The sequence below is a fragment of the Miniopterus natalensis genome, chromosome 7 (assembly GCF_054644295.1).
Source record: "Miniopterus natalensis isolate mMinNat1 chromosome 7, mMinNat1.hap1, whole genome shotgun sequence".
Classification (NCBI taxonomy): Eukaryota; Metazoa; Chordata; class Mammalia; order Chiroptera; family Miniopteridae; genus Miniopterus; species Miniopterus natalensis.
The window spans coordinates 50,351,998-50,640,355 of NC_142087.1; the positions used below are offsets into that span (position 1 = coordinate 50,351,998).

The 288,358-nt window shown below is 40.4% G+C and overlaps 1 protein-coding gene across 2 annotated transcripts; it reads right to left on the reverse strand.

Annotated features, from left to right (window-relative positions):
- Positions 1-431: 431 nt before the first annotated feature.
- GAREM1 (GRB2 associated regulator of MAPK1 subtype 1) lies at positions 432-171,830 on the reverse strand. Of its 2 annotated transcripts, none has more exons than XM_087819035.1 (6): positions 171,691-171,830; positions 110,869-111,009; positions 37,833-37,963; positions 20,897-22,069; positions 7,205-7,371; positions 432-5,761 (listed from the first exon to the last, which is right to left on the reverse strand). In XM_087819035.1, the coding sequence occupies exons 1-6, from the start codon at positions 171,809-171,811 to the stop codon at positions 4,867-4,869; spliced, it is 2,628 nt and encodes an 875-aa protein (XP_087675161.1). In that variant the 5' UTR covers positions 171,812-171,830; the 3' UTR covers positions 432-4,866. The 2 variants fall into 2 exon arrangements, with proteins under 2 accessions (XP_087675161.1, XP_087675160.1); XM_087819034.1 differs by having other exon boundaries at positions 432-5,764.
- Between the last annotated feature and the right edge of the window lie 116,528 nt (positions 171,831-288,358).

A 288,358-nucleotide genomic window follows, 5' to 3' on the forward strand; every position in this document is an offset into this window, starting at 1 on the left:
ATCAGGACTGTGATGGCCTTCGTGCTGACGTTTGGTAGGACCTCACGTCACATCTAGTTCTGAAGGTAAAGACATAAGCCCTGGTACCTCCCGCACCCACCCCGACCGGGGCCAGGGATCCACCTGCAACACAGTTACGTGCCCTGGACCGGGAATGGAACCTGCGACCCTTCCGTGCATGGGGTGGCGCTCTAACCGCTGATCCACACTGGCCAGGGCCTGGATTCTGCTTGAATGCCATCAGGCTACCTGGGTCCCAGCTTCTACTACAAACAACAGCCATAGTTTCCAATCTCCGGCTCATACCGAATGGGCCTGCAGCATTAAGAATCCCTTTAGACAAGTTCACTTCTCTAATGAGGGCGGGGAAGAGAGGTTCTAGAAAACGACACACTAGGTATGACTCACTGAGGAACAATTGCAAGAAGAGCAACTTTTAAAATTTCTTTATTTATAGACATTTCAGAACCCTTTAAATCGACAATGAATTTTTTAGGCATAACATACCATGTTTCTCTTGAGGTACACACTGGGCCCATTGGATAATGCTCTGGAAAGTAATGCAGCTGTTAACTGAGTCAACATCCCCGGTTCTCCAAGCAAACAGTACATGATTACAAAATTCTTTGAAAAGAACATACCATTTCCATTTAAGTTAAGTTAAATTCCCCAATGTTTAATTAATTAAGTTCAATTTTTAGGCTTAGCTTAGACAATATTTTAAGTGGGACTTAACATGAAAATGGGAGAAGAGGTTTATAGCTGAGAAATTATCTGAGCCCTACTACATAAGATTGTAAACAAAGGAAATCTGTAATCTGATAAGCTCATTACAAAAATCATAGCCTAAACATTAGACAGAGCAGCAAAATTACAGGAGAGACTTCTACATAGTTTTAACCGAAATCGCATTTACCTCTTGTTTCTGGCTTTCACAATTAGACAAATTTTAAAACACCAAGTTGTAAAGACTAATCGATGTGATTTGACAAGAAGTGGCCGTGAGAATTCCACAATATGACAGCCCCACACTATAAAAGTCCTGCTTTCCATTGTGTGAACTCTGGGCATTTTATTCTTCTTGCCCTAGCAGCCTGAAGCATTTATATGACTATAGAAAAATAGTGGGAATTGATATAATGAAGAGAGTCTCTGAGAGTCTCATGGGTCCAACATCAGGATGAACTTTTCCGGCGGAGGGAGTTGAAATTTTCTTTGAACAGTTCACGAGGTTCTTTGGAGAACTGTTTTATTTTCGAGTTTGTTACTCAAAATGTTAGTCTTATACTCTTGAGGCATGATGAGCGGTGACTTGTTAAACATAGTGTTTAGAAGATGAAGGGCCCCTTCTACCCCCCCCACCCCCCCCAACTTGAGGATCATTACATGTGATGTGCAGGTGGCCCTGGAATGTGAGCAAAGGGTGTTGACGGATGTGTCTGAAAACAGTTGGAATGGACTGTCACAATGTTGTCCCACACGGTGGTTGTTTTATTTCTACACGATACGAGAATAAACATTGCAGTTTCGTCGAATGGGCAGCTTGCTGCAACTTCATAAACCTAAACAGTATATGTGGGTTGAAAGAGCACAAATGTAAATTTCACAGTTCATAAAGCTGAGCAGCTCAACCTGAAGGGGGCGAGGAGGTGCAGGCATTTGCAGGACTCTGAAAGGGAACTGAGCTGTGTGTGTGTTCTCCACATTTTACACTGGAGCTGCTTGGTTTGGTTTATTGCTGATTTTCTTTCCTGTTGGGGCCATGATGGTGGCAGCCATGAATCTAAGAACCCAAGAAAGGGTCCTGTTTTGAAAGACACTTTTCCCCCAAGCACTGTGGTCCCTGCACTGTTGGCAGGGACTGGGCCGGAAGATACACTCGGTCTTGACCTGTTTGGCTGGAAACGGTTCTGCTTGTGGGGACTGTGTCTATGCATCCCGTTTCACTACAAACCCACAGCTCTCAGAAGGGAAAGGCTGTTCCCTCCCTATGCCTGCTCTGATCTCTCTTCACGATTCTCTCCAGCTAAGGCCTTCTCGAGCCAGGGTGTCAAGGTCCCCTATGGACAAGTGTTTGGCTCCGAAACGGTAATTACATTTACTTGTGGCCTTAGAGATGCCAGAAGATATTTATTACACTTAAAAAATTCCATATCAGTGAAAGAGAACACTAGCCAGTGGGAGGCAGAGTTACTTTCTGCCTCCAACATATTCCAAGCTTTCACTGTCCTGTGGTGTTTGTCTTATATCCTTTCATCAGGGCTGCGTTCCTGAAATCTGTGGGCTCTTTAAAGACAGGACACACTTAACTCTCCATACATCTGACTGCCCAGAGGGTTCATGTCTCTCCCTCACATATACACAGTCTCAGCAACTGTGATTTAGAATACAAATATTATGGATTCCAAGAGGGCAGGAGCCGGGTCCTTTCTGCAGCATTGTGGAGTCACACCAGCCTAGTGCCTGGCTCACGAAAGATGCTCAATGCATTTTGAATACATGAATCAAACGCCATAGTCCCTGCCCTCAAAGAGTCTTGATGTTGCCATCAACACAAACTCAACATAAATATGCCAAGACAAAAACAGAAACTGTTTTGTAAAAAAGTTTTTGCAAAAAAAGATAAAAGGAGTCAGTTGTTTATGTGGGGCAACCTTCATAGTGAATCCAAACCCACCCTTTTCCTCCTGCCTGAACCTGAAAATTGTGTCCAGGGGCTACGTGTTTACAAATGAATTCATCAAGTGCCGAAGAAAACACGCAACCTTTTAATGGCATCCTGTCTGATTTTACTTTAAAGGGAAAATTCTGAGAGGTTAAGGTTACTAAGGAAGCTGCCCCTCAGAGAGAATGATGCTTTCTAAACATGAAAGTAACCAAGGGGCCTCCTGTCCTGAGAGAGATGCACAGGAAACTTCTATATAGATTATTATTTTTAAAGGACATTTAAGATAGAAAGTAAAGACGTATCAGTTCACTTCAATTCTAAACCGAGATAAATTAAAAATATCTTGAATGCCAAGAAATAAAGCCATATTTGCACAGGTCTGCAAAGATAGAGGGGTGGGCCTGGCTGGCGTGGCTCAGCGGCTGAGCATTGACCTAGGATCCAGGAGACTGTGGTTCGATTCCCGGTCAGGGCACATGCCCGGGTTGTGGGCTTGATCCCCAGCGGGGGGCGTGCAGGGGGCAGCCAATCAATGGCCCTCTCCCATCGTTGATGTTTCTGTCTCTCTCTCCCTCTCTCTTCCTCTCTCTAAAAGAAATTAAAAAAAAGAGAAAAAATTAGACGGGTGGGTCTTGTCTTCACCTTTGTTTGTTTGTTTTAGTGAGCAGGAAGAGCGAATCATCAGATAGAAGCCAGGCCTGCAGGTCACGCTGACACCTCAGTCACAGGCGGTCTGTACACCCAGAACCTGGGGACAGATCCAAGGGCTACACGGTGACGCTTGCTTGGGGAACTAAAGCTTCACTGATATATATCCCTGCAAGAAGTCTAAAATGATGGTGAGGCTGTTATATTTTGTAATATTTAATCCCATTTGGCAAAATTTGACAGAATAATGTCCTGAAATTCTTGGAATAAAAGTATAGTAATAATGTATTTTCTTTGGGAGAGAGGAAGGAAAAAGTTTATGAACTAAACAAGTATTCTCATCAATGCTTTTAAAAATTACTCAACAGATGGAGCCCATACAGTAACAGAAGACGGTTCGTCGGATCTCTGAAAACATCTAATACACTCCAAGAATACACTCCTCAGACTTCATTTCCAGACATCGGGAGAATAAGACCCTCGAACCCGAGAAGAATTGTCATTTGACAGAAACTGTCATTTCCCTGCACATCAGCACAGCAGGATTACATGCAAAACCCAGGCCCACAATGGGTTTAAAATAAAATGTAATTCTTCAGTGCAGACTCTCTACTGATTTCCTCTAAGTTTTCAGCGATGAAGCCCTAACAAGCCTGAGCTTCAAGGGGCAGGGTTCTGAGAACCTCTGGGTCACTCTGTCCACTGTTCCTAAGAGAGTCAACTTAGTTAATGGCCCCAAACCTCGGTGGATATTTGGAAGTGAACAGACGTTATTATCTGAATGATCAGACTCAAAATGATGTTTAAAACATATACATTTGTACTGTGTATACATTTATACACATATATGTATTCTGTTTTTGTTTTTTTTTTCCTTCTGCTCAATAAAATTAGCAGCAGTTACAGATGAATTATTGTGGTCATGGTTTGTATTATTTCTAAGGAGGTCACATGCCTTCTATCAACACATGACTTTTGGAAAACGCCTTTTGATGAAAAGATCCCCAACAAGCATGTAACGTTCAAGTGTCATTTCATGTCACTAACATTGTCAGGCACAAGAGTAAATAAATGAGCACTGAGTAACCCAAACAACAGAGCACAGAACAGAGCTAATCGTCTACAGTTGATTTCCCCAAAGGAAGGAATTGTTGTTCAAAAGTGTTTTTTTTTGTTTTTTTGTTTTGTTTTGTTTTTTTTTAAATATTTTTATGTCTTTCAGCTTTGGCTATTTTGTAATAAATATCATACCTTCTCGCATAAACCTACTTGGGTGAGAATGACTTCTCTGAACATGCCTCTTGTCTTTTAGCAGCTGCTGAGTGTTGAGTGACGTACAAGGCACACCTCTGAGTGTCTGTACAGCATTTTATTGATGTACAAAACAGCCTGCTCACCATTCAAAAAAGTGATCTGTATAGTAAGAGTCTCTCTTATCCCCATTTACAGAGAAGGTTTTTAGTGCAAAAAAACATGAAACTGTGTCCCGGCCCACCCCTTCTAGCACACACGCTGATCAGTTTTGTTCAATGCTAGCTGGGGTTATTTGGCTATATTTTGGGCCTCCAGCCATTAATGAATTGCATGATTTTCTTCACCTGCAGTTTGCTTAACTTGAAATCCTCTGAGAGGATTTCTTCTGTTAGTTGAACAAGCAAATTCCCGTCAATCTTTTCGGTCACAAAGAATGATATGACATCTTCAGACAAACCGATAAACCGTAACGACTTGGACACTTCTTCTATCGAGAGTCCCGACAGGTCTGCGGGTGGCTGCCATGGGGAGCCATCGCCGCAGGACCTGGGGGCCAGCTGGAGGTGGAGTGGAGATGAGAAAGGGTAAGAGACCGAGAAGATGTCCTGCATGCCCTTTTTAACAAAATACTGGTCCTCAGAGAGGTCCGGTGACCCCGACTTGGGGTCTTCCTCAGCACCATCGATTTTCAGAGGCAAAGGAGAAGTTCCGGAGGAGGCTTTGTCTTCCACTGGTTTGGGGGCCCTGGGGGGTAAGGCAGGGCACGAAACACTCTGCTTTGTCGAGCTAGCTGCAAGCGTTTTCTCGTCTGTGCTCTCCAGAGAGTAGCTGGCTGACTTGGGACAACCGGAGACGCTGCTACTGAATTCTGCAGGGGCCGAGCTGGTGGGACTGGCCAAGGGTTCACAGCCTTCGAAGTCAAAAGGTGCTGGGCAGTTTCTCTTTGGTGTGCCTGGCGTCTTCTGTCTGGGATAACTGTAACTCCGGCTTGGGTCCAGCAGGAAGTCGCTCCTGGTCTGGCTCTCCGAGGCTCCCGAGTAATGGTTAGGCCACGAGAGCCGGGAGGCGAGCCCTTCAGCGGACAGGCTCCCAGACGGGGACTTCAGGTCCACAGAATCGGTTTTCACGCGGTTGCATGGATAGCAGGAAACAGGAGCACTTTCAGAAGGGCTGGTGTCGCTTTTAGTAACGCTGCTTAAAGGCAAACACAGAAAGGGAGATCAGTTAAAAAAAAAAAGTCAGATACAAGCCTTTCCTTCCCCCATGGATTCTACTTCTGAGTAGAAAAATGCAGTTAGGAAAACATAATTTTTCGTTTCATGAATTCAATAAAATACCTGCTAACCTCATTGAGATTTTTTAACAAAAGAATCTTTAAATTACTAAAATATATTGGTAATTATGGATATGAACATGATGATTTAAAATGCTACAGTGGAGATGGCAAAGACATAATTTATTTGTTAGCTAACAAGAAACTCATTGTTAGTGGGTACCTAGATCTTTATGATGAGAAAAATTCTTAAGCCACGTTTGGGCTCATCATTAACAGGTGCTGGGGCTGATTACTGATGTCTACAGTGCGCAAGGCTGGAGTGAAAGCGGCACATGGGCGCCTCGTGCTGGTCATCCTGTGCTAGTGACACGACTACATCACCGCCACCCATGATTCTATTTCCATCCAAAAGGCTGAGGTAGGAGGAAGTGCTTCAAATAAAATGCATATGCTTGCCTCGGTTTCCATACCATTGAGTCACATTAGCATAAAGATTTAAATGTCTGGAGAACAAAAATACCTGCCAAGGCGAGCTACTTCAAACTGTAAAGATCACAAGGGGAGTCGTGCAAGTGCATTCAGCTCTGGGGCCACAGTTTAAGGGTGACCGAAGCCAGAGCGTGCTCAGAGGTGGGTGACCAGGCGGTGACACCTGGGGACACAGCTGATGGAACCAAGAAGAGAAGACTTACAGCCTAGTGGGCTTCACACTTTCACAGGCTGACAAAGAGAAGCGAGGTGGCCCTATATGTGCTTTTCTAGACATAAGAAGAAATACTTGGAAGTTACATGGAGATAGAGTTCAACTCGACCTGATGAAAGATTTCTTACACACGTGATGGGCATCTGCCCACAATGAAATGAGCTGCATTTCAAAAGAATGAGCTCAGCACCGGGAGGGTCCAGGCAGAAGGGAAGAACTAACTACCTGGCAGCGATGGTCAAGAAGGGCTTCTTGCCCTGGATGACATTTCGAGGAGCACGCGAGCCAGAGGCCCCTTTCACTGCTAAGTCCTGGGGAAGGTGCTGTCTGTCTGCTCACGTGGAACTCAAGGTGGAAGGAACTCGGGCTGGTCTGTGAGAACCGATGGCAGCCCGTGGGCTCCTTCTAAGAGAACCCAGTTGGCCGTGATCACTGATTTCTCAGAGACTCTGGTATCTTTTCTTCCTGGGACACTGGTTCCCTCATCCTAGCTCAAAGCCAACAGGGGCCCCGAAATGCTGTTGCAGGGACACTTTTTGAAACGTGAAGAATGTTTTCTCTCCCACCACCGGCGTAGGCGGTGGTGGCTCTCACGGCCCCGCTTCCTGGCCGACGGCAGAGTGGCACGGAAGGGGGCCCTGGCGTGAAGACTTACATGTCGTGCAGCCCTGAAGAGTAGTAGGACAAGGTGGGGCTGGGAGAGCGGGTCTGCTGCCTCGCCGGCTTGGCTGAGCGAGGAGGGACGGAGGGGCTGGTGGACAAAGGCTTTGCGCTCCGGGGCGGCACGGGCGGGGCGTTCAGGAGCCGGCACTCTTCCCTGACCTGGCGCGGAAAAGAACACTCGGGGTTAGCGACAGACGGACAGAGCCGGGGCAGCTCCACCCCGCAGGGCCAACCGCTCCTCTCACGCGGCGACAGCAGGGGCGTCGGGAGGGGAGAGGGGACCAGCGCGAACGAGGGTGAGGGACACGCAGAGGCCGCCGGAGAGAAAGGCGACGCCTCTCCATCCTCGCCCGGACAGGCGGACTGGAAGGGCCAGCTGCTGCTGAAATACAGCGAGTCACGTGAAATACGGCAAGTCAAAGGGCTGGTGATACGTGAGGACGTATTACACTGGGAGTATTAAGAAAGTAAGGGCATAAGGCAATCGTGCTCTTATGAGGGGATTAAACTCTCCTATTCAGTTGTGTGTATTCACTGTTCAAACTGAATTCAGTTTGATCCAAACCTGAGGGCACAGTGCACCTTCTCCAGGGTCAAAGCTCCTTCTGAAGTTACACTCGGGGCCTCTCACAGGTAAATGTGCACGGGAATCCCCTGGGGATCTTGCTAACATGGAGACTCTGATTCCAGGGACCGCGGCTGGGGCCTGAGATTCTGCATTTCTAATAACCTCTCCAGGGACACTGATGCTGCTGGACCACGGCCCACACGTTGAGAGCAAGGCTATAATTGGAATAATGAAGGCAGCTCTCCAAATCCCCAAAATACTATTTCTATGATGCCTCCAACTCTCTCACCCTCCCCCTGTCTTCACATCAGAGAGGATCCAGGGGACCTGTGATGTCCTGGGCTCTGCAAATCTGCGGCAGTCACCCCAGTTTGTTTTCCACTCGCTCCGGGCCTTCAGAAGGACTTTTTAAAGAAGTGGACACTTTCCTGCACTTCTCTGTGTCAGACAGCAGAGGGCAGTTTATACCTGGCTCTGCCAGTCTACCCTAAACGACACAGGTAAAAACAGAGCCAATTCCGACTTCATCAAAAGCCCTCTTTCCTGCTCTTAGGCCGTGTCCCCACCGATTCCGTCACCTTGCCTTCACTTCCTTTCTGCCTCAGCAGCTCTGGGGTAATAAAGGCAATGAAACAGCCAGCTCCTGTTAGCTTTGGTACTGAGTGTGCCTAAGACCAAATGACACGGGCCCACAGGTTCCACCGCGTCTTCTACCACCTACACCGCACGCCCGGTCTAACTCGGCATCCAGGCCCGATTCCCGTGCCAGAGAGAATCAGATGGGAAGAAAAGTCACCTGTCCATGGCGACCCCAGCAGACCTCAATTCTAAGTGAAATGGAAGCAATTTTAAAAATCTGACCTGCTGGATTTCTTCCCGCGGCGGGGGGTCACTGCTCGCACCTGGAGGGCCCACCACCCCGCTCATGGGGACCCACCGGTTCCAGTTTCTAATCTGAAGCAGCTCTTTAGGCTACAACAAAATACTCAGGGCAGCAGGTTTCTTCTCCAACCGCTGCGGGCTTTCCCCTTTAAAGCTTTTAAAAAGGTGGTAGTGGTGGATGACAGAGGGAAGAAAATCTGGGAGGAAACGAGGTCTAGATAAAGAAGAGAGGATCGTTCGGCTGGCTTGGGGAAACTCTTACACCATTTTAGGGTCTTCTTAAGAAGCTGAGAACCAGCTAGGACATTGGAAAGCTCTGGCTGGATCATTCCTCTGCCTGGCTTGTGGGGGATACACACTGGTTACAAAATAAGTAACCAATATATTGTGTCATCTTGCCTCTTTCTACCTTGTTAGGGAATTGTACAGTACCAACTGTTTCTTTTCTTGCTTAGGGAATGCCTGCAGAATCTAGGGCGGATGGGTTTAACAACTTTATTACAGATGTGCTTGGTTGGGTTTGTGCCTATGGTATTAGTGATCGTGGAAAACGTGAGATGATGAGGAGCCTGTAAGTTAGCTTTTTCACTTTAAAAATAAACACTTAGTCATTCCTCAATATTGCGTTAGAGAGGAACATGAGGAAAAAACGTGGTTAATGCTGGATCTGATTTAGAATTTTCTAAATTTTGGAATTAGTCATTAAGTCTGACATTTCATTAGAGACTGCTTACCTAGATGCCAATTATAATATGCTGAGATGTCAATTACAGTATGCATTTTAATTTAAAGTAGTCAGCTGATGTAGGTCTTAGGACACAGAAAAGCTGCTTTGTAGCTGAATCTGACCTATGGGACGTCCTCTCTTCCTTAAAACCAACCTCAGGCACTCAAGGTCATTTAGAACTGGTTCTGCCACCTCCTTCACAACCGGGCATCCTAAAGAACTTTCCAACAGGTTTCCCACATGAGAGGAGACGGGGTGTGTGTGGGGGGATGACACTGTAGTGAGGAGCATTTGTGGACCACAGGGCCGAGAGGTGAGCTGCGGGGAGCTGGGGGTGTTGACCGCTGAACTCCAAACGGCGTTTGAGATACAGAAAGCTTTTGGGGTGGCCACGCTCCTGAAAGGAGTTAAAGAATGAATGTGAACGTGTGAGAGAGTGTGTGCCTGTGTGTGATTCCCACTCTGGGCAGGTGGGACATGGTCAGCGAGGAGATACTAATACGAAGCCAGAGAAAGGTGATGGATGACAAGGCGGTCTGGGTGTAATCAGGTGAGTTCAAAGGGAAAGAACCAGGCTTATGCGAAACCCATTTTGGAGAAAAGGTAGTTACAAACAACAAAACAAAAAATGGCTCTGAAAGGGTGCCACCCATGACAAGAATTCAGACGTAACCGTGCCGAGGCACAAACGCGCCACAGCGGGCAGGCGCGAGGGCGGCCCGCGCGGAACACGGCTCCGAAGGGCGCCTTCCGCCTGCGGCTGCCGCCTGGTCCCTCGGGCGAAGTCGCACGCCACCGGGAGAACGACATGCTTCGGTGGACCGTACATACTTGGGGTTCAGAAGTTGGGAATCGTGAGGGTTTATCGTACCATCCCACTGTCTCTCACGCCCTGCGGCGGCAAACGTTCTCCTTCCCCTTACTTACGGATCTGACTCAACACGGGGCGTTTGGATGCAAGAGGAATGCGGCTGGGCCTGAAACAAATTTTATCTGACAATAAAAGGCGATTTACGAGCCTGGATGGCCAACCACCCAATTTCCAGTCTCCTCGCATATTCAATTTCACCCTTAAACGCTACATTTTCGGCACAGTCCGAAAAGGCTCGGCGTGTGGCCCCCGTCATGTTACTCCCCATCTCCAGTGGCCCTCTGCTTCCTGGAGAAAGTCCAGTCCCTCCTGCCTTCCACGGGGGCCTCTGCCGTCTTTCTAGCTCTTTCTTCCAGGGAGCAGGAATCACTCCACCTTATCCAGCTTTCTAGTTATTTCTTCCGCTACTCCTCTGTATCAACACACAGGTCCAGGCGCCGTGGTGGATTCAGTGTCACCCGAGCATCTTGTGCTTTCCTGTCCCCGCCCCATTTTAGTTGCCACTGCCCACCCCTACCTAAACGCCAGTTCCTAAGGCCCAGCCCCAAATGTTACATGCTCGGTCTGGACACAAGCACCAGAACTGACCACTGCTTCTGAACTCTGCTAGCACAGTTCACATCAGCTTCCTTTCCACGTATATTCAATTAGCCTGAAGGTGAAAATGGTAGGGACCGTCACCATTGTTATTACTGCTCCGTGGATGGCAGAGTTTGGGGATTTGTCACCTTTGGCACAAATGTGTCGCACAGAATGCCAGGTTAACAGGTGCCACCAAAACAGAAAAAATACAACAAAAAGGCACTTTGATTTTTAAACATATGCCATAAGAATGCCTTTTACATCTTTATGTGGAAATTGTTATTGATACGTCATTTGGGCTAGATATTAATTTTTTGTGTGTCCTCATAGTAGTGTCAATCTGGGGGGGGAAAGGTGCCAGCAGATCTGGCACATAGGACCCCCATCAACTCCACCAGCACCACCACCCCTGACTTAGCATTAGAGTGAAAAGGGCAGTGATGTTATTACTAAACTGGGAAGTGTGGACTCCAGCATCGGCAACCCCAGAGTAACTAATTACTATTTTAAAATGAAGCTGTAATAGAATCCACCATCCTGGTGGACTGGACTCCAACTGGAGCACAGGGAGGGAGAGGAATTTGGATTAGCAGGAATGCTGGTGCTAAGCGAGGGGCAGGCACTCTGTTTTGAGGCAGGTGTGACTATCCATCGCAGATTACGGGCGAGCTTTGCCTACTGGTAGGTAATATCTGGCTATGAGTCACTTGGGTGTTGGCTCCCACTGTTTACGGCAGGGTCAACGAGCACAGCACGGAATCAGGAGGCAGCAGGACAGCTGACTCCCCTCCACACCCAGAGCCTTGCTTCACCAGCAGTTCTCTGGTCTAAAGCTTCTCTTTCCAGCTGCTCACATCCGCCATAATTCTTGCTCCTTTGCAGCAGGTCCTTCCCTTTTCTTATCACCTATCAGATCCCACCATCCGGGATGAAAAGCTGTCCTTGTTACTCAAGCAGGAGATTGCTAACCCAGGGCTAGATATAAAGCTAATTTGTTAAAAAATGATGAGTTCTGCTCTTTCTAGATCTGTCATTTTCTTAAGTCTATGAGGCATACAGGGTGGGGCAAGAGTAGGTTTACAGTTGTTCGTATGGAAAATAGTACAATAACTAATAAATAATAAAACCACAAGAATAAACTCTGTGTCTTACATGCTCACAAGTGTACACCTCCTTCCGCCCCACTCTCTATCCTTACGGAGGCATATTCAGGTGACTGCCTCTAACACACTGACATGATTTAATAGTGGGACTTTGAATTAAGCTATCAGAGGTGTCTATCCTGGGGGCTACCAGCAGGGACTATAGGAGCCATCTACTTCCCAAGAACAAGGCCGTCACTTTCCCTTTCCCTACATACTACATTAATTCCATTTTGTTACTGATTTGTTCAAATACATGTGGTGTGCCTATCATGTGCTCACTGAGCTAGTGTTGAGTGAACAAAAAGAGGTAGCTCATGGCATTAGTTGGGAGGGAGGGAGACAAACACATAATTGGGATACAAATTGGCTGTGGAATAATAGAGGTACGAGCAAGGGTTAGTGGGAGCACCATGGATTTATTCAAGGTGTCCAAAGAAGAACGAATTCCTAGGAAAGTCTTAAGGAAGAAGGAATTACGAGTGTCAAAGGGACAGAGGCTGACAAAACCCCACCAGATGTTCTGGCCTGATGGCTTCGATGACGAGATAAAAGCTGGTGCCATTTATCAGATGGAAACTTAGAAGGAAGAGCAGGGCCTGGGAGAAACCAAGGAGTTCAGTTTTATAGCAAGTTGGAGCTTGATGTTCTACAGATAGCATCTGGAGTCCTGGAGGCGCTGAGATCTCAAGTGAGAAGTGCAGCGGGCCAAAGAGGATGGGCAGATGAGGAGACTAAGAAGATTAAAACAAGTGACCACATCTCACCACTTACAGAGCAGAACCATGGCTGAATGGTGTCCAAGAAGCCAGGCCGGGGTGTGGACAGCAAGAGAAAGACAGAGTAAAGGTGGAAGGATGTCAGGAACTCTGGAAAGGTCTGGAATTCATGTAATAGTTAGCAGGTCGCTGGGGATCCTAGCAAGTGAAGCTTGCGCCAAGTGAGGGGAGCAGAAGCTGGATTCCAGTTGAGTCAAAGCTAGAACAGGAGGTGAAGGCAGAGTTAGTGGGGACGGACCTGCTCTTTTCAGGAATTCTGGCTAGAAAATAAGGGGGAACCAGTTATTAGAAAGGGCTACGTAATTGAAGGAAGCATGTTTGTTGTTGTTTTCTCTTTAACTTGGAATAAACTTGAAAAATGTGCCTGGGTATGTACATGTACACAGGTAACCTGGAGGCTGAGCGCACATGGACTCCTGGTCATCTAGGACAGAAAAGAGAACACACATTTTGCCATTGCACTCTGCCTTCTTCCTGCCATCATTGGCCATACAAAGCGAGAGAAGTCATCAATGGTAGCTTATTACCTAGCAGCTAAAGCAATGACGGAATGAATACACCCAGTAGAATAGATGCCTTTGGAGAGCTTTATATTTTTAAGCGAAGGCAGTCAACAGAGTCAAAACCCAACTCTGATCTGTGGTCAAATCAAACACATCATTGAATGAGGCTATTTTCAGAATACTGTCCAGAAAGCTTACCTTGATTGCCTACCACCTGGAACAGGCATTTAACCTTCCTTTCCCCTCTCCACGTCCTACATCTCTAACTGTTTTTAGCTGGGAGAGACCTGAGCACAGGGTATAGGACCGATAATTTGTGAACCATGGAAAACAAGGTCGTCTCACTAAACAGCCACATGTTAAAAATAATGCATGAGACTCTGTTAATAGTACAAAGCTCATTGTTGTCACATGATTGGAAAACAGGGTTACATGCAGATGTTCAGAGGTCAAAAATGCAAACATTCATACAACTGGAGTGTTTTATACACGTTACCTATGAACTAATTTTCCCCTTGTAATATTAACTTTCTCTGACACTTCCTAGGAATTAAAAGAACATAAGAAACGAAATACACACCCACTGTTTAGGAAGCAGCCTAGTGTGGGAATGGGGGTTTTTGGTATGATCATGTTTCTTGGGAAGTCTTTGTTTGTTTCTTGGAACTCCCTATTTGTCTTCTATGGAAGAAATGGCTCTTTCACCCCCCTTCACAACTGGACCAAGGAGAAAGCTTAAGAAAAGTACATGGTACACTTACTATGACATGTTTTTGCTTAAATGTCTTTTTTTTTTTAAAAAAAAAAAAATCAATTTCACAGCAGTGGTTACTCAACTTTTAAATCAAAGGCAATGGATCTAGAGACACCTGTTGATGAGGCCTATAGTCTAAAATCTAGCTCCACATCCCTGTGGGTGACAATCTCCTTTCTCAAAGGATGGTGGGCAGTCACTACAGAGATTCCGGAACACTTAGGCCGGGCACAGATCATTTCGTCTCTATGTGAAAACCATTCAGGAAATACATATACTACGGAGGAGCTTGATCTAAAATTGGACTCACCTTTCCTATGAGTTTTCTTCTCTAAAAAGCCAACTTCAGGATATTGTCAGCAATCTAAAGAAAGGAGTTTTGTAACCATGCTTCCTTGAACTTTGTAACTTTGCCTTCACTGCCTGCCCTCTGCCCTGTATTTTACATTTCTTCCCACACTCCCTCTCCCAGATAACAAAATCGTTACAGCCGTAAGAAATCTTATTTATAAAGAGGCTTTTATACAGAGAGTTCATAACCCTGTCATGTATCCATCAGGGATATTTTCAGCCAAACAGAAATTAAAGTTTTATAATGACGAAACGGCAATAAACGAGCCTCTATTTGATTAATGGCACAAGGGCAGAAGTGATTTACAGTCAAAATCCTGATTCTCAGATGCGTACGTTTCTTGTTCCAATTTTCTGCACTGATGATAAGGACCTAAGGCAGACCTGTGTCTGAAATAGCTTCTAATTTCCAAGCCTCAGGGGAGGGAGGCAGTGGGGGTGCAGGGGACCACTTACTAGGAGGCAGAAGGGCAACTGGGTCTGAAAAGTATACTTGTTTAAATTCTAGGGTGAGTCCATGGACTCAGAGAAAGAATATGCCATTGAGGCAGAAAATAAAAAGACCTTTTCTGAGCAAGGAGTATAATAATACATTATATATATATTATAAACACACACACACACATTTAAATGGTATATAACCCTCCTATTAATGTGATTTTATGCAAATATTATCTGAGGGTACAGATCTGAAATGAGAGCTATCCCATAGACTATCATAATTACTTTATTAGCATTTTAATCATTGAGACTTTCAATGAACACAGGAGAAAAAAATTCTTGGCCTAGGTTTCACTTAAAAACAAATAACCTACATGAAACTGAAGGCAATTAGTTTCAAAATTACTAAAACACAACAATAATTTAGTCCTAATTTCAATTAACGAGTGGAAATGTAGGTATACGGCTTGCTTACAGAGTACTCCTCAAAAGTTGTAATTAAAATTAATTAAATGTCAAATGCCTTAGGAGACATCATTAATTAGTGAAATCCTGAATGAATCCTTTTGGAGAGCAATTATTTTGAAAAGTAAATAATCTCTTCCAGACTAATATTTTTAGTACCCAAACTTGAATATTAACATGTCAGGTTTATTTAAGAAAAAAAATCTGTCCTTTTGATGCCTTTTCTAATATTAATATTAGACAGATGGAAAAAGTCCAAGGACAAAATAAAATAAAAATTCAAAGTAGAATAAATTCTCACAGCCACTTTCCTCAGCTTATGAAGAAACATTTTTATAGCTTCATTTTTTTTTTTTTTTAAACCTTAGGTGTCACCTAAGGCCCATAATTCTGCAGGGTGGACACTTCCAGGGTTGCGACACCTAGTAGCACTGTGACCTAGCTGGCCATGCTCGAGGAAGAACTTGTCAAGGCAACTTTCAGCCTTAATATTTCTGTACAGGTTTGCCTGGAAATTTTAGTTTTTGACATGTGTTTGCAGCTGTAGAGCCACATGAAGCTTTTCCACAGGCACTCTAGTTCCTCAAAACCCCAATCCCTACTGAAGAATCACACGCTGCTGGGTCCACAGGATACCAAGCATTTCTGTGGCTCCTTTGTCGGTTTATCATGATTCCAAATTTGGCTCCGCAGCTAGGTAACTAACTCCAACACAACACCTAGCTCATCAAGTGCACATTTTTATAGTCAGGTGAAAAGAATGTTTCGTTATTTTTAAACTCATATTAGGTTTTTGCAATATCCTAGAGACCTAATGAAATGAAACCATCACACGTACTTTTGGAATGTGGGGACAACTGGCCCCTGCCTGGGTGCCGGGGCCTCGGATGGTCTGGCAGTGGAGGTAGATGTTCCCGTCCCTGTCCTGGTCCCCGTTAGCCTCCGTGGCTCTCTGGAGAGGCTGTATACCCTAGATAGGAAAGGACAGAGGAAAAAATTCCCCCCAAATCATTCTCTATAGGACCCTAAATCAGAATCCATCCCATATTAAGTTATTGCTACTATTTATTGAATGCCAGGGAAAAGTGCCAAGTACTTTTTACAATACAATAATGCAATGAAGAAATTGTGCCCACAGGAAATGACTCAGGGAGGTTAAATATTTTGCCAAGGTTCGAAGCTACTAAGCGGTAGAGTGAGGATTCAAATCCACGTATGGCTCTTGGACGCCAAGCTACGTGCCTCTGGTTACCTATCCCGTAGGATGACGGATCTCCCTGCTTCCCATTCAGTGCCACTGAGACGACAGGTGAACACTCCCAGGAGGACTGGTATTTCCTTTCATTTTCTCATCAATTGTTCAGCCTGTCTGAGGCACATTCAGACACACCCACTCGCGTCCATAAAGCTCAATCACTCACTTACTGATCTAGGTCCAGTCAATATGGCATGAAATTTACCCTTTAATTCTTATTTTTCTCAAATGCCAACAGCCCAGTATGCTCCGTTACAGGAACTTTATTTACAATGCACTTCCAGCCTTGTAACAATGCACATAAGCTACCAATCCATCTTGTAGCTCATTCCCTGCACCCTGTTTCTCGCAGGCCGTGGGGGCATCTCTAACCACCACAAAGGTTAACAAATTCTTCATCACTATTGCAGTAGAACTTGGTTTAAACCAGTGGTAACGACCCAGAGCTCCTTTTATGATTTTCCTTTCATGAATCTCAGGAATTGCTGTAATGTCAACAACTACCCCAGAGTAAATACACTGCTCTGTTATTGAAGAAGATGAAGGATATTAACCTCTGGGCTCTCAGGTCCCCATGTTGGATACTGCTGCATAAATGGTTTCAGAAGGGTTGTGATCCTGTAGTTTTGACAATTTGTAATTCACTGCACAGACCAGAGCAGTCTGGACGTCAAACATGCTATTTATAGGATTTCATGCAATATAAAGTCTTCCCATCATTGCTCTCCAAAATGGCATTTCTTAAGAGGAAAAGAGAAAGAAAAAATAAAGAACAGCTCTTGTAGATTGTCACTCACAGAGTGTACCTGGATGAATATTTTAGACATATTAGCCAATATTCAGAAAATTGAGATTATGGACAGAGGCCCACAATGTTCTGAAAAGATGTGCTTAGAATAAATGTATGAAACAATAAACTTAAGAGAGACGGTCAAGTCACTCTGATTCGAGGGCACTTTGCACAATTTAAAAAAATTCAAGTGTCACCGTTTAGTGAGCTGGGCATGCCCCCTCAGCCTCGGCTCATCTGCCACAGTTCTGAGGGGTACAGGAGCCGCTTCCCCTCTGTGCCTGGAACCAGGACCTTGGACATTCCTGTTAGGAAGGGAATCGGCTCTCCTATTCTGGAGAGGTAAGTAGCAATTTTGTTGTCTTTACAAAAATACACGAGGACTAGAGGATAATTATAAACAGCCATATCAAGTCCAAGCTGGGTTAAGAAGGCTAAGCCTCTGAGGATCTGCGGGGCCCCACGGGCTAGTGTTCCACCCTCGCGTATGGGCGGAACAGCACCGAGGAGCATAGCCCCGGTGACGCCAGAGCTGCAGCACAGCAAAGGCCCTCAGCACTTGCTGGTCAGAGAGCACAGCTAGTGCTGCAACTCAGGACGCTGAAGCCGGAAGGGAAGAACAGACGCAGAGGGAAATGGACAGACGGACACTCACGGCAAAGAGGCCACTGCACCTCCGATCTTGACTGCGTCACAGGCTGCGGCAAAACAGGGCTCATTCGCCCATTACTAGCTCTGCTTCCCTTTCTGCGCAAGACATGCTTTCTCTGACTCTGTCCCATTGCTCCAGCACCTCCTGTTCCTAAAGACTGGGTCAGAGTTGTCACCGGCCCAGAGACTGTCTCACTTGAAAGCTGATCACCATCTTTAATTATCAGGCGGAAGAGCTGTTAGACACACGGCACATCTCTCCCCCAGGATTTACTCCACTGTCACTATGCAAAGAACGTTTATTTAATTCTGTGGGAGCACTTGAATTTCTGCCCCATTAAAGTTCCCTTCTGAAAATGACAAGCTGAAGCCACATCTGACAATCATGACGTCCTTTGGATCCCACACACATCCTAAAGAGGGAAAGCTCATTTCATGATCACAGAACCCGTAAAAAATAGGACTTCATTTCAAATGTCTAATTTTTTAAAGTAAATGAAATGATTTCAGGTGTGTTTATAAAAAACCTTTATGATTAGAGCATTCTATCAACACTGGACATGCTCTGAAAAGATTCTCTTACATCATAAGAAATTACAGCTTAGACTGGAGGCCAAAATCTTTTCTTTTCCTGTAAGATTTACTTTTAGTGTCACAATTAACATTTCAAGGTCAAGTATCAACGTCAAGATAGAGCGTCAATATTTATGTTCTTACTCATCTTATGTGCCACGGGGAGGGAAAACTACTTTCCTACCTAGACTTGGTTACATAAATGACTCTGGGTGTGACTACCATGTATGAGTCAATCAGTAAACAAACAGGAGTCCCCACTATGCACCAGGTAGGACCAAAGTTCTATAGCTCATTTGGGTCAGGGCTGCAAGCTTCAAGTAACATCAACTATAGAGCTGAGTTGAGACATACATAAAAATCACCTAGAGTACTTGCCAGGAAGAATGTCCTTTTTACTTTTAACCTCTTTTTGGAGAAATATCCTCTGACATGATTTAAAATGATGAAGGACTCTAACCCCACCAAGACTGCCCCCCTCCCAATTCCACGACCCCTGCTAGATATAGGGAATCTCTGAGCTTGTGCCTTAAGGTCTGTGGGAGATCCTTCAAGGAGCAGGAGAAAGTCTAGATCTTCAGTTTCTGGGGAGTTATGTCCTGGAACAAAGAGCCAGAAGTGGGTCCTGGCTCAGGAGACTGCAGCAGTGAGGGCTCTGCATGGATAGCTGAGCATGACACCTGGCCCAAAGTGCTGCCTGATGTCCGGGGCTGTCCATATCTGGCTCCAGCCACTGGGTGACCCCTGCCTCATCACCCTATTTAGACCTATTCCACTGGCCCAACAAAACTTCTATTTATCCTGACCTGTCCCAGTTTCTACACCTTTGCTCATGCTATTCTGGAATGCCCTTCTTTGTCTTCTCTCTGCTTTTCCAGCTCCCATATATTCTTTCAGTTCATTCAAAATGCCATAATCTCTATGAAGGCTTCTCTTATTCATCACCCAATTAGACGTTCCTTTCTCTTCTGAATTCCCACACATATTATTTATGTACAGCTCTCTTCCACTGATTATCACACTTTAACTTGCATGATCGTCATCTCTTTTCACCTGTTATCTTCCCTACAAACTGAAAGGTACTAGAACTCAGAGTCCAGGTCTTACTCATGGTCGTATTTCTAGCATCGCATCCACTAAGTAATTCCATGGTTTTGAAATTGGGTCTGCACAGCACCAAGGTTCCAGAGAGGTGTCCTGAGACCACCTCCTGGTGGGGCAGAGATCACTCAGGGGTATGCGAGACCCTCTCCTCCCAGTCTGTGCTTCAGTCAGATGAATTTTTATTTTGTGTCTTGTATTAATTGTGATTAATACGAGTTCTTTCCTTTAAGAATTCTGCTGCAGATGGGGGGGGGGGAACCCCCCATTGCAATAGGTACTGTCAAAAAAATGAAGAGAATTACACCCAATGCCTCTAGTGCTTTCTCCCTTCGGATATAATGAAATCCAACAATCAAATACGAGAAGCAAAGGTTCAGAGTGCCTGTCAACCAGACCGTGGTCAAAACAGAGGGCCCTTTCTCCTCTCTTACACTGACCTTTTACATTAAAGTTTGACAGAAGCCCCCTCAAGCTCTGACTGAGTTATGTCTAAGGGTTGAATAGAACCACCCTGGCACCTGGTTCTGTTCTGGGGTGTGTGTGTGGGTGTGTGTGCGCGTGTGCATGTGTGTGTACATGAGCACACCCACTACACTTTGATCTCAATATAACTTCAGGGATACAGGAAAGAGATACAAATTATGCTGATGTCTCTTGATGCCCCCCCGCCCCCCAAGGAGAAACCTACTTCTCCTTCAGTCTTCCCTGGCACTGTAGAAGGGCCTCCCACCTCCTCTGCTGCTCAGGCGAAAAAATCTAGGAATTTTCCTTGATTTCTCTGTTTCCTTCACTACCCACACCCAGTTTATCAGTAGATACTGTCTACCTCTGCAACGTGTCCGAAGCAGCTCATTCCTCCCTGCCACCCACTGCTACCAACTGCTGTGCCTCCGGGCACTTACCATGCCAGACCTCTGGTGCTGTGACCGCCTCTCTCTAGTCTCCCGGCTTCTGCTCCCCCCCCCAGGACCTGTTCTCTGGACAGCAGCGGAAATCATGTTTAATCTTCCCCCATTAAACCCTCAAAGGGTCGCTCATCAAGCCCAGAGTAAAACCCTAGCCCCTAAGTGGTAAAATGAATCTAGCAAGCTTTTGGAGCTCACTCCCAACTAGGCAAGCTTGCTCATTCTGATCATCTCCCGTCGGGGGGTTAACCCTTCCTTCAGGCAAGGAAATAAAGGAGTGGGGGGCTGCGCAGAGCGCTCTGGAGGGGCTGGCCCGTCACCCACAAACAGGCATGACTTACGGCTTCAGACTTGGGAGGCACTGGAGGTGGAGGTAGGGCAATCTCTGAGGACTTCATCACTGCTCCCAGGGCCCCAGGAACGGGAAGAGGCGACGGCGCACACTTGGACCGGGCAGAACCTCTGGCCTGGTCGCACCTGCTCCTCTCGCTCAGGGAGCGCGCCAGAGGCCGGTGGCCGGGGCTGCTTCCCTCCAGCCACAGCTCTTCGTAAGGAAGCTCCGACTTTCCTGGGAGCCCCGTCGACTCTTCGCTGGACTCTGGGAAAAGGTAGTCGCTCCCGCTGTCCCCCGAGTCCTGGCAGGGCAGGATGTCGTGAGGAAAGGGGGCCCACTCTCCCCCCAGGTTCCTGCAGCCGTGCAGGTTCACCTCGCTGTTGCCATGGAGGTTGTTGCCATACACGCAGACGGAGAGCCGGTGGAAAGACTGGGTGAGCTCGTCGCGGGCATAGCTGAGGGCACTGGGCACGTGGTTGTGGCCCGAGCACCGGCCCTTCTTGGGGCTCTTGCAGTCCTCACTCCAGTCGGTCTTCACGTCGCGGACGGCCCGCGAATACTCATCGATGTCGAACTGCTCCTGGCAGATACCCAGCCAGTGATGGACCAGGGCCTCCGGCCACATGTCCCCCTTCACCAGGTGCTCCGGGAGGCTAAACTTGGGGACGGTCAAGTGCAAGGGGAAGTGCATGGGGAGGACCTTGTTGCTGCGCAGCACACAGCACACCACCACCGTCTTGGTCTGGATGTTCACGAACTTGTAGCGGTGCCCCTCGCGGATGAAGTGCAGGTCGTAGGGGTTCCTAGGCGGCGGGCTGGGCACCGTCACGTTCACGGGAAGCCTGGTTTTCTCGACAATGTTGCGGATGGTGTGCTCTCCCTCCTGCATCTGCAGCTCCAGGGGGCTCCGGGTGCTGAACCGGCCCTTGCACTGGAAGGGAAGGCTGATGCTCTCGTTGGTGCGGTGATTCATGCAGATGAGGCACGGCATCTTGCCTTTCCCCAGCCTGCTGATGGAATTGAGCTTCCCGATCTTCTTGAAGATCGTGTTGAGCCTCGACTTCTCCTTAAACGTCTTCGCGTAAAGGATCTCGGCCTGCCCCATGAGGGTGAGCTCGTCGCCCGTGCACAGGGTGATGTTGTAAACTTCCGTGTCCTCGTTGCACTCGCCCGAAGCAACCTGCAAAGAGGATCAGTCAGGGTTTAGGCTGGTTTCCCCATGGTCCGCTCACGCGAGAGAGCAGGGAGCTCGCTCGGGGAGACGCGCGCACCACGGGAAACGGGGATCTGCTTAACACCAAGTTTAGCCACTCCATTTTTTATGCATTTATGTAGCTAACAGTATCAATCTACCTCAGAGAAATATAGACACACATACACAATTCGGTTACTGAGTTTCTTCCTATAATTTATTCATTTTTCCATGTACATCATCAATGGTAGTACTGATCTCACATATGCCATTATATATGGATATGCCTTAACTTATATGACCAGTTCCTTACTGTTTGACACATGGGCTTTCCCAATGTTTACCAATTATCAACAGTGTTGCAATGAACATTTTTATAGTTCAATTATTTCCTTGGAATAAAGGCCCAGAAGTAGAATTACACAGACAAAACTATGTATATGTTTGAAAGGTCCAATGTGTATTGCCCACTGTGCTCCAGCAATGGTGTCCTTATTTATACTCCTTCACTTTATGGAATTATCTGTCTTCCATACCCATGCCAAATAAGTTTAATATTTACTAATATTAAAGGTAAAGAATGCATCCTGTATTTTTATACTGAATATCTCTGATTATTAGTATGGTAAATACTTTTGGGTATTTATATATTTGGCTATTCAGATCTCTACCTTTGGGGATTGTCTATTTGTGTCTTTCACTGGCTGTTCTATTGGGATGGTCATCTTATTGATTACTTTTTATGTAATGTGAATACCATTTATGCTACATATTTTTCAATTTGTTGCTTGACTTTCAATTTCATATCTTACAGCTTCTTAAAGTACTAAGGTTTTTTTCTTTTATGTAGCAAATATTTTCCAAATTTTTCTTTGTAATTTCATTCTCGGATATTACGTGTCTATTAGTTATCATAATACAGATCAGTGGTTCTGAACTAGGGGTAATTTTACCACCACCCCGAAATCCTGGGGACATTTGACAATGTCTGGAGACATTTTTGATTGCCATGACTGGGAGGGTGGTACTTATATCTAGTGGGAAGAGACAAGGGGTGTTGCTAAATATGCTATAATGCACAGTAGAATCCCCACAACAAAAAATTATCCAGTCCAAATTTCTATAGTGCTGAGGTTGAGAAATGCTCATATAATTAACCAATATTTTCTTCTAGTATTTTGATGGTTTTGTTTATTAACAATTTAACTTATTGGACCACAATTTCTTTGGTGGATTATTTAAGGTAGGAATCTAACTTTGGTGTTTTAAACAGTTAACTGAGTGTCCGGTAGACTTCCTAAGTAACCATCCCCTTCATCACTGATTGGAAGTGTCCCTTTTATCATATACTAAATTTATAAAACACATACACTCAAATGTATGCATATATTTGCATTTGGGGGGCCACTGTATCCTAATGACCTTTCTGACTATTTTCCCATCAAAATTATACTGTTTTAATTTTATAGCTTTATCTTACGTTTTCAGATCTGACAACAAAAGCCCTCATTTGTGGCTATTTGGACACAAAACATTTTTGCATGGTAAGAAACAAGAGAAGCAAAACCAAATGTCAAGTAACAGATTGAGAGAAAACATTTGCTATATATATTACAGGTAAAGAGCCAATGTCCCTGATATATAAGCAGCTTTTAAAAAAATGACCAAAAATCATCCAGAAAAACAGGCAAAAGTTATGAAAAAACTACTTCACTAAAAGATGCACAATGGACTTCAAATCTATGAAAAGATGTACAACTTTTATAATAAGAGACATTACACTGAGATACCATTTCTCTCTAGGAACACTCATAAATGTTCAAAGCTTGACACTGTCCTCGGCTGGTAAGGCTGTAAGGAAACAGGCCCTCTCGTTCACGGCTGGTGGGAGCGCAAAACATACAAGCCAGGTGGCGGGGACTTTGCCAGTGGCTAATCAAACTAAGCAGGCGTTCATCCCCCCACCCAGGAATCCTACTTTTAGGAATTTACCCTGAAGACATTCCTTCAACGGTGTGAAAATGCACATGGATAAGGTTATTCATTGTAGCATTATTTGCATTTGCAAAATAATCAGAACTGATCTAAACGCCCAAACACAGAAGACCCATTGAACAAAGTACCTGAATCAGTTCTGTGCGAAAAAGCGAGAATGATGAGCTCAACAAATCTAATATGAAACGACTTCCAGGTTATACTGGTAAGTTAAAAAAAAAAAAAAGCAAAGGAACAAAAGAAAATATGCAAGAAAACAGTGAAATTAGTTACCCACAGCAGCTAGGGAGAGGAACCTGGTGCAGGACCATGGAGGAAGGGACACCTCTGTGAGTATACTTTGCCATAGAGTTTCAACTTCAAGGAAGTATGCTAATGTTCTAAATATTCAAAAGTAAAATGAAGTCAACAGAATTAAAACAACCCCTTAGAGCGGAATGCAAATGGAAACGGATGAATCCAACCATATTTCAAATGAATAAACTAAACAGCTGGTGACAGAGACAGAGGAATAACCCCAGCAACTCTGGAGCATTGTCTTTGACACTATGTTACCAGTAGGGAAAAAATCCCCAGCAGACACTGTGTTCTTTTTAGGTCTGCTTTGCACAGGGATATGGGTATAGTGATTCTGAAACAACTTTATATGTACTGTAGGATTGAACAAATAAGTAAATGTTTTGATATTTTGGGAGTCAAGAGTTTTCACTGTGGAAGGGGAAATAGAAATATGGCCTTGGGAAAGGCAAGAAAGAACTCCATGGGGTTGGATTGGAATTAGTTTATCAGCATTAACTCAGAATTTTCACACACACACACACACACACTCTCTCTCTCTCTCTCTCTCTCTCTCTCTCTCTCTCTCTCTCTCTCTCTCTCTCTCTCTCCCCTTAGCTTTGTTCTTTCAAGGGACTAGAAGCAAAGACTCCCATTATCATCAAATATACCTAGTGCCCAAACCATTCCTCACTCAAAGGAACCAGTGCTGTTTGGACAAGGGACTGATTCCAGGGCTAGAGCAATAAAGGTACAAAAGGAGCTTGGAACATTTTGTTATGCCAGAAAGTAAAGAAGGGCTCATAAGATGATGGGAATATGTTCAAAGGACAGAAAACCCAGCCGGAGTCAGCCCACACTGGCCAACTCTTGGACAATTTGAGCATCACAATAAAGACCACAACGAACTATAATCTATTGAGTAAAAGAGGAATGTCTAAGTTTATATTATTAAGAAAATGATGAATGAATAAATTAAAAAATAAAGGAAGGAAAGCTGATAAATGTAGAAAAGTGATGGATCTGGAAAGTCATAATTTTGCAACTATTATAATAAGATTATGTACTAGAATCATTAATGAATTTATAGAAGTTTGATTAAGGAGTAGGTTATGTGCAGGGCCTTAAAAGTGTCTTCTCCCAGACAGCAACTGGAGCAAGTAAAGAAATTTAACATCACAAAGAGAGGCATACCCATATCGTGTGCCCCTGGATGTGATTCCCTGAGAAGTTCAGACCTTCACTTATGTAACATTCCACTTAAAAGTGCATTACTGGAATCTAATGAGAAAATATCAGACAAAGCCAAATTGAGAAATATTCCCGAGGGTATGTTTTTATTGATTTTTAGTGACAGAGGAAGGGAAAGAGAGAGAGAAACACTGACAGGTTGCCCCTGTGTGCACCCCAACTGGGGATCGAACCCACAACCTAGGTAAGTGCCCTGACTGGAGACAGCCCTCAGCCTTTTGGTGGGCAGGGTGATGCTCCAACCAACTGGCCCACCTGGCCAGGTCTGAGATGGTTTTTAAAAAAATCACAGTAATGTGTCTTTTTCAATTCTAGTTTTCTAAGCTTCTACAAAGAAATTAAAAATTTTAAAAATCAAATGCTATTTCTATATTCAGTAAGATGGCTATATGCTTACTTATAATTTTAATGCACTGATTTCCTATTATAATAGATTCCCAAATATTAAAACAACCCTACATGCCTGAAATAATCTCCACATGATCAAGCTGTACTTAAAGCTATATTGCACAATTCTCTGATAATAACTGATCTATGATTTATGTATCTTACAGGTGAGATTAGTCTACAGTCCTGTCACGTTATCTTTATCAGGTTTTAGTATCAGACTTACATCAAGCCTAAGGTTGACTTTTTCTTTTACGTTAATAAAAAACCATCTGGGTAACATGACTGATAATTCGCATATTGCTTACTGAGTAATCATCGGTCCATGCTTAGAAAACTAAGTAGTAACAATCTCTGTAAATGAGATTCCTTCCCACTCTACTGTTGCTCATCTCTATAATTTTAACCTTTGGAACAAGCCAATTGTCAATCAACATTAGTGCTATAAAAACAGCTCTGTTGTCTCCACAGAGAAGTGACTTTCTTTGTAAGAGGCATTATCAGTACAGAAATAGCAGCACAATATTGTTTTAATGGCAGTTGAAGTTCCTAAGGTTTAAAATCCATGTTAGGTGACTAAACAGATTCAAAGTTAAGTATAATTTTTTTAATAAGACCTCAATTTAACTGTGCTTACTTTCAGACTCAGTATTCAACTTGCCCTCACATGGATCCTGGGCTTCTACATCGGAATAAGTTTAGGAATGTAAATAAATATTAACTTTTATTTGAAATAATTGCAGATTTGCAGAAAAGTTGCAGGCAGTACAGAGAGTTGCTGTATACGTCAATACAATATTATTAACTCAGCTACAAGCTTTGTTTGGATTTCACCAATTTTCTTCCTTTCATGTCCTTTTTTCTGACCTAGGATCAAACCAATGAGCACACTGCACCTAGTCCTTTGATCTGTGAGCTTCTTGGTCTTTCCTTGTTTTTTATGACCTCGACGGTTTTGAAGAATACAGTTTTGAAGGTGGTGTTTTGTTTATGAATAGCCCGGCTGGCGTGGCTCAGCGGTTGAGCATTGACTTAGGATCCAGGCGATCGGGGTTCGATTCCCGGTCAGGGCACATGCCCGGGTTGTGCGCTCGATCCCCAGTCGGGGGCGTGCAGGAGGCAGCCGGTCAATGACTCTCTCATCATTGATGTTTCTCTCTCTCTCTCTCTCTCTCTGAAATCAATAAAGATATATTTTTTAAAAAAAAGCTAATGAATAATTTATAAATGATAGTACTGGCACATAGGAGGGCTGACTTTCTTTTCCTGCAGGACCTGCAGCTGAAAGGTTGCAGTTATTTTATTCTCCTGACTTCGGTCACCAAGAATCCTGTTTGCTATTAATTCCAGCTTTCTGTTATCCTGAAGGCTTTTACTTTCAGTTACTATCTATTTAAGCTTACAACAATATAGATCAGAGGTCAGCAAACTACTACCCTGGGTCCAAATCCGGCCCACCTCCTAAATTTGTAAATAAAGTTTTATTAGGACTCAGCTATGCCCATTCATTTATGTAAAGTCTACGGCTGCTTTCACTGTCACACTGTTAGGTAGCTGCAACAGAGACTGTAGAGCCCACAAACTCTAAAATATTTATTCTTTTTCCCTTTACAGAAAAAATTTGCTGGTCCCTGGTACAGATAAATGGAAAGAACTATGGCCTTTGGAAATTAATTGGTACAACATATTAATGGTACAGTACTATTAACTAAACTATGAGATGAGTTTGAATCCTGCCTTTATTGTGAGGTGACCTCACACAAAGTGTTTTACTTTTTTGAATTTCGGTTTCCTCTTCTATAAAAAGGGATTATCACCATCTACTTTGCAGGCTAAATCAATGTATGCAAACAACTTCCCACAGTGTCTGGTGTATGGTAGCCTCTCAATAAATAGTGACCATTATTATTACTTGTATTAATAATAAACCATTTTAATTCTTACAACTGCTTCACACTGCCTTCCACATCTCTGTATTTTCATGTTGGTTTCTATTCCATCCACTACTGTTTCCAAGCACAAACCACTCCTTCTAAGCATGATCCTTTCTATTATACTGTGAATTGTTCAAAGTTTTATTGAATGTTTTATCCCAGAAGAAAACTTAATGTCAGAATAGGGCTGAAACACCATTACAGTTATATCTCAAAGGAAGTGAATGTACTAGTCTCCAAAATGCTCAGCTGCATTGCTCTACTTCCTTTTCATTGGAACTTTGTAAAAAACTTGGCAGTTTATCCATTTGGATCAGGATGGAGACAGGGATGTTGAGAGACAGGGTTCTCATGAGATTTGAGTAGCACACACACTAACTCTCCAGCAACAAATTATTTCCAGTTTACAGGGAGCCAGCGGCGTTTCTCAAATATGAAGAAATAACAAAGTATATGTTATTTAGCAACTTAAATTGATACTTACTATAATTTTCCTAATTTACCTTTATAAACACACTCCTTCCGGAATGAATAAATTATAGGTCTATTGAGTACCCCACACCAAATGAGCTGAAGGAGAATGTCTACACAGCTTTTGAGATACAAATCAGACAGTCTGTGCACAGATTAAACAGATCAAAATGATCTGTTCTAAATGTTACTCTCTGGGCACATTCAACAGTTTTGTCAACATTTCCATGTATGTGTGTACTTCTAAAGGAAGTTATTTCTACTCCCATACATAAAAATGCATAGCATATGTGAGTGCAATCTGTGATCCCAGGCTCCCAACTCTGATGTCATCATTAATGCTAGCAATTAGCTCTGCATAAATTATGAGACTAATGTACCTACCAATCCTGTGGTCACTGTCAATGACAGATGAAGAATCTCATAAATAAATGTTCTTCCTTTGGCAGTTGAGCCAAATAGTCTCCTCTGGTTTCTACAGATGTGATTTATTTGCATAATTTCTTTCCTTTTTATTATTCTTTTTAATAGCCAAAGAAACAATGTGCTCTGTCTAAGTGCTCTGGTATGCGTGCCTGGTTAACATTTCCAGTTTCAATGTTTCCTGAGAGGAAGTAATTCAAAGTGTGTTATCTAAACAACTCTAATAGGTCTAATCCAGGAAACTATCAGGGTTTTACTATTCATAACACCACTCAGAGGTAATACCCCATGGTGAAGCAACATTTTAAAACACTGATGTAAAGTTTACTCTCTCTCTCTCTGACGGCTCTGGCAATAGGCAATCTGTTCTCTAAGAATAGTTGCTCTAAAGATCAAACATATCACAGAGGTTAAAATTTCAACTCTTGGAAAAAATCAGGATTGATCAGACTGATTTATAAATTAAATAGATAATATTTGATTAATATTAGCACATTTCTCCCCAAACTTCAATTTTTATAATTCTTTCCTTTGGAAAAATGGCAGAAAATGAGAAAGAAAGGGCATGAAGAGTTCAGATAAATGTCAATCCTGAGTGTCTTTTTTATATTTTTTTAAACAGGAAATAGGGCAAAGAGGACAAGTACGATGGCAATGATTTAATTTGTGATGCGCGCCATAGGACTGGTCCACTGGGAGTTTTTCAGAGGAGGTCTTAAAAACCTCAGATGGCATAAAAAGCACTAGTCTGTCTTCAAACACTGAAGTAATTAATCTCACAATTGTATCCAATTTACCATTCTGCAAGAATCTGAAAAATAAATGGCATCTGACTCATTGTAAGAAAGACTGAAAATAAAAATGAGCTACCTCTAAATTCATTCACTTTTAATTTTTAAAATTCATTCTTATACAGAAAAATTCACGTTGCATAGTAACTGATCATTTCGGGTCTCTCTGTACGAATACAGTCACGTCCCACATAATGAAGTTTCAGCCAACAATGGACCGCATATATGCCGGTGGCCCCTAAGACTATAATGGAGCAAAAAAATTACTATTGCCTAGTGACATCATAGCTGTTGTAAGTTCCTAGTGCAGCACATTACTCACGTGTTTTTGGTGATGCTGGTGTGGCCAACCTACCGTGCTGCTAGCTGTGTAACAGTAGAGCACATATAATTATGTATAGTGCATTACGCTTGAAAATGACAATAAATGACTGTGTTACTGGGTTTTACTATAGTTTTTATTTAAAAATATATTTACTATACTATAGTTTTTACTGTTGCTTACTACCTCTCTTGATTGCAGCATTTTTTCTTGTGCTTAATTTAATCTTGTGTTGTTTTGTACAGTAACTTGCTGCATAGGCTTGTAGCCTAGGAGCAAAAGGCTACACCATGTAGCCCAGGTGTGTAGTGGGCTAGACCATTTAGGTTTGTGTAAGTGCACTTTATGATGTTCACACAAGGACAAAATTGCCTAATGATGCATTTCTCAGAATGATACATATCCAAGAACAAGGCAGTGAGCTTAAAGGCCTCTGAGCAGTTGTTGATGTTAGGGCTTATAGTAAAACGTTTAAGGACCTTAACTCAGTGTAGTTACTCCTATCCAATCAAAATTCTATCCAACTTGGTTACTAGTTTCCAGCCCACAGTAGAACAGAAGTAAAAATTAAAACTAGAAATGAAGACTGTTAAGGCAAGCATTCTAACAAACACAAGAGGCAACAAACAAATAATTTAAATGAGACCACAAAACACTACAAAACAGGGTTGCAGGGCCTCTCCCTATAAAGGCGAAAATCTACACATCTCAGGAGATGAGGGTAAGTTTTAAATTTTGTTCAAGAACTTCTCCTTAAGATGGCAAAAACCTGCAATACATTTTAAGAAACTGAACGAAAATGACAGTTATTTTGGACAGGATTTTTGTTAAAATTTAGAGCTACCCCCAAAGCTGGCTATCTAGAATTACTCATGCTCCAAGGCTCCAGAGAGATGGCAGAAACCGCCAGAGCAAATGATCCCAGTCCTTTTGAAAACTTACAGGAAAAACCTGCCTTTCTGACATTATTATAATCTTACACCATGAGGAGATTCCTTTCTTGAATCGTCAGGACAGAAACTAGGAACATATTTTAAACTAGGAATGATGGTTATGATTAAACTATACTCTTAAAACAAAACAACAAAACAAAAAAAACTCCCTAAAGAACCATAAATGTTTCAGCACCATTATTTTATATTACTTTACAGGATGTCCATGGAACGGCCAATGAATGCAGAAAAAAGGGCTACTGGGAAGCTGTTTTTGCCTTTTAGAAAACAAACATGATCAGAAAGAAGGCAGAGAGTAAAAAAATTATGACAAGAGCAGAATCACAAGCAGTGGAATACTGAATACCTCTCTATTAATGTATTTTCAAGGCCTTGTCTGTAGTCTGTTCTCTTAAAATGAGTAAAAAAGTAACATGACATATGTTTAACTTGTTAACTACTCTATGTAGGGAAATAAGATACAGTCTAACTAGTTGGCAGAAGGGATAAGATCTTTATTTCTTCAGCACTAAAGGTAACTAATACATCAAGTTAAAAGGCACACAGATTGCCTCAAATCCAGGAGTCGGGGTGTTAAAAAGGCTGCTTCTTAGTAACCTGAAAGCCTTGGGAAAAAAATCCAAAAATTTAGCATCAAGTTACATGAATTATATTAAACTTTAGAACTTTTGCTTACTTATTCAGTAATGCATTTTAGCCATTTCAGTGTATCTTTAACAATGCAAGAACCCAACTCTGGTCTTGTTTCTCTATCAATACTCATTAATATTCTGGGTTAATATTTTACAGCAGTTTTGAAGGGGTTCCTTTTGACAGGCGCTAATCTAATCAGAAATCTAATGATGCCAACAGAGAAGAAACATCAAGTTAACTTGTAGGATTTTATTTTTAAAATACTGGTATGATACTCTGGTATGAAATAAGATGTAAAAATCTACACATATACCATTCATAAAAGCTGCCCAATCCTGTGTATCAGATCATAAGTGTTTCAGAAATACAAAAACAAAAGGATCTGGTTAGGCAATAATCATTGAACATGTTTATTAATTTTTTACAAAAAGAATATTAAATGTGCAAGCTGTTGTGTCAGTGTGAAAGGGTATTCTGATAACAATCATAAGCCTTATCTCAAATCCACAAACAGAATGTGAGGGAGCAGAAAGGTGACTGGATTGAATTAGGAGACCTGGCTTTGCTGCTAAGTAGTTTTGCGGCTTTTTGTGAATCAATGAAGTGAGCTAACATCTGCTTCTTAGTTTTCATATTTGTTAAAAGGAGTAGGACGAGGCAACGTGTAAGGGCCTTTCCAGATCTAAAATTTAATGATTATAAAAACTCAATGTCTGTAAACGTCCACCCTGCTGGGTTATTTATAATAGTTTATCATTTTACTCTTGATCGTATTTCTCAGTATTGAGAAGCTTAGCTATCAGTTAGGTTGTCTGAATCTTATACGCTTATCCCTATTTAAAAAGACAACCCTGACATCCTTCACCCCACACTGTGGCAGCTCTGCTGCTAGACACTGACATCTCTGCCAAAAACAGGTGCCAAAGCCAGTAATCAGGAGCTGATATGCAGGTGACAGGACTGTCAGCTCAGCTCCCGTCCCAGACCACATGCGAATGGTTCTTAAGAGGTCTGTGCTTGCGGATGTGGTGACTAGTTACACATCTGACTGAAACCTCACAAGTCCTGAGTGGGGCACTTTCCCCAGCTGAGACAATACAAACTTGTTATTTTGCCCCTGGGGAAATTTCTATGCTGGAACAGCTGAAAGCTTGGACCTCATTAGCTGGAACGAAAATAGCAACATTATAGCATCCAGATTAGGGTATTTGGGTTCCCTCTGATTTGAGAGCAGTAATTTTAATGCAGAAAGCTTTTGGGCGTCAGCAGTGAAGTCAAGATGCCTTTTACCCACTTAAAGAGAGTTCCAAGTTTCCCAGCTCCGAATCTGAAGGCTGCCCTTTCTTCCCTCTCTCTCCACAAATGTTACAATAAAGGCGGAACTTAAATTAAGACTTAATTTGTTAGTCATTATTTTGATGGCAGGAAAATATTGTGTGGGAAAATTTCTCATCATTGCTGGGCTGAGTTTGAAAGGCTGGAAGACATTTGAAATAATTCACTTAGTACTGGAATAATAAGTTTCCAAAAAAGTATTTGAGGTGAAGGGTATTTTGAAACAACAATAAAAGTAACGGTTAAGATGTTCTTAATATTAAGACACTGGCTATAGAGTACTAAATAAAGAGTAGGTGGAATAATCTGTGGTGGGAAATTTCTTGAGAATGTGAAACTTATTTTAGTAGGAGTTTATGTTCTAAATCAGGGGTTGGAGAACTTTTTCCTATCGGGCTAGATAGTAGTAATTTTAGGCTTTGTGGGTCATATGGTCTCTGTTGCAACTACTCAACTCTGCTGCTCTACTGTGGCCCTGGGCAAAACGCAGGTGGTGGCTGGCCTTGGCCTGCACCTCCCGGGAAGTCCTAGAGTCAGTGGACAGCTTCAGACCACGTTGAAGCGTCACCACTCAACCACCTCTACAAGTGACATACTCAAGGGGGAAACACTCAGGGGGCAGACTCAGCAGGAACCAGAGCCTGGCTGAGGTAAGTCCTGTGCTGTGGGGCAGGCCTCTGCATAGCTGATCCTCCACCATGGTCGGTTGTCAAAGCCAGTCCTTGAAGTCAACAGGTTTGGGGGTAAATCCCTCCGCGTTGACGTGCCAACAGCACGTCAATTGAGCAATCAAAGCTCAATTACAATAGGAGAGTGTACACAGCTCACACGAAGTGTGCACCTCGAGTGCCCAGCATAACTCTCACATTTATGCAGACCCATCTCTTTTTAAATGTACAACCTCCTTTTAATCATCTAGAGATGCAAATAATGATATATATATGGCAGGAAAAGTTACTAGGAAAATCTCCTATATGTCATTAAATTAAACTCTTGTCCTATCTTTTTTTTTTGGAGAGTAGCAACATAAATATTTTTGAGAGTTTTTGTTCTGTAATCAGTAATTATGAAATAAATAAATGTCTTTGAGGAGAAAAAAAGTGACAGAAAACTTCCCTAACCTGGTGAAGGAAACAGACATACAAGTCCAGGAAGCACAATCCCAAACAAGATGAACCCAAACAGGCCCACACCAAGACACATCATAATTAAAACACCAAAGGTTAAAGACAAAGGAAGAATCTTGAAAGCAGCATGAGAAAAGCAGTTAGTTACCTACAAGTGAGCTCCCATAAGACTATCACCTGATTTCTTAATAGAAACTTTGCAGACCAGAAGGGACTGGCAAGAAATACTCAGTGATGAAATGCAAGGACCTACAACCAAGATTACTCTACCCAGCAAAGCTATCATTTAGAATCGAAGGGCAATAAAGAGCTTCCAGGACAAGAAAAAGCTAAGGGAGTTCATCACCAGCAAACCAGTGTGACATGAAATGTTAAAGGGTCTTCTTTAAGAAGAAGAAGAAAAGGGAAAAAGATAAAAAATAAGAATAAAATCGCAAGAAATACATATCTTTCAACAATTGAATTTAAAAAACAAAATAAATAAGCAGAAAAGAAACAGACTCACAGATAGAGAACAATTTGACAGTTGCCAGATGGGCGGGGTATTGGGGGATGGGTGAAAATGGTGAAGGGATTAAGAAGTACAAATTGGTTGTTACAGAATAGTCATGGGGATGTAAATTACAGCATAGGGAATATAGTAAATAACATTGTAAAAACTATGTATGGTGTCAGGTGGTTGCTAGATTTATTGGGATGATCACTTAGAAAGTTATGTAATGTCTAATCACTGGAGTGTTCACCTGTAACTAATATAATAAGGTATGTCAACTGTAATTGAAAAATAAAAATGATTTAAAAATAAGGGGAAAAAAGAAATAGGATATCTTCTGGCTTTAGAAGTAAACATGAGGATAGAGATGGCTGATGAAAAAGCTAAAAGATAATTAGAAAGAAAATGCCTATTATAGTTAAAAACAAATATGCAGGAAAGCAGATATACAAAATAAAAATCCTCACCATGGAAACCAAAAACTGAATGGATAAAGGAAAACATGTCTAAGAGGCACATTTAGAACTACAGTTCTGAAAATATCAAATGCCATTAGCTTGGAGAAGTTGGAGGATATGTATACACACGATCCGAGAGAGGTGTCCAGCCCATGTATTCTTTCATTTTTTTTAGTTTTTTGTTTTTTTAGCCTTTTTATCTTCCATTTTCTGTTCTTATCTTCTCAGTTGCTCACATAAATTACATCCTTAGATTTGAAAAAAAACATGTACTCCTGTCATTTCCTATATTACTGCCTAAAGTTCAGTTTCAAGCATTTTACATTCTACCAGCACTCCTATTTGGCACCTCGCTTTCTTAAACATATCCATTTCAAAGTTCCTTAATCCCATCAGGATCTCCAATTTTCACTGGGTTCATATTTGTATTCATACTTCCTCACCCAGTGAGGAGTCTACGCTCAATGCTACTTGTCACTCTAGGGCACACTTCACCTGTCCCTTTGCTGATCTCTGTTACGCTCATCTGGTAGAGCCCCAACTGTGTCTATACCTGCATCCACGCAGCTGAAGATGGCTGGAAGAGTAAAAGGTTGGTACTAAGTAATCTCACTTGAAATTTACCTTGACCAAACTCTGGGACCACCCTACTATATACTTCCCTGGTTAACTTACTTTCTGGGTCTCAGAGCTGATTTATTTCCTTCCTGTCAAGACTGTCGAAGGCTTCCAGTTTGCTAAATTTAACTGTTCATTCCCAGTCCTTACCTAATTCAATCACTAAGTAGAATTTGACACAGGTGACCATCCCTATTTGAAACACTTTTGCCATTTGGCTTCTGGGACCTCTACGTGTTTCATCATCTTTAAATCTCTCGGCTACTCATTTCGATCACTCCTCTAGACCCCAGTGGTGGCATGTTCCAGAGCTCAGTCCTCTCTTCTTCATTTAGCCTCTAGGTCAGAGTTTCTCAGCCTCGGCACTACTGGCATTCTGTGCCCGATCATTCTTTGCCATGGGGCTGTCCTGTGCATTGTAGGCTGTTTAGCAGCACCCCTGTCTTTTTCTTGCTAGATGCCAGCAGCCCCTGCACGCCAAACCCCCTAAGCTGTGCCCATCAAAATTGTATCTAGACATTGTGAAATGTCCCCTGGGGGGGCAAAAATCACCTGTGGTTAAGAACCACTTATGTAGGTGAACTCAACCAACCCCATGGTTTCAAATGCCATCTAGGAGCTGATGAGCCACAAATACATACCCCAAGCTCAGACCCTGCCCCAAGCTCAGACTTGTATATACAACTGTCTTCTCAACCTCATTATTTGGAGGCCCTATTTGTACTTGTTTATTTATTGTTTGCCACTCCAGTAGATTATAATCTCCCGGGAGGCAGGGACTTAAATTACTTATCTCCAGAGCCTAGAACAGTGTGGAGCATGCAGTAGGTGCTCAAAATATATTTGCTGGTTAAAGAGTTAAATACTTAACATATATTAATTCATTTCACACAGTTAATCAATGATGGGGCAATCAGGTAGATAATTTTAAACATCAAGGCATCTTTGAAAGACACCCTTATTGAATTTTTTAAAAAAAAGGAATGTCTTTATTTTTAAATAAGTGTGCAAACAAGACTAATTTAAATCCTATCAAGACACTAATGGAATAGGATTTGATTAAACCTCTGGCCAACGACTCTTGGTAAGTTTAAAAATGAATGTGTTCTCACAAATCTTCAATGTAAATGAATACAAATTGTCTTGACTGGGCCACTTATATGGCTGAAAATTATAAATATATTTTAATATAAGCACAATTTGTTTAGTAAAAAGTCTTACAAAGTACAAAAATATCACCCATTTTAATAATAAAATTAAAGAAAGTAGACTATAGCAGCTGTATTTTAGAACTGGAGGAGAGAATGACTTCTTAGCTTAGCCAATTAAATGTTCAGGACCACTTCTCCAATACGGATGCTGTCTTGAGCATTCCCTGCTTTCCTGGGGAGGGTGGGCGGAGAGATTCACCCACAAAGACACTGTTGCACTGTTGGAATATGATACCATGGATGCAGTCTGTTTTTCACATACAGTAAATTTCTAAGGAAAATGATTCTTGCCCTCTGAATCTCGACATGTTCAGGGAATGTGACTCAGTTGGCCTTCTTGCTGAAATGAGGTTAAACAGAAAATCTTTTCAATGTGAACACTTAGTGTAATTGTGGATGTTGTTAAGAAAATACAGCGGACTTGCAGGCAGTAAGGTTGAACCCAGCTGGTGGCATTGCTTCTCTGGCTGGTCCCTTTGCGAAGACAAAACTAACGTAGCACAGGAAACACTATTGAGCTTTTCTCTGATAAACAAGGATCATTTAATACCTATTGGCAACATTCTATACATTGATTTTCCCTATGTATGCTGATACAGAGTCTATAAAAAGTGGAATGAATATATGCTGATCTCAGGCTATGCTCTGGAAGTCTCTCTCTTTCTTTAACTACGAGTCCGGTATTAGATCCTTCATATGCCTTTTGCCTGCTCCTACAAGTGGAGTATCCAGCCTCATAGAAGATCTGGCCAAACAACTGTTCCATATTAGGAAATAAAGTCCAAATTAAAAACACACATGCACACACACACACACACACACAGACAAACTTCTGATCTGCCTTAGCAGTTATCCTAGCAAAAGACAATGCTAATTAAGCACAGTTACCTGTCTGGGCATCAGGTCAGCTACAGCACATGAAACTCTTAAAAGACCAGTTTTGGCCACTGACACCTACACATTAGGTAGATGGATCTTTCCTAGGAGGCCCAGATGGGCACTTTCTGCGTATGTAATGACCTGAAAGTTAAATCATTTTAGTGAGGATAAATATTTGGATCTTCTAGAGCTACCTTCACGTTGAATGTTATTTCCTCCATGACGTACACGCGCTCAGGAAATGCTTTAGCCACTTCCTCCACGCTGTTGAAATACTGCACTGGCTCCTTTATATCTCGGTCTTGTTCCAGCAGCTTGAATTGGCCTAAAATACATGATAAATGGAAGAGATGTGAGGTGTTTACGCCGGACAGCTGTCACCGTGGCGACAGCATCCCCTTTCCTTACTCCCACTCTTCTCGTCCAAGGCTTCTAATCATTACTGTTAAAAAAAAAAAAAAGTTACCATGGCTGAAGGCTTTTTTAAACATCAGCTTAAAAATGAAAACAGGCATGTATTTTTCCCCCTTTTTTCTTTGCTTATATTCAGAGTGTATTACCAGAGGTCCAAAATCAAACTGAATGGATGCTCACTTGTAATTTGACCTCAAAGTAAAAATTTGTTCTGTGTTGCTCATGTTGTTTGTAACAGTAAGTCAGGTTGTCATTTAGTGGCAATAATACCCATACACGTTATAGTCTAAACCCAAGGCCAAGTGGCTCGAGGGACTAATTTTTAAAATTAGTGTTCTAAAAATCTGCAAATAGAATAAAAGAATCTTGAGGACCCTCAGGTTTCACAGATATTCCTGGTTTCAACACTACGTAGGTGATGCTGAAGCCTCCCAAGCTGCTATAATTTGTGACGCAAGCAAGGAGCCTGTGCTCAGAGGAGCCGGATGGGAGGGAAGGGGGTGAGACTCCTTTTAATGAATGAGCCACTTGGCATCTGCAGCAACAAGTGGCTTCCTTCTTTCATTTTCACTGCCATGTGTGAAATTCGTGAGAGTAGACTGCACTATCGTGGTATCCAAAATTTAGGGGATTTTCGAAGAACTTTGAACATATTCCTAAAAATGTCAAGGATCTATTATGCTGTTTATACATTTTCAATATTTATGATACTGCTACATTCTAGGAGTTGTTTTCAGTTTCGAATAAAAGGCCATATACAATTAAGTCAATGACATAGCGATTCTCTGTAGTCTTTTTCTGAATGCTGTTTGCAATATAACACTTGAGAAACCTGAAAAGGAATTAAAAGCTATTCTGAGGCAGATCTCTCAGCATGTGTGTATAAGGCGTCAGGCAGAAACAGGGACACTTTCATTCACAGTCTCAACACATTTATTTTTAGCATTTATTGGGTGGAGGCATTATTTTAAATGCTGGAAATAATAAACAGACCAGGTAAAAATCTCTGTCCTCCTGGAGATTACACTGTAGTGGGAGACAGATGATAAATATAATAAATGAGTAGAGTATATACTATGTTAGAAGTCTAAAAGTGCTGTTAAAAATAGGGCAAAGCGAAGGGGATGGAGAGTAGGTGCAGCTGAGGTGACCTTTGATGTAGCTGGGAGCTGAGTTCTCAGAATTACTGACGCAGGCAATGGCCTCTGCAAAGGCCCTTGGGCGGATGGGTGGGTGCCTGCTTGGCAAGCTGCCTGTGTGGCCGGAGTGGGTGGGAAAAAGTAAGAAAAAAGAAAAAGAAAGTCAGAGAAGTAACAGGTGGTCAGGTTGTGTACACCTTTGAAGAATTGTAGCTCTTCATCTGAGTGGAATGGGGAGGCACGGGGGGAGAGGAGGGAATCTAATCGACCTTACAGGAGGATCGCCCCGGTTGCCATGCTGAAAAGACTATAAAGATGCAAGGCACAGAAGGCGAGTTAGGGGGCTCGGGCAACAATCCAGGCGTAAGATGCAGGGGTTCGGAAGCAGTGGGAAAGTGTGGGGAATCTGAACGGAGCCGCCGCGAGCTTAGGCGGGGGGGTTGGAGGGGTGGGGGCAGGATCAGGCGTCCAGTCCGGATGGGGTAAGTCTGAGATATCTATTAGACATGTAAACGGAGCTATCCCCAAAGGGCTTAGACGGACATGTAAGTGTGGAAGGCAGGAGAAAGGTCTGGCTGGAAACAATAAATCTGGGAGTCATCAGCACGTGGATGATACTGAAAGTCACGGCCCTTTAATGAGGATGACGCCTGGGCTTAGGTACAGGCCGAGGTCTAAGGTTTGAGTCCCGGGAGACCGAAGGACTGGCCAGGGGAGTAAAAGGGAACTCCGCCAGGGGGCATTCTGGGAGCCAGGGGATTACAGCGAGGGCTGAGGGCGATGCCAAATGCTGCCGACAGGACTGTGACACGAGGGCTGAGAACTCTTCCATTTAGCAGCTTGTACTTGACTGAGGACTTGGACACAAGCACTGGAATAGCTGGGCCAAAAGCCTGACTGAACTAGATTTAAGAGAGACTGACAAAGGAGAACTGGGAATAAGAAGACTGGACACCAGATGATGTTTTGGGGAGTTCTGCTGTGGAGGGGAGAGGAGAGATGGAGTGGTCGCTAAAGGGAGGAAGTGGATTGGGATGTAGGGCAGGCGAGCTTTTGTTTTTCCTAATATGATGGATGCTGATGGGAATGACCAACAGATGATGAGAATCACTGGAGCATATCCTTGCGTAGGCGGGGACGGCGGAGGGGAAGGCTGGCCCTCAACAGCAGTTCATCTGTGACAAGTTCAGTGGCAGCTGGCGGAAGCTGTCTTTTTTGCTTCAATATTTCCAGCTAAAGTCAGAACGAAGGCCTCAGTCGAGAATAAGGCTGAGAGAGGAGGTGCTGGAGTATTAAAGCAAGAGCAGAAGGCAGTAAAAAGCCCACTGAGAGTGGGTGCTGTAATACCACCGTCGGGCAGCCGTAAGTTCCCACTCGAGGTTCATGGTCATGAATGAAAAGTGAAATCAAACAGTACCGTTTTGTGTTTTTCTCCAGTTAATGTCGGATCCACAGGGGCTGGCATGGAGCAGGCAGGGATTTGGAATCAGCCAGGATGGTGAAATCGCCAAGTGAGCATGAGAAATGAGAGAGGGCACAGGAGTCGGCACGTAAGCAATGGAGTGGCTATGACGAAGGTCCGTGGAACTTGACCTGGGCCGACATCCTGAGAGGGGCGGAGAGGAGGAAAGGAATAGTGGGATAATGGATGGCGGGTTCCGATGGTGTTGATTTCTGTGCCCGGCAGGGAGTGAGCTCGAGAGCCAGGCAGAGGACAGCGGTCGGAGAGTGGCAGTGTGCGGTGGGGATAAAGGAAGGTGCAGGTTTCGGTGAAGGTGCGATCTAGGGGGCAAGCAAGGGCGGTAAGGCTGAGGTGGTGAGAAGCTACAGGGACTGAGAAGCCAGGCGTGTGACAAGAATCATACACGTAGGCATGAGAAGAGAAGTGCTGCTGCAGAGGACGGTGGTGAGCCAGGAGTGAAAATGATGGAGAAAGGAAGGAGGAACCATAAGCTTGGCAGATGACTACAACGATGGGGTGGTGAGTGATCCAGTCTTGATGACAAGAGACTTAAAGCTGAGCGATTTTTAGGGTGGACTGAAGTGAAACGAATGGTCAAGCATGTAATGAAGAGCACAGAGACCAATTACCCCCCCCCCCCAACTTTGGAGCAAAAAATGAGAGCTGCCCCCTCTCCCCCCGAGGGCTTCAGGAGAGCTAGGCTTTCAGGGGCTCTCCAGGTTTCGATTTAACAAGATGAAAGTAATTTCAGAGAAGAGTTTAAGGATATAGGGACTTTGCTGGTGATGAACCTTGATGGGAGAGTTTTCAGAGGACAGAAGGGAGGGTGCCCCTGGACATGATGCAACAGCTCACATACCTTTTGGACGTATGTAGGTGCATGAATGATACATTTGAAAATACAGTCAAAATATGTTAATTATATTCTTTTCACAAAAAAACAACAATTTTTAAAAACTCAAAAAGATTATGGCAATTTCAATACACTTATTTAAATAAAATCTGCCCCCAATTAAACATTTCATGTCTCTTACTTAGCCCACGTACAAGTTCTTAATAATTATAATGAATCCACAAAGTTTTATACTGTTCCTTCCCATACTTTTATACATTTTAACTATTTTTCTATTCTGGCATAATTAGTCTGAGTTAGGCAGATGCCTAATTTAAGTGCAAACTCTGCCACTTAAAAGTTTTATGAGACTGACAAATTTCTAATCCATCTGAGCCCTGTTTCCTTGCCTATAAAGTGGGGACACTTCAAAGGGCTGCTGTGAGGATTAACCGAGATGATGAGTTTCAAGTATTAGCAAAGAAACCATTTAGCAACTCTCAGCTCCTTTTCTTCTTCTAGAGATGCAGAGATTTTCTTTTCTCCTTTTGGCTCATATTTTTTACATAAATTTTCTAGAGTGGGATTGTTAAATCAAAGGGTATCACACAAGTCCTTGTATTTAATATGTATGGCTATATTGCTTTGCAAAATACTGAAACCAATTTATATCTCTACCAGCGGCCTATGTGAATCCTAGTTGGACCACAATCTGCTAGCTCTGAGTATTTTTTAAATTAGACCATTCAATGGGTATTGAAGAGCATCTCTTCCTGTATTAATCTGCATCTCTTTGAATAGTAATGAAGTTAAATATTTGAATGTTTCTTGTGCAAACAACTGTATTAATATATAATAAACATATCTAGTAGAGTCTAAATTTCTCTTAACATGCATCTAAGAGTCTATTGGATATTATACTTATAAATCCCATTAGCATCAAATTCAACCTGTCTAAACTCAAGGAAGCACAATGTCTCACATGCAATAGGTGATTAATAAATGTTTACTGAACAAAAGACAGAAAGTTACTTTAATCCTGGGATTGGTAAACAATGAAGCACTGCATTAGTAACGGCAGGTTTTCAAAGTTATGAACAACAGATGAAATATGTTACTATACACAAGGTTTGCTTGTTTATAAACATTAGATGAATGTTTCACTCATCAGAATAAGAAAGCAATGGTGTGTTATTGGGCTACTTAAAAATCATTATCTGAATACGTCTCAAGGACCAATCCAATCAAAGAATAAGTTAGATAAGCAGCTGAAAGAGACAGAAGTAGTTATAAAGAGAAATCCAGGCTCTATTATTTGAACCAAAATATCAGCAATCATAGCAAACAGGGTAAGAGAAAGTATGAGTTCTAACGGTCTTATTTCATGAGAAGAAGCATTTTATTTTGCCAGGAGATACATTTTTCCTCCCCTAAGAGGACTCTATCACCTGATCTGTCATCCCTTTAACACCATTTTTCTTCTCTGCCTATTTGGGGGCCTGTTCTTTAAGCATTCTTTATTTTTCTATTGTATTCGTGATCTTATACTATTTAGCAGCCTCAAATATATTTTGGTTTATGGGCAAATATTTGGTGTGGCTGTGGTGTCAATGTTAAGCTGTATAGATTCTAAACTTGTCTCACCTGTTTGTTGTTTGGCCAGGAAGGAAAACTTCATAATCACACACATGGGAGCACTTAAAAGAAACCATTCTGAGAACAATTAACATAAACCAATGAAAGAATAAGAATAAAGTTAATAGCTAAATATGACCAAATGCTACAAGTTTTAGCATTTGAACATATTGTACATTAAAAAATAGGCTCCTTTCATTCACTCTTTTAACTGTTTATTGAATATCTAAGAGTCAGTTAACTTCTCTCTCTCCTTTTCCATACAGTTTCTTCGCACTGTCCGGGAAGATTTCAGTTTATACGTTTCTTTGTGTACATATATTATTATTTTAAACGTTTTCCTGTCATATGTTTATCTAAAACCAAATAATTATTTTACATTTCTTACACCCAACAAATGCCTTTAAAATCTAAATATATCAAATGTCTTAATGTAATGTTTTAAATTCTGGGTCACAGTACACATGTGGCATTTTATTTGCAGCAGTTGGCAAGCTTATTCTGTAAATATTTTAGGTTTCATGGGCTAAATGGTCTCTGTCACAACTATGCAACTCCAGGGACTTCTCGAAAGCTGCCAATGACAATATGTAAACAAATTAGAGCAGCTGTGCTCCAATCAAACTTTACTTATAAGAACAGGCAGCAGGTCAGATTTGGCGATCAGGCCACATTATTTGCTGACCTGTCCTGCGGGAAGGAGTGGAATGTATAGGTCAGGGTAAAAACAGGAAGAGGAGACATTAGAAGTGAAAATGATCAGACCTATATCCCAATACTCCTGAAGAGTTATACCGAGGTCTCTTGTAAGGTTCTTGAAAACACATCCTGAGCTGACACATGTTTATCTTAGAATAGAAGCTTTCCCCTTTCAATAGGAGTCAAAAAAAGTAGTGTAAATGGTAAAAGTGGATTTTACTAGAAGAGTAATGAAAATCGCCAGCAAACATGAATGCTCACATCCTCTCCATATATTTTACAAGACCAAATTTCTATGAACTTGTACTGAGCTTCTCTTCTTTTATAAAAGGCTATGTATGACCCTCTCGGATGAGTCAACCTGAAGTACTTTGGGAAAGATGCTGAGCTACTGTGCTCTCTCCTCTGTGACTGCAGCAGCCTGGGAGTCCAAATGACGCCAGTCAAACTTTGGAGACAATCTAAGAGTTAAGAGCCAGCTCCCTACCAAAATGCGAAATCAATTTACATGACACATTCCCACAACCCCCACACGGAGGAACTAATTTTTTAACAGACCATTTCATGAATAACAGAGTCTTTGTGCCACCAAATAAAAACATTTGGAGATCGTTGAAACATCTGTTCTGAGATGTTACTGTCAAACTCGGTTCTCGGAGAGGGAGGAAACTGCATTGTCTTTCGACAGCTTTGATGATTTCATAAAACGTCTCTGCTGAGAGCTGTTCCATGTGCAGGACCCCGAAACCTCCAGGAATGAATTCAACACCGACAACATGCTCATCTAGTACAGTTTAAATAAATCTAAGATAATATTTAAAAAGCAAAGATTGGCACTCTATTGCACTGCTTTCGTGAAGTGTTTCTAAAACTACATTACATAATTAATATGGAGACAAGAAATAACTGTCATCCAGAAAATATCCATTTTTGTGTGTGTCACTCAAAACAGTCACAGTGATTTACCTCAACACGGATGCGCACTAAGCACAGCTAAGAGGCCCAGGCCCTACCTGAGGCATCTGTTTCGAGCACCTGTCCAAGGCTGCAGGGGCTATCCTACAACATACACTTTTTTGCTTAGACATAAAAGGTTACCTGTCAGAAATGAAAAATGGAAACAAATTTTGCTAATTAAGAAGAGAGCAACAATGCCGAGGCACGTAGAATTAACAGGGAGTTAGCGGTGGTCAAATTCAGGTCCGTCGTGTTCGTTACTGGCTGGGGAGTCAGGGTCAGTGGTCAGCGGGAAGGAAGTTCTATGCTACTGGTGCAGATGGAGCTCCCATGACTTGTGCTTCCCTGGTTCCCATCCTTGCTTGTAATGAGCACAGTCTGTGGTAAATCTTCTTTTACAGCTATGGCTTTACTCTTCACTGTCCCTTCAGCACAGTGGTCGACTTTATGCGCGTAAATAAAAAGAAACAAAATGAGAGCCGAGGCCTTTAGTATCCATCTGTGGGCCCATAACTCAAGTGAACAACAATATTCTATTGGCATTTCCCTCCCTGTAGGGAGCAGGAAAATGCTGCATAGGCCAGCACAAAATGAAGAAATAGAAGAGAAAGTAGCAGCAATAAAAACGGCACCAGAATATCAAAGCAACCTGAGAGTGGCTAAATGGTTACGATAAAGGAGCCCTGGAATGTTGAAGATGCCAGGTCCCTGTCTGTGTCATTTAGTGTGGTACCTCCAGCACCGCCGCACGTGGCATAAAGTAGGTTCTTTATGAATGAATTCATGAATGAATTCTTCCCACTTTCCTTCTCTTAACGTCTTTCAGAGGCAGGCCACCAACATTAAGTTAGACGGTCTCAAGTCCGCTGTGTAAATGAGATGCAATCTGGTTCACGTAATTGAACATTAAGACCATTGGCCCATTTCCAAATGTGAAGACATGAACAATTCTCAAGTCACAGAAAAAACAAAGCCATTGATATTTTTCAGAAAGCAAATAAACTGGGACAGGAACCTGCACTTATCCTGAAGATTTCACTTTACAAATACTCTTGTGCTTTTATCTTTATGTGTGCATGCAGGCTGAAGTTCCTACAGGATTGAAATGTAAGACTGGGATTGCCAGGTAAAAGATAAGCATCTTGTTATTTTAAACTGCACCAACCAATATACAGCCTTTGAAAAAGTTTATGTAAATGTTCACTTCCACCAACAATGTATGAAAACTCATCAGTGTTGGCAAACCACTTAGCTACCCTTTCTTGAGTAATGGGGAGAGTTTTAAAGATTACTTAACATGTGCAGTTGCCAAAAACATCAAGTACCAGAGGGTACAGAGTGAAAAGTCAGTCTCCTTCTCAATCTTATCCCAAGATCTCCTCACAGAGGCAGCAGCTATGAGGCAAATGCTATGTCTGTACATCCATCCAGACATAGCATTTGATATCGTCCATCTGCACACATAATGCTACTCTTTCCAAAACAAACAGTAGCGTTCTGCATACTTCTTTTATCATTCCATAAAAATCAGTTTCATTTTTTAAGAGCTGCACAGTATTCCCCGCTGTACAAATGCCATAACTAATTTAATCAGTCCTCTGTTGACTGGCATTTATTTATAAATTTATTCCAATCTTTTGTAGTCACAGCGACGCTGAAGTTAATATCCTTGTACGGAAGGGTTTGCGTACTTAATGCAAGTACATTGGTGGGAAATGCTTAAGTGTGGGATTGCTGGGCAAAAGGGTAAGTGCATTTTTATTTCTGAGTGATAGTGCCAAACTCATTTTATAGGCTTTCTGCCCACTTGTATTCCCACTACCAATGTGTTTCCTCATACCTTTCCTAACACTCTATTGACAAACTTTAAAAACAATTATCATTGCCAATCTGACAGGTGAAAATAGTTATCTCATTGCGGTTTTAACTGCATTTTTATTTTAAAGGTAGATCTGATTTTTTTAATTAAGCAACTTATATTTTATATTCTGTGAATTTTCTGTTCATTTTCTTCTTCTTATTTTTGTTAATCCTCACATGAGGATGTTTTTTCCATGGCTTTTCAGAGAGTGGAAAGGAGGTAGAAAGGGGTGGGAGACAGAGAGACATCAATGTGAGAGAGACACATCGACTGGTTGCCTCCCACACGAGCGCCCCAACTGGGGGGGCTATGGGACAAACCAAAGCCCAGGTACATGCTCTTGAACTGACCGGGAATCCAACCCCTGACACTTCTGTGTGTGGGCCGACGCTCTAACCACTGAGCCACCCCGGCCAGGGCTGTTCAGTTTTTTCTCCCGACTGCCAATTTAAAAAATTTCCACTAATCTTAAGTATATTTAAAAATTAAAAACACAAACTTAAAATACTACAACAGAGCATTTCCTATTCTAAAAACTGACTCCCTACATCACTTATAGTTAGTTCCTAAAATTACCATTTGGTGGGGAGGGGGCAGAGTGCAAGAAGAACTGGGAGAAAAGAAAGATAAAGAACAAATCTCAGTACAGAGGCTCAAAGCATATAACTGCAGAGAAGCAGGACTAAAGCCAAAGAACAGAAAGAAATCATCAACCAAAACATAAAGAATTTCATAATAATCATGTGGGTATTTCTATTTATTTCTTTATCTGAGATTATATAGAACAAGCGGTCACAATTTCAATTCTGAAATTCTATCCTTGAACTTAACCAGACCTAGCTGGATTCAAGATTAAATCATTCTGGGACACATATTCAAACCAGCCAAACTACTTCACACCATGCGAATGGTTTCCTTATTTTTTGAAAATGGGAAAACTGAATTTTTCATCACTTCGAATTGGTTAGTGGCTTCTTCAGAATTACCAGAAATCTTCTGAGGCACAGTGATCATAAATGTGATGGAACCTAAAAAAGGCTGTAGATGTGAACATGGTCACTAACATGTTATGGTGGAAACCTTGTGTCTTCACCTTTTTTCTCCTAGACTCGTTTTTTTCGTAAATCTTGCCCTTTGCTTGAAATCTCTTTGCCCTCAGCACTCACTGCTACTATTCTGGCTTCAAGACTCATCACTTCCTAACTGAATTACTGCCTCAGATTTTTAAGCCCATCTCCATCTCTGCGCTTCCATCATAACTGTACTTATCCTAAAACACAACCCGAATGGACTGCATGTCACTCAAGAACCTAAGTGTTCAATAAACACTGGTAGACTAAACGAACAAAGTATAATAGCTCTTCAGTTTCTAACCAAGCCCAGGCTCTTCTGCCTTAGCTTTCAAGAGCCCCCATGGTCTGGTTTCACTCATCTTCTGCACACATTTCCCCCACCATCTGTGTGCAGTCAATACTCATTCTCTCCCCTTCGTCTTTGCTCATGTTCTTTATTCAGTTTGTGCAAAACTATGGATCCTCCTGTGACATCCTAAGCTCTGTGCACGACCGTCTTCCCCTCTTATTCTTTCGTCTCCCACTTTCTCAGTTCTCCTGGGGGACCTCCTCTATCATCTTGGCTTCAAGGACGACCTAATAAGGTGACAATATACCAACCTTCTCGCCAGTCAGATCGCTCCTGAATTTCACATTGGTCTAACCAATACGTGATGTGTATCTCCAACAGCTCTCCCACAAAGATGACGCATGCAAAACTAAATTTATCTTTATCCTTCTTGAACCAAGCAGCCACCCAAGTCAGAAACATGGGTGGTCATCCCTGACTTCTGCCTTTCCCTAATCTCTCACATCCAACTGGTATCAATTCAATTTCATTCCTTCTCCTGTATCAATCAATTCCTTCCTATCTCCACAACTACTGCAGATTCCCAACTGCATCATCTCTCACTGTAGCCAGTTTTCCTAGTTGATTGCTTTGCCCCTTGACTTCCAGGAAACCATCCTTTTACACTATTGCATAACATTAAAATCAAGTCATATTTTAAATGAGGATAATTTGCAGAGGATTTATTTACAACAGGACTATTGATAATGGTATGGGTGGGCTGTAGTGGAAACAGTGATAACCTGGGGATAGTACAGAGATGAAGATGTCACCACCAAAGGCCTGAAGGGACAAAGGAAAGGACTAGTTACTGGAAGGAGTAAATTATATAAATAAGGTCCCCTTCAGAAGGGGAGATGAAGCTGTTCCCTGGTGATTCATCAGGGAGGAAGCCAGGAGAATAAAGACCTTGACATGACTCTCTCTTGCCACCCATCTACTGCTGGGAGTATTTACCCATTGGCTGAACTCAATTGGAAATCAAAGGGCATGAAAGTCTGCTAAGTTAGTCCTATCCTATGTCAGCCTCTGAGGTGCAGCAGGGTGGAGGCAGTAGAGAATGGATTGGGGATGTGTGCCCTTGCAGCCTCTGTTTAAAAGACTTGGGTGGCTCTCTAACTCCTATAAAGTTTAACTTCTTAATGAATACACATCCCTCCAAGATCTGGCCCTCACTCTACTCTCATGATGCTAAAACGCATCTAGATCCACCCACGGTGAACTATGTCTTCTCATGCTGAACTCACTATCTGGAATGCCTCTCCTCTATTCCCAGGTTGGGTCAATCTATTCATCCCAAATCAATTTACTCACCACCTACTCTATAAAAAAACTTCCTATCTCAGGTATATAATTGGCCACATTCTTTTGTGATTTCATTATCTAGCTATGGATTTTTATCAAAGCATGTATAATGTTTTATTGTTCTTATTTGTTTACATGTTTATCTTTGTACACCAAATAGTACAAACTCTCTAAAGAAAGCAGGGGATGTGTCAATCACCTTTTTATTCCTAGTGCTCAATACTGTGCAAGACACACAGTAGGAAAATCAATGACAGCTGAATGAAGGAATGAACTTCAGCATCAGCTCAAGTCCAATGCCATCGATGAGGTTTCCCTGACCACCTCACTCCATGCTAATCTTCACCGATATTCATTACCAGGGTTTAATGCTTAATTACTCCCTACTTATTTTACTCAGTTTTGTATTGTTTTCTTAGTTAGACCACAAGTGCCTTGACAAGAGAAATCATGTCTTCTGTTTCTCTGACAACACAGTTTGAGTCCACAGCAGAAATTCAATAAATGCTTGCTCTGAGGAGTGAGCATTTAGATCAGGAGAAATATATATTTTTTGGAGTCTCAAAACCAAATACTTACGTGACCAGAAAAGTTATATAAATTGGTAAAATTTATTAAAAAAAGAAAAAAAAAGAAAAAAGGTAGAGACGATGGCCTCATAGCTCTAACACCTACTTATTTCCAGAGGCAAGAAACCTAGCTTTTATGTAAACATGTCCAATTTGTAATGGTTGGCTGAAATAAAAAAATCTCATCTAACTCAGGGACCACTCTACATTTCTCAAAGAGGAAGACATAGCTGTGGTTTGACCAAGGGCTTATAACATCACTGATCTAGGTGACACTATATGTGAGTGGGTGATTATTGGTCAGGGAATGTTCAAAAAATTTAGCTGGGAAGTCTAGGTTCTTGGAGCACTTCATTTGCCCTTCAATAGAAACCTGAAGTGGGAGGCCTCTGTTTATAGCTTTTAGCATAAACATTACGATCAAGTTCATTTAAGATTTACCCTGCTGACAGCTTTCTGCCTGGATGTACCCTGAGCTCCTTTTACTTCTGGCCTACTAAATATATTCAATTAAAAAAATGGTAATAAAGGATGGTAGGTCCTACCTGACTCTGAGAGCCAGAATATGTAAAATGCCAGCACTGACAAAGAACAAAAGAGAGGCTCACATACCAAATGGCCAGCTTCTTAAGAAAGAGGCTTACTAGATGTGGGAAGATAAAAGAGAAAAAAAGAGGAGTCTCAGCCCTTGGACCAGAGCCATGTCAGGAAGAGTCATCTTTCCAGCCAGCCAGCCTTCACACACACATTACCTCACTCAACAATCCACGGAAGTGGGTGGGGATTATTACAGATTTGACCTATGAGGAAACTAAAGCCTGTAGAGATGAAGGAATATGCCTTGGGTCGGTAGCAAATCCAGCATGGTAACTTATGTGTTCTGACCGCCACTCTACATTTACTATGCTACTTCCCCAAACTGCCAATGTCTCCCTCCTTAGGAGGAGGTTGACAGAGTGAGGAGCTGGCTATGCCTTGTCTGTTACTGAAAAAATACACAGAAGTTAGCAGGAAGAAGGGTCATTTACTATTTATAATTGCAATGAATTCTTCTCTGATAGTTTGAAGGGCTATTTGGATTGTTTCGTTTAATCCCCAGAATGACCCTGGCAGTTGATTCAATGATGAAACATATCTTCATTTAAATGTAACTGAGAGTGACTGAAGCATGAAAGGTACACGGTGTCACCAAGAATTCACCTATTCTGTGGAATCAGAACCCAGGAATTCTTAACGTCCAGCACTGTAACTAGATGCCAGGATAAAGCAGCTGCTTCTATAAAGATCAAAAACCTACATTAAAAAAAAATCAAAAAAAAAAAAAAAATCAAGGTCCTAATAAAGAAAAAGCAATTCTATTTGAGGTACCATCCCTTTTGAGAAATATAAAATGACCTATCTACATAAAAACTTAAGAACAGCAAAAATCAGGCTTTAATTTTTATTTGTGGAATTTAAGATCATGTATTATTGAAAGAGAAGAGGGAAACAGGGACTTGAAAATGGAGAGCAGGGAAGAGAACATGAGGAGAAAGGAAGATATGAAAGGACATTAAAAAAAGAAAACCAGACACAGGAATCCACACAAGAAAAAAGCATTATACATAAACACAATTTAACCCAGACAGAAGGAAAGGAAGGCCGCACCAACGCAGATGGACGAAATACGGGTGCTCCACAGCAGACGGGCTGTGTAGCTGTGTTGTCATTTTACAGCTAGAGGCAAAAATAAAGGCACACTGTACAGAATCCAAGCTGAGGGCCAGGAGTTCTCAATACAATGGTCCTGATGACACATGCTTCTCTTTCATGCCTTATGGAAGTGTTTAAAAAGGAAAGAGAGAGCCAAACTGCATGTCCAGAAGTGTGGGGAGGGTGAGGGAAGCACTCAAGGATTTGAACATTCCACCATTATTTCTCTATTGAAACATGACCCCGCTCTTGGCTTCTTACTGACTCCCTTTTCCACAGCCCAACAGTAAACTCCCACACACCAGAGCACCGCAGAGGAGATACAATAATGCAAGCAGCTGCTCAAGCTGTGGTTTTCATTAGGAAAAAAAGTGCCTTGATTATAAAGGACTTAGTTTGTTTTTTTTTAACCTTCGGGCCAAAACGGCAGTGATTAAAAACTCCATGTACGGAAACGCAAACGGTTTCTTAAAAGTATGATTAGAACATACTCAGCATTATCTATGGGAGGGGCGGCTGGTGAGAACAGTTTGAATTTTAACACCCACCTTGGCTTCGTGCATGAACTTAGATATAGAAAATCTAGCAAAAACAATATAAAAACCTACTGTGTAGGACCTAAATTGCATTTCTGCAAAGGTTAAGGATACATTTTCACCAAATTCTTTATCTACAAAAAGCAAGGCCGTCAAGCCATGAAAGACATGGAGGAAACTTAAATGCATATTACTAGTGAAAGAAGTCAATCTGAAAAGGCTACAGACTGTATGATTCCAACTATATGACATTCTGGAAAAGGCAAACCTATTGGAGACAGTAAAAAGATCAGTGGTTTCCAGGGATTAATGGGAAAGGAGAGAGAGAAACACATGGAGTACAGAGGATTTTTAGGGCAGTGAAAATACTCTGTATGGTATATAATGGTTGATACATGTCATTATATATTTGTCCAGACCCACAGAATGTACAATACCAACAGTGAACCCTAAGGTAAACTATAGACTTTGGGCAATAATTCGTCAGTGTAGGTTTATCAGTTGTAACAAATGGCCCATTGTGGTGGGGGGCTGTTGACAACAGGGGAGACTACTCATGTGTTGGGGAAAGCGGTATATGGGGAAATCTCTGTACCTTTCCCTCAATTTTGATGTGGACTTAAAATTGCTCTAAAAATAAGAAGAAAGAAAAAAAAAGCAAGGCAACTCCTTGAAGGCCTGCACTTGATACAAGTGCAGAGCTAAGGCATGAAATCCCCAGAGCCAGACACATTCTGCTCTCTTGGCTCAGTCAAGGGTGGTGACTCCAGATTCAACACGTACTCATCGGTTATCACTCTGCCTCCACATCTCCCCACAGCAGTTCAGTGGATAAACTTCGAGAGTTGAAATCCTGGTTTTCCCTCCTATTGCGCAACTTGGGCTAAGTCATAATCATCTACACCTCCATCTGCCTCCCAGTTCTCTAATACAAAGGCAATAAAAGCAACACCAATTATTGGGATGATTAAACACAAAGAAAGGACTTGACACAATTAGGTGGCACAGATAAAGAAGGGCTCAATGAACACCAGAGAGAAGTCAAATGTGACAAAGATACGCTCATCATGAATGAAAAGGAGTACAACCATGCTACTATCCTGAATTTCTTACTGCTGAGGACAAAAGCGTTAGCTCCTTCCTATATTAAATCTGGAAAAACTCCTCCGAGACAAGAGCCATTAAAAAGCACTCTAGAGTTGACACAGTTAAGTGGTGCATTTGGCAGCCAGGAAGAAGAGAGGAGAGAGAAGTGCAGAAGGTGGGATTTAGGGTGGTGGTGACACTGCCACCTGGTTGGAGACTCAGTTCTGGGAAGGATGGAGAATGGCAGATACATGCTATCTTTTCTATGACATGCGGCCTGGTGAACCCTCCGCTCAGTGAAGAGCAACTGCGACGAAAAGATCTCATGCTTAAAATACAATTACTCTATCTGAGACTACAGTGACTGTGGATGAGAGTCCTAGGCTTACTAGGAACTAGTCAAAGCCGCAGTAAAAACAGAAACTCCAGTAAAATAAAAAGACCCCTACATGACTGATAGGCCCTCATTCTTGTGAAATGTTGTCCTTTTAATTAAAAAAAAAAACACACGGAGGAGCAATAGCCATGCTGCTGCTCTGAGACTTGGGGGTTCCATTTTTGTTAATGTGTTTAATGGGTGAGCAAGCTTTCAAACAGTAAATACATACCTTTGTCCCACACTCCTGAACAGGCCAATGGCTTTCCCCTCCACCCTCTCACAAAAGAACTACTCTCTCTCTCTTTTTGTTTTCTTTAGTCTTTGCTGACAAAACGCCCCTGCTTTTGCTCCCTGCTTCCAATACTTCATTTTCATCCAAATGCCCCCACTTTTATTCACCACAGATCTAGCTTATTGAGCATTCTGTATTGCCTTTCAGGTTTTGTCCCTCTTCCATGTTAAACAGGCTGTGGTGTGAGTGTAGGACTTTGCTCAGTAAAATATTCCATCCAACAAGGGCAGTTATGTAAACAGGGCTGCTTCTGGCAGGAAGGCCCGATGGGGTAAACAAGGCTGGAGAGAAAAAGTACTCTTAGAGCGGAGTGACTTCGTCAGGGCACGGAGATACATTTCAAATAAAAATACTCGTTTCTAGTGTGAGATCAGGACTTTAATAAACCTAAGTCACCGAGGGAAGTTTAAAAAGGACAATCAGCACTGAGCCAGCAACTCTGGTTTCTGAAACTGTAAGGGGACCTTTTCATTTTCTGGTTTTGCAGTTTTATTTCTTAAAAAATAAAAACCAAAACCATTTAAAGTGCCAGGGATATGAGAAGGATATTTTAAGAATTTAACATATTTAAGAATCTATATAGTTGTTGAATGGAAATTATGACTAACAATCTGTCAATTAAATAAAACACGTGATCATCAGAAAATTAGTAGATTGTCCCCATGTTGATGCTTAGTGTCGATACAGAGACTTCTCACAGTGTCTTCGTTAATATTTGGTCCATAGGAAGAGTGACGAAAATGCAGTATTTACTTTGCAAACAAGAGTATATATAGAAAACCCACTATACTAAGGTGATGACAGCTCATAATGAAGAAAACAGGTATCAATGAATACAAACAAGAATTGTGTTAACTGAAACCGGACACCAGTTAATATGTGTGACTAGGAAAAAAATGACGAGAAAGTTAATGGGGTTTTGTTTAAAATTTAACTGTAAAACATGTAGTGTGATGTATTTTTTAAAGATCTGAGCCCAAGTTCTCAGTATGAAATGCACAATGTACTGGGAAATATTTTTGTGTAAATATAAATACATCCTCATTTAGCAAGATATTACTTAGGTTTAATTTGCATCAGTAGGAGGTGATGTGAGTCGTGGACAAGAGCTCAGCGTAAGAGCAGGCTAGGAGATGTGTATGTAACCTTGGGTAAAGGACATCTCTCTGGGCTTCAGTTTCCTCATGTGTAAAACGGGAATGGGGAAACCTACTTATGGAATTGTTGCGTGAATTAAATGAGACCATGTATGTGCAACACTGAGCAAGGAACAGTGTGTACTCGATTAATAGTAAAATGATTAATACATTTTTATCATCAGAATTCAATAACGGAATTAAAAATATGGGGCAAATCAAATTTTCTTCCTTATTTAACTATTAGTTAAAATGATAAAACAATTCGAAGAAGGTTTATTTACTTAATACACTGTTCAAGGCAGTGTGCAAAGCGCTAAAGATATTTCCGGTCCTCAGAGATTGCTAGGCAGAAAAATACTTAGAAATATGTGTTTCTTTCTCTTTTGTTTACATACAGATCTAAATTTTTCCAGTGCCTATCCAATTCTTAAGATGTGAATGATTTAGGGTCGTACGTTTATTTCGCATGGCTTGTAAGTAATTCATAAATCCAAAACAATTGGATAGTTCATAAAGTGATCACTAAAAGATATAGTGGGATGGGACCTGAATTTACGATGGCTGATATGGTTGACACCCTGTAGGTAGAATAGACAATGTCAACAAATAATATTTTCTTTTGGCAGTGACACTGTATTTCCACCTAGGGTCCAGCTGAACCTTTCCAAGGCCGGGATGAGGGGGTGTTGACATTGTTTTCATGAGTGTTATTCTTACTAGTCACTGAGTGGCAGCTTACTCTTCTACACTTCTGAGTCATTTCAACTTACACAAACATTTCTGTGGAAAGAAGTTAGAGAGGGTTAGGGAAGTGGAAAAATAATCTTTATATGATAAAGATAACTGGAAAAGGAAGATTATTTAGTCTTTGGTGTTGGTAAAACTGACTCACCATGTGGAGAAAAATTGAAAATGAATCCTTATCTGAGCAGGGGAAGGGCTCCATAAACAGAAACTATAAGGCAAAACAATGATTACATTAACATTAAAGATTTCTGTTCAATAAAGGATATGGTGGGAAAAGCTGGCAGATAGGTGATAGAACAGATGATGCTTGCAAAGCCTAAAACTGAAGAGTTTGATATCTGAACTAGTGAGTGAAGCCCTGCAAGTCACCGAAAGATACCATGGCCAATTCAACAACGGGCCAAGAATATGAACAGGCAGTTTTCTAAGGCTAGCCTAAAGGCTAGCAAGCATGTGCAGAGATGTTGAGTAGTCAAATAAATGAAAATTAAGGCCATTATTTCAGATCTATAAAACTATAAAGCTGTACATTCCTGATGGGGGTAAGGAATCCTGTTGGGCTGTGGTGGGAGTGAGTCTGGGGCAGCCATTCTGGAGAGCAATCTGGCACCGGGGAGTCAAATTAACTCTACATATTTCTAAGACCCAGCAATCCCACTCTTGTGTGTATATATATCCCAAAGAAATGTTCACACAGACCATAGGGGGAAATGCTCACCGCAGCATGCCTTTCGCTGCCCACCCTTGGGAGTCCATACAAACACGGGCAACAAGAATGAATTTTAAAACATATGGATCTTTCAAACAGTGCTGGATGAAAAAAAGAGATTTAAAATGCAGTATAGTTCATATAAATTTAAAATATTTGCAAGTAAATCATTGTACGTTTGTAAAAACACATAAAAAATAAAAGGCACAATAAACACGTTCAAATGGTTGCCTATGGGAGGGTAATGTGCTATCATGATGAAACAGTAAAATAAAATCTTCCCTCACACTTTTATTTCTAGAGAGAAAACTCTACCATTAGTATTTTTAACACATACTTAATCTATCAGGAAAGAAAGGAAAGAGCGAAGGAGGGAAAAAAGGAGGAGAAAAAGTTTCGTGTTTCTTATAGGCCAAACATTTGGTTTGATCAACAAATTATTCTTTTTTGAAACAACTGCTGCCTTCCAGCACTCTGTAAAATTCCACATAGCCCCCCCATATACTCTGACATAACAGTACCTTAGCCTTTGAAGTGAATGGGAAATAGCTCCCAACCTAACCAAGTGCTTTATCTCACAAAAAAATCTGTTCCTCCCCCTTTTACTTTATAATTTCCATCAAATTGATGTCGCACAGAAAACTAGGTATTTTTTACCCTCTTCAACTTTATTATATTCATCTTAGGGATAGCAAAAATCTAATTATTTCAAGAACATTTATTCCCTGCATTAAAAAACAACCCACAAAGAATGGTTTTGGGGATACAGTCCTCCCTGTGTTATATACACTCCACTCTGAACGTCTCAACTGGTTTCAGAGGTTGTAAAGAACTGCATATGGCTCTACATAGACCCAGGATTTCTAAACAGATCAAAACGAAATTACCAGTCATATGGAAGTAGGTGAAAATGGATTGGAACAGCTTCCAGGGTTGTTCCCACATGTACATTAAATTGTTATATATAATACTGTGTAAAAATACGAATGTGGGCAAAACAGTGGACTTACAATCTCAGTGTGGAAACAAAATATTAATCTACGAAATATGAAATAAGAAAACAAAGCAATGCATCGTTACAATCTAAAGGAGGCATATAACTAGTGGTTCTCAAACCGGTGTGTTTCAAATTCACCTGGAGGGCTTGGGAAAGCACAGCGTGCGGGGCCCCACCCCAGCCTCCGGCTGAGGAGCTGTGGGGCGGGCACCGAGGCTGCATTTCTGACAAGTCCCCAGGCGACGCTGCTGCCGCCAGTGCCCGCTCTGAGGCTGCCGTAATAACTCAGGCCCGGCATAAACTAGTACAGGAGAGAGCGATCACAATGGCATGGCTGGGACCGGGGAGAAACTGGGACACCAGGGAGACCCCTGAAGGTGAGCTGGCCTTTGGATAGAGGCCATGAAGAAGGATGAGCGGAAAAAAATGTGGGGAGAATACCTAAGGACAGGTAGAGCTGGGGGTGGGGACGACAAGCAGCGGGGCAGCCTGATGCGCTGGGTGACAGGTGGGAAGACAGGCGGGAGGACCTGCTCTACTGCAATGCAGTGAGCAGAGGACTGACCTGAGCAAGTGGCTGCCCTGGACAGCCCTCCTGCCCACTGGGCACCTTGTCCCTTGGGCGCGAAGCTGGGAGATGGGACAGCTGAGAGTCCCTTCCAACAAGGGCTTCAGCCTGCCTGCCACACTTTTGTAGCACTTATCCTAATTCCTCTTAAATAATAACTACAAAATGAGTTGTAAAAAGTGTATTTCTCTTCCAGTCTTATGTGAGAGCTGAGGCTATATTTCTAGCATGTTGCCCAGCTCTGCAAGATAAACACATACGGAATAAATGAGTGCTGGTGTGCAGGACCTCGGACCCCAGCTATCAGCTGGGCAGATAACAATGAACTCTCCCTGTCTCCGTCTAAGGCTCTCTTTTAGAACTCGGTGCCAAAGCATATGGTAAGCCGTGCATTTCTCACTTCTGCCCCAGGCAGAGCCAAAAGTGTAGCAGTCAGGGAAGACACCTGCACCAAGTCTCACCTCTCCAAAAAGGAAGGAGAAAAGAGGAGGGAAGACCCTGGAGTCCCCATTGCACAAAATCCTTGAGGGAGTTGCCCTCTCAAGGCAAACTAGATTGGTACAATCCACTCACTTCTCCTATTCTAAAGTCTGTGGTCAGTTCTGTGATGTCCTGACAAAAGGAAGGGAAAGAGAAATGCCTGTTCCCATCTCTGGGTAGAGCATGGTCCCACCTACTGACCACCCAACAGGAAACTGTGAGGACTACATGGAATAAGCCTAGAAAACGTTTAGTGCGGTGCTTGGCAGTTAGTCCTTCACACACGGAAACTCCTGCCTCTGAGCTCTTAACGCTGGTCCTTCATTCATGTGCCCTGGAGGCCTGCCTGAACCCTTCCCTGGGAACACCGGCACCAACGAGGGGTATGAATGACCAACACTGTGGTCTAGGACATGGAGTGAAATGACAATGACCAAAATTGACACACCATTAGAAGGATACAGTTGAGAGGGTAAAAATTCATTTTTAAAAAAAAGAGAATTGAGGCTGAGATGATAAAATAAGAAAGTGGAGGTGTATTCAGTAGGCAGGTGAATTTTGAGACAGGAGAAGTCAAGATTAAAGAGTCAAACCCATTGGAGGTGACAGGGGAAGCTGTGAGGGTTGGGTTTTCTGGGAAGATGGAGAGAGGGAGACATTTAGAGGAGGAGAGAGAAAAAACAGGCATTGAGTCTTAAGGTCAGCACAGTAGAGAGAATGAATCATAGAAGACAAAGAAAGAATCGAGAAAATAAGGGCAGCCAGGAGAGTGGGCCGTCAGGGAGAATGGGAAACGGAGTTTCAAGGGCAGTTTCCACGAGCGCCCGGTGTTACAGTCAAGGAGCATAAACGGGAAAGACCACAGCTCTGACCTTCAGAAGGCATTATGACTTCAAGATCCAGGTTTCAAGTGGGAAGGGCCAGCTGAGAAGACCAAGGCCCCTCCAGGTACTCCGGGGACCAGTTCTTCAGGTCAGAATTGCAAGAGTTCTTGGGTAACTTACATGACTTCATGCGCTAGGTACACAAACTCCAATAAAGTGGAAATCTAGCCTACTCTTTTCCATTCAAAAGAGCCCCAGATACTCCACATCTATATGATTTCCCACAAAGAGGCAGCTGGCTGATGGCAAGAGGTCTCATTCTCTGCATCATTAGCTTCTCCAAACACCACTCCAGGGCTGACAGTGACACTTAACCTGACGCCAGTTTATTTATTTTAATTTTGGAAATTGTCTCTAGGTGTCCATCATTGGTGTAAATAACGGGGAGGGTGGGAGCATGTGACTAGTTTGGAGCGAAGGCTATTTCTGTTCCCCCTAAGCAGGAGAGCCAGAACCACGCAGGCTAGCGCGCGCCGTGCTCAGGGGCATGATTCAGGGCAGGAATCACTGGGGACGGAAGGACCATATTGTGCACTGAGCAGCTAAGAACATTGTGAAATTACAGTCAGGAAGAAGCAGGTGTCCAGAGAGAGGGAGAAAAGAGCAAAAACCCACACAAACTGCAACCGAGCCAAACACTTCAATTCCCAACCTAATTTAGCCCCTTTCTCATCAGGGGAAAAAAAAAAAATCTATAAGAAAAGAGAGCTTTACAGAGGGCTTCGTCAATCAGACCTCGAGGGTGAAAATTTCCGAGGGGGTTCTGATGAGTGATGAGAGAGCCCGGTGGTATATTTAGACTCCACTGGGAACAGCTTTGAGACAGGTGACACCCTGAGATGTCAGAATTGTTATTTCTGTGGAAATATAATCTGCTGCCAAGTTCTTATTTATCCAAACTTCTCGCCTTAAAGGAAAAATAAATAGAAACGTGCAAATACTCTAAAAACAGTTACATATTGATTGGGGTGAAGATGGAGAAGAGAAAGCAAGGATGGTCTTGATACTCTTCCAGCTCAATTAACACATGCAGGAGAAAGCTCCAATTTTAGGTGGCAGAAGGCAATTTCCCAGGAGTGAGGTCCACTTGGGACGAGGGAAGTAAAGGAGGGAGGAGATTGGGAAACAGATGGAGTCACTTCAAAGGGCACAGGCTGTTCTGACATGGCATTACACATATACCTCTTATATATATTGTTGCTGGGTTTTGGTCTCTTATCAATGTAATTTTGACAAAAACTAAGGATAGCCTAGTCTTGTCTTCCTCCTGTATAACATCTCTTTTCAGCAAAACAGGGAAATAATTACCCCATTAGATGATCCCGTCTCTGCCCTTTCTCAGTGAAAATCCTATAATTCTTTCAATTTCTCTCCTCTCAGTAGAAGTGGGAAACAGTTTTGAGTAGGAGGGAACTATAGAGTTGACAGAAATATCGGAGACGCCTGCACAAAAGGGGGTGGTTGGTATCACCCTATCCTTGTTGGCTAATGCCCACCAGACTGGGGAGTTTTTAGGAGCGCTATTTCCACCCATTCCTTCCTTCCTTCCTCCTCAAATATAACCACCTACCCCCACTGCCAGTTTGAAAATTGGCACAATGATTAATGATCCAGGCAAGAACTTAATTTCCTGTCCAGTAGTACAAGGCTGATTTCCAATAAAAGAACTCACTCAAGACAACTATTTCCTCTCCACAGCTTCTAATCTTTTATTCAATTGTGGGCATTCTTGCCTCTCAGTGTGAAAGCAGAGTCCATTTTTGAACTTCCATTTGGTGAGTATTCCAAAGAATCAGAGAATGCTATAAAGCTGGAAGGGACCTTCAAGGCGATGTAATTCGACCTCCCCTTTTCTTGAAATTCAAAAGGCTGTGACTCACATCTTCTGTGTGCACATGGTCAAGCTGCAAGGGAAGAGGGGATTACTATCATTAACGCACACAGCTTGGGTCCTCGCTGGTCTCATTATGGAGCTACCTTTAATGAAACAGTCTATTTTAAATTGGGAACTAATCACCATGGGAGAATATTTTTGCAATTACAGGCTCAGGGAAAACACAAACAAAACGAGTGTCAGTGAAACCTTTCCAATACAGCAGCACAATTACCATGTTCAATTACTTCAGGACTCTTTTTAAATACCCACTGCAGATGTAATGAGTTGTCCTGATATGAACTACATGTATCCATCTCTTGTATTTATTTCTCAGAAATGTTTCACAGATAACTCCACTGCTTTTTGTGAAATTAATTCTGAAAAGCAGAGGTTCCTAAACAAGATGCTAATGACTGCGTTAATACAGTACCTTCTTTAGATGCACAATTTCCCATAGATAATTCCAGTTACAATTTAGGAAATGCTTTCTGGGTTGATGCCTAAATTATCTGAAATTCACAGGTGAGGGTATGAAAGGGAGTAGAATGGGTTGGGCTGAGGGGCTGAGGGATGGCAGAATGACCACAGTAGCAACGGGTAGGGAAAGTAATGGGCATGAAGTTAAAAGACCCCAGTGCATATCTAGCTCCACTTATTAGCTGTGTGCCCTTCCCCGAGTACTTTGTTCTTTTTGAGGTTCAGTTTTCTTATTTGTAAAAAAGCAATAACTAAGGTCTACTGGAACGTTGTAAAAATCATGTTAAATAGTAATGTATGAAAGCGCCAATCACAGCACCTAACAAATACTGGTGCTCTGTAAATACTTGTTGGATTTAAATCTCTTAACCACTTCTTGTTATGCTTTCTTAGTTGAAACACCTCAATTGCCATAAGAAATACTACAAATACAGGGATTTACAGCATTTCATTATTAAAGTTAATATACAGCAATGATGGGATCCCCCCCAAAATTTTCATAGGTTCTGACCTATTCCCTACTCAAATGCTCTGATGAAAGAAATATGTGTGTTGTAGACAACCACAGAACTTAACGTTATCAGTCTGAACATTTTAATGAGGCAAAGCTTGAAGACTAGAAAAAGCACAGGCTTCAGACCAGATGGGCTCTACCTACTAGCGGTAAGACCGTGGATAGATTATTTAACTTCCCTGAAAGCGATCTCTCTTATCTATAAGGTGAGAACTCTACCCAGGACTTCACAGGCTGTTATGAGGATCAAATAATATTAGCAGATGTATGTAACACAGCCAGCTAGAACGATCCCTGACTCAGAGCAGGCGGCTAAAAATGGTAATTGCTAAAAATAGGAAGTCCCGGGTTCTTTAGGTGAATACTATTCCTGTTTCCACTTACTTTATGAAACAGTAATGACACCAGCTATTGTAGCTACTGTGCAGATTTGTTATGAAAATCCAATGAGCTAATCTAGGGAGAAGTTCAAAACTATAAAGTATTAGACATCTCTATACATAATGAGTCCAGCGAGGACCCAAGCTGTGTGTGTTAATGATAGTAATCCCCTCTTCCCTTGCAGCTTGATCTTGTGCACACAGAAGATGTGAGTCACAGCCATTTGAATTTCATGAAGAGGAGGTTGAATTATGTTGCCTTGAAGGTCCCTTCCAGCTTTAGCATTCTCTGATTCTTTGTAATACTCACCAAATGGAAGTTCAAAAATGGACTCTGCTTTCACGCTGAGAGGCAAACACATATATTTTGGTATTGTCTTTGGGAAAACAATCCCTGGAAATCACAAATTTCATTTTTAACGGCCTGGTTTAGCTCCAAAAAGTTCAAGAAGGTGCCAGAACTGGGAATAAACAAAGCCATAAGCAATTTCATTTTGTGCAAGACCAAAGTGAACTTTGGCTACAAGCTTAAATTTTACTCACACAAACCAAGGCAGATGATATACACGAGGATATTTTTTTAAAAAGTTACAATATGTAAGTATGGCCAATTAATACACATTCTGCACTCAGGAAAACTCTGTAGCCCTGTGTGTGCTACTATTCAGCTTATCCACTTAAGGGTGAGATTGTTGCCCGAGGCTCATTGCTTCCCATCCACATTAGTCATAGGAAAGAAGGACAAGCTTTCCTTTCATGACCTTTGAGATCTCGATGATCTAAGGTAGAATGTTACATTTTCAAAACTAAAATCTTTACCACACTTAATATGATAATGAGTAGGGATAGGAACCTTCCAAATGGCCAAGAACTAGACAGCCCGAACCTATTTCCAAGGGCTATAGTATGTCTTAGTAGGATATTATTTTCTATTGAAAACTCAATTTGTGCTTCCAAGCTTTCCTAGCCTAAAATTAGTGGGTGGTTTGCTCAATCATCAGCCAGTCTGCCACTCGTAAGTTGGACAGCACTTCTACCCTAGCTGGCTCGCTCAGAGACAGTATTTTGAACTTCCTTGGTTGAATGCAAAACATATTAGCTAACTAACCAAACAAACTGGAAGGAGGCATAACACAAGAACCAAACCTGGCAGACTTGATGACTGTGAAAACACTCTTAAATGCTACAGGGCAGTGGGGAGGGTGAGCCAGAGAGATTGAAGGAGGTGGTTTCTTTAAAGTTTAAATACTTATTTGCCCACAAATATAATCCCCAGAAACGCATAACTAGAAAGGAATGGACTGAAAACCTAAATTCCCCTAACTCGAAATACCCACAACCCCAGAGGGATCAAGTAAGGCATATAATCTGGTACATTTTTAAATTTCCTATATTCTTCAGATAGGAGTCCTACTGTACATACTCATTCCCATATTCACATTCTCTTCGCCCTTCATCCCCCTTTAGAAATGAGGAGTCTGGGGGAGGACAGGGAGGGGAAAGGCAGAATTTAAAGTGAGAAGACCTAGATTCAGCCCAGCCAGTTAATGGCCATCAATGGAACCTAAGGTTGCCCATCTCAGTTTCCTCATCTGTAAAACAGAAAAGAACCATGAAATGCTGATTTCTGTGTGAGAGAGCATATACTTTGCTTTTGAAAGGCAATGCCAACTGCAAAACAAAACCAGGAAACCAGGATGCTTACACACACACCTCTAAAACACTCCAGAACTTGGATAAGTGACGAAGGACTCTAGTTCTCTAAAGCTCTCAAAAGTGTGAATGTTTTGGGCCCTCTACAAAACCTGACCCTCACAAAGAGGCCCTCTTTTATAGACATGCAGCACTGCAGAACTTTCCCAGAGCAGAGTAATGGCATAGCCATGGCTCAACCATGGTTCCTAGATAGCTGGTTAAACACCATTCTAAATGTTTCTGAGAAGGCATTTTTTGGGGATGGGATTAACATTTAAATCAATAGACTTTGAGTAAAGCAGACTGCCCTCCATGTGGGTGGGCCTCATCCAATAAGTTGAAGACGTTAAGAAAAAGATGGAGGTTCCCTGGGGGAGAGGGGGATTCTGCCTACAGACTGGCTTTGGACTGGAACTACAACTCTTCCCTGGGTCTCCAGCCTGCAGATTTTGGACTTGCCAGCCTCAACAACTACATGAACCAATTCCTTAAAACAGTCAATCCATCAACCAATCTCTCAATTCCCCCCTCTATTATATGCATACATCCTATTGGTTCTGTTTCTCTGGAGAAGCCTATAGAGTGGGCTTCACCCTTCTAATTTTCTGTAACAATACACTATGAAAGTTTATTTCATATTATCCTTTGCTTCTACACCAATTGTTGATGTGACTGCTAGTTCTGTGACCCATGATGAGTGGCTGAAACAGGATACCTACTGTGATTCCTGCCTACCTACTATGTGAAAACACTGTCCTAGTGCTGCAGGGAGATCTTTGAGGGCAGAAATGACATTTCTGTATATAATAGCTTCTCTGCAGGCTTCTAAGAAAAACTTTTGAAATAAAAAAGTGCTTGGGGAGCTATCTTTTTGGGCAAATAAAGCTTATAAAATATCTATAGCGCAAGCTAGTATTTTCTAAGCTACACAACTATACAGCTTAGGCAAAAAAAGCAGACAAACTGGATTCCCTGTGGACTGAAATTTTCTTTATAGAATATGACAGGCTTGGGCTAGGCCTAGGGAAGGACTGCTGCCCGGAATACCTATCTAAACCTTCAGCACCCATCTTGTACAGACTTGTGTCTCCTAAATCTCTCTCTCAAGCCAGGTCTACCTTAAGATTCCACTGGACAATTCCTCAAGGACAACTCACAGGCATTTAACATATATAAATCTCATTTCATTATGTTTCTCTCTAAATCTGATCTTTACCCTGTTTCTCAACTTTCCAAATGAAAGACACAATCCATAACGTAATACAAACCAGGAACCCAGAAGTCATCTTCAACATCACCTCGTGTCTCCACATCCACTCCGTCACTTGGCCTTATTAGTTCTTCCATCCCAATATTTCTGAATTTTTCTCTGTTCCCTCTGCTCCATCCCTGCTGCCTAAGTTCTGGCCCTCAACATCTTTCACCTCTGTACTGAGCTACAGGCTGGCTCTGTACTCCACTACCCATCCACCACACTGGTGCTGGAGTGACCGCTCTAAAATGCAACCTAATCCTGTAATTATGGCCCTGGCTAAAATCCTCCACCAGCTTCTCAAAGATATCTGGATACCACTGAGAGTGCTTGGCAGAAATGACAACCTACTTCAAAATGTAGCAGCTCCCCTCCTATCCAGTGTTACTTCTGCCAGGTCATCAAAGAGCCCACGGCCTCTCCTCTCCACCAACCTGCACTCGGTTCTGTGGAGCGCCGTTTTCCTTCTCAGTTGGGTGAGCTGCTGTGCTAGGCACTGGGAGAGAATGGTGAGTGACTCAGACGTCTTGGCCTCTTGGAGGTTCTAGTCAAGTGATGGGGGTCGACAGAGGGTCAGTTATTAAACAATCACTCAAAGAACTAAGTAATTACAACTTGAAAAATACTGTAAAGAAAAAGTGCTGAGTCAGGGGGATCTGACTTTGTCTAAGGGCCAGGCTCTCGAGGAAGTCACTTTGACCTGAGACCTGAAAGAGAAGTAGAGGTTAGGCTGCAGGAAGCGAGAAGACAGGGGTGACTGGGGTACAGATGAGCAACGGGAAGAAAAGCAGCATCAGATAAAGTTACCAATAGGCAGGGGCCTGTTGTACAGAGCCTAGTAGGTCGTAAGAAGAATACCTCCAGATACCCTTTAACCTCTCTTTGCCCTTTTCTTAAAACTTCTAAATGCACTGCAAAGATAAAGCAAGTTTATTGTAACTCAACCATAGAGGGGAAAAAATAACAGGGATGAAAACAACAGCCAACACACCGTTCTAGGTGCTCAGCACATTCCAAGTGCTTTCACATTATTGTTGTCCTTATTGAAGTACAAAGAGATAAAGTTTCAGTAAACTTCCCAAATAGTACTGTAGGCAAGTGAGCCCTGGATGTGGACTCAAACAGTCTAGTCCTAGAGTTCAGTTCTTAGCCACCATGCTAAGTCCACCAGTTGGCTCCATCTCCAATTCCGCCCCTTAAGGACCAATGCAAAGTGTTTTACATACCCTTGAATAGGTTTCTCTGAGCTCAAAGCCCTAAAAACAATTAAACAAAGGAGAACTGAAACACTGGAATTTTTTCCTACAAAAAAAAAATTTGGATATTTCTCTCAAGAGCAACGGGAAGCAACTTGAATTTGTTTCTTTAACATGGAAGTAATATGATCAGATGTATGTTTTAAAATGGTGTCCAAATGGAGAATGGGGAGGGGAGAAGCAACCTGTTAGATGCCTACTGTGATCCCCTGGGCATGTTGTTGCACACTACAGGATGTCCTTCTTTTTAAAGGCTGAATATTTCATTATATACATATATATAATTTTATTTCCTTATTCCTCTGTTGATGAACCCTGAGGTTGTTTGCACATCTTGCGTATTGTGAATAGCACTTCAATGACCACTGGATGCTAGTATCCCTTTGAGATCCTGATTCGAATTCCTTAGGATAAATACACAGAAGTGACATTGCTGGATCATATGTTAGTTCCATTTTTAATTTTTTAAGGAATCTCCATGCTGTTTTCCATAATGGCTGCACCATTCTGCATCCCCACCAACAGTGTACAGGGTTCCAATTTCTTCACATCCTAGCCAGCACTTGTCTATTGTTTTTGATTACAGTCATCCTAACAGGTGTGAGGTGATTTCTCACTGTGGTTTCGATTTGCATTTCTCTGATGATGTGATGAGTATATTTTCATATACATTTTGGACATTTGTATATCTCCTTTGGAGAAATGCGTAATTCAAGGATTTAGCCCATTTTTAAATAAGATTTTTTGCTATTGGGCTGTACAAGTTCCTTATTTATTTTGGAAATTAGCCCCTTATCTGATATATGGTTTGCAAATATTTTATTATATTCTGGAGGTTGCCTTTTCATTCTGTTGATGGTTTCCTTTGCTGTGTTTAATTTGATGTATCTCCACCTATCTATTTTGGCCTTTGTGGTCCATGCTTTTGTGCTTTTTGTGTCATATCCATGTAACCATTGCCAAGACCAATGTCCAGAAGTTTTCTCTCTCTGTTTTCTTCTAGGAGTTTTACAGTTTTAGGTCGAATGTTTAGTTTTTAATTGATGCCAAATTGAATCTTGTGTATGGTGTCAAGTTGAGTTCTGCATGTGGATAACTAGGTTTCCCAGCACCATTTGGTGAAGAGACTGTCCTTTCTTCATTGTGTATTCTAGGCTCCTTTGTCAAAGATCAATTAATTGTATATGCAGACGTTTATTTCTGGGCTCTCTATTCTGTTCCATTGATCTAAATGTCAGTACCACACTGTTTTAATTATTGTAGCTTTGCAGTATATTTTGAAATCAGGACACACCATGCCTCAAGCTTTGTTCTTTCTTCTTGAGACTGATTTGGCTTTTCACAGTCCTCTGTGGTTCCATATAAATTTGGAATTTTTCACAAGAGCACTTTTAAACCAAGGGAATTAAAAGAAAACGAACCAAACCTGTACTTCATACAATCTGTTACAGATGATTATATATTTTAGTATAATATATTACTGTTTGCCTAACACGTGTTTACATCATCTTCATAGGAAACAGTGGCTGCCACTGTTACTGCTGCCTAGATCCATCTCAGCAGTTAAACGTACATGCAAGCGGCAGCGAGCCACCCATTCCCCGGCAGCCTGCTGAGGGCAGGTGTCCAGGATATACAGGATATGTTCATATACCTCCCACTCCCAGCTCTCCTGCCCAATGCCTGAATACAGAGGGCTGCCTGCTTCCTTTGCATTTCAAGCACTGGAGGGGGGGGTGTCCAATCATGTCCTGGGCACATTGGCAGTCTCTGGATCACTTTCTGCTCTGTTTCTGCCAAGGCTCAGATCTCCAGAGGCCTGTGTGCATCCTGTTCTGGTCTTCGCACATCCTACCCTGGAGGAAGTCTTGGAAATGCCCATCCTGGTAACTGATATTAATATCACCTCTAAAATATATTTGCACAACTGTGTTGCCTCCCTCATCCCACCTCCAGACCCCATCTGTCAGACTGTTTCTTTTGAATTTGATCTCTTTTTGGACCCAGATATCCTCCTGGACTTAGATTGTCTATAGTCTTTTTTTCCTCCCTCACCCGAGAATATTGTTTTTATTGATTTTAGAGAGACAAGAAGGGAGAGGAAGGGAGAAGAAGGGAGAGAAGGAGAGGAGAAGGGGGGTGGGGGAGAGAGAGAGAGAAAAACATTCATGTGAGAGAGAAATATTGATCAGTTGCCTCCTGTACAGGCCTTGACCAGGCATTGAACCCAAAAGCTAGGTATGCACCTTGACTGGGAATTGAACCTGCAACCTTTTGGGATACAGGATGATGCTCCAACCAACTGAGCCAGCAGGCCAGGACAGATTGGCTAGATTCTTATTGAAACCTGGTCCTGCACTGCTGGCTTCCTCACAGAAATTATCAATAGTTATATCTAATCATGCTAAATGGGAAAAAATATAACTGCTCACTATGTTGAGTGAACAGCAATTTACTATATCTAGAAATGCCTAATTATTTGAATAATTTTTTGGAAATTAAGTTATATGGGTAAAAAATTAAGCTTAAGAATTTCTCATACAAAAACCATTTTGAAAATAAAACACTACCAAATGATAAATCACATGCATATACTTACACATAAATTTGTAGTAATGAAGTGACAAATCAGAAAGCTAGTGAAATAATCTACAATAAAATAGTCTATAACCTATATGCAAAGAAAAAAAGTAAAATGTATGAACAAATCAAACATATGCACAGAGTATGGTTAACTCTCTGTTACCCAGGGACAAATTAATTATAAAATCATGGCATTTGTGAAAAAGTTAATGAAATTACTACAAATCAGTGAGATGTCCATCTAGAAGACCATTTTTAGGAATCCAGTATTACTACCATAGCATGGGAAGTCTTCTCCAGAGGTATTTCATCTAATTAAACTGTTAAAATCTAAACCAACACTAAAATTTGGCAAATTTTTTAAACTGATAATTAGAAATATCATCTAATGATAAACTAGTAGAACAAAAAATAGTATATGGAAAACAATAAAGGGTAAATTAATTCCATTTTAATCTACACTGAGTTCTTCCAATAGACTAAAAAATAGGAAAAACCTTAGGAAGTCTTCTTACTACAACCTTGATAAGGCAACGCCAATTGGGTCAAACTGGCAATGAGCTCCGGAAATGGCAGTTTCTGGTTTAAATTTACTGAAACAAGCATATGCTTATTTGACTCTCAGGATGAAAAGTAACTGATGAACTTCTGGCTGGGAATCACATTGCCAACCTGATGACAATGACACCAGGAGCAACTTGTCTTAGGTCTCAGAACCGGGCGAGGATGGCACAATGGACACAGGTAGTCAGAGGAAGGGTCCGGCCAGCCAGAAGCAGATTACCTGTGGTGAAGTAGCTCATGATCTCAATGGTCTAAACATTGGATTGCTTTCCACTAAGATTATAGTAAGTCTATTTTATAACACATTCTTGGACAGTTTTATTTTAACTCTGACTAGGGTTAAAGTCTGGCAGTCCCCACATAAATTGCCATGCTTATTAAAAGTTGACTACAATATCAACACCAACATATTGCTTAATTTAAACATAACTGAAAAAGAAGGAAAGCCAAGAAAAATATAGAATTTCCAATGTAACATGTTAGGGGAACCCTCACACAAAATAAAGTTATTGACCTTAAATGGCTTACATCTACCCATACGAACTCCCAATACAACTGGACCATCCTTCCATGAGAATTCTTTTAAGTATTCTGCAAATTTTTATTTCATCAATATAAAGCAAATCCTCTTATAAAGAGATAGTGTTTGAGGTTACCTGCTATACGAAAAAACATGTCCAAGCCCTGGTTGATGGTTCTTTTGTTTCAGATCTTATATAAAAATATAATAAATTCCAATACAATCAAAGGTTTTGGGCTCTCTGTTGGTGGCAGGAGAACAAGCGGTTTATTGTTCTGCTTACTTTTTTAGTGCATTAATGTATGGAAACCAGAAAATCAATCAGCTTATTACTCCTGGTTGTGTTTGAGATGTTGAAAAGTGAAGGGACATGGAATCATTGGATTTTGGAGAAATTAATAGCATCTGATTCAAGAACTTTTTATAACACAAACTTAACATTAGAAGAATGTTTATAAAGCAGAGTTGAACTCCAGGGGACAAAAAGCCTTGCAGAAGGCAACAGATCTGAAAAGACCTTCCCACAAAAGGGAAGGAGGTTGTGTCCAGGGTTAAAGAGAAGGGAGGAGACATGTTGTCCACACCATCTCAGTTCAATTCAGTTTCAGTCTTGGTTTTGTTTACACTCCATTTCTGCTTGGAAACAGAATTTGGAGAAGTCTGAATATAAACCTGCCCTACGAGAGCCAAGTTTGAGGCCTTAATATACAGAAATACTGTCTCCAATTGTTAGCTGTGTGCACACAACCATAAAAGAAGAAGTGATTTTAAGACAGTTAAAGATAAAAAAAAAAGTTGAGAGAATAAAAGATTAAAGTTTAGTAGCAAGAACATTAAAGACGACAAATAAACATAACGCAACTCTGGTCTATTTAAAGCATTGTTCTGCAGCCAAGGGAACGCGCTTCCTGTCCTGGCTGAGGGAGGAGCCCCTCGGTACCCCAGCGGGCTGCTGGCCAGCGAAAGGAACAAGGGGGAGCTCGTGCTGAGAACAGGGGGACGAGTCCCCGAGTCCCGGCTGGTGCTCAGCTGTTGGGGGCATCGTCCGTGCACCGAAGGCTGCAGGTGCGATCCCCAGGCTGAGCGAGTATGGAGGGCAACCGACTGACTGATGTTTCTCTCACATCGATGTTTCTCTCTCTGAAAGTTAATAAAAGAAAAGGAGACAAGAGAAATATTAAAAAGAACCAAACAACATTTTCAAAGGTGAACTGAGAGAACTGTATTAATTAGATAATAGAGAATACATTTGGGTCAATTTGGGAAGACTTCTTATGGAAAAAAGGAGTCTTCTTCCTCTAGACTGTGTCACAGGCCAGCAAAACAATCGAACAGCTCCTTTCATTCAAAATCACAGAAAAAGCCCAAATCAATGTCAATTTAAAAAAACACATATTACAAGCAATGTGTAAAAGTAGGGAAAGGGAGTAAGTATAATAGGGTTTATAAGACAGCTCCTGTCCACAGGGAGAAAATAGTAATATTTAAAAGAATACAAAAAAATGTGCGGCTTCCGCGACACCTCTCTTGGCTATCCTTTCATGCCAGGTAATGACCTCATTTGTTTGAAGACCTCTCTGGTGTTCCATTATATACATATACCTTAGCAATCTGTCACTGTCACGACTTCATTTGGGGAAGGCAGGATCTGGAAGTCTGACATGGGTGGACTTCAGGTCCCTTTTTTTCTAGCTCTGCTCTGCAAATTCACTCTTGAAATTCTAGAGAACACGATGAGGCATTCTAAGACAGGAATGAAACATGGGTAGAGGCCTCTTGCTAATCTGAAAAGTACTGGAATTATTTCTTAAAATAGAGATTTAAAAAATCTCTACATTCAAAATTGATTTTAATTTGCCTAGTTTAGACTTGTTTCGAAACTTTTATAAAAAGCCACAAGGGAGTGCTCTAGAAATTATCAAATGGATACTTTATGCCGCTCAATGAGAAGAAAGGGCAGAGGGCCAGGGTTGTGCCTACGGTTAACAATACTTCTCTTAGTTTTGGCTAGAAACTGTGTCAAGAAGTTCTATTATTTTAAATGAATCAAAATTTAGTAATTAAAAGAAAATTATTTATACCTCACATTATCATAAGGGAAACGAAAAGTAGGCAATAACCAACATCAGCCTAGGAAGTCAACCAGAGTTCAATTTAAAAATTAATGTAAAGAAAACCCCCTTTCTCACATCATAAATATTACTCAAATGAGAGGATATTAAAAAAATAAAATTATTCAGTTATCTAGGCATTTACATGTAAAATTTTAGACGATTTGTTCTTTAAAGATTAGCAGAACGAAAATTGTACACATGGCTTTGGATTACATGGGAATAACTACATCAAAAGTAGCAGACATAAGACAGAACAGGTTTGGTTTTAAAGTTTTGTTCTCTGCAAGTCCATAAAATTGATCTTAAACACATTTTAAATGTTGGAAAGACTGAAGTCTTCAAAGTCCTCATAATTTCTCCATAAATGAGAAGTCCATTAAGTTTACCAGGACAGCAATATACAAAGTTAAACTACTCCCTTCAACTGTAACTATCACTCTAAATAATCTTAAAACACTACCAGGTTTTTCCAATGTTTATGGCTCAGAGGCCAAACTCACTTATTAAATAATTAGAAATAATTATCTACAGCACAATGGTTTCCAATCAGCTAGTCAAGAACTAAACAGTATTACAAGATATGTGAGAATTCTGTATAGTGAGTAATACCTCCTACATGTAAGTATTTATTTCCCAAAACGGGTAGATGTTGTTGTTTATTGGTAATAATCTAAAATTCAATAAAACAATATATTAAAAATGAATACATTATAACACAGAAATGAAATAAAATAAATACCTGCTGAATGAGGGAATACAAAATTAATAAAATTTCAATTTATTAGACTAACAAAGCTTACTGGTTTCATCACCTGATAAACTTTGGGTCCTTCTGTATTTCCTTAATGAACAAATACAAAACATATCATATGGGCTTTTAAACTGTTAAAAGTGGATCCTTGGTTTTGAAAGGTAGCATAACGTACAGAAGTGAAAACAAGGCATGCTTTTCAGTCCAGCCCTAAAACCTCACTGAGCTCAAGGAGGACATTTGCTCGCCCAGGGCCCGAGGAAGACAGCACAGAGATCGCACATTCCTGGCCGCTGACATCGCCGTCAGCGCTGGCGGGGCTGCAGGGCCCAGTCTTGTTTATGAAGCGGGAGAAAGAAGCGGCCTTTCTGATCTACACCTTGGCAACACGGGGGGAGCGTGGAAAGAAAGGGACCCCCTTTTACGTTCAGTGACTGGCACGTTTCAGTGAAGACATAGGAAGAGGGGGGGAGAGAAAAGCTATTTGAAAAGTTAAAAACGACCCCCCCCAATGAGTCACTCAGCCTCACTTCTCTCTAAATATACATACACATAGACACATAAAAAAGCCTATTTATGAAAGTCATATAACCACTTTACAGTTTGGAAAGGAAGAAATAAAATAACCTCAACAGAACTACTATTATAATATACTGATTAGGGCTGCTGTCTGATATTAGCACTTTCCTGCCCCAATTCCTTTAAAAATAGAACCAAGGTCTTTTAAGATACTAAATATGGACTAAAAAACATTTAAATGAGATATAAGGAAGGAGAAGCATTTCTACTCTAACTTTCGGATGTCAATATCCCCAGCTATCCATGCCGCCTAGCTGATGCTGATTCACACTAAAGGCAAGACCCCTTCTCTCTAGGAAATTTGAAAAAAAGGTTTTGACATGAAGTTTTAAAAGCAGCTTTCCATGCCAAGCTCACTCTTGTAGGTTGTGGATCACTTTTTTAAGCTCTTATTTGGATGTTTGTCCATTATTTAGCAAGCTATAAACTGAAACGTTTTCATTTCTACTCTATGCAATAAAAAGATTATGTGAGTTATAAAAACATCAAAGTTCATGATGTAAAAACAAATTGAGTGATGGCCTTCTGGTTTCAAAATACACATGAAACCAACTGGTCAGGGTTTTACATTTCTGTTCCACATTAAGTTTTATGGCATATCAGGAATGTAAAGCATGGTGTTTTAATAAAATCACCATTTATTAGGTTTCTACTTTTTTGATAAATGTACTACGGTTTTGAATGGTGTGCCTATTTTTAACTGGAAAGAGAGCAAACATTAGCAAAACAGTTTGTGAGAAAGTTGACGCATACATTTATCTAGGAATGGATATCTAAAATTAATTTCCTAGTCCTTTGGTTAAACTTCTGGTACTTCTTGTCTTCTCAACTGTTAATTTTTATGATGCACTGTTGTATTTCCTTATATCCTTCAAAAAAGAGTTTAAAGTAATCAATAATGCTATTTTAATGTAAAGAAGGAGTCGTTTTCATTCAACCAGGAAGGAACACCCCTGCACCATATGAAATGCATTTGAGAGCCTTAGTCACATACCCTTTTAAATCACAATTATATATTCACTTTCCTAGCTTTCCAATGGTTTTTAAAGGTTATTTTTAGATTTATTACTCATTAATCTGACTCAAGTTTATCAGTAGAGAAGACTTACGTAAAACTATTGATGCAAGCAAGACAACAATTAGAGTTCTTAGGCTTAACTCATAAATAATACATTAATAAAGGTTCAGACATTTTCCATGAAAAGCTTTCAAGTGTGGATTAAAGGGCCTGTATGACACAGGTTTCACACCATTCAACCAAGTTCCTGAATACATCCTTCATTTGGTGAATTTAAGTGAGAGAAGTGTGGAGATAATTAGGTTCAAGGATGACCTTAAACATTCAGTGTCCTGGAAACCTGGTTAATAAATATTCTAATACCTTGAAAAGCAAAGATGTAAGTGTTTCTAATGCAATATCTTCTTTTCAGGCTTCTTACTTGAACAAAAAACATGATTAATACACAAAAACGTTGCTCACCATGACGCAACACCACAATTTAAATCTGACCAGCGAACCTACATTAAAATTCTCAGAACATTCTTTGAAAAGATGGATTAAAATCTTAGTTTCCATGCCATAAAGGAGTGTGTGTGAAAAGAAATCTTTCTTAGATGTAGGTACACAGCTGTTGATATGTAGATTTATGGAATTATATGTATCTGCAATACATGTTTTTCTGTGCAAATGCATTATGTATGGAATGTCCAAATTTACATGGAAAAATAATATAAATGAAAATGATTAAAAAGTGCTTAGAGAGCTAAAAATTCTCAAGGTTAAGACAAAAACAACAACCTTTTTTTCTTTTTCTACCCCAAAGCCCTTCTGAGCAAGCTACAAGATACACCCTTATCAAAAAACAGGAGGCACCAGGTTATAAATGTAGGGTATTCCAAAAGTTCACTTACCAGTCAGTGCTTCAAAACTTGAAGATTTCCCGAGACACAAGATTACAATTAGAGATTAAGTTGCCAGATCAGCATATAAAACCTTATTGAAAACCTAATAATACTAAGGGAGGGCCAAGAGTTCTATAGGACGCTCAGAAAATGCATCCCAGGCCCACCCTCCATGGGGTGGCAGGAACCCCCCATCGTGCTCCCAGCTGGCTGTGAGTGGGAATCCTGTCCTCACTGCAAGCCCAGGTCCTCTCACTGCGTCACTGATGAAGGATTTGGGGGGTAAGCTCCATCAGGTAGGGTTGGAGAGCGGCCTCTAAGAGAGCCATAGGTTCAGGAGACTAGGGGCAGAACTGGGTGTTTGGGGATGACAAGTTGAATGGGAACGTGGGGGAGCTGGGGTAGGGGAGGAGGTGGAGTGGAAAGTAGAACAGACAGGGGAGAGACCGGGGTCTAGGGGTAGGTTAGCGAAGGTTGATGTGAGTCAAAGCTGACCTCCCTTCTTCTTTCTGTGGATCTACCTGTTCTTTCCCCAGGATCTGATTTAAAAGACCAGACATGTGAACATTTGTGATTACGAGGGAAGGCAAGATTCTTCACGAAAGAAGGAATTGGAAGTATGGGGGTGGAAGAGAGAGAATTCCAGAATTCCAAGAGAATGTGGAGTCTACAGAAGAGGAAAGTCCCTAGCAGGGACCAGGGGATAGAGGAGTTCCCAGTCATCTCCCTTCCAGAACTGCTTATATTTAGTGGTATAAACTGAGAACATGAAGGTGCTTAGAACGTAAAGAACAACATAAAAGAGTTCAATTAATTTTTTTTTTTAAATTAATAAGAGACCGACTCACACTAAATCTTTCAACTATAAATGTCCATACCCCAATTAGGTCATCTGTTGCTTTTGACAGAGTACTGAGTTTTTTACGAGTCAGCTGTTACTATGGAAATAAAAGTTACATTGACTTTCTCTTTAGAATGAGAACCTATATGGACATGGTTTTTCATGGACTTTTATTCCATTAATGCGAAATTAATATTTTTAAATGTTCCCACAGAAAGAAATGTGCAAAAAAGTTCTAATCAGAGGGCAATGAAGTCAGAAGCATTTATATTTAAACAAATACCTTTTGAAGGCCTATTGTGTGCCAAGTATTTTCCTCAGTGCAGGGGTTACAGCGGTGTTGGGTCAGAAAAGTCCTATATGCTACTTTTATTTCTTAGTGACAATACTGCCACATAAAGGGGGGATCTCCTCACCTTTTGGCTGGTCTTTGAGTTTCAGTACCACTGTTTATTTACATAACAGCTACTTCACTCACACATGCCAACTTTTTTGACCTTGGCCCAGCTCTAAGACTTAAAAGAACTCGTCACACTTTGGTAAATTCTTAAGTAACTGGCATAATGTATTAAATGTCTTGCTTTGATGACATCAGGATCTTCTTTACAGGCTTTCTGAGTTTCATTAGGTTTTACATAAAGTTGACCAATATATGAAGGCTAAGAAGGCAAAAGATGTAACCAACGTGATTACGCTGAAATCACACCACTTTCGGCCAGTGGACTCTAAGGCGCCTTCTGACTGTTAAATGATTCTATGCTGTTCTACAGCTGTGTAAAAATATGGGCCAGTGGAACCTAGACCTTCACGACTTAGAACTGTGAGGAGGCTGGGGAGAAGTTAACCTAGGGAAGAAGGGGAAGTGCTGAAACTTGTGAATGGAAAAAAGGAGAGAGAAACTCTCAAAAGTCAAGAAAACAAGGTTTTGTCCTTAGAAAGATGATACACTCTTTTCTTAATAAACTGACTAGTTAGAAACGAATGATTACAAATAAAAAGTCTCCTCTATAGTCTGTGTTAAGAAACTGGTGAATATTAGTGAGGCCAAAGGAGCCACAGGTCACAGACATGATGCGTGAGTCATCTTGATAATTCTAACTGACAAATTCACTGGCATTATAAGGTTGCAGTGAAAATGAAAGAATAATTTAGTACCAGAGGCTGTGCCTTTTCTGCTCCATATTTATGTTTGGTGTCCCCTATATTGAAATTTCTATTAGTGGTGAAAATGTTATTTAACAGCATAAGCAAAACAAAATTAGGGAAGGGCATGTGAGTTTCATGGATACTGGTGTGCACTTCTAAATATTAATAGCTGTTTGAAAGTATGAAAAAAGTCATTAAAATACATAGAGTTGCTAAGTTTAAGATAATTGTATTATATAAAACATTCTGTGTCGGTGCTTAAAAGAATACCTGGTACCCAGCACATAAGTCAATAAATATTTGTTACATGACTGAATGAAAGTTAAGACAAAGGAGAGAGAGCAATGGCTGGAAGAATTGCAGTTTTCATTTGGGAGAGTCCAAAATTAACTATAATTGCCACCAGCCTCACCTCATGAAAACTTGTTTCTTTTCTATCTACAATGCAAATTTAAAACTTTCATAACACATTGTAGCTAGGAGAGAAACAAGCTATAATTCTCCCTTAACCGTGTTCACAAAAGCAGGACTGACATTCCGAGCATCCCAGAACGGCCCAGAAGGGACCTCAGGGAGAGCAGAGTCCAACTCCCTCAACTCACTGGTTAAACTTGGTCCAGAGAGGTGAAATGATTAGCCTGAGGTCACACAGATTAGAACTCTAGTCCTATGACCTCCCTCCAGTGTTTCACTGACTGCATTTAAATAAATGTTTTGTGAGAAACCGTAAGTCACAGGCAAGATATGTGAAGAGGGAGTGACAGAAAAAGCTACTGTATTTATTTGCCTGATGATAAATTTACCACAGAGATCACTATGTCAATAGACTCTGTTCAAGTAAATTGCGCAAACAAAACCGTCTTTACTATTTCTTTAAATGAATTTATTGGGGTGACACTGGTTCACAAAATTATCCAGGTTTCAGGTGCACGATTCTATAACGCATCATCTGTACACTGTATTGTGTGTTCACCACCCCAAGTCAAGTCTCCGTCCATCACCATTTGTCCCCCACACCCGCCTGCACCTTTCCCCAAGCCCTCCTCCTGGCAATCACCACACTGTTGTCCACGTCCATGAGTTTTTTCTCTTTTTTGCTCAATCCCTCAACCCCCCTCACCCAGCCCCCCTCTGAAGAGCAGTCAACCTACTCTCTATCTATGAGTCTGCTCTATTATGCTTGTTAGTTCACGACATTATCTTTATAGACCATTAAAACAATAACAATTGGGATTAAGAGACGGAAGAAAAAATTTTTAAGAGAAAATAGTCTGAGGATCATTATTGATACTGAGGAGCTCATGTCTAATGATGATATACCATTAATTCCTTTAAAAAATTCTCAAGACAAGAGGAAAATAATGCCTCCTAGAACCGTGCCTTTGGATGAATAAAAGTTTCTTAGTTTGCATCTTTTGGAATAGATACATTTTAGTTATGGCTACTTTACCTGCATTTCTGTTTAAGATAGTCATACACTCTAAGAAATCAAGAACAGAGAGGAAAGTGGTCAAAATCACTAGCTTTATACTCATGTTTACACTCAATGTTTCAGTCACCAGCAATAATTAGGGGAAAAATTCAACAAACATGCAAACACATTAGAAATTTATTATTTTATTTTTTATTTTTTTAAATAATGACGATTAAAAATTACGGTTTTATCCTGATACTTATAAACATGGGGGAACTAAGGACTTTTCCCCTAGTATCTTGCCATCCTTAAGTTTCTTTTAAATTCACAGCAAGGACAAAGAGGAGTGTGTTAACCGCTGAAAAAAGATACTGTATAAAAGAAATGGAGGATTTCTAAGCAAACAGAAGTAATCAAAAGGTTGTAAGTCTACCAAATCGGATATGCCTTAGGTCCACAGAGTTGCTGAAAAAATAGAACATGCAGTAGAGTGACGAGGAAAATTCCACACACACTTATTATTAGAGAAGGCTTATTTTAGAAAAGGAATATATCTGTAAGTGCTCTTTGTTGCTATGAGCAACATTCTTACAACCACATCCTACTGCCCGAATCGGGTCATGATTACCTCTAAACAGACCTCGCCATTCTAGAGAAGCACTTTTTCTCTCATTCAGGATTTCTAAGGCAACGGCTGTCATCTTAGGCAACTAAACATCTGGCTTCTTGGTTTGCTTTAAGGAGCAAAACGGGAAAAGAGTGAATCACCACGAAGCAGGTCAGGTTAGCAATATTTTCCTATTTCAAAAAAAGTTACGGTCTCCAAAAACTTTTCCTTGAGAAATGAGTAATTCATAATGCACTGATAATTATAGGTCAGGGCAGGGATTTTCAAATATGTCGAAGGACCATTCATTCACGCCAGTCTCCCATGTTTGCTCTCGAAACTCTTACATACAAGCTGTTTAACTTTATAATTCCACAGTGTAAAAACATCCAGGAGGGAAAAGAGTGACATTACTCAAGCTCCACTGGCTGGGCTTTCTGAGTTTTCCCACCATGAAGACACTTACATGTATTTTTTCTTGGCTCTTCTTTTTGATACTTAGAATCAAAATACTTTCCTCTTTAATGACTAAGTAGTTTATTTATTAATTCGCTCTTCTGCCCACATACACTTGCTTAAACTCCTCAAACACATAAAACAACAAAGTTGATGCCTACTATTCCCACCAGCTTTGGAGAACTTACTAGAGGTCAGATACCATACAGATGCCTTATACATGCCTTTCAATCTTCACTTCGTATATGGTATGATCACACCAATTTTATAAGAAATTGAGGCTCGCTGAATGAAGCCATTTGCCCCGGTCACACGGCTAGCAAAGCACAAAACCAGGATTTGAACCCAGGTTTATCTGACGAAAATTTCTGTAAGGTGTGGAAACTACCTCCTAAGGGAGCCATCATTATGATATTTGAAGATCTAAGACTCCTGGTTTTGCTGTTTAAATCTTTTCTCCATGTATTAATAATGGCTTCCACTACATGTACAATTTTAAAATAAAAACCTCAACGGAGTTTTTAGCCCTGGCTGTGTGGCCCCTCCCTGCCTCTGCAGTTCCATCCCATGCCACTGTCCTGCCTTTCTGTGCTCCAGGGACGCAGACCCTCTCTGGATCCCTTCATATAAGGAGCTTGTTCTTGCTTCCAAGTCCTCCGCACACTCTGTTCCCTGTGCTGGCAACATTCTTTTCCCTAACTCATTGTTCAGGTTTCAGCTCACAGGACATTTCCTCAAAAAGGTTTTCCCTGAACTCAACCTAAATTAGCTCTTCCTTTCCTTGAACTTTGCATTTACAGCCTTTATCTCAATACTTAACTGATTAGCGTCTCTCCTCCCAGGACTGTGGGCTCCTCGATGACAGAGACTGTCTCTATCCTGTTGACCTTGCATGTCCAGTGTCTAGCACAGCGTTGAGCATGTGACCGGAACGGATGTCAAGAAGAGCAGTCACAGGCTGGGAAAAGGGAAGGCCTGTGAATGTCCCATCAGCTTTGCCTGGCACTCTAATGCAGGCCTGAATCAACGGTACCAGCAATGGGAGCTTCCACCCTTTACAACACTCTTTTTAATCCAACATGTAAAAAAAGAATTTCATTTAAGCCACAAGTCACAAATATTTCCTTATACTAAACACAGCTACCTCTAGAACACTGCAATGTTAAATAATGTTAACGAATAAATAAGATGTAACTGTAAGTAACAACTTCTTTTGAGAAATACAGCAGAACACATATATCCAAACTGGTTATGTTTTCCAAGTGCATCATTGTAGGGGTTGTACAGTGACTACTGTGACACTGTTACTGCTCTAGACATTTCTAGGGCTCCTCTTTGGTAACAGACTTTAAAATCAATTCACTAATCAAACGAGAAAACCTGCTTCTTCACTTTAGGGTGAAAAGCCATTATCCCTCGGTTGGAAGTCATCCCAGCCCTCCCCTCTGCATACACATAACAAATCAGCCTAGCTGCCCCCACTAAGCTTGACACCCAAACTGCCATACATGGGCCTTTATCCTGCCAGGAGCATCAAGATTTGCAGCTGGCCTGACAGGTTCAGTCAGCCAATGGAGGAAGGGGACAGAGGAGCCACTTTCAGAGAGCACACCAGGCACACTTCCCCAAACGGCCCTTTGCAGTAAGCCATACAGGTGGGATGCATGAACCACCTAGTGACCAGCCAGAAAAAAAACCTGCCTGCAGAGGGCGCTGCTCATTATAGGAAGTCAAGTGAGGCCTTTGATTTGGCCCTAAGGCGCCAGACTTCAGTCCTCTGTGCTCTCCTTGCTGAGGTGGGGGGGGGGTCCTTTACCACCTCAGGGTCACCATAAACTTCCTCTCCCAAGATGGTGCTACCACCTTAAGCTTTCCACTTCTCTGTTGTGGAGCACTGATATTCTTTCCTAGGAAAACCATTTAACTCAACAGAGTTCAGAATGAAAATTAACCAGGGGAAAATAACCAGGGGCCAGAGAGAGGGAGAGATGACTAAGTGGAGCACAAACTGAATGTCTGTGTCCCCCCAAAATTCATGTGTTGAAACCTAATCCTCAGTATGATGGTATTGGGAAGCCGGATCTTTGGGAGGTGATTAGATCATGATGGTGGAGCTCCTGTGAATGGGGTTGATGCCCTTATAAAAGTGATCCCGGGGAGCTCCCTCACCCCTCAGCCACGTGAAGGCACAGGGGGAGGACAGCCTTCTGTGAGAAAGCAGGCTCTCGCCAGGACTGAGTCTGCCTGTGCCTTGATCTTGGACTTCCGAACCTCAGAACTGTGAAATAAATTTCTGTTGTTTGTAAGTCCCCAGTCTATGGTATTCTGTAGCTGCCAGAATGGACTAAGACACACACCAAGAGTGAACCCTAATATGAACTGTGGACTCTGGGTGATAATGATGTGATTAAGTTGGTTCATCAATTGTAACAAATAACCTGTTAGGCGGGGATGTTGATAATGGGGAAGGCTATGCATGTGTGGGGGCAGAGAGTATATGGAAAATCTCTTCACCTTCCCTCAATTTTGCTGTGAACTTAAAACTGCTATAAAGAATACAGTCTTTTTAAAAACAAAACCAAAAAACCCAACAACCTCTTTTTGTGTCAAATGTCTTCTTTAAAAGGACAAAGAATTAACTAATAGATGCCAGAACAGTTTTCTGGGGTATCATGTAATATATGACTTCCAAATTCCCTTGTGAGAAATATCAGTTTACTCTAATCCTCATGGCCATAAGCAATGTCAGGGAGGTGAAAACAACAGGCCACTAGGTCAGGGTTAAAGGAAGTAATAGGAACCTCAGTCAGGCCAGAATTCGAACAGTGTATCTATGAGAAGCAGGTCTGGCTACATAATTTGCAGGGCCCAGGGCAAAAGGAAAATAGGGGGCCCCTTGTTTTCCAAATTATTAAGAATTTCAAAACGGCAGTGGCAGAGCGTGAAACCTAGGGGGGCCTCCGTGACCACGTGGGGTGCAGGCCCGTGAAGGCAGACCTGAGAAGAACCAGACAGCCGTCCTCAAACCGCCCAGCTGTGCTGCAGTTCACAAATGTTGTTTCCAAATGGCATGTGGGAGGCTTTGCAAAGACAAACAAACATCCCCCCTACCCTTTGCCTCCTGCTTTAATTTTTAACCCAAGTAAAACATGCTCATAGTTTTAACAGTCAGATAGTACCAAGTGTCTTATCATGAAAAAAAAAAAGAAAAAAAAAAGATTGCAGCCCTGCCCCACGCCTTCCAACCTGACTCTTGCTCCCCAGACTTGTATGCCAGCTGATTTCCTGTCGCGTAGGAGGCTCATTATTTATTACACTACCTACACTCATACCACAGCCTCCCTCCCCAGTCCTCCCAATCTGGTTCCATTACAGTTTGGAGATTATAATCAATATTCAATGTTTATATTATCAGTTCACAGTGGCAACAAATGGATTACACAACCTTTCCTGTGTAACATTTCATCTTTTCCCCGCAGGGTAAATAACTGCCTCACTTCTACAGTTGCTTTGTGTGTTTTTTAGGTAACTCTAATTTTTGTTCATCCAAAGCATAAAAACCCTCTCAGTATGGCCAAACACGTAAGGTAATATATCAGTTCTCTCTTAACAACAAAAAAGATGCTGACGGTCACCTCCATCCATTCCTTTTCTGGGACACCTATCATTCAACACTGAGCCTCACGGAGACATTCTCTACTTTGTTTCCTTTCTTCTCTACACTCCTCTCCTTTAGAGAATTTACTTTCGGGGAAAGTTCCTCATCTTTAGCGATCCGACCATTCCACTGAATTTCTTTATTTCTGAGGTATTTTTAATTTCCAAAAGAAGAGGCTGCTTGTGACTCTGACTGCTTGTTGAAATTTTTTTTTGTTTAATAAATATGCTCTACCATCCGGTCTCTTTCAGGCAATTAGAGAACTTTTCTTCTGATTCCTGGATGGCATTTCTGCCAAGGCTCTTTCTCCTGGTGTGTGGCTTGCTGTGGACAGACATGCTGCAGACACTCCTCACAACCTGGGTGCCAGGTCTTACCTATGCGGGAGGCACCGAGGCTCAGGGCGTGAATGGGCTTGTTGACTGGGTAACGCCACTGAAGGGAGATCAGCTGGGGAACCTAATTTTTCATTAGGGGACCCCCAAATGTTAATACCCATAGACCCTTTTTGGGGATCACTTTCCCCAAAAAGAATCCTCCTGCCTAGAGGAGTTATACCTGGACAGCCAACACCCCAAAGCTAAGTCGGGAGGGTTCTGGGAGATGCACTGAGTGTTTTGTCTTCCACAGAACTCCTGTTCTTAGTACATACTTGCATCTCACCCTCACTATGGCTCCACTCTGATGAAAATTTGATAGATTATGGGTGGAATTTCCATAATTTGTTCCAGAGATGTTAACATCTTTCATTCTCTGTTCTCTTCTCTTCTCTTCCACTTGTTCTTAAGGGTGTATCCCTGTTTGTTCCTTCACTTAATTTTCCTGGGTTTGGGGAGAGAGCAACTACGGAACACTTGTGCTGATTCTGTGCTTTCAATCAGACTTCTCCCTTTGTTTCAGATTTTAAATAGAAATACTGTTACTGAGGCAGCATTTTCAGTTAGGTGGAACTATATTTCCACTTAGTATTCTTTTTAAAATACTGTAACTCTCACAGAGGGCAGACTTCTGATTTTTATCTAATGGCTAGATCCTGCCATGTAGCCAAAGACCATAAAGCTCATTTGTGTCAGGTCTTCTTAGGCAGGTGAGTTTTCCTTTCCTCCCTGTCGTCACGACCACCACCTTCATCACTGCACACAGGCACATGTTCACAGACAGTCCACTCCTCCAGTCACCTGCAGGTAATCCTGAAATCTGAGACTGGCTCCTTACCTCCCACTCCCCCCTACCCCCTACCCATAACCACATACACCTGACCTACTTTTGTTGGCATGAACCTAACGACTCTGGCTATTTTTCATGTTAGAACCAGTCAAACATGGTGAGGAAGGCAAATCTATTGCAAAAAAACAATAAAAAATAGAATAATACAGACAAATAGAATAGACAAATATCACGTGATCTCACATATATGTGGAATCTAAGAAACAGAACAGTCCGGCTGGCGTGGCTCAGTGGTTGAGCATCGACCTATGAACCAGGTCACAGTTCGATTCCCGGTCAGGGCACATGCCTGAAGTGTGGGCTCCATCCCCAGCAGGGGGCGTGCAGCAGGCAGTCGATCAGTGACTCTCATCACTGATGTTTCTCTCTCTCTCCCTCTCTCTTCCTCTCCCTGAAATCAATAAAAACATATTTTTTTTTTAAAAAAAAGAACAAAATAAACTGATGAACAAAATAGGACCAGAAACATGGATACATGGAACAGACTGACAGACCTCAGAGGAGAGGGGGGGTGGCGTGGACAGGAAGAGATTAACCAAAGAACATATATGCATAATCCACGGACACAGACGATAATGTGGCGAAGGCCTGGGGGGGGAGGGTTCAGGATGGAGGGGCAAAGGGGAAGAGACGGTGGGACACACACCTGTAATAGAGTCAACAATAAAAAAAAGAAAGTATTTATTTAACCCTCACCCTAGGATATTTTCCCATTGCTTTTCAGAAAGAGGGGAAGGAGAGAGAGAGAGAGAGAGAGAGAAACATCGATGTGAGAGAGACACATCGACTGGTTGCTTCCTGGACGAGCGCCAACTGGGGCCAGGTATCGAGCCTGCAACCGAGGTACATGCCCTTGGCTAGAATTGAACCCAGGACCCTTTAGTCCACAGGCTGACAGTCTAACCAGAGAGCCAAACCAGCCAGGGCAAGAAAGTATTTATTTTCTAAAAAAACAATCATATCCCAAAATTGAATTAAAATATTTTGGATATTTGTTTCCCCTTAATGAAATTAAGAAGAAAGAAGCAACTAAAATATTACTTCTGAACAAATGAATCTTTCTTATTAGCTTTAACAGTACGATTAACTGATTAACCATGAATTCATTTGGGTGCCCAGGCCAACTCTCTTTAAGTTTTGATTTAGGTAGAAAATTAATTTCAAACGAAAGTGTTTGGAAATTTGAACACCCCCCCAAATACAAAAGAACAGAAGCTGAAATGAAGACATTTTCTGCAAGACTTTACATCAATCAGTATTCTATTATTTTCCAATATCCTGTTTAAGTCAATTAATTTTGAAAACTTGGTAAACTTTTATTTCCTAGTAGAGTTTATAAAATGCACTATGTATACCTCAAAATCAGCATCAAGAGGTTAAGGTGATAGGTAGAAACTGAGAGGAACCTCTTTCCTCTGAATCCATTTATTCAATCATCTTCGCAAAGGTAAATGTTACTTTTTGGATATTACTTTGCCACTATTTCTTTATAAAATGAATATATGGTCATAACTGTATAGTTAACCATCCTGGTTAGAGTTATCAGTGATCCCCTATATATTATTTATAGTAGGTAAAACTGAAATAAATAAAATTTCTTCAGAATTTCCCCAACTCAATAAGATTTTCAACTCTTGGAGGGAGGTCCCTTTTGATCCAGGCACTGAAAGTCCAGGTCTCAGTCTTCAATCCTAACAAACCAGGCTTCAGTGAAGGATTTGAACATTTTGAAAAATTTCAAATGCAAATGTTAGAAAAGGCTTAATGTGTTAATTTAATCCCTACTACCCCCACTCTAGGAACACCAGAACATTCTGAACTTTTGAGAGAGACAAAGCCTTACAGTGTGTGGATTTTCAGTCAACATCTAGAAGGGAGGGTGCTTTTGAAGAGGCTCAGGTGACTTCCTTGAACTTTCTGAAATACCACAGGAGAAGCCCCTGCCAGACCTGACTTTAAGGCACACTCTGGTCAAGGTTATCTTTCTGGTACCGTGAAAAGAGTACAGTAATTTCAATCTCACTTCCATAAGCCTTCACCCCTGCCCCCACCCCCACAGAGCATGCGACACAGAAACAGTGCATTAGAAAAACAAAATCCAAAAGCAAGAACTGTATTTACTGATTTTATAAAAGTCTGGTGGGCTAGTGTTAACAAAACACTATCTCAGGAATACATTTACGTTAGTAAAGTATATTTATAAAATTCTGTTTTAGCTCATAGGACTGATGTACAGAAAACTACTTTATAAACATAAGACAAATGTTAACAGCAGTGGAAAAGTGTGAAAAAAAAGTACACCATGAGATGAATATAATCAGATCAGTGTTTTTAAATATAAGAATATACTATGTGCCAGGCACATATAAGTGCACAAGCAAAAAAAAAAAAAAAAAAAAATCAAACCCATTACATATATTATCTCTTAAAATGTCTCAATGTATTATTTTTGAAATAAATTGGCAAGGAAACTGATCTCTAGGGTGTTAATGAAATCACAGAATAGTGAGTGGAAAAGCAAAAACTCAAACCCAAGACTGCTTAAAATTCATGCTTTAAGTCTTCTACAGAAATTTTTAAACAGGGAAAGGTCAGTGAGATGGAGCTGTCTTCTCTCCCAGGCTTCAGGAAGAACACTGGATCAGAACAAAAATTGAAAATGTAACCAGAACTTTTATACACACTGACTTAATATTACTTTTTATTGGGAGACGATAAACATCATTCCAAATGACTTTAACTTTGATGTTCTACTATTCTGGCAATGATAGATATTTTAGTTTATTCAACAACACAGAAACACTAGCCATCTGCATCATCATGAAATAGGCATTCCACACCCACAGCTGACACCGAAGCAGCAGAAACCTTACAAACATACCATAGAGATCTCCTGTAAACCCAATGTTTAAGGATCCAACTATTGCACAGTCAGTGGTAAAAAAAATATTTTAAGAGATGATGGTTAAAAAAAAAAAGACTGCCCTATCTGCTTTTTAGGTTTATGTTCACCTGATCTACTTTGCCCATCTTTTATCTTTAGCCCTTCTGAATCCCTTTGTTTTACATTGGGTTTTTGTGAACACTTCTTAGAATGTCCTGTTTGCTAGATTATTAAATCCTGTTTATACTTACTGATAAAACTGTCATGTTTGATTTTTGCTCTATCCTATTTTTCCATTTTATATTTATTGTTTATATGTTATAACTTCTGCTTTGAAAAATATGGAGACTACAGGTAAATGTTATATGGGTAAGTGTCCTGTATATATTATCCCAAGGAAATGAAGAGGTAAGGTTGACCAAAATTGTAAGGATGGTGACAACTTACTTCCTGACAAGTGCACATGCCCCCTGGCCTGCCTCACTCCACCCATGTCTCACCTCAGGATCCCCCCGGCTGCCCACTCCCACTGCCTTTCGGTTATCTACCTCTTCTGCCACATACCTCATCAGAGGCCTTTCTCTGAGCACTAATCCTAACTTCCTCAGGCTCATCAAGGAAGGAAAGCAACACCATTAAAATAATGCAAAAGAAGTGTGATTTTTTTTTTTTTTTTTTTAAGGTAGAGTTAACCCTCTACAGGTAATGCATTTGATAAGTAAATGTTAAATGAGGAATTCCACTCTTAGGTAGCGGAGGAGGAAGATTTCCAGAACCCCTTTAAAGAATATTCCCTAGATGTTGCTTAAAGGCCTTAGTAAATCACATATGGTCCTCCAGATCTGACTCCTGCTTATAATTTAGCTCATCTCCCCACCTCTCCTTCTTCAAATCACTGGCTACAGTAGTTTCCAATGTGTAATTTTATTTCATTGAAATCTACTGCTGCTCTCTCTCCCTGCCTGCGACACTTCTCCCCCAACCCTACCTCACCCACCCCATGGCCAGCAGGAGCACTACCCTGTAGTTCCACCAGCTCTCCCCTAGTCTAGTTAGGAGCCCTCTCTAGATGGTCCTGGAGCCCATGTCTCCCCCTATGGTACTACTTACTACCTTACATAGTAACACTAAGTGAGCTCCTGATTTCCTTGTGCGTCAGTGACCAACCAGTACAGTGCTTGACATAGAAGGAAAAGTCCTCAAAAAATACTTGCTGCATTAATGAATTTATAAATAAAGTAATGGCAAGGGCCACCCCAGGAGAAGGCAAAAAGACAAGTTTCTAAACTATATTACATTTATATATTTTACAGGAAGAGATGTGTATATAAGAGAGGAACATTCTTGTTCACTAGGATCCATCTATTCAAAAACCGAAAGGTCTGGTAGTCTAGAAAGCTGTGACAATGCAGTTTTTAATCATCTTCTTCACCCATTTTATAATAAAGTATAACCACCAGATCATAATAGGAGATAAACTTTGGTTAAAAGCATTAACTAAAACTAAGTATCAGAGTCAACTGGCAGATATGCAACAAAGAAGAGTGATTTGAATTATATTTTGCTTCCAGCTAGCTGGGAGGTCTACATACCAGAACTGGGTTGGCAGCTCTTAGTTGTTGAGAAAGTCCGACAAATATTCTGGAAAAACCGGTGGGTGGAATTTAGGTAATACAGCATTTACTGTCAACAGGTGAATGGAAGGTTGAGAAATGAAGTATCATCATCATAATAGGTCATGCATTTCACACTAAACATTCTGCATATAAAAAAACAACACTCTGAATGCTAAGAGTTCTTTTTATTTAAAAATGCTTAAAATAGAGAGGAGTTACTGATGTTAGGCTACATGGACAAGCACAAGTCGGGAATCTACTTAAACAACATAATCTCCCCTAAGCCCTTCCCTACTCCTGAAGCCATCTAGCCGTGCTAATGTTCTTAATTTATAAACTTGAACTTCAGATTTTCAAATCGATTCATGTCAAGCAAAACCAACAATTACAGCAACAACAAATAGCCCACACAAAATAAAAACAGTAAACACTTTCTTTTAAAATATATCTGTGTAAATCCTTTCATTTTTTGCAAAGCCCAAGAAAGCAGTCTATTTAAATAAAACTGATCAACTACTGTTTTCAAGCAGTATTTTAAAAAATACCATTTAGCTAATAGCAATAATGCTTAGGATTGACATCAGATACTGATTTCTGACTGGTAGAACATTGCTTAGTAGATCCATATACACCTGACTGGGGTAAGAGCATCCTGCCTGGGGTAATACCACCTGACTGGGGTAAGAGCATCTTGATTGGGGTAATACCACCTGACTGGGGTAAGAGCATCCCTTTCCTTACTATAAATTCAGAGATAAAATAGTAACTTTGAGTCTAAGACTCAGACTAAGCCCTTTCCTTCTAAGGTATTTTATAACCCAAATTATATTTTATAACCTAAGGATAGTCCAAATTCCACTGATTTACAGAAAATATACCTTTTCGAGAAATCTCTTATACTTCACCTGGCTGTACTTCTATTTATTTGTGGAACATTGCCATGCTGGGCACTCTCGTAGGTTTTAAGACACCTGTATGATAAACAGTGTCCAGTCCCAATCCTGAGCAAGACAGGGAGACACACGTGAACGATACGAAGCAAAGGCTCCTTGGAGGTAAGAAGAGCAAGCTCATTCACGAGAGGGATGACTACCTGCCTAGGGGGGCCAGGTGAGGCTTCACTCCGGAGGTGACATTAATCTGGGGCTTGCAGGATGGAGAGGGAGAAGGGCATTCCTGGCCAACAAGGCAGAGCCACAAAGAATATGAACACGATTGAGATTTTCACTCCTAAACGAATCTTCAACTTCACGCAAATCCATTTACTTGTTTTTTGTGTGTGTGTGTGTTTATCTAAATTGGTTAATTTAGAGCAGCTTTAGGTTCCCAGCAACATGGAGAAGGTACAGAGATTTTTCCATAGACCCCCTGCCCTCACACATTCCCTGCCAGGATGCTCTATTTGTTACAACTGATGAACCTGAATTGAGACGTCATTATCACCCAAAGTCCATAGCTTACCTTAGGGTTCACTCTTGGTGTTGTGCATTCTGTAGGTTTGGAGAAATGTGTAATGACATGTATCTGTCACTGCAGTATCATACAGAGTGGTTTCACTGCCTTGTCGTCCCCTTCCTTGTATCACCAGTGCTTCTCCCTCCCCCCCCCCCCCGGAATAAAATGCTTAATCAATAAATGTCTGCTACCAATGAGGAACCCTGATCAAAAGTGAGCTATATTTATTATTTCAAAACTTTATCAAACTTCTGTGAACCTGTGGATCTTCACATCTATCTGTTAACAAGGTGTCGCAGTTGGTGACAGTCAAGTTGTTTTCATAGAGTATCAGGCAAAAATGCTGCACAGAATTAAGAGAGGTCTAAATATTTCTGCAGCTAGCAAACACACCATTCTCCTTTTCTACCCAGAGGCATTTTCCTATTGCCTTGTGGATTACCCCTGGATTGCAGGATGTCCTTTATATATTTGGGTCATAAAGTCTCCACAGACCCTGGGACTAAAGTACCAAGCAGTTAAATTATTCATTTTCATGAATGAATGTGGATCTATAAAGACCTTCACACCCTAGCTCTAGTTACTTTTCTAGCTCATTCCTGGCCACCCTTTCTCATTGTTTCACATACTCTTCTCCCCTCCCCAACCCCACCTCACATGCACACATATTATGACGTGGCTTTTCAACAATAAGCTCTGCATTTTGATCAGGAATCTGATAAACCCAATTCCCTGGCAATAATAAACAACAGTAAAACTAAGCAAACAAAAGGCATTGCCTAGCACTTTGGTTTAAATATAGCTAACCAAGAAAAATGTGCTGTGGGAATTCAACACAAAATTTAATAGCTGTCCTTTTAGAAGGCAGACCATTAGTCTGCATTTGATCTGAACATGTGCCTGCACCACTGCTCCCAGTGAAGCAGGTCCCAACAGTGGAGGCCTCTGAAGGTTACTTTCAACTGCACTAACTTTCCCACAAATAAGCTCTAGCATGACTACACCCTGGCACCACTACCTGTTACCAGAAGTCCTGAGAGTGAGCGAAAGGCAACACTAATTCCGAATATATGTTCACATTTCAGGGCCCAGAGGCCTCTTCAAAAGACGCAGAATGCCTTTCACATCGTGAATTTGGAAAATGATCCAAATAACCTGAAGTCTGCATATGTTAAATAATTTTTTATGTGTTTTAGAGAAGAGATAGTTAGACAATAGCCTTGTAGAGAGTTGTTTAAAACCTACCAGCTTACCAATCTGAAGCTCCTTCCTTCTACTCTGCACTAACAGACACTCTGCTGATAATGTTATTTGTTGCAGGATATATATATAAAATGTCAAGCCCCCACCGAGTTTTAAAATGAGAGAATGACAATTGTATGGTTGCTAATAATCAATACTTTCAGTTGAAAATATCAACGATTGGGGGTGGTTGGACCAGGTATCATTCAAAGTAAAGACTTCTTATTTAATTATTTCCTGATGAACTCAACCACATCACAGGACACCTTGTAAAAGAAGAAACCAACGATAACATCAGCAAATTCTTCCAGCATCGCTCTGACACAGTCACCGTTTGGCGTCTTTCTCCCTGGATATGGATTTGGCCACATCATGTAGAAAATAATGAGAAGGCTGTGCAAACAGTGGCCTGGCCACCAGCCCTGGGCCTGACAAGTGTCATTCACTTCCTTCAACTGTGAGCTCTGGGGGATAAACAAGATAACCTTCCCTTTGAGCTGTGAGTTGCTATAAACATCATCAGAAAGAACAGAAGACAAAATTTTACTTATATCGGTGCTAAAAAAAAATGAAAGTTTTCACTACCTGATAAAATTACCTGTGGCAATTTTAAAGTAAATGTGACCACACAGTTATATCGACATGCTTATGAAAGTATAAGATTAATTTTCACCATGAGCATAGCTCCTAATATTTACAACCATGTTTTGTGAAATTATTTAAGCCAATGTTCCTGAATTTATAAGCCACACTCTTGATTCCTAAATTTCTATTTCTCTTATATTTAAAATTTCAAGGTAAATTAAAAATTGCATAGTGCATATACAAGGGAAGTTTAAATATTGAGTATGTCAGTTTAAACTGCTTAAGCTCACCCGGCTGGCCGTGGCTCAGTGGTTGAGTGTCGACCTAGGATCCAGGCGATCGGGGTTCGATTCCTGGTCAGGGCACATGCCCGGGTTGGGTTGTGGGCTTGATCAATGACTCTCTCATCATTGATGTTTCTATCTCTCTCTCCCCCTCTCCCTTCCTCTCTCTGAAATCAATAAAGATATATTTAAAATAAATAAATAAATAAAAATAAACTGGTTAAGCTCAATTCCTGTCACCTTCACCATTTAGGTTGGCTACCAATGACAGAGGCCAATGTAAACTAACTACCTGCTGTTTACAACCTTTGTATATCCTAATTCTTATTAGCAATCCAAGCCATATAAACATATCATTGATCTAAAGATTTGTCTTCATACACGCCAGATCCTCTGATAGGCACTCAAGATACTTGCCCTCAAAGAACTGAAGATGTGCTGGGGAAAAGGTATCATTCAAAGATGTACTTGCCCTCAAAGAAGCCAAGATGTCCTGGGGAAAAGGTGGAAGTGCGACATCAGAGACAGAGTGTGACAGGAGCACCGGGAAGCAGCGGAAGAGGCTCCCTAGATGACGGACGGGCCCTGCAGGCTGAGAGGAGGGCACGGCCAAAGGAAGGACACAGCGGGGAGCAGCAACGAAGGCCGCGGAGACGTACAGCAGGGCTGGACGCAGAGCACCTCTCTGTCACACTGGCTTTCGCTTGTCGGCCTGGCGACCCATGAAAGGATTTTTTAGCAAAGGTGTAAGGTGGTCAAATTAAAAATACTGTGTGGCTTAAATACTGATGACTTTCTGGCTACAGTGTGGGCAGCAAACTTCAGGGGGACAAAGCAAAGGTTCAAAAGGCTACTCCAAGTAAAAAATGAAAAGGTTTCGAATTAGGGCAGCAGGAACATGTTTGTTAAAAAGGACACATTTGACATGCAGAGAAGACAGACTCAGTGGGGCTTTGAATCACAGGAAGTGGGGGATGCAGCCGTGGGAAGACTCCCAGATTTCTGGCTTGGGTGGCGATGCCACCGAACAGGATACAGGAGGAAGAGCAGGTTTACGGGCGGAAGGTGACTTTAGAATCAGCTCTACCGCGTTGAGTGGGGCACTCCTAAAGACGTATCTCAGGGAGGAAGAGAAGTGAGCCGTGGATGGCACTCTGGGTGACACGGAGCACCACGGGGTAGGTGACACTGAGAGCGAGAAAGATGGAGAGGGGCCAGGAGCATGTGGTGATGTCCTGTCAGCCTAGTGGTCCTGAATCTCAAGGAGAAAAACACAAATAGTTTCAAATGTGGTACAAAGATCCAGCAAAGGAAGGAATGGAAAATGTCCTTTATGGAGAAAGTGGAATACACTAAGGACCTTAGTAAAAGCTATTTCAGAAAAGTTGTAAGATCAAAGGTCAAACCACAATGAGTTATAAGGTGAGTAAGGAGTAGAGATGACTTGTTGAAGAGCTGTTAGATACAGACATAGAGTTAAAGGTGGGCTTTGGTTTGGGTAGGTTTGTTTTTTAAATCAGTTGAAATCTCACTACTTTGAGATAGCCAACATTGACATTTTGGTGACCATACTTTCATACATCCCTCTGTGAATATGTATATGTATGTCTATACATATAAACATATACATACACACACACGTATGTAATGATGCACAGACACAAAGAACATTTATAGCCAAGATTATTATGTATTAATAAAGTGAATTATATCTTTATACCTAAACCACCCTTTATCAGAATCACAAGCATATACATAAAAGTCTCTCTTCTAAATCAAAACCCAAGACCTTTATGTGACCTACACTACCCTTTAACAAAACAAATCTGTGTCTTACTTCTGAGAAACGACATAACATGAAAGAGTCAGCTTAGGAAAAGACACACCCAATCCTATTGATTTTTAGAAGGTAGAGAGCAATTACCTTCTTGGAATGTTTCCAGGGATTTGAACATAGAATTGTATGAGTAGAGCCCTAGGAGCTATACCTCTGAGAGCAAACCACCTCCTAGCAAGGGGGTACTGACAATATACACCCAAAGAGCGGCACCCAGTGAGTCATCCCAGAGGGGCAAGTTCCACCCTGTGAAGCACCCACACCTGCCTTCTGTATCTCCACCACAGAAAAGAACCACACACAAAGCTCTCTAGTGTAGTGTTGCAATGTCAACAAGGCTGGGAATACTGGTTAAACTGGCCTAGTCAGCTGAATGGCCACAGGATTTGGCTTGGGTTTGCTCTACCAGGAAATGGGGCAGGAGGTCAGAATTTTAACACAGAAAAGGTATCCCCCAAGGACTTGCAGAAAAGAGAGCATGGGTCGTTATTGAAAAAATTAAGTATCATGCCACCTTTTATTTGGGGGGTGAGAGACACAGACACAAGCAGCTTCACTTTGGTTACAGCTCTCTCCTCACCCTCACTCCTATGCTCACTGTTCTTACGCCAATTTCCCTCCTATAGCAGTAATCCTAGCAGTTATTAGAAGAAACATATTTGATAAAGTAGATAAAAACCTGAATTTTTATCTTCAACTTGAAAATGAAAAACTAAATAGTCAAATAGCCTAGCTGGAGGAGACATAGAAAAGTGTTGTATCAATTTGGAAGATAACCCCATTTCTTATTTAGAATGTAAAAACTCAACTCTTCCTGTCTTAATAGACACGTTTTAATAGAAGGAAATACTATCTACTTAGGTAAAAACTAGGTTCCTTTTGGGGGAGAGGAGATTTCTTTCCACTACCATGGAATAGGTATAGAGTCATGAGAACCTTGGTATACAGTAGACAAGATGTGGAACTCAAAGCGCAAAGCAGTCTATTGGCAACCATGTTCTTCAGGGGGTTGAGTCAAAGGGGCGCTTCCAGATGGGCTCAGTACTTCCTAAGTCTCCTTGGCTGAGTTCTCCCGGGAACAGGAACACTTCCACTCACAGAAACAAGTGGAAAATGGTGTAGAAGATAAAGGCGGCTTTCCTTTTCTGATTTGGTGAAATTAGAAATAAAAAAATCTATATTTTTTCTTTCTTCACATCTTAAGACTCTGATGAGAAACAGTGAGAACAAGTGAATTTTTCAGGTCTTAAGGGGATACCTTTTTACAAGCAAAGTCACATGAAAATAAGGCACCTGGCCTGGCCGGGCGCGGCTCAGCGGTTGAGCATCGAACTAGGATCCAGGCGATAGGGGTTCGGTTCCCGGTCAGGGCACATGCCCAGGTTGTGGGCTGCAGCCGATCAATGACTCTCTCATCATTGATGTTTCTATCTCTCTCTCTCCCTCTCCTTTCCTCTCTCTGAAATCAATAAAGATATATTAAAAAGAAAAAAGAAAAAAAAGAAAATAAGGCACCTGGAAGAAGCAGCCAAAATGGACCAGATGTCACACAATATGCTCTAGATGCCCATAAGTACCTATTTCCATAAGAAGACTGTAGGTTGGTCACTATGTGTCACCCTCATTGTTTTTAACCTTCAGAGGAACCTGGTAATTTTCCATCATCTGCTTTACAGTGAACCAGATTTACTGTAATTTATGAGAAGATTCCTATATTATTTTTGTAAATCAGTCTTCAAAACCTTATAAAGCTACAGATAAGAATTTCTGGCAAATGAACAGATAGGTGTTCATCCTGAATAAACCATGCAGCACAGTGCTCATTACTAATGGATGATGCACTTATAAACCTGATTGACAGCCTTGATGCTTAAACCCTAGCACACGATTTCAGCAGCTTCATAAACAACAGCGATAAGACTGGGTTGAATTCTCACAGGTGAAATGTTCCAGCTTCTGCTGAAGGATATGGACCCAGTGTTCACACCATGAATTTCCTATCAGATGTTTCACGCATGGTCTTCAAGGACATGAGGAACATTCAAGTAGATGTTAGAAAGGTGACACCCTGTCACCATGTGAGGCCACATGGTTCTTAAATTCCTTTTCTGGCAGTTAGCCAGTTTTGTACATTGTGCTCTGTCGTCGCATACCAACCCACTTCTTGTTCTGTATTTATACAGGGATTAAAAATCTTCCTTCAATTTACAGGTTGCTTTTGTAGATACAAGTTTAGGAGTTCTTGGATCAACGACTAACTCTCACCTCCTGCCAAGTAATATTCTCCTTGATGGCATGTGCCCATATAATATGCTAATATTCTACCACTAGCTTATTTAACCCAAACTGATAATACTCAATTACTCACCTTATGCTAGACCCTTCCTTAGATTCAAGCAAAACAATATAGCTCCAGCATAAACAAACTTTACATTCGCATATATATGTATACATATATATATAATATCAAGATGATAGAGGAAGATAAAAAAGTAAAGGCTGAAAGGCAAAAAGAAAATCACTGAATGATTCTAAAAATAAAACTGTTCCGTATAATGTGCCTTTGGCAACAACTCTAAATGGTAAAAGACATGTACCTTACTACTTGCTCATGTATTAAACTGTTCAACTATTTAAGCATCTGCTGTGTACCTGGCACACTGCAAGGTACTGTGAAGAGTACAAAGATAAAATATCCAAGAGCTTACGATAAAGCAGCAGACACATGTAAAAGGCTGGTAGGGCCTCTGGGAGGTGCTTAGGCCATGAGGGTGGACTCCTCATGAATGAGATTAGTGCCCTTATAAGAGAGACCCCCACAGAGCTCCCTACCTCCCTATCTGAGGAAGGACAGAGGGTGAGACACAATGAGCGTTTTCACCAGAAGGCGACCAGAACTGAGAAAACAAATCTGTTGTTTATAAGCCACCCAGTCTGTAGTATTTTGTTACAGCAGCCGGAACAGACTAAGACAGCTGCCGAAGAGTGGAGGTGAGAGTGGGAAGCCTCGTCTTGTTCCTGACTCTAAGGAAAGTGGCAGTATCTTATTGTGCTTTCTTTTGCCATAAGGGAGGGAGGGATGAGTCTGAGTCTTTGCCAGGCATCCCAGAGCTGACCCAAGGTGTCTTTTGACATCTCAATGTCTTAAAGCCCATGTCATTCAAGGTCAAGCTTTCCTACTGGGCCAGTGTGGCCCTGCCCCGCTGGTCAAGCACGAAGACTAGTGGTCCAGGGGTGACAGCACACCAGCAGCACTGGTGGACATCGTCCCCTCTACACGGCAACATGCTCAGTGGCTGCCACGTGGGAACTCGCCAAAGCCACAGCATTATAGAGAAGATAACTTCTTAATGGTTCCCACAACAGGTAAAATATGGCATCTGATTTTCCTTCTATCACCTCACAAAAAAGGCTACTCACTTGTTGCCCAGCTGGAGTGGCTCAGTTGGTGGAATATCATCCTGTGCACCGAAAGGTTGCCGGTTCCATTCCCGGTCAGGGCACATGCCTGAGTTGTGGGTTCTATCCCTAGCTGGGGCACATTCGGAAGGCAACTGATCAATTCCCCCCACCCCTCTCTCTCTCTCTCAGCATGTCCTCGGGCAAGGGTTTAAATAAATAAATAAATAAATACATAAATAAAGGCTACTCACTCACTGTTCAACGATGTGTGTAAGTGTGTGTATCCAGGAGGTACACTGAAGTTGTATACGCCAGGAATTCTGCTGTTCAGATTAAATGTCTATTTTTTCCATGTCGCTAGCTTCTGCACTGTTAATCCAGACATGGGGTTTTTGTTCAAATAAAAGCACTGCTCTTTCCCCTACCTGTTTACACCTTCGAAACACCTAGAAGACCGGTCTGTGTGGCACCCCAATAGGACGTGTGAACTTTTCCTGCTAGAAAAGCAGAAGGATGAGAGCCAGATGAGTAGAACACCATATACGTCTACTGTTGACAAGAAGGTTAAAGGTAAAGGAAAGATGGAAAACAGCAAGAACAATGACAGCCTCAGTGGAAATGCTTTCTCACACCTGAGCTGATGCCCTTCCTGATTCACCCAGCCTGCCTGAGTGAGGCTCTAGCACAGTCCCAAGGAACAATAGAATGTATTATTTTTTTATTTCCACCTTACTTATGCAATTTGCTAGTCACAAGTGGTCAGCCCCACCTGCTGCCAAAGGGTTATATCCAAAACACAAATATAATGTCATGGGAGAGAACTCCCTGCTGACGGGATACACACCAAGCCCAGGCGGCTTCTGAGGACTCTGTGATCTGGCCACTGGGGCAGGTTTCAGGGTGAGTGCTCAGGCGTCGCAGCCGAATGGCTCTGGGTATGAATCTCGGCTTCACCACCTATTGACTGTAGGACCTCAGCTAAGACCTCAAAGCCCTGGCTTCCTCATGTAGAAAAGAACAGTTTCTAAGATTAAATGAGATCATGTTTCAGTGTGACGCATGGGCTCAGCCACCACAAAACAAATCGCAGAATATCTTTCCTCTTTCCTTGCATCTAGATATCAACTTCTACTTCATCAGCGTTTCCCTCAGCCTGATTCGGGCCTTATCTTTCATCAGGCCTATTTCAGCAACCTTCTGTTCCGTTTCTTCTCATTCTCCATTACAAACCAGGAGGGGGGTGGGGGGCAGAAAGTGTGGTGGCCTCATGTAATCTTTTTAAAATGAAGATTATGTGAGGGATCCCTTCCCCCCCCACAAGGCCCAGAGATTACAGTTCCAATTAGTCACCCTAGAATTTAAATTCCTTCACCTTTGTTCCAAGCTAGGTTTTTAACCTTATTTTCTAAATACTCCTTCCCCCTCTATCTGACAAACTATTTAAATTATCTTCACTACTGCCCACGATCCAAACCTTTGCTCAAGCTGTACTTTGTCTAGAATTCCCTTTCCTCCCTTGTCTCCTGACTCACAGTTCCGAGGCATTTCTTCACCTGTGCCTGTATTAGAGCACTCACAATCGCTGCTCTTACTAACCAAGTAGGGGCTCAGAGCTGTTATCTGCCTGCTCCAAGGGAACAAGAAACCAGACTTCTTCCCCAGGCATCTTTATAAACCTACTGAAAAAAGAGTTTGTCCTTTAAAGTTCAGTCAATTTCAGTTTGGTCAAAAATATTTATTGAGCCCTGGCCGGTGTGGCTCAGCTGGTTGAGTGTCATCCCATGCAGGGAGAAGTCGCCGGTTCAATTCCCGGTCAGGGCATGTGCCTGAGGTGGTGGGCTCCATCCACAGTAGGGGGCGTGCAGGAGGCAGCTGATCATTGTTTCTCTCTCCCTGTCCCTTCCTCTCTCTCTAAAATCAATAAAACATATTTAACATATATATATTTATTGAGCCCTTAAACGATTCATGCCTGTGCTAGATTCTGTGAGAGGCAGGACTGTCCTCAAGGGCCCTTTGGTAGAGAGAAGAGTAAGAGCAAGACATAAACACTCTTGGGCACAAATTGTTACAGAGATTCCAGAGCCGAAGGATGAGAAAGGACCTGACCTATCTACATGGTGTGGAAAATTAGGAAAAGCTTCTTGAGGAAGGTGGGATTTGAGGTAGGATTTCGCAACTGGGTGGTGACTGATATGTGAGCCCTCCAAGTACGAGAAACAGCGAGAAGTGGGGGTGGGAGGCCTGTCTGAGGAACAACAAAGAGCCCAGTGGGGGCCTGGCGCCCAGCAGGGTGTCTACTGAAGACCATCACTCTCCGTCCAATGGACTGACCCCAGGCCTCGGGTGCAGGCTTCAGAAGGGCCCTGTGCTGGGAGTCTGCATTCGCCTGGGGGCTGCCTCTAAAAAGCCCAGACCAGTGGTCAAATCGCAGCCACCGTTGAGAAAAGCTAACCTGACAACAGCACGGACGGCTGGCTGGAGGGGAAGAGGAGGCACTCGGGTCTTCGGAGAGCTGAGACCCGGCGACGAGGTGGGAAGGCGCAGCAGCTTCGACGGGGCCTGCGGAGACGGCGCCAACAGGACCTGGAACGCAATCGCTGCAGGGGCTGGAGGTGGCCTGAGGGCTGAACTCCCCCAAGGCGGCCAGTCTCTTCACTAGAAGAAAGGCAACGTGACGAGATGTTGGGAAGGGCTACAAGGGAAACATAACTGAGTACTAAGCTCGGGAAATACAAAAGACACGGAGGGAGAAACGGGATATTTCAAATGTGCGTGCCTTCTACATTTCATTTCCTGACAGTGATTTTTAACCGTCTGGAGAAAAAAAGCTCTGTGTTTATTTTGCTTGTCTCACGCTCATTCACTGGCTTGACTCACTATTAGGAACAAACCCCAGGATGTTCTCTAAACCAGTTCCAACAAGTCGGAGGCCCTGGCGATGTATACCTTTCTAAAGACGCACATGGAAGTGTGTGAATCATCTCTCCTCTTGCCCTAAATGTCAGAGGAGCTTGCCTGGTACACGTGGTTCGTTGTTTTTCTGTGTTTGAGTACACCCGACAACTACCCAGATGGGTAAGTGGTTTAACAGAAGAGGCCAGCACACCGGAGAGTGAGACATAAAGGTAAGTGGTTCCAATTCTTAGAAACGGAGTAGAGTGGCTTCAAAAAGTTTTACCAGCATAGCAATCAGTTTTGGAAGGCATTATTAAGTCTGTTTTCCTCAAAGAAAAAACAAAAAACAAAACTCAGAGCAATTCCTAAAAGCTGAAAGGGAACCTTTTAAAAGGTCACACTACTTCTTAGAGGTACAAATTCAAAATGGAAATCAAATTATGAAGTAAGCCGAGCCTGTCCCCACCCATGCTATAAACACTCCATTAACAGTATGGTTTCAGGAAGCTTGTTCAAACTTTCCACCTGATGTTAATCACATTATCTCATAGGTTAAAATATACTTGAACCACAGTTATCCCTTTCAAGTACCAACTTTCCATTCAGTACCAACACATAAGTAGGAAAGAAATAGAAAACAGCAGCCCAGGAGTGTTAAACCCCAAACACCATCCATATTTTGGGCCAGAGTTTTTGTTTTGTTTTATTTTCTTGGTCCTAGATTTTCTGTTTATAGATGAGTTGCAAGCATTCTGGGAGTAAACAGGGTAAAATGTAAAAATAGCAGTCGAGGGATTCTCAGATTTTTTATTAAAGTTACTTTACTAATGTTTTTAGATCACAAAAAGCCACATAACATGACACCAAATAACCTTCCACTGTATTTGCTCATGTTCCCCATTTTCCACATCTCCCATAAAGCTCTTATTTTAAGAAGAAATTAATAAGAGAAAATTTCTTTCTCCCCAAATCTTACACACACACACACACACACACACGATGTCCCCCTAGGAAGCCACTGGCTGGATGGCTCCACCATGCTGTGAGAACAGAATCATGTCTTTCTGAGTTCACCTTTCATTGGGTGGTTTCCACACACAATTCACACAGGAACGAAACAACCCAGTGAAGGGGGAATATTCTTTCATTCTTACAGAAATTTCTGAAGACTCTAATATAAATAGGATTTGAGGAAGGCAGGGGAGTGGCTTTGGTAAGAATACCACTTAAGAGTTCGACAATACAATGAACTGTGTCTCTGGTTGCCACGTCAGAGTCAACTTTTTCCTTTTTATTACAAAAATGTCCTAACATATAGAAAACGAGGGTAATGTGAACATCCATGTGCCCTTCACCTAGATTTAGTAACTAACAGCTTGTCATATATTCATCTATTTTTATGGGTTTTTTGCTAAGTGTTTTATAAATTTTAATAGCATTTCCCCCCCTAAAGAATTCAGGATGTGCCTGTAAGAAATAGAAATATTGTCCTTCATGACTATAATACTAGTATCACAGTAACAAAAATCAAAATAATTCCCTAATATTGTCTCATCATGAATATCACTGAAATTCGTATTTCCTTGGGTGATTACTCTCAAGCATTTAGGAGGGAGACTAGGAAGCTATACCAAAGGTTATTAACAACCCCTGAGTTACTCTTCTATTAAAGCTAGGCGCTTACATAACTTCTTTATATTTTGAGTTCAGATATCAGGGAGAATACCCAAGTGTGAAAGATACAGCCACCTAACCTCTGACCACAAACACCATATTATATCAGCTACAAAAATAACATCATTAAGTAAAGAAGTAGAGTAGGAGAGAGTAACAAATGTCTCTAGAGGAAAAAAAAATGGCAAAGACAATTTCCCAGACACCAAGCTGTTATAGTACTTAATTAGTGCCCCCTCTTTTCTTTTTCTCATCAGTCTTCCTAGAGTCTTCTGACTCCATTATTCTTAAAAAAAAAAAAAAAAAAAAGACTATTAAAAGCCTTTCAAACTTTTGTCCCATCTCTTGGCTTCTCTTTTATGTATCTTGACAAAATTAGCTGATCCTTGAGTGCTGTCTCACTTCTCACATTTTTAGCCCCCTTTTATAATATAATTTCCTCTCTTTTATTCACTGAGGTGCCTTTTTTGAAGACCACCGGTTCCCTTAGTCACACTTAAAAGACCCTAAGCCTTCCCCAGGCCTCCCTGCATCCAGCCCTCTCCACCCACCGGCTATCCTGAAAGCTCTTCCTGGCTTTGCTTGCTTTCTGGTAATTTACTCAGAGATGGGAATGTCACCTGGAGGCAGCTGACTTCTAAATGTGGAAAAGGTTATGATAAATATATATTTACTTAATTTTCCCTTAGAGCTGTGTGTGAAAGGAGAACAAAGTGAAAGCTTCAGTCAACTTGCTAATTCTGACAGCTCTCTCTTCTCTAGGATGGTTAGAATGCCTTGTGTGTAGAAAGTGACTTCCAACACTTTCTGGGGAATAGTGATGCAGGAAGCAGGCCTGGAGGCACACACCATGGGTTCAAATGTCACTTATTATCTGTGTAATATTCCAATAGACTTAATATCTCTAAACCTCACTTTGTACTTGTGCAAAATGCAGGTAATAATAGAATCCACCTCTTGGGGTTGCTGTGAAAGTTATATGCAGAAATAAAAGCAAACTGCTGCGTTAACAAAACGCCTAGAACATATTAAGCACTAAATACATTTTAATTATTGCTAACCATGACCTCAAGATTCAATTCTGAAAAATGGTTCTTAGATATCTCATATTTATTACTGGAAAAACTGCTTGGGATAATGTTCCTTAGCATACTATTCTTGTGGTTTAGAACTTTTTCAAAGGAAGTTCGGTTAATGTCCATTTATCACATAAGCTTTAATAGAGACAGTACACAAAGTGTTGTTCAACACTAGTAGTTACTTTGTAAACAGATGATTCATGCTAATTTAGCTCCCAACCCAGGAGAATAAAATTAGCTTGTTTCGACACTTCCTTTTGTTCAGTAATTACAATTCAAGGTTATGTTAGATACCACATTAGTATAATTTTGCCCGAGAGACAGACACTGCACATCTACATGTCTGTTTTTGTTTTTTGTTTTTTTAAAATAGGCACTGCAGATAGAAATCCAGGTGCTTGCTGAGTAAGGGCCTTGGGGACTTCATAAGCAATTCTTCTCAACCTTGTGCTCTAGTGTCATTTATTTCTGTACATATTGTAGCGAGGAGGAGAGTACTGAGATCATTTTAGCTTGTTATAGATTCACCGGATTTACAGGAAGATGAGAATTTAAAAATAGAAGCCAAACGTGGCTGGAGTTTATCTCAGATGCTTATGTTCAAGTAGCAATCTGTTCACCCACGATGACAGCACGCATTCCATCAAATGATTTCAATTTTCATACACTCAGTCAGAATTCCACTACTTCTCAAATCGATGGACCATGGACACACAGGCACCTCACATGCTGATCCATTTGGTTTCTCAAAGCTGTGTCTCCATAGAGTATTTTTGGGTTGGCTTCCCTGAGAGGTGATCATGAGGAGATAGCATTTACTGAGTGCTCATCACATGTCAGGTGCAGTGTTGAGTCATTTACGCCACTTAGATCTCAGAGAATCTTCATGGCATTTTCTAAGGTAAGTCTCCATTTTTATAGATTGGAAAGTTGGAGCTTAGAAAGGCAAATAAAATTCCAGAGGTAATGGCATATCCAGGTTTTTGTGGAGCCTGAACTTTATATTAGTTTTAAAAGGGAAAAAATGTCAAATTGTGAATACTAAATTGCGATTAAGGCCTTAGAAGGGGTCAGAAGTAAAGAGGGACCCTGGCATATGAGTTTTAGTGGTAACCAACTTGGGTAGCTTGACTAACCACTCTGAGAGCTGCACAGACTAAAGGAATTAGATGAAGAGAAATATGAACTGCAAAATGAAAATCATTCATCTTTAAAAACTCTTGCTATAATGAAGTTACAGTAGGTTTAAAAAAATTTTTTTTTAAACAGATTTTGTTGTTGTTTAATAAATCAGGCTAATTGGGGGTGGTGGTGCAGGGTGAGTTAACTGTCTGATAAAGTGCCAGGCAGTAATTTAGATGGTCTAAGTAAGCAAAATGGAGAAAAATTCCAATTTCTGTATTGTACGTTTCTTAGAAAACATTTGCCCTCTTAGGAGCACTGAGAAGTTAGAAGTTTACCTAAAATTGATCTGAGATGCCTTCTGAATAAAACTCGTGTGAAAGCAGCAATCGCTTTCCTAAACACTGCGCCAATTTATCTTCAGTGGTTTTTCCACTGTTAGCAAAATATGTGACGCTGACTGAACACGTTCCCTCTCTCAGAATCAACTGTTTGTTCTACCAAGAAAACTCCTTTTATCCAAAATGAAAAACTTATTTTGCCAGAAGGAGGAAAGTCTTTATTCCCCCACCCCCCAAAGCACATCTAATAAAATAAGGCGATCTTATTACTACCATATCAGAGTACAATTCTGATAGGAACTTCAAGTCATATTTATCTTTTCTCAGAGCTGTGTGACATTCTTTCTTTTCACATGAAAATTTCTGATAAACATGGGAAAAGCACTCTGAATTGTGATTTCCTAAAAATGCTGAGTTTCACTATTTTGCAGGATATATGTGAATAGAGCTGCTATGGCTGTCCAGGCTGGGCACTGCACAATTCCAAGGGCCACACAGAGGCCACACAGTGAGTGGCGTTGCCTGGAACAGGACAATGCCATGGCCCAGACCGGAACAGTATGCTGACTGAAAAAAATGGTTGCTACCTATTTCAGAAAAGGACAAGCTTGAAGAAAATGGAAGCACATGTCACAGAGATACATAAGCCAGCTTGTACCCAAATGGCTAAATTTGGGACAATTTGAGCATCAAAATACATAAGGACAGAAATACTTTATACTCCACTGAATGGAGAAACGATAATTCCATGCTGATACTAATTAGTGAATATATAAAAAGAAAAAGCTCTTCCTTACAGTAGAATGACAACTAACAAAGTGTAAGAAGGAATGATGCAGTTAAGTTAGAAACGCACTGTTTTCCTACCTTTATAGTAAAAATTGAATCAGACAGGAAACATCAACAGCTGCTCAAGGGGGTGAGGAGAGGGGAGTTAGCAAAGGAACAGGATACATACTTACAAAATCTCTAAGTCTTTCCTCTCAAATGTTCTAGTAATCACAAAGTAAATGGTAATAATAAAGCAGACCAACACCTTAACCAAGTGATCCAAATTAATGTCACCAATAAGGGGCAAAGGGACATTCACGGCTCCAGATGTGATTGCCTGAGAAGGAGACACCACACACATAGCAATCCAACCAAAAATGCGTAACCTAAATCTATCACAAGGAGTCTGGGAAACCCAAATTGAGGGCTGTTCTATTAAACAACTTGCCTGTATTCTTCAAACATGTCATGAAACACAGGAAGGCTGAGGAACTGTTCCAATTAAAGGAGACCAAAGGAACATGATAGTGAAATACAGTAAGTGGTCCTAGACTAGATGCTGTCCTGGAGGGAAAAAATGCAAAAAGGGTCATAATTGGGGCATCTGACAAAGCTGGAACATGAACTGTAGATTAAAGTATTAAATGTCCTGAATTTGCTGATAGCACTGCGGTTACATAAGAGGATATCCTTGTTCTTAGGAAATACACAGTGAAGTATTAGGAGGATGTATGCTGCGTACTCTCAAATGATTCAGAAAAAATAAGTGTGTGTGTGTGTGTAGACAGAGAGAAGGAGAGGGAGGATGGGAGGAAGAGCGTAAGACCAACAAGGAAAAGTGATGTTAAAAATGCGTACTATTAGGTAAGTGGTATAAGGGAATATATTACATTACTGGAACCTCAAAACAAAGAGTTAAAAAAACAAAACAGCAGCCAAAACAATTTTGAGGGGTATCAGCGTTACTTTAATAAGCAGAAAAGTAATTCAACTTGTAATTAGTAGTACAAAACAGAGTTAGATCTTTGGAAACACTTTGCTACTGTTATTATCATAACCATCACCATGAACATTTACGGAGCCCTTACTAAGTGATAAGTACCCTGAAAGGTGTTTCACCTGCAGTACCTCCTTTAGTCTTCACAACTACCCTAAGAGGAAGGCACTATGGTTATCCCCACTTTACAGATGAGGAAACTAAGGTTTGGAAAGGTTTAGTAGCTTGCCCAAAGTAATACAGAGAGTCAGTGGCAGAACCAGAAATCCAACTGGGTTGATTACAAAGCTGGTGGGATTTATTACTAGGTTAAACTTATTTAACTTTAATTATTTACTAATTTTCCTCCAAAAAAGGTAAATCTCAACCTAGATGAAATTCTGACAAATTAGTAAAATATGCTTGAATGAGGGTTTCTTCTATTTATAATTACAGCACTAAATAAACCAGAGAGACATAAGTGATCTTTTTGGTCCCCATAATTTACTTTATGCTCTCTTTCTTCCAAGGGCTGAACTTGGTAATAAACAAATTTTTTGAAAAAATACACCCCAGTATGTCCTTTGAAATGATCTTATCAAATATCTCATAAACCATTGGGTTCTTGCCATGGCATGAATGTCTGTGTCCTCCTACAATGAGATGTCGAAGCTTAAATCTCCAATGTTATGGTATTTGGAAGGAAATTAGGTCAGGAGAATGGAACCCTCACGAATGGGGTTAGTGCCTTTCTGAGAAGAGACATAAGAGAGGTGGTTACTCTCTCTCCAAGACGTGAGGGCCCAGGGAGAAAACGGCCACATGCACAGCAGGAAGTGCGCCTTCAGCAGATACCAGATCTACGGGTACCTTGACCTTGGACTTTCCCAGACTCCAGAACTGTGAGAAATAAATTTCCGTTGTTTATAGTCCATCCAGTCTGTGGTATTTTGTTATAGTAGCCAGAATTAAGACAGTCTTATTTTAAGTTTTTCTTCCTTTAACTATATTTCCTCTCCTTTCATGTAAAGTGGTGGATCTTAATGTCCATGTTTCTTTTTAGTCTTGACATGTCTTCAATTTTGCTTAAAAAATGTATCATTTGCAACACACTGCCTGATTTCCCATTTCAGTACTATTATCTTCCTTGCAGATAAAGGGTTAGCTGCTAAACACAGCATTTCTTTCTTCCCAGTGGAAGCTGAATGACTGCTAATTAAGAAAAAATACATTCAAAACAATAAACATTTGCAAATACTTGTGGGCATTCAGGGAAATATTATCATCTGACACACTGATTACCCATTCCAGAACAAAGGATGTCCAACCATGGCTGCATAATTTAACCACAGGAGGAGCATTTAAAATCCTGGTGCTCAGTCCACACTCAAGACCGATTAAACAAGAACCTCTGACGACAGCACCTGTGCATTGGTCATTTTAAGTTTTCTGGTGATTCCAATGTGTAGCCAAGTTTGAGATCTCTAGATCGAATGTCTATAGCCATAAAGAATCATATCTTTTGTGTAGAGAGCCGAAAGATTCACAAAAACTTTTCAGAATTGGTCTCACTAGTTAAGGAATGTATAGTCCAACTGGTGAGTGAAGAATTATGGACATAGGGAACTAACTGAAGGAAGACTGAGGACATGTGCCAAGTGAATGTGATACACAGTGAGTATATCAGGAGACCACATGGGGACAGTAGGTGACACCTGCACCCTCTGGACACAACGACAGGCTCTGATAAGAGCAAAGCTGAGGAAGGCAACTTCGACCAGGGAATGGTGTAAACGGAAAAGTTTCCCGTATGTCCAGGAAACAGTGAGGTGGCGAATCTAGCTGGTGTGGGAGGTTCAGTCTTCAGAGTAGAAAAGGTAAGTGTGAAGGAGACTAGAACCAGGCCCTGGAAGGCCCTGAGCAACAAGTCAGAGGGCCCGGTGGCAGTTTTGAGTCTCTAAACAGATTTGCAGAAATGATCAAATGAAAGCTCTCCTTTGGGAGGGCTGATCTGACAGCTACATTCACGTGGGTTTAGAAGAGAAACTAAAACTATCTACTAAGAGAGAAAAACACAACAGATTAGGTAAAATTGTATGTTGATGAAGCATAATCTTATACCTTCCTTTTTAGTTTTCCACGAAGACAGGAACCAGAAATTGGAGCCTGCTAAAAGTAGGGTGGATCTCACCCGTTGTGGGATCTATGCACAGGAGAGGCTGGCAGTCTGCGTGCCTGGCTCGTTCTCTGCCCCTTTGGCCTCACTCCCAGTCTCACAGTAGTAATACTTTCTGCAACTACGTCTTCCTCCTTTCTCTGAAAAGGCTACTCCTATGGCTAAGAAATAAAATTCTAGAGGACAAAGCTTCAGGTCAGAGAAATGCTTTCTTACAATTATTATTTTTTTTTTTAATAAGAAGGATTTTTGAGAAGCTGAATCATTCCTGGGTAATACTGGCAATGAAAGATTTCTAGGAATACAAAAGGGGACCAAAACATTCATTCATTCAATAAATATTTGTTAAACATGTACCATTTGCTGCTGTTCTAGACACTGGGAAGAAATACAGCAAAGCCCCTTTTCTAAACAGAAAATTTCCTGGGTATTGTAGAGGTTTCATTCAAAAACATAAGAGCAGTCTAAGGTGGCACAATTTATAGCTAACTGACTAAAGTGTCCTGCTACAGATCTTTAGAAAAATTGAATAGCCAAAAATAATAATAAAAATAAAATCCTGTATATAATTAACTGTAAGTACCGGAGAAAGCATAGGGTAACATCAATTCTTTTTTAAAAACTGTATATATGTGTATATGTGTGTATGTACAGTCAAGCCACTAGGTGAACCCTAAGCTCCAAAACAGTACTAGCACATAAATGTGTTCAATAATAATTAATGCACTGTTTAGCTGAATGGGGTTCAGAGTGCGGTGAGAAGGCAGCTATTCTGATTTAACAAAAGCAGTGAGGTCATCTCAGCTGTCTGTGCTCTAAAGGCTACGTTTGCATATGTCCAGGTATGTGAGCTTCCAGTGCAAGGCTTTTAAAACCAGACCACAATGCTCATCTGTGAAACGGTACCTTGTGAAATCATGCTATCGAAGTCGTTCACAAAAACCAGCGTTCAAGTTGTGCCCAGGGATATGCAGAGCCTTCGAAGCTCAGAGGTTGCCATACATAGGGACTGTCATTCTAAGACTACAGAGACATTCTTTGTGTTTATAAAATTTTCATATCTAATAAGAATCCACGTTTAACGACATGCATTAATTATAAATAATTACGACAAAATGAATCTCAGCTTTCAATGATCGATCAAATGACCACACGAAAGTGTTTGATTCTCTTTTTCTATGTCATTGTACTCTCTAGTTTATAGACAATTCCTATTTTCTCACCGTGGAGAAAAAATCTGCACATTCAAGTCCCCTTCCACTCCCTCTTCTTGCCCCATGGGAGCAGTTTTACCTGCGTAATGTACCGGAATCTCTATCTTTGGCCCAATGACGTAGTGCCCCTCCTCCAAGCTATGGGCAGTGATGGTGGTCCACTGACGGCATGAATGAATCAGAAGGTAGTCGTTTTCCCGCAGCCCTTCTATGCATTCTCCTAGAAAACAGGATTTTATATAAGAAACTTAGAATTAGCTCATGCTTACTCCATACTCTGCAATACAATTACATTAGTTAAAACTTCACTAGTGCAGAAGTTGATAGTTCATCCCAAGGAGATAAAGTTCACTTATGAATTAGCAATAAAAAAATAATAAAAAAAAGCATTCCTGCCAAGTTGACAATGTCACTCAAGATGCCATAGAAATGTTTCTTAATTATTTACAAAGAGATTTTCAAATGCCTCATTTTATCTCAATAATTATAAAACAAATATTAAGTGCTCACATTAGGTAATACTTAGATGCTTTGCATATATTATTTCATGTAATACAGTAACATTATGCTGCAGGTATTATTCCTTCTCTACAAGTGGAAAAATATAAATGTTCAGAACGTTAAATAGCATGCCTAAGCCCACACAGATTGAATAAGTGGAAAAGAATAGGTTCAGGCCTAGGTCAGATTGATTCCAAAGCTTATGCTCTTAAACACTATAGTATAACTACCAAAAATAAATAATAAACTTATCTCTCTCTCTGTTGAAACAGTCCTTGAAAACAAACGCCTCTTTCTCCTTCTAAATTTTATGTTTTGCCAGTTCTACCTGGCCTCCTACCAAACTTCCCAATTAATTAAAAACAGTGAAGTTTATAGCATACAAATGAAATTATTTTTCATTTTAATAATTTCTGATGTATCCTTTTAGCATTTCAACCAGTGACAAACTATTTCCAGAGAGAAATTCATTCCTTGAAACTTAAAAGATAGTTTTCTAGACACTGAAATGATCCATCCCATTAATCCTGGTTTAGTAATTTTAAATGCTCAAAGAAAATACCTGAAAAGGCTAATTTCTTTATACAGATAACCAACCTTCCTTACTTTTGATATTATATTGTGATAATTAAAAGAGGTATTGGTGATTTAACTGTATGTTTTACAATGGCATTTATAGATCCCTCAAAAATTCTTAAAAGTTTCAGTACTTTTTCAATTAAAAAAGAAGTAGAAAATCTGTGATGATCAATTTGGCTATCACAACCATAAACCATCAAATTTGTTCCCAAACCAATAACGCCATAATTTTTAATAGAGTCGTAATGTAAGTAAGACTTTATTACATTAAGTAATAAAGTTACAGAAAATGCTAATGTTTCTTTGTTACAGAAAATGCTAAGAATAAAAGCTTTTATTGCAGGGGTGGGGGGGGGGGGCTGGAAGTGGAGGTACCTTAGCAGGAAGGGGGTGGTTCTACTGGGTATTTCCAAACCACATTCCGCTGCCCCTCATGCTTTGGGACGGCCAGGTTCATAAAGATACCATCTGGGGAAGCCAGTGGTACTCATCAGCCCTTTGCATCTCTCAAGCATATTAGGGCAGGAAAGAAAGATCTAGAAGCACTGCCCATAATATAGCCTCCTCAGAGCTCCCCACCAAGGGCAGAAGGTGGGAAGGCACATTTACAGCAGTTGGGAGTTACAAACATGGGCCTCAGAGTCCAGCATTCCTGGTTCAGTCAAAGCTCTGCCTGTGTGGTCCTGGGCAGGCACCTTCTCTTCACCCAGGAGATGGGGCAACAACAGTCCCTTCTTCACAGGGTGGTTGTAAAGATACTTGGTGACAGCGATGGACACTGTGGAGCACCAAATCTATCATATTATGTTAGGAGTAAGCCAGAAACATGAGCTATTAATTTTATTTCTTGTAAAATGTTTCCTCCCTAAAATGTAATCCTGTATATATCAACACGGCAATTCAGGTTATACCCTTTTACAGGTTAGGATATGATATTCAGAGCAGTCAAGAAACTCATCTAGAGTTACACAGCGAGTAAGTGGCAGAAACTGACTTCAGGATCTCCCTCCCTCCCACCCTCCGTCCCTCCGTCCCTCCGTCCCTCCGTCCCTCCCTCCCTCCCTCCCTCATCTATCTATCTCTCCTGTTCTCTCAACACCACACTGTCTGTAGCCTTGAAAACCACCAACAATAATCCAGGAAATAGAGAAACTGCCCTTTGGCTTCAAGTCTCACTCGCTCACTCAACCAGTATGACAAGCACTGTTCCCAGCGCTCAGCACACACATCAGAAAACAAAACAAAGACCCCTGCCCTAGGACCCTTACTATCCATCAGGAAGGAGAAAGCACCATTAGAAAGAATGATTAAATGAATTAATTAGAAAGTGAAAGGTGCTTTGGTTAAAGGGTAAGAGGATCAGAAGAAAGAAGAGCAGTTTGCAAGTTTGTCATTTTATCCGGCAAACATTTGTTTACTTATTTTGCCTTTATAAAACAGCTTGGAGATATATTAGACAAAGAATGTGCATATTTCATGTCTACAATTTGATGACCAACAAGCACTTATTGAGTATCTTTTATGCAGAGAGCAATGGAGGAGTCGGCAAAAATATAACGAGGACGATTGGGTCCCTGCATTCAAGAAGTCAACATTCTCCCTCATGAGATGCATTCATAGGAAATTTCATGTACCGTAGGACATGCTGAGCGCTATGCCAGAGGAAGCAGAAATCCAGAGTGGAGATGGGGACTTTAGCAGAGAACATCAAGAATATGTTAAAAGGAATATAAAGCATTAGGGATGGTCCTTCTTTGGTTGATGAGATGGTCTTAGATGAGAGGGAGGCAATGGGGAGCCACTGAAGAGTGTTGGGTAAGAGAATAGCCAAAACACTACTTTAGGAAAATTAATCTGGTGGTACTGAGAGAGGAATGGAAGAGAGGAGAAACCAGAACCATGGAGTACATGCAGGAAACTCAGAGGAAAAACACAGTGCCATTCAGGGAAAAAAGAAAAATGTCTTTTTCTGCAACTAAATTGTTGTATCATAAAAATGGTTTTAATTTTATTCCACAGTGGGCTGTAAAGAGGCAGCTAAGAAACGATTGCAGTCAAGTTAATCAAAATGAAAATGTAATGTTAAATCCTACTGCTAGCTGATGTTGTAAACTCTATCAAGAGGATACAGAATGATTTTTGAAGCCATAAAGTAAGAAACCAAGGCCTATTTTTGAGCTTATGTCTTTTTAATTTTTTTAAACAGCTGAAGCATGTGCCTGCTTTAGGCAAAAAAAAGTTTCACAAAAACTGTCTAGAAATAAAACTTAATATAATCACTTAAAATATCCTAGGGTAGGCCACAAATAGAGAAATTACATATGAATTCATAAAGTAAACAATTTTTGTGATATAATTATCCCGTTGCTTAACTGCTATGTATAACACACTAAACTTATATATTTAGCTCAATGATGTAATAAGTCTAAAAGAATTGTGTTAAATTCCAAAATATGGTAATGCCATCCTGAAATTTCTCTGCATCCAGCATGCTTCCAGGATATACTTTGTCTAGTTTGAACTTGACCTCTTCAACATTGTCTTACATACCTGTTAAAATCATTTTTAATGCTACTAAAACTGAACTCTATGAATCCTTCAAAGTAAGTCTGCTTAAAAAAAGAAGAATCGAGCCTGGCTGGAGTAGCTCAGCTGGTTGGGGATCACCCTGTGCACCGAAAGGTTGCCGATTCAATTCCTGGTCAGGGCACATACCTGGGTTGTGGATTTGATGCCCAATTTCTCTCTCCCTCCCTTCTTCTCTTTCTAAGTATGTCCTCAAGTGAGGATTTAAAAAAAGAATCTATCTCAAATTTTAAAGTAACTATTTATTACCTGGACATGCACAGATTCTGCTTGTTTGGCTGCTGGGCCAATATAATCTGAGTTACCTTTTCAATCTCTCCCTGTTACCTTCTCAGTTTTTCCCCTTTTAGATTAGCTGTAACTGTAGGAGTTAATCAAAGTTCCACCTTTAGTCTGTTCACCTTTTCTCTCTCCTTGACCATCTTATATACCTCTCAAAGATTTAATTAGTTACAGACAATTCCCAAATCAATGCTGCCAGTTACTAATTTCTATACTGAGCTGAGAGTTCAGACTTGACCCTCTGCACATTTCTACCTGGATGGCCCCTTGTGACTCATTCAGGCATCCCAGGTTCATTCCACAAGCACTTCTTGAAGAGAAGTTGTAAACCAAGTATCTGCTCTCATGGATCTGACCTCTTGGCTGAGTTTTCAATCTCCTGTTCTTCACTCTTTCAACTTATGTAAATATTGCTGCAGATAACACTTTTAAGAAAATAGCACTGCTTATCTTTTTCTTCTGTTCACATCTGCCTTCACTGATCCCCATTCATACAGAATGAGATCTTAACTCCTTGGTCCAATGCTTAAGGGCCCAATGATCTAGTTCCAAAGGGTCTATGATCATATGTCCCCACACCACACATTAGGGCCCAAAGAACATGTTCTCTGTCCACATACCCCTTTCTCTCTCTCACATATTTGGGCCCTCTCCTCACTTTCTTTCATTTGCCTAAGCCTTTATCTCCCAATCCCTACTCACCCATTACTTATCCTACTCAGTCTTGAAAGACCAACTCAAATGTCCCCACGAATGTCTTCCTGATACGAATCCTTAACATTTTAAATGGAAACTGCATTGATCTTGTCACTTTGCTTATATTCTATGATAAATTTATAGATTTCTTTTACAGCTATGAGCATGAGGAACTCAGCCTGACTTTTTAATGTTTATCTATATTTAAATAACATTATAATAAAAATAATTTAACACTATGGGAATTACAAGCAATTTTTTTCCCTTTTAAAAACTTTCCTTGTCTATATATTCGCCAAGTTTGAGAAACACAGTTATTGAGGTTAAGGAACAAAGATATTCAAGATCATAAATGCTGTTGGATGAGATCCTCTCTAAACTATCTCTTCTTACCAACAACCACCGCGAAGCAATGAAACAGCCCTGAGTCACTGCCTCATGGTTTTGCTTTAATATTCTAATATAATACATTTATCTTTATTTAGAATATTTCCCCCTACACATTGAATCTTATGGTTTTTATTATGCTAAACTATTTTAGCTTTGTCTGAGCTATAATTAAATTCATTACAGTTGAATGTATGAGTTAGTGCATAACTACAGTACCTTTACATATGAATTAATTAGAATGGGTCTGAATCAGTCCATGTGTTGTGATTTTTGGCAGCTAATAAATTTAAATGTTTTTGACTTTCCACATTTGTGTCTCCTTGTTCTTGGTGGTGTATTTCACACCAAAGTAAAGGGCTCAGTCAACAATTCGGGGTGGTATCTCTACAGGTGTGCGCTTTGAATCTTTTCAACTCCTAGAACTCCTGACTTTCCACTTTGCACAGAAAATACATAATTTTATCATGCCAGTTTATTTTTTAAAGCATGCTTTTGTCCCCAATTTGTTTGGTTTCTTCTCAGCACATTGGTAGGAGCCTGTCTATGCCGGATACTTGCATGTTTGCTGACTGATTAATAAGGCTCCATTGAAATAATTTGATTTATTACATGTGTAATGAGAATCAGATTTACTGAACATGGTAGTGTTTTTATGTTATGAACATAAACTGTTCCTTATGTCATAGCTAAATCTATCAACAATGGAAAAATTAATAGGTCCTGTGATATCTGTGTTCTACTTACTACAAATCTAATGTAATGGTTGGGCATTGTTTTACTTTACCAATGTTAACAGGAAAGCTGGTCAAGTGATAACATTTTACTTGTATTTCCTCATTGTTAATAAATAGGGCTGTTTAATTTTAATTATGTGTTTACTTGACCTTATAATCCTTTCCAAGTAGACAGGAATCCTAGTGAGTTAAATACTCAAGCCACTGCATTTCTCCTACAATGTAAACTTTTTTAAAAATACCTTCAATGTCAGGGGCTGACCACCAGACAGGATTCCTTTCCTTTCCGACTCCCCTTACAGCTCAGTGGTGCCACACCACCGAGTTCTAACCGAGGCAGTGTGAGCAGAAATGACATTTCCCACTTCCTGTCCTGGCCTTGCCCATGAAAACTGCCCACAAGCCATTCGCTGTGCTCTCTCCTCAGCCAAGGGCTGAATATTGATTCCCAGGAAGACCTTGGAACAAGCTGAAGATAGCACAGCTGCCAGCAGTCTGGGTTCCTTAATTAATACATAGTGGAACAAACCGCCTGCCCATGCCCTGACCACACACCGAGCTGGGATGTGAGAAACACACTTGGACTGGGACATTACGCCAGCGATGTGCTGTAGTTTTCCTGTTTGGTTTCAGTAGTTAGACTACCTTATCCGAAATATCTCTGTGCATAGCCTCCAACACCAGCAACATTTCCCGATTATAATGATCACAGAGGTTTTGTTACAGAGGCTATTCTTTCCAAGTACTCTTCATAAATACAAACTTACCTTGAATTTGCAAAAGTAGCTGAAACTAAAAATTCTTCTCGTTCTTTTAGTTACATTTCATCCCATAAACTGAGGGGTATAATTAAATGCTATTTAATTAACATCCTCAAACATTTTCAATGTATGAAGTCCTAGTTATTTTAACGTCTCCCAAACAAACAATAAATATTTACTGGGAGAACAGAACATGGTACTATGATAATATTTCCTTGACCTAAAGAACCACAATCCAAATGGCATGGTGAGTAAAGAAAGGTTATGTAAGGAGAAGAGGCAAAGGAGGTTAGGAGATGATGTCACAGCAAATGGCTCTAAGGCAGTGAAAGAGCAATCCTGGAGTCATGAAATTAAAATGCTATCTGCAACGAAAAAGCAATAAGGTGTCCCAAGAAGGAAGTATTAGCAGGAGAGAAAAATCCTGAAAGAAAGTTAGCAACTAACTAACTAAAATAGGAAGAAATTATAAAGCGATCAGGAAGAATGTGGTTACAGGAAATCATTAAAGCACAGGTAATAAATTTTGAATTCAATGGAAACTAAAAAAATTTCTTCAATGAGGAAAAAAGCTCTAGGAATAAGAAATGATGTGGCTTTTAGCCTAATGATTGAGGTATTATAAGAAAGTGTAGGACTGAAGAGGAAGGGGCAGACATGGGTATCAATCAAATAAAGGTATCTGAAGACACCAGATAAGAGCTTCTCAGAAAGCATATAAGGGGTAAAAAAAGATAAAGCTTCTGGCACAGATGCCCTCAATGCAAAGGAGAGAGTGTCCTAAATCTAGGAGACACATGAATAATTTTAGCATCCTAAAACTCACCTATAACATTACCCTATTCCAAATGTTGAACAGAATCCCCCAATGACAGGCACACGCATGCATTTCTTTTTTAAAAATTTATCTATTTTAGAGAGAAGGGAGAGAGAGGCATCAATTTTTATAAATATATCTTTATTGATTTCAGAGAGGAAGGGAGAGGGCAAGGGAGAGAGAGAAACATCAAAGAGTGAGTCATTGATGGGCTGCTCCAACTGCAGATGGAGCCTGCAACCTGGGCATGTGCCCTGACCAGGAACTGAACTTCAATCTCCTGGATCATAGGTCAATGCTCAACGGCGCACTGAGCCACGCTGGCCAGGCGAGAGGCATCAATTTGTTGCTCCACTTGCTTATGCACACACCTGCATTTCTATATTCATCTACTTCAATAGGATAGTCCATTTCTAGGCGCTGCCATTTTATGAACACTAAAACATATCTTAAGGTACAGAGAAAGGGCTGGGGCGGGGAAGCGGGGCCGAGCTATAGACACCAGCACTGCTGGAGCTTCGCCGCTGTCCAGGTCTAACAATGGGAACCTACCCGCTGTCGCAAGTCCCACCCTTCCCTCAAGGGCTCAGCCTGAGGGGAAGCAGTGGTTCTGACCCCAATCTACACATTCCCTGTAATCAGTAGGGGACTTGTAAAAGCTCCAATGGCGCAGGTGGGGGTAAGGTCCCACATCAGACCAGTGAAATCAGAATGTCTGGGAGTGGGACCCAGATACCCACGTGTTCTGAAATTTCCTCAAGCGTCCTAATGTGCAGCTGGGGGTTGGAATAAAACTGAGGCAGTCAAGAGTGAGGGCCCTGAGGCTTCACCCCACCAGGTGACTCAGTTCTTGAACCTGCTGTGAGAACGGAGTGGGATAATACTTAAGCAATTACTTAGAAAGTGTTAGCCACATACTAAGTGTTATTACTACTATTGTCCTCAAATACCTCAGGTCACAGGATTCTCTAACGCTACTAAACTTGCACAGCACTTGTCTGCTTTTTTTTTTCATTCTGTAGTAATTATAAATTATCCTGTTGTTTAACATTGAATACATATACATTATATTTCTCAAATTAGACTGTGGCATTCCTGGGAGTCAGGGACTTTGTAGCCCTCTTTCCCAAGCAGGGTCAATCACCCATTGATGACAACTCAACATGGCCATTTCCCCCTATTTAGCTCCCACAAATTGATACATTTAACTATCAGGTGACATTAAAGATATTTTCCTCCTTTTTTGGTTTTCTATGTTGCAATAAAAAAATAAGAGAGATTCTAGTTTCTAAGACCTTTTTTCCTATTTAAACCATTAAAAAAAAGGCAGGTTATTATTTCAGACTAATAGGAAGCTTTTCATCAAGAATGACTATTTGCTTTACCATATAACTTCTAGCAGGTTTTTTTTTAAAAAAAATTATGATTCACCTTTAACTAGAAAGTGGCAGAGACTAGTGCTGTCCATCAATATCTCACTCACTCCTCATCCTCAGTAATTATTCCCTATATTAGCTGGAAGCATGGCTGTCCAGAATACAGAATACTTAGCAATTGTGTATAATGTGACTAAGACATAGACAATGAGATGTAGTAGAAGTAGTATGTGCAACTTCCAAGATGTATTCCTTAAAAAAATATCTTGAATATACCACAAAGTCTACTGACTGAGGTTGACAATTCAGTGGTTTTAGTATAGTCACAATGTTGTGCAGTCATTACTGGAACCTAATAGTAGAACATTTCTATCACCCCAAAGAAACCTCATACCAATGAACAGTCATCCCCCCTACTTCCCCACCCCAAACTTAGGCAACCACTAATTTGGTTTCTGTGTCTATAAATTTCTGTATTCTGGATATTTTGTATAAAAGAAATTATAAAATATGTGACCATTTGTGCCTGCCTTCTCTCACTTAGCATAATGTTTCAAGGTCCATCTATGTTGTATCATGAATCAGTCCTTCATTCCTTTTTATGGCCAAATAATATTTGATTATATGGCTATCCCATGTTTTATGATGCTGGGCATCTGGCTGTTTGCAGTTTGGGCAGTTATTGAGTACTGCTATGAACATGTGTGTACAAGTTTTTGTGTGGACATATGTTTTCATTTTTCTTGGAAGGGATGGAACTGCTGAGTCATATGGTAACTCTAAATTTAACTTTTTGAGAACTCCCAAGCTGTTTTCCAAACTGGCTGCACCATGTTATATTCCCACCAGCAACAAATGCACGTTCCAATTTCTTCGTATACTCTCCGACACTTATTATCCATCTTTTTTTAAAAAAATTATTTTTTAAATATATCTTTATTGATTTTGGAGAGAAGGAGGGAGACAGAGAGAGACAGAAACATCAATGATGAGAGAGTCGTCACTGATCAGCTGCCTCCTGTATGGCCAGGACTGGGGATCAAGCCCGCAACCCGGGAATCGAACCACAGTCTCCTAGATCCCAGGTTAATGCTCAACCGCTGAGCCATGCCCGGCTGGGCTATTATCCATCTTTTTAATTATAGTCATCTTAATGGGTGTGGAGTGTGCCTCACTGTGAACTTGATTTGTATTTACCTAATGAATAGTGATGTTATATATCTTTTCATGGGCTTATCTGCCATTTGTATTTTTGGGAAAAATGTTTCTTCAAGTCCTTTGCCCAATTTTAAATTTGGTTATTTGTCTTTATTGTCATAAGGGGTTTGTGTATATTCTGAATACAAATTTCTTATCAGATGTAAGATTTACAAATATTTTCTCTCATTACATGGACTGTCCTTCCACGTTCTTGATAGTGTCCTCTGAACTATAAATTACTTAAATTTTGATGAAGTCAAATGTATTTTTTCTTTTGTTGTTTCTGCTTTTGGTGTCATATGTGAAAAACTGTTGCCTAACTTAAGGTCATGAAGATTTATGCCTGCATTTTATAGTTTTTAGCTTTTATATTTAGGTTTGTGACTTATTTTGAATTCATTTTTGTGCACGTTGTGGGTTCCAACTGTGAATACCCAGTTGTCTACGCACCAGTGGCAAAGACTACTCTTTCCTCATTGAATTATCCTGCCTCTCTGTCAAAAATCAATTGATCATAAATGTAAGGGTTTATTTCTGGTCTCTCAATATTCCATTGTCTATGTATCTATCCTTATGCCAATACCACAATGTATTAATTACTATAGCTTTGCAATAAGCTTTGAAATTGGGAAATGTGAGTCTTCAACTTTGTCCTTCAAGTGTTTTTTTTTTTCTGGGTCTCTTGCACTTCCATATGAATTTCAGCATTGGTTTGTCAATTTTTGCACCCAAAAAAATAAAGCTGCGATTTTGATAGTAATTGTGTTCAATCTACAAACCAATTTGGGGAGTATTGCCATCTTAACAATATTAACTCTTCTCACCCAAGAACATGGGATGTCTTTCCATTTATTTAGATCTTTATTTCAATGATGTTTTGTAGTTTTCAGTGTGCAAGTCTTGAACTTTTGTTAAATTTTATTCCCAAGTATTAAATTCTTTTGGATGGTATTAGAGATAGAACTGTTTTCTAATTTAATTTTTGGAGTGTTCATTGCTAGCACAGAGAAGCACGATTGATTTTTATATATTGATCTTATATTGTGAAATCTTGCTAAACCTTTTTGTTAGTTCTAATAGGTTTTTTTTTGTAAATTCTGTAGGTTTATGTCATCTGTGAACAGAGATACTTTTACTTTTCCCTTTCCACTTTGGATGCCATGTTTTGTTTTTGTTTTTTTCTTTTTCTTGCCTAATACTATTGGCTAGAATCTCCAGGACAATGCTGAACAAAAGTAGCAATCAAGATGTATCTTTGGAGAAGCTGTGCTCCTCTTTTCTCTCTTTATTCTTCTGATATGTGGAGTGTGGGAGTGATTACTAGAACTGAATGGTAGTGGCATCTGGGACTCTGAGGGAAGCCAGACTGGAACTGAATCCACGATATAGCAACAAGTGAAAATAAACATGGGTTCCCATCACCCTGGGCAACATACCAGCCGAACTTGTCTTTTGGTCTCTGTGACTTGAAGCTAAACTCGAGCCTAAATTAAAACAGGCGTATTGGAATAAAGTAAGAATTGTGGTGCCTTCATTATTCAACCAAAATAAATAAATTAGTTTCAAAAAAGAAAAGAATTTTTGTTTCTGATTTTTTTAAAAACCAATTTTATGAAAGGTGCCCATCTAAGGAAGTACTGTCTGAGCCTAGCTCCTGGTTGTAAAATTTGAACAATGTCTGGTATCTAATGCTGTGTTTTTTTACTTCAAAATAATTACACAGAATTTACAGGAAGCAGCACTCATCAATATTATGCTTCTGATAATTACTTTCAAGCTTCCTAACTAGTCTGTCATTGCAGAGGCTGTATTTACTTTTGCTAACTCAAATTTACTTCATAAAGACCAGAATATTACTCAAAAATTATTAAGAATCTTCAGTCACACATTTACCGTACCTAATTACAGATAAGAGTTATATGTTAACTCACATTTGGATGGTTAAATTCACATATATCATGAGCTTTGACTCTAAGCTATTTATGAAACCAAGTTAGATGCATGGTTCTAAATGGGGTAATATCAAGTATCCCCACTACAGACAGAAAAATAGTGTTTTTATATTAATGGCAAAAAACCATGAGGAATATGGATGAAACAACTTCCCTAGAATTTATCATTAACAGGAGAATTCAGTATCAGCATTAAGTACCTCAGTGATATCACATGGTGAGCACCATAGGAAGGAAAAGCCATTCCACAGCCTGAAGATTATGCATCCACTGGACCATTGTTACAAAGAATGAAGACCCAGTAACAAACTCTCATCTCCTCTACTGTGTCTCACTTTGGCCATGAACCTGCAGCATAAAAATTCTAGCGTAACTATGATTAGGAGCTGTTTCCAGAAAATGGGTAAGAATTTAAAGGAAGCAACTTAATTCTTTGGAACAGAATCTATAATAATATGCCAACCTAATCAGAAAGGATATTTTATTTGGGGAAACATTCTGATTAAATTAAGCCAAATATCTGCTGCCACAGCATGTTGACTAATCTAAAAGTCACTGCTAGTTCCTTCACTGACTGTTATTAAAAGTATTAAAAGTTTAGGGTGATAAAACAAATGCTAAGGAAGCATTTAAATCCCCATAGCACCTACCTACTTTGAGTGCATAAAAAACAAGGGACCCTTTGTCTCCCTTACTAGAACAATTCTTTAGGCCCAACATCATCTCTTTTCCTGCTCTGTCTGCATTCCACGAGACGCTGAGCATAGAGTAGGTGTATAATAAATGCTTTCTAAATGAAGAATCTTTGGTAGAAATTGGTGATTATTCACAAATAACTTTAAGTATAAATTAGACTCTCAGGTCTTATTCAATATTAAGGCTCTCAAGGAAAGCAGAGTACTTAGAAAAGGCTATTTTGTTGGACGCATACTCTATTCTAGGGCCCAAGGACTATAATCTTGGGTTCTAAGCAAGTGAAAGAGCTGTTGTGTTTTTACGTTTTATTGTTTACTGTGAAATCCCAACAAGAGCAGAGAGAAATAAAGATTAATTTCAACAAAGCACTAAGTGGTCATGAAGCCAAAGAACTTGGTGGTGAAATCAAAGCCGAAAGGAATAAATGAAACAGGAGAGAAAGATGTTTAAAGAAGAGAGAGAGATTAGGGATATATTATTACCTCTTTTCAAATGAATCCTTGGACAAAAGGACCCTTTTTCAACAGATTTACCAGGCACTATCCATAATAGATTCTTGCTGTATGAAACAGAAGTAAACCTACTTAAGTTTTAATACTGAACTGTACCTAATATTTAAAAGATAAGAATTCTATGCCAAGTAATTTTTAGAAAAACAGGTGAGCAAAAGCAGTATCAGTATTTCTGCAAACATTCAAAATAGAGTAAATCTCCTGGCACATACCATGGAATCACATTACTGGCAGGTGAGAGAGGGGCAAATATTTACGTAAGAAAAATACTCTTTGGCAATCCGATAAAAGACAGTATACAGACATTCCTCTCTCAATAAGTCTGATACATCTGGTGTGTCCTCCAGTGTTGGACAGTGAATGTAAGATGATACATTTGGTTAATGCAATGTATGCATTTACCACACTGTGTGAGATGTTCACACCATTAAGGCATGCAGAGACCAAGAGTAACTGAGAACCACAGAAGCAGGAAGGCACTGTCTCAGGCTCCTCCAGACACCAAGCTATGAAAAGGCAGACCAGGCATATTTCCTAGGATCTGCCCCTCCCTGCCCCCAGCTCTCTGCTTCCACTAATTCAAATGAATATATGATGGCTCCGCGTGTCAGGTAGGAGGCAGAGTGGGATCTCAGAAACAGCCTAGGGTTTGGAGCCAGATTTAGGTTTGAAATGTGGTTCTAATATTTATTAACTATATGACAATGGGCAAATTACTTAACTTCTTTGAGCTTCAGTGTTTTCACATTTTAAATGATAGTAATACTAACAGAGTGAAATGCTCGACCTCTCTCACTCCATCTTGCTCAAGCCTGTTTTGTTCTAAGATCTTCAGGCTAATAGCTCAGTCTTTCATACAGATATGCTAATAATTAGAGGAATTCTGCTTTTGGCCTGATTTTTACAAAAACAGACCCTTACCAGAAAATGCCTCTCCCCAGGAGATAAGGGAAGCATGTATTGTTTATCAAAGATCTGCAGGAGCCCCACCAGGCGTGGCTTAGGCCCTGAGTGTCAACCTAGGATCCAGGAGATTGGGGTTCGATTCCCGGTCAGGGCACATGCCCGGGGTTGCGGGCTCGATCCCCAGTCGGAGGCGTGCAGGAAGCAGCCGATCAATGACTCTCTCATCATTGATGTTTCTATTTCTCTCTCTCTCTCCTATGAAATCAATAAAGATATATTTAAAAAACAAAACAAAAACAAAAAAACTGCAGGAAACTCAGAACCAGACTCACATCAACTAGGTTCAACAGGCTAAGCACAATCTTCCTCCAACCCTGCTGGCACCCAGATGTCTATGGTCATCATCAAGCAATAAAACTTTCCTTACTCCAAACTCTGACATTTTGAGTTTTGGCCTTTTGAAGCACTGGGTACACTAACTCTGGCCTGGTAACAAGTTGGGATAATTGAATGAGAATAAGTATAAAGGACTCAGGATATCACCATGTATATAGAAGGCTCATGAAAAATGTACGCAAAATGAAACAAGAAAAAAAAATCACTTTGACATTTAATTCTCTGTACACAGGGCTATTTCCTAAATGCATAATCTGAGACATGGAATATTTAACTGGCTTGAGGAGAGGCAAAATGTAGTTTTGGGTGTTCTCAATTGTATTATGTGCACATACACTTTTTTAAATAAAAAAAAATCTATTTTAATGGACCAAAGTTATGTTGGCAGTTACAGACAAAAGGTCACTGTTTGCAAAGTTTAGATTATGTGAAGTTTAAATAACATTTTAAAGGTTTCACAGACATTGACAAATAAGGGATCGCACAGCCTGGCTTAACAAATGAGGGGGCTCCCCCCACCAAAATGTCAATGAGTTGTTATGTGAATGTAACCAAATGACTCAGAGTATTCTAAGTTTGCTCAGATAGACATATAGTTGGAATACAACTAATCACATATAAATACATTTGATTTTTTTCAGATGAGGGTGAAGAAATTCACCCTCATTAAAGAAATTCACCTGAATATTGTGGATGCATTAAAAATAAATATGGAAAACTTTCTACTCCATCCCATTCTCCCTTCCAGCTCTAATAAATAAATAAATGAGTGAATAAATCACTTTACAAATTATCCAGTGTCCAGAATGTTATTCCATTAACTTCATAAAAAGAAAGAATATTTTCTTCCATTTCATTTTTTTCCAGATACAAGAGAAATACTAGCTAGAGGGTCTAAACAGAATGAAGACTAAAATAGGATACCACCCATATATAACAGAACTAACGACCTGTGTTCTCCCTCCCCCCCCCCCCCCCCCCGCCCAAAATGAGACAATCAAAATGAGTTACTTTCTCCTTGGAGTGCTTACAGATTTCACTGGTGGGACTGTGCAGTCAACTGCTCCTTGTTGCTGTGTACTATGAACACCCCCGGCCCATCCCACACATCCTTCTGCTCTAGGTCCCAGTCCTACCTCTGCCATGGGGTAGCCACACATTGCTCTTTTGCTTGTTTTCTGCATGTGAAATGGGAATAACAGACCCACTGCAGTGGATAACGTGATAAACATATTCTGCAGCACAAAATAACATCACCAAGAATTATATCAGCGAAGTAAAAAGGAACAGAAACGTACATTTGCAAATGACTTTAAGTATGATGACACTTTAATAATATAAACAAGGAGAGATTAAGGCCTTCCCTACCTTCCCCAAGATGGTGAAACCTATCCCAAGCATCACAATGAGACAGGACCTTGAAGATTTGGCTCAGAGTTTTAAAAGAGAAAAGGGGAAAAGAACTTGGAGTCTCCTCAATTCAATGCAACAGTGGTTATTAAGGCAACAGATGGAAAATGTACTAAAGCTTGAGAGATGCTAGCATTGCAACTCTGAAGACCCATAACCAATATTAGCAGAAAGATATGGAGTGAGAGACACTGTATTAGTTTTCTGCTGCTACATAATAAATTACCATAAATTCAGCAGCTTAAATGTAGGTCAGAAATTTGGCATGGCATGGCTAGGTTCTCTGCTTAGGCTGAAATCAAGCTGTTGGCTGGCTGAGATCTCATGTGGAGCTCAAGGTCCTTTTTAAACTCATTTTTGTTGCTAGCAGAATACCATTGCAGTTGTAAACTGAAGTCCTTGTTCTCTCACTGTCTATTGACTGGAAACTACTCTTGACTTCTAAAGGCCACTCTCAGGGCCCCAGCTTATCTTGTTGATGGGAAACCTATCTCATGTTGAACCCCTCTCATGCTTTACCTCTGATCTCCTCTTCTGTGACTGGCCAGAGAAAATTAAATTTTAAATGGCTTGTCTGATTAAGTTGGGCTCACCAAGACAATCTCCCTATCTTAAAGTCAACTGATTAGGGACCTTAATTACACCTGCAAAATCCCCTTTGTCATATAATGTAACAATCTGGTGTTAATACCAGGGGATGGAGATCAAAAGGGCCATCTTAGAATTCTACCTCCCACAGACAGTAATATAGAAAAAAAGCCAGTTATTCCAGTACACAGCAGATACAGATTTTGAGTAGAATATTATGGGTAAACTTTGTGCTTATATAGTAACTTTCAGAGCGATCTTGTGTGTAAAAGCAATCAAAACCAATTTATACTTTAAGATATTAGGACATGATAACATTTGCTACCTTGCTCAAGTAAGAGTGCAACTCTGCCTTATTTTTAACATCTCAAGTAGGCCATAGTTCACTTAGACTCTGGAGACAAATAAAATATTATAATAAAATAAATTTGAGAAATGAATGCAGTCAAAACTTATTAGTCTATATTTAAAAATAAAGTTTTAAATAATTTCCAACAAATTCACTTGGCTTTTAAAAGTTAAGGATATAATTATCACAGCTTTAAATAGCTTTTGAAATTATTACTTTATATATGTGATGCTTAGGTCTCAAGGCTTCCTTGCTATGCTCCTTTGTATTTTTCAACCCTAGATAGGAGTGGGAAAGAAGAGAGGGAATCCTTTTTCTGAAAAGAAAAGAATTAGTCACTGAGATGGGGGAAATGTGCACTACCATTTAAACTCCATGCATCTCTACCTCCTGGATGGGTCCTGGGCATTGACTCTTGCTGAGCCCTCTGCTCGCTCCCTGGATTTCACGTTCCTCACCCTGAACTGCCATCCTGGTTGGGATGAAACCCACACACTCGCTCATCCATTCAAAAGGTCACCAGGAAACCACACACCTTTTGGGAGGTTTGTAAAGAACATTTCCATTTAAACTGCAAAGAAAGGAATCCAAAGCTGGATGCAAGAGAGCCACATAGCACTTAACTGCATTGGTTTCATAAGCACGAACAGTATGTGCTGTGGAGCTGTGTTCATTACAGACAGTCCGGCAACCTTGGGATTCCTCAGACTATTTCCACTTATACCGATGCTGAAGTTCTCTCCCCAGTGTTTATGCTGCATGTACCTATGTAGAGAAATATTTATAAATACTTCTGGGAAGATACAGAAACGGCATAAAGAAATGTTCTACCCAGTGTCCCTCAGATAGAAGGCAATTATGGAAGAGTTGCTATAGACAGTTTCACCAGTTCATTAGTTTGTCCTGAGAGCGGTTGTATTTAAGAGTTATACGTAATTGTCAAGCAGAAGCCCATCCTGAGCTCCAGATCTATATATCTAATTCCTTCTGGATATCACCAGCTGAACTCCCCACAAGAACTTGACTTATTACCTTTCCTTCAAAAGCCCCTACTCTTCCTGTCTCAGTGAGAGGGAGCTCCACCCTCCCAGTCAACCCAGCAGCCGTCATCAATAGCTCTCCTTCCCTCCTCACCTACATCTACCTCCTTGCCAAGACTATGCACGCCTACTGATTTGGAGGCAATAGAATGTAGTAAAGAGTGTAGACTCTAGATTTAGGTTGCCTCAGTTTACATACCCAAACTGCCACTTACTAGCTTTATCATTCAGTGTGTTATTTAATGTCTCTGTGCCTCAGTTCTCTCATCTGCAAAATGTAGATGATAATAATAGCATTTACTTCACAAGGTTATTTTAAGGATTAAATGAGTTAGTAAAACACAAAGCACTGACACCAGGAACCTGGTACACAGGAAGCACTCAATAAATCTTGGCTGGTATACTGTTACTATGATTTGAGCTCGGTATCTCTCAGCTCCATTCCCCTCTCTACATCCCCTCTGCTCTCGGCTTCATACAGTCGCCCAACAGCTCTTGGTAGGAATATTATAAGGGTGTCCCTGTCTGGATTCTGGCATCCTTCCAACGTGGCTTCCACTTTGCTGCAATTAGAGCAGTGCAAATCTGCTCTCATTATTACCCTGCTTGGAAATCTTCAATGGCCCTTCAATACCCAGAGAGAAAAAAGTCCAGATTCCATGGAGTACAGTAAGAAACCCTTCCTGACATGGCCACAGCAATCACACTGGATAAGTCTGAGGGATGGGAGGGCCAAAGAAGGGCCTGCAGACAGGGACTAGTACAGCCCCATGTGCTATCATCTATCTATCTATCTATCTATCTATCTATCTATCTATCTATCTATCTATCTATCTATCTATCATCATCTATCATCTCGGGTCTGCACGTTTTTTCTCTCAAGCTTATCCTGTTCCCGGAATGCCCTGCCCCCTATTAGAAACAGTCTAACATAACACTGCCTCCTTTCTCACTTTTATAAGAGTTCTGTTCTTCCTTCCTTTATTCAAAAGTCTCCCTAATGCTAGGATGGTCTCAAGTCCATCTGAGACTTTCCCAAGTTAGATGCAGGTTACCTTTCCAGCAGGTCATCCTTCAGCAACATAATACCAACAGAGCTGCAGGAGATTCTCTGCAGCAGCTTCCTTAAGGCCTCTCTCTGCTCCTCCGTACACTGTCCACGCTTCCTTCTGCCTAGGATGGTCTATTATTCTTTTCCATCTCCTAGCACCTCTTTCTTGGTGAAGTCTCTGCTGGTACATCCCTTCTGTTTTCCATCCCACAGATGGAACTGCTTCCTCCTTCTAATTGCAGTGACATTTCGTATTTGTGTGGCTGGGAGCTCAAGGCCTTGGTACTAATGCTCATTTCAGAAAGTCTGCTGAACAGATTCCTGTGTAACTGGCGCTCTGCTGCAGAATGTAGGCTCAAATTCCTCAAGTTCAGGATGAAGGCTCACCAGGTGACAGTATTTCTTACAGAATAGAATTCAGTATAAGAAAAGTTTTCTCAGACTCACCACAAAGGGATTCTGTTGTTACACTATCCAAAACTCAAGGTGTATTAATCTTTAGCAAAGACAGTTAGGAAAAATGAAATGTAAAAACGGGCCTAATCACATGAGGCAAATATTTTTAAAGCAACAATTCTGAATGAAACGGTAAAAATTAAATTTGGAATTACAGAATTTTGGAATGAGAAGGAAGTCTGGAGAGCCAACTGCCTTCACTTTATAACTGAGGAAATGCACACAAGGTCTGCGATCAGTTGGTGGCAACGGAAGACCAGAATCCAAGCTCCTGCGCGTCGGTCCTAAGCCGCTCTATCCCAGCACCCCGGGCGAAAAGGGAACAAAACCGCCTGTTCTACAAGTGGGACACTCAGATTTCACACAAGCGCATGTGCAGTTCACCTAAACTGTCTATCTCAATGTGGTCGCAAAGCCAACCCAGCCCAAGTGAATACTGTGAAAGAACAGAAAGACCAACAGCTGGCTTTGAAGTCTCCGTGCAGAGTCTGGATCCTGGCTCGAGGCTGGCTGTGCAAACCCAGTTAAGTCACAATAATCTCGGAGGCAGTTTTCTAGCTGAACTGTGAACAGTACCTCTTTCATAATTGTTGAGAGAATTAAATGAGAACACTGATGAATGTACTCTATGAATCGTAAATGTCACACAACTGCCAGATATGAATAAACTAAAATGCAAGGTATTAGTTTGCATTATATATATATACTTTTAGCACTGAAAACTAATCACTAGTTAATAGTTCTGTTTATCCTTATATCTTTCTCTCGCTCTCTCTCTTTTTTAAACTCTGGCACTTGCTCTGCTCTTTAGAATTGCACTAGCTCCTAAGTAAGGAAAAGAAAGGAAAGGAATTATTTGAACAGGCAAAAATTCAGGTTTTCCTTGAGCTCTGCTGCTGGTGACATAATAGTAGTTATCTCTTCGAATAGGTCACAAGAATGTAATCAGCCTACAATGTATAACACATGTTGCTATTCACCCCATGGATTCAGACAGACTGCAGGTCTTGAAGTTAAGTGTCCTCAAAGTACAGGATCTTTAAGTTGCAAGGGGCATTAGGGATCATCTAAATCCTATATTTTCTTTAAGGCACATTTAAGTGAGAAGCCTAAGTAGGAAAAAAAAAAAAAAAAATCAGAAACTACACTATTATGTATTTTAACACACAAGTTATTTTGTAGTACTTGTACCTGACTATAGATTATAGATGTCTGATAATCACCAGAACTACATTTCACTGTCCCATGGAAGTACCTTCATGTATCTTGAAACCTATAATAAATTAAACTTGAGATACACACTTAGCTTGTGATACTGAAATGTAAAGAGAATTATTATAGACACTTTTGACAGTTATTTCTCCTTCGGACATTAAATCTCACTGACCTTTACTACACTAGTATAATACAATAAACATATGAATCACAGTATAATTTTCATTTAGGAAGGAAACCATAGTTACTTATGATTATAAACTAAGATTAGATACTAGGATAAGATCAAAGTCAAGGTTGACAAAAAAGAAATAATCATAAATGTGTCCCATGTTACAAATCAGTATTGCATGAATTTGGTTAACAGTGAGTCAGTTTACCAGGACTTGATACATTTCAAACCAACAGGGCAAACAATTAGATTCTGAAATAGTACCAGGTATATCAAGATACGGTATAAATATCTGGAACGAGATAAAATCATTTTCTCTCAGCATACATATTCATATTCATTGACTACAATTTAAAAAATAAAGCTTTAAGCATGGCTTTGCAGTGCTATCAACTTACATATAAATAGAACTTGTAAACATCAGATGTTTTACCCACTTTCCTTGTGAAACATCCTTATAACATTCTCTTAATTCAGCATGTTGTCAAATAGTACTTATTAAGCACTATTCTCAGTAAATGAAACAGAACAGTCCCTTGTTCTGTGTTGTAATTTGGCACAGACACCATCCACACAGGCCAGCCTTCCGAAGGGTATATCAGAACTGTTCTAAAGAAAGACCACAACAGTAAGGCCCAAGAAAAAGGCACTTAAAATTCTGTGCCAGTCCCAATTTAGTGTTTGTGACTGAGTGAAGTGTCAACCAAATGATCACTTGGCTCCTCCCCTCCACAATTTTTACCCCACTGTGTTGGCATACATTAATGCATTATCGCTCACTTATATATCCCACTATAAATATTCTTAGGGTTTTCTACATACTTCCCTTTTAAATTCTAACTGAGTAGCTTTTACTTTTTTAAAAAAGAACCTTTTCCATATTTAGGGGTAGGACAGGCATTTATTTAACCAATTTACTATACTATCATTAGGGGAAAAAAAAACTATTTTGAGACTCTTCCACTTGATAGTTGTGAAAATTTCCCTAGAGTGAGATTTTCCATTTTTAGATGTAATTTACTACTGTTTGAGGTAAATAGTGATTCCAAATATATTGATAATTATTATGGGAGGAAATCTGCTAATTGATCATGTGCAAGAAAGTCTCTTTGGAGCAGAGAAAGAAGGGAGTTAGAGAAGCGAAAGAGAGACTAACATGCATGAAAGAACCAAGATATACACGATAATATAAGAGAAAGTGTTACTTTCCTGGCCTAGATTTTAAGTCAACAGATGTTCAGTGAAGGCATGTAGCCGACCTCATAAGAACAGAGCCAAATAGTCAAGGCCTCAGGGCTGCCTAGTCCGGTCAGACACGGGGAACAGCAAGTCTGACGGTAAATGGCATGCCTTAGATTCTTCTGCAAGTTTGGGTCCTCAAATATATTACTACTATTTTCTATATTCTATAGAAATGCCTCTTTTAATTCTACATAGAGCTTTTACAATTTAGTCAACCCAACCAGTTAAATATTCCCTGAAGAGGTAACGAGCTTGCCACTTATTTCATCAGTTCACTCCTAAGTCTGTGTTACCCTCATTGCCCTATTGTCCCATTACAGCTTCTGGGAGCTCCAAGTTTTGGAAAGTCACATACAGTTGCTACTGCAGAGCAACAAAGTAGGTATCAAATTAACTAGGCTAGGATCTTTTCATTGGTGAAGTTCCATTTTGCAAGAAACACATCATTTACTAAAAATTAATAGTAGCTACTACCACCACTTAGTGAGCAGTGATTATTTTCCAGGAACCGTGTTAAGTATTGTTTTAACGTTCAATAGCTCTAAAAACTCCTTCCCCAAATTTATAGATGAGAAAAGCTGAAGCTCAAAGAGGTGAAATAATCAGCCCAAAGCCACTCTGCTGATAAATAAAAGAGCTGGATAGAAAACCAGGAGTTCCTGGGTGTAACACCACTACCGTCAAAGGCATGAACAGAACAGCTGATACAAGGAACATGCTTCCCACCCACAATTACACATGAAAATTTCTACTCCAAAAACCTGGAATATTATATTGTGTCATGTATAAAATTAAAATCATGCACATGGAGATAAGTGATCCTCCCCGTTTAAATTAAGGATCTAACCTTGGAGAGAAAAGATGGTATTAAACTCACTTAGACAACTAAAATGACCCACAAATATTTCCAATTTTCCTTCCAACCATAAAAATGTGACCTTTCAAAAATGCCACATTATTTATTGACATATTAAAACTATATTTTCTAAGTCTGAAAGTTAAATTTCTCATAAATGTTCTAACACACAACGGTACGCAGAAAAGGAAGGAAAGGGGTCCAGTGTAATTTAGTCAAATTGCATGAAAAAATATGACTATATATGGAGGGAAAGTGTATTACAGAGAGTTCTAAAAATGGTGATGGATTATGTAAGAAGAAATGGAAGTCATCCCTTTTAAAAATAGATAATCCCATTAGAAATGCAGTGATCTTTGGGACAGAGAGCAGCCACCTGGAGGGAAATTGTTAGAACAGTATGACAGCTTGTGAATGAAAATGGTTGAAAAACTTATTTGCAGGTTTGATAATTTTGTAACCTTCCTAAAGGCTACATACCATTAGAGGCTTTCACTGTAATAAGCTGGAGAACTGAAGCGTGGAACTGTAATAGATCACTTTTGGGGCTTCTGTCTAGTTCAGCCCTTCACCGTTCAATGTCACCCTTCTCCCCCAGAGGAAGAACCCCAGGTACAACATCTGGACAACATGCCCAACTTACATGACCCAGGGTGAGCCAATGAGACATCTTCCACCTTTTCTGTTCCTAGTTTTAGTCCTTTGCTATGTTCTTGCCATTGGATTCCATGACCCTCCTGTATTCTTTTCTGATGGAGTAGCTCAAGCCTGTCTGTATAATCTGCAAAGTCCCTATAAAAGTTCATATTTTCGAAAGCATTTATAGAATAAATTTTATGTTTGTGTACTGCGCCTTCCCCTCAAAAATAACCTCCTAAAAATGAAGACTGCAATGATCACTTCCTTTTATCGGGGGGGGGGGGGGGGAGGATAAGGTCAATTTTGGAGATTCTAATCTATTAGCCATTTACCATTTACTATCTCCATCAAAGAATAAAGGGAAATTCCCCATTTCAAACCTGTATTCCATGTTAGCTCTTTCGTATATAAAATAACAATCAGGTTAATTAAAACTATATATCATTCTACACTAGCTATTGGAAATTTATTCCTCTTAGGTCTCCCCAGTGATATCCTAAATCATCTTAGTGACTTTGGTGCCAATGATCTACCACTTAGGGTTATTTCTATCATGAGAATCAAATTTAAAAAGTTCTAAAAAAACAAACAAACCACAAAAAACATTAGCATTCTGGATAATAATGTCCACCTCCCAGAATCACTGCCATCGTCTCTCAGTAACTAAGCCTAAAATTTGGCTCCTAATAAAACAGATCCTTTCTTCAAAGGTACTTCTAGTCACCTCAAAAGAGGAAGCTCCTGACATTCTGAATTCTGGGACTGCCACAATGTTCTGAACCTCACAACACAGTGCTGTCAGATTCGGAAGGTGAAATTTAGCTGTGAAGATATGCATGAGAGAAGCCCGAGAGCACTTCAGTTCACCGGCTGTGTTTCCGGCTTGGGTTCTTGATAACATTTTAATCTACGCTGATAAAGGACACTTTACTTCTTTAATGAAAAGCACTGATCCTGCCAGAGGTGATCTTTGATTCTAAATGAACAGACTTTCCAGCTCACTCCTTCTTGGTGTAGGAATGATATTCTTTAATATAATTGCTGTTGGCCTACAGTATACATGTAAAAAAGCAAAAATCAGATAAATGCTTGGCCACTTTCTACACTACAAATATAGGTTAACATGTTCAAAGAAGACTAGAAATCATGGCTTGTCATGGACAATCCAGTAGCATGGAACCAAGGAACATGATACAGTAATAATGTGGTTTCAAACACCATGTCACAGCATCATGTCACCATGTGAACTCTAAAACACAATGGATGTCACATGAATTTTTAAAAAGCTTTGTCCGTTCCGTTAGAAAGCACATTATAGGTGAAATGTCATGGTATAGTCACCAGTCAAGTCCTAGAATACTGTTTATATGCTATAGGTCTGCAATGAGAATGGACAACAGTTGCTGCTGAGTGGTGGTGGGGGGGGGTCACAGTGAGAGGAGGGAGGTAACTGCAAAAAGCAATAAACATTGAAGCACAAACTTCACATGCTTTCAGACCCCGAAAACAGACCAAAGACAATCACGTCACAGAGTTCAAGGTATCTTAAAAATGTGAGATCCAACCTTTAGAATGTTGTATTACCAAGTGAATCTAATTGTGTTACAAATGAATCGTGTACATACATAAAAATATCCTGAAAGGGATGGAAGGAGCTGACCCTAGGAGCGTCGGAAACAGTAATTTTGACTTGGCATTTTAATGTTACACAAATACTGTACTCGAATTGCTAAGTGTTTCTCACAGGGGTGAGAGCTCAGAAACTCCAATCTCTCTCTATACTCCCCCGCACACACACACACAGAGGTTGAACAAGTAAATATATTGAAAGCAAGGGGCCTCAGCCTGGCTGGGACTCTCAGAAAAGCTACAGCCTTTTTAGTTTCTTTTGAGATTCCAGATAAGATGAACTAAGTAAGCTACTCTGTCTCTCCACTGGATGCAATTCAAACCTTGGACAATACTTGGAGCAGCACTCTGAGAATAAGTGGTAACGGACAGATAGGGGAAGGGAACAAGACTTTGGCACAGCAAAAACACCAGAGTCTTGGAGCAGTCCAGTGGCAGTGGCAGTGACGGCAGGACTGGAGCAGGTCCCTAAAACTCCAGGGAGGGGAATCTTCTTTGGCCAGAGAAGTGGTGGTCCCAAGACAATGGCAAATCACTGCTGCTTTTTTGTCTCTCTCTTCAACTGCAACATGGACACAGATGCAATTGTGGAAAGTGCAGGGCGAACAGGAGATTCTAGAGCTTTTGACTTTTTGGCTAGAGAAATGGGAAGGGGGCCCAAAGAGCCAGAAAAATGCCAGTGAAATGAGAGAATGGGAAGCTCAAGAGAACAATTCCATAAAGTCGTATAGAACTCCTGGGTTTACCTCCGAGATGAGCATACATCTGACCTTCAACAACCTACCAAACACTCTGAGAACTAAACTGCAGTGTAGACGACTGCCCAGAGGAAGACTAGCTACGGGGTGGAGCATATGGCGCTCAGATCCAATTAGCACTGCAAAGCCTGTGAAAACCGAACTGACACTGGAACCTAGGCTGCAAGAGCAGGTTGAAACTTGTGACTGGAAGCTAACCTGTTCAATGCCTGTTCAATGCTTTTAAACATAAAGCAAAACAAAAAATCAATTTTCTGCATAAAATTTAAACAAGACCCTGGAAACATAACAGAAGATTCAACATGCCCATTTCTTGGCATACGGCTAGAAAAATATCAACTTGTACGGGAAAAGAGAGCCACCAACTCAAATACTGGAATTATTAGAAAAAGACTTTAAAGCAGCTGTTAAAACTATGGTTTAATACGTAACATTAAACACTCATGAAATAAATAGATATTCTCCCAGAAAACATAAAGAAAGAGCAAACAGAAACTTCAGAACCGAAAAATGCAGTAACTTAAGTAAAATATTAACTGATAGATCCTATAGCAGAATGGAACTGATAGAGAAAAAAGTCAGCAAATCTGTAGAAATCATCAGTAAATCAGTAGAAATTATCCAACAGAAAGAAAAAAAAAAAAGATTAAAAAAAAAAGAACAGGTTCTTAGGATCCTCAGGGACACCACCAAAAGGTTGAAGATTCATGTCATCAGAGTCCCAGAGGAAAGGAGAAAGAGCATGGTTCTGAAAAAGAATTTGTAGAAAATACGGCTGAAACTTTTGCAGTTTGGTAGATATGAACTTGCAGGGTCTCAGCAAATACCAGACAGAATAAGCTCATAGAAACCCATGCCCTGACACACCCAATCAGGCTCATGAACGTTTAAGACAAAGACAAAAATCCCGAAAGCAGACTGATTATAATGACCAAAAAAAAGAAAAAAAAAAGAAAAAAGATTGATATGACTGTTGACTTTTCATCAGAAATCATGGAGGGCAGAAAGAAGAATGTTTTTTCAAGTCCTGAAAGGAAAGAATTTTCATCCAGTAAATTCTATATCCAGTGAAAACACCCTTGACAAACAAAGGTGAAATGAAGACATTCTCAGAAGAAGAAAAATTAAGAGAAAATTAGTTGCCAGCAGATTTACTTTAAAAAGTGCTAAAGAGAGTTCTTCAAACAGAAGGGAAATGGTATTAGAAGGTAACCTGGAACATCAGGAATGAAGAAAAGCAACAGAAGTAGTAAATATTTGGGTAAATATAATACATTATTCTCTTAATTTCTGTAAAGTACGTATGACGGTTAAAAGTAAAAATTCTAATAATGTCTTCTGGGATTTTCAATGTTATTTATGATGCTACTAATGTAATGACTCGAAGGATACTTATAACATTAAATGCTTGTGTTCGAAAGGTCTCTCAAATCAACAACCTAAGCTTCAACCTTAAGAAACTAGAAAAAGCAGAATGACATAAACTCAAAGAAACCAGGAGGAAGGAAATAAGAGCAAAAATTTTATTTTAAATGTTAAAAAGAGAAAGAAAATGAGAGCACAAATCAATGAAACTGAAAATGGAGAAACAATAGAGAGAAAAAATCAATCAAACCTAAAGCTAGTTCTTTCAAAACAAAAATCAATAAAATTGATAAATCTCTAGCCCTAGCCACACTGACAAATTAGAAAAGAGAGAGATTTAAGAACAACTCTACACATGTATATTCAACAATTTAGATGAAATGGACTAACTTCTCAAAAATCACACACACCCAAAATGCACTGAAGAAAAAAGGAGATAGCCTGATTAGTCTTCCATTAAAGATATTAAATTGGTAGTTAGAAAACCTTTCCCCCCAGGCAAAACAAAACAAAACAAAACAAAAAAATCCCAAAGCCCAGATAGTTTCACTGGCAAATTCTACCAAACATCTAAGGAAGAAATAAGACCAATTCTACAATCCCTTCTAGAAAATGTAAGAGAAGGGAATACTTCCTAACTCATTCTGTGGGGCCAGAATTACCATGATACCAGAACCAAACAAAGATATTACAGGAAAAGAAAATTATAGCAATATCCCTCATAAACCTGGAGGTAAAAATCCTCAATGACACATTAACATTAATAACAATACACCACTACCATCATTTTAGATCTGTGGATCTTGCCTGTAGCAGCAATATAGTGATGAGTTTATCATGGGAATTCATGGCTAGATTAATATTTGAAGTCAACTACTGTAACTCACCACATTAATAAACTGAAAAACAAACTTTTAGCAAACTAGGGTGAGAAGAGAATTTTCTAATCTGATAAAGGACATCTACAAAAAATAAAAAATAAAAAATAATCCAGAGCTAAATCATAGATCATGGGAAAAGAACAAATGTTTTCCTCCTAAGATCCAGAACAAGGCAAGGATATTAAATCTTGTCACTTTAATTCAACATAATCCTGGGAGTTCTAGCCACTGCAATTAAAGGAAGAAAAAGAAATTTAAAAGCATACAGATTTGAAAGAAAGAAATAAAGTTGTCCCTATTTGCAGAGAACATGAATATCTATATAGAATATCCTAAACAATCTACAAAAGTTCTTCGAACTAATACAAAAGATTGAAGAATATCAAGTTAACTCACAAAACTCAGTATCTGTAATGTAGCAATCAACAACTGGAAACAGAAATTTTAAAATGTAATACCACTTACAAGAGCTCCCAAACAAAGAAACAGATAAGTATAAATCTAGCAAAACATGTACAAAATCTGTATGCTGAAAACTAAAAAATCTTTGAAAGAAATCCAAAGAAGATGTAAATAAATGAAGACACATAGCACATTCATGGACTGGAAGACTCATTATAATTAAGAATATCAATTCTCCCCAAAATGATGTGTAGATTTAATGTAATTACAATCACAATCCTGGCAGGTGTTTTTATTTTTTGTTTGTTTTTGGCTTTGTTTGGTTTCTTTTTTGTATAGACAAGTTGATTCTGGTATTTACAGGAAAATGCAGACAAATTAGAATGTCAAAATAATTTTGAGTAAGAAAAGTAAAATCAGAGGATTCACCCTACCTGATTTTAAGATTTACTATCATTAAGACTGTAGCGTGGGTGAGCGGATAGACACAAAGATGAATGGAACAGAACTGAGAATCCAAAAATAGACCCACACAAATATGGTCCATTGGTTCTTAATAATGAAAGCCAGTTTCTCACTGTTGGAAAAAGAAGTTAATTGAGCAAAGAAATGTTAAAATGAACCTTGTGCGAGATACGAATCAGAGGTTATACAGTATGAATACCCAAGTTCATATACAGTTAGATGGATATGAAAATACATAGAGATATGTGAGTATATAATTTGTTAGTTTCCACACATATATGTCCTAACTCTACTGAGAGTCCTAGAACCAGTGACACCCCAGTAGCAACAAACATACCTTTATTAAGAGGAATCAGGCTCCTGGAAGAAGTGGCTGAGCCTAAGGCTGAGGCAGGGAAAACAGCAAATGAGCCTAAAACATCTTATGTTGTCAGAAAGTAAGAAAAGTGCTTAAAAAAAAAAAAAAAAAAAAAGGCACAATGAAGGACACAGAAGCCAACATGAAACACCCTATGGCCAAAGCTGGAATAATCTGAGCAACAAATAGTAATAATATGAGGTATAGCCCAAAGGATGAAATATTCATGACTCCATGCTGATTAATGATAAATTAATTAATGATAATAAATAAATATGAAAGACAAATCTTCCTTACAGAAGAATTCCAATTTGTAAATGTTGAGCGATGAGGGAAATAGAAAAATCACTATTAGAAGACCACCTACAGATCTAAAATGAGTGGGCAAAGTTCAAGGAGAAATAGGATATAGGCATAGTCTCAAAGTTTCTCCCCCAAAGTATTTATTACTTACCAAGGGAGCAAGAGTAACTTTATGATGAATGGAACAGAACTGAGAATCCAAAAAGGTTGGCAGAGACCACCTTGCCCAAGGGATCAAGGCTGGCATCACCAGTAATAGCTGTATTGACATCATATATCCCTGACATAACTCACTGAGGGATCATCATCTCTACAGTATCCTTCCCAATAACCTCAATCTCATCAAGAGAAAACATCAAACAAATCCAAATTGAAGAGAATTCTACAAAATATATGACCAGAACTCTTCAAAAGTGTCAAGATCACCAAAGACAAGGAGACACCAAGGAACTGCCACAAATTAGAGAAGCCTAACGGGACAACTGAATGTAATGTGGGATCCTGGATTAAATATTGGAATAGAACAAGGACAACAGAGAAAAAACTTTAATTAATAGTATTGAACCAATGTTAATTCTGTAGTTTTGATCACCGCATTACAGCTATTAGGGAAAGAAGGGTTAAGGCTATATAAGAACTTGCTATACTATTTCTGAATTGTTATAAACCTAAAACTATTTCAAAATATAAATTTAAAACACAAAGCAAAAGTTTTCTTCCCGACATTTATTATTCAATTGACTGCAGGAATACTGGATCATTTTGTCTGTAGAAATATTATACATGGTGTTTAGATTTATAAGATATCCGGCGAAGTCTATTTAACTAATAACGGGATTTTTAAAAATATAGTTATAATGGTAGTAATTAAACAGAAATAATGATGACATAAAATAAAAATTTGGTTTTTTACAGTTGTTATATAAGAAAAAGCAGGAAATATTTAAAGAGGAAGTAGTGTTGCTGTAGATGTAAAATTTCATGAAATCGCTGTAGAGTTCTATGCCCAACTTCACAATGGAACCTGGTGAAGAACTGGGGTAAGGACTATTCATATTTGAATTCCTAGAGTGTGCCAGGCACAGTTGCAGGTGCTTTCACACATGATCTTAGCTAATCTTTTTTAAGTGAGGGAGGTATTACTAGCCCTCTTTTACAAGTTAAAAAAATATATATTGTCACTGAGGTCTCATGGCTAGTTAAGTAGTAGAACCGAGTTTCAACCTCATGTCTAATTCTGATGTCTTTTTCTGCATCTAATGAAAATTGAAAGTAATTCTCCTTAAAGAGCACAACTTCAGAGGCCGAGAAGAGGAGTTAGATGCACAAAAGGGGCTGAGTATAATATGAGAATAAAGAGTTGTTAAATGATAAAGGAGAGAGGCGGGTGGAAGAGGTTTTGGTGTTACTCACACAAGAGCTTCAGGGTTGGGGAGAATGGGAAAGATGTAAGAGACGCAGAGCCATCCTACGGAAGAGCTGTTCTCTAGAGAACCTCTCAAGGTCGAGCCAGCAGAACAACGTGAACATGGAGCCATTACAGATTTTCAGTCATGCAATTACTGTAACTCTGCTTTACTATTCATTTAGACATGTGTGGGTCTAACTTTTAATGTTTTAAATCTAGTGATTAGCAAGAAGATAACTATTTACAGAAAGAGAACATATTGACCTATGCCTTTGTGACCTAAAAAGAAACACTTCAAATTAATAGCTGGTACATAAGTTCTGAGTCAAGGTTTACAAAATGAAGACTAGCCCCCTTTTATAGCCAAATATCAATGTCCTTTCTTCTCCACTGACTAACCTGACGAAGTAGCTAAAGCCAGATGTCGATTCTGTAACTTCAAACAGCTTCAGATAAGGACTGTTTAAATGAATCACCCTCCTCACTTCAACAGCTCTCTTGAATTTTAAATTAAAGCAAAACTGGATGATAAGTTTTATTCTGATTAGACATGTTCAGATTTAAAACCGATAATATCTCAAGTGTGAGAGGTTTATTTATTCTGAATATGTACTTATGAGGTACGGAGAGGACAGAGATTTTAAAGACTGAGAAACAATTTCAAATCCCCGCTCCCTCACTTACTAGCTGTGGGCCCTTACACAGACATTGTCTGGACCAAAGGATGTGAAAATCTACTTTAAAGGTCATCATGGACCTAACCGGGAAATGCCATGTGCATCTCCCAACCCTGCATCAGCAGACAGTGAACCTTTAAGATGTGGTTGAGAGAAAGTAACCCTATCACCTATCAAGTGGTTCTTCATTTCACACATGGACTTGAAACCACTATAATGATGCATAATCATTAAAATGACAAAAGTGACAGCTGGGCAACAAACAAGTTCGACCAACCAAAGCAATGTGTTATAGTTAAAATAGCACCAGACAGAGCCAGGAGACATGGGCTTTAGTTATATTTCAACTGTTCCTCAGCCAGTGACCTTGAGACGACATCACCTCTTGCAATGGCCTCCTCCTGCTGCTTCTCCCACCATCTGTGAAGGGGAGTCTTGGTGCTTCCTTCTAGCTCCCAAGTTCTACAACCAGAGATGCTCGTGGAAACTGACTTTCTAGAGTGGCTAGAGGTAAAGAAGAGATGATCAGGAACCACGGACATTAAGAATGATGAGGACACGTTGAAACAGGCTGTCAAGCTGACTGTCCCTGAAAAGTCAAGGCCATCTCACCTCCATGGGAACAGATTTACCTATCAACAGCAAACTAGGGGGCTTTCAAACACCAGAAAATGGGAAAAAGAATGATACTTTAGTTGCTGCTGTATCTCCTTCCATCTTAAAAATCCAATACAAATAATTCAAACACATTTTAAAGACTGTTTCAGCTTTAAATTATTTGGAAATGTGCTTTTATTCAGTTCCTGTACCTTTCACATTCTTAAACAAGGCAAACTGAGCTTACCTTTAGGCAGTGTGTATTACCTTCATGTTTCACCTAAAAACAACTGGACTGGTCTCTTTAAAATGATAAAACAGCCTGGCCAGTGTGGCTCAGTTGTTTCGGCATCATGCCATGCACTAAGAGGTCAGCGGGTCTGATTCCCAGTCAGGGTTTGAATCCCAGTAGCGGGCGAGCAGGAGGCAGCCGATTGCTATTTCTCTCTCATCAATATTTCTATCTCTCTCCCTCTCCCTTCCTCTCTCTCTAAAATCAATAAAAATATATACTTTAATTAATAAATAAAATGATAAAATAATTTCCAACAGATCAAAATAACCAAAATCTAGCACTCTTAAGCCTGGAATAAAAACAATTTATTGAACAAATTACTGCTTCCACCAAGAATATGAAGAACTAAGCATGTTTACCCCTACCCACATTTCTATATTCTTTCTCACTTGGAAAGGAATGAACTTCAGCTGCCATTTCTACTCTAAGCAAAATATAAGGAAGAGAGAAGGCCTATAATACACAACTAAATAAGAGACAAAAATAATACACTTTATCTGGCAGAGAAAGTCTGTTTGCTTTGGTCTAAACCTAGGCTCACACGCAAGCTAGCAGTCTTGAGATGGCCACGAGCCCTGTGAATTTATGAACTTCCTTCCACAGGTCTTGCTGAGCCCTCACACTTTCCTCACCTTGGCCCCTTGCCTGGCTCCCATGATGACAGCTAAGCACTCCTCCCTGTGGCCCCCAATGCCCTAAAAGCAGCTGAACCCCTTATCAAACCGACTCTTCCCCTCGGGGAGCTGTGAATCACTTGCCCTGCCGCTGAGAAAGGGGGTCAGAAACAATGGCAGCCCTCCCTTCTTTCCTGACTGGAATAAAATACTGTCAGGAACAAAAGTGTGTCAAATCCTCAGTCTGATAAATTACACTAGAACACGAAAACCAGGAACTGATCTGGGCTGATTTTTAAGTTTATAACGGAACTTATCTTTTACTTTTATCTTTGGGCAATTACTTAACTGCTGGATCTCAATCTGATTTTTAAAATGAAAACTATTCATACCAAAACTGCCTTCTAAGACTGCTTTCAGGATATCTGCTTTCAGGATATCTATGGCTGCTGATAAGAACTGTAAAGTAATTATGAACACTAAAATAAGTGTTAAACTTGGTGTCCCCCAAGCAAGAACTTCAGGATTGGAGGCTGGAAAGAAAAACAACACAGATGGTGGCTCATTTCAATAGGGACACTTGGGCAAAGGGGTATATATCATCTAGAAAAGGTGTCCAAGTCATCCCAGTCCCACCCTTACCCCTGCTTTAACAAAGCTGGGATAGTTAATTGTGAGCATGTTTTATTGACTTTATTGAGCTGTCATTGTTATCTGGAAGACTAAGAGCTTAAGATATATGATTGTAGAGAACCCCCACAATAGCTCACTGGAGTCTTACTTGGTAAACAAAACTGAGGCCTTGCAGGCTTGCCTAGCACGGGAAGGCAGGTCTACAGAATTCTAAAGCCCACTTTCCCTTGCCCTATAGTTACAGCTTCTGTTATGGTAACATGAGGGATTGTAGAGAAGTGAAAGCTGAGTCCTTCCCCCAAAAGCATATGAAGGAGGAGGGTAGGACTGTGGAACGAGAGCCTTGGTTCTGCCCCAGGCTGACGTCAGGTTAGCAGGGAATCAGCTCACAGATCAAGAACCCCAAGCTGTTTGTATAAGGAGAAACTCCATGATTACTTAGGTGAATTTACTTCTGACATGGTGATGCTTCAGAAAGTTTCTCCAGTCCTAGGAAGCCTCTCCAGCTGAACAGGGCTCAGTAGCTTCACAACCCTACGGGTTGGGCCTTATCCTGGGTCATTTCTGGACCAAACGATATTGTAAAATGCTTTGGTTGCAAAGTCACAGAATGACGAAGCCATCGTTAATAATAATAAAAACTTTAAAAGGTGGGGCTGTTCTTGGTAAGAACACCCCCAGTCAGTGGTTGTGATAGCCAGAGCAATGTGGGGTGGAGAACCTTAGCACCCTTGTTTCCAATCACCCAGTACTGTCTCCATCAGCCACCAATCTCCATTCTGACACATGTGACCTTTATTTACACTCAGGGGAAGCACTATGTAAAGAAAGGTGCAAGCCCTCTCTCCCACTCCCCAGCCCCTAGCCCCACCCTGGGATTCCCTCTTTAGGACCCCTCAAGGCCAGCAGGGGTCCTCTCCCACAGATCCTGCATATTGTCCATTCTTCTCTCTGCTGGCTGGCCTCTGCTCACATCTTGTTCCCTACTTCCTGATGGTAGTCAGTTGTTTATTCACCAATTTATTTCACACAAATAGCACTTACCAGCATATAAGGCAACGTTTTAAAGGTTCTACAGAAATTAGTTCCTTAGATCAAAAAACTCTGAGGTGGAAACTATCTTCCCTATTTTTTCTTAAGATGAAGAAAATGGAGCACAGAGAAGTTAAGCAATTTGCTTAAATGATCACACAGCTTCCACATGGCTATAATGGGCTTGTGGTACCTCTCTCCATCACTATGTTTTAGCTTCAGATCCCAGGACTGTTGCTATGTCCTGGGTTCAAATCCTCAAGAGTGAATTAACCAGCCAGCTGGCTTCATATTGTAAATAGCACCTTGCCTGTCTTCTTGTTATCATTACCAATAATCAGCACAAGCACATTCAAGAAGCCCACTGATGAGCCCTATTAAAGGCGATAAGAAATCTGGGGTTTTAGTTTTGTCTCTTCCTTTACTAGTACAAACTGTATTTTGATTCTACAACGAAACTCCAAAATTGGGCAACATCTTACAATCACCGCTGGGCAGGGGTGGTTGTGACATACCTCATTTCCTATTGTGCCCATTAGAACTTGTAGTTTTGAAAAAAATTCTGGAGACAATAACAAGAGTATTCCTAAGAAATGCTATCTCAACAATGCTCTTCATGTCACAGAGAACCTTACTGTGTGGGAAAACATGGACATTTATGGCTGAGTGGAAAAATAATGCAGAAGAGTTCAACTCTGAATGTAAAGAAGATTTAGAAACACCTTAATTTACTTCACATGTTTTCTTGTTTCTATGGCCCAAGAGTGAAGATCGATGTTTAAGGAAGTCTCGAAGAGCTTACTGAACAAGTACAAAAAATTTTTAGTTGATAAAAAGCAGTGTTAGAGTTTATCTGGCATCTGTTTTCTTTCTTTCTTAACTATATGTAAAATACATATACTGATGCTTTTGTAGGATCTAATAAAATACAGAACTATAATCATACCTAGCAGAAGCTGTCTCAGAGACTTAAGGGGCGTCAGTTCTTAGATTTTCTTTGAAAAGGAAAAAGATCCTCTGAGGAAGACTAGAGGTACAGAAGGAAGTTCTCAGATAATATGCACTTAAATATTTGGAAAGCAATATCGATCGTAACTAAGAATACTTAAAAATTTCCCCAAAAAAGTTTCTGAAAGAATTTCGGCTCTGGCAGTCCAACCTAATGGACAGCCTTCATTTACCATTCTCCTCTGTAAGATGTGGATAACAACAGAGCTAAACTTGGTGTTGCTGCTGCGAGGATTAAATAATCCATCTAAAGAAAGCACAACACTTGGTACAGAGTAAACCACTCAGTGAATATGAACTTCCTAGTAGCCACCAATCAAGTAAATACAGCTTTTCAAGAAATGGAAGAAGTAGATGAAGAAAGCTGCTACCTGTTGTACTCAAGCACATGATGACAGTGTCCTCTATGGAATGACTGTTCACCCAGACACCAAGGATTTTTAAACGGACAGAAGCCTTCCCTTATATCCAGAAACAAAAGCAGCCCCCACTGCAGTTTTATTTCTCCATTTCTGTAATCAGATCTGAATCTGAAAGGGTTCCTTCTTCGGACACAAGCCAACCCACACAGCAAATCTCTCCATACAGAGCCCACCCTCCTAACCCTGCACAGAAAGAAAAGTGCTCTCAAAGTCATCTGGAGAGACAATGTGCCAATATTTTTGCTTGCATTCCAAAATACAGCAAACTTCCTGTCCCTGGTACAGCCTACCAAGTTCCTTGGAAAGGTCACTGTTATGGCACTCGAAGCAATTCTCAGCCCCAGAATTCAGCTCTGTGAGGCTGAACACTGCTTCTATCTATTTTCAAGGCAGGTGCAAATTGTAATTTCTTTCTGCAGAAGAAACCCCTCTGAATTGTCTAGAGGCAGTTTTGCCAAATACTAAATTACAGAACTGCTACATGAAAATCATTACTGATCTATCATTTAAAAATAAAAATCAGTATTGAATATCTATTGTTCTATTCAACAACAGTAATAAACCCACTATCTTTTATATCACAACTATGACAGTATTTATCAGATAAGTCTCAATTTTTATATTCTTTGTCATAAAGTGAGAAACTAAGTTACTTATAACAAAATAATTTTTTAACAGCTTGAAAAGCTAAGTACATCAAAATAATAATTAAAAATAGAAACCAATTTACGTGAATTCAGTGCAAAATTTCCACTGCAGCTTTTTACTCAATGTGATATTTCAGGGTGGCTGAAACTTTTAAAATATAAGCTATATTGTAAGAGACACTGATACCCTTAAATTTAAAAATGCTATTTACAGAAAGAGCAATACCACTGAATACTAAACTAAGCCTATTAAAGAACTAAAAATCATCCTGTTTTAATGAGTAATAAAAATAATAGATGACTTTACAAGAAAACTTGGTAGCATATTTGAAAACAGACTGTGAAGTTTCCCAAACTCAAGTTTGATATAGATATAAATTTTCAGCACTTGCAGCCTATGGGATGTAGCAGTTTCCAAGTCACCTGCATGTCTTAAGCTTTTGCCCTCTACTCAGTCGCTTTGTTCATTGTGCAGATAAGAGGCTGATGGGAAGAGAGATGCTTTCATTGAAAGATTCCAAACAAATGTTCACAGAAAATGAAGATATTGTTCTAGAACAGAGACCAACTGTTCAGGTTAACAGAGCAAGAGTCTTCAGTAGTACACTGACTTGTATTTGGTACTGTAAAAGAGAACATGCGTATTCTTCAGCTCACAATAGCACTAGGTTAAAAAAAAGAAATTAATCACTGTATATCAGTAAGTAGATTCCCCCAAATGACCAAACATAAGACACAGACAAGTGAAAAATGGAGTTTTTCTTAAACTTTTCATGTAATTTCTTGTGGATTGAAACACCAGCAATACTTTCAAGATCAAATAGCTGGAAAACACAGATAAGTCATCATTTAAAAGTAATCTGTAGAAAAATCAACTCAAAATGAATCAAAGACATGAATGTAGGAGCTGAAACCAAAAAGCTCTTAGAAGAACATATAGGAGTAAGTTTTTGTGACCTTGAATTAAGCAATGATTGCTTATATGTGACACCAAAAGCACTAGGCCTGCCTCCCTTCCCAATCATCAAGCTGGACCCATTTCCTATATGCAATCACAGTCACTTATGCCCATGGATGGGAACAAGCAACTGCCTGAGGACATCCCTGCCTGGATGTCCCACAAGAACTCAGGCTCAGCACGTCTAAGCCCTGGCCTCATCATCTAGTCTCTCCACTACCTACTCCAAGCCTGCTCTTTTATTCCTCATTTTGGAGAAGGGCATCACTATCTACACAGACTAATGGATACAGGTGGGAAAATCTACAATTAGTAAAAAGGGTAAATTATAGAATTTTTAAAAAAGATATATAGCTTTCACCTGGCCGGCATGGCTCAGCAGTTGAGCATCGACCTATGATACAGGAGATGGAGGTTCGATTCCTGGTCAGGGCACACGCCAGGGTTGCAGGCTCGACCCTGGTAGGCAGCATGCAGGAGGCGGCTGATCAATGACTCATCACTGATGTTTCTCTTACTCTCTCTCCCTCTCCCTTCCTCTCTGAAATCAATAAAGACATATTTTTAAAATAAAATAAAAATATATATAGCTTTCATTCAGGATCACACTCACAAAAAGGCCAAAGAACTATTACAAATACAAAGAACTATTACAGATAGGTCTTCCTGAGCACTTTTTAGGAACAGAAAAGAATTTATTCAAAAGTAGCACACCTGTGATCTGTGTGTAAAATAGTTCATCAGAAATGCTTAACTGCTCCTCAAATGGAGGTATATATTCTCCCAGAGCACCATTCATTTTATTTGAAAAAAAGAAAGAAAAATGAATGGTATAAATAAAAAATCTTGTTGAAATTACTGCATATGGTAATATTTAGAATTCACAAATTAATAATTTCTTGCCTTTGACTATAAAACAGAAATCTCCCAATGAAAGATAACTAAGTCAAGCAGAATGGTTGAAGCTAAAGACTGCTAGTTTAAATTGCCTAAGTTCAATGTGTAAATATGGCTGTTTGTCTTGAAGGATTCAAATGCAAAATTAATCATCTTACTATAGCATTACAAATGATTTCCCCCTCCTAAAAATAGTTTAAAATCCCTACAGTAAATTCCAAGCATTTAATTAACATATACAAAAATCTCAGAATCAAATCACATGGTATTAAACTAGATTCATTTTTCTAGGAAAAAATATGAGACCATAATAGCATGATAGAAATTACTCTCACAAATCATCATTTCAGTAGCAAAACCATGTTATCCCAGGAAATGTAATATTGAGGTAAAAATGCATGTTGCTAATCAAAAGAATTGCTCTAAATTTTAAATGATGCTCTGCCACAAGGGTACCACAGCCTTCAAATTAATTCAAATAACAGATGGGGACACTGCTGTGCAGTAAAAATCCCTAATGACATAAATATAGTAGTAATCATTTCTTTCAAAATACAGAGAATGTTGATTACCAATGCACAGTAAATGGTTACCAAAATAGTATCTCCAGTTGTCAGACAGCAACTTCCTCATAGCATATATTTTGTATAATATATACATGCAATAAAATTATTCACTGTCATTATACAATTCAAGGTTATCCACTGTAACAAAAATTTTATTTGTAACCCCCAAAATTGAGCTGTTCATTTTCACATAATTTCATACAGTCACACATTCATATTATCTTCATTTCACGTATAAATAGGATATCCAAATAACGTATCGCCCAAACCAGGACACTTCAGAGCATGAAAAAGGGCACTGCTATTAATTATGCTGGCACAAGAGGCACAAACTGGAACTTTCCTAGACAAAACCGAGATCCTCCATATAAGGAAACAAATTAAAAAAGGCTCCTTCATTTCCCCAATTCACATGCAGGGTCAAGAGGGAATTGGGGTAGAGACTTGTGTCTGACTGGAGTGCAAAAGAATAACAATTTCCAAAACAAAAACCAAGCAAACAAAAAATCAGGAGGAAGTGAACAAATATAGTACCAGTGCTTCTGTATCTCATATGCTGCTATAATTGTGAGCTCATCAAATGACTTGTAGGAGGCTTCTTGAGAAGATTATTAAGGAGATTATTATTATTATTGCTTCCACCAACACTTCCTCAAATCCCCTTACAATTCCTATAATTATGTCAGGTAAGTGTACGTGGGAGTTAAATTTTCAAGACCCTGGGAAGAGGAAACTGCAGAATGAAAACAGAAAAATCTAGCCCTGGTGAGTGTTACCAAGCACACTCTCCCAACAGTAACTGGGCGGTATCTTATTAAGGGACGTGTGCTGTATACATCATTCCAGCAGGCTCAACTGCCACAAGCCATCAATGGCCCTGATTGTACTGTATACATAGAGAGCACTAAGTCCATGCAACTTTGCTGCTTTAAAAACTATATATGCTGTTCCTCTGACAAGCTCGCACAAACAGCAGTCACAACTGTTTCACACAGATTAGCAGCATCCGTCACCATCTAATTTACATTCAGTAGGAAGCGGTGTGTGGGTTTCTGATCATTCCTTTACATCTACTACACAAATTATTCCTCCATGTTTTAAGCCAAAGAATCTCTGAATATGCACTACCAAACTTAAGTTTTCTTTCTGGTTGAAACTTACTATGTAGAGCTCTAATAAGAAATCAGTAAATTTATCTATATCAAAACATTCAACTAAATTCTCTATTTTCAAAATTTTCTTTTGCATATTTAAAAGCGTATTAAACAAAACTATTCAAATAAATTTCTAAGTCATAGTCCTACTGGAGTTATCATATACACTCCTCTCCATATTATAAAAAAAGTTTCCTTGGCTTTACAGAAAAGTAAACTTTTTTTTAAAAAGAGGAAATATAGACACATTAATAAAACTTTTCTTATCATATCATATAAATGTAAAGCTATACCTGTTTTACAGAAAAACAATAAATGATTAAAACCTCTTAAGACTAGTCTAGATTCTGTTCTCTTTCTCAAGTCTCTCAAATCTACTGGAATAGTTGTAAAAAAAAAAAAGATACAATGTTAGTACTAAAAGATATGATATTAATTTTTAAATTTTTTGAGGGCAGGGGCCTAATCCTTATTTGTTCTTCCCATTTGCTTTACACATCACAGGCATGTTCCCCAAACTGCTATTTTTATTTCTATAGATATTAATAAAAGGTATATGGATAATATAAGAGACTACGTAATTTAGAAATAATGTTGTTGCAATTCATTATATGTGATTGCTGAGGTGGCTTTACCTTCCCGACTCTATGCTACGCAGTGTTGCGCTAAATAATTCAGTCCGCACTGACTAGGTATACCCTGAGAGGGCACTGGAGTTCCTGGCCTAAAATGAATGTTAAGCCATTTCACAGAGGTAAGGATACAAATAATAAAGAATCACTATACTGTACGCCTAAAGAGGTTTATTGTGGGACCTCTCTTGTCCTATTTTCAAAGAGCTAGCTACCATTTATTAAACCACTGTTGGATGAGTGTCCGGAACAGTGGTCTATGCCCACCTTAGTTTTCCAGGATCTACAGACATCTCTACTTTCATCTGTGTAAATAAACAACACTTTCCTCAAAGAAAACTGGGTAGGAACAGGTGGCTTAGGACACGGTTGGCGACCTTTTTCTGTCCAGTGCAAGAGTATATGAAGTTTATTCTATGTGAGCTTATACAACCCGTGTCGCAATGACTCACCTCCAGGGTCGTGCAGAGGCGCCATAAACCTGTGTGATAACATGGGTGTGACTGTCTTCTAAAATAAACCTTCATTGACTTAAACAGGCAGCAGACCCGATCTGGCCCATGGGCCACGTAGGCCAATCCTCGGTTAGGTACCCTGGTAGGTAAACTCATTGCTCTCCAGTGATGAAGGTGGGGGGCTAGGGGGACTCAAAGGAAAATCAGATTTATGTGAACAGCATCTATTTCCACTTTTGAGAAACCTCTATTATTTCCCACGCCAGGGCACGTGTCAACCCCCCCACTCCCTTACTGATGATAAAACCCAACCTGCTGCAAGCCTTCTCACAAACTCAAGGTATAAGATAAAATACTATGATGGGGTGTGCCTTTCCATCCCTAATGGTATCAATGACTGTACTGCCGAGTGGCTATCCGCCCCACCACTGAGGCAGTGTCCACGTGCTATGCTGTGACTGGCACAGTGACAGACGCACTAGCTTGGGATTCTGAGACCTTGACTTTGGGCAAAGGATGGGCCAGGTGATGAACGCTTTGAAATTACGCAAAAGACTGGGTGTTTATGCACATATTTGCAGCTTTCATAAGATCTCCAGAAGGTTAAGCAAGAATCACTGCTCAAGCTGTTCTAATCAATACACAATGTAAAAATATTGCCCAGTACAGATGGGGATCATCTGTTGGTGCCAGAGCCTAAATGTGACCACACACCCTGGTCATGCCTCATGTTCTTTCTTGGCACTTTTTTTTTTCCAATTCTCATCTGAGGATATTTTTTCTCCATTGCTTTTCAGAGAGTAAAGGTGGGGGTGGGAGGAAGAGAGAGAAACATTGATGTGAGAGAGACACATCAAGTGGGTGCCTCCTGCACATGCCCTGACTGGGGCTGGGGACTGAACCTGCAACTGAGGTGCCTGACCCTGGCCAGAATCACACCCAGGACCCTTCAATCTGCAAACTGAAGCTCCAACCACTGAGCCAAACCTGCCAGAGACTTTCTTATCACTTTTGATGGTACTAGCCCACCTTGGTTTCCACAGCATTTGCTATTTCACTTCATGATCACACTTTGTTAATACAACTGCCAAATCCTTTGTGACTGATGTGTGTAAGAAGCAGAGCCTTTCTGGAAAGAAGGCTGAAGTTTCACCAAGTCTCACCCCCAAAATAAGTGAAGGATATTATTAAACATATGGGTTTATGTATAAAAGCTCCATATGTATGTATGTATGCACCACTGAAAGCAATTAGGAAACAAACATTTTAAATGCTAAGAAGGAAAAATGAAGACAGTTCTTATTTTGCTTTTACATGTCACTTCCACCCCAAGTCTTCCTTCTTGGGGAGGATGGGGTAGGGAGACAACATTTAAAATACAAAACCCATCTCAGTGATTCTCAGTGTCTAGCGTAGTTCCCATCCCCTATTAACAGTGCTGTGGGGCCTTGTGGTTTTACTTCAATTAGTGCCACCAGGCCTCTCCTTTGTACCCTGCCTATCAGTGGTTCCATTTTTAATAAAGATGGGCAACAAAAGATTCTCTCATTCTGTAATGTGCAATATGAATGGGAAAAGAACTCCTCATTGGTCCGAGACTTGGGAGAGGCAGGCTAGAGGAGCCGTTAAAGGCAGGATTCTAGAACTGGCTGGCTGCTAGCTTCTTCCACTTCCCAGCTATGAGCAAAATATTCCCTTTCTCTCTGTTGCTGGTAGGTAGCCTTCTGTCAAAGAGCTATTGTGAGAATCAAATAAAATAATGTATATAAAATGTACAATAACCAGCATGACAATTAGTCCTCAATAAATGTTAATAATAATCATCATCCAAGAGTAAACACCAATAGCTTTGTTTGTCTGGGGAATACAGGACAGTTACTTTGAATACTTTTATGTGCCTGTCAAGAAGGTAAAAGCTATAGTTTTCTTCCTAATATTTTAATCATTCACGGTATAGTGCTATAAAAAAGTAGAAGTTCAATCAATACTTGTTGACCTTGACTGTGAAGACCACTATTGTCATTTTTACCATCACTACTATTGCGATTCCTCAAAATTTCCTTCAAAGAAATAATGGTGATATGCACTAAAGCAGGTTTGTTTGTTTTCATTTTCCTGTTAAGTGCATAATCTTGAAGGGAGGAGAGTTTATTTTGGGCAATCACATACATTCACACGAAAAGTTTAAAAAGTGAGACCCCTGTGGAGGTCAGGCAGGAAAAAGCGCAAGAACCTTTTAAGAGACTGGAGAATAGAAAAAGCATGTCTCCTTATGTATGTACACTGGCCAATGGGGAAAAGTGCTATTAACTACCTCCCTTTGCCAGTAATTGGAGCTATAAAAAGAATATCATTACAGCAAGGTTAAGCTTGTGTATTTGTCTGAGGCACAACCAGTCAGAAAACTGTATAAGGTATTCTAATTTTCAGTGTATTCAGCAATCTAAGTATCAATCAACTTATAACTGATCTTCAGTTCAAACTACAGTGGCTATTCTTAGCAATACTTTTTCTTCCCAGTCGGGTCAGAAAATTGGCTGAAATCCTACTGCAAAACGTAAAGGCACCTTTTAAATTACTAAATGCAAGTCAGCGATTTTGGAGTCTGAAAAAGCTAAATTCCGTTTAAGTGATTAATTCCACTCCTATGCCAACAGTTACTTAAAATTATTTTAAAAGTTATAATAAGCTGCTAAAAAAATATGGCCTAGGGGATGCCATATTTGTAACCACAAACTTATTAACCTTAACATTTTACCACCATTAGAACAGGTTCTATTACCTCCTGATCAAAGTTATTCACTCCTCTGGCTTGCTTTATGACCACTACATTGAAATCTTCCCATAGGATTTCTCTAGCCCTGAACTCTCAAAATGCAAGGCCAGATTTCCAATTCCTTCTGAACTGAATTTCCCTTAAATATTTCATGCCAGCATATCCACAGATTAACACGCTGCCTTCCCATACCTCCTACAATCGTCACTAGAGTCATCCCTGGCATATGGAAAAGCTACACATCTCTACCCTATGGAGGGGTAGGTGTGGCCATGGAATTTGCCACTAACAATGAAATGTTAGAGAGATATTAGGTGCATCGTTTCTGGGCAGAAGCTTGAAGGAGCCAGATCCTCTCTTCTGCCTCAACACATGTGAGAGCATAAACAGGGGCCTACAGGCCTGGGTCCTGCAGTGACGATGGTGACACAGAGCAGACTACCAGCCAACTCGGATAAACATGCAGCACAAGGGAGAAATACACCTCTGCTGTTTGAAAGTACTGACATTTTGGAGTTGCTACCACAGCCTAACCTAGCGTCCCCTGACTAATGCACCCCCTACAGTCTGCTTCTCCATCTGTGTTCTCACCTCTGATAAGGGCATCAGCACCCAAGCCAGTAACCTCAGGACTACTGAATGCTTGCCTCTTTCTCATATCCAAGGCCCAAGCACGAGTCCTAGAAGTCTCACCTTTGAAATAGTTCCAATTCACCCCCTCCTCTATATACCCACTTCACTAATTTTGACTAGAGGGAATCTTTCCTCTTGATTATAACCCTAGAGCTTCCAAATATTTGTCACTATAATTCCAAATTTTTCCTGCTGTAAATGATCATCCAAAATGACACCAGAAGAATCCTTCCAGAGACTAAATCTGCTTAAGCCTTTCCCATATTTAAAATCCCTCAACATTTTCTCATGGTTCATATTAGTGAACATTTGAGGAGCGCTTTTATAAACAGGCCCTGTGCTAGGCACTCTGGGAGCAAAGACGAATCACTTGTCTACACAATGATTTTCAAACTATTTGCAGACTATGTTGCTCAAAAGTAGTATTTCATATAATGTTAAAGTTTGTGAAATCATTGATTCTTAAAATAAAAACTGGAGTGGACTCAAGCTCCTCTCTGAAAACTTGACTCACACTGAAATTCTAACAGGTTAGAGAGAGAGAGATGGGGGGGGGGTATCATCAGCTGAGCAAGGAAGGACACAAGTCCAAAGAATCTACATTGAGCCTCTTCGGAGACTGCTACTGATATTAAGAGGTTACATGTATTAGAACACATATCATTACAACTCATTATTTACTAATATTTATATCGGAGTTCATAAACATTTGGGGCGCCAGTGGATTCTGTTATGATACCATCTGTTGTGTCCTGGAAGTGGTGGAAGGCGGGGGTGGGGAATACTGGAGCCATCAGTGTAGCCACAGGCTAAAGGTCACACTTCAGCATGCTACAGCGCTTCAAAATCTGCTTCCAAATTGCCTTTTGGGCCTCATCTCCTTTCATCCCCTCAGGTGCCTCTGTTCAGTACATTCCTATCAAGAAGAGCATTCCCTCTCTCCCAAACCCACCAAAACTCTACTCACTCCTTAAGAACTAGCTCAGTAGTCGGTTAATGTTTTCTGTGAAACCTGGTAAGAGCTTTTGGCAGTATCAGCTGACCTTTGGAATGAAGCATTTCCATGCCTATTACACAGTAATAGTTGTTTAACTAAAGGCACAGGAGCCAGCCTGTGCCTTTCCCTTTCCCCTCTCCTTCCCCCACAGGCAGGTATCCCCTAATCTCTAAGGGACTCTGTGCAACTTCCAACCAGGGGAGCAATGAGCAGCGGCAGCTCCTCCTGGGCTAACCCCCTGAACTTGTATCCACGGCCCCCTTTTCTCTGACTTCCCAGTGAGACAGGGCGGCCCAGCCTAGGCTCTCCTGCTGCTGCTTCTATGCCCTTCCTAAGTATATTTCACTGTCCTAAGTATATTTTTGTTGTCAGTGAATTCTTGCTAGCTTTTCTACAAAATTTTTTTTAAAAAAAATCTACCTACCTAATGGGCCTCTAGCATTTATTTAACTATAGGCTAGCAAAGCATGCGTCTGTTTACATATGTGTGTGCTTCTGTGCATGTGTGTATGTGTACATGTAGTACTTTCCTATGGCTGCCATAATAAATTTCCATAAACTGAGTGGCTTAAAACAACAGGAATTTTTTCTCTCACAAACAGTGCTGGAGGCCAAAAGTCCAAAATCAAGCTGTCAGCAGGACTGCACTTCTTTGGAAGGCCCTGGGGGAGAGTCTGTTCCCTGCCTCTTCCAGCTTCTGGTGGGCTACAGTAAACCTTGGCTTGTGGCTGTATCACTCCAGTCTCGGCCTCCTGTCTGTCTCAAATCTCCCCCTGCCTTTCTCCTCTTGGAATGACACTTGTCATTGGATTTAGAGCCCACTCAGGTAATCCAGGATGATCTCAACTCAAGACTGTTAATTACATCAGCAAAGACCCTTTCCCAAATAAGGTAACAACCTTCCAGCAATCTGGACATAGACATAATTTTTTGGGAGCTAGTCTTCAACCCACTACACTGTTTGACTCAAAGGTACTCCATGGAATGACCATAGTTCATGTAATTTAGAATGCCATCACTTGTAACACAAACATTAGTTCACTACAACCAAGAAAAAAATAAGCTTATTAAACTAGGACATGGGATTAATTATAAGATGCATCCCAATTCCAGAGATATTAAAATGTGCACCTTAGAATCAGTGAATAAGGTTCATTTCCATTCTGAAATATATTCTCACGACACATCAGGACAAATTAAACAGCTTGTGGCTGAACAGTACAGCCAAGCCTCAGGGCTCTACCAGCAAAATTTTACTGCCGAGGCGGCTTCCCCTAGCCTCAGAATAATTTTCACCTTCTTTCCATGAGGTCAATATATCCAAATATAATTCAGTAAGTTGTAAAATAAGACATACATATTGGGCCTCTTCTAGGCTTGAGATAATTTGAGAAGTCGGAGATTGGGAAAGAGTTCTAAAATTCTTGAGCTGAAGCAGGAAGGGGTGTCGGCTGGAAGTATTGCTTCTTTCCTTGTCTAAAACTTGCTAAAAGGTCAGAAGGTAAAGAACAGACTATGTGCACCTGTGTGTGTACTGGGGTGGAGCCTGCAGCTACTTGAGATAAGCCAGAGTACCCGAGAACCTGTGGAGGAGTCATTCAGACAAGGTTTCTGATCTGTCGAGTGAACATCTGGTGGTCCTACTAGATCCTGTGAAATGTGCAATGGAAAGAGAAGACAGGATGCTGGCTCTCGGATGGCTTGGAAAGGCATATCCAAAAGAGAAGTGATAAAACTTTTATACATACCCGACTCCAACCTAATAAAGGCCCTCATAAAAATGCAGGGTTGAGATTCTGTTGTAGTTTTACAGAAAGATCATATAGTAGAAAATGGTGTCAGGGAATGATTGAATTCTCTTCTCACCCTATTTCACCTCTACTTATGCAGGAAGTCTGGGTTTTGACATTGAGATATAAGGTCCACTTTGCCCTATATTTTTCCTAAAAAGATTTAATTTTGGTCCTTGTATGCGAAATATAGAGGTATCAGGAAGACAATGCCATCAAAGATTTTGGGGGTGGTAAGAAAAATGTAGGACAATTTACTTTAAGTCTTTAAAAATGAACACATGTGGGTCATTAGAGGATTTTTTTAAGCAATAGACACATATATTATGAACAGTGTGTTGTGTGCCCATCATCCAAAAAATAATGGGGAAATACACTTTCAATTAAAGTCATCTAAAGTCAAGTACAATTGGCAAATGCTTCTTAAATTCTGAAAGCCACACACACACACACACACACACACACACCAACAGCAGCTTAGTAAAGTATCATTTTAAAACAAATTCTTCCCTGGAGAAAACGTATTGCCAAAGCATCTGGACTATGCTTCCAGAAGGCATTTAACAAGTTACTATCATTTCCCAGACTCAACAGTGAAGCACTGGCTTTAAAATGAATTAAAATTTCTTTAGAAGAACAAGTCTCAGGCCTCCCACTATCACGGGGGGGGGGGGTCAAGATGAGGGACTAGTCACAACATTGGGGAATAAAGAATTGTTTTCAAATTTAATTAACCATATACGTTCTTAGATCACAACCCAAAACACTCCCTGAAAGACAGGTGTGGCCAAAGTGTGTTTTCTCTACTGTTAAAGAGCAAAATAAATTTGACAAAGATAGTTCAATTCAGTAGTTAAGCATTCTTTTGGATAAATGGGCTGGGAGAAGAAGAGTCTGGAAGAAAATAAAATTCTTACATCATATGCAAAAATTAATTCCAGATGGATTAAAGACTTAAATTAAAAAATGTTTTAAACCTTCCTAGAATATCTAAGAGACTACATGTACAAGCTAGGGGTCAGGGAGATACTTTTTAGCCAAGAGTGAAAAAGTATGGAAAAAACAGACTCATCTATCCATGTCAAAATTAAAAACTCTAAAATGGATAAATATAAACAAAGCCAACAGATAAGATGTATATAAGGAAAAAATGTATCTATAATGTATAAATAGCATCTAGAAATTGGCAAGAATAAGTCAATAATAGAAAAACCAGCAAAAAACTTGCAGAAGAGCAGTCTAAATGCTAATCAAACAAAAAGGGCACAAAATCACTAATAGGAAAATGCAAACTAACAGCATTTTTTTTTTTTTTAACTTATAATACATAATGTTGACATGGATTTGGAGAAACAGTATTCTCATACATCAATGGTGGGAGTGAGAACTGTTAAAGAGATTTTTTGGACAGCATTTGGTACATCTATTAAATCAATTCCTCTTCTCTGAATGGGTTTTGATACTGAGATAGAAGACTCCCTATTTTTTCTAAAAAGATTTAATTTTGGTCTTCCCATGTGAGGTGAAGAGAATCAGGAAGACAATGCAATCAAAGATGTTTTGGGGGAGAGAAGTAAAAGATATGAGTTAGAAACCAGAGAACATCTTAGAAACAATAAACAAATTAATGACATTATGTACATGGATGTTTGGTGAAGTGTAATTCACAGGAAACAATAACTAGAAACAAACTGAACAGAGATCAACAGAAGAGTATTTCCACACCATGGAATATTATGCAGCCATCAAAAAGAATGAATTTATTTTATATCAGATCATTAAGAAAGATTTCTATAAGTAATATAAGCAAGAGGCCAAAAAGTAGGTATACTATAAAAGTATATATAATACAACCCCATCTTCATAAAGTAATGACAGACTTATGTTTCAGTATATGTCGTTGTATGTATATCTAATGTAGACGTAGGATTATATGAGTATGGAGAAAATATGAAGGCTATACACTGAATTATCCAAGTGGATCATGTAGGAAGGCAGGGTTGGGTTGGAAGAATGAAGGCTGAAGTGAAGTTAAAAAAAAAGCAGTAGCTAAAATGCCCTAATTTATGTAAAATTGAGAGAGAGAGAGAAAGAGAGAGAGAGAGAGACAATGGAGAAAAGATGGAAGGACAGTCACCAAAATATCAATGATGGTTATCTTGGGGTGTTCACACTTTGAATGACCTTTAGTTTTAAAATATTTCTGTTTTCAAATTCTTCATAATGAACTATTCACATAATAAATATGACATCAGATTTAACATAATAGTCATTTTGTTAATAATCAGGGGGAAATAAAGTTTTGTTACATTGTGACAATTTAAAAAAATGGGACAGACTATAAATGGTATTTATACTTAGTTTATATATTTCCCTCCTCTCTAGTCTCCACTCATTAGCATGGAACTCCTACTGTATCTACCCCACAGTGTTCAATTGCATACAGTCTACTCAGACTAATATCTTCCCCTGCTGGGGATGGAGCCCGCAACCTGGGCATGTGCCCTGACCAGGAATCAAACCTCGATCTCCTGAATCCTAGGTCGAAGCTCAGCCGCTGAGCCACACCGGCCGTGCTAAAAGACAATCTTAAAGCCCTCTAGTGCCTCACTTATGGCAACTGTCACCTCAACCCTCTGATAAATACTGTTTATAGTCCTCGGGTGCCAAGTTGGTAAAAGAGTATGTTTTTTATTCCCCATCAATCACACCCCATACACAGAAAAGAGAGTTAAACTAGGCTTTTCTTCTTATCTCTGGTTCCCTTCTTCATAGCCATTCCACTGAAGTTGACATTTACAGAGATATTCAACAGAAGAAATGAAATGACAGTCAAACAATCACGTTTGCTTCTCTCCCCGTCTGAAAGTTACCTGTGCATCTCTATTATTTATTCTCTCGCATCAGCACCCAGCTTCTAAGCTTCAGCAGGCTCTCAAGCTGCTGCAGTCCATCTCTTTGAAGAGAACAGGAATTCGTGTAGAAAACTAATGGCACAACATGTAGCACTTAAGAGTTCATTATGGGTTACATGTAAAAAATACAATAAAATTTTTTATAAACTTGTCAATTTATTTTTAGTCTTTAAAACCAAAGAGCGGCAACCCTAGTTTATCAGCTTAGTTTCACTCAATGCACAGGAAGTGATCAACAACGAAGTATCTGTGGTGACCTCTCCATGACTTGAACTCAAATATATTATAGTTGTAAACACACAACATGGTTTTACTAAGGCTCGCATGAGATTATTTTATTTTCTACAATGGAAGGGGATACATCCTTTTAGAGGACTGGCCATAATGCAACAGTGAACATAATACTTGATTACTACATCCAGGTTAATAAAGAAAATATTAATCACAATTATCCAATCTCAGAAACAGAGGTGATACCTAGTTATGAATATCAACTGAAGAAAAACAGAAAGGAAGTTTAAAAAGAGTAAACACACATGAAACCTGGAGGTTATTTATAAATATCCTGAAGAGAACCAAGAAAAAGGACACTAGGATTTAACTTTTATTGAAAAACAATTATACCAAAAATTGAACAAAGGGCTCAGAAAATTACAGAATATGATAAAATTATTGATAGTATTCTACTAGTAATCAAAGAAATACAAACTAGAAAAAGTGCCAATTTTTAAAATGTCTAAATTATAAAACACCTGATATCCAATGATGGGCTTAGTCATTCACTGGTAATGGTACAAACTTCCTGGAGATAAGTTAGCAATATCTATCAACAATCTAAAAATAATAATAATTTCTGAATAATCATCCCATTTCCAGGAACCCCAAATAATGAAATGATGTAAAAGTGACAAATCTAGGTACAAAGATATCCTCAAAAACATGATACTCAAAACCACCAAATGTCTATCTAACAACTAGAAAATCATCGGGTAAATAATGGTTTATTAGTAATAAAAGGATTCTACTTACTCATGACCATTTTATTTTCAAAAGAATATTAATGACAGAAAATGCTCATGATCTAATGTAAAATTTAAACACAGTTTGGTGTCACTTTTAGATATAGTCTCTATTTACAAGCCATGTGTGCATAACAGGAAAATGTTAATCATGGTTACAGAACAAGTTATATAAAAGTATGCAAGCCAAAAAGGAATGTGAGGAGTGCCTTATAACAATAATTCCTACAAGTACACAACTTTTTATGGCTTACTTATAAAGTACTTCCACCTCTAATAAAGGGCCTTTTAAGCAGAATCACTTCAAGGTTTTAGTTCATCCTTGGGGATGAAGAGAGGAGAGAAAAGGGCAAGAAGTTCATACTATCATGGCTAAGGAAGAACCTGAACAAAGAGATGCCAAGGAATTGAGGGCCAATACATAGCTATTTTAGTGAGTTTTGAATAGGAAAAAAAAGTGAGGGCATCAAAGCAAAAATCTGAGTAGCAGAGGCTGTTAGGTGGCTCTGAATGTTCCCCTTTCCTGCAGTAAGAGCCCCTGGGCAGTGTGGCCAGTTAAAAGGCTTTAGATCCTTGCCCTCCTGCCCACATAGGAGTGTGTAATTCCTGATCAATGAGACAGATGTAAGTGATGTGCAGTAGAGAATTGGTGGTAAGACAAATCCTTTTGCCTTTCCTGCTACGTGGGATGCGGACATGAAGGCTCGAGCTTCAGCAGCCATTAAGGACCATGAAGAGAAAACTACCTAAGGATAACGGAGCAGAAACACATGAGCAACCTGGGTGTTTGATTCTGTAGATCTGCTGTATCAGTCCTGGACTCTGCACCTTCAGACTTCTTTTATATGAAAAAGAAAGAAAATGTCCGTGTTGTATGCATAAGCCACTATATAACTCAAATTAACCTTAACTGATGTACCTGGCCATAATGAGCTTGTGAAAATTTCTTCTGAGCCTTTCTGTTCTCAGTGGCTCCCTTCCTCTTAATTGACCAAAAGACAGGACAAAAATAAACAGGAAAAACAAAACTGGAGAATATCTGTATAAAGCTTTATATTACTTACTTTAAATAGGTAATCGGAACCCTATTCTAAAGCTCTTTACACATCACTAATTAAATTGTTTTAACCTGGATCTGGTGATTGATTTTTGTGGGTCAATGGTTCAAGGTGAAAATGGATCTTGCATTATTTTAAATGTTAACCTGAAACAGACTGAAATTAAAGATCTTGGTACATAAGCTGCTGAGGACCAGGAATGACAATGAAATAGATGTTAGTTCTTTGACTCCAACCATCCTTGCTTGCCCAGTGCTGCTAAAGGCAGAGACGCAATTCAAAGTAAATATCAATCACGAATACAGCCTCTGCACAGATGGATGTCCTGGAGTTATTCAAGTTGGCTTCCTCAGGCATTTCATTAAGCTTTTTTGTGTGAATAGATGACAGAATCTGCTATAACCAGTGCTTCCTAATTACCTACAAGGTAACAGATTATGCTTAAAAATAGAAAAGTAAACATTTACCCTTTTCTGGTTCCCTTTGATATTTGAACCTAGTTCCCTGCTAGAAGAAAAATACTGTCAATGTGTACTAATTATCAAGAGCAAAATTTCATTTCTAACACCTAGTCTGGTATTGAGAAAAGAGTCATTTAAAAAGAAAAATTTGACCACAGAAACTTTTCCGTACTGAGTGGAGAAAAACAACAGTACATGACTTATTTTAAATCTTCACAGGGATAGACACATAAGCACTGCTCACAGATCACTACATTCCCTTCTAAGCTATAACCAGGCCTAATCATAACTTACTGTAGATGTTAAATATTAACCTGAACAACACATATCTTCATAACCGTAAGACTTCACACTGCCTTTTAAATTCAATGACTAGGTACTTATTAAACAACCATTAAGCCATCAAAGCCCAAGTGTATTTAAGTACTTCAAACTAGGTTTAAGAATTAGCAGAGTCAATTAAAGTGACTTGCCCTATAATGATAAGAAATTTGTCCACAGGACTGGAAAAGGGCTCGGGGACATTGTTTTGCCCTTCTTTTACTGCTACGTAATACTCCTGCAACAGCATAAAAGGAAACTCACTGTCTGGGATTAAGACACCAAGGTTTCAAGTCAATCTTGGGCTATTCTAGGAAGATGACAACTGTACCAAATTAGCAGTTGTAGTTTTGTAACACTATTTAAACCAAGTGGCTTGTTTTGCTTAGAAGTAAAATCCCTGGTGCCCTGAGAAGATGAGACCATGGATAGTTAAGTGGTTAGCTAACTGTCCAATCAGGCCTTTTCTTTAGTGTAGTAAGAGCTGGCTAGTTCCAAAGATTTATGGCATTCTAGTCCATAAACGGTTAAAAATGCAGTGACACAGCTACAAGGCATATGTAAAGGGGGTATCTTAATTTCAGAATGAAAGAACAAGCAAGAAAGCAAAAAAATCCAAAATTAAGTTATAATTTCTAAAAATAATTTATTTAAAATATTGATAACTAATGACCCTAAGAACCATTATTTCATCATGATGGTCCATGAGTCTCTATTTTTCCTACTGCTGATTTTAGGACTTACCATCTTAGTTCCAATTTATATATTTAAGTGTATAATGTCTATCTCAATTGAAGCAAAAGTGAAATTCGATTTCAGACTTGCAGAGGTCATAAGATAGCTTTAGAAATATATTTTGGACCTTAAAAATGTTAATACTGAAACTTGCTCATTCATTTATTAAATGCTTATCAAGTGCTTCCTACATATTGAAATACTTTAGCAGGTATTTTATATTTTGTCAAGTATGACAAAATAATACATAAACCAGCAATGAAAGTTATTTTTCAGGTTGGGTAAAATAGCTGGTGTTCTTAAGATTGATAGTCCTGCTGAAGACAAGAAGTAGTTTATGAGTTTTCCTAGAACTGCAGCTCAGTAAGTGAAAAGACAGATACCTCAGGAATCTCAAATAGAAATAAAAGAGTTTACAAGCTGGTCTACTAGAACTTGCTATTTCAATAAGGCAAGCAAATCAGCAAGAGTCGAAAATATTCTGCCCTTAAACTACGATGCAGTCCATTACAATGGTGGAACCAGCTTTCCTTTTACATGTGAACAGAGCACCCCAAGATTTTTACTGGCCATGTATATACTCATTTAAGACTTTCAAAACAGTCATCGAACTTGAAAAGTAAAAGGAGCTATGTCCAACACCTGTCTTGTGGATCTAATTGTTTATCACCATCCATTGTCCTCTACAAGGTCCTCTCCTATTGTTTTCTCGTAATGTTTAGGCACGGCCCATTGGGATAGGTGATAACTAGAGGAAAGTAAAAGTATATGATATATAAAACAATATTCAAGAAACTTTCTTCTTCACCTACTATGTGTATAATATTATAGCAGGTACTTCTTTTCTCCTGACAATTATATAAGTATAGGTGCTCAGAAAATAACTACCGACTCAGTAAAGGAGCAATGAGTACATGCTAAAAAAAGATTCAAGTGTCCTGGTGGAATGTGATCAGACTCACATGTGATTCTGGATTAAGTTAGAAGTTCCTTTCCTAACTTCCTGCTCTGTTTTCTCCCAAGCTCAATCTTGGGTTAGTTAGTTCTTAGCACTTTCTCTCTGATAAAGACCTTACACCAACCGCCTTTTTATAACCTGTGGATTATCAGATCAATAATCCGGAATACTCAAAAGGAAATAAACTGAAGTCACCCAGAGCATTTCCCTGTTTCTTTATTTGTACAAGGATAACAAAATCTATTATCAGTGGACTTCTGTTGCCTAAATGATATACTGTGAAGCCTGCCCCACGCTGGTGGGCACCTCCACTATACCAATCTCATAGGTGTATAGTGTTTTGCAAAACATGTATTTTACAGACAGTACTGCATTTAATTATCACAGTAGGTAGCTACACAAGAACGTAAGCTACATGAAGACAGAGGTTTTGTCTTGATTTGTTCAGTGCTGTAGTCCCAATACCTCTAACAGGGCTTGACACATAGAAGGGACTTAATAAATATTAGCTGCTCGAATATACAATTAGTGAATAACTGAGATGCATGGGCAAGTACAATGTTTGCCCATTTCTTCTGCATGAAAAAACTACAAATCAAAGGAATTGAGACCTGACCAAGATTACATGGCTATGAAATGGCAATATCTGTAACTAAACACAGGTCTCTAGGGTCTGAACCTAGCATCCTTTAAGCTACCACCTCTGTCGCCTGTGGTGTCCCTCTTACCATACAGACTGCGAGGGAAATGAAGTGACACACAGGCATAGAACATCTTCCTGGAGCAAGGCTTATACTGAATTACTTCAGAAAAAATATTACACATATATACATATATACATGTATGTATATATAATAACCATCACGGAGTACACTTTGAGAACTTACATTAATCTCAAAGATAAAACATGGATCTAAAAACACCTCTGACATTTGCAAACAGCCACTTGGAGCCTCTCTTTGATCTGAGGATCCATGTTTCTGCTCCCGCAGCACTCGGGGCACTTAGATAGTAGTTAGAGAAGCAGGCAGCACAAAGGCAGGGACCAGGGTCCCCCCAGTCCCGGACACAGCTGGGGCTTCGAATCAGCCCTGATTCCTCTGTGCAGCTGGACAGGAGAGACTGCTGCTGATCCATCTAAACAGCTGCCTCCAACTCCTACCGTCTTTTTTTCCCTCTCTCCCTGTGGGTCCATACAGCCTTGGTCTTCCCTTTCCTTTCAGCAAACAGGGCCATCAACTTATCTTTCACTGCTCCAGACCAGAGTTCTTGGAACTGGGATATGTGTCTGGAGTAAAGCCAACATTTCTCAAGGGGTTCAGCATCACACCTGTAAGAGAATCAATTTCCAGATCCCCAACTTCCATCGGTGTCTTCTCTAAAAATTGATCTGCCCGAGACCATGACAGTGATGGAGGGGCTCCGTCCCAGGATGAATGGAAGCTGTCCTTCAACACCTCTCCTTCACAATGGCCCCTCCTCCACTTTACAAAAGTCCTGTATTTGCACTACCTTCCCCAGATCTTTCTAAACTGCCAGGGTGACCAAAAAAGGGAACCAATAAAATGCTAATGTGGAGGAGGGAAAGTCTCCAGTATTTGGGACTCCTTTTGTAAGTCAGATAATTTAATATTTAAATACCAAGAGCCTTATGGTCAAAAGAAATACAAAACACTGGGTTTGACTTTATATACATTTTTTGTTATAGAAAGTATCACAGAATGATCAGTAAGACACTTTTAAACATAAAAATATATTACCTAGGGGTAGAATTCTGTAGGAGGAAGGAAAACCTAAAGACAACTTTAAGGAGAAAAACAAAAGGTGTCAAATTTTTAACTGTTGAAGAATTTATTCATGCATTTTAAAAAAATCATTGATACTGAGAATCAAATATAGATCCTATTAGAAATTTTTAATTGATGTAACTTAATTTAAAAGGTCAATATTTATAATATGCTGAAAATTATATCCTTGCAACTACTTAAATTAGGATGAAGTTTTAGGAATTAGCTTAAAACTGTGCTTAGGGTACAGAGTTTCACAGACTCTTTAAAGCAGAGAACAAAAAAGTTGAAAGAACACTGCTCTAGACCAAGCCTTCCAAGCCTTTCTAGGATGAAACACTGAGGAGACAGAGAATCGATGATCTCCCACCTGGCCAGTTTTGAGCCTTCTCTCCACCCTCTTCTTGGTCAGAAATAAATTTATTAAACCTGGTTCTACAGCCAAGTTTCTAAGATTAGTGATCAGTTTAAATGTCTGATGTTCACTGCATTGCTGACTGGGGTTAGACCTTGGCTGATGAGATGCATCTCACTCCTCTGGAAAATAGCTAGAGTACTTTTCTTTTGAGTTCTACAGAAAGATTCATGAGGCAATACCCATAAAAGCTCACTAATTTTATATTTATCTTATCAGACGATGACAAATTTCTCCACTGGGGATGTAATAGTGAATGCATCTATCTGACTCGCAGTTCATGAGTGACAAGTTAATGCAAAGAATTGGAGAGTCCTTATTTATTATGTAGTTAATATTCTAAGTATGGCAAATGTATTGAGGAATTATCTCGATACATCTTGTACCCTAAGACCCCAGACTCTACTTTTTTCCTCCTTTCTCTGATTTCTTACTTTCTTCTTCCCTGCTGCCCTTTACCTCTTTTCAGCCACTCCTTTGGGAAGTAGAAAGTTGTCTACATATGATGGATGGGGCTAGCACTTAATTCGGTGTCTACACTGTTTTAAAAATATTGACTTTCCGGTCCTTAGGCACTCAGAGAGACAGTGGGGCTATTTAGAGCAGATGTTAGACCTACTCTAAACCTACTCCCATTTAGTCTGAGGAGGTAGTAGTATTTGAGATAAAAAGTCTGTCTTTAGAGTTCAAAAGCCAGCTGGAAATCCCACTCCACCATTTACCAGGTAGGTCAATTTCTCTGAATCTCAGGTTCTCAAAGTCCTTAAAATGGGGTTGCTGAGGATTTGAGACAGTATACATCAAGTACAATGTACCTCCACATAGTAGGCATTCGATAGTCAACAGTTATAAAATCAGATGTTTAATGTTCTTTAATTATTGCTTAAAATTCACCAATTGTTTTCTCTTGGCAAAATGTCAACTAGTGGGATGTTTTTCAATTTCTTTCTAGTCTCTTTTAAAACAAGTGATTTGGAAAATGATGACCTTTCACGTTTGTGTGTGTGTGTGTGTGTGTGTGTAAAATGTACCTGCAATACTAAAACCAGTAAAAGAACAAACACAGGGTGAGGACTGCATGAAGCTTGAGACTCCCCATATAGCATTTATAAATATGGCTGCATGTCCTAAACATGTTCTAAGCACTGCTGTGAATGAAACACATTTAAAAATAAGCATGGAATCTATGATCAACTCCTGTAAAGTTTATCCAAACATAATTGGTAAGCAAACACTTTCCCCCATCAAACTAGCAAAGTTTTTGTTGTTTGTTTTTAAGATACTTAACCATTCTTGTGTTAGTATGAGTATCACCTTTAGTCTCTACATCAGTTTGACAATCTGTATGTATCAAGGGCTTAAAAAGGATTCACATGCTTATTCAGCAAGTCAGAAATATATCCTAACCCAAACTAACAGAGTTATGTACAAGAGTGTTAACTGTATCGCACCTTATAAGAGTAAAAAATAAAGCAGCTTGATGATCACCACAGGGGACTTGGTTATACGGTACAGCCATCCCATTGGATATTACACAGCGATTAAAAACAAAACAAAAATATTTAAATAAGATGGGATTGTTAAGTGACAGAAGCACGGCATAAAGCGGTATTTGGCTGTGATTCCAAATCTGTGTGTGCCATTGTGATTCTCAAGCGGTAATAAGAAATTTACAATAAAGAACTGGAATTACACAGTGATCAAAATCCATTCCACAGCTTGAAAGGATACAGTGTTAGACTTGCTACCCACGTCCTAATTTTAAAAAGAAGTGTGGGATGAGTACACTGCTGATTCAGATCCTTTTTATGAATGGTGGGGATAAGAAAGTGAATAATAAAGCTAAAAGTTATGTCTGCAACTGATACTCAGCCTCTTTAAACTTTCAGTTTAATGAAGCCTTTGGGTAGCTTTTACACCACATGCACCAGTGCTCTCTGCCTGGCTAAGAAGTTTTGGTGGAATGTGCAGAGATGAGACAAGGCTGGGAAAGGTGTGGAAGACTCATAGCCTTCCAATATACACAATTTTGCACAGTGAAAGAGGAAATGAAACACTGAACACACACACACACACACACATACAGAGATTCAGATCTCCAGATACATATTTAAAACGCAAAACACTTTCCCACCCCCACTCTAAGCAGGAATGCCTGAAGATACCACCTGTCCCTTTCTGGATTGATCTGTACTTCATTATAGTTTTAAAACCCCTCATTTATTCCCAATGCCCACCACAACCACCACCAACCAAACAAAGCTAGCAGGCATGCCTAGTTTTCCAGCTTTCATGAACTTTCCTCCATTTATTTTTCACATCAGCACTTCGAAGGTCTAATCTAACCCCACAGATAAGAAACAGAGTAAAAATGCCGTGGGCCATTTACACATCTCATGTTACGCACTCTTGTACTCCAGAAAAGAAAGAGTAACCCTGTTCCTTGTGACTTGAAATGACATCTTTCTGCTCAGTGCTCTTCTAACCTGGCCTGCGTGACCACAGCTCTATCTGCCTGCCAGCCAGACGCAGCCCAGGTGCTCCCAGCAGCCCCACAGCAGAGCAAGCTTCTTCCTGCAAACAGTCTGAAATCGTATGAAACCAAAATCAACTGAAGTTATTGTGAAAACACAAGAAAAGACAAAACACAACTAAATTGCCACCTGACTTGTCACTACTCTCCAGCTGAAAGGCGTCTGCTTGCTTGACCACTATGCTCATCTACTTTGCAGATGTCACACTGCAGAACCAACAGCTGGGGGATATCTGGTTAGTTTCTGATGGTCATTTTTCAAGAAATGCCTACAAGCATGCCTTCGTTCTGAGCTCGGGTTCCATCTATATAGGTTTGGGGGATTGAATTTTTTTCCAGGGTGGAAATAGGCTAAGCTAATAAGTAACCTTAAGCATACCATCACTTCTGCTAAAAAAACATTTTCGACACACAGCTCAATTCGGTTAAACAAAACAGACAAGCTGTAATAAAAGGTCTCTGAGAAACGTGATCCCTTTCATGGGTCACCCAGGAGCTTTTTCCTCTTAAAATCTGCTGCTTCTTGTGGGGGGTGGGGGAGAGAGCATCCAAAATGATGCCACCCAAAGCAAAATTATTTTTAAGAAAGTTGCCTAAGATAACTCTTCAGGGTTTCCCAGGTTGAGTAATTCTTGCAGGCGGGTGGGAGGGCCAGCTCGCCTCCCAGATTAGCATCTGCAGAGGTTTTCCCTAGGTTGTTTTTTTTTTTTTTTTTTTTTTTCCAGGCGTCCTTTTTAATTATACTGCAAGGACTCCCGATTTCCACATCTCTAAGCGGCTGCGGGGGGAGTGGGGAGCGCCGCGCCAGGGCTGCGGCAGCCGCTCGGCCAGCTCCGCGCCGGGGGGCGGCGGCCCCTCCCCGCCGGGTCCCACCCTCCCGGCACCCGCGCCGGGGCTGCGGTCCGCGTCCGTCTGCCCCGCGCCGGCGGCCGGGCCAGGACTCACCGCTGTCCAGCCGCGCGATCTGGGGCAGCCGGTAAGTGCTGACCAGCAGGTCGAGCGGAACGGCCACCGAGCTCCACTTCACATCCTTGAGGCTGCAGCCCAGCGAGGGCGCCGGGTCCATCTTCCCCGCCGCCTCCTGCCCCGCGCTCCCGCCGGCACCGCCGCCGCGGCTCGCGCTCGAGGTCCGGGACGCGCGGGGGCGCCGGGCAGCCCGGGGACGCGGCGGCTGCAGCGGCCGGGAAGGAGGGGGGCCCCGCGCCCGGACTCAGCTGCCGCTGCGGGGCATGGCTGCGGCGCCCCGCGCGCCCTCAAGCCCCGAGAGGACTCGCAGCAGCCCCGCGGCGGGCGGCGGCGGCCGGGGTGGCTGCGGCGGCTCCCGCTCCGCCTCCTCCTCTGGCCCCGGGTCTGCAGCTGCGGCGGCCGCCCGCTCGCCTCCTCCTCCTCTTCCCCCTCCTTCCCTCCGCCTCGAGCGAGTGAGGAGGAGCCGCGGGTCTGAGAAGCGCCATAGCAGCGCTCCCAGCACTGACTAATCAACAAGGTGCAAGCAACGCCTGCGCAGCTCCGGGAGACGCCGCCCCCGCCCCCGCCCCCCCGGCGCCGGCCGCTCCGCCTCCCGCTCGGCCTCCGCCCGCCCGGCCCGCGGGCTCCGGGAGGCGGCGGCTTCCCGGCCCCGCGCGCTCCGCGGGCTTCAGCTCTCGCTCCCCCGTCCGACCGCCCCGGCGCCCTGCAGCCTCGCCGGGCCCGCGGCGCGCCCCGGCTCCTTCCGGGGCCCCAGGGGGAGCGGGTGGGCTCCGGGGTCACCGAGTCCGGGTGTCCATCGCCCGCGCCCCCTGGAGTTGCTAAAACCGGACGCAAAAGGGACCTATGTCGGTGCTCACCTCTTGCACGGCTGGGCGAGGCCAGCGCGCCGCGCTCCTGGGCGCTTCTCCCCGGCCCTGCAACTGTGCCGACGGGGCTGAAAGTTAATCCCGCCAAGTCTAGACTTTGGCCGCTGGGCAGAATGCAAGAGGCCGAGGCAGGGAGAAAGCTCTTGGACGGTCGGTGCCCGCGCAGGGGAAGGTGACAGTCCTTGTTCAGTACCTCCATATAGGAACCAGCTCGTGGAGAGCGCCGCAAACGCACCCGGGGACGGGCCAGCTGCGCTCCTGGGAGCCCTGGGGCCGGCTGTTTCCCCATGCTTTCCCCGCTCACTCAGCTCTCCCATCTTAAAGGCTGCGATCGTTTCCCTTGGTACACGTACCAAGGCATTAAGGAGTTTGGCAATATTGCACAGCTCGTGGATGGTCGTGCTGGGGTTCAGCCCCCCCCCCCCCCCCCCCAGTTTGCTCTCTATGGTAAATCATTCTGTTCCCTCGGTGTTGACAGGGCCTGCTCTCTGCGGACAGAGCTCAGAATGTAAAGGTGGCAGCCAGACTGTTTCCTCAGGCAGATCCTGACTTTTGTGTGTTCATTATCCTACACTAGCAAAGGTGAGTGGTTGCCAGGAGAATGGGTTGCAGATCAGTTCTTCCTCTTTTTCAACAAGTATTCAGTGTTGGGTGCCGGACAAAGCGAAAGGAGCGCCTGTGTTGCCCGCCGCAGGGGACTTGAAAACATTCTTCAGTGGGCTCACTTAGGTCTGTGCCAATGAATAAACCTCTCCGGGTATCAACTGAAGAAAAACACGAGATTCTTCCACACCCACCTTTCTTGTACTCTCACTTTGAAGCATTGGCAGTAATTTTCACATTTCACATTCTTTTGCTGAGAATGCTGACCTCTGTGTCATTCACATTAATTTTTTTTGGAAAAAAGTGAAAAACATCTTAGTACATATTTTACTTAGAATCACAGGTCCCTAAAGTTCTGAGGTTTGCTCACCTATAAAAGAATTTTTAAAAACCATAGAAGCTAAGTGCTAGCTAATTTTTATTCTATTTAAATAATTCATTTCTGGAAATAAAGCTCAGACTCCAAAAACAATATAGGAAACATTTTTAAATGGGCAAGGTCAGGGGTCTTTCAACCAGTAAGTAGATCCTAAAACCTTATATGGTAGATTAATTTTTAAAAATAACTCTCTGCTGTTATTATATCTTTAAAAGCTTCAGGGAATAGAAGTAGTTCCCTCTCACAAAAGGATTGGTGACTTATGACCTAAAGACAAGACAAAAAGTAAAAGGATTAATGCAACCAACTTTTAAAAAAATCAATAAGGATTTACATTAACTTTGCTCTTACTGCTGACCTTGCAGAAAAGGTTTCATTCCAATCTTGAGTACTAAAGGGAAGAAGTTTTAATGAGATACACATTCTTACAAAAGTCTCATGTTTTGGGTGAACTCTTACAGAAAGATCTTAAGAGTGTTTGGTTAAACTGCAAAAAAAATCAGCAGAGAAGGGTAATTTTTTAGTCTGGTTGAACTTCACTTCCAAAGATGGTAGGAGGAGGTGTGTTCTTAAGATCGTTGGACCCATGCAAATAATGTATATAAAAGTGTAACAACTGGATTCAGGGGCAAAACTTACAGGATTTTGCAGTTTGTGAAGAAGGAACATTCAAGAAGTTTTCTGTAAGTCAAAATTCGATGTATTTTTCCCTTTTTCTTTTATTTTTGAGAGTACATTTATTAAAGCTGGGGACAGGGAAAGTAGGAAGGACTTAGGATAGAAGAAGCAACAGAGGACAACCTAGACTGGGCTGCTTTGGCTCTCTAGAAATGTTTTAGGCAAGAAATGAGCCAAGGCGGGGCTGCTATTGACTCACTAAAAAGTCAGAGAAAAGGGGCCTTGGAAACAGATTCAGGGGTTTTGCTGCTTGCTGTTCCCCTGGTCTCATGGGGGGGGGGTGCTGGCACCAGGTATTAGGCGGGTGAGGTCACACCAGACCTGGGTTCAGCAACCTCGGTACTTGGGTTCTGGCTAGGAAAGAATTCAGAGCCAAGACCCGAACTACAAGAGAACATTTCTTTGGTTAACCACAGAGGTAGAAAAAGTAATTCCTAGAAGAAATGGGCTTAGGAAACAAGTTATAGAGGAAAGGGAAGGGCCCTTGGTGCTTGGGAGTGGGGAAGCTTATGGTAACTTGCCTAGGGAGAAGGGGAAGGGAAAGGCCCAGGCATGCCCCGGGGGAAGGGGAGCAAACTGGGTGCCCAGCTGTAAGGGTTTTAAGGGTGGAGATTTTAGCAGAATAGGGAAACTGAGACAGACATTTAAACAGCAGTTTGCAGCCACCTAGTAAATCCTATATTCCCTAAACCAAGGACACAAGAGAAAATGGTTTGCACTTCTCCCCCAACCAAAGGGTAAATAGCTTAAATCACTATATTTCAGGAGACAGATAACAGAAACCCAGTTGGTGCTATTTACCAAACATACCCAAGGACTGAAAAATGAAGAGAATCTCATTTTGGTGCATCATCATAAAGCTGATGAATACTCTATTGATCCTTCCCTAAGACCTCCCCTAAATGCCCAGCATTTAAAAGCCCTGAAAATGGAGGTCCCAGTGGCTCTTCCTCCAGGGAGCTCGCCCATGCCATTCCCTTTCCCTACAGGCACGTATTTCAACTTCAAGGGACCCCATGAGACTTACAACTAGAGGAGCAACGGGCAGCTTGTCCCATGCTAATCCCCTGAACCTGTCTCTATGGCCCCCTTTTCTCTGACTTGCCGGTGAGCCAAAGCAGCCCAGCCTCAGCTCCCCTGTTGCCTCTTCTATGCCCTTTCTTGTTCCACTGTCCTAAGTGTGTTATTGTTACAGTCAATAATTCTTGCTTTTCTACACGTTGTCTCTTGATTGAAATCTTTCAAGAAGACAAGAACTGAGGTCCCCTTATCTCACCGATAACAGCTCTGCTCCTATTCTGAATCTAGGGCAACTTCCTCCTCTGAAAAATAAGGATAATTGCTAGAGACTGAATATTTGTGTCCCCCCAAAATTATTGAGACCTAGTCCCTAATGTGATAGCATTTGGAGGTAGGGCCTTTGGAAAAGTATTAGGTATATGAACTAGGAAGCAGGCTCTCAGCAGATACAAAATCTGCCTGAGCCTTGATCTGGGACTTCACATCCTCCAGAACTGTGAAAAAGAAATGTCTGTTGCTTATAAGCCACCCAGTCTCTGGCATTCTGTTATAGCAGCTGGAATGAACTAAGACAATAATAATACATCTCACCTCATAGGTTTGATATGAAAATTTAATCATTTAATCTATGTTGAGCTTTTAGAGTAGCGTCTGATACATGGAAAGTGCTATGGAAGAATATGCTATTATTATTAAAAGAAGTATTGGCTCTAAAGGGGCCAAATTTAGAGAAAAGATAGACAAAGGGGAGCTGTGAGGTAATCATTTAGAATTGGAAGAATAGTTATATCAGGCAAGGAGTAGAGGAACATTCCTCAATGGGAACAGAAACCTAGATGTCTGCTCCCAGCTGTGAGACCACACTCCCCAAATCTAGAGACTGTGGGAGGTTAACTTGTTCCACAGTGAGTCAGCCCTGCTCCCCAGCAGACCCAGGCAGTGACCACGATGCCTCCTCATAGGCTGATCTAATGATGTTGATAAGCCCAAGGGGTGAATCAGGCATATGATACTTTTGGATTCCTGAGGGATGTAACTGTGAAACTATGGTTTACTCAAACATAACTTGTTCATTTTCTGCAGTATCAGCTTTGCAAGATAAAAACATTACATGTTGGTTTTCCTCATATCAGAGTGTCCCGGGTCACGTAATGTGCTAGTGGTCAAGTGTGATACCAGAGTTCTCAACCCTAGTTTTTTTCTAGGTCGCTAAACTCCTTTTCCTTTCAATTAATTTCCACGCTGTTGGTAGAATTAACTTTAAAGTTACTCCCTGTCTAAAACCTTGTACAGTGTTTGTCTCCTCATCGTCTGTGGAATAGTGTAAAGCCCTCCTTCCTCGCCGTATGGAAGGTTCTTTCCCTGTGTGGCTGGGTCTGCCTCCCCAGCTTCATTTCGGTTGACTACCTTCTGACAGCCTAGAATCTAGCAGTAGAACCCTTCTTGTAGTTGCTCAAGCATGGCCTTGAAGAGATGGTCCTCTCAGCTGGGACTGCCTTTCTGTGTTTCTCTTCCTGTCGAACTCCTATGCCAGCTCCCACCCCTTGCATTCCTTGAAATGCTGTGTATCCTTCAAGGAACCCACCATTCCTTTTCCTCTGTTACCATTATACGTGGCATCCCCCCTTTAATTGTGCTAATTGCACTATGATTTATTACCTGTTCTTATGTTAGCTTCCTGTACTAGACAGCGATTAGCTGTGACCACTAAAAGTGTATTTTAGTCACCTTTGTCTCTCTGGCTCCTGTTACCATGCCTGGCACATGGAAAGTGCTCAATTAATGCCTGTTGAATAAATAACCAATGGCTGAGTCATCCTCTCACCTATATTATTGTTTAGGTTGTTACATCTTTTTTTTTTTTTTTCCTCTTTAAAAAATTTGTTTTTATTGATTTCAGAGAGAGGAAGGGAGAGGGGGAGAGAGATAGAAAAACTGATGAGAGAGGAACACCTGTCACCTGCGTCCTGCATACCCCCCAACTGGGAATCGAGCCCGCAATTGGAGCGTGTACCCTGACCGGGAATCAAACCGCATCCTTCTGGTGCGTCGGACAGTGCTCAACCAACTGAGCCACACCGGCGGGCAGTACAGCTCTTGATTATAAACAATTAATGTTCATCATGTCTAGAAATTTTCAAGGTTTTTAGGGTTCCAGTCTCGTACAACAATGTTTATGATCAGATTGGCTCCCAATTCTTTTTATTCATCTGAAAAATTAAATTTCATTGAAATCAAGATTTTCACTCTTGTCACTGAACTAGAGATATACCTCTAGTACATCACTTATTAAAAGTGTTAGCATATTGTTAGTTTATTGTTGTTTGCTAGCTCATTTGTGGATATCCCCTGCTAGGACTTGACCCTCAGAGAGGCTGGCTTTATCTTTGCATCTCCAGCCCCAGGCGCATAGAAGCCTCTCCTCTCTCTCTCTCTCTCTCTCTCTCTCAGAAGTACATATTGTACATACTGTATGGGTAGTCTCAGGAAGGATTTATAAACATATTCAGAAATTTACTTTATCTTCCCTTCCTTTCTTGCCTTTGATATAGGATGTGCCTTTCTTAAGTAAAATCAGATAATACATAAATTACAGTGCCAATTCAGGAATATTAAATAAAAATATCCCAAGTTGCAGATCAGATTTCATGGGGCATGTCTGCTTTTCCAAACAATACACAACATATCCCTGTTTAAAAATACACATCACATTGCAACCTAATACACACATACATGTATAACTGAAAAAAAAGTTTTACAAAATACTACTTTTCTGTGTGTTTCTAATGTGTACTGAATCCTGATCTTTTTCTTTCTTTTTTAAAATATGTCTTTATTGATTTCAGAGGGAGGAAGAGAGAGGGGGAGAGAGAGAGATAGAAACATCCATGATGTGAGTCATTGATCGGCTGCCTGCTGCAGGCCCCCTGCTGGGGATTGAGCCTGCCACCTGGGCATGTGCCCTGACTGGGAATCAAACCTCGATCTCCTGGATCATAGGTAGATGCTCAACCACAGAGCCACGCCAGCCAGCTGAATTGTGATCTTTTAATCCATTCTTTTATGTTTATTTTTTTAATGTTAGTCATGACCCAGTAATTTTACTTCACAGTCTATATAATACAAACTTACAGTGTTAAAACTGCTATTTTAAAAAATAGTTTATTTTGTGTACTGTTTACAATTCAGCAAAACAGGGAATATTATGGCTAAAGTTGTAGAAGCTTCAAAAATTTAAGAATAATCAAAAATAAAAAGGCAAATAATAATGTAATTGTTGAATTTTCCAAAATCACCATATATGTACACATATACATATGCATAACTTTATAGGTTATAAATTTGGATTTATAGAGAAGCTAGCTATTTCAGATGGTGCTTGTCCTCCCAACCAAGCACAACACCTCAGTTTGAGCAGGTGCTGGAATTGAGTCGTGGTCCTAGGTCTGAGGTGGTTTCGTAAATTATGTGCAAGGCTTTTTTAAAGGAGTGGTTGGTTAAGTGAGTCATAGGTTAACTGTATAATTCTGCAGTTTCAAGAAATCCTTTACTAAAATAAAGCACCATTACTAACTAATCACTAATTATCCATTTTGCATAAATTAATAAATTGTTTTAATAATGCATTTAAAGTATTGGTTAAGGAAATAGATAGCTGAATTGGCTATATCACTTTATGAAGCAGACAAGCTGAGGTCCTTTCCACCTATAAGAGTCTGTGGTTCATGACATAATTTAGGCTTTTCTTAATAAATGTCTCTATTTAAAGTGACAGCACAGGTAGAAAATCATTTTGTTTTTATTAGTGCCCAAATCATAACGAATATTATTAAATATGTATTAGTGTCAAAAATCTTTGCAGGATGTTTGCATACAGGTTCGCTGTTGGCTTTCTGATGATTTGAAGCTTCAAAGGAGTGTTAGTGGCAGAGGCAGTTAGAGCTTCCGTTTCTAAGCCTTTTCCTAGAGAGGTAAGGAGGTTTGGGTCCCTGCTGACAAATCCTCTAAAGAAAGGCCATCGTGCTATGCTCCTGCCCTCTTTTGTAGTAAGCAGTGGAAAGAGAGCACAGGAAGACTGCGTTATGCTGGGCACCTCTCCTGGACCCTGACTGAGGGCCCTGGTCTAAGCTGTGAGCATTTTCCCTCCCGACCACTCTCCTTATTCAGGTCCCTGGTCTATGAAGGCTGGAGCATGTTCGTTTACTTAGAATCGCTGAAGATTTTACTTAACTTCCCTAGTCCATTTTCTACTCACTCTCAAACCCGCTTCTTAAAGAGTTGTGCCTTCCCTTCATCTCAAAAACACATACACTAAAGATAGAGGGATATACACCAAATATCAAGAGCGGCCCAGGTGGATGCTGTGCACACAGTGGCTTTGTGTTATAGAGAAGAGACCCCGAGGTTAGGGAACCAAATCTTTACCAAGCAGACCTGACCAACCTGTTCCCCAGAAGGATACGGTATTTTTATTATACTAAACAAACCTCACCCAAGCTGCCCACTGCTCCAAAGGGAGACGTTATCTCCACTTACCAACGCTGTTCACTGTACAAACATCCTCAGAAAGATGATCCAGAACAAAGGCTGCCAATGCCTCTGCTCACCAGATGTGCAGACCCGCTGGAGAACTGTAAAGATTTGTCTCCCTATAGATACACTTAATGTCTTGTATATTTTTAGATACCCCTTGCATCTTCCAGGTTAGTGCCTGGCATATGACAGGTACTAATAAGTACTTGTTGAAATAATGATTTAGAAATAACATCAGCAGCAGAGATGGTTTAGAAGACATTCCCTAGAACTATTTATAATAGGCCAGTATAAAGATTGCTTTCAACTACTATACACTGTTGAGATAAACAGTTTAGTTACAGCTGTAACAGCTTTGAGAACAATGTGTATTAAACAGTTTTGGCTTCCTAGAGTCTAAACCAGAGCCTAGCACATAATAAGAGATAAACAAAGATTTGTTAAATAATCTGAAATATGTGGCGGATCACAGAGATCTAAATGCTGTAGGATTATGAAGCAGACTGTTTGCCCTTCTTCAGCCCCCCACTCCCCTTGGTAACAACACTCGGAAATTTTATACTCTCCAAACCACCTGAAGAAAGGAAGGTGAAAACACCAGTTCCTGCGAAATGCTGGTAACTTGGTGGATTGCAAGAGCAACCTGGATGTCAAGCGTGTGATAAAATGGGCTTTCTCATATCTTGTTGGTAGGAACGTAAACTGGTATATTCTTTGCTCACACATTTGGCCATTTTCAGTGTAGCTTTAAGTGCTTACCCAGCGATTCAATTTTGGAGAAACTGCCCTAAATAAATTAACTATAGAAAAGAAGTTTTATGCAAAAATATATTAAACCTAGAAATGCATTTGTAATAGCATAAAATGTGAAGGTTTTTATTCAACTTAAGAAGGAATTGTACCATAAAATTCCACCATGAAGGTGAATCTCTATATAGACCATGAGAGAAATTGCCAAGTTTTCCTCCTTGGAGATGTTCAAGAAGAATAAATTATCACATTCTTAGACAATTTAAATACTGGTGCCATGTGTCTTTCCCGAGGTCTTTCCATTTCATTTAGTCCAGGTTATATGACCTATACATCTCTGTCAGGAAAGGTAATAAAGTTTCCAATTGCTTCTCATGTTATTGGGGGTGGATATTGTAGTACAGTGATACTCAGCCAGAAAGAAGAGTTGAATTCTCTGGGAAGGCATATTCAATATTAGAACATTTTACACTTCTAATACTGAGAAGAAAGTATTGACTTCAAAATTGATTCAGAGTGTAGAAAGTTGCCTTTTAAATTTTATGTTAATGTATCATCATCCAATAGCATTTGCATTTACTCAACACTGAGGAAGTCAAATGAGATCCTATCAATTTATGTCCTATTATTCCGCCCCCCAAAAGTGTCACCAATTCAGATCAAATCAGGAAGCAGTAAACAGAGGACAAGAATACTTACTTCAGGCTTATTTCATGTAAAATGTAAAATCCTGATGAAATCTACTAGTGCTTTCAGAATTTTGTTAAGTGTTGCTCCTGGGTTGTGCAATGTCAAAAAGCAAATCCCACATCTGGAGGGAAGATGACAATAAATTAATAAAGCATTTGGCTCTTTCATATTAGTCACATACTTGAGAATGTATACATTCTATTTGTTCAGTGTAGCATGCTATATCCATCCACTTGTGCAAGCTTATTAATTTTATTGATGAAATATTTTCTATCCTACTTCCTTCCTTTTTTTGTTTGATATGTCTGTTTCTGATAGACATTTGTTAAAATTGCCTACTACAATTCTGGATTTATCCATTTCTACTTGTGACTACTTCTTTTTTGTCATCTCACAGAAGTTTATGATTGTCATATCTTTTTGGCGGCTTGTTCCTTTTACTCTTATGTTGCCCGTCTTCATCTCTGTTTCCCTTACTCTCTAATTTCTCTGCTTTTATATCCCACACCAACTTTCTTTTGGGTAGTATTTGGCTAATATATCTTTTCCGTCATTTTCCTTTTATATTTCTATGTTGTTGTGCTTTAGGGGTGTCTCTTAAAAACAATGTATGGCTGGATTTTCAAAAAGTACAATCTGGTCCAAGAAACAGGAGAGCTGTCTTATTGTGGAGGAGTGCCAGGTTTTCCTAAGCCATTCCAATTTGTTTATTGCCTTAATCTCCTTTGTCTCTTTGGTATAAAATTTCTTAGTGAGAAATATAAGATGTCTCTATCCAATAGTTCCAAGGAAACTGAGACTTAAGTTTACATAGTAGAATGTCAAGATGCCCAAAGTGGGTAATGAATCCAATACTTAGTTTGGTTTTCTTTTGTGCCTCTGGAAATTAGGATAGACATATTCTGCAGGTACACTAAAAGAACAATTTAATACATTCTACTTGTCTTTTTATTACTTTCCCCTTAAATTTTTATAGAAGAGAAATCTTAGGAAGGAATTTTGTCATAATCTATGCAGATAAATGATTTCATGCCCCCCAAATTTTGAACTTTTTAAAGACAGACATATCTTGTGCCTGTTTGTATATCTAGTGTATACAATTGAAGCTCAAAAAGTCAACCTGAACTAAAATCTTAATTTTATGGAGAAAGGAAGAAAAAAAAGCAACAATGGAAATTTACAAGATAAATTTTTTCCTTGCAACATAAATTATTGTGAAAGAATAGCAGCGCTGCTAGAATTTTGTTGTATTTTATTTACGGACCTGAGTGATGGCCTCAGTGACAATTTTAAAAAAATATGACCAAATATTATAAAGTATTATTAAAATGTTTCAAGAGAATAAGTGATAAGAAATTTCGCACTAAAAATGCAAACTCTCCCTCCCCCCCATATCAATCGCTACACTGTAAGCTCCTTGAAGGAACTACCATGTCTTCTCATTTTTGTGACCCTAGTGTATTGTAAAAGGCACATAGTAGGCTTTCAATACATGTTTGAATAAATAAATGGATGGATGTCATGCAGATCAATAGTACATCATCTTACCAGCACTAAAAACTGCAAATTCATATAATTTGTTTCCTTACCTTTAAATATAGGTTGAAATTTTACCATTTTTGCAAAAGATTTCTAACATCTCAAAGAAAGAATTAACCATTCCTTTTTTGTGTGTTCCTACCTTGTCCATTCTGTTAAGACAGCACTTTTAATATTACATTGCAGGTAGCTATTTACACATATGTCCCCATTCTAGCTCAGGCAGATTGTTTCTTAATCACTTTTTAAATCTGTGTTGCAGTTTCTGCATGTTATGTCCTAGAAGGCTCAGCAAATCTCTCTTGAACTGGATTTTAAAAGAGTAAAAATTAAGTGCCAATACTTGTTGAACATCTACAATGTTTTAGACCCTGCACAAGGAAATTTAAAGAAGTTTTCCCCTTGGTTCTTATAATAATCTTATGAAGTGTTATAAATCCCTTTTAATGTCTGAGAAAACTAAGGGCAGAGAGATTAATAAGCCTGTCATCCTAGGCCAGACATTCAGCAAGTGAAGGGGGTGGGACTAACCCATGAGCTCTTTCACTGAAACTGCTACTCAAGCTACTCCCAGAGCCACCTGAACTCATAATGAAGTCTACCCGTGTTTTACTTCACCTACCAACAGCCTGTGAAAGCACATCATGTTGAACATAGGATATTACGGATTTGTCGCTGGAGTCCTTTTAGGGTCATACCGTTTACCTTAGAATGTACTCCATTGTTTTTGCTTGAGACAAGTTCACCTTTGGGAATGAGTATTCCTCCTAGGATCCAAACACTTAGAAAGCAGGGACTATGCCTATTCTACTAAGTGATCCCCCATCAATGTCCAGAGCATTCCTGGATGTGATACAAGTCTGCCCTCCAGATGCTTATAATCTATGAGTGAATTAAAGGCAAACTCAAGGCTGATAATGAACATTAATGTACATGATGATGATAAAGAATATTCTTAACATATTTTGGCTTTGTGGCCTGTTACTCCTGTGCTTAAATCTTTGTTCTAATTCCTTACTAGCTGAAGGCTTTGGGTAGGCTACTTAAACTCCCCAGGCCATGCTTTCCTCAACTCTAAAATGAGGATGAACATAGATACCTGTCTGAGGGGTTAAATAAGATAAAGTCCATACTATAAATGGTAACCATTATTGTTATTATTATCCCCAGAAAAGCGTGGTATCCAAAAACAATGAGTGAGTTAGATTTGTATGTATGGGTTAAATGTCTCTAGCTAATATTTATTTAGAACCACCTTTTGGCTACTCCCAAACCATACAGAGACAAATGGGTAGAGATCTAATGCCCCAGACAGAGATTAAAGAGAACACAAATGTCATTTCCTTCTATTTCTTTGCAGTAGTTTACAGGGGCATTAGAGCAGGATGTGACATAAATTTTATGAAGATATCATACATTAAATATACATACTATTATACTCCATCTCAAATTACAGCAACATCAATTATGAGCATTACCTGTCAGTCGTTATTACTGGTGCTCTCTCTATAAACAAGCTCAAAAGTCCTGTGGTGATCTATTAGAGGTTTTCTGTATCCTTCCTCTGCCCCATTCTGATCCTTTTAGGCTTTTATGAGCAAACCGTTGATCATGACTAAAAGCAGCTAAGTGCATTCTTTCTTGGTGCTTAGCAGTTTCTCTGGAAGTCAGCAGACAATAATGTAGCCCTTAGTACAGACTCAGACCAAATTTAGTGAGTAGGGGAAAGAGCATGATATAAAGTTAAGGAAACATGGCCTTTCAAAAGGACAAATGAAGACAAATATTTTCAAGGTAACCTTTAAGTCACATGGCTGGGAATGTTTTCCTTTACAAATTTCCTATGTAAATTAATTCTGAACTTTTGGTCCTGAAAAGGAAAAAGTACTGAGTAAAATGGAATGAGCTAGTTGCTTAAATGACAAGAATAGAAATTTGTTTTTTATTTTATTTTTGTATATATATATTTCAATCCTCACCCGAGGATGTTTCTTGATTTTTTTAGAGAGAGAGGAAGGGAGAGAGGGAGGGAGAGAAAAACATCTATCTGTTGCCTCCAGCACAAGTCCTGACTGGGAATTGAACCTGCAACCTAGGTATGTGCCCTGACCAGTAAACAAACTCAACAACTTTTGGTGTACCGAACAATGCTCCAACTAACTGAGCCACATCAGCCAGGACAGGAATATAAATTTGTAAGTTGTACATACCAGCTATCAGCTTGTAAGATGATAGAAAAATTATTCTAAATCCTGAGATAAAATAACAGTAAATTCTAAAATGAACTCCTCACTGTTCGTTGTACAGGGAAGATCCCTTCAGTAAAGAGGAGCCCTGTCTGTTGTGAGTACTTAGACAGGGAGAGCCAAGCAGTGTTCTTGCCTTTTCTGTGATGATCACCCTCTTTGACACTGCAGTCACTACAGAAGTTTGGGTTAAGTTCTACAGAGACGCATTAGTTCTCTCCTTTGATTAGTCCATTGTTTTTCCCCCTGCCACCTAGTAAAACGGTATTGCTCATTGTACTAATAATTTAACTTTGGGAAAAGAAATTGCACAATTAGGAATGCAAGGATATATCAATGTTAATATTTTTGAAGTAAACATTATATAGCTGATTTCTTATACCAATAATATATATTAGAAAAATAAAAATTACAATATTAGAAAAATAAAAATTACAGTAAGTCCTTAATTGATGATTTTGTTTTACTATTAAAAATATTTTTAAATTGCTTGTTTAGAATTTGCATCTTTTCATAGAAACAAGATGTGGTTAAGGCCCTTAGCCCAAAATATATCTAATAGATATATAGCCTATGTGTCCTTAAGCTCACCACATTTTTGGGTACAAATTATGATACATCTAGTCTGACAACTCCTAGATCATGTTCTTGCCCTCACCTGCTCAGCCAGGATATACAACTTCCTGAAGATGCTTTCCCAGAATTATTTCTGGAAGTCCCCAAGATATCTTCTAAATGTACCCATGAGATGTTGATTTTGCTATTCTTACTATGTTGATGCCTATTACAGGAAATATCAAGGACACTGGCTTATTTAACTACTTGGATTTTTGGAATGGGAGAAAGAAAATACAGAAGTAAGATATAAGAGGTTAAATAAAAGCCCTATAGTCCTGATTTTGATAGGAAGTATCCATTTGATAGAAAGTATACATATTTTTCTAATTCTATCCTCTGAAAAGGTTGAAAAACAATGATCATCACAGTAGCAGTCAGCATCCTTGGCATTCAGGCTGTGGTCTCAAAACACCATTTCCTATGAGGAAGAACCACATATCCTTGAAGAAGTGGGTGATTACAGGTCTAGGGCAGGAATTTTACAAAATGAGCCTGGGAAATCTTGTCATATCAGAAAGCAAGGATGCAATTCAAGATTCACAAGGATGCATTGGAAGGACTCAGGAGCCAATGTGGTAGGCTCTCACTGGCCAGTTTAAGCACCAGTTTCTGAATTGGATTGAAATACATCAAATAAATTCATGAACCAACTCATTGGTCACCATTAGAAAGTACCAGAGAGTCAATTTAATATTTTTAAAATTGGTAAATAAAGACAAAAAAATCAAGCATTTTGTCTATTTTTAATACAAACTGTATCTTAGAGTAACCAAATAGTTGATGAAGTAAAGTATCCCTTATTAGAAATACTCCAATTAACCAATGAACAAGTATTTTAATATCAGTAATCTCAAGGCAGCCCTCTAAAGGCCTCTTTCTTTCTTGGTCTCAGGAACTAGCCCCCCTTCTCTTCCCTTTGGGCCCAGAGCTTGCATTAGTTTTGTGACATGACATGATTCTACTATCCCTTGAAGTTTTTCTCCATCTTACACACATCTTTGTGAATAATTTCTTTATTAAACGCTCCTAGAATTATTCTAATTCGTGTGTGTCATCTGTTTCCTGTGTTGACTTTGACTGATACTGTAACTCATTCCTTAAATGACCCCAAAAAACCCAATCGCTCAACATAAAATTTTGGGATTGGTTTCTAAATATAGAGTGACCCAAAAAATGTACGCACGCTTTAAGGGCTGATAGCTCAATTTTGAAAATGAAATGCATTTTAATAAACATTGTCTTTACAATTATTAAAAGTGTATACATTTTTGAGGGGACACCCTATGTTTCAGGACTACAGGAATAAAATCATTTCCAGGGAGGGATAGGATATGAATAATCAACAGCATGTGGGGCCTTGATGATTTTGAAATTATTACAGGTGGTAGAAGGCGTTGGAGAATGGTAGAAGACAGGGTTGTAGGACAGCAAATGGCTGTGGCATGTAGTTGCTGTTGCAACAATAGTGATTACGGATTGTGGAGTCACTTGGCTTCTTCTGGCCCTAGAGAGCATACATAGGGAAAAAGAGAAATTGAAAGCTTTGAAACATCAATGAAGAAAATATGTGGCGAACCAGAAATCCACCATGGCATCTTTAGAGCAGTTTCTTATAGTTGCATGGAAGATATTGTTGAGGACCAAGCCTAGGGTACAAGTGTAATAAGGACACTATTGGGTAAGACATGAGACCCTGAAACAAAGAATGTGGACATATTAGCATCATGGGTCTGAGAACGCTGATTCTCACAAATTGATGCCAATTCTTCTCATTTCTTCTAAGCCCATAATGAGAGTTAGATTCTAGCATAACAGGAGGGAGAGGTAAAATGCTTGTGCAAAGAGGATACACTGAAAGAGTCACAAGAACCTTCTAATCAGCAGAAACTTGGGAAACATATAGAACAGCACTAGGCCAAGAGACATGGATTCATTTACCCAGGATTTTGGACTTAATGTGTCTGGAGCACCTGGAAATAGCATAATCATTGTGGAGGTTGATTAATTAAAGTCTGGACTCAACCATGTCCTATAAATAAATAGATCAAAATGTTAGAATGTCCCTGGCATACTGTTGAGGAAGGAGTGACATGAAAAGCTCATGGAACTGAGAATGTTGACGTTGAACTCGTCAGCCACTGCCTAACCATATCCCATGGGTGAAGCCGGAGACCATTCCTTCCATCAGGGCATGATGAGATGTATTGAGGTAGAGGATCACCATCTTCAAAGAGCTCCGTGGAGGCTCTATTTTTAGGCCAGAGAAGATAGTGGGGCTTTACATAAATTGAGTTCTCTGATATCACTGGGAAAAATGGGATTCTGGGTTAGTGGGCCAGACTGTTGAACTTAACTGTCAGAGATAAGATAGGCACAATTATCACAATACAACAATTATTTAGAGTATTTTGAACTGCAGGGATTTGTTACAATAACTAATTGATCAGGAAGTGTCCTTAGAAATAAAATAAACAGGCAGATGCTACTTGACATATTTAGGCAGAACAGTCTAAGAAATCTACCTTGAGTCACTGTGGTAGGTCTTTATAGACACCTACCAATTTCCTATACCAATAATAGTTCATACATCCTGAAGTAATTGTCTGAGAGGAGCTCTGCTCTGTAGCCACAGGTATATATCATGAATTTTCTCTTGCGATTTACCCAGAGGGAGCTGTAACCATGATGATAGACTCTGCATTCAAATTTTATGGTAGGGAAGAAATGAGACCTCAGACAAGAAATGAGAATATTTGGGCAGACATTAATGAGCCTGAGAAATTAGAACTTCATCACTAATCCCTGGAGACCCAAAATGCAACTATGATGTACCAGTGAGATGGAGACTAATGGAAAATGATAAAGTTTTGGTTCTAATTTGTTTAACAGTGTGTCCAGTGGGACTGTAGGCCAATTCTGTGATTTTCCTCCCAATCTTAGAATATATAGCAGCAATAGATACTTACTAAATGGCAGAAGCTCCATGTTGATTCCCTGACTCATGGAATGGGGGCTTTTATGTAAGGAATAGATGAAGCCCCTGGAACTGACCTCTCAAAATAGTTAATGTAAAGCAATATTTCATCCTGCCCTGCCAGTGTTGCTCAGTGGTTGAGCATTGATCCATGAACCTGGAGGTCACAGTTTGATTCCCCGGCAGGGTACATGCCCAGGTTTCGGCCTCTTGATCCCCAGTAGGGGCATGTGAGACAGCTGATCAATGATTCTCTCTCAACATTGACGTTTCTTTCTCTCCCTCTCCCTTCCTCTCTGAAAAAAAGAAAAAAATGCATCCCAAGAAAATGCAGAGGTTGTGATTCCTATTACATATCATATATCTCACCTGTTAGCTGGGGCAAAAGCAAGGCAGGCTATGGAAAATGACAGCAAATTGTTGTAAACTCAATCCTATGATGGTACCTAGCATAGCTGTGGGTCCAGGCATGGCGTCTTTACTGGAGCAAATCAACAGATCCCGTGGCACCTCATATAAAAATACCTTCTTTTCTATTTTCTTCAGTAAGTAAAATCAGATACAGCTTGTGTTTTCATAGCAGGCTCAACAATATACCATTACCATCTTGATCCAGGGGGTCACAACTGGAGTCCTGTAGGAAGCACATTCTGAGGATTTTTGGTGTTTTAAAATGTTTATTAAGAATCAACACTTATGGAAGGAACAAGACATATGCTTGCCAAAGAGTGAGAGAGAAACTGAAAATTCAAGGGCCAAAATATCAGTGAAGTTTATAGGGGACCAATGATCTAAAGCATACTGGGACATCCCTCCTGAAGTGAGAGAGAAGCTGTTATACCTCTTATCTCTCAAGCTTTGTAACCCTTTTTGGGTTTTCGAGGCAATATATACCACAGTTAGGCACGCTGTATCAACCCATTTACTGGGGAACTCCGTAAGCTGACGGCTTTTAGTGGGACCTGAAACAGAACAGAGCTCTGAAATGGTTCAGGCCGAAGTTTGGTAGTCTTTCCACGTGAGCCCTGTGACCAAGCAAAATCAATGGTCTGCTCTCTGTTGATGACAGAGACGCCACATGGCACCTGCAAGCTCCAGTGGGAGGATCGCGGCGGGCACTCTGGAGGCTGGAGTAAGGCCGTGTCCTTTCCTGCCAACAGCTCTTCACTGTGAAGGGAGATCCTGCCTGGCTTCTGGTCCTGGAACAAATTCAATTTTTGACCATGGGGTATCCAAATTGCCAAACTTGTGCTTTCTGATTCACTGAACCATAAAATTGGATGTGCACTGTGCATTCCATTATAAAATGGAAGTAGTATATATCAGGGGTCAGCAAATTTTATCTCTAAAGGGCCAGATAGTGAATATTTTAGGCTTTGTGGGCCATATGGTTTCTGTTGCAACCGTTCAATGCTGCTACTCTGGCTCAAAGGTGGTCATAAGCAATATGTAAATGAATGAGTGTGGCTGTGTTCCAATAAAACTTTATTTTTTGACACCGAAATTTGAATTTCATATCATTTTATGTGTCATGATATATTATTCTTATTTTCCCCGCAACCTTTTAAAAATGTAAAAACCATTCTTAGCTTGTGAAGACTACAAACTACAAAAGGTTGGTGGGCTGGATTTGGCCCATGGGCTTTGGTTTGCCAACCTCTGGAATACATGTAACCAGACCCAAGTAGGACCAGTAGGCACAACAGACTGCCTAGCAGAGCCAGTGGCACGGGCTCCTGCTGCTGCTTCTCTCCTTCAGTCGCCTCTCTGACGTGCTAACAGAAGAGAAGAAGACGTGGGCTCAGGTTGTGGATGGCCCCGCAGGGTATGCTGGTGACGGGAAGACTCGGATGGCTGTCGCAACATAATCTCATCAGCAGTGCTCAGCTTTGAGCAGGACATATGGTTGCCCACCTTGCATGGGGGGAGAAATGGCCTGGGAAATAATTCTCCAGTCCCTGAAGAGCAGCTGATAATAGGTTTTTACACTTAGGAACTTGGGAAGAACCCTATTGGAATATTGATCACAGCGTGAAAGGTGAGCGAGGTATAGGGATGAACTTCTTGGAATGAACAGAGAATGAAAAAAATGTGTGTCCCAGGCAAATGCCCATCAGAGGCCATTCAGAGTGGAAGAGGCTCTCAATACTCAAGTGGACAAGGTGACTCATTATGTCACTGTCAGCTGGTATCTTTCTCCAGACACCCCTGTCCATGTTTAATAGGCTGTGGTGGCAGGGATAGTGGCTGTGCACAGGCTCACCAATTTGTCTAACCCTGATCAAAGTTGATCTACTACTAGCATTTGCACAGTGGATTAGACATCAGATTGTGGTCACTGTACTTGGCCATTAATAGTTAAAAACAGAGAAGGGAATAGCAAGGAATGCTGCAGTGGATCACTTGGGTGACAAACATATTCTTCCATGCCAAAATTATGTAGTAGCAACTCTATATCTTTATAACGATTACGGTCAATTATCCTTCCTAATATGTTAACCCCTTTTGTTCCCACTGGTCTACTGGCACAAAGACCCCAAAGTGACCAAGCACCAGCAGTAGCTTTATTTTTTTTACTTATTTATTTATTTTTTAATCCTCACCTGAGGATATTTTTTCCATTGCTATTTAGAGAGAGTGGAAGGAGGGAGAGAGAGAGAGAAACACCGATGTTACCCAGGGCCGGGGATTGAGCCTGTAACCAAGGTACGTGCCCTTGGTCAGAATCGAACCCAGGACCCTTCAGTCCAAGGGCTGATGCTCTAACCACTGAGCCAAACTGGCTAGGGTGCCAGCAGTAGCGTTAAATGTAATGGGACTGTTAATGTGAACCCTAATAAAAGCATTCCCCCTTTGAGAACCAGAATCTCTAGACACAGATCCTATCTTAGTTCTTTTGGGCTGCTGTAACAAAATACCAAAAGCTGGGTGACTTCCAAACAACAGATACTTACTTTTTACAGTCTGGAGGCTGGAAATCCAAGATTATTATGGTGCCAGCAGGTTGGGTGAGGGCTGTCTTCCAGGTCATGGATTTCTTGTAGTGTTACATGGCAAAAGATGGGCAAGGGAGTTCTCTTAAGTCTCCTTTATAAGAGCATTAATCTCACTCATGAGAACACCCTCATGATCTAATCACCTGCTACAGTCCCCACCATTACATTGGGCATTAGGATTTGAACACATGAACTTGGGGGGAACACAAGCATTCAGATCATAGCAGAGCCTAATGCTGCAGAGATGGGAAGTACATATTCTTTAGGAGTAATGGTGAACAGGGTCACTTCTGTTTTTACTTCCAGATTCCCTGACCCATATATTCTATGGGGAGATAGCATAATATAACAGCATTGGTTTAAGGTGCTTACTGCATCCTGAAGAACATTGCATCATCCTGAAACAATGTCATCTCTAAGGAGGTACCTCAGCTTCACCTTTAAGAGGCCGCTCTAATGTTTTATTAGGCTGGCAGGCTCTGGATAATGATGTATGTGATAAGGGCAATGGAGTATATGGCCATGTGCTCACTGACCTACCTACCTCCTTTGCCAAAAAGTGTCCCTTGACACAAGGTGATGTAAACCAGGACAGGACAAAGATAGATGTCTCAGCTCAAGCAGAGAAAACAAATTTGCCCTTCCTCTGCCTTTTTGTTCTTTTTGTCCTCGATGAATTGTATGTCAATCAACACTGGGGAGAGCTACCTGCTTTGTTCAGTTTAGCTTATATGTTATAAAAACAACCTCAGAGACACACCCAGAAATAATATATGAGCTACCTGGGCATCTTCTAGTCTGGTCAAGTTGACACATAAAATTAGCTATCTCTCCAGGCCATCTAGAGTACAGATAGCTTCTTGCTCATCAGGTCTGATTAACATGACGTCAACAATGTGGTGGACCAATGTGACATTCTCTGGGATGTTCAGATAGTCTGGGCATGCTTGGATCAGATCATGATAAAGGGTAGGAGAGCTGTGGAATAAGGCCTCTAATGTCATGTTTCCCATCCCAGTTCTTTCTGAACTACTTCTAATCTTTCTTGTGGATATTTAAAGGAATCATTCACGTGAATTCCATATCAGAAGCTGAAACTGGAATACTCCCTTGAGTGAGTTGTACTAGTCCACTATTATCTGCCATGATCTTTCCATTTTTTCCAAGGGCCAATCCGGTAAAATAAATGGGAGTGTAATGGTTGGACTAATTTCTTCCATTCTCCCCTGGATATGTCATAGTTTTGATGTTACTCTCTTGGCCAAGGCTAGGGGATAAATTTGAAGCAGAGTTGGTCCCCTGATCTTTTCAGCCACCTCAAACCACTGAATTGATAAGGAAGGAGATTGTTATTGTCAGAAAGAGAGAGGGAGCTGCCAAGTGTCAAAGTGGTCAGTTAAGACAGTGAGTCAGACTGAAAGTAAGGAGCCTTTACTGACTTACTGTGATGGTGTAAAAGGCTAAACACAAAAGGAAGACTGCTCCCCAGTGTTCCATTTTCCCCGTGGAATGGCCCTGGACAAGAGTCAGATGTGTCAGTACACACATGGGGGCTGTCACTTGCTGAGAAAGCCGAAACAAAAGGCTCCTGTAAAAAAAGTCTCCTAGGGCTGGGGGAGAATGAGAGGGTAAGGGGCTCAGAGTGGAAAAGTACTAGATACTGGGTCAGAATAGAAAAAAGTGTTCAGGTCCACCTAATAAGGGGGTCTTAGCAGAGCCACCTGAACAGTGTCTGTCCTGATAAAGAGGCTCCCGAATGGAGGTTACTAGACTAGAGTGCAGATAAGATTAAGAGAGTGACTGGCCCACAGGGGACCTGAATTCTTGACTGTAGCTCTCTCCAGAAACTTCAGTGTCCTTTTGTGTACCAAGTCTGGTGTGCGGAGAGTAGTTCCTACACTCCCAGGCCTGCCAGGTAAAGTCTTTGAAATTGTCTATGGTTGGGCTTGAAAGGTCACACATAGGATTTTGACCCTATACTGCCTGGTTAATTGGTTACCAGAGAAAATTGGGGTGCTGCTATACCATGGAACAGGAGGACTATGTTTAGAACTCAGAGGACTTGCTTTTCAGAGGTATGCACTGCTTTTTCCTTAGTATTCGTCTTCCCGATAGCCTTATCAATGGACAACTGAGACAGTTTAATAAAGACAAGACTGCCAAACGCTCGTATCCTACAAAAATGAAGACTTGAGTCACTCTATAATAGTCACTCAGTTAAAGAAGCCCATCCGACTGAGATGCTGGCAGGGAGAGTATGGAATAGGTAGTAAAAGAACACAGCTACTATTACTATTACCAGCTTGGACCTTACACACGCACACACACACACACGCAGCAATTACGCTTACACTACGTAATTGTTTTTCTCCCAATTCTCCCTGCTACCTTATTTGAAAAACACTGGTAGAGACTAACATTTTAAGTTCAGGTGGCAGTGTGACAAAATTGACTGCATCCTGCTGTGATTTAGTAGCTGAAGGGACTCCATATGTACTGTGGCTTGAGGACATACATTTTTCAAATGGATGAAGGAGACAAGAAGACGCTGAAGGGCAAAAAAAGGTGTGTTGTGTTGGATATTTCCATTTGTTCCTCCAGATCCACTTTTCTCATCTTCTCACCCTACCCTTTGCTCCCGGAGGCGGTTCTGTAATGACTGCATCAAAAACCCTTCTTGCCTTCTGGCTTCCGATTGGGTTTGGCCAATGAGGAAACCGGGCTGGAGGTTGGGGGACGGGGTAAGGAGGAGAGTGAGGTGAAGGTAGGTGTCCTTTCAGCTTTTTCCAGGAAGGTTTGCCTTAGGTTGGCTGTGACCCTTGGCCCAAATTCACCACGCCTCTCAAGGCCATGGCTCCTCTCGAGGTGGTCTCTTTCCCACAATACTCCTTTTGAGTTTCCAGTGTCTGCTCTCTCCCCTCATCCTTCAGTTCCAGGGGTGGTAACAACTACACTGTTACTAGCCCCTGGGTACTGAGCTACCCATTATATCTTCCTTTATCCTGCCCATGACTTTGTAAACAGTCCTTTTGCTAAACCTGCCTTGAATTATCCTAATTAGTGTGTGCCTCCTGTTTTGTGTTGCAACTCTAATTTATAACCCCTTCCTTTAAAAAAAGTATTCTAAGCCTGGTGTCCTCAAGTCTCAAAACTTCGGAGTTTCATTCATAGTGATCAGTTAACAGTGAGTATTCCAAGTTGGTATCATTTACGACTATTGTGTATCATAACTAAGATGCTTCCTGGCCCATCCCTTAAAGGGGTGATATTACTCCAGGTGATATTTCTGAAGGCAAATTGTAGCTAATCCTTCTTCTTCCCCAAATCCCTAATGGCCTCTGTCACCTTCAGAATGATGTTTACATTCCTTGGCATGCTATGGAAGGATGACTTCCAGTCTATTCTGACTCCGCTTTCCCCTACGAGCTGGACCATCCAGCCACACTGGACTTGTTTCCTCACTGGAGATTCTCGACACGAATAACTGACTCTTCTCTCTGCTTTGCAAACTAAATTATTTCTTCTCTTTCAGGACTCAGCTCAAGTGTCATCCCCTCTCCACAAACTTCCAGCCTTCCTAGCACATGCCTCTTTGTTCCCACAGTATTAGTTAAATTTTATCTTATTTATTTTTTTTACACACATAATTTTATTATTTTTTAAAACTGTTTTTATTGATTTCAGAAAGAGGAAGAGAGAGGGAGAGAGGTAGAAACATCAATGATGAGACTCATTGAGCAGCTGCCTCCTACACCTCCCTACTGGGGATGGAGCCTGTAACCCAGGCATTTGCTCTGACTGGGAATCAAATCTTGACCTCCAGGTTCATGGGTTGATGCTCAACCCCTGAGCCACACTGGCTGGGCTTAGAATCTTATAAAAAATATTTTTTATTGATTTTTAGAGACAGGGGAAGGGAGAGGGAGAGAAACATTGTTCTGAGAGTGAAACACTGATTGGCTGCCTCCTGCATGCCCCCTACCAAGGATCGAGCATGGAACCCAGGCCCGTGCCCTGACCTAGAATCACACTGGCAGCCTCTGGTGCACAGGACGGTGCCCAACCAACTGAGCCACACTGGCCAGGACACAGCACATCATTTTAAAACTGTTTCTTTGACTCCTCTCAGTAGACTTGATAATCTTTAAGGGATGGAAATGTCTTTTTTTGTCTCAAACATAGTAAAAATTTTGTGACTGTTGGTTTAAATATTTGTTTAATATTTTAAAAAATGAGCTATGAGTTTCTCAGTGTCTATAGTCAGCCTCTTCCTTCAGCTTCCAAGCAGCTGGTCTTCTAAATCATCCCACTTTTGAAGTAAAATCTTCCCTTTTCCCCTCTCATGCAGTCATTTCCTCTGAGTTTGTGATTTTACTTTCCCCAAAGAAAGTCTTCCTCTGAATTTCCAGATTATCATTATTCACTAGGCACCTGCAGTAACTGTTAGTTCTCTGATTCCAGCCAAACCCTCAAGAAATCTCAGAGTAAATAAATTACCAGGTTGGCCTTTTAAGCCACACACTTATTTTAATATGCAAAAAATTAATGAAAATTAATTTTATCCAATTCCAGAACCTATATTAGCTAAACAAGTTGAATTTTGCATATCATTGCCTATTTCCTACAAATTACTTTCCTATGCATTCCAATAAACTGGTCTGCTGCTTTTAAAATCTTTAAACTTGATAGAAAATAATAACTGACTTAGGCCAAAATAAAGTTAGGTAGTCAGTTTAATTTGCCAATCTCCTAGGTTATATAACACATAATATATTGATAAAAGCATCCATAAATTGCTTTAATTTTTTGTTCAGGTTTTAATAGCCAATGGAGCTAGAGTTAAGGGTTAAATACTGCTCTGTGGCCCTAGACTCTAAATAGAAATTTCAGAACCCTAAGCTGCATGTACAGATGCAAAAAGAATTAGTGCATTTTCTATCTCTTTTTTACCTAAAAGACATAAACAGGACACCCCAAAATAGGAACAGTATATAATAGCTCTTTATAACAATCATTTTTCAGTTTTCTCTTCAAACAGCTTCTGAGTTACCTGCCTCGTATTTCCCGTGGACAAAAATTAGGAAAAAAGCCAAACAGATGACTCATTTCATTATATGTGACTTAGAGTTTGTAGGCTTCACTATAAGATTAATTTGGCTTTTAGTCTAAATCCCTAATGCAAGGGCAAATCTAAGTAAGGAAATATACTTACATTAGCATCTTTTCTCTTGTTTCCATGTGATTTGAAAAAAGCAAAGGGACTGAATTACTTGCTGGAATTCAGGAGGAAAATGTCAATTTAACTCAGTGCAATCATTCAACAAGAATTCTGTATTGAGAGAACAACATATTCTATTCTATTCCAAGTAATATTTAATTGCTTTCTGAACCTCTTCCAACTTCAATTAGTGTTAATTTAGTGTGTAACTAAATACATTACCCTAAAATAATTAGGAATGGTACAGTGTCCTCCATAACATATGTGATTTGTATTAGCAGTCTTGGCTTGGAAGAGACTTAAATAGGGAAATAGACACAGAACCTATTTTCTCAATATGATCTGTTCTCAATGACACAGACTTAATTAGCAATAGATTCCTTTTGTCATTTTGGGGGACTGGCTGTTATTAGTTACATAGAACGTGGTCCAAATGTCTTAACATGATATACTAGCCCCTCCATGATATGACTTTTCACTTCATCTTGGGTCCTGTATCCCACACTTCAATTCCACAGCTCTGTGTTTTTGTTTTTGTGATGCTACCTACTAAAGTGTCCTCCCAACTGAGCCACACCTGCTCACATTTCTAGGCCCATATCAAGCGTTACTGTGCAAGATAGTCTCCATTTGGCCCTCTCGGCCTACTCCCCACCCTTCCCCTACCAGCTCTGTGCCCCCAGGGGCTGATGTTGGAGGTCTCTTTCATCACCATGCTCCCCTGAGCTCTGGCTTGCAGTTGAGGTTGGCCAGCGGGAGGCACCAACAGGAGACTGGAGGGCAGGAGGAGAGAGCGGCCTGGGTATTTTTTCCCTCCACTTCTGCACGCTTTCATCCTAACTAGACTGTGGCTCAGCAATGGCTTTACTCCTCCAAACAGCGCCGTAGCTGCCACTCATCCTGCAGACAAACCTTCCCATCCCTCCAGCCTGCGAGTGTTAACGTCCTCCCACCTTGTTCATCCTCAGCGGTGTCACCCTCCCTTAACCCTACGCACACCTCTGTAAACAGTCTTCCCAGTAAACTCTTGTCGTTTACACCACGGAGTGCGCCATCTCTCTCTTGCTGGGACACTATTAGAGTTCACCTCTTTATGACACCGCCTCCTGCGATAGAATTCAAGTTTTGTGCTTTCACTGAACTCATTACAAATATATCAAACGTCCTGGCATCCTCGATGGCACCATTTACTTCAGGGTTTATGTCCTTCTAGAGTCAGAGGGCTCCTCGTCAGTATCACTGGGGTGGAGCACAGCGCCGGGTACATATTTGGTCCTCAGTAAATATTTTAAAATAAATTGATAAATATCATGAATGCTTAGGAGTATAATTAATAATAACATGTTTTGTGGACATTTGTACGTGGTAGTTTTCTTACACACATTATTTTATTTAAGCCTGACAAAAATTCTATGAAGTGGGATTAACATCTTAGTTTTACAGAGGAGTAGACTGAAACTTGGAGAATATAAATAATTGGGCTAAGTATCAGAAAATGAAGGAGTAAACCTACATCCCCCGCCCCCCCTAGGGCCAGTTGTTCTAACCATTGTGCTCTGTTGACTGAATGGTCCTGGGTTTCTGCAGAAGCCACAGTGCTGAGGCAAAGCATTAAAACAGTTTTGAGTCGTTTCCTGATTTTTTTTTTTCCTGAGATGCCTCATTGCCATCTTGACCCTTGCACAGGGACAAACATCTGAGTGTTAATTATATTACCATGATTGCTCACAACTGTGAAATGTTAATTTTGTGGTATTATATGTGAATTTTGAAAGATTCAATAGAAGAAGCTCCATATAATTTATACACTTAACTTCTGATTGGTCAAATTAATTATTTAATTTCTGTTTGAAAATGCCTAATTCCTTTGTCACAGTGGGTGGGGTGAAGTGGGGTCTATCAAGGACAGGGAGGGATCAGGAAACAGTCATAATGCAGTTGAAACAAATTTCAATCATGGATTCACAGTAGAAAATCACACATTTTAGACCCATGCCAGGATCTACCAAGAAATCAATGAACTTAAAAGGGGTTTTCCTTAACTATTAGATAGTTTACACATGGTTTGGAGGGTTCAGGTTACATGCTAATTTCTTTTGTTACTATTTAAGTAAAAATTATTGATCCCTCTTACTGTGGGCCAGCTCTGTACCTGGTTTATGCCTCATAATATTTGTACCCCCTACAAAATGAATCATCCTAATGTTTAAAATGGCAAGAATAAAAAAGTGTTATGGATACCTAATTAAAGGATTGCTTCTAAGGGAAATTTTTAAAGAAGTAAAAAAAAAAAAAAATTAGATATGTTTACTAACTTTGAAAACTTTTTTTTTTCATGCCCTGGTTATGACAATGAAGACCTTCACTTAGAATTGAATGGAGTTATCATGATATAATCATTCTAAATACATCTATTTATCTTCAAAACATCGGCCAACTGGACATTTTCATTCATTTGTTAGGTACATATTTATTGAGCATCTACTATAGACTAGCTGTTCCTAAAGCATGGGAATTATAAGTGAACAAATAAAAGATACTTATGCCTGTGGATTTTCATGGAAATGTAGTCTGTAGATAGGGACAACTGAAAGGAATAGTTTTCAGAATCATAGCCTGCCTTTAATTCTATTCTCTATGACTAAGAATTTTAAAAAAGCACAGAAGCCCTAGCCAGGTGGCTCAGTTGGTTGGAGCCTCGTCCCATGCACTGAAGGGTTGTGGGTTTGATTCTCTGTCAGGATCTGAATCCCAAGTTGTGGGTTTGGCCCTGATAGGGTATGTAAGGGAGGCAAGTTAGACTGGAAACCGTAAAAATCCTAGAAAAAAACATAGGCAGTAAAACCCTGGACATTTCTCTTAGCAATATGTTTTTTCAGATATATCTCCTTGGGCAAGGGAAACAAAAGAAAAAATAAACAAATGGGACTACACCAAACTAAAAAGTTTTTGCACAGCAAAGGAAACCATCAAAAAAATGAAAAGATAATCCATTGAATGGAAGGGAGAACATATTCACCAATGATACATCTGATAAGGGTTAATATCCAAAATTTATAAAGAACTTATAAAACCAAAAAAACAAACAATCCAATTAAAAATGGGCAAAGGACCTGAATAGACACCTCTCCAAAGAGGACAGATGGCCAATAGACATATGAAAAGATGTTTACTAATCATCAGAGAAATACAAGTTAAAGCCACAATGAGCTATCACCTCACACTTGTCAGAATGGCCACCATCAATAAGTCAACAAGCAGTAAGTGTTGGGAAGGTTGTGGAGAAAAGGGAACCCTAGTGCACTGTTGGTGGGAATGCAGAGTGGTACAGCCACTGTGGAAAGCAGTATAGAGCTATCTCAAAAAATTTAAAATGGGCCTGCCCAGGCATGGCTCAGCAGTTGAGCATTGTCCTATGATCCAGGAGATCTCAGTTCAATTCCAGGTCAGGGAACATGCCTGGGTTGTGGGCTTGATCCCCAGTGAGGGGCGTGCGTGCAAGAGGCAGCCAATGACTTTCTCATCATTGATGTTTCTACCTCTCTCTTTCTCTTCCTCTCTCTCTAAAATCAATAAAGATATATTTAAAAAAATAATAATTTAAAAAAATATTAAAAATGGAACAGCCTTATGACCCACAGATTCCACTCCTGGGAATATATCCAAAGAAATCCAAAACACTAATTCAAAAGAACATATGCACCCTTATGTTCATTGCAGCATTATTTACAAGAGCCAGGATTTGGAAGCAGCCCAAGTGTTCATGAGTAGATGAGTGGATAAAAAAGCTGTGGTATATTTACACAATGGAATACTACTTGGCTGTAAAAAAGAAGGAAATGTTACCCTTTGCAACAGCATGGATGGACCTGGAGAGTATTATGCTAACTGAAAGTAAGCCAGTCAGGGAAAGACAAGTAGCATATAATTTCATTTATATGTGGAATCTAATGAACAAAATAAATTAACAAACAAAATAGAAACAGACTCAAAGAGATAGGGGGTTTGGAGGGCTGGGTTAAAAAGGTAAAGGGATTAAGCAAGAAAACAACTCAGAGACAAACAATGTATGGTGATTACCAGAAGGAAAGGGGGGTAAGGTGAGGTAGACGAGAGTAAAGGAAGAATAATGCTGATGGAAAGAGACTTAACTTAGGGTGGTGAACACACACTACACACAATACAATATACAAATGATGTATTATAGAATTGTACACCTCAATCTTATATAGTTATTTTGCATTTATTATCATTTAAAAAATATTTTATTTTTTTAACTTTATTTTTGTTGTTGACACTATTACAGATTTCTTTATTCCCCCTGGCTTTGCCCACCCCCACCCAGGTCTCACCCCCTCTCTCTGGCCATCACCACACAGTTGTCTGTGTCTATGGGTTATGCATATATGTTCTTTGGCTAGTCCCTTCACCTTCTTTCATCCAGTCCCCCCTCCACACCACCAACAGCTGTCTGTCTGTTCCATGTATCCATTCTTCTGTTTCTATTTTGTTCATCAGTTTAGTTTGTTCATTAGATTCCACATATAAGTGAGATCATGTGGTATTTGTCATTCTCTGACTGGCTTATTGCACTTAGCATAATAACCTCCAGGTCTATCCATCTATATAATTTTATTAACCAATGTCACTCCAATAAATTTTAAAAAATAAATTAATTAAAGAGCACAGAAGAAATCCATCCCAAATACCTTTATATTTATAGTTAACAACATAATATGTACAAGTTGACAGGCATACTTTGCATATGTTAACTGATCTAATCTTTGCAAAAAGCCATATATGATAAAATATGATATTATTTTTATTACCATTTTATAGATGAGGAAACTGAGGCCTGAAGAGGTTAAAAAGCTCAGGTGACACCGTACAGCTTTGTCTCTAACAGAGCTGGAACTGGAACTCAGATTGTTCACGCTCACTGTCTGTTCTAACCAACCACACGAGCCTGTTTTGCTATCATTAGCCTCAGCCAACGGCTCACAGAAGTTTTGGTATGGATACAGATTTATTAACTCAATCAGTAAAATCTCTCGTTCATTTCAGGAATCCCCCAAGTAAAGTACTTCCAGGAGGGAATAACTTACTGCCTCTGAAGCAGCCTGAGCAGAAATATGTTTCTATAACTTATTCTGTCAGTTCCTGCTTCTATCTTGAAAACTCTATAGAAAAATATCATTTCTCCTTTATATAACAAATACCTTCAGCCATGGGGAGACAACTATTATTTCTCACCCTCTTCCTCTTACCCTAACACTTTGAATGATTTCTGCTGTATTTGGGTTAAAAACTTCTTATTCCACAATTATCTAGAAGTAAAAAATAAAAGAAATTGAATGATGAAAACTTTAGGTCATTCCTTTCAAAGTCATTTCCAGTGCTGCATTAAAAAAAAAAGCAAAAAAACAATGCACAACCACAACAATAAATGAGGTATGTGATTCAATTCTGGATATTACAGGGAGGCTTAATGAAGCAGAGAAGTGGGTTTCAGGAGAAGAAGAGATTAAAGTCTGGAAAGAAGTATACCTGTCTGGGGATTAAAAAATAAACAGCTGTGAAAGGTCAAGGAACCTAGAAAGGAAGCTCATAAAGGTAACACTTGGACACCTGAAGTAACTTAAGGTGAGAAAATTTAGCTGAGAATGGAATTACTTAAATAAAAGGTTGCCATAAAAACCATTTGCATTGAAAAAATAATTTTCATCCTAAGGAGCCAAGGACTAATTATTAGGAAAGTTGTAGTAAAACTAGATCTGGTTTGTATTTCAGGCCCTCTAGAGAGTAGTTACTTCTAAGAAAATAATAGGTGTTAAAAATAACTATACAACAATTTGGTTTTTGTTCCATGTAAAATTTTAATTTAGGTGGAATAAAAACTGTTATCTTTTGTAGCACATAACAGGACGAATAAAATGTTAAAGCCTTTTGTTTCAAACCCACTTTAAACTTTAATTAAGGCTTGAAAGTTATTTGGGTAAACCTGAAATTATGGGTTAAAATAGGAGCATATATCTCCTAATATTTTCAAATATTTAAAGAAACTCCAAGGAGAAAATGAGACAATCAACTAGATAAAGAACCTCCCCCTCGCAGGGGCTCATTTGTTTTGGAGATCTTGATTTGGGACACTGTTTTTCTCTTCCCATTTGCTCTTACTTTTCAAATTCACCAATAAAGAGCGAGCCTAAGAAACCCTTGACGCCAATAGAAGCAGAACCCCAGGCCCTTGAGTGAGTTTTCTTTCTCACTCTACCCACAGCCGCCCGGTGTGCTCCCTCATGTGCCTTGCATGCTTTAGGGCCTGTAAGTAATAAACTCATCTTTTAATTCAAGGTTTCCAAATGGTAATTGCTGAAGGGCACCTTGCAATCCTAAGAAGAATCTTGGTCCAGTTGTAACGTTGGTTTGGAAAGGAGAGCTTTTTGTGGGAAGCTCACTGGGGCTCAGGTAAGTGCCTGCAGTCATTTCTAACATTACTATCCACAGACTCGGACCTGCACAGAACAGGAATACGTTGTGCTGTGACCTTATAATGGCTAAGACATCACTGGGCAATAGGAATTTTTCAGCTCCCTTGTAATCTCATGGGACAACCATTGTATATGTGGGTGGTCAGCCAGTGCCTCATTTAGATTTCATTGGGGAGGGGTGGTGGGAGAGAACTGAGGTGGGTTATCATCCACAGTGGGGGAATAATAATAGTTTAACTTTGAACAGTTTCCTGTCCAGCTATCCCCTGCCACACCAGAAAGAAGACATTTTTAAAGAAATAGTAGATTAAAGGTTTTTGCTGTGGTTTTCCAAGGTAGAATAACAACAAATATATGAAAGATGGACCTTCTCTTTACTTCTCAAGATTCCCTTAGACCATCCTTTTAATATAAAAGACAAAATTAAATATAGTAATTTAGCACTTATTTTGCACTGAGTATTGTACTTTTAAAATATAAAGGTAAGATTCATGATTCTTATCATAAATAGACTCACAATTTAATGTTAATTTCTGAATCCTTAAATGAAACCTTAAGCTCTTTCATATCCTCTGGTTCTTTCCTCAAAGGCAGGTGTCTGTCCTGAAACACTCACTTTTTTTCCTAACTTGACTTAAAAAGGGCTTCAGTCCTTTTACCCTCTAGAAAAACCTAATTTGTAAAGAGCAAAATGCAGAACAATACTTAATAAGAGCATTTGGACCAGTCTAGTCTTGGTATTGAGATCACGTTTATACTCACCTAAGGTACATATAGTGATAAGAAGTGTGGTCTTGGCCTACTTGAAGGCTACAATATGACAAAAGACTCTGCTTTCCATTATTGAAAAGGATTTTAAAAAATAAAATAGAGAAAAAATATTTATATGTGGTTTTTAAAAGGCTACATTTCCATTATAAGTAGGGGCCCAAGTAGAAAAACTAGTTTGACAATCTTCACTTGACCTTTATAGTGTGAATGTCTCTTTATTGTATGACTTAGTTCCCTTTATTTCTTTATAATCCATGTGTGGCCCATCTCCTTTCTCCTGCTACAGTTCTTGCTTTTTAATTAGGCTAGTGCATGCTAATGCACAGCTGATTGTAGGGGAATACTTGAATCTTTATTTTAACTGCAATAAAATAGTCATGCTAAATATTTGCAAAGGTCAAAATTTTCCCATTAAAAAGGCACTTCTATGGAGAATGAGAGCATATATTGAGTAACTTTTCACATACCTAGCGCTTGGTAGGTACTTGAGAAATGTGTCGAGTGATGGAAACAGTGAACGTATGTTGAAGTTCTCTTACATAATGTCAGTTAATTCAGTTAAACATTTATTGCATGCATTCTTTGTGCCAGGAACAGTGTAATGGATAAAAAATTAATAGGATATGTTTGTCCTCAAATACCTCAGAGTCCAGACGAAGAGACCTACTACTTCTAAACAGATTATCTTCACGATAACATGGTGGTAAGAATGATAGTGGCATATGTCACTACTCTGAGAACAAAAAATTGAAATTACCTAACCCAGACTCAGGGGGTCAAGGATGGCTTAAAAAATGAATTCATCACTACCTGAGTAACAAAGGAATTCATGTCAATTGATGAAGAGATCAAGGAGAGGAAAGGCAGTGTGGGCACAGAGAAAGCAAGAGTAGGGCACAGAGAGGTAAACGGTAGAAAAAGCATCAGTGAAATGGGAGGACTGTTAAGTCCATTAGGGTCATGGAAAAAGGAACAATATTCAAAGCAAATGAACCCCTGGGAGATGGGCTCTTTTTCTCATCTGTGGACTCAACCCCTATGTAGAAGCCATAGTTATATGAAGACCAAAGATCCCACTGGAATGCTCCTCTCCCCTGGGGAGACTTCCTCTCTGAATTGCTTTCATTTTGGATTGCCTTCCTCTGGTGGTTGTTTCCTGCCCACCCTCCGTCTGGTCATTCTGTCTTGCTTCTGGTACAGCAAGGACCACTTAGGCAACATATCTCCAAAATGTAGCCATCTGGGTGGAGTCTAGGAGGAAAGAGATGGAATAATCTTCTTTAACTTGCTTTTAAATAGGCCAAAATATAGATGGACATACTGATTCTCCAATATGGTTTGGCCAAGATCAATACATAACAAAGTCAATGGGTTTTTGGGAAATAACTAGTAATAACGTATGTATATCAGGGCCTTATTTCCTCCTCTATGTTTCAGACACTTTTGAAAGAACCAAACCAAATTTTCCCTCTTTTCCCCACTTGAGGATTATCTAGGCCTTTTTGATTAGGGGAGCCATAAAGAGGGTAGTAGAGATCATGCAGTTGGCATTATGACAAGGTCTAAGGAATGGCTGTGTGATTATGTCACTAAAATGGTGGGGAGGTAAAGATCATTGGAGCTAAAGTTTAAAGCTATATCAAGTTAGGATGTTGAATGGCTTTCCCATGTATAGGAGCTGGGATAAATATAAGTTTTAACCACCAGAGTCTTCAGATTATTGTTAGAATAATCTGAGGAAAGTGCCGAGAAAGGTAAAAGGGTAGTGAAACTGGAAGTGCGAACTTTAAAAGAAGAGATTCTTCTTGTATGAATATGGAAGAAGACTATTTGGGAGGAGCTAGTATACATTTGTTAGTTTTTGTACTATGTCGAATGAGAATATACCTATTGTATCCTACATGTATTCATGTGCTAGGGCTACTAACACGCTCATAATTCTGGAGTCTTGAAGTCCAAGATCAAAGTATCAGGAGGGTTGGTTCCTTCTGAGGACTATCAGGAAGAATCTGTACCATGCCTCTCTTTTAGCTTTTTGGGCTTTGCTGGTAAACTTTGGGGCTCCTTGGCTTGTAAAAATATCACTCTGATCTGTGCCTTGATCTTCACATGGCCTTTTCCTTGTGCCTGTGTGTATGTCCAAATTTCCTTTTTTTAATAAGGATACAAGTGATATTGGATTATTGCTCACCCTAATGACCTCATTTTAACTAATTACATCTGCAATAACCTTATTTCCACATAAGGTCAAATTTTGTGATGCTGGGAGTTAGGACTCCTATGTATCTTTTTTGGGGGGGACACAGTTCAACCATAAAACCATCTTGATTTTGAGAAACTTGATTTTATTTTATGTATTTAAAAATGATGAAGGCAAAAATACTGTCATTGGCAGTTGCTAGAACTAATGACATTACTTTTTAAGAGACATGATCAGTAAACTCAGATTATTTAAAAACTCCATTGATTCTAGAGAAATAGAAGAGAGGGGGAGAAAGGGAGAGAGAGAGAGATAACTTATATGTGAGAGAGCCACATCAGTTGGTTGCCTCCTACATGCACCCGGGCCAGGGAGGGGAACCTGCGGCCCAGGTACGTGCCCTTGACCAGGAATCAAACCTGAGATCCTTCAGTGCATGGGCAAATGCTCTAACCGCTGAACATCACTGGCCAGGGCTTAATATATATTTATTGATTTTAGAGAGAGAAAGGAAGGGAGAGAAAGAGAGAGAGATAGAAACATTGATGTGAGAGAAACATCAATTGGTTGCCTCCTGCATGCCCAGTACTGGGGAATGAGCCCACAAACCAGGCATGTGCCCTGCCCAGGAATTGAACCGGCGACCTCTTGATGCATGGGTTGGTGCTCAACCACTGAGCAACACCGGCCAGGCAGCACATGTATTCTTCCTACCTACTATGTAAGCTTGGTTCAGTTCCTAAGAAATTCACGATTTCAAGGAGGAAACGTGTACATAGTCACAGAATACCTTATTTCCTCATCCGTACTTACATCTTTTAAGAAATTAGTTAAACCTACAACATGAAACTTATGAATGGAAGTTGTAGCTCATTACATCAGGGGCCATGGAGGCATTTGTATGAGACTGTTCAAATTCTGTATAACTAAATTTTCCTCTGTAATTTTAAAAATGAGTTTGTTAAGGGAATATTCATTGTGACTAAATGAGTGGCTATTTTGTTGATGCAAGAGAATTCGGATTTAGCTATGCAGATTATAGGCTGTATTGAATGTATGTATTCCTAGGGTTTCTCACCCTTGACCTTACTAACAGTTTGACCTAAATATATGTATTTTTTTACTCGTAGGGGGTTGTTCGGTGCATTTGTAGAATATTTTAGCAGCATCCCTGGCCTCTACCCACTAGGTTCCAGTAGTATCCCCTCCCTTTGTGACAATTGCCCCCCAGTCTGTGACAGCTGGATAACAGTGCTGCAGTTGAATACCACTAATGTATACTTGAATGTCATGGTCCCATTGCATCTGATCCAATTTAATATGTATACTATTGATCGGGTTTCCTAGACAATCTAATTTTCACTTAAACTGAAGCAAGTAAATCTACTTTAGTTGATGTTTAGTTTTTTTGGTGAGGAAGATGTGGGTGATGAACATCTATTCTTAAGAAATTGTACTAATACCTAGCAACTTGGGCAGGTAACTTTAACTAAATTCTCTAAATATCTGTGTGATGGACTAACATTTAGTATAGGGAATGGGAGCAATGAAGAAAATCCAGAAAGGAAGGAGGCAAGTTAGACCTGAATGGTTTCAGTGCTCATCATCTTAACTTAGGGACGAATGTTGGGGCCTGCAGGAGGTGAATAAAGTAGAGAAGAAGTACTTAGTCCTGCTTAGCCAGCGTGGCTCAGCCGATGAGCATTGACCCAAGATCCAGGAGATCATGGTTCGATTCCGGGTCAGAGCACTTGCCCTGGTTGTGGGCTCGATCCCCAGTTGGGAGTTTGCAGGAGGAAGAAGATCAATGACGACTCTCTCATCATTGATGTTTCTCTCTCTCTCCCTTTCCCTTCCTCTCTCTGAAATCAATAAAGATATATTTAAAAAAAAAGAAAAGAACTAAGTCCTCTGGCCAGTGCCTCCTCAGGGACCATTTCCTTCTCCTGCACCCCTGCCAATATTCTATCAGCTTAATCCCAAGTTCTTAAAGGGATGCTCTGGTGCTCCTGAGGCCTCAGGCCACCCCTGCTTCTCACTATGTGTTATGGGCAGGGATATGAACGTTAGACTAGAGACCCTTCCCAAGCTCACTCACGCAGTCCTATAAAGATGCTGGCATCCCTAGCTTTCAGAATTGAGAAGCTCTAGCTTGACTATCAGAACTTGGCTGATTTGCTGACAACAGCCCTGGCACAAATAGTTTTCAACAGCAGTTATTTGACTGAGCTGAACCTTTTAAAGATATCAGATCATTACTCTTAAGTACAAATACGTAGTCTCAGTGAAGTAACGGGGCATAGCCCATATTGGATTTTGATAGTTCTGGCATTTGGTTGAGCAGTAGCTTGACCCTGAGTTAATTAGTCTGACAATTCCTGCTGGCTGTTTAATCAAAATACTGCAACTTTCAACTTCATCAGTAATTTAGTTCATTTGTCTTTATTATGATTCCATGATTATTTCTGGCTGAAAGACTAGTATTTTTGATAATTGTAAAATTAGTGATGAATGGCAATAATAATGCCTGTGTCAAGAATATGCACTAGTATATCTACAATAACATCATGGGCTTTAAAAATAAATTTCTTTGAAGGAAAGAAGATATCAGCTGTTTCACTAACACTCAAACAACCTTTCCTATGTTTTGATAATTTAAATTATTTTAAAATTATATTTAAATGTTATTATTTTTGAAAATTGTGCAAACAACTTTGTAGGAAGTATAGTTTTTTTAAAAGACACTTCTCCAATCTATTTTCTTAACAAATCAGTCATTTATATTTTCCATTTTTTCCCCAATCTGGTTTGCATGCATAACCAATTTTATATAGTTGCAATTATAGAGTAGATTCAATTTTGTATTCTGCTTTTTTCATTTAGCATTATTCTTCCATAATAATTTAAAGAGAGTTTTATTTATGGTTATTTCAAATGTAGAGACTATAATTTTCTAAACTGTACTTAAGTGCTCAATTTAAACATTTTAATGGCCAACCCAAATCATCAAATGTATTCTAGATAAGGGTGCATTATAGTTAATGCTTAACATTGCAGGAAGCAACTTGCATATACATTAGATTAAAGTCAAATGTTATATGCAAGTGGAAATGAGGACATTAAGGCTGGCTGTTTTTATGTATTTGGAAATTTTTCTACAGTCAGATGTACTTCTAGAATTGGTTAGTCTGGCTGCTAAATTTTCATGCCCTGAACTAATTCAGCCAGTTGCAAAATAGTACCTTTCTGCAGATGACTTAACATGTGAACCTCATTTATACTTGAACTTGCTATGATTCAGATAGCATTATCCTAAATGATGTTAAGAAACTGTTTATTTTCTGTGTCAGCGAAAAATGAGGAAAGGCCAACTACATTTCGCCTGAAGAGTCATGTCAGAACTGACATCTTGGCAGATACAAAAATGCAAGTAAGATATTTTAACAGGGCATACTAAAACTAATGAACTGAAGACTAATATACACTTCTACATTGTATTAAAGTGGCATCTACTGAATTTACAAATGTCAAAAGACATGCTTTATTAGTTGCTGCGAGAGTTCTGTTTCATTTTAGTTTATTTCAGTTAAAAAATAAATTTGCTTTTCTTCCGTGTGATTTTTAACCCTTATTTTAAAATGTGGTCTGAGAACATAAATTTTAAAAATTAATTGTTCTAATGAAAAATATTAAAAGGAAAATTGACTATTTACCCCTTTCTATGTATTTATTAAGGAAACAAAATCTGAACAATACATTTTTTTTTTCTTGCAAAGTAAGTAGCCTACTGAGGTCTTTTAAGCAATATTATGTTTTAATTTAAAAAGCTAGTAAGATATTTGGATATTTTAAAACTACTGTGTTGGGTTATTTGCAAGAGCTGGGGAAGACTATTTCCACTTAATTCATTGTCTATTAGGCCCTTATTAATATAGGCTGTCCAATTTTAATTTCTACATTTATAAGGTGATTTTTTTTTTAACCCAGAGAATTTAGGGAAGAGCAGTAGAATTGATGGAAGAGATATCATTAGAAGATTACATCTTATTGGATTGTTTTTCCTGGAGAAGAAACTGAGATGCTTTCTTATTACTCTCTTCAGGTGTACTGGTTATTATAACGCTCAACAAGAGCAATTTCAACTAGTCACCTCGATTTTATTTATGATAAAATTTCTCAAAGTATGGTCCCAGGACCAGTAGCATAAGCATCACCTGGGTATCTGTGAGAAATGCAATTCTCAGGGCCCACCCCAACCTACCCTATCAGAAACTCTGCAGACAGAGCCCAGCAATTGATTTTAACCAACTTCCACATGATTCTGATGCATGTGAACATTTCAGAACTAACGTTCAGAATTCAGAAGTAGTTTAGGGAAAAGAACAGATATTAAAAATAGGGATCAATTTTTAAAAAAAGGAAAAATAAGAATGTATACTTTGACCTTAAGAAGAACACTGCTAAGCGTTGTGGTTATATTGTACCTGTATATTAAGGGAAGTTTCAGTATTTCTAAGCATGTAGATACTTAGAAGAGGAACCAAGAACTGCTTTATAGACTCATTGCATAGTTAAGCAAGACCGCTTTGTGCTCTGCATTTAGTTGTGAGAGTAGATCAACAAGCTCATTCTTGAGACTGCCTCAAGTGGAAGGGGCACATCTCCCAAACAGCTTAATTAGCTCCGTCATTACTACTTTATTGAAACATTAAAAATGTGCATATCACTTTATTCCTCTTAATTCCCTCCTTCCAGGTGCCCCCAGGATCTGTATAATTACCATCCATTTGTTTTGGGAAACTAAGTAGTTTACAGTCTGGAGTTGTAAAGTTCATCAGTTCTTTAAATCCCTCCCCTCTTTTGATCCTATAAAATAACATACAGAAGAGTTTTGAAAGGGAAAAGACACTCTTCTTTAAATGTAAAGTGAAAATGTAAGAAATATTATTAACTTCTTTCTTTCTCAAACATTTTAAAAATTTATCTTTACTGTTGAAAGTATTACCAATGTTCCACTTTTTCCCCACTGACCCCTTCTACATCCCGCCCCCCTCCAAGGCCTTCACCACACTATTGTGTGTCCGTGGATTATGCATATAAATTCTTTGGTTAATCTCTTCCCACTCACCCACCTTCAACTTTTTTTTAAAGCCCCCAAGACACCAGGTCCCAAGATGAGGAAGGAGATGATTTTTCTCTCCACTGGCTTCCCCAGGGCACCTGGGTTTACTCTTGAAGGATGGTTTAAGTGTTATCTGCAGCCACATGTCGGTTCTTGGTGAGGGAAGATGGGCTCAGTGGGGCAAGGACTACGTCTGTCCATCCCCTACATGGGCTGCTGGTTATAAACTCCCAGAAGACACGAGCCACATGAGCCCTCTCTCTACTGGCTATATCTTGGTTTATCTGCAGCAAGGCAGCCAGGAACTCGGCGAATGTATTCTCTGTGAACGAGCTTGGGAAGGCCTGGCGGGGCTCAGGAAAGGCTACTCTGTCCACTCTTTCCACTTAAAAGCTGCTTCCCAGCCCTGATTCTCCTCCCTGCTGTATTACACTCCCCCCCCACCCCAGCAATGATCACTTCCTAACATTCCATATAATTTGCTTATTTTGTTTATTTTTACTTCCCGTAGCCCACCACCAGGAGAGAAATTTTTGCTTGTTTGGTTTCATGCTCTGTCTTCCCCACAGACCACAAAGAGCAGCATGGACAAAGGAACAAAGGAGGCGGTCAATGAACGGTACTTGGACGACTGAAGAATTGGTGTCACAACACCCATCAGGAGCTGCTCATTTCGCTGCCCACCTAAAGCCAATACAATGTTATATGTCAGTTTTCTCTCAATAATAAAACAAAGAGCTAGTCCCCGAGCATGGGTTTCCCTGCCTCCTGCTAAGGTAGACACTGAACGACGGATTCATCCCCACCCTCCGAGTGAGTTAACGGTTCAAAGTCATTGTTATCCGTCCTAGGTCCCGTTGCACTTTATTCATCTGTGGGATAAATGTGTTTTTACAGTGTTACAGCTGTAATTCTCTCGTATAACAAAAGTATCCCCAGCAAGGACTAGAACAGTGCAGCCCTCCCTCCCCCAAAGTGCAGTCTCCGGACCAGCAGCATGAGAAGCTGTTGGAAACACCCTCGGACCCCGTTCTGGAAGAGCAAGATCAGAACCTCGGGGGGTGGGACCCAACAATTCGTCTTTTAACCACCCCTCCCGGTGATTCTGACACACTCTCAGATCTGAAGAACTATAACAGAGGGCTGAGCTCTAAAGCTATCGGGTGAGTGCCTTACACAAAGAAACTGAGGCTGCCCATAGACTGGTAATTCAACTAACCGTTCAGTTCATTTTATGTAGCATGTAGCATTTCCAATAACAAGGTACAGAGAAAAGGAAAAGAAGAACCAGTGTTTGAAATAGTTTTCTATTGCTGTTGTGTCCAATTACCACCAATTTAGTGGCTTTAAAAGACATGAATTTATCATCTTTCAGTCTGGAGGTTTGGGCAAAAATCAAGATGCAGGCAGGGCTGTGTTCTCTCAGGAGACTGGAGGCAGCTTTGACTTTTCCAGGTTATAGACGCTGCGCATTCCTTGGTCTGTGGCCCTTTCCTTCATTTTCAAAGCCAGCAGCTCTCTGACTCTGACCCTCCTGCCTTCCTGTTTCACTTATAAAGACCCTTGCGATGATATTGGGACGACCCAGATAATTTAGGAGAATCTCCCCATCTCAGTAACCTTCATGTGCTCACATCTGCAGTCTCTTTTGCTATGCAAGGTGCAATATCCACAGGTTCCAGGGATTAGGACATGGACATCTCGGGGGACCATTATTCCGTCTACCGCAGCGTTCTCTGGGTTCTCTAAAATACCAAGCAGCTCACATCTTGAGAATGGATGACTTTAGAACGTCAAGGCAATTGTTTGAGGAGTGACAAGGAGCAGTAATTACAGGGAGCTAGATAGAAGGAAGGTCTTGAAGATCTATTCAAAATCCACTAGAAATGAAACATTTTATGTAGTTAGTAATAAAAAAGACACTTGTATCTATTATATTTATGGTGACTGAAACTACAGCATAAGGGTTTGTTCCATGGGCTGGTGGGATAGCAGTTCACTTCTGCATGGCCATAGCTGAGATTATTTGAGGTGTTCTGGGAAGACCCCTCTAATCTAAAATACTCTGTTGTCAACATTAGTGAGCTATTTATCTGAATATGTTTTTATCTTTAAAGTGGAGAAATCTCTAAAGGAGGCCATCTCTAATTAAGGCCTGAGACAGGTTTTTGCTTTAACATAATCTCTATGCGAAATTCAGTTAGAATAGACTTGATTGATTGCCTGGAAGAAGCATAGCCACAAACAGGAAGGTCTGAAGCACTATTTACCAACAGTAGGAGGCTTAGTTTTCTTTTCTGTGAAATTCAGATAATTATTCTTACATCATAGAATTATTGTGGAAACCAACAGATATAATGCATCTAAAATACTTATCACAAGGTTTGGAATGCAGTTAATTGTTCATTAAGTGCTGGCTGCACTTACTATTGTGTTAGGGTCATTGTTACTTTTTTAAGTCCAATCCATTTGGAAGAAGATAAATGAGAATGTTATTGCTTTTCTTTGCTTTGTTGTTGGTGATGGATTTCAGAGTCTGGATATATGCAAAAGTTTTTATTTAGCAATATCTTGGGCAAGAATATATATATATTTTCCAACCTACTTATTGAATCTCAATGAGCATTGAGGAGAGAAAGAAGAGTTTCAGGATCAGAAATGGAGGTAGGGATAGACACGCTTGAGTTACAATTTTCTCCCATAATGTGCTGAGGGTCAAAGTAGGTTGTCCACTGCCCTGTGAGTGAGTCCATGTTGGGCATTGTCTTTGCACAGTACTTGCCATACAGTAAGTGCTCAGTAAATGTTTACCGAATGAATGAATTCTGTCCCTTTGTGGTGAGCTCTCACTGTACTCTCAGTTCATAGACTCCTATCACTGAAATCTGGGGTGACTCCAGCTTCTGCCTTTGAGACCATGAGACTAAATATGCCACTTTCTCAGTGAATCATTTCCTAAGATCTCCAAGATAGAATTTGCCACTCTTCTACTCTACCCTTAGTTTATATACTGTATATTATCTGTATCACTTTTTACCACTATAAAAATAATTCTCTCCTATATGCTAGACTGTAAGCTCACCAAAAACAGTGATCATATTTCATTCACTTTTGTATTTCCAAACCCTAGCACAAAGCCTGCAGTAGAGTAGGTTTCAATAAATGACTATGAAACGGGGCTGAATCCCTAGTCTGCAGACTTACTTGTCTGTTGGTTGGCAGTGGTGACAAAGGTGATAAATAGAGAAAATGAGAGTTAAAGGAACTGGGAGGCAGAGAAAACAATATAGAGGCCAAAATGAGAACAAGGAGTGTACTGAACAATCATTCCTTCGCTAAGGAATGTCAAAGTGTACACTGGAGGGAGGGCAATGGAGGGATCATGAGAGATTGGCCAAGGCCATCCATCGTCTCAAAATCAAAATCTCTATATTTTTACTTACCTTCTCTCCCCTCCTCTGTTTTCATAGTAGGATGAGCTGCCTTCTTTTCAAGGGCAGTTTCTCCACAGGTGGTATTCTCTCATTCTCTTCTGTCTTCTTGTCCCATCGATTACACACCTTGTTTTTTCTACTCCAACCTTCTGTTCTATTCTCACTCTTTCTTTTTCCACCAAATGTGCCAGGGCTTCCTGACTCCAAAATTAGCCTTTCCTTTGACCTCGCTACCTCCTTAGACCTTTGCTCTTAATTTTCGGTTCTTCTTCATTGTCAGCCAGGTTGTTGACACTCCTGCCTCCCTTTCCTTACCCCTTAATTTACCCAGCTTGGTGTGGAGCTGCTTCGCCACCATCAGGGATCTCCCAATCACAAAATACATTATGATTTCTTAGCCCACGATGCACTTAATCTCTCCAACATATTTCACACTGACTTTTTGCCAAAATATGACCATCAGCATTTTTATCTAGAAAAAGTCTCTATATTAATTAGTTAATTGGTTAAACAAATATTTGAGTGGCTACTGTGGAGCAGCACCATCCTACGGGGAGAAACGTGGTAAATAAAACAGACCAGATTTTTGGCCGTGGTGCAGGTTACAGTTTAACCGGGGAGCATGACAGTTCATTGGTGACACAGGTGACATAATGTTGCAGTTGTGAAAAGAGCTACCAAGGAGCCTCCAGTAAGGAGGTGTGACATCATCAGGGAGGTCAGGCAAGGCTGCACCCGTGGAAGCTCATTTCAGCTGAGATCTGAGGGTTACGCAGGAACTAACCAGGCTAAGGGGAGAGTGGAAGACTGTTTAAGCAAAGGGATCAACATGTTCAAACGGTCTATTGTAGGAGGAAGAGTGAAGAGTGTGAGAGGCTGAGAAAAAGGCCTGTTGGTTGGAGAGGAGAGCACTGGGGGGTGGGGAGGGAGATGCTACAGGAGCCGAGTCCCCAGGGCTTTGCAAACCACAGCCAGGAGTGAAGCACTGGGAAGCTATTAAAGAATTTTAAGCCCTGGCTGGTGTGGCTCAGCAGTTGGTTGGCATTACCCCGTGTGCTGAGAGGTTACCCGTTTGATTCCAAGTCAGGGTCGATCCCCGATAGGGGCCGTGCAGGAGGCAGCGGATCCGTGTTTCTCACATTAATGTTTCTTTCTTTTTTCCCCTCTCTCTCCAAAAATCAATAACAAATATTTTTAAAAATATGGAGCAGGTGGATAATGAAACCAGATTTATGTGTTGAAAAGGTTCTGGCTGCAGTGTAAACACTGGGTGGGGGCCGGGGTAGCAGGCAGAAGGGGTGAGGCTTGGTGGCCAGGAGAGGGGTGCTACACAGTGCAGGCAAGAGATGATGGTAGCCTGTACCAGGGAAGGGGTGGGGAGGGATTAAGTAACGTAACTGATTTAACAGAGCATGGTACACAAAGGAAATGGAGAAAAAGTAATGTTCCTTCTCTTTATTGGTAAATATCTTCAGCAGCCAGACTGTGCTGTGGCACATTGCTGCACCATTTGTGACACAGCTGCACAACTGTGTTCCGCTTTGTCCCCCTTGACCTGTCCCCCTTATCCGATCTGCTTACCTCAGCCTGCTCCCGTTCCCTGTTCTTTTCTCTCTCTCACATTTATCACATTGCACTACATTTAGTGGTCTGCTTATTTATCTCCTCCACTAAAATGTAGGCTCCTTAAATATGGACAATACGTTGTAGCCGTGGCTCTCAAACGTAACTGCATAGTAGTCACCTGGGGATTTTGTTAAAATGCAAATTTTGACTCTTTAGCTGTGGAGTCTGTAATTACTAATTTCTAATAAGACTCAGGTGATGCCAATGCTGCTGGCCTACGGGGCTCACTTTGGCTAGAAAAGTCTTTATATAAATGTTTATCCCTAGTACTTAGTAGGATGTCCAGTACATAACAGATTCTTGACAAATGTCCATAGAATAAATAGTCTGGGCTACTTTTCCAAGCTCACCTGCTAATACTTCGGTTCCCTTGCGTGGCACGTCATGCACACCTGGAGAAGCAACTCCCTTTTATCTCAAGTTGAAAACAAGTTTGCAGATTCATCTCAACTCCTGTAGTATCCTCTAAAGGCTTTCTAAGTTACCCCATAGAGCAGTCATTTTTCTCCCTCTCTACCTGATTTTACTGCCTAATAAAAAAGACAGAAAACAGGCCCATCTGTGTTTCCCTCTTTCTTACGCACCGTCTTAGGTTATGTTTGCTTCAGTTCAAATCCTGCTTCACTTTCCCTCCCCAAACCCAGAGCCTCCAGATCCACATGCCCGAGGGGAAAGGGAGTCTAAATCTTTCATTCCCTGATTCCTATGGAGGTAAAAGTCCCCAGCAAGAAGTCATAAAACAGATGAGTCAGAGGACAGGGCTGAAGGAGTGAAGGCAAAACTGTGTGGCCAGAGAGAGGACCTCCGCTTTCCTTCCTGAATTCCCAGGTATGGGGTAGCTCATATGTACCCTCCAGAAAATCTAGATAGGTCAGCGGGTGACTGGGCAATTAAGACAGAGGAGAGGAGTGACAAGTTTTATGAAGGATGCGAAGGATTTTGCCGTTTGTACATTTAAGATGTGAAGGTGGAGCAAGGTATATCATAGTGTCACACCTCTGTCCTGTTGGTTGTTCCTTTGACTACTCAGGAGATGTAATCACCCTGAATCATCTTGACACCCATTTTTGTGAAAATACTCCATGGGAATATAAAAACCAGTGTTCCAGAGGATGATTAAGTCTTTTAATCTGCAGTCATCTAACCGAAGGTCAGGGAACTTGCAAGTCTCCTGAACAAAGTGACTTTGTTCCTTGAGATATAGTTTCCCAGGTTCCAGAAGGAGGTAGCTACAAGCTAAATACAAATTTAATCTCAGAACACAGCAGCATACATTCTGCATATAAATCTAGAGTATATGCTTTTAAATTAACAAAGAACTCCAACTAACCTGATTTTTATTTTGCTTTATAAATAAAAGATCGATGGTCCAAATTTTAAAAAAGAAAAACAGTCTACCACTGGCTTATTTCATGACTGTGTTTATGAAAAATAGGCCACGATTTGCCCATTTGAAACTTAGACATGTGTGGTTGTTGATATCTGAGCAAGGTGAGCTATTGCTTGCTTCAGTAGATCAAACAGTGCTTTCTTCAACTCTTTTTTACATTATTAATTTCCCTGCCATTTAAAGGAAATAAATGAAAGTACATTTTCTCAAGGTTAGATTTATCACAATTTCTGAATTCATGGGAATCTAACTTAAAGGGTTTTCTACATCCACCCACTATCCACCTTTCCCAGCTTGGTTTCCACACTCACACCACTAACCAGATGAGAGCAGATCTGTACACCAATAACATAACTTATAAACACCTAGTGGGACTCCTTTGCCGTCGTCTCCAGAGACGATAATTCAAGGAAAAACTGAGAGTGGGTAAACAACCAAATTATTTTATTTTTGTTTGAAATAGAAGAGCGTATTTCCTTCATCTTCTTCATTAGAAACAAACAAATAACAAAAAAGCTTAGTCATAGCAAGCAAGACCTGCCAATGTTTTGAGAACTGCATCTATCAAAACGTTGGTGGGTGCGGAGCGTTGAGAAATGCTGAAGAAGCTGGCAGGCAGGAGCAGGCCGGGTGGCAAGGACCTGGAGACTGATGCTGTGTTAAAGCAAACAGGGCGATTCGGGTAGAGCTGCTGCTTTGCTGCTCCTCTCTCCCGCGTTCACCAGCCCTCCTTCCTAATTGCCCTTAATTTTTATGAGGTTCAATTTAATAAATTGCCGCGATAAGGATCTTCGCCTCTCTTGGCACCCGAGTTTGCTCCCTGCCTTCTCCCGTCCACGCCCTCCCGCGCCTCCACCCACCACTTCCTGCCCTCGCTCCTCTTTGCTGGCAGCCTCAGGACTTGCAGCCCTCTTTCCACCCCCTTTCCATCTCCCACAGCCGGGCCCTGCTCTTCCCTGGGGCCTCATGAACGGGCGGGACCTTCAGCAACCCTGGAAGTGACAGGTGCTGCTGTGTACATGACAGTGGGCCTCATGTGTCCTTCTCAATATCATATCCACTCTCCATTGTCATCTAAAGGAACTGCTCTTTCAGCCCTGGCCGGTTTTCTCAGTGGTTAGAGCATCGGCCCTCGGACTGAAGGGTCCCAGGTTCCATTCCAGCCAAGGGCACATACCTGGGTTGCAGGCTTGATCCCTGGCCCCAGATCAGGGAGCGTTCGGGAGGCAACCAATTGATGTTTCTCTCTCTCTCTCCTCCCCTCCCTTCCACTCTCTCTGAAAAAACATGGGAAAAATACCCTCAGGTGAGGATTTAAAAAAAAAAAAAAAAAATTAATAATAAATAAATAAACTGTTCTTTCAAAGGGTTTGGACATTAAAAAAATTATTTAATGTATTTTTGGTAACAGCTTTATTGAGATATAAGTCACATACCACCTAATCCATATCTCTTTTTTTATTTTTTAAATTCTCACCCAAGGGCATTTTCATTGATTTTTTTAGAGAGAGGGGAAGAGAGAGGGAGAGGGAGGGAGAAATATTGATCGGTTGCCTACGGCATGCACCCGGGCCGGGGATCAAACCCACAACCCAGTTCTGTGCCCTAACCGGGAATGGAACCCGCAGCCTTTCAGCGTACGGGACAACACTCCAGCCAACTGAGCCACACCGGCCAGGCTGGTTTGGGCATTTTTAAATGAATTTGATACAGTTTTAGTAGTGTGTTTATCATAGTAAAAAAAGTCTTTTTTTTTCCCCATCCATCTACTGGCTGATCTCTTCCTTGCTCTTCTCACCCCTGACATCTCTGTTTGCCCTTGGTAGATGTTTTTAGAAGTCTGTTACCCACTTCCTCCAAACTTTGCGATTTGACTTTCAAAGTCTAGCCCTCAGTGAGGGAAATAAATAAATAAGAAGCTTGTTTATTATTCTGTCATTATTGCTTTATCATCATGGCATGAAATCCTAAATAATGAGAATGCAGACACCCATTTTATGAGCCTATTGCAATCTTCCCTGTATAATTAATATCTATCATTAGATGAAAGTCATATCATTTGCAGTTGGATGCAGCTTTCTTTAGAATTTCTTGATGACTCCAAGGTAGTTTATATGCTAGTGCACCTGTTGCTCGTAATCAGGTTTTCCTAGATAAATAGGCATCTAGTCCTTTGCCTGCTCGCCTTCGCTACTCATCTTCTCGAAAGGCCACTTGCAGTGGTGAACAGCGGCCTTCATTACAGCTCCTTTGCATAATGAGGCTGTCCCTCCCTTCCTCTGCCTGCTCACCTCCCCCAGAAGGAAATATTGCATCTGCCTCACTATAAGGGCATTCAGGCTGGATGGCCTTGCCATAGAGCACAGAAGTTGGAGGCATATAAATCCAACATATATCCATAAGACTAGGCTCGGGGCATGCTGCTTGAGCTCTGTGTTTTGTCCAGTCTTTTTGGAAACAAGAGCTGTGGCTGACATTAAGAACGTGGCTCCTTGAAACAGCTTCTTATCTCTCCTCTTAATTGCCCAGACAAAGCCGGAGAGAAATTGGGTCACACATTCACAGGGTTTAAGTTTACGTGGGAGCCAGCTTCTTCTTTGTCTGAGGCTCCAAGGTAGCTAAGGTTGTTGCTAATCTCATGTAGCGTGACGACAGCACCCCTCGGGTCCCGGTGCCCTCAGAGGTACTTGTCATGGCTCACAATGGGCAGAGGAGCCTGCGAGGCCCAGAGATGAGCACGGACCCATCGCCGCCGCTGAGCGGGCACTGCCATGGCCCCCCGGCTGCGGGTCAATGGCCCTGGCCTCGCGTGGGAAGGATGGCTCATGCTTTCATTCGACAGGGCTCTCCCCTGACCCAGAGCGCCCAGGCTGAGTAAGCTCATCCCCAAGCCCAGAAGCCTCGCTGCCGCCCCCACAGTTCGTTGCCCAATTTCCTTATTTACACACCTCCAGAACCCTCCTCCTTCTGCTCTGAGGTTGCAAGGTTTCACTAGTGCAACAGTTCAGAGAACTGAGACAATATGCTAACGGGCACTTCCGCGAATATGGATTAATGACTTGTATTTGTGGAGGAGCCAAAAATTCCAGTGACCAATCCTAGCTTCACAGAGAGCTCCTTTTTCTTTTCTCGCTCTCTCTTTTGGAAAATTACACTTTGTACCTTGCATATCTAAGGACATTTCTCCCTTGTTTTCATTGGAACAGAGATTCTTTAAAAGTGTTTCTGGCCCAGCAGGGAGTGGCTCAGTGGTTGAGCTTCGGCCTAGGATCCAGGCAATTGGGGTTCGATTCCCGGTCAGGGCACATGCCTGGGTTGCAGGCTCGACCCCCAGTTAGGGGTGTGCAGGAGGCAGCCGATCAATGACTCTCTCATCATTGATGTTTTTCTCTCTCTCCCTCTCCTTTCCTCTCTCTGAAATCAATAAAGACATATTTTTTTTAAAAAAAAGTGTTTCTAGAGGAGACAGTCCATTAAGTGGTTAAGAGTGCTGAAGTCAGACTGCCTGGGCCTTAATCTCTTCTTTGGTACATTTAATAGTCTTGTGGACAAGTTACTTAATTTCTCTAAACTATATTTTTCTCACCTACAAAATGAGAATGAGCGTGACACCCATCTCATGGAGGCATTCTTGTTAGTGACTCAAATGATGCCACAAGAAGCAAGAGCTTTTGCCTAGCTGGTGTGGCTCAGTGGTTGAGTGACGACCCAGGAACCGGGAGGTCACAGTTGCTTCCTGGTCAGGGCACATGCTGGAGTTGCAGGCTCCATCCCCAGCAGGGGTTGTGCAGGAGGCAGCTGATCGATGTTTTTCTCTCTCTACCCCTCTCCCTTCCTCTCTCTCTCAATATCAATAAAAACATTAAAAAAAGAAAGAAAGAAAGAGCTTTGTAGACAGATAGACTTGAGCTTAAATCCTGATCTGTCTTCAGCAAACCATGTGATGTTAAGCAAATATTTAACCTCTCTAAGCCTCAGTTTTTTCATAAAATGGGCATAACTATTCCTACTGGAATAGGTTTTGTTAAGGATTACATGAGTTAATATCTATAACATATCTGGACTAGGAGGTGCTCAAAATGCTAGTTTTCTCTTGTATTAAGTTGTTAGAAACAACATGGTAGAACTGAAAAGCATGAACTTGGGATAGAAATTAATTTGCAATTTGACTTAATTTAACAGCACTGTGGCCTCACCTTGGACAAATGACATCTATTTTTGAGCTTGACTTTCCTCATCTATATAATTATTAGATTGCTGTGAAAATTAAATGAAAAGCAAAACACACTGTATTTACATGAAGCTCATGGCTCACAGTTAATATACATTCTGCCTTCCTCATTCCCTTGGGCTACTAAAAGCCAAGTATTTTTTTAAAATAAAGCAAAGCGAAAGCAAACAGCAGTAGCAACACTTTGAACTCTGATGATAGGAGGTGAAAGTTAGAATAAAAGGGCTAGCACTTCTTTTCTCAGATAAAGAAACAGCAACCAAACCAAATACCCAGAGATCTTCAGGTCTGTATGTAGAGATTATTATAAAGTGCAGTGTTGAGTACTGAAGGATATGGTTAGGAACCGAACTTCCCATTTTGACAAGTTGTCAAGAAGAACCTAGGGACAGCTGCTGGTTTGACTTGTAGATTTTTAATGTTAGAAAATGACTAGCCCTTCTCTTGGGTGTGTGACAGTTTCAGAGAAACCTGACTTACAGGAACAGAATGACATCTCTCTAGGCTTACAAATGGTCTGAGGGAGTCAAGCAGCCCCGCCCCTGCTTGGCAGGCCTTGGTACTGAAAAATTTCCACTTTGCATGGAACTTGAGACCTTATCGTGAAAACCTGCATTACAGGCAGGGTTTCTTTTAAAAAATGTTACATCCTTTTAAAAAATGTTACAAGAAATTATTTAAGGAGCTTGCACAGCTGGTGACTGTTAGCAAGCAAACGAAACCAAGAAAAGCAGGCCAACATAAATTCTCAGCAGAAAACAGAGGGTTCGAGTGGCCTCTGGCCAAAAGAAATTCAGTAAATTGAAAAGCAAGGGATGAGAGGGACAGAGATTAATTTTGTCAAAACCTTATAGTTTCTCACTTCAACTTTACAAATAAAATTTAAGCAACATTACATTATGTCCTGGGTTCTCACCCTGAGGTTTTGAATATATTTTTATTGATCGATTGATTTGAGAGAAACAGAAATATCAATTTGTTGTTCCACTTATTTATGCATTCACAGGTTGATTCTTGTATGTGCTATGACTGGGGATTGAACTCACAATCTTGGCATATCTGAACGATGCTCTAACCAACTGAGCTACCCGGCCAGGGCCAGTTCTGAATATTTTTAATGACCTTTTAAAATGCCTTCTAGAGTCACAGACATAACAGCCCATTGACATTTACTGCCCTATAATGGATTCCTTAGGAAAATAATGGGACCTTCAAGTTGCCCTCTTGCAGAGAGAAGGGAAAGCTCCAAACTTGATTGACTTTTCAGGATTAAGACACACAGGCTTTCAAAACAAGTTTAGAACTAGACACACCTATACTTTGTGCTATAATCTGTGTACTTCTGGTGGTATTTTGGAAGGGCAAAATGTTGGAAGTGATAGACAGATCTTAAATAAAAGTGTGATTGTTTATATGATCAAAGTAATTAGCTCATTTTCAAAAGTGTAGAATATGAGGAAATAAAAAATCTGAAGTCTCACCATCCAGTCTCTCTAGTCTATCACAGTTCACATTTTGGTTTCTTTTCCTCCAGTATCCTTTTTGGAGGCTCGGTCACTTTCTGCCTAGTTTCACAGTTTGCCATGACTGGCTTGTGAGTAAGAAGATAACAAACTGGACAGGGCAGCTAAAGGATTGTAATGTCTTGCCTTCTGGATGCTTTTATTTTCCAATTATTTTTATTGTGGTAAAATACATATAATAGAAAATTTACTATCTTAAACATTTTTAAGGGTACAATTCACAGGTATTAAGTACATTTATATTGTCCCCCTGCCATTTACCACCATCCTCCTCCAGAATTCTTAATCTTGCAAAACTAAGCTCTATACACATTAAGCAATAACTCCCAGTCCTCCTTGCCCCCCAGACCCTGACAATCACTCTTCGACTTCCTGTCTCTATGAATTTGACTATTCTATAAATGGAATCATACGGTCATTTTGTGATTGGCCTATTTCACTTAACATAATGTCCTCAAAGCCCACCTACACTGTAGCACATGTCAGAGTTTCCTTCATTTTTAAGGCTGAATAATATTCCATTGTATGTATATACCATATTTTGCTTATCCATTCACCCATTGGTGGACACTTGGATTGCTTCCACGTTTTAGCTGTTCTGAATAATGCTGCTATGAACATGGATATACAAACATCTCTTTGAGACCTGTTTTCAGTTCTTTCTGGTGCATACCCAAACTTGGAAGTGCTGGACCATGTGGTAAATCTACTTTTAATTTTTTGAGTAACTTTCATACGATTTTTCATAGCAGCTATACCATTTTACATTCCTACCAACAGCACACAGGGTTTCTACTTCTCTGCATCCCTTCCAACACTTATAATTTCCTGTGTTTTTTTTTATATAGCCACCCTAACTGGTGTGAGATGGTTCTAGATGCTTTTTGAACTTCAGCACTGCTTTTTTGGAGAGAACCAGCTAAAGTCTACACAAGTGTCAAGTCAAAGATGCTCACAGTAGTAACCCTTCAGCTATCGGGGTCTTAGGGACCTGCCTTTAAGATGATTGGCGTTGGATGGAGGAAGGAGGGACAAACAGATACCATTGTACTAACTCGGCTGCCCAGCTGCACTAGCTACTAACTACTCAGCATGATGATGTTGAAGAAGGAATGGAAATGAATGCCAAGGGAAGAGAAATAGCTCTTTCTAGCTGGTCCCCGGGAAACACTCTCATAGCATGTTCTTTGCATATACTACGGTAAAATGAAATACTTGGTTGGATGACGTAGCTTATTTTTTTTCCCTTTCTTTTCAACTGCAGGATTCCTGAGGGCAGGAGCTGGGTCTGTCTGGCCCACAATGTTCCCCGTAGCACAGTCATCAGCGCAGAGCAGGTGCTCAGCAAGCATCTGGTAAACCTGCTCACACAAGCACGCCTCCTGCTCCCTTCTTCATGGATGCTTTGAGGACGGACAGAACAGGGTAGAAACTGTCATGACAAGGGCACTTGAAAAATTGGCTTTTTAAAAAGAGTAGTTCTGGGTTCACAGTAAAATTGAGCAGAGAGTCTCCATGGACCCTCTGTCCCCACACGCACAGCCTCCCCCACTATCACTATCTCCCAGAGTGGGACCTTTGTTACAATGAATGACCCTACACTGACGTGCTATTATCACCCAAAGTCCCTAGTTTACACCAGGGCTCCCCTGTGGTGTCCATTCCATGGGCTGAATGAATGCACAATGACATGTGTCCCTTCACTTCCTTAAAAAAATAATGCTGTTTAAAAAAATTTTTTTTTTAAACATTTTCTTGTTTTAGCATTCAGAATTGTTTAAAAGTTTGCGAAGAAGGAAAGAACATGTTTGACATCTGTAAGTGAAGGGCTTAAATGGACTCAGGATGCCACGCACTGCAGAGCTCAAAAATCCCTAAGCCCGCCCGCCGCAGCCGCGAGGGTGGCCTCCTGGCCCCGAGTGGCCGCCGTGCGAGCGGGGACCGGGGTGCCTGGGCAGGAGCCAGGGGAGCTGTGGTAACCAGGTTTTGATGAGAAGTCAAGGGTCATGGGGCTCCGAGAACCCAGCAAGTGTTTTCTTTTTCATTGTGGACAAAGGCAGGCAGCGGAAGAGGGCCAAGCTCTGAAATGGCATTTAGATGCCAAGATTTTCTTATAAGCACAGGCTGAAGTGGCTTGCCTAAGCCTCCTAATGAGGGGATTTAATCCCCCAGCAGGTGCTTTTTCCAGGGAGTGCATTGCCAAATTCTAAGTGTAAGCACACAGTCCGCAGGCTATTAGTTTTCTGCCGATATAAGAATGAATCGCAATTAATATGAGGGAATTAAAACCAAGGTTAGATTAAGTTAAGAAATAATTAAAAACAGTGTAAGGAAATCAGGAAGTTATGTGATGTGTACCTAAGTCCCTCTTTTCATTAAGTCTTGTTTCAAATTATATATATAATTAATATGCATATGTGAAATGGTTCTGGTTTACTCTGTAAAGACTATTATTTCAGTAAGATTATAATATTATGGAGAGAGGTATACTGGGAACAGAACTCGGTGCTTAGCACTGGGAACCCCCAGACCTAGGATCCCCTAAGAGGCAACACCACCTCCTGGTGGCCCTTGATGGCAAGTCCACAGACTCAGGAAGTCTTGAACTTCTGGGAAGCACTTCTTGCAAAAGCAAAGTTTTACATTGAAAATGATTGTCGCAGTTGCAATACTGTCAAAGGTCTAATATTTACACAGTGTCTACTTGATGACAACAGCTACTAAGGGCGCTGCGTAGCTCATGCTCCCAGAAGCCCTGTATTGTACATAATACCATAGTCCCCATTTTGCAGATGAGGAAACAGAGGCAAAGCAAGATTAAGTGACTTGGCCAAGGTCAGAGAGATAAGCCTGCTGGACCTGTGGTTTGAAATCAGAATTGCCTGACCTCAGGGAATATGCTGTTTTCAATACTTACTGTCTGAATTTTATGTAACAAAGAGTAGTATGATGGTTTATGATTTTTAAGGGAGTGATTTAGAATTTAGACCCAAAGCTAATAGGTTCACTTGGGGAGCATTTAAGAATAAGTATTTTATCGTACCAGGTCAAGATATTTGCTGGAATTTCAAATTCTGAGAAGAGATTCTAATTTAGAAATCACACTCCACCTGGTGGCAATTTACCTAAACTGCAAGTACCTCTTTGGTGTTGGTAACCCGTCTCTTTTCAGTTTCTCTATTTTTACAAGATCCTCTTTCTCAAGGGTGTTTTGTGGGTTTCCCTTTTTTGCCTGTTCATTAAATATCACAGTTTCTTTGGATTCTTGGTCCTCTTATTCTACTTACTTTCTTTGGTGGTGAGGGAATTCATCTACTCTTGAGATTCAAATACTCTCTAGGTGCGGTTAACCCTCAAGACTTCCTCATGGGGCTGCCTTTTGACCCAGTGATCCCACTCCTAGGAATATATCCTTAGAATCCTGAAACACCAATCAGAAAGAATATCTGCACCCCTATGTTCATAGCAGCACAGTTTACAATAGCTAAGATCTGGAAACAGCCCAAGTGCCCATCAGTAGACGAGGGGATAATATGCTGTGGGACATTTATACCATGGAATACCACGCAGCTGTAAAGAAGAAGGATCTCTTACCCTTTGGCACAGCATGGATGGACCTGGAGATTATTATGCTAAGTGAAATAAGCCAGTCAGCGAAAGACAAGCATCACATGATCTCGCTTATATGTGGAATCTAAAGAACTTAATAAACTGATGAACAGAATAGATTCAATGACATGGAAGCATAGATCAGACTGAGGAATCTCAGAGGGATGGAGGTGGGCGGGTGGGTGGAGGGGGAGAGAGTAACCAAAGAACTTATATGCAGATATGCACAACCTAGGACACGGACAATGGTGGGGAGAGGGACTAGGGAGGGGGGTGGGATGGGGCGGAACAGGTCATTGAGGAGAAAAAGGGACATCTGTAATATTTTGAACAAAAAAATAAAAATAAAATAAAATAAAAAACAAACAAAAACATAAAACAAAAAGACTTCATCGCCAATGAGAGCCCCGCTCCTGATCCCCAGCCAGGGCCACCACAGGCATTGGCACAGTCTGGGCACTGCCCCTCCGTGGGAGCTCGTTCTTATTGCAGCCATGCCATTGGCGCCCCCTGGTGTTGAGTGGCACAAGCAGCCGTACGCCGTAGCCTTCCATTAGGAACCCAAACTGCACTCAACTATTCTTCCAGATGTTTCTATCAAGGAGTGATATACCCTTTTCCTTTGTCATTGTTGGCTCTTCTTTTCGGGACCACCACCCCATCTGCTCAGTGACCAGTCCCGTGGGCCCTACTACATAATAACGCTCCTGACCATTTGCTGATCTCCACTTCATTTCTTACCTTAGCTCAAGCTTTCAGTATCACTGACCTTCATTACTGCTGTAGCCTTCTAACTGGTTTTCCTGACTCCAGCTTTGCCCATCTTTAATCTAATCTCCACACTGCTGCCAGAATAAGCTTCCCGGGATATGTATTTGGTTCTGTCATTTTTCTGTTGAAAACCCTACAACTGTTTCTCATTGCTTCAGTGTTAAATTTAAATTCTGTATAGAGGCTTACACAGTTCTCCACAACTGGGCCTTGATTTCCCTCCCAGTTCCCTTCCCCTTTTGCCAGGACTGCCCCCTTTCACTCTTTTTTTTGAAAGTAGTCCTCCAAGTGAAACACAATCACTCTCAACCCCAGAGCCTTTGCTCACCCACTCTTTTCAGTATATTCTTCTTCCTCCTTTTTGCCCGGCTAATCCTGGCTGGTCTTTTAGGGCTCAGCTGAGCCATCACCTCCTTCAGGAAGTCGTCCTTGACCTCCCCAAGCTGTGTTGGAAGCTCTTCTATACTTCCATGGGATACTGTTGTCCCCTTTACAAAACCTTTATTTTATTGTATTGTAATTTAGCTGCTCATTCCTCACCTCCCACATTAGATTGATCTCCTTTAAGGCCACAGACTACTTCTTGTTCACAATTGTATTCATAGCATTTAGTATGCATCTAGGCACACAATAGGTGGTCAATAAAGTTTTTTTGGAGTAACCAAATAAATCAAAAGAAGAAAAGAAAGCCTCATGAATAGTTCCTTTGCAATTCCAAATCTTAAAGTGATGGCAAATGCCTGCAGTTATATCAGAAGGCACAAAGTATGCAGGCTGGGATCTTCTTCCAGAGCGGTGTCAGGGCCCCATGCAGGGTAGACTAGCTTGCTCCATGGCTAATGGCCTAGAAAACATAGGTTGAGTTTAAGGATGGGAAAGTCCTCTAAAATGAAACATCTTTTTCTATGTGCACATCTGGAATTCTTATGTAGAAAATTCATTCTTCTAGCTTAAAGATTAACTTTCAATTGAAGTGGAACAGCCTTTATCCCCATGCCCACACATTGAAAACAATCAGTTATACTCTAATGTGAATTAGTCTCAAACATTCTTTCAAAAGGCAGTTATAACAGAGAGTGAGCATGAATTTAGGGCACATGATAGGGGGAAGAGGAATCATTTTATAGTTAGAAGAAATGTTCAAAATTAAGAGGCCAAAGCAATAGAGATAAAGCTTGAATATGTCATAATTTTGCATGGATTGGCCTTTGCGTGTATATCATTGAAAATCCATCAGCTCTATTGAATGTCCTTGGCTCCTAGACAAACCAATTCTCTTGACACCCAAAGAGAAACAAATGGAATGAATTGGCAATAGTGTTTAAGATGGTATGATTTTTAGTGTAAGAAATAGTATGGACTACAGAATAAATTGATTGCTCTAAAATTATTACTGTTAAAATGACATGTTAAAAAGCCAATTTGAAATTAGTAATTAAAATTATTTTAAAAAATATAGAAACAAAGAAATTAAAAGGCTAAATATATATATATATATTTTTTGCCAAAAGCTAAATTCAGATTATTGTTTTTAATAGTTTCCATAAAAATCACTTTCAAAGTCATGGTTTTTAAAAACAACATTTAAGTCAGCTGTGTATATAGACAATGAAGTTTCAGATACTGTAGCTTGATTGCTTCCACATTCTTAAAAGAATTCCTAAAACTCAAGAAACCGTTTTGTGGTATTGGCAAAGCCATGCAAAGTGTTATTCTTTATATATACAAGACTTCAGCCTATTCTAGACCCAAGGAAAGATGGACTTCCTTAGGGCAAAAGTAATGATTTTTAATATTACCTTTCTATTAGTTCTAGTCTAATGCACAGGAAGGCATAACTCACTTCTGTAACAGTAAAAAAGAGAAAAATATGTGTATGGGTGGATGTCACCAGTGAATGCCTTTGGCTAAATAAGGCACAAATGATTTGAAGGACACATATCTGAATGGGCCTTTGAGTGGCCCAAAGGATGGAGAGGAATGCATAACTGTCAATGTTCATTGTAGATGGTCTCCCTCCTGCCCCCCCTTCTTCCTCCCCACTCCCTTCCTTCTCTCCTTGAGGGAGATGAGTGATAGATGAAAATATATGTGGTAATCAGAGAGGAATGATGTTACACTAGATGTTAGAAGACATATGGGTGGAGGTGCAATTAACTAAATTAATTAAGCAGCATAAAGAAGTCAAAGCAAAACTTGATCAGAGGAAATGGGCGAAAAAAGAGAAAGCATTTGAATCAATAACAAAAAGAATGAAAAAGCTAATTTTCTTGGGGAGAATTTGAAATAAAAAAGAAGCCAAATGATTTTTCTTCCTAGTTACCATGTGCTTAAAGAATTGTAAGATTTGGAGTTTAGTAGAGGCAGAGGTTAGCACAATTTCATTAGTCAACATTAAGTGATTCATACAACAGAACCAGTAAGCAACTGTGGCTGGAACTGCCACATACTGTCAAGCAGATATATTTATGAAGTAGAACTTACAACATGGAAAAGTCACTTATTAAAAGCAGGTGAAAATATCGTCATTACTTGTTCTATGAGTGTAGTTTTCTTAACAACATGAAACTACAGCAACTGAAGTGTCAAAGTTGTACCAGCCCATCTTGTTGCTTTAACATCTTTTCAACGAGAAAGCAAAATGCTGTTGTATTACTTAAAATAATTATTGACAATCAAATGATGTTTAGAAGTGAGTTATAAGCCGATGTCACTGGGGAGAGAAAAAAGCATCACAAACTTGAGTCGTGTGGTATATCATTACCCAGGGGAAATGTACACATCTACCCTAAAAAATACATTTGAAAAGCATTACATTTTGTAAAAAGCATCAACCCCACAGGGCTGGAGTTGAAGACTGAGTCACTTATAAAAGAAGGACGTGCTTGTGACTTAGCATTTTGGGCTTTACTCAGAATAGCCACGTGGATTTAGCGAAAGGGGCACCTCCTTTTCAGGATCCCTGAGGAAACTGGGCACAGTTGAGGCTTAAGCTTTTAGTGAATGAGTGCTGTGAAAAGCAAGAATAAAATCATAACGACCTTTCAAATTACAACAACATCAAAGGCCCTTAATAATCCAAATATAGAGATGGCTATTATGTATTGATGGAGCCCAGCTGCTGGTCTGGTTCAGGATCGCTCAAGTGTTTGGAGAGAGCGTAAAACACCAGGTGAAATGAAGCTCACCCAGGACCTGCTTGAACCCCCTGACTGCCAGCCCCCCCGTCACGCTTTCCACATTCTTAAGACCATATGGGACATTCACCAGTCTTGACCTTTCTCACAAGATTAGCCTCATAAAAGAAATGGCCTGATCACAGTCATGTCACCCAAACCACTGTTGTCCCAGGTACGTAGACTCAGAACTTCTGCGTCTTCTTCAATACCTTCCTCAGTCTCATCTCTCATGTCCTCTCATTGTGCCTTCAGATCCTTTTTGGAAATGTCTGAGCTTTGTCTCTTCTACGTCTAAAGCCATGTCAGTCTGAGACCTAATTATCTCGTGCCCGGAACTCTGAAATAGCTTCTGGGAGGCACTCTATGACAATAAAAGTATGCTCATAAATTTAAATTAAAGCATTTTTGTTACCCTTGGTGATAAGTCTGTAAATGCTAACTTTTTTTATGCATTAAATTATCTACAAAATTATTAGTTGTATTAAACTAATCACAAGCACATAAATGTATTATAAAATTTGATAATTTTTAAATATACATTGTCAAGTCTGTTGAAAATGCACCTTCTATTGAGATGGATGAAGCTGGGGTTTTTTTTCAAATCAGTTTATAATTCTACAGATGAATATTATTTATCACTAGAATATGACAGAGTTTGACTTCAAGCTTCTCTCCCTCCTGTCCTCTCCCCTCTCCTTACCTCTCCCTTTCTTTTCCCCTTTCCCCCTCTACCCTCTTCCTTTCTTCCTTAATCTAGATGTAGATACTGAGAAAATTTGCTGACAAAAGTTGGTGGGAAAGAAAGAAATTTTGATATAGGGATATCATTTAGTTATTTGAAGTTCTCCTAAGTTGCATGCTAATAGAAAATAGCAATCTATAATTTAAAATATTTTTAATTACTTACCATTTGATGACTTCATAATGATAATTAATTTTGCAAAAGACAAGAATTGAAAACCATTTGATTTGCAAAAGGATCTGGGAAGTGTGTTAAAAAATCTTTAATATAATTTATCAGTTATTCCTATTAATTTTTAATGTAGAGACCTCTTGTTTATGAAGATCTCTATAAACATAAAATTACATAAAACTGGGGTAAAAAATAACCCCATAAAATTGGACTTTTGTACTTTAGGAATTTACCATCATTTCTGAACACAGATCTATATATTATTGCCAAATTTAAACTATCTAGGAAGTCATCTTAAAGTTTTTAAAAGTTATGATACTCAAGAATTATTATGTATAAATAAATTCTAATTTTGTTTCATGATGAAAAATAATTTTTATAACTATATATTTGATGTAATTAAACCAGATTTAAATCTGACAAAGAGAAACCAATGCTGACTAAATGAAACTGGTTTTCTAGAATTTAAGATATTATATCCTAGAATACACTTTAGAAACATTTTGTCTCACATCTACATGTAAGAGGATGGTCTGTTTTTAAGACTACAGATTTATATTTTTGTAAAAATTGACATAAAAAACTATATGGCCAATATTACTTATAGGGCATATAATTGATAATTTAAAAGATGCATCAAATTAAGAGGTGAATTAAATATTATGGCTAAATGCATAATTTACAGTAGAAATCTATAACATAATACGTTTTTAATTTTCAGCCTAAAAGTATATGGAATAAATAAACATAGGTAAATGCAGACAAATGGGAGGTTGGTGCCCAAGTTAAAAATAAATGTGTTTACAGTAGTTAATATAATGCAAAGGTTAATTTAAGCAAAGGTTACTGAAATGTTTTCTCTACCTGGGAAATAATGTTAGAAAGCATAAGACATTAATTTACCTATAATTACCCATATATGGGTAATTTACCCATATATGGGTAAATTACCTATTACCCATATATCTCTTTTACTTAAAGATATACTGTCATATAGTAGAAATAACAGTGGAAATTTTTAATTCTTTTAGAAACACTCAAAATATGTAACCGAGACACTCTGGCCTGGGTTTCTTCCAGCAGCAGAGCCTGAGATGAGGGCTTGCATGCAGGTGGCTTCTTTTGAGAAATGATCCCAAGGAATAGAAGCGGGAGAAAAGGAAGGAGAAAAGGGGGAAAGGACTGAGCTGCATCACCCTGAGGACGGCTGCAGCTCAGTGCCGCTGGGATAAGGGGCCATGTGAAATACGCCTCAAAACTGCCCACCCAACAAATATATTCAAGAAGCATTAATCCCATGGCTTTTATTCCTATTGGTCAAGGGCCCATCGTAGACTATTTCACTGGTGTGTCCCCTTGGTTGGTTAGAGTGCGCAGGGGGCCTAGAGGCTGAGCGATGGGGCACAGACGTGTCTGATTGGCATCTTGATACCAAATGTTGTTATTACTAAGAATGGTGCACCTACAGAGAGGCTAAATTTGCAGCAAATTGGTATCTCCCAGCATACTATTTGTTTTGTTCTGTTTTACAAATACTAATCTAAGATACACAGATAAGGTCTGGGAATCATGCCCCGCGTTATCACCTAGGTGGAACAAGGTGACATTCTTCCAATTTTCACCCTCATTTGCTTTCCCATGACCCTCCCTCAGAAGTGCTGCATCCTTTGAAACTAATTCTGGGGCAGAAGAGGTGAGACCGTTAGAAGACACTTGTCTTCGCTTCTGTCTCCCCATCAGTAAGATGAATATAATGATGAAGGGAGGCCTCACCTACATCCACGTTTGGAATTTTCCTGTTCTTTGGTATCCTGGAAGTTTTTTGACTGTAGTTCCATTCACAATGGGTGTGAGGTAAGAATTTTATTCTGGAAATGGGAGCCCTGCAGGGCAGGGTAACTGTGAGAGGGGAGGCAAGGAAAGGAGAACCAGGGTAATCCTTCTGGGTTCTCAAGCAGGTCAGCTTTAGAAAAACACACAAATGCAAGTTGAGAATATGGAAATTGATTTCCTTACAACTATCCATATCTGTGGACACCTCAGGAAGTCTGTCTTTTCCAAGGATTCTCACTTTAGTTGGATACCTGAGGTTCATGACATCATTACCTACTTTGCTGTTGCTTCCTGCAATCTGGATAAAACCCCACGGCCAATACCTAGAAGGATTGACTTCATTGCCAGCAGTGAGCATGCATGGGGACCTGGGCCAGGGAGATTTCTGAAGTGTGAGGTCATTTTCTTTACAAATCATAGTGTTCTGGAGTTGGTGAGCGAATAAGAGCAGATGTCCTTGTCTTCGTGCTCAACAGTACTGCATTTGAACCCGTGTTCAGATTCTTTCTTGGAACTTGTTTCTCAAAGAATCACAGGAGGTCATTCACCAAAGTCAATGAAACTGAAATGTTCTTTGTCAGCAGGAGAATATGACTAGATGTGCTCTCATTATAGCCTTTGGAAGCATTTCCCCTAATCCTCAAAATATATTATTACATTTTGAATGACATTAAGAGATAAGTCTTTAGTCACGGAATTCTAGTAGGAGGGAAAAAAAGTAGTTTTGGTTCTTTTCATTATTATTGTTGTTAAAATGTGAATCATGCCCTTCAGTTGATGAATTCTCATTGAAGCTTCAATGAAAGGAGAAGATGAAATAACATAAATGACAGCTATAATTAATTTTATACTAAGCTTTCTTGATGAAATTAATATTGTCAGATGGAAATGTAATTTAAGCAAAATATGCTTATGTGCTCATGTAAGCTGAGTTACACATTTGGACTTTAAGAAAAAAATCACTCTTGCATTTCATAGAATTGCTTATAAAATGATTTAGCTTAATTGTTTGTACAGCTTTGTAGACATTATAGCTCTTTAAGGGAAATAAGGGCACTTGATATGAAGGGGCAAAAGACAAAGGGTCATTTTAAATATGCTTCTGTTTGAAAAAAAAAACACCCACCACTATGCTATTTCAGGATACTTCTAATTCACAAAGAAACTAGTTTTTAACATATATGTCAATAGAGTCTGGAAGCAGTTTTCTATTTACAAAAAGGGAAAAAATTCTGGCAATTTAAATCTAAACTAAAATAAATTATATTGACTTGTTAAGTAAACTTCAAAACATATTGACCTAAAAGGTCAGCAAATGTTAGTGAAAAATATACAAGTCAATATCCATTGCATGCCTGAGTTCTTTGTCTTTCTATGACATTTCAAGCAATTTTCGTAACTGGTCAGGAAAAAGCAAAAAATAAGAAACATCAAGACAGCTCACTGATTTCAGATAAAATCTTCTACTTTGTCAAAAAACACACACAACAAAAAACCCATAAGCATCATAAACTGACATTGATTACTATTTGAAAAAAACTGCAACTTGTTTCTTAGTATGAAACCAAACATTATGTAATTAATAATAAAAATTCAAAATATCAGTCAGTCATTAATATTTTTTCCCTAAGGAGGCTGCTCCCAGTAGACAGTCAATACAATATTTATTAAATCAGCTCATTATGAGAGTTCAGGGCTTATACATGGTAATACAGAAACTCCAATTGATGTGCCAGAAGTAAGGGTGGTCTACCAGTCAAGTCAGTGTTCTCTACACTAACATATGGAAATCTACCTTTCTTCCTCCAGAATAAATTGAATCTATACAGCTGTGTTAAAGATAGGATATACTTATGAGATTGTGAAGACCTCATAGATGAGGTTGCCCTAGTCTTTGTGATTAAATGTCTGGGCTGTGACCCTAGCTTGTTTGGCTCAATGGTTAGAGCACTGGCCCTCGAACTGTAGGGTCCCAAGTTCAATTCTGGCAGACCTGATTCCCGGTCTGGGCCTGGGTGCGTGCAGGAGGCAACCGATTGAAATGTTTCTCTCACATCGATGTTTCTCTCTCTCTTTCTCTCTCCCCCTCTCTCTCTCTCTCTCCCTCCACTCTTTGAAAAGCAATGCAATGGAGAAAAAAATATCCTCAGGTAAGGATTAAAAAAGTAATAATAAGAAGAAATAAAAATAAATGTCTAGGCTGTGGGTCTTACTCTTGACCACTACACTGTACTTCTTAAACACAGTGGAGAGTAGACGTGTCACCAAAGCTTGGTTTGCTTGGCCCTTCTCTGCCTCCTATGGCCATATCGGTTGTATAGGTTGGTTGTAAAATCTCAGGCAGCAAGAGCCAAGAGGAAGAAGAAAAGAAACCAGCATTTATTTAAGATTTATAAGGCAAGCACCTTAGCTATTTTCCATGTGTGGTCTCATATTGTTCTTTCAACCACTTTGAGATGTGGGTATTTTTTCTGTGTTAACCATGAGGGAAATAAAGCTCAGACAGATGACATAATTAAAACACAGTGGAATTAAGATTTTTAACCCAGGTTTTATGTTATCACAGTAATTACTTCCTGCATCTGTGGTTGTAATGACTTTTTGTTACTGATCTTTGTTTCCTGGCCTTGCTGGATCTCTCACACCTCCAGTTCCTGATGTCCTTTACAACATCACTCATTACTCTCCTTTCCAAATATGCTCCTCCCTTGCATCCAGACTCCCAAGATAGAAATCCTGCACCTCCCCCCTCCCCCCAGTCTTTCTAGTCCATTCTGTATAAACACTCTAAGTCTATCAACCTCTTACTAAATACATCTTGAATTAAGTTCCTTTATATCTTGATTTAGTATCTAGGTGACAGCTTATTGTAATTTTACAACAAAGTCATTTACATAATTCTAGTTGACATTTGCAGCATAAACTCAATGAGCTTTAATGTAGTTAACTAGAGGCCCTGTTACCCCGTAGGGACATCTTTGTTGTCAAGCCTCTAAGCAGTAACCCAAGTCTTGAGGTATTTAGGAAAAGAGGACAACCCAACTTTATTACTGCTTGGGCGACCTGAGGCAATCTCATGTACTAGAGCATTGTTTCTCAAAATGGAATTTGGCTGAAACACTCCTCTGAGAATCTGGTATGCAGATTCCTGGGCCCCTGCCCCAATCCCACTATTCTTACTAAGTGCAGGAAATAGAAACCTCTCTCGGTATTTTAAACATGAAGAAATTTAACATAGGGATTTAAGTGCTTATCAAATAATTGGAAGAGGTATAGAAATAGGCTATGGGCTGGGACTCCAGAATGAGAGAGAACTGACTCACTAGGGGGCTACTACTGCCTTGGAGGCTGCCACGGTTCATACGGGGTCAACACCTCAGGCTGCAGGTAAAACCCAAGTTCCAGGAGTTGCTGCTGCCGCCACGGTCACTGCTATAATGGCCTCTGGACACCCAGGAAGCAGAAAAGTGGACACCCGTAGCTGTGAACCATAGACTAGAAAGCCAGGATCAAGAATCCACTGCTGGGCCAGCTCCTGCCACAGCTGCAAGTCAACTCAATACCAGGAAGCTGGAATATTTCTGCAGAAAAAGTTTCTCTGACCTTGCTTGCCAAAAGAAACAAGATGGGCAGGCAACTGGCCTCTGCTTCGCTTGTACTCCCAAATCCTGTCCCAAATTCGTATCTACATCCTTATTCACATCAAGAACTCTAGTGGCTTTTAGCTTTCCAAACTCTCCATTTAGAAGGGGGCTGGAAGGGCAGTTGAGAAGGCCAGTCTACACTGGTTGAGCTTCAGGTATCTTAATACAGCTTTTCCGATATTATATGTGTAGTATATAATTTATATATAAAAGTGTGTTTAAACATATTGTACTGTGGTGCTTTTTTTATTTCCAAGTATGTCTTAGAGATCTTTCTTCATCAGTATGTGTGGATGTAACCCATTATTTTTTTTTAACAGTACCTGGTATGCGCATTTAAATTGTTTCTAGTTTTTGCTGAAACTAAAACTACTACAGAAACATACTTGCACGTACATCTTGCACCTACATCTAGGATAGATTCTTAGAATTCAGAACTTATCCATATTTAAAATTTTGTTAGGTATTGTCAAATTGCAAGGGCAAAAATATTGTACCAAAGTATTTTCCTATGAGTGGCTTAGGAGGCTCTTGCTTTGATTATATCCTGGCTAAAACTGGATATTTATTTTTTGTCACTCTGAAGAGTAAAAAATAATATTTCATTCATTTGCACTTCTGCATTATGAGCAATGTTGCCTCTTTTTGTGTTTTTTGAGGGTGTAGTTCGATGAATTGCCTGTTCATTTGCTTTACCCATTTAAGAACTGAATTGTCAGTTTTTTTATTCATTTAGGGAATTTTTGTATTATAAATATTTCTTCACCTGTTTTTGGTTTCAAACATTTCTTGTAATCTGTCATGAATCTTGTAATTTTCTTTTATGGTATCCTTTTTAATTTTGTACAAGTTAACAATTATATATCATCAAATCTGTCCATTTTTTTTCTTTATAGTTTCTGTATTTGAGTTGTATTAAGAAGGCCTTGCACATCCCAAGACTGATAAAACACCCCCCTCTATTTCCCTTTATATGCTGCAATGAGCCCGTCAAGCTCAAGGTCAGGGGCTGAGTCCTCTGCAAGACTGTCCTCACTTCGGATGTCAACTGCAAGTTTGGGGGTCTCCTCACTTCTCTTCAACTGGTTACAAATTCAGGTGTTCCCATGACTACCCTCAGGTTTGATAATTCACTAGAAAGACTCAAACAACTAACTGAAAGTGCTATACTTATGATTACAGTTTAATTATAGCAAAACAATACAAATTGAAACAGCTAAAACAAGAGATCCCAGGTGAAGTCTGGAAGGGGCCCAAATGCAAAGCTTTCAGTCACCTTCTCCCAGTGGAGTCCTGGCTGGTGTTAGCTCCTTTCAGCTATGATATGTGATGATACTCAGAGGATTGCCACCAAGGGAAGTTTTCCCAAGCTCAATATCCACAATTTTTATTGGGGTTTCATTATGAAAGTATGATTGAGCAAGTCACTGGCCATGTGGTTGAACTCAATTTTCCACCCCTTCTTTTTTGGAGGTGATGTATATTTAAATATACTATTTAGTCTAAAGGTGGCAAAATTGTGAGATGGAGCTAGATGATGAAGATAACTCACTTGGAGAAAAATATCTCCATGGCATCACCTTGGAAAAGAATAGCTAGATGTGATTTTGGATTATTCTTTGTTGGGTGGAGGTAAATGTGATTATGGCCTTAATATGGATACTCAGAACATGTTATATATACACACACAACTTTAGAATTGTTTATGCTAGGGCAGGGGGATGTGCCAGATACATTTGATTGCTCACTTTGCTTTGGCCCTTTCTAGATAACCTACTTTGCTCACAGCTGCTGGTTGGATCAGCCCCACCTAACACACGTCATGTTTCTCATCCATTCCCCATTGTGGCTAATTAATCCAGGATGGGCTGTCAGCCAAGACCAACTGATCCTCTGACTGACAAGTGACCAGTCAAATTCCTTCCTGAGAATTAGAATTAATGTAGCCGATTGGTTCTGAAACCCAGAGCTTTGAGTTCATGTAGAGTCAGGGACTGTGGGAGCAAATATTGGGCCATCCACAAGGAAAGGAAACCTACTTAGAGGGAGAAAGAAGAAGATGCTAAGAAATGCTGAAGAGATAATAATGGTGCTAAGAGATGGTAAAGAAAGTGCAGAGATACCACGGGGGAGAGAAAGACAGAAATGAAAAAAGACCAGAGAGAAGAAAAGGCTTCCCAGAGAGATCAAGACTCACCTTCGTGCCTCACATTTTAATTCTCGACTCTGGTACCCATCTCAAGCAGCAAATATAATTTCTGTTCTCTAGAAGCTTATAAATGAGAGGAAACAGCACTCAGATGAACTATCATATACAGAAAGTTGAGGCATTAGATACAGAAGAATAAGGGCAGATAAAGCATAATAATATATTGGGAATAGTATTCTAGTTTATTTGTACCCTTAGAAAATGTGAGATTTCTTCACATTCTTTGAATAAGCCTTTCTTACTTTCTTGATTCAGCATAAGAGAATTTATGTTCCATGTAATGAAAAAAGTCTTGACTACAATATGTCCAGTAATGAGAGACATTTTCCAAAGCTTGGTGGTGTAGACTCATCAGGAATCTAGATCCCTTTGGGGGTAGGATCAGAGTCCACAGTGATTCTATTATTTTGCAGGAAAGACTGGACACATGGACAATCAAGAGTAGTGCTAATATGTATGGGAAATGAAAACAACCTTATAAAAAAATAACAGGAAGGCAAAAGCCAGGCTGTCTGAAATATGGCAGAAAAGGCAGAGGTGAAATGGAGGCTGGATCTGGGCCAGCCAGGTAGCTAGGAGGTTTAAAAAGTAAAAGTAGCTTCGTGATAAACATAAGCAGAGTATATTGGCACTGGAGAAAACGTTCCTCTTTTACTTAACATTGTCAAATTCAGACCAACAAAATGTAGTCAGTGCATATTTGCCTATGGTACCCTTCTAGAAAATCCAGTTTCTGCTTTTCAGAGTCTTTTATGCTAAAAGAGACAACATTCAGATTAGTTTCTATATTAAGAAGACTTGAAGCATTTAATGCAGAAGCTTAAGTACACATAAAGTGTTGACATGCTTTAGAAAAAAATGTTAAGTTTTAAAACACTTTCAATATCTCCCTTGTTTTTAATTACAACCAATGCAGACTTTTGAGACACAGATGGGTTCAGAGCTACTCACCTGCTGAAAGCCCCTGGACAAGTCATTTAGCCACTTTGATCTTAGTTTCTTGAGTTGAACAACGGGGATGATAATCGCCTCCCTGCAGGGTTGCCACTTTTAGACCACCGGACATAGGACATGCAGTTCATCACAGTTGTCGCCATTCCTCATTCATTGACTCTTTTTCTTCTGGTCTGGGAGTCTCTTTGTGCATTAATTAAGGTTTGTGATCACCTGGCGAGAGATTGTTACAAGAGAACTTCAGAGTTTATTTGTAGTTGAAGAACACATGATGAAATGTTAAAGGAACCTGGAGAAAAATATGCGGGGAGGTGCTAAAACCTGATTAGCTCGCTGTGTGTTCTTGGGCAAGTCACCTACCCTCTTTGGGCTTTAGTTCCTTCATATTTTAAGTCGTGGGTGTTGGGAAGGTGGAGTGAAAAGGAGAGGGTAGTTGCTTGAGGTGACTTTTTTTAATATCACTTCCAGCTGTAATATTTGATGATTCTCTAAGATCAGGAGCAGATTTAATTTTTCTTTGACACCAAGCGTTCTTACACAAAAGACAATGGCCAGCTTTAATACATCTTCCCTGAGGATAGAATTAGAGGAAATTAACTGAACACAACCTCCCTTGATTTAGGTTACAGATAAGGAAGACTTTCCAGACGGTGGAAATTATTTATTGGTGTAAATTAAGAATGGAACATTCTAGCAAGATAGATTTTTATCTCTCCCTGGACAGAGGAGGATCCTGAATGTGAAGACTAAGGGAGTTAGCAAGGGAGAGTGAAGGTGTGTGCGGTGGGGGAGAGAGATGAAGATTTTAATGGCCTTTCTCTACTAGCCCTCGGTCCTGTGTATGACTTGCCGACCTGTAATCCTGCGTTTCATGGAGTTACTGTTCCTCGGGGTGTACTAGCAGCGAGTTACCGCAACTCTCAGTGTGCTTTGCATTTGGGCCCAACAGGACAGTAAAGGAAAGTATTAATCAGTGCACAGAATAGAACAGGTGTAAGTATTACAACTTCCAGTTTGTTTTCACCGTCATGGTTGAAAACATGGTAAACTTATAGAGGATATAATGTTCTAAAAAGAGGTTCATCTGGGGGCTAAAAGACTAAAACAACTGTTCTCCTTCCAAGTTCCCAAAATGAGCAAGCAAAGCCTCTGGTGGCGACACTGAGGGAGAAAATCATGGGGCCGGCAGGGAGGAGGCAGAGACACCTCAGCCTGACAGGCTGCGCCTTCAGCCCTTTGCCGACGGACCTCTTTCCCTCCTTATGATGGCAGTTTTGTCGCCGTATTTAGACCAGATAACCACTCCTGTGTTGTTTTTCGAATCTTTATTTTGCATTTTTGTATTTTATATTTCCTACTGTCCCCATGTTCAGTTTCTCCGAATTCAGTCTCATTGCCTGAGCTTTGTTTCGTTGTTGTTTGTATGTGTTTTGCATGAAGGGATTTTAACAGAAAATATTTCATTACATCTCAAGACATTCTTTATATTTACGTGTTTTGGTTTATTGTTCTGTTTGCATTTGTTCCCAGCCGATCCGCTTTCAGCTTGGAACTCCTGCAGCCCCACTAGGGGGCCGCAGTGCGTAGTCAGAGCCGCTGGTGGCTGCTCTGCTGGCTGAGTTCCGCAAAGTTACACTGACACACACTTTAGAAAAGACAAAGCAGGGCTGTAACTACTCTAAGCTACAGATCCCTTTGTTCTGATGCTGGAGCCGATTGTATCATCAGAAAAAAAATGAGAGTATTAAACAGAAGAACCAGGTTTGCTGTTTTAAGTGATGCTGAATACTCAGGAGTATTATTTTCTTTCAGAAACACAGAGGAAATGTCAGGAAAAGACACTGCGTCTCGGCAATGTGCGGCCTTGTGAGATGCTTGAGAAAAATTGTTCAGGGCTTTTAGGATGGGCTTGTGCGAATCTTTCCTGCCTCTGCGCTCTCCCCATTTCAATTTATCTGATCCACTACTGACAGATTAATCTTCCAAAAACTCTGCAGTCATCCCGTCATTGCCTATCTAAGGAATCATCAGCAATTCCACATTACCTACATCTAAGCTTCCAGTCGTTCAGAGTAATAAGGACCCTTTTTAATGTTAAAAAAGGAACAGCCACATTCCATTTTTAGAATTAATTCACTGTACTTTTAAATGAATTTGTATTTAAGTATTTATGACAGCATCTATGTATTTTAACAAATGGGAGAAAGGATTTATTTCATTGTCTTATCTTGGATCACCTCTGGATTCCTGGACCCCATGTGATAATGACTCCAGGGCTCCAGGAACTGTGGATCAGAAGTATTAACCTAGACGACTATCCTCTAAGTATTGCCAGCGTGTTTCATCCGGCAGTATTCTGATTCCATTGACTTTCACAGAGCAGAAGGCTTTCTGGGTGTGTTCTCTCTCCTGTCCTTCTCTGTAGCTTCCTGGACAATTCTCCAGCCATGGATTTCCACTGGCTCCCTTTTTATAGACACTTTTCTCCAGCCCCTGCAATATGCTCAGGTATCAAGTAATTTAAAATATTCTCCCTGATCCTAAATATGCCTCCTAATTCCTAGCTAGCCAGTGCTCTATTTTCTGCCCTTCACAACCACACTAATCCCTGGGCCAGTAAACATTCGTCCACACTTCAGTCTCACAGCCCTTGCCTGATTTTAGTGACTCATCATTTCACACGTATTGTTTCCAATTAGACAGCATTTAGATTAGTGGCTAAGTAATCATTATTCTATCCTTATAATCGATGTAACACATAAAAGCTCTGTGAATGACAGAGGCCAGAAATAAAGTCTTGAGAAAGCAAGCAAGTAAGCAAGCAAGCAAACAGAAAGCTTTAATGGTGATATAATTTTTAAGGGAAAAAAGAATGAGCTTACTTGGTTGGTGACTCCTCTCTACTCTCTGCCTGCACAGGGTTACTACATCTTATTATTATTATTTTTTAATTCTCACCAGAGGATATTTTTTCCATTGCTTTTCAGAGAGAGAGAGAGAGAGAGAGAGAGAGCGAGAGAGAGAAACATCAGTGTGAGACACACTGATTGGTTGCCTCCCGCAGGTGCCCCAGCCAGGGCCAGGGATCGAGCCTACAACCCAGGTACGTACCCTTGGCTGGAATCGAACCCGGGACCTTTCGGACCACAGGCTAAAGCTCTAACCACAGAGCCAAACTGGCCAGGGCTACATCTTATTTTACTCTATGCTTTTCCAAAGCACTTTGTCGTCAGCCTTCATTTTGAGAAACTGAAGCTGCTTATTATTTACTAACTATTCATAAACAGCCTTTTACATGATCAAAACATTTCCCACAATGCCATTTTGGAAAAAGAAGGACAACAAAAAGGTGATTGTCATCGTTTCGCTTTAAATAGTAAATTCAACCTTGTCATTGCTCCTGGCACACAGTAGGCACTCAATATGTATGTGTAAATTGTGGAATGGCAATTGATTAAAAACGATTCTTTCACTTCCTGCCTGTTCCTTCATCGGTTCATTTGGTTATTCAATGGGTGACTATTGAATGCTCATTATGTGGCAGATGTACCAATAACAAACATGCTGCGCATGCCTGTGACTCTCAGGGATCAACATTTTTGGTGGGTGAGACAGAGGAGCGGTGGACAGTTATCATACAGTGAGGTGAGAGTTAGGGCAGAGGAAGGGCAGAGGCTGTGCGAGCATTTGGGCAAGTTTCTTAACTGAGGTGGGGGTGGGAGGGAGCTCAAAGAAGGCTTCCTGGAAGAAGTGCCATCTAAGCGTAAGCATGAAAAAGGAGTAGGACATGTAATTATATTTAATTTGGAATGGCAGTCTCCAGAGAGTTATTGTAGAGTTGAGTTATTATGCCTATAAAAGCTTTAGCGATGTTGCTGGCTGTAGGAAGGAAAGATGGTGTTAGAGATGACTCAAGACTGCATGTGATGAGGAATATTGATTCTGATATTGGTGCTTTGGAAACCCAAACTTCCAAACTGTAATTTAAGAATTTAATTGCCAAGAATAAAAAAAGTGCTTTCTTACAAATATCCCTGAAAAAGATCACCTCCTCTCTTATTCATGCAATTTGTAAAACAAAAACAGTTTCATTGTTTTAATTTGAAAAGTTCAAGAAATATTTGTTGAATGAGCAAGTCCTACCTTATTTATCTCCTTAATATTTCCCAATATGTAAATCTTGCCTCTCTCTATGTTATCCTTCTAAATTTTTCTTTAGAACCCTAGCCGGAGACACTCTCAGGTGGTCACACATGAAAGGGGCATAAAGTCATCATGCCATAGCCCCATCAGGCTCTGTCTCACACGCCACGCTCCCCTCTAGGATACTGGCAGGCCTCCAGAGGTCCCACGCACTTTCTTGTCTCAGGACATTGTATCCACTCCCTCTGTCTGTAATGCCCATTCCCCTCCGCCACCCCAGTCCTCAGAGACCTTTTACTGCACACCACTTGTCTCTTCAAGGCTGGGTTAGTCGTCCATGTGTACAACGAACCCGGTAGACTCCTGTGCAGTTCCTGCACAACAGCCCTTGATCCATTGCACTGCACAAGCCAGTTGTTTCTCTCCTTAATTAGAGTGAAAGCTCATTAAAGTAGGGACTGTGTCCTGTTTATCATGGAACTCCCAGTGTGCCTGGCAGATAGCAGACACTCAATACATATTTAATGACTGAAGAATGTTTAAATAGCAAGTTACGTTTTCATGGGAGTTTATTTACATATATCATCACACTGACTTCTCAGTACAACTCTAGTACCTAAGTATTATTATTCCTATTTCACAGTGGGAACATGGGCACGAACAGGTTAAGGGACTTAGCCAAATTTCCAAAGCTACTTTATCTATAGCTTCATTCCTGATTAAGAAGTTTTCATGGGTAATTCAAGAAGTGGTTGCTTTTAGAGATCTGGCTTGTCTTAACTCTAACATCTTATATTAATCAAGTGTTACTTCTTTCCCCAATATTCTACAAATGTAAAGCATATTATAATTCTAATTCTCTTGGGAAAAATCTTGAGCTATATCTTCTGTCAAAGAGGGAAGGACAGAAAACTCTTCTAAAATGAAAGTATCTCCCACAAGCCTGTTCAAACCAAATAGTCCCAATAAAATGATAAAATGGTGGCTAGGTTTTGCTAGAAGTTGAATGTTACTTTATCTGTGAGCCACCAGATATGAGAAATATTGAAAGATAAAGCAACTACCTACCTACTAAAACAATTAAGTGCTCTAAATAGTAATCAAACTGAAAATAATCTGGAAAAATTATATATAGGTAGGTAATTTTATGTTGATAAATCTAATTAAAGCAGAAAAATTTGACCATGTTCCAGCTAAACATATTCTGTGTCAGAAATAGGGCTATAGAGATGGTGATTTATATAAAGAAAACTGATATAAAGTTTTTCTTCAGAATTTTCAGTTACCCCTTCATACCCCTTTGCTGCTCTATACTAACCCTCCGCACCCCATCTCCTCTTCCTGAGCGCTGTGGGCATTGACATTCTCTCAGGGAGCTCTGGGCCATCTCCTGTGCCTAAAGATGCTGCTGTGTGGTTCGTTTGTTTACTCCAGGTGTAAATGACCCCATCTATCTTATCTTTGGAGGCATTTTATAGATGATTGCTTAGAAAGGAATAAATCTCATGAAGGTAGAAAGTGGATTTGCAAGCACTTTACTTTTGTAGGCAATGATCGTTTAGGGTTAGGGGACTTCTTGTTGCCCTTTAATTTATACCATGTAAGTGATAGTCCATCCTGTGTGTACATAAGGCAAGCCTTTTATAGGAATATGAACACCCTTTACTGAAATTAGGGCTGATCCAAGGTGGGTCATAATCTGGAGAGCCTCCTGAAAGCTGGGACACTTGAACACTACCTAGAAGGTGGGTAGCACATTGTAGATGGAGAAGTGGACCCACGTTCAAATGCATCGATGGTGGAGCTGGGATTCAAACCTACGCGGTCTGTCTCTTAACAAGTGCCCTGCACTGCTTGTCCTGATTTTTAGTTGTGCTCAACAAATGATTGATAAATGAAAGAATAAATAGCTCTGTCGTTGGGATGAGAAACTTTTTTTTATGCCCATTTTACATTTGGGGAAACTGAGTCAGTATTGAGCTGAACTAAAGCCTGCTTTTCTCGAGTCCTACTGGGGCACTCTTTCCATTAAGTAATGCTCGACTATGGATAAAAAATGGAGGCAATTACTTTAATTTGAAGCTCCAGTAAGAGTTGGGGCTCATCGTCTACATTAAAACATTTTAAAGAACTATCTTCGTATTTAATACATAAAATAATAATGAGAAAAACCACCTAACATACAAAAAATTTCTAAGCATTTTTTCCAAAGAATGAAGAAAAGAATTCATATGGTTGAGGGGTGATCAGTTCTCCATAAATATAGCAGGTGGCATTATTTAGGTTGTTATATATCATGTTAATAACTCGAAAACAAGCTAAACTGAATATAAACTATTTCTTTTGTTTGTAATTTAGAAAGCCTAGAAAAAGGAGCCCTTAGACGAAGATAGGCCATGTTCTCCATGAAAGATTCCTGGAAACTGAAAAATAAGGTCTTTTAACATTTTGTGATATAACTGTTTTTCTTGGCTTAAGCGTAGGTTTTAAAAAATGGTGCCCATTGTTTTGCTTCTAGTTCTTTTATGCATGGACAACTGCGCTGATGATGCATTCAGTTCAGCAGAATTTTCCAATTGAAAAAGTGCTCTGGTGAAGTTTAAGCGCCATGAATCACCCAGACCTCATCTAAGTCTCGTGAAGGCAAAGGCTGTGAAAGGCAGTCACAGGGAGAAGACATATTGTAGTTGTGCTGCCTGATTCAACTAAATAGAAAAATATTTTGTAAAGACGTGCGGATTTCAGGCATCTGACAGAGTGGTAAGGATAAATGTCACCTTCTGTCAGAAAGGCAAAAATGAGTGACCTGCCGCTCGCCCTCCCTCCTCCTCTCTTCCCCTCGTGAGGGGCAGACCCGGAATCCCAGTCGGATTCGTACGTAAAATATAAACCTCAAGTGTCTTGGTTACACGTAGGGAAGCACTGCAAATGCAATGGGGCATTTCCCCCCTACTGATTTCCTGATGACTGACGGACACCCGAAGTGGCTCTGACCAGGTGAATCAGCCGACACATGCTCCGGGGGAAGGAGGCAGGCTGCCCATCATAACGCCCATCACAGCAGCGGCATTAGCAATGCATTCTGCTCAGAAGGGTGGGCTGTCCCTGTCCTCATCTGCCCAGGTAGGACCAGAGCTTCCCCGTTTGCCTGCTCTTTAAACCAGCATTTAATTTTTAACAGAGTCCATATTCTACTATTTCTCAATTATGAAAGCATAGTGAAAATGCTCGATGCCTGGGCCGCCTTCCTCTCATCTGTACTAGCGCATAGTTTTGCCACATGCTATGTTCACTCTGGGGGCTTTGAAGCCCCTCTCTTCTCATGCCTCTGAGCCTGAGCACCATCGGATGGGCATTTGCAGCCCAGGACAAGATCTGAACGGTGCGGGTGAGCTGCAGGCCTCGCAACCCTCCGTGAAGGATTATATAGCAGAGGGCTTTACTTGTCTTTCTAACTTTCTCTGTATCTACTCCCTTCCCAGTTTAAAGACGGAAAGTGTAGTCTATCATGCACGGGACCTGAGGGTAGATTTGGTCTTTCTAAAACATTTTTCTTGCCCCAACCCCTTTCCTCAGGTAAGCAAAAATAGTGTCCTGGGATAATTTTACAAAATGACCAGTGTCTTCTCCAGAATTTGGAAGGTATTTCTCTGAAGGGGTGTGTGTGTGTGTGTGTGTGTGTGTGTGTGTGTGTGTGTTTGGGGCTATTCTGAGCATCAGATCACTGGACTTTTGAAATCCTGACATCCAGGATTATCTCTTTAGAGCCACCTCATTTGGGGGCTGAACAGCCAGTGGAGCAGCCCATGAGTGGAGGGTGTCAGACTCGGGGTGACAAACACTAGCGCATTCTCTTTATTTCATTTATTCTTCTTGTTTGCCACTAACGGCTATTTTCTTATCATCTCTTAATTCATAGCAAGTAATTTGATTGTTTCCAAAGAACACATAACAATACATTACCTTAAAGCTTCAAGTAGGGGTTGCAAGTTCAAATGCAATTTTGACTGGCTACAGGCAATCATTGGTCTGGTAAATGTGGCCTTGAGTCTATTTAGGTCCTTGACTCCCTAGGCTTAGGTGGGTACAGCATTGCAATAATCCTGAGGCCTGCAGAGATATCTACACATGAGCCCATAAACCCCTGGTTGAGTAGCAATGATAGGCTGCGGGTGCAGGCAATAAAAATGAGGTTGGGACTGTTTCTCCCTAAGTTCTCTGTTGATTTTCTTGAACTTTCCATTTTGGGTGTATGGTCAGCACCAGATGGTGGTGTGACCGTCTACATACAGATGTGCAGATGTGCTCCAAACTGCAAGCTGAATTTATTTTCCTTTGCCCACAAACAAATCATACTCTTTCCAGAATGTGCTACCAGTATGCCCCAACTATGAAATGATTTAAGTGGTGATGGTTTGATTACGCAGCACTAATGTTACTCAGTTTTATGTATGCCAACTTTTCCCAGATAAACAAAACTTCCTCTAATTTCCTGTTCCCGTTGTCAAGAGTTGGGAACACAGCCAGCCAGCAATAGATGCTCATGGAAGGATAGGGTGCATCTAAGTTGCTGTATGTGCAAACAAGACACACATGTCTTCCTCAGAGGGCTTGGTTTTTAACAATAATCTGGATTAGTGGATTATAAAATTGAGGGTCAAGAATGATGCACTAATAAAGGGGAGCAGCAGGACGAGGAGAACCACAGCTGGCCTGGAAACCGTGGTGGGGTAGCAAGAGCAAGCTGCTTCAAGGCTCTGGTCAACCCCCCGTGGTGCCATTGATGAGCTGTGAGGCCTGATCAGTTCGTGCTCTCTTTAAGGCTCCCAATTTCTCATTTGGGGTGGGGAATATACCACTCCTTATCAGAGTGTGAGTTGTAAGTGCAAAGCAAATGAAATAGTGCCCATGGAAGAACTTCATAAAGTGGAAAGCACACCCTATTTGGTTGCTAGGATGATTATTATTGGAGTACTCCTTGCCTAATTGTTCTCCGACTCTCATGCCCTGAGAGAAATCCTTCGTCTTCCTAAAAAGAACTTGGAAAAATTCAAAATCTATTTCCAACCATAATTTTCCCTATTCCCCCTCACTATTCCTTTTTTCTATTTCATCTCTAAAAAAAGTGAAACACACAGGTGATCAGATAAAACAAACAAAGTTTTGTTTTCTTTTATGTGTGAACTGTCTGCCAAAGTAAAGATGTACAGCCGATTCCCATTATCTGCAATCGTGATGTTCTATAGAGTTGCCGAGGACACTGAACCATTGCTTCTAGGGGAAATACAGGGGCAGGTTCCTGTGAGCCTCTAGTCACAACATTTTTGTCAATCAATCAATACAGAACCTCATTTTATATATGTATTTTATTAGATGCCTTATTACTATATATTGTTGGGTAATTAACATTGAACTCATTGCCAACTGACAGCACTGTAACTCATTCTTGAACAAAGTTCCCTAATGTGTTTTCTCAGTAAGGCAACTCACAGCCTTCTTTCACTTAGGAGCACTAGACAGCACTGCTTGGGAGCCATTTTCAACAGTGAGATCACCAACAAAAGCTCATTGTAAAAAATGTGACTGTGAAAGTGACTCATATACATATGAAGCTGAGACAGGAAGGCAGAGCGTCATCTTGTTTTACCGCAGTTGAGAATGTGTGTTTTGGGTTACTAAAATTTCTCACCACACTGAACATGTCCACAAATTACCACAAAAGGGTTGGGAGTTCTGATTTGGGGGATACAAATAAATTTTAAGTGAGTAGGCAAATTTGCAAATAAGAATCCACAAATCATAACGATGGGCTGTGTCTCTGGAGGGCAGAGTTAAGATTGACTAGAGGAAATTGTAGGAGAGCAGCTTCCAGATCCCTGCCAAAAAAGGGTTTCCTGATCATTACAACTGTGCAGCAAGAGAGCGGTCTTGCCGGTGAGAGTCTACCATTGTGCGGGTTCTAGGGGAAGGGGCGTGATTTAGATGGGTCCTGAAAAGAGGCCACAGGCCATGAGATGACCCATGATTGAAGAAAGAATTTAAAAAAGGCAAATGCAGTTACCATTGTTATTGATCATTCCCTAAAATAAATCTTCATTCTTTTATACCCAAAATGGAATTTCTATCGGGCCAGTTTCTAGTGCTTAAAAAAAGAAAAAGAAAAGAAAAGCCGAGCCCTTTTAAATGAGAATATGTCCATCAATGTGCTTTATCCTTGCAAGCTGTCAGATGTTAGAAGGCACGGCAGCACTTCGCAGGTTATAGAACAGTGATGAGGAACATGCTAAGGAATAAGTTAGCATGGAAGAGTAAGTTCCTCAGTAAATCATCAGAACATAAAAGACAGAAAGATCTCTGGGAAGAAGTCACTTTCAGAAATACCTCATCAAAGCAGGAAGAGAGGGGCATCTCCACGAAGGACTGAAATATCTAGAGATCTACATTAATAGCAAATAATGTGTCCTTTTGCTTAGAGATAAACAACAAAATGGCACCCCTCCCCCAAGTAAAACTGACTGTTTAATACTCAGGAACTTGAAGGGCATGCAGAAAAATTTGATGGTTAGGGTTAAAATGTATTTTCAGAGGCTGGGTTAAGGAGGAGGGGCCACAACCACCTTCAGAAAGCTCCCCTCCTCCAGTTCCTGCAGTGAGGCAAAGGAGATTCCAGGAACTTTCAACTGAGAGCTGCAAACTTTTTTTCTAAGCAGAGCCAAATAAAGTAGCAATAAATTCCCTCATTTCTGCCCTAGTCTGGCTTGTCTTCCTGCATCAAATGGTGGAGGTTCTCCTGTGGGACTCATTCCCTTTCACTTTTCTGTGATTTTATAGATTCTGGACTAGTGGGGACTTGGCTCATGTCCTCTCACGGGCCTGGGCTGGGTTTCTGATTTCTCCCCCTCTTTTTTTCACTCACATCTATGGGCAGATAGCGGGCAGCCATACAGATTCTGTGAGGTTGAGGGTTTTTATTATTTTTTTCCTGGACCCCAGGAGCTTAGCCCAGCTGCCCTCTTTGCAGGGACCTGGGACTCATCCTTTCCAGGTCTAGTCGTCCCTGGACTGTTCAGTTGAGCTTCCATGCAATACTTTGCCTTTACGTTCTGTTTATTTCTGTAAGTTAAGCTTTCTTTTTCTTGCTTTCAAGCCTAGTCATGTATTAAGGGGAAAAAATTAATCCAGAATTTTTATATATTAGAGTAGGGACAGGGAGGGCTCCCTGCTTTTGCTCTGTCTATAATAATAAACAGAAGTCAGCAAACAGTACTCTCCCCCGCTCAACCCAAATTGTTAATTTTGAAAAGTGTCAAGGTCTCAAAATTGTTGAGTTATATTTGTTTATTTTCTGCCTTATTCCATAAAAATTTTAAGGCTGCTAACATGATGGGATAAACTTTAAGGGAAAAGTAGTGTCCCTTAAGCTTTGAGGTATCCTTTTCTGAAAAAAGCTTTCATTTTAAAGCAAATGAGTTTTACATAGTTAAGGTTTCATTATTTTTTAAAGATCTTAGTGGGTTTTTTTTCCCTCTTCAAAACATTCAGGCAAATTCTTCAAAATAATTTGTAGCCTACTATGGATCATTTTTGGTTTCTGTTTAACTTGCATCTTTGGGAGTATCTATTCCTGAGCAGTGAAATCTTTCCTCTTGTCATGAACTCCAGGCCAATCTCAGAACTCTTTTCATGGCTGGCTTGCTGACTCTGGGGACTCTGCAGGCAGATTGCTTCACAAGAGCCTGTTCAAGTAGCAGATCTCCTGGGAAAAGTTGCTACCATTCACAGTTGGAGTGGTTAGAAAAGTAATAGTAAAACTTGTATAAAATCAGTTTAGGATGTGCTTACTTTGCTCCAGCTTTCAAAGCAAGAGAAGCAGATCTTACCAGTTGAGTGCAAGACGCGTATCGATTAACAGGAATATACTAAATGATCACAGTTGCTTTTAAAAATCCTTGTGCAGAGCAAGAAAAGGCTTATAATTGTATCTTCCATTAAATTTAGAGAGATAAACATAGAGAATTTAAAAAGACAGTGAGGATCGAGGATGTTACTCTATCTTGAACATCACTTAGTCAATCTTAAGACTTTGTTTTTATGTACCATGAGGATTCCACACTGCTCGCACAGTCCCAATGCCATACTGAAAACTTTCCTGAGTAGATGCTCATAAATAAATACATACAGCTGTTTAACAATGATAATCAGGCACAGTCTTGCTAGTAGCTATTTTATATTGATGATCAATGCAAACTTCTGTTTACTTCATATTTTTTCTTTAGGATTTTATACTTTGATTCTTTCCTGCGCTGGTATATTTTGGTTTCACATACATTTTGGAGTTAACATCCATAGCGCTACATTTAAGTTGTGCAAATCTGTCCATATGAAGTTACAGTAAAGATGTTTATTTGACAGGTATTTAAATTAACCTATAAAGCAATGGTGTGTGTGTGTGTGTGTGTGTGTGTGTGTGTGTGTGTGTTAAGCCAAGAGCAGAAAGGTTAATCATAATAACAGCATTTATTAAACTCTGCATTAAGTGCTTTACATTCATCTCATTTAATCTCAAGTTTATCAAGCAAATAGGCTTAGGGAGGTAAAATTATTTGTTCAATAATTTGGACACATACTGACACAGCCCATAAGAGGCTGTATGGAGATTCCAAATGCCTGAAGACAGCACCCTGAGAGCCAACAGGTCAAGCTGACATATTCTTTCAAATGGCTATTTTCTACTCTTTGCATGCTCATTAGGATTATACAGGTCAAAAGGATAATTGGTTCTCAAACATTTATATGTAAATGTAGCTGGGTCCAAGGAGCAAGCTGTGGGGACCAATTTTAATCAATATATGTATCACATAGATCAATTTCCCTAACTAAGCATGAGAGAAGAGGCCTGTGAAATAATTTAGTTTATGGGAAAGCCAATGGACAGAAATGAGAGGTGATTGTCTTCCATCTTTTTTCACTAGAAAACTTTTCTCAAGTAAGACATGTATGTTGCAGGCAGTCATTTCCCCTGTTACAGTTACACTTGTTCCTATTGTTAGAGTTATATTACAATAACTACCACAAGTTATTGCGATAGTTGTTCAAGTCTTCTCCTTTCTCTTTTTTGTTGTGACACTATTTGCTGAAAAGAATGAACAAATAAGACCTAGAAACTAGCTCATAGTACAATGTCTGAGACACACACGTAAAAAGACATCTTCCCCAGGCCGGAGCATGTCCTTGGGGAACGAAAAGATGAATTCGATAGTTGATAACAGGAAACTCAGCCAGGTGGATACAGTTATTCAAGGAGTGGGATGACAGGCAGCAGGTAGCGGTTCTGGAAGTTGAGCTCTGTCAGGGTGGCTCAGAGAGGAGTCATAGGTGAGCTGAACAGAGCATGGTGTGCATGACTTTTGAAGCAAGAGGCAGTATTTACTCCCTCATTACACATTCACTGAGAGTTTCATAAGACGCAGTCACCGTACTAGGTGTTATGATTATAAGATGAATAAAACATGGCTTCTTCTCACAATCCAGCGATGAAAACAAACTTTAAACAATGTAATAGAATGGGTTGTGTTAGAATGTAGGGAAAGCTACAAAATTTTATGAGTCCGGCAGAAGGGAATGACTAAGTCATACTCGGAAGTCTTAACAAATGAGCTCAAGGGGGCAAAAGTTGCCCACTGCTTAGAAGTTTCATAGGATTTGGCCAGGTTAAGAAGGAAAAGCATTACAGGTATAAGAACAGCTTGCAAAATGGTACTGAGGGACGAAAGGCTTCTTGATTTGGAGAATAGTAACTACTTTAAGGAACTACAGTGCAGAGTATGTCAGGGAAGTGAAAAGCTATGCAGCTGCAGTGTAGGTGTTTATAAAATACTTTTAATAGCATCTCCTAGCTGGTAGGGAGCCATAGAATATTTTCATCATAGGATTAACACTTGCTAGACATGCATTTGCTATGAATTAATTGAATGATGGAAAGGTGTGAGGGCCTTTCATTTGCATAGGCCTTTCCAAGACCCAGGGAAGATCCAGAGCAATGGGTCAATGGTCATATGCTTTGGAAAAATTTGAAAAAGAAATCCTTTATTTTACAGAGGACCTTCTCAATAGGATAATCTTAAAGATCCACAAATCTTGGATCGGTCCCTGGCATGACCTGTGACTTAGAAAGCTCTCCCTGACAGTGAGGTGGTGCACGGGGTGGAGGGGAAGAGGCTGGTCGGAGACTCTTGCCAAAGTCTAAGAGATGTTGAAACTGAGTTAAGGCAACAGCAGCGAGGATCGCCAGAAGAAGTGAGCACTTATGATGGAGAATCAACAGCATTTGTGAGAGTTGAATATGGGGACAGAGCAGATGGAAGAAACTTTTGGAAGTTTCAGATTTTTAATGGGTGCCTAGGAGGAAGGTGTTGCTATTAACTGCAAAATGGAATATTCATGTGAAAGACACTGAATTGTCTGTGGTGGGGAGAGGGATCATGAAAGAACGGTGTTCAGCAATGTTAAATACTGGAAAAAAGGTGGAGTAAAATGAGAATTAAGGATAGTCTGCTAAATTTGGTGATTAAGAAGTCACTGGTTACCTCAAAAAACAAAGACTAGATTCGTTGGGCGGTGTAGGAGGAACTCAGACAGTAGCAGGAAGCAGGTTATAGTCCTGTACCTCTCACCACTTTCATGAGTTCAGAGGTAGAACTGCAGCTTTCTTTTGAGGAGTTGGTGAGAGATTAGCTATCAAATAAGACAGGTCCGAGTTGAAGAGGAACTGAGGAGGTGGGCAGGCTGCGAGGAAAGGAATTCAGGAACAGGGTAGGAGAGACTGTTCCAGAGCATGGGAGTTTTGGAATCAGAAACTCAGTTCCTGGGAATCAAGATGCTCAAAAGACTAGAAGTTAGGCTGCATTAATGCTGAATTCCAGCACTGCCATAAAATATCCCAACCCCTTTGGATAAAGATCAGGTTGTCCCAGGAGTCCAGGGCATGCCTGAGCCTGCAATTTTTGGGCAAGAGATATAGCAGGCAGGAAGAGGGGACTAGGGACTCAGGAAGAGGTAACCAGAAGGAAGAATTTATGGTTGGGGAAGGGATTCGAGGCACCACCAAGCTCAGGAATCTGAAGTCAGCGCTTCCAAACCTCAGAGGGGAGATGCAGGCCCATCGCCCTTTGTGTTTCTAACAATAGTACCTCGGCCTTTTTAATTTATCATGTGATCATTCTGAAGTTTGGAAGGGGAAAAATGGGAGATTTTGCTCTGAAGATTCCTAAGGGGCATCAAGGAAGACATAGTATTGGTTTGTGAACTGTTCCCTAACGTACTCCTAGCAGCAAAACCCAAAAGAAACACAGCTGGAATCGTTTTATGAATTGCAGGCAAATTGTAAGATTGAGTGCAGTCAAGATAATTGGTTCTTAAGCATGTCTTTTTCTCTTTCTCCTGTTCGGTATTATTAACATGAAGTCTTTTTAAATGTCGATAGTTTAAATGTAATTTAATTTCTTCAATGAAATCGTTTAATAATTTGAGAATATAAGATAGGTTTTGAGTGGGAAAGGAGCAGCAGGGGAGGCTGGTGGAGGCCCGGGGAGCACTCAGCCTTGGAGGGGACGGAAGGTGCCTTCTAGCTCTCCAGGGCGACTGACTGATGCCTGCAGGGTCCCTTTGAAAGGCCTTCTGTTTCAAGTTGCCCCAGCTGAACGCAAGGGAACTACAGGCCAAATGTCATTCAGGAAATGTAAAGTGTATTAGAATAGGCAGCGATCCAATAGTATTGGATCCGGTTCCCCTGCCCACAAAATTCTAGTATTTAAGTAAAGCTGGAATCTGGAAAACAGATGAGACTGTCATAGCCCCATAGCCTGGTGCGTAAAGACCTTCACAATTTACTTTTTGCAAAACATTGAATCACACTCAACTCTGAATTATATTCAACTTTTTAATTTTTAAATACAGGTCTGAGTTTATCATGTCATTTATGGAGTTAAAGCATTTGGAACCTAGAACCACGTAGAGGACTTTATATTTACCCCTATTTAATGTTATCTTGTGATTTTTGAACTCGGACAAGTTTCTAGGCTGTTTGGAGCTTTTTGAATACTAATTCAATCATCACTGTATTCCCTGTTTCTCCCAGCTTTGTGCCATTTGCAAATATAACAGTTATGTCATTTGACACCTTCATCCAAATAATTGATTGGAAATGTGGAGAGGACGGGGTGAAGTCTTAAAAATCTTCCTATGGGTTGACATGGGTTAATTAATGGGGAAATGGAAGAGAAATAACTTTTATGGAATTTCTACTATGTACCTGATACTACAGATTCTTAGCATGTATTATCATATTTAATCTCTAATCATGGTAACACAGCTAGCAAGTGCTGAACTTGATTTTTGATTCTATGTATCTAACTCCAAGCTCGTATTAGTAAACAATATCGCCTCTAACTAAAGTGTTTTACTTAGTTATTCAAATTCCTACCAGTTCACCAGAGTTTTCTTCCAGCCTCACATTTCTGAATTTGTCCATAAGGGCACCAAGACAGGTTCTACTAAAGATGTGGTTGAAATTCAAATACACTATGTAGATTTCTCTCAGTCATATCAAGACTAAAAATTGTTGGGTGTGGTGGTAAAGGACGGGGGGGAGGGGAGACAATCTGAAGGGACACTGTTTGAATTTTCCATAAGATGGTACTTATTTTTGGTTGGTTCGTTTTTGATAAGAAATATATTATATATGACACTTAAATATTAGAATAAAGAGAAATGTGGTTTCTCATAATTAATGTAGTATATATCACATTCTATCATTTTTTTCTACAGTTGCATTTTTTTTAGAGTTTTGAAATTTGAAGGGCCTATTATAATGGAGAATTCTGTTACATTGATGATATTCCCCTCAACACCCCCGAGTTGTGGTGATAACAGGAATAATAATAGTAACATTAAAATGCTTACTCTGTATCAGGCAGTGTGAAAAATGCAAAATGTATTAGGTATCATCTCACTTATTTTATATAACCACTGTCTGAAATGCTTCCTATTAATATTTCCATTTTATAGACTAGGAAACAGATTGAGAAGTTAAGTAATGTGCCCAAGAGCTGTGGTTTGAACCAGGAAGATGGTGTCCTCTATTGCCTGTGGCTCTAGTCATTGTTGGGGTAGAATTTTCCAAGGATCACTTGCATTTTTGTCTGACTTGTGAGCAGAGAAACGAACTGTCTTTTTCAAATTATCTTTTCAAGAAGTTTGAATAATGAATAGCCTTAGAAGATGTAGTGTCTCCCTGCAAGATAAAGGGTAGGTGTGTTTACTGTTCAGTATAGTAAAGATTGTATCCCTCTCTGGGGCAAAGGTTAAGGAGGCCCACTGTTCACTATAAAAGGTTCAGGTTCCTTAAACTCAGGATTCCATTCATGTAATGCAGCTCACCGTGTGTGCGGACATCACAGGGGCCCTCATGGAATCACCTTGTGGGAATCAGGGCTAGGGTAACTGGTACAAACGCTGACCCTCTGGCTACTGCTATTGCTGTGAGTAATAAAATATTTTGTCTCTGACGCTAGATTCTCATGTCTTTTTCTATGAATTTTTTAACTTGTAACTAGGGTAAAATCTCAGACATATTATAGTTCTTGATCACCTCTATATGGAGAGCATATGATTCTCTCAACTAGAATCACGTCTTGTCAAAAAGACGTGACAAACTAAAAGAGAGCTAGTTGCCTTCTGATGGTCCAAATATCTTTGATGATGTACTTTTGGTTAATAGACCTCTGGTGGCAGCCTCTGCTCTCCTTCTCTTAGATAAATAAAATGCATAAATGAGAATCTGACTGTCCTTAGGTAGTCTAGAAGCATAGTTCTGGTTAAAAACATCTTGAAGCAGAACTTCCAACTTAAGTTTGCAAAACAGAAGGCTACTTTGCTGGGTTGCCTTGGTTGGTGACCTTAAGGGATGTGGACTCATTTCAATGGGTAAAATAATCACAGAAAAATCACTCAATCTGGATTTACTGTTATTTTAGAGCTTTACATACACCTATCAACAGCAGAACCTAGCTAGTGTCAAAAGGTACAGGATTTGAGAAAAGGAGCCATTCTTGAATAAATACCAGTTACTTGAGATAATCTTAGATATTTATTGGAGAAATGATGCTTTTAGTTTGTTAAGAAAAAAGTGATCATTAGAGTATACAAAGGATTATAATTTGATTTAAATAAAATGATTCTGAATACTGTGCATTTTCAGAGTTTGGGGTGGAAGAATTTGGGTTTTCAACAGTTTTCAGTAGATTATAGGAATGTTTTCCTAAGTTGTGTGCAAGAAACATATACTCGAAAGGTTGCCCAAAAGGTTTTATATAAACTATTAAAAATTTCACACCCGGCCAGGCGTGGCTCAGCGGTTGAGCGTCGACCTAGGATCCAGGCTATCAGGGTTCGATTCCTGGTCAGGGCACATGCTCGGGTTGCGGGCCAGTGGTTCTCGAACTTTAGTGAGCAGCAGAATCCCCTCGAGGTCTTGCTGCTTCAGCCCCACAACCAACCCCTACACTGGAGTGTCTGATTCCCTGGGTCTAGGATAAGCCTGAGAATTTGCATTTCGAATGAGTTCCCAAATAACACTGAGACTGCTGGTCTGAGGAGCACATTTTGAGAACCACTGCCCAAGACCTTTTCTGTGAGACTAAGTGCCTCTGGCCTAAAATGAGAAGCTCTTTAGAAAAGTAGATGTTTAGGCTATTTGTTCATATTTGCCTTAGGAAAGATATGAACTTTTGTTTCCCAGGGGACCCTCCTTCTACTTCATGCCGATTTTCGTTTTCCATTGTATTTCTCCTTTGCATAAGTCAAAGTACAATTCTGCCCTAACATACACTGAACTTAATTTTGGCCCGTCATTTGATTTTTCTGTTTTTCTTCAATCATCCTTCTTCCTTTGCATGTGAAGCAACACCCAGTGATTTTTAGGTACGTTTTCTGGACAAACTAGATGTGTATTACGCAGACCTCTTCTAAACTGCAGACAAGGGACCACTTTAAGCCCTTCTGGAGAGGGAAGTTACCAGTTTCCTTTTACTCTAAGTCTTTATCTGTTGGATTTCTGAGTATGTCAACAAATTGCATACCCTCTTTAAAAGGCCAAGACACCATCTGGATTTGCACTTTTAGCAAATGCTTGCTTTTTACACAATAACTGTCTTTTACTTGACTGTTGTACATTTTTCTTATTGCATACTTCCATCAGTTTATTCATCCCAATTAACCATATTTGTCACATTTGAAATCTGTCATGTGCAATTCAGTATATTATTAATCTAAACAGATGAGTGACCATTGTTGGATAGCCCGAGATGACAAATAGGGTTTATTCTCTTGGTTGATTGATAGGTATATAGGCTGCCTAGAGCCCTAGGCTGAGACCAATTTTGACTGCACCTGAACTCGGTGGGGAAGGATGCCACCATCAGTTATGACAGTGTTGGGCCCCAGAGAAGAACATGGCTGCATGGGAGTCCCCCACTGGCAGATTCTGGCCCATTGTTTCTTTTTTAAAAAATTTATTTTCCAATTACATTTTACATTCAATATTATTCTGTATTTGTTTCAGTTGCACAGCATAGTGATTAGACAATCATATTGGCTTATTGTTTCACTATCATATGCATATAGGGTAGATGAAGCAATTTTGTATGGAAATGTCAAAAAGTAATAAAATAATGATATAGGAATTAGAGAAACTTCTTTTTTTTTCTTTCTTAGCCTCAGTTTCCTTAATGATAATATAGGGATAATACTACCTATTTAGTATATGATATTATTAAGCTAGAAAAGAGCTCCCAAAAAGAAAGGCATAACTGTGGTGAGGGGGCAAGAGATCCAGTTGGGGTTCAAACCCCACCTTTTCACTCACTAACCCTATTTGTTTAACCTTTCTGAGTTGTAATTTGCTAATCTGTAAAATTGTAATGTAATATCTACTTCTCAGGGTTTTGATAATTAATACATGTAACATGCATAACTCGTAATAGGTATTCAATAAAGAAGGCCATTATAAATGAATTGTTATTTACTATGGAAAACCTGAAAGGAAAATATTTGAAGACAGATTAGAAGATAAATATTTTCTGTGTAATTAGGGTCAAAAGATAAAAATTATACAAGGGAAAATCACACCAAGTACAAGGAGGAACCTTCTAAGAAGCAAACCTGGGCGAGCAATGGAGCAGGTTTCTGCGTCAGGCAGTGAGTTACCTAACCGAGAAAATATTCAGAGAGCTGCTGCATGGTTTTGGTCAGAGTTTGTAAAAGAATTCCCACTTTCGATGGGAGATTGGAGCCTATGATATTGGAAATTCCTCCAATTCAATTATACTGTGAATTCATCCCAGTGACTTTTGGAAAATCACCCTCTCTGCTCCTGTTTTACATTATCCCAGTGATGACTCTTATATTCCAAAGGGTTTAGATTTCCATACGACTTGCGGGACTTAAGAAATTACCATAAAGAAAACTCCATCCCGGTGTTTAAAAACCAACAAACAAAATGAAAACAATAGATATCTATTTCTTTTCTTTGTTTTAAACAGAGTAATAGGTGCTCTGCTTGACCAAGGGCTCAAGTGCTAAATATACCCACTTAAGCAGCCCAAGGTTGACACTACTAACAAGAGGACATTCTGAAAAAGCACATGAGGACATGGCAATTGAGTCCGGCAGTCCCAGGAAGAAGTACATTACTGTGGCTGTATGTTTCTGGTACACTGATCAGCAGTGAAATGATTAACAGTGTTGGCATTTAAGTGATCATAATTAGGTTTCAAAGTTAACAGCCCATTGAGATAAATAGTGGAAGTTCACACCTCTCTCAGTGCTATTGTTTATCAGACTGTCAAGTTGCAGATTCAGGAAGACAACATTAATGTGGCTTTGGACACTAATTGCCCAAAGCCGAGTTACATCCACCTGGGAGGGTCCTTTGGGTATTTGTTCGACTAAAATGTCAGGGAATACGCAGTGCTGGGGTTGTGTGGTGCCTATCAACATACAACATTGCACCGGTGTTTTGATGCCTAGAAGGAAAACAATACTGGCGTATGTTACTATATTCGGGAAGAATCTCCTGGTTTAATAGTATATTTGCCTCAGTTTCTCCTCTCAAACAGCACCGAGACTGCTCACTTGGACACAATGGTTTCTGAGAGAAATAAGAAATTTAATGATTTAAACAACAACTAAAACCCCTTTGCTCACATGAGTTAGATTTCATAACCCCATGTTATTGTCCTAAAGGAGTTACATGCGCATTCCATCAACAGAAGAACATTAGAGTATAATGAAATTAATTTTCATAGAATTCTGAATTATTTGTTCACGATGAAGTTTACACGCATGGTTGCATGCTGCCTGGTGCTCAATAAGGGTGGCGACTGTACAGTTTCAGTTGGCAAAGTATTGATTTTCTTTTTCAAAAGACAGTCAATAATTAAAGGCAGCAAAAATAGGGGAAAAGTAGCCCTAAGACATAAAAAAGTGTATGCTGCAACATTATAGTAACGGTTGTCTTTTTATGAAATAAAGTTTATTAAAAGAACAAAGTCATTAGGAGTTCATGATCGTCATCAACATAAAATAATTATTGAACATCATTAAAAAAATTCCGTCATTAATGAAGCTTAAGGAAAACTCAACTTTAGACCTTCCCATGTCACCTTACAAGGTATTTCTTTTCTTTCCTTTTTCTCCCATCCCTCTACCAACAGGTGAGAAAATGGGCCGTGGCGTTCTCTCTAACTCTGAGCGCTCCCCCTGGGCCTAGCCATGACCAAGGAGAAGATGAGGAGCCCCAGGCATGCAGACAGGAGAGCAGAAAAAGAATTATATAAAAGAAGAGAGGAAAAAAAGCTCAGGAGCAAGAATGTGGGCAAGGGATGAAAAGCAGGGAAACTGGGATATAGGGGCCCCGGGGATCAGCAGATGCCTCAGGTGATGGGGCCATTGTTTTCCCACATCTCAGAAACAGGTGTCTAGTTTCTGCTTCTCTGAAATAGTTTTGCTTTGAGAAACTTTTTATGAAAAGAATTACATCACAAAGAAACGGCTTTAATCTTTCTGAAAGAATACAAGGTGTTTTCATTTCTTACTGTTTTCCACCTGGAATAGCCTGATGCCTGAGGTTCTAAAGCCAGTCAGCAGAGGGTATTTACACAGACATCTGAGCCAGGGTGGACTGTAGGGCAGACCCGGACGGTCAGTGGAGTCCATCCTCTAGGGATTGGAGAAGAATCCTGCTTTATTGCTGTATAAATAGGAGTAGACTATGAACTCCCTGAGGCCCATGGTTGTGCTTTATTAATTTTAATATCTTTAATCTAAGCTTAATGCCTGGTTCATAGATTTTTTTAAAGGGTAAATGTAGACTCTATGGCAGACACCTAAAAAATCATTAATCCACATATTTTGTTAGGAGATATTAAAAGCCACTGAGTAATTATTATACTCATAATTTTCATATCACACATTTAAAAAGTATTTTAAATTTTTCAAAATGCCCCCATAGGCCCTGGCAGGTGTGGCTCAGTGGTTAGAGCATCCGCCCACAGACCAAAGGGTCTCAGGTTTGATTCCTGCTCAAGGTCATGTTGGATTCCTGGTCCCAGTTGGGGAACCTGTAGGAGGCAAACAATGGGTGTGCTTCTCTCACATCTATGTTTCTCTCTCTCTCTCTCCCCCCCCCCCCTCCCTTCCTACTCTAAAAATCAATGGAAAAAATATCCTCAGGTGAGAACAACAAAAAATGCTTCCATAGTACTTTTGGACTCTACCGAACTCTGTTGTACTTCTTGCAATTTGAATGTGTATCAGTGTCAAGGACAGGAAGAAGATGCACCCAAATATAAACCATGATGTGATGGTCAATTATACATGTCAACTTGGCGAGGGTACAGCCAGTTATTCAGTCAAACACTAATCTTGCATTGCTGTGGAAGTATTTTGTAGATCTGAAAGGGAGATTGTTTTATATAACCTGGGTGGGTCTGACCCATTCGGGCTTCCCGGAGGAAGAAGAAATCCCCCCCTTGTGCACAGCAGTTTTCACTCCGGCCTGGGAGTTCCAGCCAGCCCTTCCTGATGGCCTGCTCCACAGGTTTCCAACTTGCCTAGTCAGCCTCCACAAGCCCATTAAGTCAATTTCTTGCAATAAATCTCTCAAGTAGCTTTATTGAGATATAATTCTCATGTCATATAATTAACCCATTGGAAATGCACAGTTCAATGGTTTTGTATTATTACATTATTAATTTTTAAAAATTGTGGTAAAATATATATAATGTAAAATTAGCTGTTTTAACCATTTTAAGTGTACAGTTCAGTGGCATTTATTACACTCACAGTGTTGGGCAAACATCACCACTATTTCCAAACTTTTCCATTACCCCAAATGGAAACTTTAACCACTAAGCAATAACTTCCTCTTCTCCTCTTCTTCCCATAACCTCTAATATATTTGCTGTTTCTGTGAATTTTCCTATTCTAGGTATTTCATATAATGGAATCATAAAATATTTGTCCTTCTGCATCTGGTTTATTCACTTAGCATGAATTTTCAAAGTTTATCCATGTGGTAGCATGTATCAGTATTTCATTTATTTTTAAGGCTGAATAATATAATTTCATTGTAGTATATACCACGTTTTATTTATCTGTCCATCAGCTGATGGGCACTTGGGTTGTTTCTGTCTTTGGGCTACTGTGAGTAATGTTTCTATGAACACCGGCATACAAACATCTGTTTGAGTCCCTCTTTTCAGTTCCTTTGGGTATATACCTAGAAATGAAATTGTTGGGTCATATGGTAATTCTATGCAATATATTGAACATGACCCATTTGCAGAACTGAAAGCAATCCATGGTGATTGTTGGCTATATTTGATCCATTAAAAGAATTTTTTTTTAGTTATAACATATCTGATACAGTTGAAGCTCTTGCAGTCCTATTTTTCACTCCCTCATCCCCTAGGGTAAGGGACATTCTCGGCTGGTGTGTAGCCTTCTGATCCATGTTTACACATTTTCAGTACTGTATGTAAATGACCATAATCTGCTGAGTGTTATATTTTGAGTTTTAGCAATTTGCATAAATGGCACAATACTTCATTTTTGTAGCTTACTTTTTTACTACTATAGTGTATTAGACATTCATACAAGTTTATGCATGTAGATCTAGTTCATTTATTTTAACTTCTGAATAGTACTCCATTGTAAAAATACACCATTGTTTTTCATACACTTCCTTATTGATTCTAATTTTTCACAATTTTAAATAGTGCTGAATAGATCCATTTGCATGTTTCCTTATTAAAATGTGCAAAAATTTAGCATCTAATTAAAAATGGTTTTTTCTTTTTTTCCTGTGTTTAATCTGATGTTTATGACATCCATTGAGTTTTTAATTTCAAAAGTACTTTTTAAGAAATTTTATTTGGCATTTTTTTCCAAATTCATTTTTTAAAAACATATTTTCCTATCTTATCATTATGAAATTTCCTCCACTTGGTATGAAAAGGAGAGAAGATAATTAAAAAAAGAAAGAAGTGGCATTAGCAGGACTTGTGAACTGATTAAACATGGGAAGTAAAGAAGAAAGAAGAACACTGGGTGAAACTATTAACAACTAGCATTTACTGAGCACTTTGCATGTGTTTGACACTGTGCTAAACATGTTACATGCGTGAACACATTCATCCTTCCTGCAGTAAATGATTTGGTTCTGACAGTTTCAGGGGGTAACCTGTAGCCTGATAAGAATATCTTTGTTTACTGGGAGGCTTGGGTCATGCAAATAGTCTGTGCTAACAATACCATTTATTGGGTTTTGGACCACACAGTATCAGTTTGACCTCTGGAGAGGCTCTAGAGTAAGGTCAGCCATGTGAGTGGTCAGGCATATCTAAGTCACTAAATCCCGTTAAAAACTCTGGACACCAAGGCCGGGGGAGCTTCTTTGGCTGGCAGTACTTTGCATGTTGCCACACGTAGTTGCTAAGAGAGGTAAGTGCTGTGTGCATGACTCTCCTGGACAGAACAACTGGAAGCTTCATGCTTGGTCTTCCCTGGATTCTGCCCTATGTGCCTTTTCCTTTTGTTGATTTTTGTCTGTAACTTTCATTATAATAAACTGTAATTGTGCATATAATGGCTTTTCTGAGTTCTGTGAGTTCTTCTAGCCAACAACTGAACCTGAGGGTAGTCTTGGGGGACGCTTGAATTGCACACTCACAAAAGCCTCTTTATGTAGCTATTATTGTTATTTTCATTTTTATGCATGAGGACACTGAAGCTCAAAGAAATTAAGTAAGAGATAATGAAATTTGAATGTAAATGAAGACCTCCATGATTCCCATTGCCACAACCCTAAACTTGCTAAACTAATGTACCCTATGCTTCTGGTTTGGGAAGCTGGATACAATTCACCCAGAATGGCAATTGAGAAGAAATAGGTTTGGGGGGAAGATGCTGAGTTGTATATATGAGGCTCAAGCTTCAAAACCGGGTGTGGGCTGGAGATAAAGATTTAGGAGTGATAGGTGGGGCTTGACATCACTGGAATGAATGTCATCATCAAGTTTGAGTATGCAGGGAGGAAAGAGATGTGCCGAAAAGAGTCTCCAAAATACACCAATTCAGAAAGATCAACTAAAGAAAAGGAGTCAGCCAAGAAGACTGAAAAAGAACAGTTGGCAAGAAGGAGGAAAACCTGAGAATCATGCCAAGGATACCAGGGAGAAAGCATGTTTTAAGAAGGAAGGGCATGGCCAATGGTGTCAAATGTAAAAATATGTCACATAGGATAAAAATTAACTAGTATCCATTGGATTTGGAAACTAAGAGCTGTAATCTCCTTCAGGGACCAGCCTGGCTCCGATCCCTGGGTCCCACTCAGTAATGAGTACACTGCAGGTGCAAGTTGCTATTTAATGGGTTAGGCACGCTGAGGAGGGCGACCGTGGCAGGGATGGGCATCTGCGCAAAGGGGCTCATTCCTGCTGGGGCTCCGAGTGCACCACGTTAGACAAGGGCTCACAGGACGCAGTCATGCTCGGGGGCTAAGGGAAGCTCTGGGTCCGGTAGGCCCCACCTCAAATCCTGTCTCCAGTACTTTCTGTATAACTCAGTAACAATTCTAAGTCTCCATTTTCTTACTGTAAAAAATGTGGATTAGTTTGCTAGGGCTGCCATAACAAAATACCACAGATTGGGCTGCTAAACAACAGAAATGTATTTTCTTGTAGTTCTGGAGGCTAGAAGTCCCAGATCAGGGTGTCGGCAGGGTTGATTTCTTCTGAGGTCTCTCTCCTTTGCTTGCAGAGACTGCCTTCTTGCTATATCTCCACATGGTCATCCCTCTGTTTGTGTTGCCTGTGTTCTAATCACCTCTTCTTATAAACACACCAGAAATATTGGATTATGGCCCATGCTAATGACTCCATTTTAATTTAATTACCTCTTTAAAGGCCCTATCTCTAAAAATAGTCACCTTCTGAGGTACTGGGGTTATGGCTTTAACAGATGAATTTTGGGGTGATGCAATTTAGCCCATAACAAAGAGGATAATATTAAAACCTATTGCATATCGTTTGGGGAAGAAGTATTGAGAAAACACAGAACATACTTAGTACTGTATCTGAGATCTAGTCACTACTAAATAACTTAGATGAGAAGAAAACTGCAGACCTATAAAGGAAGTGCTTGCCTGGCTCTAAAAGGAAGTAGAGGGGAAAACCCAAGGTCCACTTTCTGAGTTATTTCTTCTGGAACATAATGCCTGATCAACCCTCTTGCCTACACATGGGTCTCCTCTTTGCTCTGGTCCTGTCTAATAACGTCCATTATGTCACTCTTTTTGTGATTGTCTTCCCCCTTGATGGTGGTCAGTGTCAGAGATCATGCCTATTTTGTCTATATCATCAGCATAGAAGCAGGAAAAACAGCACAAACATATTTATTAAATGAAAACATGACTGTCAACATATTTCCAAGATAACACAGTGACTCATTTCTCCTCACATTTTTACAGCAAAAGAGAACAGAAAATAAATGAAGACTTAAGAAGACTAAAAGCATTGCTTTGATTCCTGGGCAATTTGAATCTGTTTTTATTCAGTGCACTTGCTGTTTAAGTTTCTTCCTCTGAGTAAAGGAAAACCTGATAAGTTTGCATGGCACGTAACCCACACAGTTATGCTTTCTCAATATTTAGCTAGCTTTCTCCTTCTTTCTCCCCACTGCCCTGGAGCAAATGCTGAATTTTAATTTTGTGATTTCATACCTAATTTTTAGCAGTAGCCCTTACACAGTTATGAAGATATAGACCCTCCCCCCCAAGAAAAGAGAAACATTAAAACTCAAAACAAGCTTTATGTAAATTTGCCTTCTCAACTTTATGCACCTGAGTTAAATGAGGCTCATAAGAACGGTTGCAATTCGGTTAATGTTTTCCTCCTGACACAGAATTTTAATTTGGAATTGTATTTCTGAAAAGGTGACACAATTTAGGAGGCTGACAATTTAGGAGGCCATTTAAAATGATGCCCTCTCTATTAAAGGTAGTAAGAGGGCTTCTTCGTGGGTATTAACTAGGCCAAAAGTTCACCAAGGTCAGGGAGCAACAAATGTCCTTGACACTGAAAAAGGTTTGGAAATCTGAGAAGTATGTAGAGCCCTGGTTGTTGTTTTTAATGCTGTTAATAGGCGACAGAATGCTAATTAGTCAGATTAACTAAGTGGCTGAGTCATGCAGTAACCCTTCTCACAAAAGAAGTGCCCATTTTGAGGTGTTAAATGAGGCCATAAAGGCAGCCAACCATTCCATTCTTGAAAGGTAAGAGCACCCATGAGGCTGCTAATGTAGCAAGTGAATTCAGTTTCGTGTGTGTTGTATATGTATGTACACCTACCTACATATATTAATATACATATGTGTATGGAGGGTCCAGTTTTCATATCTCAGGCCTACTCTAATAAGCACTTAAATAAATCCTGCAATAAGCTCAGGTCTTTGAGATATTGAATCAGATCAATTTATTCTTTAAGGAAAACCCATTAACAATTTTTATTTGAAATAAAAATTGTAAAACTTAAGAATTGAACAATTTTCTTGAAAATTGTGGTTTTGGATCATCAGTAGAGGGTCCAGAATGGTGGAGGCAGTTTCTGAGGCAGGACTGGGTCTAAGTTATGAAAATTTCAGGGGTCTGCCCCACTTTCTTGAGAAGGATGTCTTAGCAAGGAGGTCTCAGGTTTTCTTCAGGAGACTCTAATTTCCAAACTGTGTATTTGCTTATTTTACAGCCTTTCTGCTGCCGCTCTTCCCTCAGTGGCTCTAGTGGTTACCTAAATAAAAGGTCTTTAGCCCGAATTCCTTCTGGAGGTGCTGGTGGGCAGCCCTGAAGTGGTCTTTGTTCTTCACAGTTGAGACCGTGTTTCTGTTTTCCCTATTCCCAGCACAGTAGGACAGTTAGCAGGATAACCAAGGCAGGGCTACTGATGCCTACTGACTGGAAAAACACACAAGAGAGCTTGTAAAAGTGTAGCTCTGATAGGAAAACCAAATCACCAGGTGTTGCCGGTTTTTTCAGTGCACTGACAAGCAATACTGAGAAACAAATGGTTTGGCTTAAAATGATCTAGGCTAAGGGTATGATTAAGAAACACCTTTCTTTCTCTCTCCATATCATTTTATTAAAAGCAAGTAAGAGAAGAAAAAAAATCATGGAGCTGAAACATGTTCATTTGTGTAAGATGGTGGTTGGGCTGAGGGTCGGTGAACCTGGAGACAGCCTGTGGTTGGTGAGTGTCACCGCGCTGACCTCTTGATATGGCTTGACATGGCCCTGACTGTCTTCAGCTTTCCTCTTACAGGAAGAAAAAGAATACTCTTGCCAGTGGAAATGGAGTCCTTTCAAGGAGCCATAAGGAAAGCCTTCCGGGAGACCCACTATGAGAGGATGTGGTCTAGTTGGAAGAGTTATTTGGGTGGAAGCAGAAGGCTGTCCCCAGGTTCCCGATGTCTCATCTCCTTCCATCCCACTATGGAAAAAGTTCAGCCTTGTCTTCATCAAACCTGGAAATAGGGCCAGTGTGCCGCCATTTAGCACCATTGGTTCAGTCTCTATTCCTGTCCTGCTAGCTTAGCTTCTGTTCCCAGGTCCTGTGCCCAGGCCTGTGTGGTCTGCTGCAGGCCCGGTGGCTGCTAGGCCCCAGTGGCTATGGAGAGAGAATGCACAAGCGAAGGGGGTGAGTACATGCTAGCCAGCCAGAGAGGGTGCTTTGTTGAGTTTGGGTTATATTAATCCAGGCTTGGAAGGACCAGGCACCCTTTCCAACTAGCCAATCAACTTCCCGGTCTTTCTCAGGCTTCTGATGGGGCCGCCTTGTAACCAATTTATTTCCTAGGTTTTCTGGGGTTCTGGGTCCCTTATCCAATCCGATCCTTTTCCCAGACTAGACACACACCCCTTATGGCCGTCATCTTAGTTCCTACTGCACATGCCTCGTAGTAGAAACACCTCCCCCTGTGCCATCTTGACCTTTACTGGGCATGTGCCCAGTGAGGAATTTCTCCTGTTGCTTTTTACCCCTCTCTGGGTAACAACTGGTTAACAATCCTTCCTGCCTGCTTGCAGAACTTAGAGGTCCCTTGGGGTGTAGCTTCCCAGTGAAGCAGGCCTAGTATTGAATTCAGCTGCCCAGTTTATTAGGCTTTATAATGTCTAATTCCCTTTGCTCCCTTCCTTTATTAATATCTAGCTACCTATGCTAACAATGCCAGGAAAGAAGGTGTGGATACCCTGTCCTGGTGCAACTGGGGTGAAAACGAAACTAATGCTACATACTTTCTTGTGCCATGTTAAGCCATTTGGATTCTATAGAGAGAGGTAACTGAAGTTCATAGTCAACCTTGTTTTGAATGAAGCAGTGATAGACACACCCAGGTTTTAGAAAGATGATTCTAGCAGCCAGCAGGGCAAAGAGGCTGAAGTGGGGAGCACAGAGGGACATAGACCAATGGGGAGGGGGTTTTGGAGGCTGGGGCTCTGATGAGATTGCCTGCTGTTACTCAAAGGGTTTTGGTGGTGGCCACCTCCACAGCACAGATGTCACTGGGGAGCTTGTCAGAAGTGCCAAATCCATTGGCCATGTCCTGACCAGGGTATTTAAATCTCTGGGGATGGGTCCAGGAAACTTCTCCCATGCTCTCCAGCAGATTCTTAGGCACATTCAAGTTTGAGGATGCTGTAGAAGATACTCTGGGGAGCTGCTGCATTCTTCTTTGGTCACCTGCATGTGACCTGGATCCATCCCTCGGCTCCTGCTCCAGAGACGTGTACTCTGCAGGGTTAACTTTCCACCCGAATGCAACAAGGGAATGCTTTTCAGCGATCAGAGTTCCACTTGGAAAGTCACAACTTCCTGGGAATAAATCAGGCCACCTGGGAATAGTTTAGTCTCTTTACTTGAGAGGAGTGCTTCATCAGCTTCGATTCATCAGAGGATCTGGTCTGCATAGTAATAATAATCATCTTGATGACAACCAGCATTTGTTTAAGAGGGAATGGATGATGGCAGGCTATGGAGGTCTTAAGTGTTGAGCAGCAATAAATCCTCTCTCTTTGTCTTTGTGGGCTAGGATAATACCAATCATTCTCTTCCTTCCTTCCTCTCAGGGCTCTGCCTAGGCAAAAAAAAGCAGGAGTGGGGTGATTCAGGGATACCGCAAAGACCTCCAGGAAGGCCCAGATTCCTTCCTGTCTGCCAAAGTTCCTTTGTACTGGCCACTCTGAAATTTTATTGCTTTATTCTATTATTTATACTTTAGTTACTAAAACTATTAAGTTTCTCTGAGTGGGCTGTAATTTAAGGGTAACCTGTAGTGAATTTGAAGACCCCAAAGGTGTATATTTTTATCTTAAAATATATGTGTACTATAGTACCAACATTATATACATATACCAATGCAAAAATAACAAGAAAAACATAAATGTATATAAACTATACATTTCTCCCAGTTCCCAATGCATTGGATGGTAAATTCTGCTTCACAGACTCCTGCTCTAAAACTGAAGTTCTAAATCTGAGAAAATCCATAGACCGGCTGCAAATAGTCAGTCAACTCCCTGAAATGTATGCAAAATTGATAAGCATTTTTCTGGAGAGAAATAAAGCTTTCTTAGAGGGGGTTTTAAATTCAAAAGGTATTATATAATCACAGGTAAGAGGAAGAAGGGCCTACAAATAAGATTGTGCATGGGGTAGGGGAAAAATACATGAATGAAATAAATTAAATTATTTAATGAGAAGCTAATATAAATTAGATACTGTCTCTGAGACTCTGACTTATCTTCTATTGGCATTGCTATCTCTATTTTATAAATAGGGAAGTTAGATGATTTCCTCAAGTTTACTCAGCAGGAATGGGATGGATCTGGATTCAAGGAGGGAGAGCAATAGGCACTTGAATTTAAAAGACTTCAAACAGGGAGATTAGGGACATCAAAGAGACACTTTTTTTCTTCTGGTCTTTGAGAAAGATGGGGCGCTCCCTTTATCTAAGACTTACCCCTCCAGTTATGCCTCGATTCTTCCTACTCTTGCCTCTTCTGAGACCGTCTCTATCAAATATCCCGTCTCATTTACACCTGGTCCCTTCGGCTGCACCTGTGATCAACAACAACGAGGGTCAGCAGAGAGCATGTGATGTGTAGGTAAAACCAAGCCACACCCTCTTCAGGTAATTCCACTGTCTCTGTTTCGTTCGCTTCTCTGTCGCTGGGAAGTATCCTCTGTCCTCTGTATTTCTTCCTGACCCTTTTGCCTGTGGACATAGTTAACGTTCCCTATTACAAAAAAACTGCCTTGAGACTCACATGCTTTTTGTTTTCTCTAGCTCCCTCCCTTACCCCCCTAATACTTCTAAAGCACACCCATGTTCTACTAACTCTGGTGCAGAAACACATTTGATTAAAGTACATATCATATACAGTAAGTCCTCACTTAATGTTGTCTATAGTTTTTTTGTCTTTAAGCAAAATGGCATATGATGAAACCAGTTTTACTATAAACTAATTGATATAAAGAGTTAAGTTTCTACGACATCTCATCAAGTATAACATAACAAAATGATGTTGAATGAAACAATATGATTGGAGGACCCACCGTAATAAGATATCTTATTGTTTACCTATCTTTCTTCTTCAATAGACCAAGAGGGGACTGGACTACTGTGTTATTTTGTCTCCCTGGACCCGGGAATGAAGCATAGGAGCATATGTACGGTGAAACAAGCACTGTATTCTATGATCTAAAATCACAAATCAAGCTTTATAGGGCAAAAAGCTATCCTGGTCTTTCTAAGGTGAAGCACTTTCTTAGGCTGTAGACATTCAAGTACTAAAACTGGGTCAAATTGGGTGCCTTAAGCCTTAACTTGATATCCCAGACCTAGCATGATCTGGCCCCAAGAAGCTTTTCCAACTCAACTTGCATTACTTCCTCACAGACATTCTGTGTTTCAAGAAGAAAAGAAAGCAAACCATGTCCTTGGAGTTCCCTGAAGATGGACATTGCTAAACCTGGAATGAGAATGTAGGGCCTCGAGCAGAGTATCCTGGGAAGAGAGGGTGTTATTGTGGGTGCGTTGAGTTCAGTTTGAAGATGGAGGTCATGTAAATGGAGCTGACCCAGACTCTAAGAAACAGGTATATTTGGAAGGGTAGGGATGTGGAAAGGTTAAGAGGTAAGAAAGGAATCTAGTGTCATATGGAGTTCTCAAAACGTGGTCCTTGGGCCAGCTGCATCAGCCTCCCCTGAAGGTTGTTATAAATGCAAATTCTCAGGCCCCACCTCAGACCTACTTAGACATTCAGCAGGTGCTCCCAGCATCTGTATTTTAACAAGCTGTCCAGGGAATTGGGATGCACACACAAGTTTGAGGGCCACTGTCCAGTGAAATGAACACCTTAGTAGGAATCAGAAAACCTAGATCGTAGTGCCAATTGTCACAGATTATCAGAGAGACTGTGAGGCCTCTGATTCTCTAGCTATACACTGAGGGGATTGGAAGGGATGATCTTTGAACAGTTGTTCTCTCTATGGAAACTCTTTCACCGTAAGTACCCAAGGGCCCATTAGTGGAGCATTAATGGCAGGCCAGAATATAATCCCACAGTGCTGTACCTGGGCAGGGTTAGCACCCATTCTGATTATGGCACCAGGGACCTCTTAGAGAAGAAAGTGGCTGTGCTTTCCAATATTTGGCAGAAGGAAAGTACCTTCCCCCAAATATCTCTAACTTCCTCTAGCCTATGTGCAACTCTATTCCTATTCATCTCAGCCTGCGTCCAAACCTTAATTTAATTAACAGTTGGATTGTGTTACCCATTGTGTGTCTATTGCTCTGCAAGGTGCTACGCTAGAGGAATCATGTGAACTGACCTATGCCAATCTGATCATTCCCATTAAGCTTTTGGGGGAGAATACTGGTAACCTCCAATAGCTGAAAGTTGGTAACGGTGATAGATCTCAGGTTGGGACACACTTGACACTAGTTTTTAATGACAGCATGGCTCAGATCAAATTCTGCCATATATATATATATATATATATACACACACACACACACACACACACACACACACACACACATATTAAGCCAGGGGACACAAAAGGAATCATATAACCTGTTCCGTAAGCTTGGTAAAGTCCTAGCTCTAGGTCCCTTGGAGTGCTCCAACAGCGCCTTGCATTGATGGTTCACTAGAGGCAAAGAGGCAGTAATTTAGCAGCAGGATTCAGCTAACACTCCAGCCAGATGCAGACAAGGAGAATCCTCTGAGTCAGCAGCTGGACCCAGGACAATTTCTGAATCAAGCCTCAGGCTCCACTCCTAATTGCACAGGCTATGGGGCTCGCTGGATTCTTACACCCTGTTCACGCATGAGCGGGAATGCCTGTACAATATTTCGGTCGATACGCACATCTTGATCACCACTCATTTCACCAATGAAAAATCATTTCTGACATCCCTTGCTCTAACAAAGAAAGTCTCTGGAGTTGATCGGCCATAAAGATAGCTGAAGTGTTTCAAGAGCCTCATGTGGCGGGAAGTTTCCATTAGAGTCTTTCAATTTTTAACCACCCTGGAATGAGCATTCTCACTTAGGACACTGACCTCCCTCTCTCAAGCCAGATAAAAACTACCTAAAAACACTGTCTGGGGGGGGAGCCTTTTAAAGGAAATCAGAGATAGCATGCCTGGGAAATACAAAGAAATACGATTTTTATAATATATGAAAATGTGTATTTTTAGGTCAGAAATTTCTGGTTGAGATTGGTCATCTCCTATGCTTCAACCTAAAAACAGTCGTTGAGCATCTCTGAATACGGTGTGCTTTGTTTTTTGGCCCGGTCTTTGCTGGTCTCCTCAAGTGGCTCTCCTGCATCTCCCCACACACATTTGACCTTTCTTCTCTGCCTGAGGCGGTTCTGTCCCAACCTTTTCCTGTGAACTACCATTTGTCCTATCTTAGATATCACTTATACAGGGACCTCTGGACTCCCCAGATATACCATCTAAAACATCCTGTGCTAACTGCCTTCTGAGCACTGCATTGTAAATCCTTTGTTAACTCCCCTTGTTCTGGCTCCTGGGTCAGTGGGTTGTGAGCCCCCTGAGAGCTGGGGCTGGACCTTCCTCTGCCAGGACAGAGCAGAAGGCAGCAGTGAGTGTGTTGTGCTCCACAATGTGTATCCTTAAGTTTTCTTAATGAGCTTAATCTATGAGAGACTAATGTCCTCAGTGGACACCACACGACAAGTTACAATTGGGTGCTAGCTGTTGAGATGTGGCCTGTAAGTGCTGTAAGACACTAGGGAGAGAAGAATGAACGGGTGGCTCATAGAAAACCAAGGAAGGACATTTTGGAGATGGGGATCTGTGCCCTTGTCCTAAGTCTCTGGGTCATAAGAGAATGTGAAGGAGAACCCAGGCCACTGGGCTTCACCCTGATGACTGATGGCCCCGTGTCTGCGGGCCAGTGGGGCTCCAATTAACCTCAGAGGAGCTCTGGGCATCACCAGATCTGTGCAAGGACGACAAACAGAGGGAGAGGGAAGGAATAACAATAGCAGTTACACCAATTAAAATAGAAATGATATCATCTGGGATCACTCAACCAATTAGCATACAATTTAGTGTAATAAGAAATCAGAGAGGGGGAGAAAGAGAGAATGAGAACAAGAGCACAGTGCCTACCAGGACTATGAGAGGAAGCAAAAGACCGAAACTGCTGGAGTTCAGCACCGAGTAGATGGCTCGCATTTCCTGCAAGAATTGCACCCAAATAGGAGGATGACCGTGTCCCTGCCGGTCCAGAGTCCAGCATAGTATCTATTGCGGATTTTGATGTCTTAGTTAAGCCTGTGCCAGTCTGATTTTAGGAAGAGTGTACATTATTTACATGAAAACAAATATGAGCATTAGGAGGCATTTTTCCCCTGCGTGCAATTCCTACTAAAGAATTTACATTCTTCTAATTTGCTGCTTTACTGCACCACTTAGTATCCGCCTGAGATGAGCACAATGTCCTCAGTTAGGAAGGTGCTGAGGAAATTTACCCTCTCTGCACTTAATCACTTACTCTCCTCCTAGAAGCCACCAAGCTCTTACCCATTTGAAATTCCCCTTTTCTAAGCATCTGTTTGGGTTTGCAGGTATCTGCTGATCCCCAAATCACAATGCAGGCTTGGGAAGACATTTGATTTTAACATTTAATTCTGGGTGTACTGTTGTAGTATTTCGACTCAGATTCAAAATGGCCTTCTCCATAACAAATGCAGAGGCATGTGTTTTATTTACGTTGCAATTGATGAATTCTTCTTAAAAATGGGGATTCTGAGTGTTTTTTAGCAACACGCAAACATGAATACCATATGGCAGGCTGCCTCCTGCGGAGTTAGGATAAACATCATGAATAGCATTAATGTAAACCACATGTATTAGTGGTACCCATCCGACCAGCTCAAAAGACTTGCAGACTGAAACTGAACCAGAAAAAATGTCTTACGAAACCAAACATTGAACTTCTGTGGTGTCAGGAGACTTTGGTGTGTTTTCCTTTAGGAAAAAGGAAGACAAATTTAGAACCTTGCTTTAAACACATAGGAATACGAATGCCCATGGTTTTGTTCTTTGTATTTAGATTTTGAGGACAAAGAATGCTCGAGAGTCCAACTTTGAAGCCAGCTTTTGAAGTGATTGTGGACTTCTGTCACTTGCAAATTCTATTAAAATGGAAAGAGATACAGGAAACCACGGAAGGACTTTGAGGCACTGCAGGGCCTTGCATTTGCAGCTTTGCCCTGGCTCAGGCAGGATTTTTGTGCTTATTGAGAAAACATTGCAGAGGTGAGGCTGATATGGTCCTCATCAGGACAGGGCAGGCAAAGTGTGATGGGAAGCCAGCAGGAGTCACATTAATGGAGACCAGTCTTTGTAGCTGTGTTTTATTTTTAAATATCAGCAGGGAGCTAACCTCTCTGCTGTGTCATTTTTTGCTCAACATTTTATTAATATGATGTGGCTTGGCCGGATTATTATAATTATAATCTATGGAAACTGTATCCATTACTGCAACCTACAATTTTTAAAATTTGAAGTCTTTCCCAAAGGGGTTATTCTTTTGTTGTGTCTATCTCCTGCTCCTTAAGTCCCCCACAGATGCAGGGACACGAGAATAGGATATTCCTTGCTCTCCTCACTGCCTCTGCCTCTCTGCTTTTTTACTTACCGAGTCTCTGCGACATGCCAGATGTTGTGCTAGCCACTCTCCATTGTCTGCAGGCGCGAACATCAGCGCTGCTCCTGTTTTCAATTTTCCTCTTCCCTTTAGTTGCCTCTGTTGACCTTGAAGAGGAGGATGTCCCCTCCCTTTTCATTTTTTACCACCTGATTCCCCTTCCTTCTTCCACACCAAGACCTCCCGATGTCTTGGTGACATTAAAATCCACATCAATAAGATTGACCACGAGTTACTAATTGTTGATGCGTGGTTAAGAGTATATTGGGGTTCATTGTACTATTTTTCTACTTTATAAGCTTGAAAATACTTATAACAAAAAGTTAAAATAATCCATGTTGATGACCTTTACAAAATCCTGGTCTTATTTAGAGTTCCTGAATATGGTCTTCAGCTGCATTTCAGCTACCACGGGCAAGGCCACCTACTGGACTTCAGTGTCACTCAAGAGTATTTCTCCCTCAAGATCATGAAATTTCCTTATCTGAACTCACTTTCCACCTTACCCAATACTATCCCATCCTCCTACTGTATTCATTCCTGATCAACATCCAGATCTAAAATCCCTCTACCTCTCCTAGTTCTCAAAATCTATTTGTTTTCATTTTGGTTTCAGTTAAGTTTCTGCCTGGCCTCGGTCCCTTAGATTGGGCAATGAAATAATTCTTAGAGCAGCACCCTTAACTTCCTACTCATTTGCCTTTATATGATACCGGTTCTTCCAATATTTATCCCCATTACACATTTTTACTCCTGCTTACTTGCATAGCAAATATACCCTAGGCCACATTACCTGCTTACAGTCCCTATATCAAGAAATAACAAATATTATTCTTCAGGAACTATCTTATGAGCTCTAATCATTTCTTAATTTTAACTACATCTTAGCATCTAGAGCAGCACTGTCCATTAGAACTTTCTATGGTGACTGAAATGTTCTGTGAATCTCTCTGTTCAAAATGGTAACCACAAACCACAACTGCTATTGAGCAATCAAAATGTGAAGACTGCTAATAAGATTGAGAAATTGAAATTTAATTTTATTAAATTTTTATTGATTTATATTTAAATAGACACACATAGCTAATGGCTGCCATGCTGGACAGCACAGCTCTGGAGCTTTGGGACATTGTCTTAATTTCAACATCACTGTTGCTACCTGGAGAGTCTTCCTGCTAAGGTGATATGTTTCCTTCTCACCGCAAGGGCAACCCTTCTGTATTGTGGATTATTTTCTCTCTTTTTTGGGCCTTCATTGTTGTCTCTGGGGGAGACTAACTTGATGCTGGGTACAAAGGTTGAAAACTCTGGGTTGTTTGCCCATGTCTAACCTTCTCCTGTGAGGCCAACTTTCATGCTTTATTTCAGCACGAAATGCCTGGAATTCACCATCTCTTTCTAGAACTCCTGCATTGGCCTTCAGCTAATTTCCTTGTTGCCATTTTTTGCTCCCCTAGAACCCATTCTTCACCAGGTAGATAGAATGAATGCATTAAAATGAAATTCAGACTTCATCTTCTCCTCTTTTGCTATTTCAGGGATGTTGTAAATGCTTTAGCCTAAAATGTTCCTCTCCTGCTTTTTGCATAGCTAGCTGCTCATCCTTCAAATCCCAGGTTAAATGACACCTCCTCAGAGAGGCCTTCTCTGAGGGGTCTAAAGAACATCTGCATTTTACTGTCTGTCTCAGGCCCCATTTTTGTCCTTTGTAGCATTGATTGCAGTTTGTTTCTATTTTATTTGTTTGTTTAAGTGTCCTTTTCTATAGAATGTAAAGTCCTTCAAAGCAGGGATCCCAGCAGCTTTTGCTCCCTCCCCACTGGATCTCTAATACTTAGCATGTGATGGAGACTTAAGAAACAATTGTCAGATGAATGATGGAATCATTCCTGTTTTCTCCCTAAGAGAGCATGATAAGCAAGCCTCCTCTTTCTCAAATCTGATCTGTGGACCAGCATCGGGCACGACCTGGAATTTTATTAGAAATGCAGGATTTCAGGCCCCACCCCAGACCCATTGTATCAGAGTATGAGTTGGAGCAGCACTGCTCTGGCATATGAGAGAGTGGGGTGCTCCCTGTCGCTGCCCTCCATGTTCCACCATAGGCCCCAGACCCATCTGTGGCTCCAGTTGTGGTTTTCTTTTCACCCAAGGGGAATAAGAATTTTTTCCCAACAACAAAAAATATGAATTCTACTGACCATTTCCTGAAGACAGAGCTTGCATTTAGCATATCCTAGTGAGTTTGCCAGCTACCTGGGTTCATCTGAGGCTGTACTGAAGAGGTATACTGATGAGAGAATTGCAGGTTGAAGTCCTGACTTGTTACTCACTGACTGTATGAGATTGGATATGTTACATAACCTTTCTGTGTCTATTTAACACCTGTATTGAAAACATAGCCAGGTGGCATATCCAGACAGTGAAATATTATTCAGCACTAAAAAAAAAGGAGCTATCGATTCATTAAAAGACATGGAGGAATCTTTTTTTATTTTATTTTAGAGATAGAGGAAGAGGGAGAGAGAGAGAAACATCAATATGAGAGAGAAACAACAATCGGTTGCCATCAGTACATGACCCAACTGGGGATCCAACCCGCCACCTAAGTGTGTGCCCCAACCGGGAATCGAACCTACAACCTTTTTGGTGTACTGGATGACACTCCGACCAACTGAGCCACCTAGCCAGGGCAAGACATGGAAGAATCTTAAATGCATATTACTAAGTGAAAGAAGCCAATCTGAAAAGGCTACATAAGGTAGGACTCCAACTATATGACATTCTAGAAAAGGCAAAACTGTGGGGACAGTAAAAATCTCATTGGTTACCAGTTGGTGGGGAAGGAGGGATGAATAGGTAGAACAGAGAAAAAAATTTAGGGCGCTTAAAATACTTTGAATGATACTATGATGGATGCATGCCATTTGTCCAAACCCATAGAATATATACCAAGAGTGAAATTTAATGTAGACTATAAACTTTGGGTGATTATAATGTGCCAATGTAGGTTCATCAATTGTAACAAACATACCACTCTGGTGGGGAATGTTGGTAATAAAGAGGAGGCTGTGTTTGTAGGGTGGGAGGCAGGGGATATATGGGGAAATTTCTGTATTTCCCCCCGAATTTCACTGTGAACCTAAAACCGCTCTAAATAATAGCCTTAATAATAATGAGGATGATAATAATAAAGCATAGCTAGCATTTACACAGTGCTTATGATGAACACTGCACTAAGCGCCTTACTTGGATTCATACTTAACAATTCACAACACCCTATTAGATCCCCTTTCATGATTGTTATATTGTAGATAGAGACTTAGGACTTAGAGACATGGGGTACTGAACAAGGCCACACAGTTGGTAAATGGCTAAGCTGGAATTCAAACCTAGGGCTGCTTTTCTCCAGAATCTTACCCCTTAGTGCTAGGCAGCTCTTGGATGACAGCACTTGGGGTTCTTGTGACAGCTCGGTGAAATAATACGGTGTTGATAAATGACTAAGTCCTGTGTAAATACTGGTTAACGTAATTTGGAGCAGAGATAAATGGCTGGGTCCCTCAACATATAACCATCTTGTATAATATGGTCCCGGACAGGCAGTGGTTCAGCTGGCTGCACCGCATCTGCTCATGTCCGCAGACCTCGGCCTCTCCCTGGGCTGGGCAGATGATCTGGGTGAGAAGCAAAGGAAGCATTGCTCTCCTCCACGCACTGAACACAAGCCCAAGACTTGGACCCATGCAAGATTCAGGCTGCTTTGTGGATCAGTGTGAGCAGAGTGCTCAGGACCGTACAAACAAGACCTCAGAATGCTCACTGCGTATCGTATGCTGTGCACCCCCATCATCTCTGTGAGCAGCACAGAGCAGAAAATTCACTCCCTTTTCACACCTGGGGAAACAGAAGTATGCAGAGGTGAAATCATTTGCCTAAGGTCACAGACTTCATCACTGATCGGAGCAGGGACCAGGAGCTTCAACATTTCTTTACTTCAATATTAGAGTTTTATCTAGTAGATGCTTCTGCTTAAAAAGCTGGTGTTTCAGTTCTTTTATGCTAAGTTCCATTTCAGCATTTCTTCTGATGTATGGCCCTAATTCTGCTTCAGTGGGTCTTGCTCAAAACTCATTTCTTTAGTGAACCATCCTCTAATCTTATATGACCACAGGCTCTCCTTAGACTGGAGCTCCTGGACATGGTTTTTGAAAAATGACATCATAATCCTTAAAAGAAATGAAGGAAATTGAAAGCAATCTTTGTGACGCACTGTTTTTATTTGGTTGCTTGTGCTGCTTAGATGAAGAGGGTACCGGATAGGGACTATATCTTTCCCACATTTTATACCATGCTTAATAAGTTCTCAGAATATAATAAATGTTTCACAGGCCAATGAAAAATTTCAAAGCACATAACCTACTGGGGAGGTTGTAAAATTATTCATGGCTGACACTGATGAGAGGATCAGAGTTTTTACCCTCCAGGAAGAAGACACTGTGATATCCAGAGAAACCAAGAGTTATTCTTGGGAAAACCAGATGTATAGAGTATTTCAATAAAACATGTTTCTGCAATGAATGTTAATAAGGCATATACAAATGTACATAATAACAATGTGCTCATTTATGCCACTCTGTGATAAAACTAATAGTTGGTGCTGGTTATTTATTGTATGATGCACTAATTTGAATATAGCTCTTAAAAGAGGACCTTTAAAATGGTATGTTGCTGATCAAATGAGATAGTAGATGTATAGAAGAGTATATGCCTATCAATATTATATATGTAAATTCTTATTATTTAATGATGGAATAATTTCAGATATCTGTACAAGTGAATGGGCTTTGGGGAATTATTAGAAAATAAAACTGCAAAGATGTTGGACTAATACAACTTGAAATCAAACCATCCACACTGTATGACAGTTATGTGGGATGTCAGAAAAAAGATTATCTGGAACAGGAGGGAGGAGACAGTACTTTAGTAATGGACATAAAAGTGGACAGTGGCCGTTTTTGAACATTTGTTTCCTTAATTTACCTGTTCTAATATCAATTCTCATTGCAAATAAAACCATTTACTAACGTGTGTATGTGTTACTGAAAGGCTTACTGCTTATGTATACTGCAACAGTCCATGAAGAACTACAGAAGAAGGTGAGTCCAAGGAATCTTGGGGGAGTTAGTGGGAAAGTGGGCACATGGAACCACTGAAAAGCAGAGGCTGGGAGGGGCTCAAGCCTAAGTCAGCGGTCAAGGCTCGTATGAGAGGAGTGGGAGCAGAGTGACCTGGAGTAGGTTGTGTCCTCAGTTAAGAGGAGGAGTAGGGGAGCTCAGTCTTGTGAGAGAGACTGTTAAATTAATAAATGCAAAGTGCTAGGTGCTATGATGATGATGACGATGATGACATTTTTTGAGCATTCACCAAGTGTCAAGTATATAGTATTTTACATGCATTTACATGCATCAAAACATTTTACCTTTATGTGAAGACTCTGATAAAGAGGAATGACTACAGGATGGCATGACATCACATAAGAGGGCTATCTACCCACTCTAGGAGGATTATTTTTGGTTTCCTGGAGAAGGTGAATGCCTTAAATGAGAATGGGGGTGAAATGGAAGAGTGCGAGGGTTCCAGATGGAGAGAGGAGAGCATTCAGGTGGCACATCAGAATGGTGAAAAGATGCAGATGATTTCCTCTCCTCCAGACATTAGTCCTAAGCATCAGGGTTATGCTTGAAGCAATTCCTGTAAGAGTCATCCTATATACAGTCAGAAAAATTGAGTTTCTCCCCTACAACCTGCTTTTGCATTTGTGATGGACATTGTTCTTATTTATCAATATATTTGATCCCCTTTTTGCATTCACAGGAAAGGTGAAATTTCCCTACGTCCCCAAAGACATAGCCATGGAATTTACTTTGGCTGATGACATGTGAGCAGAAGTGTATTGGGCGGAGGCACATAAGTGTTGGGGTGCTATTCTCCATACTTTGTTCTGTTGAACCAGGAGCCCATGTGTTCCAGATGGTACAGCTGCAAAAGGGCGGAGCCTCTGCGGGCCTGGATCAGAGAATTGCTCCACAGGGGTCCACGCTCAGGGCCCGAGAGAGAGAATCCTGAGGGTCACCTTAACCTACAGCAGATTTTGAGTGAGAAAGAAATTTCTGTTCTGTTAAGTCACTAAAATGTTGGGAAGTGGCATTTATAGCTGCGGTATAACTGTCTGTCTGTTTTCTTTTGTTTCAGTTGAAAACCTTTTTGTTTTTAGATTTGCATCTTATTTTTGTATCTTTTGAGTCATTTTTTTACTATAAAGTATTGTCTATGGGCTCTTAAGGCATCCACATTCCTGCTGGAATCAAATGCCTTTTGAAAATAACATCCTACTATATATAAATCTTGTGGTAAATTTCAGATGACAGTTTGAGTTAAAAATATAAGAAATTCTTTATTAAAATTCTAGATGGGTATTATTCTGCAAGACATCCTTAATATTATATTGCTATCAATGTTTTTATTTTTGTATTTTCACTGGCATAACACAGTCTACAATTTGCTTATAGTCACTAATTAAAGTGAACTTTAATTCCTATATTTATTAGGAATAAATAAGGTGACATTCCTATACTTATTAGGAATAAATTCCTTGAAAATTATAGGTATGGGTTAAATCCCTGTATCTTTCTGCAATTATTTTTCTCTTTAAAGGGAATGTTTCCACTACATTGCTAGACCTCACAGTTTGCATTAATTAAAATATGCATTAATACACTTCACTGAAGCTGGAATTTCAATGTTAGACACTTTTGGATGGTGTGAGAAGGTTGTACCCAAACTTGCAAATTTGGACCATTTTATTGCTTAGAATCTGCTGTCAGTTTTGTTTCCCAAAGTGATTCACAGGCAAAGTAAAAACGGGTGAATAAAGATTCAGATGCAACTACATCATCAGTAGACTGAATGTCTAAGATGAGAGGTTGACCTAAAACAAGGGCAAAACTTTCCAATGAGATTCTGTTTATTATGGAATTTATAAATGGTAAGGGAAGCAGAGTCTTTTTTGGGATGTTTTTATCTGGAGACCCAGAGGAGGAGGGTAGGAGATCATAAGATTTTTTTTCCTACAGAAGAGCTCTCCTCCCAGCAAACAGAAAAGATTGATCAACAAGTTTTTTTCTTTCCTTCCCTTCCTCCTTTCCTTTCTCCCTCCCTCCCTCCTCCCCTTCTTCCCTCCTTTCTTCCTTTTTGAGCACCTGTCACATGGTTAAGCAAAATACTTAAACAGGGGAGATGTTGAGATGACCAAAACAGTAAAGCAGTTGGTTATATCTCACAGTCACGATGATGAAAGCATGGGTTGTCCTCGCTCTGCCTACATTTGCTTCTTCCAGGATCTGTCAATTTTCTGCATTTATTACATTTTCTCTCCCGCCCTCTCCCTGTCCCTTCCTCCCTTCTCTCCCTAATGCAGCTCTGCCTGACACCCTATCATGCTCTTCTTACCTGTTAGCTTTTTTTGTGGGGAAATAGGATGAGATATTTTAAACTTCCACTGGTAGAAAGAAGCATAGGTTCTGGTTAACATTACCCAACCCTTTGACTCAGCATCTTCTTGGGGGCTTGTCTGAATATTCGAAACCACTGTTATCACACAGGTTGCATCATCCCGTCGCTTCACCAAGTTGGGCTCAGAACAGAGATATAGAAAAATGGGAATGATGGACCTACCCTGGCCAAACAGGTCAGCACCAGGCTGTTTATACAGTGCATATCTTACTGCTGTATCCAAAGGTCTAAATTATGTGGTAAGATACTTACAGATTAAAAATTGTGCCTTGGAGACAATATTTACAAAAGAAAGTGGAGTAAAGAGTGATTCATTTGAGAGCAGAATTATGCCATTATCAGAAAAATTAAACTCTAAATCTGGAGATTCAGCTTTCCCATGTGGGGTTCATCCTGAGTGCACCTGTTTCCCTTTCAGTGGGTTTCTCTTTCCTGCTCACTGTCCTCTGAGAAATCCTTGTCTTCAGGGAGTTTGCTGGCAAAGCCACTGGCGCTCTAAGCAGGGAGTCAAAGTCAAGTGTAGAAATTGGATGGTTAGCGGTGGAGCTTGTGGGTGGTCTCCCAAATTCCCTTCCAGTGTTCTTTCCGGTACATCATGTGGTCTATAATATCTACTTAATATCTACTTGGTTTGGAATACAATCAAAAGCAATAGGCTTCTCTACAAGTGTGAGCAGGCTGAATAGCAATCCTTTATATACAAATGCACATATTTTTTTACTTCAGGGTGTACACATTTTTTTCTTTCTGTTTCTTTTACACACACACACACACACACACACAATTCTGTTACCAGACCTCTCTGTATAGCTGTACAGGTGTATGATTGAATTAGGTTAGGCAGGGCAGGGCCGAAGGTCCCAGGTAATCATAAACACTCTCTCAAAACATGGGCAACCCACTTACCATTAAACAGGATTGACAGCAGTTACTCCGGATGAGAACAGTTTATATGTTTTCACCTTTGCAGATTAGTTGTTTCATTAACGAACTGTCTCCACCAGCTGAATATGCACCAGGACAACAGAGCCAAGAAGTCTCTCCAAGAACTTACATTTGGATTTAGAATGTACTATAAATGTACACTTATTTTGTAAAACTTATAAAGCATGTTTCTTAATTCCAGTTATACTTCATTTTCACTGATGGTGAAAATTTGTGTTTTCTGAGCACAAACACTACCTGAAATTGGAGAAGGTGGTCCAGGGTTGTATTGAGTGCAGTGGGAACTGAGATGGCTAAAATATGTGCCTTGGATAAAAATTTCTATTTTTTGTGGTGGTAGAAAGGTGACTAAGAAAGACTAAAACCTGATAACTTGTTTTTTCAAATCACAAAACATGAACTTATTTACCTGATTTTTTTATTGTAGGAACATTAACAACTTATTTTTAACAACTTATTTTTTATTACAAATGTAACATACTTTATAAGGAAAATGCAAATAAACCCATCTAAATATTCACCTCAGTTTAAAAATACTTTGGGATTAGACCTGCACTAAAGGATCTGTAACAAGTATTAAGAGTAATTTCATTTTTATGGTTCCTCAGGAGAGAACCAGAGAGTTGTTTTAAAAAATACTGTTGAATTAGATCTGGGTGGGAGATAACTATAAAGTACTTGAAAAAGAAGAAAAAAACAAGAACTGAAAATACCTATAAAAACTTAGAAATGGAGTATTCTGGTCATGTCCCAAGTTCTTTCAGCTTTTTTCCCTTTAAAGAACCAAGCAGGAAATGGTAGGCAGCACAATCTGGGGGTGCAGGACCAACATAGTTCCATCTGCATCTGAAACTCAAAGAACAGCCTGTGGCCGTGTAAAAGCAGATTATCAAATAAATGTACATGTGGATATTTTAAGTTACAATAAAATCTTTAAGGTACTTTTGTATTCTCTCTCTCTCCTTTAACTATTTTGTTCATCCCATTCTAATCTTTCTGCCTTGCATTCCATACACAGTGGTACCTGGGTTTTCAAATGTGAGCTGCTCCAGAAGACCGAGTTTTGAAAGGTTCAAAAACCGAGGGATCCACAGCCGACAGCTGGGCCTCAGGACCTTGCCCTCAGCGGAAGCCATGGGGCATGTTCGACTTCCGAGGCGTGTTCGAAAACCGAAGCATTTCCTTCCAGGTTTACAGTGTTCGTAACCCGAAATGATCGTCAACGGAGACGTTCCAAAACTGAGGCACCACTGTAATGGTGGAAAACATAATGCAGACAACTCCAGGCAAACTTCATCACTTTTGGTTTTCTTAAATTCTAATTTTTTTTATAATTAAATGTTTTATGGTGAGGTAATTGTAGATTTACGTGCAGTTGTAAGAAATAATGCAGAGAGATCCAGTGTACCCTTTACTTAGTTTCCTGCAATGGTAACATCTTGCAAACTATAATAAAATATAAGAATTAGGATACTGACAATGACACAGTCAAGACACAGGACATTTCATCGCCACAAGGATCCCTCATGTTGGCCTACTCTCTCCTGCCTCTACTTCCCCCTTAACCCTTGACAACCACTAATCTGTTCTTCATCCTTTAATTTCGTCACTTTAAGGATGTTATATAAATGGATTCATATAGTATGTAACCTTTTGGGATTAGCTTTTTCCCTTAGTCTAATTGCCTGGAGATTTATCTAGGTTGTCACATATATCAATAGTTCATTCTTCTTTACTGCTAGTAGTTCATGGTATGGATTTACCACAGTTTAACATTCTCCTACTGAGGGACATTTTAGTTTCCTGTACTGGGTTATTATGAATAAAGCTGTTGTAAACATCATGTACCGGTATTTGTATGAGCATAAGTTTTCATTTCTCTGAGATAGTCTAGAAGTATACTTGTTGGATTGTATTGTAGTTGCATATTTAATCTGTTAGAAACTGCTAAACTGTTTTCTAGAGTGGCTGTACCATTTCCTATTCCCATCAGCAATGTATGAATAATCCACACCCTGGCAAGCATTTGGTGATGCCACTGTTTTTTATTTTAGCTATTCTGATTAGTGTGTAGTGCGATCATTGTGGTTTTCATTTGCATTTCTTTGAT

What these genes read in the sequence shown, in the direction of transcription:
- GAREM1 (XM_087819034.1), bottom strand. Translation starts at nt 171,811, where the DNA reads ATGGACCCGGCGCCCTCGCTGGGCTGCAGCCTCAAGGATGTGAAGTGG. An exon ending in GATTCCGGTACATTACGCAG is followed by an intron (nt 37,964 to 110,868) that starts GTAAAACTGCTC and finishes CATGTATTTTAG; the next exon opens with GCCAATTCAAGCTGCTGGAA. An exon ending in TGCCTCCCAAGTCTGAAGCC is followed by an intron (nt 7,372 to 20,896) that starts GTAAGTCATGCC and finishes TTTCCGCGCCAG; the next exon opens with GTCAGGGAAGAGTGCCGGCT.